General features: G+C 46.1%; 10 protein-coding genes, 3 long non-coding RNA genes and 2 other non-coding genes across 38 annotated transcripts; 6 read left to right on the top strand and 9 right to left on the bottom strand.

The window, feature by feature from the left end:
* Nucleotides 1-24005: 24005 nt before the first annotated feature.
* Nucleotides 24006-51194, bottom strand: TTC5 (tetratricopeptide repeat domain 5). Of its 4 annotated transcripts, none has more exons than XM_002718030.5 (10): nucleotides 51044-51194; nucleotides 46234-46366; nucleotides 44751-44962; nucleotides 44231-44381; nucleotides 43707-43798; nucleotides 40321-40377; nucleotides 39621-39767; nucleotides 38879-39093; nucleotides 32456-32600; nucleotides 24006-29145 (listed from the first exon to the last, which is right to left on the bottom strand). In XM_002718030.5, exons 1-10 carry the CDS (start codon nucleotides 51158-51160, stop codon nucleotides 29026-29028), a joined length of 1389 nt encoding a protein of 462 aa, XP_002718076.2. In that variant the 5' UTR covers nucleotides 51161-51194; the 3' UTR covers nucleotides 24006-29025. The 4 variants fall into 4 exon arrangements, with proteins under 4 accessions (XP_002718076.2, XP_051678550.1, XP_051678549.1 ...); XM_051822590.2 differs by lacking the exon at nucleotides 51044-51194 and adding an exon at nucleotides 50660-50903; XM_051822589.2 differs by lacking the exon at nucleotides 32456-32600 and having other exon boundaries at nucleotides 51044-51181.
* A 3114-nt stretch (nucleotides 51195-54308) lies between these two features.
* CCNB1IP1 (cyclin B1 interacting protein 1) lies at nucleotides 54309-76236 on the bottom strand. Of its 7 annotated transcripts, none has more exons than XM_070053954.1 (9): nucleotides 75933-75989; nucleotides 71180-71351; nucleotides 67479-67556; nucleotides 65850-65956; nucleotides 64183-64403; nucleotides 62431-63269; nucleotides 60942-61263; nucleotides 58554-58887; nucleotides 54309-55154 (listed from the first exon to the last, which is right to left on the bottom strand). In XM_070053954.1, exons 7-9 carry the CDS (start codon nucleotides 61236-61238, stop codon nucleotides 54952-54954), a joined length of 834 nt encoding a protein of 277 aa, XP_069910055.1. In that variant the 5' UTR covers nucleotides 61239-61263; nucleotides 62431-63269; nucleotides 64183-64403; nucleotides 65850-65956; nucleotides 67479-67556; nucleotides 71180-71351; nucleotides 75933-75989; the 3' UTR covers nucleotides 54309-54951. The 7 variants fall into 7 exon arrangements, with proteins under 7 accessions (XP_069910055.1, XP_008267509.1, XP_069910053.1 ...); XM_008269287.4 differs by having other exon boundaries at nucleotides 75827-75980; XM_070053952.1 differs by lacking the exon at nucleotides 62431-63269 and having other exon boundaries at nucleotides 75933-76009.
* LOC127484056 (small nucleolar RNA SNORA79) lies at nucleotides 64675-64821 on the bottom strand. Its single transcript, XR_007910837.2, has one exon. It is a non-coding gene; the product is annotated as a small nucleolar RNA SNORA79 (small nucleolar RNA).
* On the bottom strand, nucleotides 67267-67343 carry LOC127484061 (small nucleolar RNA SNORD126). Its single transcript, XR_007910840.1, has one exon. It is a non-coding gene; the product is annotated as a small nucleolar RNA SNORD126 (small nucleolar RNA).
* A 1339-nt stretch (nucleotides 76237-77575) lies between the features above and the next one.
* PARP2 (poly(ADP-ribose) polymerase 2) lies at nucleotides 77576-90231 on the top strand. Of its 4 annotated transcripts, none has more exons than XM_070053948.1 (16): nucleotides 77576-77723; nucleotides 78783-78944; nucleotides 80232-80302; nucleotides 80912-80962; nucleotides 83752-83848; nucleotides 84269-84344; nucleotides 84984-85086; nucleotides 85764-85926; nucleotides 86183-86321; nucleotides 87750-87813; nucleotides 87895-88029; nucleotides 88288-88415; nucleotides 88569-88668; nucleotides 89359-89457; nucleotides 89706-89830; nucleotides 89946-90231. In XM_070053948.1, exons 1-16 carry the CDS (start codon nucleotides 77678-77680, stop codon nucleotides 90103-90105), a joined length of 1719 nt encoding a protein of 572 aa, XP_069910049.1. In that variant the 5' UTR covers nucleotides 77576-77677; the 3' UTR covers nucleotides 90106-90231. The 4 variants fall into 4 exon arrangements, with proteins under 4 accessions (XP_069910049.1, XP_008267518.3, XP_008267517.3 ...); XM_008269296.4 differs by having other exon boundaries at nucleotides 78783-78947; XM_008269295.4 differs by having other exon boundaries at nucleotides 77605-77723; nucleotides 78754-78944.
* Nucleotides 90232-94850: 4619 nt separating this feature from the next.
* Nucleotides 94851-144126, bottom strand: TEP1 (telomerase associated protein 1). Of its 3 annotated transcripts, none has more exons than XR_011380826.1 (55): nucleotides 143473-144126; nucleotides 133766-134176; nucleotides 132564-132749; nucleotides 132157-132291; nucleotides 130797-130958; nucleotides 130213-130374; nucleotides 129866-129943; nucleotides 127612-127736; nucleotides 127251-127408; nucleotides 125110-125219; nucleotides 124158-124248; nucleotides 123741-123933; nucleotides 120341-120509; nucleotides 119732-119890; nucleotides 119518-119595; nucleotides 117943-118073; nucleotides 117580-117639; nucleotides 114852-115010; nucleotides 113611-113787; nucleotides 113262-113382; nucleotides 112603-112727; nucleotides 112234-112347; nucleotides 112025-112142; nucleotides 111693-111887; nucleotides 111400-111575; nucleotides 111147-111303; nucleotides 110844-111023; nucleotides 110322-110414; nucleotides 109223-109355; nucleotides 108916-109066; nucleotides 108681-108814; nucleotides 108432-108520; nucleotides 108068-108182; nucleotides 107434-107674; nucleotides 107033-107156; nucleotides 104235-104359; nucleotides 104007-104106; nucleotides 103674-103829; nucleotides 103370-103582; nucleotides 102962-103115; nucleotides 102656-102868; nucleotides 102090-102250; nucleotides 101755-101868; nucleotides 100518-100625; nucleotides 100049-100181; nucleotides 99883-99959; nucleotides 99636-99768; nucleotides 99393-99529; nucleotides 99110-99175; nucleotides 97999-98142; nucleotides 97759-97855; nucleotides 95872-95977; nucleotides 95557-95780; nucleotides 95327-95431; nucleotides 94851-95058 (listed from the first exon to the last, which is right to left on the bottom strand). XR_011380826.1 is itself a non-coding variant. In XM_051822585.2 (55 exons), exons 1-55 carry the CDS (start codon nucleotides 143734-143736, stop codon nucleotides 94936-94938), a joined length of 8022 nt encoding a protein of 2673 aa, XP_051678545.2. In that variant the 5' UTR covers nucleotides 143737-144126; the 3' UTR covers nucleotides 94851-94935. The 3 variants fall into 3 exon arrangements, 2 of the variants coding, with proteins under 2 accessions (XP_051678545.2, XP_051678544.2); XM_051822585.2 differs by having other exon boundaries at nucleotides 99110-99234; XM_051822584.2 differs by having other exon boundaries at nucleotides 99110-99234; nucleotides 143415-143602.
* Nucleotides 144127-151580: 7454 nt separating this feature from the next.
* KLHL33 (kelch like family member 33) lies at nucleotides 151581-161255 on the bottom strand. The gene is made up of 4 exons (XM_008269298.4): nucleotides 160359-161255; nucleotides 153579-154503; nucleotides 153243-153410; nucleotides 151581-153141 (listed from the first exon to the last, which is right to left on the bottom strand). Exons 1-4 carry the CDS (start codon nucleotides 161116-161118, stop codon nucleotides 152589-152591), a joined length of 2406 nt encoding a protein of 801 aa, XP_008267520.3. The 5' UTR covers nucleotides 161119-161255; the 3' UTR covers nucleotides 151581-152588.
* On the top strand, nucleotides 161006-166968 carry LOC103351151 (uncharacterized). The gene is made up of 3 exons (XR_011380827.1): nucleotides 161006-161144; nucleotides 166418-166496; nucleotides 166741-166968. It is a non-coding gene; the product is annotated as an uncharacterized lncRNA (long non-coding RNA).
* Nucleotides 162741-164933, bottom strand: LOC138844661 (uncharacterized). The gene is made up of 2 exons (XR_011380829.1): nucleotides 164799-164933; nucleotides 162741-163039 (listed from the first exon to the last, which is right to left on the bottom strand). It is a non-coding gene; the product is annotated as an uncharacterized lncRNA (long non-coding RNA).
* Nucleotides 166969-172473: 5505 nt separating the features above from the next.
* Nucleotides 172474-180238, top strand: LOC138844660 (uncharacterized). The gene is made up of 2 exons (XR_011380828.1): nucleotides 172474-176287; nucleotides 176676-180238. It is a non-coding gene; the product is annotated as an uncharacterized lncRNA (long non-coding RNA).
* Nucleotides 180239-180699: 461 nt separating this feature from the next.
* OSGEP (O-sialoglycoprotein endopeptidase) lies at nucleotides 180700-187585 on the bottom strand. The gene is made up of 11 exons (XM_002718032.5): nucleotides 187271-187585; nucleotides 185414-185533; nucleotides 185068-185243; nucleotides 182792-182887; nucleotides 182596-182645; nucleotides 182378-182456; nucleotides 181775-181840; nucleotides 181573-181663; nucleotides 181264-181339; nucleotides 181090-181188; nucleotides 180700-180935 (listed from the first exon to the last, which is right to left on the bottom strand). The coding sequence occupies exons 1-11, from the start codon at nucleotides 187383-187385 to the stop codon at nucleotides 180896-180898; spliced, it is 1008 nt and encodes a 335-aa protein (XP_002718078.1). The 5' UTR covers nucleotides 187386-187585; the 3' UTR covers nucleotides 180700-180895.
* Nucleotides 187586-187777: 192 nt separating this feature from the next.
* APEX1 (apurinic/apyrimidinic endodeoxyribonuclease 1) lies at nucleotides 187778-191177 on the top strand. Of its 4 annotated transcripts, none has more exons than XM_008269300.4 (5): nucleotides 187778-187914; nucleotides 188243-188368; nucleotides 188584-188771; nucleotides 190092-190284; nucleotides 190419-191177. In XM_008269300.4, the coding sequence occupies exons 2-5, from the start codon at nucleotides 188311-188313 to the stop codon at nucleotides 190934-190936; spliced, it is 957 nt and encodes a 318-aa protein (XP_008267522.1). In that variant the 5' UTR covers nucleotides 187778-187914; nucleotides 188243-188310; the 3' UTR covers nucleotides 190937-191177. The 4 variants fall into 4 exon arrangements, with proteins under 4 accessions (XP_008267522.1, XP_069910051.1, XP_008267523.1 ...); XM_070053950.1 differs by having other exon boundaries at nucleotides 187902-187940; nucleotides 188241-188368; XM_008269301.4 differs by having other exon boundaries at nucleotides 187906-187953.
* A 90-nt stretch (nucleotides 191178-191267) lies between these two features.
* On the bottom strand, nucleotides 191268-195025 carry PIP4P1 (phosphatidylinositol-4,5-bisphosphate 4-phosphatase 1). Of its 2 annotated transcripts, none has more exons than XM_002718035.5 (7): nucleotides 194749-195025; nucleotides 194234-194424; nucleotides 193764-193870; nucleotides 192932-193037; nucleotides 192720-192772; nucleotides 192544-192634; nucleotides 191268-192096 (listed from the first exon to the last, which is right to left on the bottom strand). In XM_002718035.5, exons 1-7 carry the CDS (start codon nucleotides 194888-194890, stop codon nucleotides 191953-191955), a joined length of 834 nt encoding a protein of 277 aa, XP_002718081.1. In that variant the 5' UTR covers nucleotides 194891-195025; the 3' UTR covers nucleotides 191268-191952. The 2 variants fall into 2 exon arrangements, with proteins under 2 accessions (XP_002718081.1, XP_002718080.1); XM_002718034.5 differs by having other exon boundaries at nucleotides 194728-195016.
* Nucleotides 195026-206616: 11591 nt separating this feature from the next.
* PNP (purine nucleoside phosphorylase) lies at nucleotides 206617-215400 on the top strand. Of its 2 annotated transcripts, XM_051822592.2 has the most exons (7): nucleotides 208126-208645; nucleotides 208783-208832; nucleotides 210696-210865; nucleotides 213682-213785; nucleotides 213931-214106; nucleotides 214196-214386; nucleotides 214736-215400. In XM_051822592.2, exons 1-7 carry the CDS (start codon nucleotides 208397-208399, stop codon nucleotides 214951-214953), a joined length of 1158 nt encoding a protein of 385 aa, XP_051678552.2. In that variant the 5' UTR covers nucleotides 208126-208396; the 3' UTR covers nucleotides 214954-215400. The 2 variants fall into 2 exon arrangements, with proteins under 2 accessions (XP_002718082.2, XP_051678552.2); XM_002718036.5 differs by lacking the exons at nucleotides 208126-208645; nucleotides 208783-208832 and adding an exon at nucleotides 206617-207655.
* A 15792-nt stretch (nucleotides 215401-231192) lies between these two features.
* On the top strand, nucleotides 231193-246967 carry RNASE10 (ribonuclease A family member 10 (inactive)). 5 transcript variants are annotated; one of them, XM_051822599.2, is made up of 4 exons: nucleotides 231206-231332; nucleotides 234544-234612; nucleotides 239052-239142; nucleotides 244780-246967. In XM_051822599.2, exons 2-4 carry the CDS (start codon nucleotides 234604-234606, stop codon nucleotides 245433-245435), a joined length of 756 nt encoding a protein of 251 aa, XP_051678559.1. In that variant the 5' UTR covers nucleotides 231206-231332; nucleotides 234544-234603; the 3' UTR covers nucleotides 245436-246967. The 5 variants fall into 5 exon arrangements, with proteins under 5 accessions (XP_069910047.1, XP_051678559.1, XP_069910046.1 ...); XM_070053946.1 differs by lacking the exon at nucleotides 239052-239142 and having other exon boundaries at nucleotides 231193-231332; XM_070053947.1 differs by lacking the exons at nucleotides 231206-231332; nucleotides 234544-234612 and adding an exon at nucleotides 237912-237974.
* Nucleotides 246968-265441: the final 18474 nt, after the last annotated feature.

Below are 265441 nucleotides of genomic sequence, written 5' to 3'. Positions count from 1 at the left end.
CAGTAGACTGGATAAAGAAATTATGGGATATGTACTCTTTAGAATACTATACCGCAGTAAGAAACAACGAAATCCAGTCATTTGCAACAAAATGGAGGAATCTGGAACACATCATGCTGAGTGAAATAAGCCAATCCCAAAGGGACAAATACCATATGTTCTCCCTGATCGGTGACAACTGACTGAACACCAAAAAGGAAACCTCCTGAAGTGAAATGGACACTATGGGAAATGGTGACTTGATCAGCATAGCACTGACTGTTAAGGAACAACTTAATACATTATCCCTCTTAGTAGTTTTTTTGTCTGTTCTACTTAATATGACTGGTTTAATTCTGTAATTAATACACAGTTATTCTTAAGTGTTGAAAATTAACTGAAATGTGATCCCTGTTAAACATAAGAGTGGGAATAAGAGAGGGAAGAGATGTATAATTTGGGACATGCTCAAGCTGACTTGCCCCAAATGGTAGAGTTAGAAACATACCAGGGGATTCCAATTCAATCCCATCAAGGTGGCATGTACCAATGCCATCTCACTATTCCAAGTGATCAATTTCAGTTCACAATTGATCACACTGATAGGTCTAAGAGTCAAAGGGATCACACAAACAAGTCTAGTACCTGCTAACACTAACCGATGGAATAAATAAAGGGGAGAGTGATCCAACATGGGAAGTGAGATACTCAGCAGACTCATAGAATGGCAGATGTCCTAAACAGCACTCTGGCCTCAGAATCAGCCCTAAAGCCATTCGGATCTGGCTGAAAAGCCCATGAGAGTATTTCAGGCATGGAAAGCCAAGACACTCTGGCAAAAGATCTCTGTGAGTGAGATCCCAGTGGAAAAAACAGGTCTTCAAAGAAGGAGGTACCTTTCTCTGAAGGGAGGAGAGAACCTCCACTTTGACTATGACCTTGTCTAAACAAGATAAGAATCGGAGAACTCAGAGGGCTTCCATAGCCTTGGAAACTCATGACTGGAGCATAGGGAGATTACTGATACCATAGACAGGAGTGTCAATTGGTAAAGTCAACAACAGGAGTCACTGTGCACTTACTCCTCATGTAGGATCTCTGTCCTTAATGTGCTGTGCATTGAGATTTAATGCTATAACGAGTACTCAAACAATATATTTCACTTTGTGTTTCTATGGGGGTGCAAACTGTTGAAATCTTTACTTAATGTATACTAAACTGATCCTCTGTAAAAAAAAAAAAAAAAAAAAAAAAAAAAATTATCAATTCCCAACTTGACTCTCACAGGGATTAAACATGACAATAGGTCTGATCTGATTTCATCATCATTTAAAAAAAATCATCTATTATTTTTCACTTTATGTTTCTGTGTGGGAGCAAACTGTTGAAATCCTTACTTAATGTATATTAAGCTGATCTTCTGTATATTAAGATAATCGAAAATGAATCTTGATGTGAATGGAAGGGGAGAGGGAGTGGGAAAGGGGAGGGTTGTGGGTGGGAGGGACGGTATGGGGGGGAAGCCATTGTAATCCATAAATCGTACTTTGGAAATTTATATTCATTAAATAAAAGTTTTAAAAAAATAAATAAATAAATAAATCTCTACCAAAAAAAAAACACTATGGAAAACAGTATGGAGGCTCTAAAAAAAATCTAAAACTAGATCTACCATACGACCCAGCTATCCCACTTCTGGGAATATATCCAAAGGAAATGTAGTCAGCAGACCAACATTCCCATGATTATTGCAGCACCATTTTCAGTTGCAAAGATATGGAGTTAACTCCACTGTCCATCAATGGATGAATGGATAAAGAAAATGTGGTATATGTACCAAATGTGATATTATTCAGCCATAAAAAGAATAAAACTCTGGCATTTGTAACAAAGTAGAGGAAATTAGAGATCATCATGCTAAGTAAAGTAAGCCAGATATAGAACAATACACTATCTCTCATATGTGGAAATCAGAAATATAAATATATATATTTATGTGTGGTAAAGAATAGACGTCACATTATTTGGGATGAAGATAGTGATAAATGTTTTCTTCACTAAATTATACCATTACAAAACAATATACCTTTTTTCCTCATTTCATAATGTTTGTATATCTTCCCCTGCTTCCTTTGTGAAAAAAATAAAATGCCATTACAAAAAAAATGTAAGAAATTCTTACCATTTAATTCAAAATATTTAGGTCCACTTTTAAAAATTTTTATTTATTTATTTGAATGCCAGAGTGATTAGGTGGGGGGTAGAGAGAGAGAGAGAGAAAGAGAGAGAGATCATTTAGCTGCTGATTCATTTCCTGCATGGCCCCAACAACCAGGTCTGGGCCAGGTCAAATCCAGGAGCCAGAAACTCCATCTGGGTCTTCCACGTGGGCAGCAGGGGCCCAAGCACTTGAATCATCACCCCCTGCCTTCCTAGGTGTATTAGCAGGAAGCTGAATAAGAAGTGGACCATCTGGAACTTGACTTACACTCCTCCCTTCAGAGAAAGGTACCTCCTTCTTTGATGGTCCCTTCTTTCCACCAAGATCTCATTCCCAGAGATCTTTCATTTAGGCCATTTTTTCCCACAGTGTGTTGACATTCCATGCCTGAGATACTCTCATGGGCTTTTTAGCCAGATCTGAATGCCTAAAAGGCTGATTCTGAGGCCAGAGTGCTGCTTAGGGCATTTGTCATACTATGAGTCCACTGTGTGACTCACTTCCCATGTTGAATTGTTCTCTCCTTTTTAATTCTATCAGCTGGTATTAGCAGACATCTGTCTTCTTTATGTGATCCCTTTGACACTTAATCCTATCTTTATGATCAGTTATGAACTTAAACTGATCATTTTAACTAGTAACATGGCATTGGTACCTGCCAATTTACTTGGATTTGGAGTCCCATGGCAAGTTTTTAGCTTTACCCTTAGTGGTAAGTCCGAGGGAGCATGTGCCAAACTGTACATCTCCTCCTCTCATTCCCACTCTTATTTTTAACAAGGATCAATTTTCAGTTGGATTTGAACACCTAAGAATAATTCTATGTTAATTAAAGTGTTCAACCAATGGTAATAAGTAGAAAAAAATACTAAAAAGAATAAAATAGTAAGCTGTCCCTCAACAGTCAGGACAAGGACTGATCAAGTCATTGCTTCTCATAGTGCCCATTTCACTTCTACAGCTTTCCTTTTAGGTGCTCAGTTGGTTGTCACAGATCAGGGAGAACATATGATATTTGTGCATTTGGGACTGGCTTATTTCACTCATCATGATGTTTTCCAGATTCCTCTATTTTGTGGCAAATGACCAGATATTTTTATTTTTACTGCTGTATAGTATTCTATAGAGTACATATCCCATAATTTTTTTATCCAGCCTTCTGTTGATGTGCATGTAGGTTGATTCCATGTCTTAGCTATTGTGAATTGAGCTGTAATAAACATGGAGGTGCAGATAGCTCTTTTATTTGCCAATTTAATTTCCCTTGGGTAAATTCCAAGGAGAGGGATGGCTGGGTGGTGTGGTAAGGCTATATTCAGGTTTCTGAGGGATCTCCAAACTGTCTTTCATAGTGGTTTTACCAGTTTGCATTCCCACCAACAGTGGATTAGTGAAGCACACATTAAATTATTTGCAGATCCACAAACATAGCAAGTCTGATGGTGGAGTACCTTGGACCCTGAGCATAGGTAAAAGTCTATAACATCTCTAAAAAAATGAGGGAGAGTGTCACTTATAGGACACTGTTGTAGTGAGACTTCATAAAAATGCCTTGAATGAAATAGGCACCCCTATGTAGTGTTGTGTTCCTTCTTTATTTCAAAGCTCAAGAAAAACTTATAATACATATAAATAGTGAGTGAAGCTGAGATATCTTAGGCTATATAGGACCTGTCAAACAAAGTTTCTTCTTTTTTTTTTTTTTTTTTTTTGACAGGCAGAGTGGACAGTGAGAGAGAGAGACAGAGAGAAAGGTCTTCCTTTGCCGTTGGTTCACCCTCCAATGGCCGCCACAGCCAGCGTGCTGCGGCCGGTGCACTGCGCTGATCCAAAGGCAGGAGCCAGGTGCTTCTCCTGGTCTCCCATGGGGTGCAGGGCCCAAACACTTGGGCCATCCTCCACTGCACTCCCGGGCCACAGCAGAGAGCTGGCCTGGAAGAGGGGCAACCGGGACAGAATCCGGTGCCCCGACCAGGACTAGAACCCGGTGTGCTGGTGCCACTAGGTGGAGGATTAGCCTAGTGAGCTGCGGCGCCGGCCCAAAGTTTCTTCTTAAGAGTAAGGAGTTTAGGCATTTTCTTATTATGTAGGTGAAGGAAAGGAATCTTCCCCATGATACACAGGAACAGGAATCACTACTGTATTGTTTGTGGACTGGGAAGTATTTTGCTGTGTAACCACCAGTTCTGCAACGTAGATAGCTCCAGAGACTTCACACTATCCCATGCTCTCTGGTGCCTTTATTGTTCTTGCTCGGTTGAAAGACAGTTTGAAATGACAAGCATTTGCACTTTCCCAACAATAAGAGCAGTTAAAACATTGTCTTTGCATAGTCTTAATGTAACGATGTAATCTTTATGAAGTTGGGAACACCACATTTATGTAGACAAGCAATGTATAAATGTCAACCAAATTTCTTATATTTTGTTCCTACACTGACTTATGTGCACATACACAGACATGTACACATACCTATACTTGTTAATCAATCAGATTTCTAAATAGTCTGAGCTAAAAGGAACTTCTTAGAACATTTACATCACTTTCTAGTTGAGAAAGAATAAACATAGGGTGACATATCAGGCTCACTAAGAAATTTAATTGTAGAATTGGACATTACAAAAGGTCTCGTTACTATGAGAATTCTTAGTTCTATGTGCAAATTAAAAAACAAATGAGTCTGAGATCTTACATGCAGCAATATGTATACAGTTAACAATACCATATTGTGCACTTTAAATTTGCTAATAAGGTAGACCTCAAGTGTTCTTATCATGATAACAAAGAAAATGATAACTATGTGAGGGGATAGATGTGTCCATTATCTTGGTTGTGGTGACTGTTTCACAATGTTGACATATATCACTATCAAGTTGTATACTTTAAATATATACAAGTTTTAGTTTTCAGTTTGGCTTCAGTAAAGCTGTAAACAATGAAATGAGTGTGTCTGTAATATGTATAGATCTCCAAGAGAACATGCTTGGCCCCAGAAGTGAGACAGGGAAGAAGAAAAGAAAGAGAGATATGGAGAGGGAAGTGTGAGAAAGAAGGAGGATGCAATGAAGTGAGTTGCTCAGATGGATAGAGAAGTGGGGAGAGGTGGAGATAACACAGAGAAACACAGAAGGCCTGGGGTATGGTTAAGGAGAGAACAGTGTCTCAGGGAAGGGAGACGCAAATGCCCTAGTGTCCATCTCATTTTCTCCTGCAGGACAGAAACATGACTCAGATGTGAAACCTTTTCCTAGGCACCTCTTGGACAAGAAGAAATGTCTTTTTGTACACCCAGAACTTGGGACGCCTCCTTCCCAGACTCCTCAGCTCCATCAATAGTGGTCAAGGGTTAGGCCTTTGCACTTGGAAGAAGGTCTTCCGCTGATGGGTTTGATAGTTTGTGTGCTCAGAGTTGATTGCTACCTGCTCCTTAACAAGACCGACCTAGGAACAACCTTCCTGTGACAGAAACCAGATGAAAGCCTGGTGAGACCAGCTCTGGGGCTCTCAAGGCACACAGCCATGTGGGTAGGGAGGCAAGGAATGTGTGCAGGGCTGTAGCCACCCTTTCCTGATTCTCCCTCCATCCATCACTAGACCCCTGTTCTCAGTATCTTCCCCATTTCTTCCCCTCCATCCTGCACTGTTGTTGTAGAAGATTCCCAGGAATCTGTCATTTTTCTCTCTTCTGTATCTGCATACATCCCTTCAGGATTGTATCTAGTCTCTCAGATGTAAGCACCACCAGTTTTCTAATAATGTTCAAATCTTCAGCCCAGCTATCTCTCCCGGACCCTGAACTTCTACAACTTTGTCCTCCACATCTCCTCTTGGATGTCTAGTAGGTGCATATATCAGACTTAACATGTCCTCAGTGGAGATAGTGATTATTACTCATAATCTGCTCTGCATATTTCTCATCTCAGTTGAAGCTAACTCCATCATGTCTAATTCTTTAATGGCCTCCCTTTCTCTTTCATCACACACCCAACCTGTCAGGGAAGTCTGTTGTTTCTACTTTCATAACACATGCAGAATCCGACCATTTGTCACTGTCTCCACGGCTATACATGGTCTCACTGGGTAATGGGAGAAGTGTTGTCACTAGATTTTCTGCTCGCACCTTTGACACCTCCACAGCAGCTACAGTGGTCCTTTTAAAATATAATTCAGATCATGCAACTCCGCTAAATATCTCCAGTGCTTCTTCATTTCACTTTGGGTAAAATTTAAAGCAATTTAAAGGCTCATGTGTCTTACATGCTCTTCCAAAGCCAGTTGCTTTTCAGGACTAATCCCTCATTCTTCTTCCCATTCACTCTTCCTTAGTTCCCTGGCCCTTTTGCTATCTCTTGAAGACACCGGGTGTGTCCCTATCTAGGGGTCACCCCAGTCCCACTCCTACCCCCTATGCACATGACTCTCTGCCTCTCTCTAGATCCTCACCTGAAAACCATATTCTCAATGAGATATATTTGGACTGCTTTACTTTAAGGTGCTACCCCTGTGTAAATGAATACATTTCACTACAGAAATTTACAATCCAAAATTCGCTATATCTCCTTTCTGTGAAGCCCCATCCTTCTAAGCACTTGGTGTTTCTTATTTTGTAAGAAGTTGAATGCACAGTTAAACCATTGTTATGTCTCAATATACAGCTTATCAGAACTCAGATGATGAAAACAGGACTCAATTCCTCTCTGTTTCCATGCTGCTTTGTCCTCGTGCACAACTCCACCCTCAGACAAATGTTGCTCGTGTATTTGTCAGAGGGCAGCAGTAACTGCAACCTCACACCTGCCTTCATCTGCAAAGTTTTCAAGAAATATCAAAATGCACAACTCAAAACCAACTCTGTGGTCTGAGAAATTACTACAACCTGAGGCAGGCTGGAGTGTTGGATTTCCAGAGACAACTAGAATACAATTTCCATAAAAGACTGTCCTATCCCCAAAGAACAAATATGCCCCATCTTGCTATCATTGGATCATCCTCGACTGAGTCACGATCTTCTCAGACCATGTTATCTACCTTCACATCTGCTGTCCTACCCTGCAGGTACCAGGACTAGTTCCTGAGGGAATGGAGATGTATCCTGGCTATCCTTGTGTCCCATCTCCCAGCCACACTCTAACACTGGGGAGGCTTCTGTCAATGTGCACCTGTGATACTTGTAGACCGTGCTCTATGACAGCTGTTCTTCTGTGCAGCTGTGTGAGCTGTCTATTCTCTCTTGAGTAGCAAAACTCCAGTTACCATAGGCCTTCTAGGACTCATTCCCAAGTCACACATCCTACTCTTCTGATCTGTATTTCTAAATATAATATCTCAGTTCAGTATTTTTAATGTTGCTGTTCTTTTCAGTAAGAAGATAAACTGTTTTAGATCCAGTTTTTTGTAGCTGACTTTTTGTTTTCTTGTTGTAAGACACACACACTGAGGGAGATTTTCTATCTGATGGCTCACTTCCCAAAATGTCCACAATAGTCAGGACTGGGCCAGGTCAAAGCCAGGCATTGGGAACTCTATCCAGTTCTCCCCTGTGTGGCAGGGACCCATGTACTTGAATTATCATCTGCTACCTTAAAAAGTGTGCGTTAGCCGGAATCTGGGTCTGAGGTTGAGTGCTGGGGACTTGAACCAGCTCTGGGTATGAGTATCTTGAGTGCTTGGCAAAATGTCCTCCCAAGGCCCATAGTGTTTCTGTTTTACCTTCCCTAGTTCCACACATTACTCATTTTAGTATCCACTTGGCTTCTGTGGTTATTTGGATTTCTGATGTGTGCAGACCAAAGCTTAGAAACTCTTGAGAATGTCCCCCAAGATTTCCATATTTTCTCACAAATAAATCAGTTCTCCCCTTCCCTCCTCCAATAAAGCAAAAACAACTAAACAATGATGATTTGACCTTGGGCAGCCCTGAAAGCAAAGGTGGCTCAGCATCTGCAAATGAATAAACATCATATATCACATCAACAGAATGAAGAACAAGAACCATATGATCATCTTATGGATGCAGGGAACGTGTTTGGTAAGATTCAACACCCCTCCATGATAGAAATCCTCCACAAATTAGGTATAGAAGGAACATTCCTCAAAGTTATAATATCTCACAAACTAAAAACCAATATCATATCACACTGAATGGAGAAACACTGAATGTATTTCCCCTCAGATCTAGAACAAGTCCATTTTTACCACTCTTATTCAATATAGTACTGGAAGTTTTAGCGAGAGCATCAGAAAGGAGAAAGAAATAAAGGGCATCAAAATTGGAAGAGGAAGTCAAATTGTCCGTGTTTGCAGATGATATGATGTTGTACATGGGAAAACAAAAATACTCAACCAAAAACTGTTATAATTGATAAACCAATTCAGTGAAGTTGCAGGTTACAAAACAAACATACAAAAAACTGTAGCTTCTGTAGAACTGTATACTTCTCACTATACACAAAAATCAACTCAGGATGGATCAGAGACCTCAGACTATGAAGTTGATGGGATAAAATATAGGGAAAACTCCCAAGACATTGGGGTAGGAGAGGACTTCTTGGACAAGACCCTCACAGCACAGGCAACAAAAGCAAAACTAAACAAATGGGACTACATCAGACTCAGAGGCTTTCGTGCAGCAAAGGAAATGATCAATAGGGTGAACAGACATCCAATAGAATGGGAAAAAATATTTGCAAACCACCTATCTGACAATGGAATAATATCCCAAATATATCAGCAACTTGAAAAGCTGAACAACAAAAAAACAACCAATCCAGTTGAGAAATGGGCAAAGGGCCTCCTCAATAGACAGTTCTCAAAAAAATTGGCCAGCGCCGTGGCTCACTAGGTTAATCCTCCACCTGCGGTGCCGGCACCTCAGGTTCTAGTCCCATTCGGGGCTCTAGATTCTGTCCCGGTTGCTCCTCTTCCAGTTCAGCTCTCTGCTGTGGCCCAGAAATATAGTGGACGATGGCCCAGGTCCTTGGGCCAGGAGGAAGCACCTGGCTCCTGGCTTTGGATCAGCACAACGCACTGGCCGTAGCGGCCATTTGGGGGGTGAACCAATGGAAAAAGGAAGACCTTTCTCTCTGTCTCTCTAACTCTCCCTGTCAAAAATAAATAAATAAATAAATACAAATGGCCAAAAAATATATGAAAAACTGATCAACATCACTAGGCATCAGAGAAATGCAAATCAAAACCACAATGAGATATCACCTCACTCCTGTCAGAATGACTAAAATGCAAAACGTGGAGAGTTACAAATGCTGGTGAGGATGTGGACAAAGGGGAACACTTATACACTGTTGGTGGGAATGTAAATTAGTGCAACCCCTGTGGAAAACAGTGTGAGCAGAGTGGAGATTTCTTAAAAAACTGTAAATAGACTTGCCATATGATCCAGCAATCCCACTACCAGGTAAATACCCAGAAGACTTCAACACAATGTATCAAAGAGATACCTGCAAAGTCATGTTCATAGCAGCACTGTTCACAATAGCCCAAACATGGAATCAACCAAGGTGTCCATCATCAGATGGCCAGATAAAGAAAATGTGGGTATGATCCAGGGAGGTTCCAAGATGGTGGAGTAGGGAGAGAGCTTACTGCTCTAGCCCAGGAGAAGATAGTTTTTAAAAAGTGGAGAGAGTGTAGTCTCAGGGAAGAGTTAGGGAAAAAAAAAAAAAAAAAAACCAGCAGAGAAAACTCTACTGAAATTAGAGGGACACAGTGGATCTACATGGAGGGCGTGGGCGCCCACAGCTCAGCACTCCAACAGAGAGCCTATGCACCAGCGCTGGAAAGTGAGGTGAGACCACAGTAGGCTGAAACACTGGCGGAAAAGCAGCAGGAAGAGCCTAGAGGGAACGAGGCTTGAAGCCCTCTGGCAGAAAATGCAGCCAAACTAGAGGAGAAAAAAAAAAAAGGACAGGGTGGACACGTTTCTCTCTTTCCAATCACTTTACAAAGGCGTACTGTGACAAGCCGATAGAGAGGGCTCCATTTTGTACATACGTAACAGCTGTGCCAGCTCGTGTCTGCGCCCGGCAATCAGCCGAGTGGAGACTCCTGACTTGTGGGGAGAAATAACAGGGGCCTAGGAGCTTGTGACTGTGTGAAGCTTCTGGACCGGGACTGTGAATAAAACTGAGGGTGTGTGGGAGGAATCACGAAGTGGCTGGGACTTTGGGCAGTCTCAGTGGGAGACTCCACAAGCCCGGGCGTCCTGGTTACCTGGTGACAGACATTGCTGGGGAATCTGAATTTACACTGAGGACTGCGCAGATCCTTTGTGTGCTCCTTGGGACAGAGTAGACGAATATTATACCCACTGGGACTAGCACTCAGACACTGATCACCATCAAGAAAGCTCAGCTGAGCAGAATTACCTCCCTTCTGATTAAAAAGAGAGAGAGAGAGAGAATTACCATGCCAAACGTGGGTGTGTCACCTTTGGCACACCCTTAACCCTGAAGAACTGAACAGAGCTCTCTGGCCACACCCACCATAAGCCTCTAGAGATTCACTGAAAGCAGGCAGTCTACTTATCTACAGTCACAGTACAGCGAGAAAAGCTGTCACAGCATTGGGGGGAGAGGGAGAAGAAGAAGAAACCAATGAGAATCTCTGTGCATCTGTGGATTAGTGGAGTGTCTACATTTTCAGTGAATAGTTAGAGACATGTGGTGAGCATTGCCAAGGAGCTCTGTTCAATGCTCCAAAGTAAAGGCAGTATCCAAAGTGACACCTAGGTTGGACATGGTAAATCTCTCTCTCTCTCTTTTTTTAATCAGAGGAGAGGTTTGTTCTTCTCTGTTGGCATAGACTCTGCTCACCTCTTCTCCTCAAAGGAGACCAGTGCCTGGGCACTAGCCCCAGTGGGTCTAATATTCATCCACACTGCCAAAAGAACCACACAAAGGATCAGTGCAGTCCTCGGTGTAACCACAGATTCCGCAGCAATGCCCCTCACCAGGGAACCAGTGAATCCTGATCATGTGGAGCCTTCCACAGTGATTGCCCAAAGTCCCAGCCACACCCTGAGCCCTCCCTCACAGCCTCAGTGTTTTCACAGTACCAGCACACAAAGCCTCCCACAGTCATGAGCACACAGCACCCTGTCAGTTCTCCCCACCAGACTCAGGAGTCTCCACTTGGCCAGTTGCTGGGCACAGACACGAGCTGGTGCAGCTGTTAGGTATGTCCAAAATGGCACCTGCTCTCTACTGGCTTGTTACAGGATGCTGTTGCAGGGTGATCGGGGAGAGACAAATGTGCCTCCTACCTTTTTTTTTCTTCTTAGTGTGGCAGCTACACCATCCCCCATAGGGCTTCAAGCCGGATCCCCTTCAGGCTCTTCCTGCAGCTTTATCGCCAGTGGCTTGGACTGTTGCATTCTGGTCTCACTTCACTCTCCAAAGCTGGTGTGGAGGCTCTTGGCTGGTGGGGTCCTGAGTTGTGCACATCCACATCTCCCTCATAGCTCCACAGTGTACCTCTAATTTACACGGAGTTTCCTCTGACATTTTCTCTCTGAATCTTCTCTAAGACTGAGCTCTCTCCACTTTTTAAAAACTATCTTCTCCTAGACTAGAGCAGTAAACTCCCTCCCTACTCCGCCATCTTAATCCCTCCAGCCTTCATTTTTAATAGAATAATATTTTGGATTTGTCTGATATTTCTTATGATTAGATTCAGGTTTTGAATTTTATGTAGTGATGCTGCATGGGTGATGTCGTGTCCTTCTTAGGGCAGTACTTCCAGAAGTAAGCAACATCCATCCGTCCCTTGTTGGTGATGTTGGTTATGATCACCCAGTTCAGTCAAGTATTATCCATTATTTCTATTATATGATTGAAATTTTTTCTCAATTTCAACTAATAAACAATTTGTGGAGATCCATTAAGATCAAGCAAATACCTGCTTCTTTTTCAAACTTTTTCTTGACTTAGGATCCATTGATATTTCTTGTGTTGTTATCATGGCAGCAAAAATGATAATTTTCCAACTCATGTACTCTGTATTAAATAGCTCTTGACTTCTAGAATTAGCAAAAACCCTTTCTTCCCATTTATACTAATCACAATTATGGACTCATAAACCTTATGTTTTCCAATGGCATATAATCCATTACTATACTTAGCTGTTTTGGTACCCAGATTATCCCATTATTGGCCACTAAGATCCCCTTCAAGCTATCTTTGTGACATGCTACCCTTTCTGCTTTCCTAGTGCTTCATTGTCTTCTGGCATAATTATATGTTCCTGCTTTATCTTGCACCTGCCCTGTCTCAGTGCTGGTATCAGTCATTTTCCTAAAGATCTCTGATTCCTTTAGTAGGATGTGGTATTAGAGACCAAGATCTGGGTGCAAGATGTTCTCATTGCTAAAGGAGTGTCTTTCTTTCAGGCTCTAGCAATGAACAGAAGTAATAAATAAATGCATGAATATATATTCATATGTAACACATATATACAAATACACACACCATGAATATATATATAGACATACCTGCAATATATACACACATGTATACATGTTTTAGAAATCATGAGTTCACACCATCTGTTTTTTCTTTTTTTTAAAGAGTTATTTTTTTATTTGAAAGACAGAGTTACAGAGAGGGTAGAGACAGAGAGAGAAGTCTTCCATCCACTGGTTGACTCCCCAGATGGCCTCAAAGGCCAGAGCTGTGCCAATCAGAAGCTAAGAGTAATGTATATTTTAATTTTTTGCTTTTAATTCCATAAGACATTATTGCTCTATATAATTAATATTTGTATTTATATTTGATCATATTTTACCGTGGTTTTTGTTTTTCATTTCTTTCTGAATTTCAGAATTCAATCTTTAGCTTTTATCTTCAGTCTGAAATACATTCTTTAAAATTTCTTTACATCCAGAGAAAAGGCATATTGTAAAATCTGCCCAAGGGGAACGTATTCAGTATCATGTTCACAGAGCTCAGTATTTGTGTGTCCTTTTCCTCATGTGCTATTTTCTGCAAAATAGTCTACTTTGAGAGTATTGTTCTCCTTACTATTCAATTTCATTTTGTGATATTACAAGAACAGGGTTGACATGTAGCTTCATACATGAAACATATATTATTTCTTAGTCCTCAGAGAAACAGAAAAACAAAGATATCTAAGTTAACTACAGTGTGGTAACAATAATACTTTTAATAGTAATAATAATTTTAAGTAATTTTTTCCAATCTGATAGATGTATCTTATTTTTATTTTATTTTAGTTTTTTGTAAGGCATGGAGATTATAAAAGAGAAAGAGGGAGACAGAAAGAAAGAGTGATAGCACCCATATATCCACTGATTCATCCCCCAAAATGTTTCCAATGGCCCTGGTTGACTAAAGCTGCCAACAGGGAACCCAATCCAATTCTCCCACATGCGTGACATCATGACTGTCTCCTAGGATCTGTATTAATGAGAAGCTGAATTCAGAAGCCACAGCTGGGTATCAGACCCAGGCACCTTGACATGGATTGTAGGTACCTTAACCTGCATCTTAAGTGCTAGGCCAAACACCAGCTGTGTACATGAACTTGAGGATAGAGGAAGTTAGTTGGGCAGATGGGACAAGGAAGGCTTCCAGGAGAAATATCCACTTGAACCAGCCATAAAGGATAAGCAGAGGTTTGCAGGTTCTTTAGGGCTTAGGTGAGATTTCTAGTGCAAGAGGATGGCGTGGGACGTTGTACAGTTGGGGAAAGTGTAGTGGAGGGATGGAAAGTGGATTCAATGAGAAGTTGAATCTCTAGTGCACCTTGTATTTAGGAAACTGCATTAGAGTTTATCATACAGTCTTCAGTGGATTAATTGACATAATGCTTTTTATATTATTATCATCCACAAATACAATATCTTTGCATTGATATTATAAGTAAATGTGGATACAACATTGACCTGGTTTGGACTCAATGTAGAGCTCATAGTGTTCTACAATTTTATGTATATTATATAGAAAAAATTTAAAGGTGACAGGGATGTAAGGGTAAATTAAAAAATAAATATCCGGGGCTGTTGCTGTGGTGGAGCGGGTAAAGCCGCTGGCTGCAGTGCTGGCATCCCATTGGGCACCGGGTCAAGTCCCAGTACTTCCACTTCCAGTCCAGCTCTCTGCTGTGGCCTGAGAAAGCAGTCAAAGATGGCCCAAATCCTTGGGCCCTTGCACCCATGTGGGAGACCAGAAGAAGTTCCTGATTCCTGGCTTCAGATAGGCACAGTTCCAGATGTTGTGGCCATTTGGGGCTTGAACCAGTGGATGGAAGACTTCTCTCTCTCTCTCTCCCTCTCCTTCTCTCTGTGTGTAATTCTGCCTTTCAAATAAATAAATAAATTTTTTTTAAAAAAAGAATATCCCTTCTGTGAAGCTGACAGCCACACTCTGTTGAAAGATTTATATTCATTTGTCTATAATATGATGCAAAAAACATTCACTTCAGTCACAGGGGTGTATGTGGCTGAAAAACCAGTTCTGAGCCTCATATCCACAAAATTTTTTAAAATAGTTATTTATTTATTTAGTATTTGAAAGGCAGAGTTACAGAGAGGCAGAGTCAGAGAGAGAGAGTGCAAAAGAGAGAGAGGTTTTTGCATCCACTGGTTCACTCCCCAAATGGCCTCAATAGCCAGAGCTGGGCCAATACAAAGCAGGGAGCCGGGAGATTCTTCTGGGTCTCCCACATGTCTGCAGGGGCCCAAGCACTTGGGCCATCTTGTACTACTTTCCCAGGCCATAGCAGAGGCTGGAGCTGACACGGAGCAGCCAGGACTCCAACCAGTGCCCATATGGGATGCCGGCACTGCAGGTGGCAGTTTTACCTGCTATGCCATAATGCTGGCCCCTGGATGTCAATTTGAAAGTCCACATAAAATTCATATTCCTGTATTAGCTTAAAAATGTGATAGTCATAGAAGGAGGTACCTTTCTCTGAAGGGAGGAGAGAACTTCCACTTTGACTACAACCTTGTCTAAATAAGATCAAAGTTGGCGAACTCAAAAGGCTTCCATAGCCTTGGCAACTCATGACTAGAGCCTAGGGAGATCACTGATGCCATAAACAAGAGTGTCAAATTGTTAAGTCAACAACAGGAGTCACTGTGTACTTACTCCTCATGTGGGATCTGTCCTTAATGTGTTGTCCAATGTGAAGTAATGCTATAACTGGTACTGAACCAGTATTTTACACTTTGTGTTTCTGTGTGGGTGCAAACTGATGAAATCTTTACTTAGTATATACTAAATCGATCTTCTGTATATAAAGAGAATTGAAAATGAATCTTGATGTGAATGGAATGGGAGAAGGAGCGGGATATGGGAGGGGTGTGAGTGGGAGGGAAATTATGGGGGGGTGGGGGAAGCCATTGTAATCCATAAACTGTACTTTGGAAATTTATATTTACTAAATAAAAGTTAAAAAAAATAAAATAAAATGGTCACAATTCAACCCTCAAACAAGTGTTCTCCATCTTGGACTTTGTGTCCTGGCCAAAGAATATTGGAAATAAGACAATCAAAGTCAAACCTATTGCATTACTTTTCCAAGGCTGAGCTGAGTAGGGGGACAAAAATTGTACATGGATATGCCATAGGAGATATATTTATAGCCATTGTAGCTTTAAAATCATGCCAAAATTATTTATGTGAGAAGCAGACAGGAAATTTCCATGTGCTGCTTTTCATTCAATCCAAGTCTCAAATTTGGGTGGCAGGAATCCAATTACTTGAATCATCACTGCTACCTCTGAGGGTCTGCATTAACAGGAAGCTGAAATCAGAAGCCAAAGCTAAGTAACAGACCCAGGCAATCTGATGCAGGACAACGGCATCCTAACTGCTACTCCAAATGTCCATTCCTAAAAATTTTTAAATGGGGGCCAGCGCTGTAGCACCAGCATCCAATGTGGGTGCCAGTTTAAGTCCCGGCCACTCTTCTTCCAATCCAGCTCCCTGTTGATGGCCTGGAAAAGCACTGGAAGAGGGCCCAAGTGCATGGGCTCCAGGTACCTGCATGGGGGACCCAGAAGAAAATCCTGGCTCCTGGCTTTGGATCAGCCCAGCTCTGGTTGTTGCAGCCACCTGCAGAGTGAACCAGCAGATGGAAGACCTCTCTCTCTGTCTCTCCTCTCTCTGTCTGTAACCCTACCTATCAAATAAATAAAATCGTAAAAAAAAAAAAAAAAATTTAATGTCATTTAAAAATGTAATCCAAAAAGTAAACCTAAAAAGGCTACATATTCTATTATTACAACTTTCTGATATTACACAAAAGGCAAAACTGTGGAGACAGTAAAAAGATCAGTGTTTTCCACAGTTTAGGGAAGAGGGAGGAATGAGTAATTTGAAGACAGAAGGATTATAGGGTACTAAAATGATTCTCGGCATATATTTCTAAAAAACCATAAAATATACACTACAAATAGTGAACTCTAATGTAAAGCATGGACTTTGGGTGAGAAAATGTCAGTGTAGGTTTATTATTTATAAGAAATGTGCTACTCTGGTATAGGATGTAGGTAGCGGAGTAGGCTGTCCCGAGGCAGGGATTGGGGGAGGGATACAGCTAGTCTGTGTATTTTCCATTCAATTTTGCTGTGAACCTAAAACTGATTTAAAAGATAAAGTCAATAATAATTACCAACCGGAGCTGCACAACTAGTGTTTACTGCTTGGACAATCATAAACAGAGGCAGACAGTTTCCCACAAGGCCTTTGCTATGAAGGAGCAGTATAAGGACCAAAATGGTGACCTCAGAGTCCTCACATCATATTATTTTTCATCTACTTATTTCTCCCATCATTCTCCAGGCCCACATTGGACACCTCAACCAGATACCTTCTTGTCCACTCTGCTAGCAGGAAAAAAAGAAAAAAGGTCAAGCTGAGCACAGTAGTTGGCAAAGGCTGGAAGAGGTTGGCACCATTCGAGCTGCCTCTGTGAAAACATCGCCCAGAGGAACTCTATTCTCCCAGGCCTAATCTGAAGACAAACTTGTTTTACCAGAGTAACAACTTGATGGAGCAGAGTCACAGCCAAAGAACCTGGGCTCCCCAGGCACCAGTTTGAGGCTCTCTGCAGCAGCTCTGCTTTGGTTGATTAGCAGGAGTTGGAGGCTCCTGAGAGCCAATTAGGGAAAGAAGTCAGAGAAAAGGAGGGAGAAGTGATTCCAGCAAATGCCAATTAAAAGTGAATAGACCCCACAGCACCAAGGGACAATGATTCAAATAGTTGCATCAGCCAGGTTCCAGTGCCAACTCCCTAAACACAAAGAGGGAGCAAAGGGGAAGGTTGAGAGAAGGAGGCAGAAGTGTCCCATACACTGGCAAGATTCCACTTCCTACCCCAAGTGAATGTATACCTGACAACTAAGGTGTGTTACCTCTTGATTAGTCATGTAGAAAACCCCAGAATGCTATGAGACACATGAGAAGCAAACCCTATGGAGTTGGCCAGGGGACTGCTGACACAACAGCCCTGGTACCAGCTCAGAATCCCTTTCATCATCCCAGATCATAAATGACTCATTGTCATTTGTGTAGAACAATGAAACTTTCAGGACTCCCCTCCCCTCCATCCGTATGTAAAAAGTGTGCTCACAAAATCTACTTGATCAATTTTCACAAAATCACTGTCGGTTTGCCAGTTCTGTATTAGTACTTCCATTTAGGAATTTTAAAAAGTTAATGTCAACGTTCAAGAGATTTGCCTAAGAGCACACAAACAGTATTATTTGTATATTTTAAAGAAATATTCCATTGTGTTTATATACATATACACATAATATCTCTAGAAAATAATGGAACAATTACTCCACCAAGAAAACGAAAGATCAGTGGTAGAGATGAAACATTTTCTCTGTATTCTTTGAAACTTTCCAATTTTACACTATTGTATATACAACTTCCTGAAATAAAATAAAAGAGAAAGTTATAATTAGCAAGCAGAAAACATACTCCAGGGGCCGGTGCTGTGGCTCAGTGGGTTAATGCCCTGGCCTGAAGCACCGGCATCCCATATGGGTGCCAGTTCTAGTCCCGGCTGCTCCTCTTCCAATCCAGCTCTCTGCTATGGCCTGGGATAGCAGTAGAGGATGGCCCAAGTCCTTGGGCCCCTGCACCCTCATGGGAGTCCTGGAAGAAGCTCCTGGCACAGCTCCGGCTGTTGCGGCCATCTGGGGAGTGAACCAGTGGATGGAAGACCTCTCTCTCTGTACCTCTCTCTGTAACTCGGCCTGTCAAATAAATAAAATAAATCTTAAAAAAAAAAAAAAAACATACTCCTATGTTCTTTCCTTCTGTACAATATCATCTCCCATGTGGGATAAGAAGTCAGAGCATTTTTCTTTCTCATTTTCCATTCATTCCCCCATTTGACCACGCCCATCCACGTATACCTGCCCAACTTTCTACAAGAACTTTCGCATGGTTGCCTGCTCTGTGCAGATCTGTCAGGAACTAAGTCTGCGCTGAAAGCCAATCAAGTCATAGCAAAATTAAAAATGTAATTCTGGCTTATAGGTAAAGTTGACAAGGCCAAGGCAACTTCAGCTGGCTGACAAGGTCAAAGCAGAAGGTCTGTCTCAGCAAGGCGTGAGAAGGACAGCTGCGGTCCTCTTACTGGCTTTAGGTTTGTTGGGAACTACATTCTGCATAAGAAAGCATTCTGCATAAGAAAGCCGGAGCTTCCTGGTGGCCCTGCTAATGATTGCTGTATTCATAATTTTAGGGAAGAATGTGCTTCTCCTGGTCTCCCATGGGGTGCAGGGCCCAAGCACTTGGGCCATCCTCCACTGCACTCTCTGGCCACAGCAGAGAGCTGGCCTGGAAGAGGGGCAACTAGAACAGAATCTGGCGCCCCGACCCGACCGGGACTAGAACCCGGTGTGCCGGTGCCACAGGCAGAGGATTAGCCTATTGAGCTACGGCACCGACCATAGAGGATACATTTTAAAAAGGGCCTGCTTTGAACTTGGGGCTTCCAGTAAAGATTAGATTAGCTTGTGTAGCCAATTTCTGCATAGCTCAACAGCACTCTAGGCCTTGGCTTGTGTGGGCAGCCCATTATCTCACACTTGTCAGTGATTGTAACCCATGCTCTGAATATGCTCTTGAAAATAAAATAAATTGTAATTTAAAAAAAAATGGAAAACAGACTTGTTATTGTGAGAAAAAAAAGAATCATTATTTGACTTATGATATAAAAAGAAAGCCTGGTGCTCGAGAGCCAGAGCCACGCCGTCAGCCTTGCTGTGAGTGTGTCACTTCTTTGAGCGCCGACACCTCTCACACCTTGGGGCCCCTGGACTGGCTGGAGCTGGTCTCCGGCATAAAGTGATCCTAAATTGAATTTTATTTGGAAAAGAAAAACATTTTCTTTGTCCAAACATCTTAAGAAAATAGAAAAATAAGCTAAAACTTCAGCAGAAGGAGTCAAGTCGAGAAAGAAGGAAGGTTATATACCTGCCAGCGCCAGGCACTATGGTTCCCCCACACTTGGGCTGGCAAGCCACTGACAAAGGACCAGGAGGGAAGAGAGGAGGAGGAAGCACATCTTTTCCTGGATATCATCAGGGGAGACTTCTTGGCATGACACAGGCAGTCACCCATAAGAAAAATGAGAGGACATAGGACAGAATGGGAAATATAGCTACACACATTTAGGAAGAAACAAAATCAACTGATATGATGTTGAAGGAAATTGCACCTTATGACACTTTCATTGTTGGCGCTCTATGGCTCTACAAACTATAGTTGCAGGTAGGACAAAACGCAGAGAAAGAAACTCCTAACAAAATGCATTGCTAACAAGACTAAAATAATGAAAAATAACTGTAGACTATAGTCTAAATATAGATTATAGGAACAGTATAAATACTAAAATATAAAGTATAACTATAACACAATATAAATATAACATGTTTATATAATACATATTACATAAATGTAATAAAATACAAATAACTAAAATAGTTATGGGAACAGTATAAATACTCTTTTTAAATTTCATTCACTGGTTCCATGTAAATGTATTGAGCAATTTTATCAGGTACTGAACTAGAAGCTATAACCTCAAAGATACATAACTATCTTCAAAAAGTTCACAGCCTTTGGAGACAGGAGACACGCAAATAATCAAAGTACAATGCCATAAGTGCCCTAAGGGTGTAGAAATAGACTCATCAAAATTGACCAAAAGCAGAACTCATGATCTCCAGCCCCAGCCTCCACTGTCTTCCTTAAAATATTAGCAGCTGATGCCACCATGTATTCACTATCCAAGCTGGAAACCTAAGAAGTCATCTCCATGCTTTCCACTTCAACCCCCGACTGTCACTGGATGAGCTGATCGTACCTCCTAACCATCTCATTTTATTCCTTTCCAGTCTTAGTTTAATAGTTCAGCATGAAAAGCCCGTGTGAGCATTTCAGGCATGGAAAGCCAAGACGCTGTGACAAAAAATGTTCTACCTGAAAGACCTCTGTGGGTGAGACCCCAGTGGAAAGAAGTGGCCATCAAAGAAGATGTACTTTTCTCTGAACAGAGGAGAGAACTTCCACTTTGTTTATGACCTTGTCTAAATACTTAAGGAGTTTGTGAATTCAAAAGGCTTCCACAGCCTAGGCAGCTCATGTCAAGAGCCTCGGGTGGTCACTGACATCATACATAAAAGTGTTAATTGTTAAATTAACACAGGAGTCACTGTGCACTGACTCCCCATGAGGACCTCTGTCCTCAATGAATTGTGTGAGTTAACTGTAAAACTAGTTCTCAGTTTGTGTGTATGTGTGTGTGCAAATTGTTGAAATCTTTACTTAGTATAGAGTTGGTCTTCTGTGTACAAAGTTAACTGAAAATGAATCTCAATGGAGAATGGTACTGGGAAAGGGAGAGGGAGGAAGAGAAGGGGTGGGAGTAGGAGTGTGAGGGTGGGTATGGTGGGAAGAATAATTATATTCCTAAAGTTGTGTCGCTCCCCCTCTTCGCGGAGGAACGACACTAAACCCTGCCTAGGCTTCATATCCGAGTCACGGCACCATTATGTCGCCCCCCCTCTTCACGGAGGAACGACACAGGACCCTGCGCTGTTCTTTTGTCTGCTCGGCCCTCCCCGGGTTTGCTGCTGGTTCTTCCCGGGTTGGATACCATCCCTTCCACCTCCGTGGAAGGGCGGTTCCCCCTGCCACTTTCCCCACTTCCACGGGGGAGCGGCACACCGCCGGCCGGCTCTCTCGGGGGCTGCTCAGGTGTTCCTTCAGATAGATGTTCCCTGTGCATGTTGTCTCTCTCCTCCTTTATAGTCCTCTTCCACCAATCCCAACTCTGCTACCCACACGCCGAGTACGCTGCTCTCCTCCAATCAGGAGCAGGATCAGCTCCTGCAGGTCATCACTCAAGTTGGCGAGAGGCAGCTGCGTAGAAGTTGTTACTCCCTTCTCAGCGCCATATTGTGGGAGAGCAGATGCATAGAATAAGTCTTAATTCCAGTAACAGTCTAGTCAGAGTTGCTCCCCACAAAGTTGTACTTAAGAAATTAGTATTCATTAAAAAATAAATTTAAAAAATAATAAATAGTTCAGCATCTGGTGCCTACTTTAATGATCTCCTATTTAGTTTCCCTATAATTGAAATCTTCCTTTCTCCAGACTGGTTGATTGGTTGATTGATCGATTTTATTTAAAAGGCAGATCAACAGAGAAAGGGGGAAAGATTAAGAGATCTTCCACCTACTAGCTCACTCTCCAAATGCCTGCCACAGCCAGGGCTGGGACAGACTGAAGCCAAGAGCCAGGAATTCCATCTGGGTTTCCCATGTGGGAGGCAGCAGTGACAAAGGTGCAGCTCAAGTGACAAAGGTGGGGGAAAGGAGTTTTAGCTTCAGTCCCCTCCCCCCCACACCCTTGCTGTTGCAGGCATTTTAAGAGGCAGAGGATCTCGCTCTCTCTCCTCCTCTCAAATAAAGAAACAAATCTAATTTTAAAAAGGGTATTTGTGCTGTTCCCATAGAAGTCTTCTATTTTTCTTCTGCAAGATATAAATATCCCTTAAATTAATTTCATGAATCCTGTTTCCCAGATTTACAATCTATCCATCCAGCCAACCATTTGTTAGTAAGTCAGGAAGGCAATATCTAACACTCACTGATGTATATGACAATGTCTAGAACTCAAAGGAAGAATTAGTTTCTGTCTTTAAGGAGTTCAAATTACATAATAAAGGATTTATAATATTATACACTCTATAGAATTTGCAAGGTACTGTACCATTTCCTACACATGTTTCTCCCTAAGATTTTGTTTCTTTAATAGCCTGAAGTCTTGGATGCCCTCTCTCATGTTTCACATTACATTCAAAAGTAGCTAACAAGTATTTCATTAAAAAGATGCTCAGAGGTTTAAACAAGTAATTTAAAAATAATGAAGTAGCATATTTTTTTATAAGTTCAAGAAGAAAAAGGCAGTTTTAGCAGTTGATAGAAGTGAAAATGGGCCGGCACTGCGGCTCACTAATCTCCGCCTGCGGCACCCGCACTCCAGGTTCTAGTCCTAGTTGGGGCGCCAGATTCTGTCCCGGTTGCCCCTCTTCCAGGCCAGCTCTCTGCTGTGGCCCGGGAGTGCAGTGGAGGATGGCCCAAGTGCTTGGGCCCTGCACCGGCATGGGAGACTAAGAGAAGCACCTGGCTCCTGGCTTCGGATCTGTGCAGCGCACCTGCTGTAGCAGCCATGTGGGGGGTGAACCAACAGAAGGAAGACCTTTCTCTCTGTCTCTCTCACTGTCTAACTCTGCCTGTAGAAAGAAAGAAAAGAAAGAAAAGAAAGAAAAGAAAGAAAAGAAAGAAAAGAAAGAAAAGAAAAGAAAAGAAAAGAAAAGAAAAGAAAAGAAAAGAAAAGAAAAGAAAAGAAAAGAAAAGAAAAGAAAAGAAAAGAAAAGAAAAGAAAAGGGAAGGAAGGAAGGAAGGAAGGAAGGAAGGAAGGAAGGAAGGAAGGAAGGAAGGAAGGAAGAAAAGGAGTGGATGGTGGCAACTACTTGGTCCCCTGCCACCCATTTGGGAGATTCAGATGGAGTTCCAGGTTCTTGGCTTCAACTTGACCCAGCCCTAACTGTTGCAGGCACATTTGGGGAGTGAACCAATGAATACATTCTCTCTCTCTCTCTCTCTCTCTCTCTCTGTCCTCCCAAATAGTTGAAAATAAACATGTTTAAAAGAATTTCAATCAACAATCTGTAAAGAAAATACTTCTCAAACACAGAGGAAACACTCTTTACTCATCACCTAAGACAAGCATAACTTTGATACCAAAACAAGACTAAATTAAGAAATTAATAAGCTCATAAACTAATATCACATGTGACCCACAGATACAAAATCCCAAATATTACTCACATATATTGAACGATGTATAAAATATATGTATAGGTGCTGCCATTGTGGTGTAGTGGGTAAAGCCGCTACCTGCAACACCAGCATCCCATATGGGCAATGGTTCATGTCCCAGTTGCCCCACTTACCTGCTAATGGCCTCAGGAAAACAGTGGAAGATGGCCTAAGGGCTTGGGCCCCCACACCTATGGGGAAGACCTGGATGAAGCTAGTGACTCCTGGCTTTGGCCTGGCTCAGCCCCTGCCATTGTGGCCACTTGAGGAGAGAACCAATGAATAGAAGATCTCTCTGTGTGTCTCTCCCTCCCTCTCTCTCTCTCTGTCTCTCTCTGTAGCTCTTTCAAATAAATAAATCTTAAAATATATATATATACATATATGTATAAATAAATATCCTGAACAAGTAGGTTTGTACAAAGAATGCAGTTTGGTTTATTGATTAAAAGTTGAGTACTTTAATTCATCACTTAAACAGATTAAGGAAGAAACAATTATTTGCCATTTCAATAACTTCAGAAAAAGCATTATATACAATTAGGTAAATTAGAAAAAATCTTAAATTTTTTATAGAAACTCAAACTCAGAATCTAAGAGCAGGTGCATGAAAAAACATCTTATTTAATGATGAAATGTTGAAAGTACTTCTTTACGTACAGGAATAAGACAAGGACGTCTGTTATCACCTTGTCTACTGAGCATACTAGATATTCCAACAGTACAGGGAGGAAAAAATGAAATAAAGGGTAAGAGGATTAAGAAAGAAGAAACTAAAGTCATTATCTGTACATAGAAAATTCTAAGGAATCAACAGACAAATTATTATAGTGAAAGAGTTCTTAAAGGTCATTGCTATAAAAAAAAAAAAAACATAAAAGAACCATCTGTATTTCTATTCTCCAGCATGTTACACACAATAGCAGCAAAAACTATAAAATAGTTTGGAATAAATCAAATTAAATACATATAAGACCAATCTGAGCAAAGGATACATTTATATTGAAAGACATTAAAGAGGCCTAAATAAATGAAGAAAATCATGTGTAACAAGATTTTATTAAGATGTCTAATCTTCCAAATTTATCCACAAATCAGTGCAATACCAATCAAAATCCCAGAAGAAAGGTCAAGCATTTGGTGCAGCATTTAATGTGCCACTTGGAATGCCTGCTTCTGATATCAGAGCACCTAGGTTCAAGTTCCAGCAAAGGTCACAATTCCAGCTTCCTGCTAATGTGTACCCTGGGAGGCAGTGGGTGACGGCTCATACTGTAGCTGGGTTCCTGCCACCCACGTGGAAGACCTGAACTGAGTTTCAGGCTCCTGGCTTTGGTCTGATCCAGCCAAGGCTGTTGTAGGCTCGTGGGGGTGAGCCAGTGGATGAGAGGTATCTCTATCTTTCTACCTTCCACAAAAGAAAATCCCAGGGGAATTTCTCATGAACATTTACAAGCTGATTTTAAAATATATGTGAAACACTTGTGAAGAACAACATGAAAGAACTGATTAGTTACTAACTTCTTCCAAAACCATTAGACAATGTGGTATTGAAAAAAATAAAAAGAAATCAGAACAGAGAGCTCAAACAGATCAAAATAAGGAATCTTCAAAAAGTTCATGGAAAATATGTATTATGAAAAAACTATATATGAATTTCAAAGTGTTTTGCACCAAAATAAGTTTATCTTTTAATTACATGTCTCATGAACTTTTTGAAGTGCCGCTGTATATATGGAAAATTGGTTTAAGTCTGACCGGACTTGAACGTTTGGTAGAAAAAAGGGTGGCATCTTTAATAAAACGTGCTGGGCCAATCAGTTACTCAGTTGGGGAAAAAAAACTACATACCTACATCACAACAAAGAAAGGAACAAAATGATAAAACTGCATGAAACAACAGAGGGGGCAGGCTCTTGGTGCAGTTAAGACAACACTGGGATGCCAGTATTCCATATTGGAATGTCTGCTCCTCTACTTCCGATCTGGCTTCCCGCTGATGTGCACTCTGGGAGGCAGCAGATGATGGAAGTACCTGTGTCCCTGCCATCCAGGTGGAAGACCTGCTTTGAGCTGCAGACTCCTGGTTTCAATATGGCTCAGCCCTGGCTGTTGTGGGCACATGGGGAGTGAATCAGCATATGGAAGATCTCTAACTGTCTTTCAAATAAAATGACAGACTAAATATAAAAGAATTTTAAAAACAAAAACAGTAGAGGGGTAATGTGCTTATGATTTCAGGATAGAAAAAGACTTTTTTTTTTTTTTTTTTTTTTTTTTTGACAGGCAGAGTGGACAGTGAGAGAGAGAGAGAAAGGTCTTACTTTGCCGGTGGTTCACCCTCCAATGGCCGCCGCAGCCCGCGCGCTGCAGCCGGCACACCGCGCTGATCCGATGGCAGGAGCCAGGTGCTTCTCCTGGTCTCCCATGGGGTGCAGGGCCCAAGCACTTGGGCCATCCTACACTGCACTCCCGGGCCACAGCAGAGAGCTGGCCTGGAAGAGGGGCAACCGGGACAGAATCCGGTGCCCCAACCAAGACTAGAACCCGGTGTGCCAGCGCCGCAAGGCGGAGGATTAGCCTAGTGAGCCGCGGCGTCAGGCGAGAAAGACTTATTAAATACAAGCAGCATAGCCATAAAAGATGGATAAATTCAATTACATTGAAATTAGGAACTTCTGTTCAGGAGACCTAATGGGGCAGGTGCTACAGTGCCACTTCTTGGGATGCTTGCACCCCACATCAGAGATCTAGAATCAAGTCCCACTTCTGCTCCTGATGCAGCTTCCAGCTGATGCCCCTGGAGGAGGCAGATGATGGCTCAGGTACTCGAGACTCGGTCATCCACCTGGAAGACCTGCATGGAATTCCAGTTCCTGGCTTCAGCCTGGCCCAGTCCCAGTTGTGGCAGGAATTTGGGGAGTGAACCAGCAGATGGAAGATTTCTTCTCTGTCTCTCCCCTTCTGTCAATCTACCTTTCTAATAAATAAATACAATTTTTTAAAAAAAGATCTAATAGAGTGAATAGAGAAGCTAAAAATGATCAGATATTTGCAGCGCATAAACTGACAACACATTAGTATGGGGAAATACAGACGGCCCAAATCAATTTGAAATCTAATACAGAAGTGAACAAAACATGAATAAGCATTTTGCCAAGAGAAAATATCAGTGGCTCATTCAAACCCCTCTATTTGCAATACCCAAAAGGCTCAACAACACTAAGCTTAGAAGATGACACAGATTCTTACGGAGGCTCATCCATTGATACCAGAGGCAAAGATTGGTACAAGCACTTTAGAAATATTTGGTATTTCTCAAAAACATCAAATATGTATATACTTTATGATCCAGCCAATCCATTCTTGTGAGAATAGTCTGAAACAGTTGTTCTCAAACATTAGCATCCATCAAGTTTGCCGGAAGGTGTGCTGAACACACACTGCTGGGCTCTTCCCCAGAACTTTGGGTTCAGTAAATCTGGACAGGGACCTGAGAATCTGCATCTCTAGGAAGCTGCAAGGTAAGCTGATGCTGTGGGTCTGGGGACCACTCTAAGTATCACAGCTATAAACAAGACTTCTGTACTTATATACCAGGACATGCACAAAAATCAGTGGTTTTATGGCAAACAATAAATTGGAAATCCAAATATCCATTCAACATAGGATGAATGAGTTGAGATATAATCATACAACGAGGTATTATATAGCTGTGAAAGCAAATTGAGATGAGGTCATGGAGAGGCACAAAAAGGCTTCCAAGGTATCAGGTTTTAAGGCAGGTGGGTATTCTATAAGTATTCAAACTATTCTTTAAAGCATATATAAACATCTTGCATACTTACTTGTTTTTATATAATGCTTCTCTCTCATTACCACCTACTGCTCATTTTTCAATTCTGGCTCTGCACAGAAGATGCCAAATCATCTCAAGACTTGAGTAAAAGGGGGCCAGTTACTGGGTCTCATCTCCTTGTTGCCTTTAATGCTCACTCACAACCGTACCCCAGTGCTTTCAGCTATTCCTTAAGATTTTGGTATCCCCCCAAAAGCTCCTGAACATTCTTCTATGACTGAAGGCCTCAAAATCAACACCAGAAACTGAATCCAAGACTATACATGTGATCGGTCAGACAGTATGAAAAACTCTCTCCGGCTATCTATCACAGAGAGGTTCCTTGGTGCTGTCCAAGAAGAGTTTTTTAACAACTATATCACACTACTCATACTGACTTCATCTATTAAAATTCCTAACAATTTTCATATATGACGTTGAACATACAACTCAGAAAGTCTTTGGAGAACAAAAGTAAGGACTTCAAAATTTTGTCTTGATAGATTCAGCCCTTACACTGGTTTAGACAAGATAGCTAGACATTTGTCCTATCATCCGTTCTCTTAGGAATCCTCTATGTTTTACATTCTTTATAAATATCATCAGTAATATTCAAGTCATTCCATTCAGGCATGGAACAGAACTGGACCAAGGACAAAGACCTGAGCTATATCACTAGAAGTCTTCCAGAGTCATCTGTATACATCAGTGTACAAGTCAGTCAACTAGTTACTAATTCTCACTCACATTTCCCCATTTTATCCATAGGGATAAGAGAAATTGTTATAAAATATATCATTAGAATCTAAAGAAACGAGTATCTTTCTTTCTCTGATCTCAGCCTACTAACACTTTCACATAATATTGCTCTATCATATTGGACCATGCTAGGGATGACAGAATGGAAAAATGGGAGGAAATAAAGGGAGATTCAGCAACTTTGTAAAGCTGCCACTCCTGCCCTGGGCTGTGTACTGCCAGAAGTCTTTTAACTGGGAAAGAAATAAACTATAAGCAGCCAGGGGAGGAGGGGGCAGAATTACCCTACTGAATGAATGAAAGTGATTCTTTAAAAATCCAAGACTGGAAAAAATGAAGCGGGTCAAACCACAGGGTTTCTTTATTTCCAAACAAATTTAATTCTGTTCCAGCCCCAAAGAAGGGAATGGACCTAAACTTTAAACATAAAAAATGCTCAAAAACCAAGCCATTAAAAATTAAGCCCCTCCCTTAGCAATAAATACTGAACTGATATATACATATGAGGCTCAGGAAGGAGGCAAGAACAGAAACCTTGGGGTTTCTGTCCCACGGCAGGTTCCCAACACTTCTACCAATTCCGTGCTCTTTGCCTAAGACAAAGAGAGCAGGGAAGGAGGCCGGAGAGATACACCAGGGGAGTGCGTAGCCCTGGAGAAGGTTCAAACATGATGACAGGAGACAGACCAGACGCAGCGTGCCTTACAGGACAGAGGAGGGCAAAGTTTTCGTTTGAAACACGTCCCCCACCCTGGCGGGGTCTCAGATGGTCCGGCTGCGCACGCCTGGAGCGGGCTCCTCGGTCAGCATCCTCTTTAGCATGCCAGTCAGGGAAGCTCACTCACACTGCGGCCGCGATGCCACTGTGGCAGCAGCCTGGCTGCTGGAGCCCTGAGGCTTGCCGTTCACCACCAGCAGGAGGGGGGTCTCCACACGGACGCTGGAAAAGGAATAGTCCTGGAAAAGACAGGCAGACACAGGCTCACTACAGATCCTACAACAGACAAACTCCAACACTGGGAGACACCACCTGCATCTTTCTCCTCTGCCACAGTGTAAGCACCCTTACCTCCAACTCACGTTAGACAAAAGTGGCCCCAGAGGGGATGGTATTTTATCAAGGTCTTCAGTCTACAGGAGGAAAATCTGGGGCAGGCAGGGCACCAGCTGTGTCACTACAAGAACGAGCCAGCTCTCTGGCTGAACAAAGGCACATGCCTGGCGTTGCTTAACAAAAGGATGTTACCAGCTATCAAACCATCTGCCTTCTCCCAGTGCTTCTTGATAATTGGATAAATTCTTGATAATTGGATAAACCAAGCAGCCAGTCAAAGCCAGTGTACGTTCTGAGAAACTCTTAGTACAAGTGCTTCTAAAGCCCTAAACTAATTGGCCATGAATTAAAGTTACTTTTCCCTTTTATATCAAGAGGAAAGAAACAGAATATATAAGCAAAATAGTGACATTTTCCTACCAACAGAAAAGATATCTACTCACTTCACCAGTTCAGATGCATTTTTTTTAAAGAGTTATTTATTTTACTTGAAAGTCACAGTTACACAGAGAGAGGAGAGGCAGAGAGAGAGGGAGAGAGAGAAAGAGAGAGAGAGGTATCCCATCCGCTGGTCCACTCCCCGGATGGCCGCAACAGCCAGAGCTGCGCCAATCCGAATCCAGGAGCCAAGAGTTTCCTCCAGGTCTCCTATGCCGGTGCAAGTACTTGGGCCATCTTCTACTGCTTTCCCAGGCCATAGCAGAGAGCTGGATCGGAAGTGGAGCAGCTGGGTCTCAAACTGGTGCCCATATGGGATGCCAGCACCAAAGGCAGTGGCTTTACCCGCTATGCCACAGGGCCGGCCCCTCAGATATATTTTAAGTTCTAAAATATGTTGTTAAAAATGGACTTCACCAGGGCTACTGTTGTGGCACAGCAGAAAAAGCCACCATCCATGATGCCAGCATCCCCATATGGGTACTGGTTCATGTCCTGGCTGCTGCACTTCTGATCCAGCTCCCAGCTAATGCCCTGGGGAAAGCAGCGGAGAATGGTTCAAGTACTTGGGTCCCTGCTACACATGTGGGAGACCCAGATGAAGCTCCTGGCTTCAGCCCGGCTCAGCCCTGGTTGTCACAGCCATCTGAGGAGCAAACCAGCAGACGGAATCTGTGTGTGTGTGTGTGTGCGTGTGTGTCCTCTCTCTGTAACTCTTTCAAATAAATAAATAAATCTTTTTTAAAAAGATAAAAACCTTCATCCAAAAAATATTATTCCATAGGAGTGTAAAGTAGACTCCTTAAGTCAAAGTAAAGTGTTTTCATGAATCAACAATTAAAAAAAAATTTAATACGAATTCAACCTTTAAAAAAAGTGCTCATAAATCAGTTTTTTAAAATCCTAATAGGGAGGCCAGCCCTGCGGCACAATGATTAATTAAGACACTGCTTGTGAGGCTGCCATCCCACACTGTAGGGCTGGTTCAAGTGCTGACTGCTCCATTTCAGATCCAGCTCTCTGCCAACGTACCTAGGAAAGCAGTGGGAGATGGCCCAAGTACTTGGGCCCCTGGTACCCATATGGGAGACCTGACTGGAGTTCCAGGCTCCTAGCTTGTTGCAGCCATTTGGGAGTTAACCAGTAGATGGAAGATCTCTCTGTCTCTCCCTCTTTCTGTTGCTTCGCCTTTCAAATAATAAATAAATCTTTAAAAGAAAATCCTAAAAGGAGTATGGGCAAGTAACCCAAAATGGCATTGTATAGAAAAAATACAGTCAATAAACATACAACAAAATGCTCAACTTCACCAACAATCAAAAACTAAATTAAAACTGTATTGAGGGGGCCGGCACTGTTGCCTACCAGGTTAAGCCTCTGCCTATATGCCAGCATCCTACATTCAAGACCCAGCTGCTCCACTTCTGATCCAACTCCATGCTAGGACACTTGGAAAAGAAGTGGAAGACAGCCCAAGACCGTGGGTCCCTGCACCCATGTAGGAGACCCTGAAGAAGCTCCAGGCTCCTGAGTCATTACAGCCATTTGGGAAGTGAACGAGTGGATGGAAGATCTTTCTCTCACTCTGTGTCTCCTCCTCTCTGTAACTCTGCCTTTCTAATAAATAAAAAATAAATCTTTAAAATACACACACGTATTGAAGTCATTTTTTCATGTAAAATCTTCAAATAATTTTTCAAAAGCTTCTAATCGGAGTTGAGAGGAAAGCTACAGGGAAGCAGTCACACCCACTGTTAATAGTAACAGCGAAGGGGCACAACCCTCCTGAGGATGCTCCGGCAAGGTGTATCAGAAGTCTGAGATTCCATTCCCTCTGCACCTATGATCCACATCAGAAACCCATTTAAGGAAATAGTCATGGACACAGGAGAGGAGATGGAAATGTTCTCTATGACTGTTGTTAAAGGGGGATATTGGCAATGATCTTGTGTCATCAAACTTTTTCTGTGAAGGGTCAGATAGTAAATATTTTCAGCTTTGCCTTCGTCCCAGAACAATTCACCTCTGGCACTGTGGCACTAAAGCAGCTACCCATGACAGTAAACAAATGAGTTTTTTTAATTTTTTCCAATAAAGTTTTACTTATGGACACTAAAAGTTTGAATTATCTGTAATTTTCATGTATCACAAATTATTATACTTCTTTTAATTTTTTTCATTTAAAAATACAGAAGATGCTTTTAGCTCACAGCTAAGTGAAAACAAGCAGTAAGCCAAATTTGGTCAATGGACCATAATTTGCCAGGTCCGGATCTAAATGGATTAAAAAGTACTATAATACCTATTCTCATAGGTTTTTGTAAGGATTCAATGAGGCGATTCAAACTCTTGGCACAGTGTCTCGCACTCAGGTAAGTATTCAATAAATGTTAACTACCATTACCATCCTTGTCACCATCACTATGTGTCAATTTGGAATAACATGGTAGAATATGGGAAATGTGCACAAACATTTGCAGATAATATCCTACTTAGGATTTAAAATATACATGTGAATATGTGTGCATACTATCTACTAAAAGGAAAAAAAGGAGGTGTATATAGCAAACTGTTAACTGTAGTGTCATCTGTTGGTACGTCAGTCAATTTAAACATTTTTTGCTTGCTAAGTTTCCCTTTTATCCAAAAATGATAAATATACATATTGCATACACACATATGCATTATTTTTATACTTATTTTTTAAGAAGACATAAGCTTAGTTCTACTTTCAGAGGCTATGAGTTAGAAAGGAATCCTAGCCATCGCGCTCACCTTTCCCTTGTGCCGAATTTGATGAAGACGAAGGTTGGGCTCAGGAATGGCTACAGAGTCCCCAATGAGCACTCCCCAGCTCTGGACCATATTGTAAACCATCACTGCATAGCAAGGTCCATCGGAATCGACCAGGCCAAAGGTACTGCCAGGTTAAGATGGGTTATCAAAGAGAGAGAGAGAAAAGAGAGAGAGAAGAAGGGAGGGAGAAGAGGGAGGGAGAAGAAAAAAAGTATGAGAGCAAGAAACAGCACAAATCAGTGATTTTTAAAATACTAGCAAAATTAACACATGCTCTCCCAGTTATTTATTTAGAAAATCTGAGACAGCGGCCATCATTCACCACGTGCTTCTATCTTGGATGTATCTGTGCATAAAACTCCTCAATCTGTCACTTTTCCAGGAACACAGGATACACTCAAAAAAAACTAATGATGAGCTATTCAAAATGTTGTAGCTGAAACATTGTTCCTGTTCTACCAATTTGACTATCACACTCTTAACTAAATCTTCTAACCTTTGCAATCAATTTAGTTTACATCTACAAACTTTCTCTGAATATTCTGCATTGAGAGTAGCAGTTAAGATACCAGTCCAGCTATAAATGACCTGTAGTTCAGCAGGAGTCAAACAATAAAAACCATCACTTACATACTTTGTGATGGGTGCTAAAAGGGCTTTTCCCTTATGCTAAACTCAGTGAAGCCATAGGTTGGGCTGTGGGAGTACAGAGGGGGAATATTGAAATCAAAATTGGGGAGCCAGCGCCGTGGCTCACTTGGTTAATCCTCCACCTTGCGGTGCCGGCATCCCATATGGGCGCCGGGTTCTAGTCCCAGTTGCTCCTCTTGCAGTCCAGCTCTCTGTTGTGGCCCGGGAGGGCAGTGGAGATGGCCCAAGTGCTTGGGCTCCTGCACCCACATGGGAGACCAGGAGGAAGCACCTGGCTCCTGGCTTCGGATCAGCACAGCACCAGCCATAGCAGCCATTTGGGGGGTGAACCAATGGAAGGAAGACCTTTCTCTGTCTCTCCCTCTCACTATCTAACTCTCTCTGTCAAATAAATTTTAAAAAATTTTAAAAAATCAAAATTGGAAAATAAAAAATGGTTCCTTGAGGAGGCAATCCTAAAAACTGACTAGGTTAGGCCGGCGCCGCGGCTCACTAGGCTAATCCTCCGCCTTGCGGCGCCGGCACACCGGGTTCTAGTCCCGGTCGGGGCGCCGGATTCTGTCCCGGTTGCCCCTCTTCCAGGCCAGCCCTCTGCTGTGGCCAGGGAGTGCAGTGGAGGATGGCCCAGGTGCTTGGGCCCTGCACCCCATGGGAGACCAGGAAAAGCACCTGGCTCCTGGCTCCTGCCATCGGATCAGCGCGGTGCGCCGGCCGCGGCGGCCATTGGAGGGTGAACCAGCGGCAAAGGAAGACCTTTCTCTCTGTCTCTCTCTCTCACTGTCCACTCTGCCTGTCAAAAAAAAAAAAAAAAAAAAAAAAAAAAAAAACTGACTAGGTTAAAACAAGAAAGCTAACACATATATGTGTGTATATATATATATGTATATGTATATATGTATATGTGTGTGTGTGTGTGTGTGTGTGTGTGTTATAGCCAGCCTCTGAGGGGACAGGAGCAGTGATTGATCTGAAATGAACAAGAGGAACTTCTGGGGTGATGATAATGCTGTGTATCTTGCTAGGGGTTTGGGTTACACAGGTGTACGCATTCATCAAAACTTAGTAAATGTACACTTACATTTGTAAATTGCACTGTATATAACAGTTACATAAAAATAAGTTATAAACAAATATTGAACTCAGTTAATGATTGCATGCTGAATATTTGAATGAAAATAAAAATATAATTTACTCCAAAACACACCAAAAATAAGACTAATCAATGGATGAATAGCAAGACAAACAGGCATGTGGTAGGTACAACAAATGTTAATGGCAGATTATAGGTGGTGAGCACACAGATGTCCACAGCAAAATTCACTCAACTTTGCTATATGTTTGAGCATTTTTATAATAAAACATCAGCAGGAAGAAATCAGCTATATTAAGCTGGAAGATTGTCTGGCAGAGTAACTGTGTAAGAAACACAGGCATGAAAATAGCTGTTCTAAAACCTACAAATAGTTCCACGGTTACAGCAACAGGCACAGCAGGAAACAGAAAGAGTGGCAGGGAGCAAATCATAAACTCCTTAAACTAAGATAAGGATTTCAAACTTCACTACAAACGCTATAGCACCAATATAGTATTTTATATAAGTGGTGGCAATGGTCAGATTGTAGCTGATGGAGCCAGCACTGTGGCACAGTAGGATAATCCTCTGCCTGTTGCACCAGCATCCCTTATGGACACTGGTTCTAGTCCGGGCTGCTCCACTTCTGATCCAGCTCTCTGCTAATGTGCCTGGGAAAGCAGTAGAAGATGGCCCAAATGCTCGGGCCCCTGCACCCTTGTGGGAGACCTGGAAGAAGCTACAGGCTCCTGGCTTCAGATTGGCACAGCTCTGGCCACTGCAGCCATTTGGGGAGTGAACCAGCAGATGAAAAACCTTTCTCTCTGTCTCTCCCTCTCACTCTCTGTAGCTCTACCTCTCCAGTAAATAAATAAAGTCTTAAAAAAAAAATTTACATCTGAGAAAATATTTCTCTGGCAGCATTGTAGAACACTGAAGAAAAAATATTGGAGATATGTTTTAAAAAGTGACAAATTAAGGTAGTAGAATCTGAGAAATAGGAACAAAAAGGCAAATCCACAGGACCTAGTGACTACCTCAACACAGGAGAATGGAGTTTAGGATTATTTCCCAAAGTCTTAACTGACTGAGTAGAGAGAGAGTACCACTCACTGATAAGGAATCCAGGAAGGAGAAGTAAGTTTAAAAAGAAAGATCAGGTAAGTAATAGACTGAACAGACTGAACTGGAGATTTCTGATCAGAGCATGGAGGCAGTTGGATATAAGGATCCAAAACTTGGATCTGGTGATGTGGCACAGCAGGTTAAATCACTACATTTCATGGCCAGCATCCCATATTGGAGCACTGGTTCAAGTCCTGGCTGCTCCACTTCTTTTCCAGGTCCTTCCTAATGCACCTGGGAAACTGGCAGAATATGGCCCAAGTCCTCGGACTCTGCCACCTGCCTGGAACTCTGATGGAGTTTCAGGCCCCTGGCTTCAGCCTGCCCCACTCCTGGCCATTGAGGTCATTTAGAGAGTAAACCAGAGGATTGGAAATTTCCCCCTCTCTCTTTCCTTCCCTCTCTCTGTAACTCTGCCATTCAAAAAAAAAATAAAATAAATCTTTTTTTTAAAGGGCTGTGGAGGGGCAGGTATTTGGCACAGGGGTTATGTCACCACTTGGGATGCTAGCAATCCCTACTGGAGTGCTTGGTATAACATCCAGCTCCTGCACTTACAATCCAGCTTCCTGCAAATGCACATCCAGGAAGGCAACCGATGATGGCACAGTTTGTGGGACCTTGCCATCAATGAGGGAGATCCACGTGAAGTTCTGGGCTCCCTGCTTCAGCCTGCCCCAGTCTATTGCAGGCATTTGGGGAGTAAACTAGCAGATGAAAGACATCTGCCTCTCAAATAAAATGAAAATGAATTTTTAAAAAATTTAATGGAGGATGCTTCTAAATAGTCTATAGTAAAGTTAAATTAAGATATAAATTTTGGGGGCACACTCTTGGTGCCAACAGTTAAGATGTCACCGGGGATGCCTGCCTTCTGTACTAAAGTCTATGTTCAAGTCTCAGCTCCACTCTTGATCCCAGCTTCCCGCTAGTGTGCACCCTTGGAGTAGTAGTGATGACTCACGTACACCCCCACAGGGGGCTGGGGTTGCGTTCCTGGCTCCCAGCTTTGGCTAGCCCAGCTCAAGCGGTTGCAGGCATGTGGGGAGTGACCCAGCAGATGGAAGATTTCCCTCTCTCTACATATCCCTCTCTCCCTCTCCCTTTCAAATAAATAAAATAAGCTTTTTTTAAATAGGTAAGTTTCTTTGAGTACAAAAATATTTCTAATTTTATGCTTCTTATAATGTACATTTTCTATGAACTTTCTGAAAACTCCTCATTTGTACTACCCCAGAATAAAGAGGAAAGGAACAGAGTCCTAGGAAACCAGCATGTGGAGTCGGGCAGAAGAGGAACTAAGGAGTGGTCTGACAGTCATTTGCTCCCAAGGTCCCCTAAAACCTGCATCATCTTTGCCCCTTTTTATTCCTCCTCCCTCTAGGATCTGCTTTAGTCAACTAAACTTCTCTCATTTCTCGCTCTTCAACTCATCAAATACCCAGACCTCTCTGTGTGAAAGTAGAGGCAAAGGATGAGGATTGCACTTCAGTCTGGATGGAGAGAAGGGGTGTGAAAGGTCAGAGTGCTGAGGAGCCCTGCAGCGGACGCCACCCACCCGAGTGCCTAGAGACGCTGGGAGCCTAGGTAACAAGAGCTTCACGGGGGAGGAAACCAGTCAACCAGGAATGAGGAAGTGACAGAGGGACCAGAGTGATGGTACTCACTAAACCCTAATTTTTCAAGAATAAAAGTGTTTTGGGGCTGGTGTTGTAGCATAGTGGGTAAGGATGCTGCCAGAGACACCAGCATCCCACATGGACACCGGTTTGAGTCCCAGCTACTTCACTTCCAATCCTGCTCCCTTCTAATGTGCTTGGGAAAGCGGTGGAGGATGGAGGCCGGCGCTTTGGTGTGGCGGGTGAGGCTGCCGCCTGCAGTGCCAGCATCCCACAGGGAGGCTGGTTTGAGACCTGGCTACTCCACTTCTGATCCATCTCTCTGCTGTGGCCTGGGGAAGCAGGAGAAGATGGCCTAACTCCTTGGGCCCTGCGCCTGCGTGGGAGACCTGGAAGAAGCTCCTGGCTTCGGATCGGCACAACTCCAGCTGATGAAGCCAACTGGGGAGTGAACCAGCGGATAGAAGCCTTCCCTCCCTCCCTCTCTCTCTTTCTCTCTCTCTCTCTCCCTCCCTCTGCCTCACCTTCTCTGTGTAACTCTGACTTTCAAATAAATAAATAAATCTTAAAAAAAAAAAAAAAAAGCAGTGGAGGATGGTCCAAGTGTTTGGGCCCCTGCAACTACATGGGATACCAGAATGAGGCTCCTGCCTCCTGGCTTTAACCTGGCCCAGACCTGACCATTGCAGCCATTTGTGAGTGAACCAGCAGACAGAAGCTCTCTTTCTTTCTCTCTCTCCTCCTCTCTGTGTAATTCTACATTTCAAATAAATAAAATAAATCTCTTTAAAAATTTTTTAAATGTTCTATATGAATATTTTTAATATGTATTTATTTATTTGAAAGAGTTACAGAGAGAGCTTCATTCCAGGTCTCCCACAAGGGTGGCAGGGGCCCAAGGACTTTGGGCATCTTCTGCTGCTTTCCCTAGGCCATTAGCAGGGAACTGGATCAGAAGTGGAACAGCTGGGATACAAACCAGTGCCCAAACATGATGCCTGTGTCGCAGGTGGTAGCTTTACCCACTACACCAAAATGTTGGCCCCTGTGTGAATACCCTTAATTTATCCTCTGCTGGACTGTAAGCACCCTTCACCTTTTTATCCTCACTTCCTTTAACACATACACTAAACACTCAATAAATATTTGTTGCATCATACCTGAGACAATCTCCCCAACCAGACTTGAATTCTAACTCAAAACTCACCTTCCAGAATTGCTTTAGCCAACCTAAATCCAAACAGGACTGAGAATTTCCCTTCCTTCAATATCTATAATCATGAAAACACAAGGGCAGATTTTCAAGGTTTCTGTCTTATAAAAAAATATCTATCACAGTTGGGCGCTGTGGTGTAGTGGGTAAAAGCTGTCACCTGCAGTACCAGCATCCCATATGGGTACCAGTTTGAGTCCCAGCTGCTCCACTTCTGATCCAGTTCCCTGCTAATGTGCCTGGAAAAGCAGCAGAATATGGCCCAAATGCTTGGGCCCCTGCAGTCACATGGGAGACCTGAAAGAAGCTGCTGTCTCCTAATTTCGGATCGGTGCAGCTCTGGCCATTTGGGGAATAAACCAGCAGATGGAAGACCTCTCTCTCTCTCTCTCACTCTCTCTCTCTGCTCCTGCCTCTGCCTCTTTGTAACTCTGCCTTTCAAATAAATAAATAAATCTTAAAAAAAAAAATCAAATTTCAGCTATTAGATGTAGGAACCCACAAAGCACTAAACTCAGAAGAAAAAATGAGCAGTGAAAATCTACAAAGACCTCTGACCAAGAGATCTCTTAGACAACCTTGTTATTAAGACAGTCACAGAAGTCAACCAGAATCACTGATCTATGACCACCAACAAAAAGTCTTCAACTGGCAGAGAAAGGCCAGCAGAGTGACAGCAATTATTCAGAAGAGTGAAAAAGAGGCACGGTGGAGAAACTCACAAGGGGACTTTCTCCTCTGTGGTAAGGCTGAACACCACCTTCCCCAGGACCACGGCCCCATTGTTCACACCAGGCTGCAGCGCACTCAGGGGCTTCAGCTCCAGGGTCACCTTCTGCCCAGAGGCTGACTGATAGCGCCCATTGCCACAAGGGCCTAGATGGGCAGGGCGCAAACTTCCCAGCATGCCCTGCAGCTTTTTGTTCTTCACTTTTCCCTGCAAAAGAAGGGAAAACACATTAACAGGCTGGAAACTAGTCACTCTGCTTGAGAGTCTGGGCCTTCCCCGCCCTCCGCCAGCTCCATCACCACCTAAACCTACTCTATTCTTATTTTCATTGACCACTGGCAGCATTAAGAGTTGGATTCTACCCTTTATACATCTTTATGGCCAGTGCCATATGACACGCTGTACGACACACCTACAACACTGGTATCCTGTGTGAACACTGGTTTGAGTCCTGGCTGTTCCTCTTCCTATCTAGCTCCCTACTAATGCACCTGCAAAGGCAGAAGATGGTCTGAGTGCTTGGGCCTCTGCCACCCAGGTGGGAGACTCAGAGGGAGCTCCAGGCTCCTAGCTTTCACTGGCCAACCTCTAGCCATTGAGGCCATCTGGGGAGTGAACCAGCTGATGGAAAATCTGTGTTTCTCTTTCTGTAGTTTACAGAGCTTCTGTCTTTCAAACAAATAAATAAATCTTTACATATATGTACACACACACACACACACACACCCCTCTACCTTGCTCTCCAGGAGACTGGTTAGTCTATCCAGGAATTCCACAAGCTGCTGTTCTCGCTGCCGTGGTTCTGGCCAGGCAGGGTCCAGTGCTGCAGCCTGAGAGAAGCCCTCCAGGGCCTCCCCATAACTCTCTTCATATTTATGTAGCTGGACAAGAAGCAACCAAAAACCTTCCAATCGTAAGCATATCCAAACAAGCTATGCAACAGGAGTAACGGCACAGTGAACTAGGGATCTAGAAAAATGAGCTTGTTCTTCCCAGCTATTTTCCTGTGCTACTATGAACAGCCTGGGAAGCCGGTGACACCTTACATCCTTTTTTCTTGCCAACGTGATGACAACAAAGATGGAATCATTTCAAAGAAGCTAATTTCCAGATACTAAACTAGTTAGGTCTCATACTTTGGGTCACTTTAATTTTGTGTTTACACTGGACATTTCCAAAGTCTTGTAACCTGTTCTTCCCATTCTCACCCCCCCCCCCCCACATTCTCCGATTTCCTCAGCCCCTTCTCTGTTCTCTCCAGTGACTCCGCAGATACTAAAGTCAAACTAACTTGGCTCTCCCTAGAAATAACTTGGTTTCCCTTTCGGTTGGTGCTCAACAGTGTCCCTATGGATGCTCAGTTACCTTCACTGGCTAAGACAGAGAAGTCTTTCTTATCTGGCCTTCAGATGATCACAAGCCCACAGGCCTTACCGTCGCTCTGTTCAGATGAAGGTCAGGATTGCTTGACGCTTTCCTGTCCACCTTCTCCTGTAAAGGGATAAAGGATCATCAGTGGACCCTGTCTCAATCTTAAAGATGGCTTTATCCAACATGTCCCAGGCCTCCTCTCCCTGAAAAAAAATTGTTTTTACGAGTTATTTATTCATTTGAAGGCAGAGTGACAGAGAGAGAAAGAGAGAGAGAGACAGCCAACCAGAGAGAGAGAGAGAGAGATCTTCCATCCACTGGCCCACTCCTCAGGCACCCAAAACAGCTGGGGCTGGGCCATGCCAAATCCTGGAACCAGGAACTCCATTCAGGTCTCTGACGTGAGTGGTAGGAACCCACATGCTTAAACCATCATCTGTTATCTTCCAGGCACATTAGCAGGGAGTTGGATCAGAAATGGAGCAGCTCAGACTCTGACACATGATGAAGATATCACATGAGTAGCGGCTCAACCCACTACACCATAATGCCTGCTCCTCATAAAGAAATTTAAGTTTCTTCTTTGTCAAAATATGACCTATACCCACACTGTTATAGGGTAACTATTTGCCCAATGTGTGTATTAGTACCTATCTGAGACCTCAGGGATAGAAAGGTTTTTGTATGTGTGAAATGTTAAAATATCATAATTTATCCACAGAATATTATATAGCAAGGAAAAGAACAAAAACATGAAAGCATTATGATAAAAAAATTGAACAGTGACATGCTGGTATAAATGAGAAAAGTACAGGACTATGATGTCAATTTAATGCATCTTCTCTCGTCAAGGAGTCTGGCTCCAAGCAAATACAGAATCATATATATATATATATATATATATATATATATATATATTTTAAGATTATTTATCTATTTGAAAGGGAGAGTTACAGAAAGAGAGAGAGACAAAGAGATCTTCCATCCACTGGTTCATTCTCCAAATGGCTGTAATGACTAGGGCAGGGCCAGGTCAAAGCCAGATATGCCAAAGTACAGGGGCCCAAGAAATTGGGCCATCCTTTGCTGCTTTCCCAGGCACACCAGCAGGGAGCTGGATGGGAAGTGGAACAGCTAGGTCTGGAATTGACATCTATAGGGATGCCGGCATGGCAGGCAGCAGCTTTATGCATAATACCACTATACTGGCCCAATAGTCCTATTTCTAAAGGCAAGCCCCATTAAAGAACACATGGAGAGGCCGGCGCCGCAGCTCACTAGGCTAATCCTCCACCTTGCGGCACCAGCACACCTGGTTCTAGTCCCGGTCGGGGTGCCAGATTCTGTCCCAGTTGCCCCTCTTCCAGGCCAGCTCTCTGCTGTGGCCAGGGAGTGCAGTGGAGGATGGCCCAAGTCCTTGGGCCCTGCACCCCATGGGAGACCAGGAGAAGTACCTGGCTCCTGCCATCGGATCAGCGCGGTGCGCCGGCCACAGCGCACCGGCCGCGGCGGCCATTGGAGGGTGAACCACCGGCAAAGGAAGACCTTTCTCTCTGTCTCTCTCTGTCTACTCTGTCAAAAACAAACAAACAAACAAACAAAAAAAAAAAAAAAAACAAGTTAAAAATACACATCCCTCCTACTTTCAATCCCTGTCTTTGTCTTTCTTTAAAAAAAAAAAAAAAAAAAAAAAAAAAAAAGAACACATGGAGAGTCAAACTCGATTCTCTAATCAACACAGATGGCCAGAAACTGCAGAACAGCACAAATGGGCTGTGAAGAAACTGCTGCCTACGTTCATGATGTTCATTTTTTAAATTCTACTCATTTTCTGGCACATTGCAAAGCACAAATAACATGAATTAAATTGTTTAAATGGTTGGCTCGGATATGCTTAAAATGCTGTTGAGGGCAGGCATTTGGCCTCACAGTTACTATGCCAGTTGGAATGCTGGCATCCCGTATCAGAGCGCCTAAGTTTGAGTCCTCGCTCTGCTCCCAGTTCCAGCTTCCTGCTAATGTGCAGCCTGGGAGGCATCAGATAATGGCTCAAGTAGCTCAAGTACATGCCACACACATGGGGGACCTGGATTGTGTTCCCAGTTCCCAGTTCCAGTCTGAACCAGCCACAGCCTTTTTGCTCGGTCTCTGTAAGTCTGTCTGTCTCTCGCTCTTCTCAAATAAATAAATAATTTTTAATGCAGTTAGAGTGAAGAAATTAAGAGTTAAAAGCAACTATTCAGGGGCTGATGCTGTGGCATAGTAGGTTAAGCATCCACCTGCAGCGCTGGCATCCCATATGGGCACTGGTTCGAGTCCCAGCAGCTCCAGTTCCCTGATGATGGCCTGGGAAAGCAATAGAAGATGGCCCAAGTGCTTGGGTCCCTGTGACCAAGTGCGAGACCTAGAAGAAGCTCCTGGCTCCTGGCTCCTGGCTTTGGACAGGCCCAACTCCAGCTGTTGCAGCCATTTAGGGAGTGAACCAGTGGATAGAAGACCTCACTCTGTCTCTCTCTCTCTCTCTAATTCTGCCTCTCAAATAAATAAATAAATAAATCTTTAAAAATAAAGCAGCTATTCAGAAGTCAAATACAGAACTTTGAAGAAATACATCAGATTATTCTTTAAAATGTAAACATTTACCAGGTTAAAAAATCATAGCAAAACATAATCCCTCTGCCTAAACATTCCCTGATTAGAAAAAGAACAGTCCAAGGATCGCAAACATGAGTATCTAGGAGTCGTACTCTTCATTCTGCCACATAGAGCAAAATAAGCAATGATAAGTTAAAAAGCAATTCTCTTTGTCAAGGGAAACAAGAATGTGAAAGAAGAAAGATGAATGTGCTCAGAAGACCAAGGTGGGCCTTCTAACAAGGAGTAAGCAGCACAAGCCTGAAGGAACCACCCATGCAAGTGCGTATGAACAGAAAAATGACCTGGAGGACTAAGCAAAGCTGAGCTCCAGCGAATTCATTTCTTGAAAATGACACCAGACAGGTTATACCCTGTTTTCTCTTTTAACCTGGGGAAAATTCAGAGTCATACTATTCACCGGTTCATTTGAGGATGTCACTATCATTAAGTTTCCATTTTTCTTTAAAATGAATGTATATAAATATTAATAAGGACGATTTTAATAGGTTTCGTTTCCCCATTAGAAAACATAAACATGCTGAAGCAGGCTGTGTGCTCTGGTTACACATGCCTGTAAGAAATCTAGACGGCTCAGGACGCTGACACTAGGGTACCACACTGCAGGAGTCCCTCACACTCAAGTTACAAGATGAGAGAAGACACCTCTGCAGACACAGCTTCGCAAAGCCACACCCCCTGGATGCCAGCAAACACAACCCAGGCTACTCAATAAAGAACCAAAGGAAGACTGAACAATGCTCTTGCTTCTGCGGTGTCTCTATTCATTGGGCCTGGATGACCCGAGTACTTACTGCTTGGGCATAGGCACTGAGGGCTTGCTGGGAGATCTTGGGGTTCTGGCCAGTATTGAAGTAAAGAGAAAGGTACGCATTTCCTAGAATATCTGAAAGAGAAAACAGTGGTGAATCAGGTCAATACCCAAATCCATGATACAACTTACTTTGTTCATTCTTGAAAGTCTCTTAAAAAAAAACCACATCTCACCCAAACCAGAGACGACATTAAATTTAATAAACCCAAAATTCTACTGGAAAAAAACAGACAAATATAGATTCCAAAGAGAAACTTAGACTGTATAAAAACACTACCTTACTTATGTGGAGACCTGAGTTTCCTCTCTTGGATCAAAGATCCAAATGTTTTAAGAACAGCAGTTCATACAGAATACCTTTTGGGCTTCTTTGAAACACAAAAATGCCCTGCCTTCACCCTCAGAGTCAGTCTCAACAGATGGGCCCTAGATGACCCTGCTGTGTAGCCACGCTTGAGAACCACTACTCTAGACACCTGCTGGACAGCCTTTGAGAGCACTCACACCAGGAGCGGCCATCCAGGACGTCCATCTGCACAGCCAACTTGGCCTGCCGGACACTGTCCATGACATGGCGAGAGTGTTCATCTCCACTGTCAGTCCGCAGCTGGCGCAGCACCATTGACAGGTTTTGCAGGGAGACTTTGTTCTTGCACTGCAAATGGAGAAGACACATCCTCAACCTCACTGATCCTGTCTCCCCGTTCCAGATCTGTTCTGACCTCAATCTTCTCCTGAACCTTTGACCTTCATTCTTGGGGTCACAGGCAACTTGCACTCACGCCCACAAGACTCAGCTCGGGTGCTAACCTTTCTCTACTCCTCATGTAGTCCTGATCTGGACCCCCTCAAGCTCTTCTCTTCTCCGTTCCCTGTACCCATTTTCCTCAACCAGGATTGCTCCCCACCCTTTCTCCTTTCTCTGTGATCCTAGTTCAAAGCCAGTCCTAATCTGGTATTTCTGTCCTTGGGAAATGCACATTCTTCCCATCTGAGCTTCCTGAGGCAGCAGTGGGCAGCTCACGTGGGTGAGGGCTCCTGAGAAGCAGGTGTGGGCAGCTGCGATGTCCCCCTTCTTCCAGTACACCTCGCCCAGCTGGTTCCAGGCTTCCACCAGCTCAGGCTCCAGCTTCACGGCCTTTGAGAGGAGCTCCTCCGCCTTCGGGCTGTAGTCAGGAGTCACATTCAGTGCCTTCCCGGTGAGCATCAGAGCCTGTGCCTTGCCCTGAGCAGAACCTAGGAAGAAGGGAAAAAAGAAAAGTGAAAGCAGAAAAGAACAGTGGGCGAAAAGGAAAAGCATTCCGAAAGAGCAGGGCACTTTCAAGGAATGATTAGCTGCATGCCAGCTCTAGGAATGAGAAGAGTTAAAGAAAATCCTTATCAAGAAACTATTTATAAAGCCTGCAATAAGCAGAATGTTAGGTAACTGGGTAACAATGATACCACTATTTCTACCCTAGAGGGGCTGACAATCTGATAATGACAAAACACATACATGGAACACTAAAAAAAAAAACATGAAAGTAGGCATGACATATACCCAACAAATGGGCTTCAAAGAGTCAAGAAAAGACAAGACCCTCCAGGTTATGAAATATAAGCAAAGACAGAGAAGCAAAAATACACGAGCATGCTCATGGCAGAATGGTGCAACCTGGACAAAACAAATTCCTGTATAAGTAGTCAGAGATGAGGTTAGAAAAAAAAGAGTGAAAGGGGCCAGCGCTGTGGTACAACAGGTTAAAGCCCCGACCTGCAGTGCCAGCATCCCATATGGGCACCGGTTCAAGTCCCAGATGCCCCACTTCCGATCCACTCCTTGCTAATGCATCTAGGAAAGCAGCAGAGGATGACCCAAGTCCTTGGGCCCCTGCACCCACGTAGGAGACCCAGAAGAAGCTCCTGGCCCCTGACTTCAGATCGGCCCTGACTCCTGCTTTTGGATCAGCTCAGCTCCAGCCATTGCAGCCATTTGGGGAGTGAACCAGCAGATAGAAGACCTCTCCCCCTCTCTGTCTATACCTCTCTCTATGTAACTCTTTCAAATAAGAAAAATAAATCTTTAAAAAAAAAAGAAAGAAACAAAAAGAGTGAGAAAATGAAGATTTGAAAACCAGGGTTAGGGAGTTAGTTTAAAGCTACTTGAATAGAGAGGCAGACAGGTGCATAAGATTACATGCATGAAGTAATGATTTAGAAAGATAACTATAGCTACCGTCGTGATGAGTTGATATGGAAATAAGAGAAATTAGAGACAGAAGGAAAGATCAGTTAAGACTGTTCCAATACTTCAAGCAACAACTATGCTATTTTATTTCATGTCATTTACTGTAATCTAGGAAAGTAGCTTAGGGAATGAAAGGTTACCAACGGCATAGGGGGAGAAATATTCTCTTCTGCCAACCCACAACAAACACAAACAGGACACCAAAGAGACTGCAGAGAAAGAGCAAAACTCTGTCGCATTTCAGTGAAGGGCAGAGGGTTGCACTCCTCAGGACTCCCACCTACTACTTGCTCCATCTGCTGCAGGGTCTTCTCCATCTCTTCCCGCACATCCTGCTGCTTCTGCCCAGCATTCTCAACACTGTGTGTCTCAAAATAGCAGTCTCGAAACGAATAGAGCTGATCCACCAGTTCCTAGGAAATGTAAGGATGGTACCATTAAGAGGAGAGAGCAGCAGACAAGCAAACTAGAAGTCAGCCAACTCTTGGCCAGGAAACGCTGACTATTGGAGGGCACTTGGAACGACAGTTAAGACACCACATATGGGAGTGCCTGGATTTGGGTCCCAGCTCCACTCCCTGTTAATGTGCACCCTCGGAAGCAGCAGGTGATTCCTCAAGTACTTGAATCCCTGACGCCAACATGGTAACCCAGATTGAGTTCCAAACTCCTTAGGTCCCTGACACCATGTAGAAACCCAGACTGAATTCCAAGCTCCGTGCTGCAGCCTGGCCCAGTCTTGGCTATTGCAAGCATTTGGGGAGTGAACCAGAGGATGGACGATCTCAGTTGGTCTACCTCTGTCTCTCTGCCTTTTAAACAAATAAGAACAAGTAACTAAAAATGTTAAAAACATACTGATTCTTTTATGTCACCTAGGAATAGCACAATAGATAGGTAGACAAGTGTATCAAAATGTCACAGATCATAAGGAAAAGCAGCCAGTGTCCCATGCCCACTCTCATGATCTGTAGTTGTCCCATGCCAGTCTCTGCACTGAACTGACAAAATGACAGTTCTCTTCCAACCCTAGTAAGGCTTCCAATAGGACTGAGCGCTTCACACACCAGACAGGAGGGAAATGCTTTGCAACTTGAATTAAGCTGAAAGTTAACAAGACCACTCTATCTGGCTCTGGTCCTTGGAGAATAAAACTTTAAAATTACCTTTAAAACACACTTCCTAACAAAAAACAATTTTATCCTTAATTTTCCCTATGTCAGTATCTGAAAATACCTCATTTTTGTAAATATGATAAACATGTAAGAAAGTTGTTTTCCACCACAAACAGGCCAATTTTAATTTGGTGACCCTGGTGTTTTTGCAGAATTTTGTTTCTTAAAATGCCTGTTGTGTCTTCTTTAATTCTTTTATCGTCATGTTCTGGCTCTCTTGAAAGTTTTTTAAGAAAATGTTCTCTTTCCTTTGTTAAACACCTTTGAGTCTACCTTTGATACCAGGCCATGCTTTTCCTGAAACTGAACAGCAACAGAAACACGTAATACAATCCCATCAAGTCTTCTCAGTTACCTCCACAGCACATCCAAAATTCATCCTCCTGTCTCCACCTCGCTATGACTATTCTGGACATTATTATCTGCCTGGACTATCGCAATGATTTAACTGGTGAGCTTGACTCTACTTTCTCATTCTCCTCACTGTAGCTGCAATGATCTGATACAAGTATATATCATACCACAAACCCTGATAATTTCCCATTGCAGATAGAATAAAATCCAACTCTTTCCCATGACCTACAAAACTGCATGATCTGATCAAAAATTTCACTTCTTTCTTAAAATTTTTCTTATTTAAAATGCAGAGAGACAGAAAGAAAGAGACAGAGACAAGCAGAGATCTTCTATCTGCTGGTTCACTTCCCAAATGTCCACAACAGCCAGGGCAAGTCTAAGCCAAAGCCTGGATGCAAGAACTCAGTCCAGGTCTCCCACATGCACGGCAGAGACTCAGGTACTTGAGCCATCACCTGCTGCCTCCCAGGATGACAGGAGCAGGAAACTGGAATCAGAAGGGGAGCTGGACTTGAACCCAAGCACTTTGATATGGGATGTGGGCATCCCAAGTGGAACTGTAACTGCTACACTGCCCCCCCAGACTTCACTCCGTACCATTCTCCGTGCTGCGATACCCAAACCACACATGCTATCATTCAGGTCCTTAAGCCCATCAAGCTTAACCAATCCCTACGCGAGGTCTTTACACATACTTTTCTCTACGCGTGGATGTTCTTCCCCCAGATCTTTGCTTGACTGTTCCTCATCACTGCTTAGATTTTAGCACAAATACCAACTTCTCAGAGAGGCTTTCCATAACTACCCAAACGGAAGCAACCTGTTCCTCCTCTCCCCAACTATTAAATCGCACTCTATTTTTCTTCCTAGTACCTATCATTTGGAATTATTTGCCCTACTTATTAACTGTCCTCCAGGCAAATGCAAGTTCCCATGATGGAAGGGGCTTTATCTATTTTGTTTACAACTATACCTGAGTCCTAGAACAGCGCTTAGGACAAGACAGGCTATCATTAAATTTATTGACTGAATGAATGAATGAATCAGTCCCATCTCTAACAAATACAGCTCTGCTATACTTAGTTAAAATCTTACCAAGAATGACGAGAATGGACTAGAACTCTGCAGTGGTGCTTTTCAAATTTTATTGTTTGCAGTATTTCCAGGACCCAGCTTGTACAGGTTCTGATTTTAACAGTCTAGCAGAACTCAAAATTCGACAGCTTTAACAAGCATTCAGATGACTGTAAAGAAAATGGTCTGTAAAACACATTTTGAGGGGCAGGCATTTGGCACAACAGTTAGGCTGCCACTTGGAACACCTGCATCTCATACTACAGTGCCTGGTTCAAGTCTTGGCTACTCTGCTTCCAATCCAGCTTCCTGATGATACACACCCCTGGGAGGCATCAGATGATGGACCAAGTACTTGGATCCCTGCCACCACACAGAAGATCAGGAAGCCTGGATAGAGTTCTGAGCTCCTGGCTTTGGCCTGGCCCAATACTGACCGCTGTAGGCATTTGGGTTGTGAACCAGCAGATGGAAGATCTCTCTGTATCTCTTTCAAATAAAATGAAAATAAATCATTTGAAAACGCTTTGAGAAATATCCTTTTATAGATTCTGTCTACCCTAAAAATCTACAACAATGAAATTAAAACTTTCCACCAGGGCCAGCGCTGTGGCGTAGTGGGTAAAACCACCACCTGTGGTGCTGGCATCCCATATGGGCACCACCTCCGATCCAGCTCTGCTATGGCCTGGGAAAGCAGTGGGGAAATGGCCCAAGTCCTTGGGCCCCTGCACCCTCATGGGAGACCAGGAAGCTCCTGACTCCTGGCTTCAGATCAGTCCAGCTCCAGCAGCTGCACCCATTTGAGGAGTGAACCAATGGATGGAAGACCTCTCTCTCTCTGCCTCTCTGTAACACTGCCTTTCAAATAAATAAATCTTTAAAACAACAATAACTTTGCACCATTCCCATGAATAGCCCTATCACTATCCAATCCTTTTCCTCTTCTTTACTTCACTCCCTTATTCCATTTCTGTGCCTACCCATGCATTCCAAGATACGTCAAGTATTCTCTCCCAAGCTGCTAAAGGAATCTACCACAAAGGGATTCAGCTAAAGATGGTTCTTAGCAAAAATTACTATCTATAATCAGCATGGCTGCAAATTAGAAATGTTAGAGGGGAGCTTATTGTTTGCTTTTAGTTATTAAAGCAAACACGCAAGAAATTAGTATTGTTGTTTGGTTTGTTGGACTGAATGTTTTTCTCTCGTGACAAGATCCATACATGAAAGTTGTTAAAAGTTAAATAGGTATGTGTGAAAATTAGAAAGCATGCCATGTCCCTTATTTTATTATAGCTAAGGCTGAGAGTCTATAGGAAATAAAATGAAGTTGTTCGCAGTCAGTTGGAAGGTAAAGTCAAAATTCTAAAAATGTTACTTTTTCAAAATTATTCAAAGACAGGGAGGTCCCCTAGCTAGTTCTCGCCCCAGATGTGGAAGCGAGATCTCCCACGTGGGTGGCAGGTACCACGGTACTTGAGCAGTCCCCACTGCGGTCCAGGGTCTGAACCGGGGGGAAGCGGAAGTCAGGAGCCAGAGCCAGGCATCAAACCCAGGTCCTCCAACAAGGGAGGCAGGCGCCTTAACCGCGGGACTAAACGCAGCTCCAAGTACTTCAACCTGCTTATGAAATGAGGTCTCACCAAGGCTCAACTTCTGCGTTAGACGCCTTTAGGCAAGGGACATTACTTCTGATGCTTAGGCACGTTCATGTTTAAACTCGGGCTGTTTTGGAACACAGAGTTTGAGGTTTAGGGAAAATTATGAGTTACTAAAAGAAAGGTAGGCAGCAACTAGTTAACACCTACCTACCTAGTATGAAAGACCCAGCCTAATCAAAGCTACAGCCTCGGTTCAAATACTTTGGCTTTACTGAATCCCTCAGGTCAGGCTCTATGCACATTCAGGCTTATTTTATTATTCAGTGCAGCCTTTTCTTACGTTAAAATTCTATGACAAGTAATGTATCTTTAAACGCAGAAAAAAAAAATTAAAGCACAGTCGCCCGTGATCTACATGAAATCCGGACCCCTCTGCCTCGGACCCCAAAGTTCAAGAGTCAACACCGCCAGGCGGGGAGGGAAGTCAGCAGCATACACGCAGTGCAGGCTGTGCTGTGACTCTTGGTCATTCCAAAGCAGAAAGAAATTAGGAAGCGGCCTCTGCGGAGATCAAAAGAACACGTAGTAACAGCTCCTCCAGGTCCGCCGTGCACGTGCGTACGCTGTCTTGTAGGAGGAATGGAGGGAAGGCGCTTCCTCCCTAAGGCCGGGCAGGGCAGAGTCGGAGAGCTGAAATGCAACGCAGCGGTCCCTCCCCGGGGCGGCGGCCCTGCTCCGGCCGCGCCGCGAGTTGTTATAGTAACCGCACAGACGCGGGCGGCGGCGGGCCAGCGAGGAGGAACGCGCAGGCACGGCACCGGCCGGGCTCCCAGCCTCTCCCCGACTCCCAGAGCACATGCAGTCTCACCCACGGCCCCACCTGCAATTTCTGCAAGATGTGCTTCACTTCTTCCTCCTCCTCAGCCATCATTTCCCAGGAACTCTCCGCTTCTCCGCCCCCAACTTTATAACCACAGAGTCGCGTTCCCACGCCCATCGCGGAGCCACAGCGACCTCTGGCGCTCCGGAGGCTTAACTGCATCGAAGGGCTCGCTCCAAACCTACCTAGCCCAGAGTCGTACAGCCCAAGGGAGGTGCTCTACCATCAAGTTCATGAATTTCTTTCCCAAATCCTGGAAACAAAATGCCCTCAGCGTAACTGCATGTATTGTCTTGCTTCATATCATCCTATTATACTAGATTATATATTCTCCCAAAAAAAGAAAACAGGTTAACACAGTAGATGTCGTGTTGTTTGAAATTTTTGTGATTGCTGTTAAATATAAGAGTGGGAATAAGAGAGGGAAGAGATGTGCAATTCGGGACATGCGCAAGCTGACTTACCTCAAACGGTAGAGTTAAACATACCAGGGGATTCCAATTCAATCCCATCAAGGTGGCATGTACCAATGCCATCTCACTAGTCCAGGTGATCAATTTCTGTTCACAATTGATCATAATGATAGGACTAAGAACCAAAAGGATCACATAAACAAGAATAGTGTCTGCAAATACTAGCTGATAGAATAAAAAAGGGAGAGAATGCTCCAACATGGGAAGTGAGATACACAGCAGACCCATAGAATGGCAGATGTCCTGGACAGCACTCTAGCCTCAGAATCAGCCCTTAAGGCATTCGGATCTGGCTGAAAAGCCCATGAGAGTATTTCAGGCATGGAAAGCCAAGACACTCTAGGGGAAAAAAAAAAAAAAAAAAAACCTAAATGAAAGATCTCCGCGAGTGAGATCCCAGTGGAAAGAACGGGTCATCAAAGAAGGAGGTACCTTTCTCTGAAGGGAGGAGAGAACTTCCACTTTGACCATGGCCTTGTCTAAATATCAGAGTCAGTGAACTCAGGGGGCTTCCATAGCCTTGGCAGCTCATGACAAGAGCCTAGGGTGATTACTGATGCCATAAACAAGAGTGTCAATTTGTTAAGTCAACAACAGGAGTCACTGTGCACTTACTCCTCATGTAGGATCTTTGTCCTTAGTGTGCTGTACATTGTGATTTAAAGCTATAACTAGTACTCAAACAGTATTTTTCACTTTACGTTTCTGTGTGGGAGCAAACTGTTGAAATCTTTACTTAATGTATGCTAAACTGATCTTCTGTATATAAAGAGAATCGAAAATGAATCTTGATGTGAATGGTAGGGGAGAGGGAGTGGGAGAGGGGAGGGTTGCGGGTGGGAGGGACGTTATGGGGGGGAGGCCATTGTGATCCATAAGCTGTACTTTGGAAATTTATATTCATTAAATGAAAGTTTAAAAAAAAAAAAAAAAGGAATATGGCACGTGGTAAATTGAATCTTTCCCAAATTTTGCAGTGATATTCTGTGAGTAATTTTAGCATTTTGAACACATTATCCAGATGAATTTCCTACACTTAGCATAGAATTATCAAAACCATTGTAGTAACAGTTCTTATATGTGCATAACTACATCCAGAAACTATGTAAGAAAAAATGATTGCCTCTGGAGAGGGACACAGCAATAAGAATTGTGGGTGAATGAAAAAAGTTCTTCTCACTATGTACCTTTACCACATACATAGATTTCCTATTCAAAAACAAAAACAATTTCTAAATTTTAAAAAAAAGTATTTGCATCTGCATAGACCATTTCTGGAAAGAGACACAACACCATGCTAGCAATAGTAACTACTTCCAAAACTTGGGACAAGGTAGAAAAGGGAGACTTTCCACTCTACACCTATTTGTATCTTTCGAATTTGTACCATATAAATGTATTAAAGTTCTTTAATAAATAAAGTAGCATTAAAATTCTTACAGCATGTCTTTTTACTTTTTTTTTTTTAAGATTTACTTATTTACTTGAAAGGCAGTTATATAGGTATCTTTCATCTACTATCCTCAAATGGTTGCAACAGCCAGGACTAGGCCAAGCCAAATCCAGGAATCAGAACCTCCCTCTGTCTCCCACATGAGTGCAGGTTCAAGTACTTAGGTCATCCTCTGTGCTTTCCCAGGCACATTTAAGGTGCATTAGTAGGGAGCTAATCTGAAGTGGAGCAGCCAGGACTTGAAGCAGTGCTCATATAGGATGCTAGTGTCTCAGGAGGTCACTTAACCCTCAGCGTCACAACGGCCAGCCCTACATTTTTAGTTTTAATTATACCTCACTTGTACTTCAAACTGATTCTTGTAAACCTAACAAAAAAGTAAAATGTTCAAGGCAGAAATCACGAAAAAAATCATAAAATCATTTCTTGAAATCATTCTGAAAAGGGAAGAGAAATACTTGGTACTGAAATCTAGAAAACCTGCCTAATTAACTACGACATTTTAACTTTGAGATTTTATACTCTATACATCTAATCTGTCAAGCACAATTATTTACTTGCCTTTCTATGATTAAATATAAAATATCTTAGATCATCAGTGTGACTTTTATTATTAAAAAGCAAAGGAGGGACCAGCACTATGGCATAGCAGATAAAGCTGCCACCTACAATGCCAGCACCCCATATAGGGGCCGGTTTGAGTCTTGGCTGCTCCACTTCTGATCTATCTCTCTGTTATGGCCTGGGAAAGCAGTATAAGTTGGCCCAAGTCCTTAGGTCCCTGCACCCACGTGGGAGACCCAGAAAAAGCTCCTGGCTCCTGGCCTTGGATTGGCGCAGCTCCATTGTGGCCACCTGGGGTGTGAACCAGCAAACAGAAGACCTCTCTCTCCGCCTCTCCTTCTCTGTGTAACTCTTTCAAATAAATAAATCTTGAAATTTAAGATTAAATTAAGGATGACTTAATTCGTGTACTCACTTCATAAATACAGAAACTAAGGCCCAAAGTTGAAACTCAAACTCACACAATCATATATACAAAAACCATCATTAGAACCCACACTATGCCCCTTCAACCAATATGCTTTCAAGTATTACCTTTAACAACATATAGTTACCAAGAGTGTCCTTCATGTTTCTTTCTTAGCTCAATGTCTTAAATAATTAAAGATAGCAATTAAATATAATTTCTATACTAGTAGTCAGAAATGCTATTTAATAAATGGAAACAAGGGATATCTTTTAAATTATTTAAATTAATACAGTCTTGAAATCAAAAACATTGGTAAATTTTCTGTAGCAGAAGTGCATGTCTAAATGAGTAAATCCAAGACAAGAGTTGACATAAAAGTAAAGAAATAGCTTTATTTAAAATAAATGTCAAAAAATCAACTTTATAGATTAACATTATCAATGGGAGTTATTTTTAAATGCAAATAGGGGCTGAACATAAATGCATCAAATTGCACTCATTCATTGACATGAATACAAACAAGTTAATATGAGGGCAAATATATAAATAACAAGCTGCAGATAACCCACTATTTTCCGAGACCAAAATTTTCACATAAATACATTGGTAAACACAGGAAAATATTAATGTAAATGAACACTATTACATATTCATAGTTGTAAATGCAAAAATGCCAGAATCCAGAGTGACACACAGACATAACAAAAGTGCTCTTACATTCATAAACACACAGTACTATAACAGTGGTCTACAAAACACACAATAATGTCATGTCTTTTCACTAACAATGAAAATTCAACAGTTCACATAGAAACTGAGATTAATAAAATCCTCAAACTTCAAATAGTAGAAACAAAGTCACTCTAAAGCCACTTCCCACAGTTACTGAGTTTCTCATAAACTGAAAATGGAAAGACAACTTCAAAGACTTAACAGCACAGGAAGATCAGTGACTCCTTGTCTAGAATAAAGATACTTTGCTAAACAAAATCACTGAAAGTGAAGAGATCTAAATTCTTTTTACTTTGAAGGCCCTGCTAGAGATTTGCTGCTGCTCTAACTCATGGCTTGGAGAGGCAAAATTAAAAAAGGTGTTGCTGGGTTCAGGTGCTGTGGGAGAACCCACAAAGAATGGTCTAAACTGAAAATCTCCATCTCCACCACCCTGATTTCGAAGTGGTGTATTGTTCGTAGGAAATTTGGAGCTGTTCCCTAAGGAGAAAAAAAAAGGAAAGAATTTTAGCATCTAAAGAATTTTAGCATCTACTTCCTCACAAATCTTCAAGAAGATAAAGAAAAGTCATTCAATATATATTTTAGCAGAACTCAACTCCTATGAGACAGATAAAGAAAAAAATCATGATTATCCCCCACATCTCCACCTGACCACAACATCTATTGTACCTTCTTTTGTGGTTTCCAATGATAGTCATGACCTCATCACCAAAATACATTCACATAATGAAATACATATTTAGTAGGACTAAAAAAATATATATAGGACCAGCATTGTGGTATAGCAGGTTAACCTGCCGCCTGCGACACTGGCATCCCTTATGGGAACCAGAATGAATCCCAGCTGATCCATCTCCCTGCTAATGTGCCAACAGATAGAAGATCTCTCTCTGTCTCTCCTTCTCTCTGTAATTCTGACTACTTTCAAATAAATAAATATTTAAAAAATTAAATAATTCTATTCGTTTATAATTTACTTCAGAGGAATTATCTGTTTTATATATACGCAGGCACACAAGAATATTTCAGTATTCCTGGAGGGGCCAGCATTGTGCAGTTAAGCTGCTACCTGAAATGCCAGTATTCCATATTGGAGCTCCAGTCCTGGCTGCTTGGCTTCAGGTCCAGCCTCCTGATAAAACTCCTAGAAAGGCAGCAGCAGACAGCTCGTGTCTGGGCCACTATCAGCCATGTGAGATAACCAGGATGGAGTTCCTGGCTCCTGGCTTTAGCATGGCCCAGACCTGGCTATTGCAACCATTTGGGGAGTAAATCAGCAAATAGAAGATCTGTGTGTGTGTGTGTGTGTGTGTGTGTGTGTGTGTGTGGGGCTCCCTCTCTGATGCTTTCCTTTCAATCCCCTTAATTCATGGAAATGGATTGAAACGTTAAACTTAATTTGGTGCCCAATAATTTCAAAATCTAGCATGCTCTTCGCATAAATTTTTGAAAACTTCTTAAATGCATGCATTTTAAAACTTTTTGCACTAAAATAAACTTACTTTTTAATTCCACAAAACATTGTTTTTTATTGTTATTATTTCTTTTCATTTATTTGAAAGGCAGAGAGACAGAGATAGATATGGAAACAAAAACAGTTTCCATCTGGTGGTTTACTCCCAATGTCCCAGTAGCCAAGCCAGGTCCAGTTAAGGCCAGGAGCTTGGAATTCAGCCATGGTCTTCCACATGGGTGTGAGGGGCCCAAGTACTTGTGCCATCGTCTGCCGCCTCCCAGGGTACACATTAGCAGGAAGCTGGATCAGAACCAGAAGACTGGGACTTGAACTAAGGCACTCTGATATGAGATGTGACTGAACCATACACCTTTACCTCTATAAAGGGCCGGCACTGTGGTGTAGTGGGTAAAGCTGCCGTCTGCAGTGCCGGCATCCCATATGGGCACCAGTTCTAGTCCTGGCTGCTCCTCTTCCGAACCAGCTCTCTGCTATGGCCTGGGATAGCAGTGGAAGATGGCCCAAGTCCTTGGGCCCCTGCACCCATGTAGGAGACCCGAAGAAGCTCCTGGCTCCTGGCTCCTGGCTTCAGATTGGAGCAGCTCCAGCCATTGCAGCCAATGGAGAGTGAACCAGTGAATGGATAGACCTCTCTCTCTGTCTCTCCTTGTTTCTGTGTAACTCTGACTTTCAAATAAATAAATAGATCTCAATTGTATCTGGATAATCTTTAAATCTAAATTGCTTGAGATCATGCCTAACAGCCTGGTACATTTTTAATAATCTGATAGACAAACAAATAAACAAAAGAACAAACCAAGCAACTAACATCAACCAACATTTCTGAAGTTATCAAAACTGTGCAATCGGTATTGGCATATGAAAGAAAACAAAATATGGCTTTCTTGAATAGTAAATGGTTAAAAAAGGTAAGCTCTAGGGCCGGCACTATGGCGCAGCAGGTTAAAGCCCTGGCCTGAAGCGCTGGAATCCCATATGGGCGCTGGTTCTAGTCCCGGATGCTCCACTTCCGATCTAGCTCTCTGCTATGGCCTGGGAAAGCAGTAGAAGATGGCCCAAGTCCTCGGGCCCCTGCACCCCTGTGTGAGACCCGGAAGAAGTTCCTGGCTTCTGGTTCGGATCGGCGCAGCTCCGGCCGTTGCAGCCATCTGGGGAGTGAACCAGTGGATGGAAGACCTCTCTCTCTGTCTCTACCTCTCTCTGTAACTCTGTCTTTCAAATAAATAAAATAAAATTTAAAAAGTAAGCTCTGAAAATAAGTAAGCTCTGTGATCTTGACCAAATCTTAACTTTCTGTGCCTCAGATTTTTCATTTGTCAAATACTTACCTTAGTTTTGTTAAATTACATTAATACACGTAAAACACTTATAGTAGTGCCTAGCACTTAGTACGGAGTCAATAAATGGCAACTATTATTATTATTACTATAGCTAAGTAATGAAGTATTATCCACATCTCTACTTTGCAGAGATTACCTCTGCAAAAAATTAAATATTTAATTGAAATGTAAGCAAATACAATAGATAAAAGCAATAATGTACGGGTTGAGACACCAATGAAGAATTTATGGCCTACCACAACCCTAGGCCCTTGGAACTCCCAGTGACTACTCGGAACTACGCAAAGCACAATGAAATATCACTGCTTTAAAGGGTAGATAGTGACATGAGCATTGGGTACAGCAGTTAGGACATTCCTTGAGGTGCATACATCCCATATTGAAGTGCCTGGCTATTCCACTTCCAATCCAGCTTCTTGCTCATGCACACCCTGGGAAGCAGACAATGGCTCAATTACTTGGGTCCCTGACACCCACATGGGAAAGCCAGGTGGAGTTCCAGGTTTCTGTCTTTGTCTCGAGCCAGCCTGTTGCAGGCCGTTTGGAAGTGAACCAGCAATCTCTTTTGCTGACTGGCTGGTTGGCTAGCTGGTTCATTCTGTCTCTTTCAGTTAGTGAAAATAAATATTTAAAGCAGCAGCTACTAGAGCAGTGCCAGCATCCTATATAGGCACTAGTTCAAGTACCAGCTGATCCACTTCCAAACTAGCTCCCTGCTAATGTGCCTGGGAAAGCAGCAAAAGATAGTCCAAGTCTTGGTACCCTGTACCCATGTGGGAGACCAGGAAGAAGCTCTTGGCTCCTGGCTTCAGATCGGCCCAGATCTGGCTATAGCAGCCATTTGGGGAGTGAACCAAATCGGCTCAGCTCTGGCCATTGCAACCATGTAGGGAATGAACCAGCGGATAGAAGACCTCTCTCTGTCTCTTTGTCTCTCTCTCTCTCTCTACCTCTCTCTGTAACTCTTTCAAGTAAATAAAATAAATATTTAAACAAACAAAAGAAAAACTGGTTAAAAAAATAAGGAATAGATGTTGGAAATCACATGCCCTTTCTTACCTAATGGGAAGCCAAAAATACCAGACTGTGCAATTAAAGATGGCTCAAGGGTGCCTTCTTGGTTAGCAATGGTGATGTTTCGTAGCCTGAGGCTATCATAGAGGCCCTGGAGCTTCTGATACTGGCGATTGCGCTCCATAAGTTTCTCTGAGATATCACTGAACTTTTTCTTGTATTCTTCTAGCACTTTCTTCATGGAGGTGACCTCCCCTTTCATAGAGGTCAATTCTACATCCTTGCTCTGTATTTGCTGGGTGTAAATCTTCTCCATCTGTTTCAGATGGCCCTCAGCCTTGCTGAAATTATATTCTTGATAGAGGCGCTCCTGATGTACCTTTCCCAAAACAAAAGATTTTTAAGATAATGAGTAAAAATTTCTATACTGTAAAATGTCACACAAAAGGAAAAAAGATGCTTAAATAGGGATGTTATCACTTTAACACTTAGAACCAGATTAAGAAATAACCAGGATATACAATGAGTTGATTGTAAATTAATGTCACTGAATGCATAGAAAAGAAATGTGGAGGAATACTCTCAAACTGCTACCATTATACCACTAAAACAAATTATCTGTATTACTTTTTAACAAGTGGCGTGAATTCCAAAGGCTTTTAAGAAACGTAATACCATTTTTCAAATAATCCAGGGCATGAAGAACACTCTAAAACAATCCCAAATTACGCCTGCCTCCTATTACTTATCCCATGTGTAACTCTCTCCCCTTGAGTCTGGGCACGACCTAGGACTAGAACACAGCACAGGTGATAGGCTGTTGCTTCAAGAGTACATTACCAGGGCTGGCTTGTGGCACAGGGGGTTAAACTACCAAAGCCTATAACCTATATCAGAGCACCAGTTCTGGGAAGGCAGCAAGAGATGGCCCAAGTATCTAGCCCTTACAGCCACATGTAAGACACAGATAGAGTTCCAACTCCTAACTCCTGACTCCTGGCTTCAGCCTGGCACAACCCTAGCTGTTCCTTCCTTTGGGGGTGTGAATATAAACATAAACTCTGCCTTTCAAAACAAAACAAAAAAATAAATCTTTAAGAACGCACATAACAGCACTGTTTTAATAACTTAGAAACAAATTATGGCATAATGCAGCCCTTAAAATTATCATTATAGAATAGTTAACTGAAGGGGCCAGTGTGGTGGCATAGTAGACTAAGCCTCCGTCTGCTGTGCCAGCATCCCCAGTGGGTACCAGTTTGTGTACTAGCTGCTCCACTTCTGATCCAGCTCTCTGCTACAGCCTGGGAAAGCAGTGGAAAATGGCCCAAGTGCTTGGGTTCCCGAACCCATGTGGGAGACCCAAAAGAAGCTCCTGGCTCCTGATCAGCGCAGGTCCAGCAGTTGTGGCCATTTTGGGAGTAAATTAGATCGAAGACCTTTCTGTCTCTCCCTCTCTATCTGTAGCTCTACCTCTCAAATAAACAAATCTTTTAAAAAAAAGTTAGGCCGGCGCCGCGGCTCAATAGGCTAATCCTCTGCCTAGCGGCGCCGGCACACCGGGTTCTAGTCCCGGTCGGGGCGCCGGATTCTGTCCCAGTTGCCCCTCTTCCAGGCCAGCTCTCTGCTGTGGCCTGGGGAAGGCAGTGGAGGATGGCCCAAGTGCTTGGGCCCTGCACCCCATGGGAGACCAGGAGAAGCACCTGGCTCCTGCCTTCGGATCAGCGCGGTGCGCCGGCCGCAGCGTGCCAGCCGGGCCACTGCTAGCAACACTGGCATGCCATGTCAGAGTACCAGTTCAAATCCTGCCTCCTCTTCTTCCAGTTCAGCTTCCTGCTAATGTGCCTGGGAAGGCACTGGAAGATGGTCCAAGTACTTGGTTCCCTGTCAACCACATGGGAGATCAGGCTGGAGTTCCTGGGGTCCAGACTTGGCTACTTTGGCAATTGAGAGTGAATCAGAGGATGGAAGATCTCTTTCTGCTTCTCCCTCTCTGTTGCTCTGCTTTTAAATTAGTAAAAAGGTAATTAAAAAAAAAAAGTAATAGACTTTGTCAACTTTAACTGACTAGAAAGCACTATGTGTATTGCTTCTTGGCCCTTTGACTAAGATCAAGTGAAAGCACTATGGGCGCCCGTTCGAGTCCCAGCTACTCCACTTCTGATCCAGCTCTCTGCTATGACCTGGGGAAGCAGTAGAAGATGGCCCAAGACCTTGGGCCGCTAAACCCACATGGGAGACCGGAAGAAGCTCCTGGCTCCTGGCTTCAGATCCGCGAAACTCCGGCCATTGCGGCCATCTGGGGAGTGAACCAACAGAAGAAAGACCTCTCTCTCTGTCTCTCCCTCTCACTGTAACTCTACCTCTCAAATAAATAAATAAAATCTCTAAAAAAAAAGAGAGAGAGAGAGAGAAACTAGGTCAAGCACTAACCTGATATGTCCAGAAGGCCAGTGCTCGGGAACTAATGTCCAACACAATCTCTGGTCGCAGTCCTGCCAACACCATAGCTTTATACTCCTCTGATGGACTGAGCTCTGTGCGGACAATATCTAGCTTTCCAGAAAGGGTACTGTTACAGGCAGGGCAGATCGCTGGTGAACGGCTGAATTCACCGCTGCCATGCTGGTCACAGAAGATATGAGAGCAGGCAGTGACCCATGCGTAACCAGATAGTTTGATGCGACACTTTCGGTAATTACAAAGCAGCATATCTTCACACAAGGACATAATAGGATAGTGATTTCTTCAGAAGCTGAAAAGAATCATAAGGGATAAATGATGAAAAGGTCAAATTCCTATGAAAATTGCATAACATAAAATGTGCACATTTTCATTTTTACAGTAAAACACATATTATGTTTTTATTATAATCAACCCATTATACTGATTTCAATTTCTCAACATTAATTGCACACTTTCTCTGAACAGAGGCCATGAAAAAAAAATTTAAATAAAAAGTTAAAGATGCAGGTGGTTCCAAACCTTATTAAGGTCAAAGATAATACGCACATGGGAAAAATGTCTGGGAACATTCACAAAGCACAAACAAGTAAAAATTAAATTAAGTGCTTTTTTCGTTCTTTAATAACAAAATTCCAAATTTTATTAGCCATTCATTCTTTGCTTGAGTATTTTAGTGCCACATCTCACACTTGGCAAACAAAGTCCAGGTAGTGATTTCAGCTATTTTTTCATGCAAAGCATTTCAAATTTTTAAATTTTTTTCATTTATGCTGTTTTCTAGGTTCTTAACCCATTTTGTCTTGAAACAGGAGCAACCTGCTAGCATATTTTGGAAAGCAACCTAATTCATCCAAGTTACCATGAAACTTAGAAATCTGCATAAAAACTTTAATGTAGATTTATCAAACAATTTGTTAAAGTAAATGTAACATAATTCTTCAAAGCTATGGTGCTATTTAAAACATTTGTAAAATTAAAACCTAAAAGTTTGTAACTTTTTCATATAGCATCCAATTTTGCTGGAGTTGTAATGACAAAAAAATGGGCAGCACTATTCTGAAACACAGGCCCGCAACAACTACATAGCCAGCCAAACTGCTCACACTGAGTCTGTCCAGAACACTGCCTCGGTCCCAGGGCTTGGCAGGGCACGCAGTCTCCACAGACAAACGGCACCTGGCAGCCGAAATTCAGAGGTCTACTTTACTGCGGTGGGTAACAGGCTTCGGAAAGCAGAAGAGCTACAGTTTGGAAGCTGAAGTGCTTCTCAGGCAAAGGTATAACCAGTTCCAAACTTCACACAAGACGGGAGAGTCGATTTAGCTGCCCCGGTGGCAAGTTTTAGAAACAGACTCACAGAAATCTAACTCTAGAATTTTTGGCCTGTCTTCCATTCTGGACAGAGAAAAGGGTGATAATAAAAACACAAATAAAATACTTAATCTGAATACTTCACCTGAGAAGCAAAAAAGCGCGGGAAAATGCCGTTGCCTCCGCCACTCCAGTGAGGGTTCGGCACGTCACGCCACTTCCTCATAGAGCGCATGCGCGGAGCCGCCCAGTGGCCTGACGGGTAGCAGAGGCGGGACTCGGCTGCTGAGGCTCTTGGGAAAGCCAGCCAGTGGCCCCGGCGAGAGAGCTGGTTTCTTGGAGCTCTGTTAACTCCCTTTAAATGGCACAAGAATTACACCCCTCTATGGAAGTATCTTTTTTGGCGAGGGCGGAACCGCGTGGCTGACAAGGAAGCAGGGCCGCCCCTGGGTGCAGCAAGGCGCCTGTTCTAGGGAGTCCGGGAGGTGTGCCCCGCCCCGCCCGCTCAGCACAGACTTTCTCAGTATCGGGGAAGACGCTCGGGAATTGTGACTCCTGTAATTGGACAACAGTCACCACCATGCTGAAGTACACCCTGTCCTGTCCTTTTTATTCATCGTCCCACCCTTTACGCATCCTCAACATACATTTATAGAAATTCCAACTTTCCCTGAGCTAGCATTACAAACATTCCTAAGGGCGCTTGAAATTAAGCGATAGGATTGGATGTCACTGAAGTAGCTCCCTGGATACTGGAATTGCTGATACTGTTGAAATGTTTGTACCTGTTTTACTGTGTTACCTATAGTATAGTAACTCCGCAGCGTTCCTCTTAATCCATAAAGGCCTGTTAGAAACTAGCTTAAAAATTAAGCTGATGGGCTGGGTCAGCATAAAACTGCTTGGGACACCCACATCCCATTTCAGAGTGCCTGGGTTCAGGTCCTGGCTCCATCGCAAATCCAGCAGCCTGCTAATGTGGACCTGGGAGGCAACAGAAAACAACTCCAGTTTAGTGCTTGCCAGCCATGAGGGAGACCTGGGCTGAGTTGCCCACTCTGGCCTTGCCCAGTCTCAGCCATTGTGGAAATATCAGTACACTTTTCTTTTTTAAAAGATCTATTCACTTATCTATTTCAAAGATAGAAACAGAGAAAGAAATCTTTCCATCCACTGGTTCATTCCCCAAATGGCCACAACAGCCAGGCCTAGGCCAGGCCAAAGCCAAGAGCCAACAATTCTATCCTGATCTCTAAAGTGAGTAGCAGGAGTCATCTGCTGCTGCCTTCTCAAGCACATCAGCAGGAAGCTGGATCAGAAGCAGAGCAGCTGAGATGCCAGTGTCACAGACAGAGGCTTAACTAGCTGCACAATGCCAGCTCTACCAATAATCTTTTATGTATCTATTCCTCACATATTTAGATTGTTTTTGGCAATTATTCTTCATTGTCTCTTAAAGGGTCAGGCATCATAATCAGATAATAGAAATTTTATGTAAACACATGGGTAGTCAGTGGGGGCCAGCGCTGTGGGGTAAAGGGTAAAGTCACTGCCAGCAGTGTCAGCATTCCACATGGGCGCCGGTTCGAGTCTCCACTGCTCCACTTCCAATCCAGTTCTCTGCTATGGCCTGGGAAAGCAGTTCAAGATGGCCCAAATCCTTGGGGCCCCTTTACCTGCGTGGGAGACCCAGAAGAGGCTGCTGGCTTCGGATCAGCACAGCTCTAGCCATTGCAGCCAACTGGGGAGTGAACCAGCAGATGGAAGACTTCTCTTCTCTCTCTCTCTCTCTCTCTCTCTCTCTCTCTGCCTCTCCTTCTCTCTGTGTGTAACTCTTTCAAATAAATAAATCTTTTAAAATGAATAATTAAATCAATAAGATTTCAATTCAATTTACCTCAAATATGTTGAGTATCTACTCTGGGCTAGACATCAGAAAAAGGGAAGGTATGTGCCTTCATGGAGCTTACAATCCAGCAAAAGATTCAGGAACGGTGGAAGAAAATATTTTACACTTTTTTCAGTCACTTCTTATATGTTTCCAAGATCATTCTATAAATCCATTTCTTGTGAGAAGTCAGCTTCAATCTTTAATTTGAAGTATCATCTACCTTCATGCTGCAAAGGAACAGGTATTTTTTAAATTGCCCTGAAATGTGTGTAAGCCACTCCAGAAAACTGAGTAAACCACTTAAAATTTAAAAATGAATTATTTCAGAGTATAATGTTTTTTGCAACTTCCAGAATCACCTACAGCTCTTTATCATAGCCCTAGATAAGCACTACCCAAATACTATCACAGAGAGTACTCTATAAACTATATCCCCATGTTTTGAAATTATTTTTTTAATAAGTACATTTCTTAATCTAGAATCACTACTTGCTTTGTAATTGTTTGACTCCGCAAAAATCAGACGGCACTAATGGACAGCCAACCCATCCCATGGTACCCTGAGTGAAGACAAGCCAGCTTTGCTATATGATGGACTAAAACCCCACTGCTCAAGGCTTGAAGCAGTGAGAGGAACAGCCATCAAAGTTTTTACTCCAGCCACATTATTTTAAGAAACATAAAAAAATTAAGAAATCAAGAGCATCATTATATCTAAGTAAGAACGAGAAGAGACCATTAAGGATCAACTGATCCAGCTAAACAAAATAATTACAAATAAATTAGTGCAAAAACCAAGATCCATCAACAAATTGGAACAATTATATGAGGATACACATGATAACCCTGTTACCATATTATATCTAATTCTAGAACTAAATTAGACTCAGGGGTGCCAAAGTACTGAGGAATAGGTCAATCAGAAAAAGACACAGAAGCAATGAGAATGAAGAATTTCTGACAAACAATTATGCAGACATCAGAAACTGACAGTACAAAGTCTAAGATATGTATACATATGGACTCAGATAATAAAATAGCTAATATCTATTAAGCATTTACCATTTGATTTGCATCTTGCTATGCCCCACACATTTATCTAATTAAATCTCAAAGTATTTAAAAAATCATCTATTATTTTTCACTTTATGTTTCTGTGTGGGAGTGAACTGTTGAAATCTTTACTTAATGTATGCTAAACTGATCTTCTGTATATAAAGAGAATCGAAAATGAATCTTGATGTGAATGGTAGGGGAGAGGGAGTGGGAGAGGGGAGGGTTGAGGGTGGGAGGGACGTTATGGGGGGGAAGCCATTGTAATCCATAAGCTGTACTTTGGAAATTTATATTCATTAAATAAAAGTTAAAAAAAAATCTCAAAGTAGCCAAACTTTGAGTCAGGTACTGTTTATCACTCAAACATAAAGAAACTAAGACACTGAGATGTTAGGAAACTTGCCAAGGTTATAGAACTGTTAAGTAGCAGATACGTTGATTGAACCAAATTTAATTCCATACCCTGTGTGTAATTACTATTCTCTGCTATCTCTCAACATCATTAATTGACTTTTTAAAAAACCAAATTGCTAGCACCTTAGTCATCATGTCACAAAGCTAAAATTTCAAAGATTCATATGTATGTCACGGCTTCTCAATCTCAACATAAGCCTTACCATGAAAGCAAAGTGCAGTCATCACCTATTATACATCCGGGCACTGAAGAGGTCCAGACTGGTAAAGTAAGATGCATATCTGGTTTTGATGTCTTGAAATTTCACTTCTACAAAAGACAACCAAACACTAAAAAATCATTTCAAGTGCTGATATTACTTTGAATTATTTTTGCTTCCTATATTTTTACCCTCACAACTTCTTCATTCTCTGCTGAAAAGGCAGGCCCAGGTGAGGAAGACAAGGCTGTCTAAGGTGTTTAAAATAACTTTTTAATTATGTAACACATGAATGTAGTAAAATTAGAAAATACATGTTAACAAAAGTAACAAGATCGCACATAGAAACCAATTCTAAAAATAACCCCTAATATTTGAACAAATGTACGTGTATGTGTATGTATGTATGTATGTGTGTGTGTTTCTTAAAGTGAACATATAAAAATGTTTAGGCAGGAAGGCCAGGCATTGTGGCACAACAGGTTAAGCCACCACCAAGGATACCTGCATCCCATATTAGATTGTCATTTCAAGTCCCCAGCTAGTCTACTTCCAATCCTTCCAGCTAACATGCCGGGAAAGACAGTGGACAATGGCCTAAGTACTCTGGTTCCTGCCACCCACTTGAGACCCAAGTAAAATTCCAGGATCCTGGTTTCAGCCTAACCTACACTGGCTGTGGTAGGCATGTTGGGAGTGAAGGACTGAAGATCTCTCTTAAAAACAAGTTTAGGGGCCAGTGCTGTGGCGGCATCCCATACGGGTGCCAGTTTGAGACCCAGCTGTTCCTCTTCCAATCCAGCTCTCTGCTATGGCCTGGGAAAGCAGTAGAAGATGGCCCAAGTCCTTGGGCCCCTGCACCCACGTGGGAGACCTGGAAGAAGCTCCTGGCTCCTGGCTTCAGATCGCTGCAGCTCCAGCCGTTATGGCCATCTGGGGAGTGAACCAGCAGATGGAAGACCTCTCTCTCTCTCTCTCTGCCTCTCCTCTCTCTGTGTAACTGCGACTTTCAAGTAAAATAAAGTAAATCTTTATGACCACTCTTCCATTTCAAGAAACACAAACCTATATCATAACTTTTAAGTGAGGATATAATGTTACACTATATGTCTTCATAAAACTGATTTAACCAACTCTGGAATTCTCCTAATGTTATATAGATCAATAAACTGGTTGGTAATTACTTTAAAACTGCCAAGCTAAGCACCTGATACAATTAGACCAGTTACCAGTGTTTTTTCTGTAGTGTCTGAATTTTTAGATTCTTGACCCTAGTTCTATCTCAAAGATATGTCACCAAAGTTTGAAGCATAACAAAATGTTGGCAGTAGCATAAGATTCATAATTTAAAGATATAAGAATTATCTAAGATTAAGGGGCTAAATCCCAGTAAGAACTCCAAGTGTTTGCCCCTAGCTTTAGTCTGCTCAGTGCATGCGTTTAATCAGGGTCATCAGCTGAAACACGGACTTAACATGCATTTCATCATGGCAAACTGTACATGACTGGTGAAGGGCAAACCATCACTGGCTCCTCATCCCTAAGCCTGGAAAACTCTCTGCAGGTTAGAACAGCTACCAGATTTCAGCCACTGAAATCTTGCAAAGTAAAAGATTTTTCTTTTATACTTACCTCTGGTTTCAGATAAATCCAGCTTCTATTTAGGGATCAAGGCAAACTACAAGATTGATCGGCTACCTAGTAACATCTCTGGAAAATAAAAGAATAAATAAATACACAATGGTCAGGATTATACTCCAACTCACACCAGCATTCTTCATATAAAGTCACAAGAAAAAAATCAGAGTATTGTTCATTCTTTATTTGAATCTCCATTCAGAAATAAATTATTCAGTAATAAATTATCTGGAGAATATAATCAAATGCCCAAGCTAAATTATCAAATTAGGGCAGGACTTCTATGCAAGGTCAACTTTGTACAAATTTAAAGTTTGGCTAAGTTGCACACTAATCTAACCAACTTCTGAAGGGCTGTAAAAGTCTATAGTCTCATAATAAGACATAATATGCAAAAGGAAAGAGTCAAAAATCCATAAGATTCTGATAATAAAAGCTAATATAAAACAATCAATTTTTCCAAAGCATATTTTCAGTTCATTTGAGTCAATGCCAGATGGATTTGACCTTTACTCTTGGTCTCTTTGGTCGCAATATACTGAAGATAGCATCACTTGGCACAGTGGTGTAGCGGGTTAAAGCCCTGACCTGCAGCACCGGCATCCCATACAGGCACCGGTTCTAGTCTCGGCTGCTCCTCTTCCAATCCAGCTCTCTGCTATGGCCTGGGATAGCAGTAGAAGATGGCCCAAGTCCTTGGGCCCCTGCACCCACGTGGGAGACCCAGAAGAAGCTCCTGGAGCCTGGATTGGCACAGCTCCGGCCGTTGTGGCCATCTGGGGAGTGAACCAGAGGATGGAAGACCTCTCTCTCTGTCTCCACCTCTCTATATAACTGTCTTTTCAATAAATAAAATAAATCTTAAAAAAAACAAAAAGCATCACTTGGAACCCAAATCTACCACAAGATGGCAATGTAAGAGCTTTTAACTTCCTCTTCAGAACCTGAGGATAACCTGAAATTTCAGATTAAGTAGACTGAACATGCAGTCACTGCCACAGGAAATCATCAAACTATTCTCTATTCTTGGCACCTTAAAGTTGCATCCCAATAAGTAATCCCTCACCATAAATGGCTGGCCACCTAATTAAGAGCAGAATTCTCAGGGACAGCCCTATGGCATAGTAGGTTAAGCCACTGCCTGCAGCAAGGAGAGACAGAGAAGAGGTCTTCCATCCACTGGTTCATTCCCCAGGAGCCAGAAGCTTCTTTCTGGTCTCTCACATTTGTGCAGGGGCCCAAGCACTTGGGCCATCTTCCACTGCTTTCCCAGGTGCATTAGCACAGAGTTGGATCGGAAGTGAAGCAACTGAACTTGAATCAGTCCTTGAGCCCTCCATCTATGTGGGGGACCCAGATGGACTTCCACGCGAGCTCCTGGCTTTGACTTGGCCCAGTCCTGGCTGTTGTGGCCATCTGGGGAGTTAACCAGTAAATGAAAGATAAAGATCTTTCTGTCTCTCCTTCTCTCTGTAACTCTGCCTCTCAAATAAATAAGTAAACCTTTGCCGTGCCTTTACCCGCCACGCCATAGCACCAGCCTCAAAGTTTTCCTCAGGTAGTTTTAAGCTCACCAGGCCAGGTTTGTTTTGTTTTGTTTGTTTTTGACAGGCAGAGTGGACAGTAAGAGAGAGAGACAGAGAGAAAGGTCTTCTTTTTCAGTTGGTTCGCCCTCCAATGACCACCCCGGCAGGCGCACCGCGCGATCCGGCAGGAGCCAGGTGCTCATCCTGGTCTCCCATGGGGTGCAGGGCCCAAGCACTTGGGCCATCCTCCACTGCACTCCTAGGCCACAGCAGAGAGCTGGCCTTGGAAGAGGGGCAACTGGGACAGAATCCGGCGCCCCGACCGGGACTAGAACCTGCTGTGCCAGCGCCGCAGGCGGAGGATTAGCCTATAGAGCTGAGGCACCGGCTGGGCCAGTTGATAATGAGTGCTAAATGTGACCTCCTTGAAGGTTTATTCATCTTTGTAGAGTATTTGAATCAAATCAAGGACTTGTTAATTGTCATACTAGGGCTGCTTGATAGAAAAACTATTTTAAATAATGGAATTGAATTCTATGAAAATTCTGTCGGGTCAACTCATCTACAAGGCAGGGACAAAAAAAAATTCCTAAATATACATTTTTGTAGGTAACTGGGACCATGTCAAAATTCACCCTTGCTGTCACCATGAGAGGGACAAAGAAAGCAGAACTGTACACATCACCTTTCTCACACTCCTGTTATCTATCTGAAGTTTCAGGGCTGGGGCTGTGGTGCTGCAGGTTAACGCCCTGGCCCAAGGCAACAGCATCCCAGATGCGCAGCCAGCTCTCTGCTGTGGCCTGGGAAAGCAGTAGAAGATGGCCCAAGTCCTTGGGTCCCTGCACCTGCGTGGGAGACCTGGAGGAGGCTCCTGGCTCCTGGCTTTGGATGGGCGCAGCTCTGGTCATTGCGGCCAATTGGGGAGTGAACCAGCAGATGGAAGACCTCTCTCTCTCTCTCCCCTCTCTGTAACTGTCTTTCAAATAAATAAAAAATAAATCTAATAGGAAATTTTAAAATTACAAAAAAGAAAAGTTTCACAAGTTCTTTCAAGCACCAGACCTTATGTACATCAACATCTTGAATTTCACTGAACAGAGTCACACCACAGGCAAAAGGGGCAAAACTGAAGTGATTTAAGTAACTCAAAGTGTTATTATTGTACTCCTTCCTTGTCCTATTCTGGAATAACACTTTAACTTACAAAATGTTTTCAGATCTGGGGCATGCAAAATTAACTCAAGGAACACAGACAGGGACAAGACATGGTGTCAGGTTCCTGCAGTTTTCACAATGTCTAGCTCAAGGGATATCTTCTCAATTTATCTCACCTCACTAACAAAACCCAGAATGCAAAGGGCCTGGTCTTTGTGTGCTCAGCACATAGCACAAAGCCTAGCACTGAAGTTCTAATCTTAAATATGTGAGGCCTTTCCCAGTGTGTGAAGCTCTCAGCAGGATTATAGTCACACTTCAGCAAGTATCAGTGTACACTCAAGGCTGTTTCATATTCACTAAGTATTTGTGAATACCCCATAATCTATCAATGACCCATTCATTTTGTTAACTGTGAGCACTAAGTACTTCAAAGCACTGATGTTCGTGGCCAAAAGGTATACTCTGTACCTACGAACAGCTATTTCATGAAAGTCTGATACAAAGTACAAATTTTTAATACTAAATCAGATACTTCCATTTTAAGATTGTATGACTGGGTGCTGGTGCTGTGGCGCAGTGGGTTAATGCCCTGGCCTAAAGCCCCAGCATCCCATATACGTGCCAGTCCAAGATCTGGCTGCTCCACTTCTGATCTCGCTCTCTGCTATGGCCTGGGAAAGCAGTATAAGATGGCCCAAGTTCTTGGGCCCCTGCGCCCACGTGGGAGACCCAGAAGAAGCTCCTGGCTTTGGATCGGCCTAGCCATTGCAGCCATCTGGGGAGTGAACCAGCAGATGGAAGACTCCACCTTTCAAATAAACAAATACATCTCTTTTTAAATATTGTATAACAACTCAATTTTCATCACTTCCATTCCAATTTACCCTGTGCCTGGCATTATGAGATACAATGACCATTCAAAGAACATCTGACCTTTTAGACAAAAAAGACACATAGATATAATGCAGAAACCCTAAGGAAGCATATCTTGTTCAAAAATTCACATACCTGCCTTACAGCCCATCAGCCATTAGCCTTTCCTCTTAGCAATGTCCACATCCAAGCACAGGTGATGCATAGTGTCTGCAGACGTCATGGAGGCCTTCGCAGGCCACTTCTGCACCGGCACACAGAACTCGGAAGACCACACTTTCCTTCCTCAGTGGACTTCATCTTGAACCTAAAACAAAAGGAAAACCATACAGAACTTTGTATATGGGAGGAAAATGCTAGGCTAATCATTTGGCCTAGTTTCTCTTTAGAAATAGTTCTACAGGGCACATTTCTCAGAACAGACTCCAAGTTTTCTTAATTCCCACCCACTAACAGTTGTTTAAGCTAGGACTTGTTAGGAAAAAGAGTTGCAGATTAGAGCCTCCTCACATGGGGCACCAAGATGTTAGGAAAAGAGTCACAGAATAGAGAGGAGGCAGTGTATGAATTTATAGCCAGACCAAATTTATTCAGAGGAAATAAATCTGCAGAGGTGGGTGACCAACTGCCTGCGTGTACACAATGGAGCACAAGGCAGAAGACTCCAGGGGGCCCGGCCTTTTTAAGGAGGGCTTAGGGCTGGGGTGGAGGTAGGGGGCAGCAGGCAGGGGAATTCCAGGAACTGGGCGAGGCCTTGGGAACCTGGAAAAGAATGCAGGGTGGGGTATGAAGGCAATAGGGTGTGAGACCCAATTGAGTTCAAGGGCAAGGAATACATTCCAAAGTTTCTCTCTTTTGGGCAGAGGGAGAATGGCTGGGCCTTATGTCCTTGTTCCATCAGGACTACTGATTGTTTTCATCTCCAAGTACAGGAGGAACCCACTCAGAGCATGTATGAACTAAAGTGCTGAGGTCAGAAACCAGGGCTAACCATGCAGCTCATCCTGAGCTCATTCCATCACTTTACCCAAGCACAGGCCACGGCTGATGAAGCAAAAAAAGTAAGGGACAGACGTTTGGCATGCCGTATGAGAGTGCCTGAGCTTGGGTCCAGCTCTGCTTACCAGCTGCTAATGGGCAGCTTGCGCTGCCGCCATGGCAATGGCTCAAGCAATTGGTTCCCTACCACCCACGTTGGAGACCAGGACTGAGTTCCAAGCTCCTGGCTTCAGTTTAGCCCAGCCCTGGCTATTGCTGGCATTTGGGGAGTGAACCAACAGATGGAGATACCTGTCTGTATTTCTGTCTTTCAAATAAAAATTTGACAATTTAATGCTTAAAAAGTCATTAAAAAAAAAACAACACAGTACCTGAGAAATTTGGGTCAAGATAAGGAGTAACTTGAAATCAGGATACAACAGGCAGTAAAACCCTCCCTAGTCTGCTATCTTGCATTTTACCTATTTGATAAGATTTTGCCTATGTTAGGATTTACAAAGAAGGTACTCTGCATACATTATACATTACTTCATTTTGCAATTACAATATCATCTCCATTTTAAAGCCACGAATGCAATGTTTAGAGATTAAATGGTGGGTAGCTTAGTTCAGTAGCAAGGAAAATGGAAGTTTTATATTTTATTTTTTCCTAGCTTGAAGACATAATTAATAAAATCTATACATATATATAAATGGTATATGTTTTGATGTATGCATACCTATTACTTCGTTTATTCTTGTTCATGTGGTGAGACCACTTAAGACCTACTCAGCAATTTTCAACCATATAAAACTCACTATTATTAAAATAGTCAATATGCAATACAATAAATCTCAAACTTATTCCTCCCTCCCAACTGAAACATGATAGCCTTTGACCAGTATCTTCCCATTACCTCCCCTCCCCTCCCTACTCCCAGGCCCTGACAACCACCATTCTTCTCTACGCTTCCATGATGCAGTATCTGTCCTATGTTTGGCTTATTTCAGTTAGCAAAATGTCCTCCAGCTTAGCTTCCTCCATGTGTCACAAATGACAGAGTTTTCTTCTAAGAGCTAATATTGGGGCTGGCACTGTGGCACAGCAGGTAAAGTCGCTGCCTGCAGTGCCAGCATCCAGTATGGGCACAGGTTCAAGTCCCGGCTGCTCCACTTCTGATCCAGCTCTCTGCTATGGCCTGGGATAGCAGTGGAGGATGGCACAAGTCCTTGGGCCCCTGCACTCATGTGGGAGACCCAGAAGATGCTCCAGCCTCCTGCCTTCAGATGGGTGAAGCTCCGGCTGTTGCGGCCAATTGGGGAGTGAACCAGCAGATGGCTGACCTCTCTGTCTCTGCCTCTCCGTAACTCTGCCTTTGAAATAAATAAATAAATCTGATATTCAATCTTTAGGTAAGTAGGATTGCCGGCTGTTACGGCAGTTCCGTTTTTAGTTACATAGCTTCTCTAGGTCTCAGTTTTCCTCTCTACCTACCTCTTGGAGCTTCTATGATTAAATGAGGTAATATTTTGCACTGTAGCTGTCATGGAGACAAATGTTGTTTTTATTAGTTGCAAAAGCTCAACCAGCTAATGGGTAGGAATGCAGATACCTAAAAATCTTACATTTTTTCCAGTGACCTTGAAGCCAAACATCACTTCCAACTCCAAGATACTGGGTCTTTTTTTCTTAACATTTACTTATTTATCTACTTTATTTGAAAGGCACAGCAACAGAGAGATATCTTCCATCCACTGCTTCTCTCCTCAGATGGCACTAACAGCCAGAGCCAGGCTGAAGCCAGGAGCCAGGAACTTCATCTCCCACATGGGTGGCAGGGACCCAAACACTTGGGCCATCTTTCACTGCTTTTCCCCAGCCAATAGCAAGGAGCTGGATTGGAAGTGGAAAATTATATGGGGTGCTGGCATTGCAGGCAGCCACAATGCCAGCTCCTAAAAGTTACTTCTTAACAACAAAAAGCATGCTTCCACTGGAAAGAACCTTTTTTTTTTCCCAATTAGCAAAACCTCCTAAATGAAAAATTAAATGTTCCATGAACTATGCTGTTTAAGACAAATAGCTCTGGAGGTATTTCAAAAGGCTTTCTGCTTTACATGTTTACATCCTAAAACAATTTTAGCTTTCCCCAAGTTAATGGTACAATATGAGTGCACTCAACCAACAACCATAATTTCAGAAAGAGTGAAAGCTCACATTTTCTAAGTAAACACTCAAAGTCTGTCCCTTCTGCCCTTGAGAATACAAGAACCACTCGGTTATTCTGGGTCCTCTAGGCTATTCTTTCCCAACATTAAATTTGTGTTCATAACGAGATAAACCTTCCTCTACTCAAACCAAAGTGTGCAGACATATATTCACATAAAGGTCACCAGCATACTTTTGCTTCTGGTAGAAAATTCTTTACTGCCCAATCAAAATATTTAGGGTGCTGAATGTTCTCTAATCATCACTAAGTGCACACACAAAAAATACAAACGACAGGAAGCACTGCAAAATACCTAGAGTCCTTTACAATGAGAATACATCAAAACCCAACTAAAATGGCACATGTTACCCATTTTCGAGAAAACATCAACATTGTAAACTACTTAAATATCTACCATTAGAGCTAAATAAATCCTAGCATGTACATACATTAAAGTACTATGGAATCATAAAAAAAGGATGTGTACTCTATTTACTCATAAGAAACTGCCAACTGGGAAAAGTCAGATACACGGCAGAGTATTATAGAAAGACAAGATTTGTTTACATCTGTATTACATACCTCTGAAGAATATACAAGAAATTTAACATTGTTATTAGGAAGAGGAATTAGGTAACTTGGGAACAAGGACAAGAGACTTTTCTCCATGTTTACATTTTGAGCCCCTTTAAATGTTGAACCATGTGTTATTACCTATTCAAAGTAAAATGTAAGCATAATGCTTGAGAGTTAAAAGCATTATGGGAGGCCTACAAATGCCTGCTACCACATTCAATTAACTGTTTTATTATGTCTTTTTTACACTTCCTACCAGTAAGGATAGCCATCACATACATTATATTTAAATGAACAAGAGAAAATAGGAATTTCAATGAAATTATACTCAAGGTCACTAGGCAAATCTTTTAAGAGAAAACAGGCATCCACAATATTTACTGTAAATAAACGTAATTCACTTTTAGAAGGTACCTAACATCCATTATACACTGGTTATATTTTATATTTTCCTTGATCTTCACAAGCTGAGTCTCAGAGAAGCTCACTGCCTCTCCCAAGGTCACCAGAGCAGTAAACTGTGGCGCTGGAATTTGAACAAAGTATGTCTTAAGCTTTTTAGGACACCCTCACCACAGTGACAGCATTAAAATTAGAAGTTCCTTTTAAGGCTCACTAAAATCTTGCGACTTCAGTCTTTGCTGCCTAGTCTCATCAAGAAAGCCAGAATGCTCTGTGCAAAATCAGGGCAAAGACGATGTCCACCGCAGTTTCCACAGATCCTGTAAGGATCTGGGCCCTTAAGACGTTTGAAGGTGAATGAAAATGTAGGGGGCTGAATTCAGTTTCCAAGGTCCACCCTCACCCAGGGAGATACAAATCAAAACAGCACTGGGCTAATAACAATTCTCTTTCCCACCAAACAAAACGAAGCCGATGCACTCTGTACCTAAAGCACAGTGACCAGGTCTCAGCGGAAAACCCACTCCTGCAGAGGCCCACGTGGAAACAAGCCAGGCTCAGCATTTCACTAACCTGCCCCCAACCTCCACACGGCCGATATAGCCTTGCTACTTACACACATTCCCACGCCGGTTTGCAATAAAGGCCTGAAACCTGGGGAGATGGTTCACATGGAAGAGAAACTCGGAACAACTAGAGAGCAGAATTAAGTGCACACTCACCAGCCCACCACAACGGAGGAAAGAAAGTAGAGAGACAGGAAGGGGCCCTTGAGAAGTGGCCTCAGACGCTGATTGGCTATTGAGTTGCAGGAGGCTTCCCTCCTCCTTTACCTTAAAAGGTGCTGAGATGACGCAGTGGCCTCCTTTACCCTCCTGTCTCCCTGAGGACCAATGATGCTTCCAGAACTGTTTTTAGATTGACCTTCAAAAACCAAGTTTCTTTCTGGGTTAATATACTTAGCACAAGCAAACACAGGCTAATATAAGCGACCTGTACAAGCTCTTGCTTAGATAGGCCTACTACATTCTATTCCAAAGAGTTTTAATCCCTTTATGACAACGCCCTATGTTTTGTAATCTGAACATGGTGAGTTATGTAAGATAACGGCTTCCATTATAAAGATTCTAGACCCATTCAAGTTAGAACTAGGCTTCAGAGCAATCTTCAGGCTAAGAGGCTCAGTGCATAAAAGATGGACAATTAACTGTTTAGCCTTTAAAGTAAAATTTAGCTGATTTTGAATCTGAGCCTTGTGATTTCCTGACAAACATCTGTTTCCTCAACTATAAAGAGGCATCGCCCTCCTATGATTGCTGTGAAGATTAAGTAAAATAATTTATAAAATGTGCCCAGTTTAATGCCTGCCACACAGTACTCAACATGTTACCTATTTTTATTGTCATTACATAATTTCAGATTTCACTCCCCAAGTAGACTATAAACTACTGAAGGGCAAAGTGTATCTTACACATCGCTGGATCCAAAACAGTGACCTTTAGTGATCAGGACATGATTAATGGAGCATTTTGACTCCTCACACCCCCTTTGGTTAAATTACATGAGGGAGCTTTACGAAGTTTATGGGCAAAGGGAATTTAAAGAGAATGTGAATTTTCCGTGAATTTTTGAAGCTTCCTCGTATGTTAGGATTGCTTTTTAAATCATAACTAGAGAACTCACTGGCACAATATTCATTATGATTTTTTAAAACATAAAACACAGAATGCATATACAAATACATATAAAGTACTCGAGGTATTTTTCTTCATATAGAAGGAAAATTTGTAGGAATTTACAGTTCTCACTTTTTAATAATATCTTCCAATCCACTTCACAGCCTACCTAGCCATTTTAACTGAAAACTACTTATTGAATTTAATTTAATCCATAATTTAATCCCAATTACAGAAAAGGGAAAAGCAGGGCGGGGGAGAGTAGTCTGAATTAGGTTATGAGGCCCCCACCAGCGGGGTACCTCACCTCAGCCATTGAACTCACTTCGCTGGCCGTGAGTCTGTTCCAAGCTCCGGCTAAGGAGGCATCCGCCGGGACCCGGGGCGGGCCCGCGGCATCTCCTGCCCAGTCTGCCCTCGCGCGGAGCCCCGTTCTCTGGGAACTCACCTCCCCGAGACTCAGGGAGAGCCCTGTTAGGGCCGCTACTGGCCCTAGTCTCAGACCTTCCCAAGGGACATGGGGTAGAGTGACGTGACGCACTCAGCTCGTGGCCCCACTGATGAGCTTCCTCCGCCCTATGGGGAGAGGTGGATCCGAACAGACTTTATAAAGCTCCGAAAACCCAAGGCATCTTTCCCTTACGGTAGCTTCCCACAAGACATAGCGACATGCAAATTTCTTGAAGTATGCTTCAGACGCGCTTCTCGCCACAGCGCAAGCGCGCTGTGTGCTGACGCGGGAACGGGCCAGGGCGCGGTTCCCGGGAGCGGGTTGATGACGTTAGATCTCCATGGCGGCGCGGCGGCGGCGGGCGGCTTCCAGCCGCGGCGCTCGAGGTTCGGAGAGCATGCTGGCGGGCGGGAAGTCCGAAGAGGAGCGTGCCCCCTGCTCTGGTCCCTCTCCCCTCGATCTGCACGTGTTCCTGGACTTCTAAGGCTTGATTTTTAGAGTTCAGAAAGGCTTGTGGACCTGTGACAACTGATGTAGTGGCAGCGCTATGAATGAATACCTAACAATCTAATTTTTAAAATCAGTTGTAGCATGCATCATTTGATTTTATGTTCCACTAAAGAAAGGATAAGCGCTTCCAATTAAATCCTGATTCACTATATATCATTCGTCATAAGACATATCCCGATTTCAGAGTCAAATGCAAGTCTTAGAACTGTTGAAATATAGTACTCTATTATGGAGTTTTTAAAAGTCTATTTATTTGAAAGGCAGAATGATGGAAGTAGAGACAGAGAGCTCTTCCATCCCCACCTCCCCAGATGCCTGCAGTAGCCCTGGCGGAAGCCAGGAGCCAGGGACTCCATCTGGTTTACCCAGTGAGAGACAGGATCCCAAGTACTTAGGCCGTGGGCTGCTGCCTCCCAGGCCTCAAAGCAGGCACTCGGCTATGGGATGGGTAGACCCCAAGCGGAGTTTAACTCACCTCTGTGTCAAGAGCTTAAATGCATAAGTCTACCCTGTTGTCATCTTATGGATTTTATGGTTGGGCTAATGGAGGTCAAAATAGATCACGTAACTTCTCTAAGGTTTCCAGCTAGAAGAAGCAGAACTGGGATCCTAGCTAGGCTGAGTGCCTAGAGCAGTCTGCTGTTGCCTCAGGTAGTTTGGGTAGGTATTTGTGGGTGCTGAGGCTGGAGCAAAGCGTGAGTAGACTGAGACTCATGCCTTAGGCTGTGGACTTACAGGTGCCTTGGGGCTTCCTTTTGTTAGGCTGAAATAGCAGTTTATGAAAGACTACTCAGCCTGTTATCAAGAGCTTTGCTGTAGCAGTTGTGTCTGTTTCTTACAAACTTTGTAAACTGACAAAGCCATCTTCAAATCATTTCTTTAAAAGTTTTTTTTTTTTTCACACAGGATCTTTATTTGTTCACTCTCGTTCTTAGCTTCTGTAGCAGTAAATGAAACCAAGAAAGTTAATAATGGCAATTCAGTCACCGAAGACTCTCCCCCTGCCAAGAAAACTCGAAGATGCCAGAAACTAGAGATGAAAAAGGAACCTTCGGCTGAAAAAAAGGCTGATAAGGAGGGGACAGAAGACAAGCAAGGTGGTAAGGCAGACAAGGGCTAGCTAGAATTTCTCTGGGGGAAGTGGGAGTGGTTGTGCGATAATTTGTTCTTTAACTATTATTTCTTCCTTTCTTGAGAGTATAATTAATTTCCCTAGCCTCAGCACATACTATAGCACTTTCCTTAGCTTAGTATAGAAATAAAAAGCCAGGAAACAGTTTGTAAAGAAACAGAAATTTTTATTAGACAGAAAGAAGCTTTTATTTGATTGGCAAGCAGCAGAGGGTGTTTGGTCCAAGAGGGGAGCAGGCGGAGTGCCCGAGCGGGACACTGGCTTTAAGGAAGTGTCCCGGGTTTTTAAGGCATTGCTGTCTGTTCATTGGGTCATTCTGTGGGGTGCCCATTGGACGGGTTTTCACAAACGTATGTTGATTGGTTTAGTGGGGGTCTCCTGGAGACTGTCCGTCGTCTCCTTAGGGGCTCAGCCTCCTCCTCTGCCAGCTCTGGGTGAAAGATTGCCCCCACCCTGAAGGTGTGATTCAAAGCCGCAAGGTCACACATGCCCCACAAGAAGCTGTTAGTGGGGGAGATGCCAGTTGGTCTGGAGACAGGCTTTCCAGCCACAGCTGACAGCCTGCTTGTAAAGGACATTCCACCTACGGCTGAGGGGCCCACAGACCCCAGCCCCACTGGCTGGCCTCAGGACTCTTTTTTTTTTTTTTTTCTTTTTTTTGAGACAGGCAGAGTGCACAGAGAGAGAGCGACAGAGAGAAAGGTCTTCCTTTGCTTTTGGTTCACCCTCCAATGGCCGCCACAGCTGGCGTGCTGCGGCTGTTGCACCACACTGATTCAAAGCCAGGAGCCAGGTACTTATCCTGGTCTCCCATGGGGTGCAGGGCCCAAGCACTTGGGCCATCCTCCACTGCACTCCCTAGCCACAGCAGAGAGCTGGCCTGGAAGAGGGGCAACTGGGACAGAAGCCGGCGCCCCGACCGGGACTAGAACCCGGTGTGCCGGCGCCGCAGGCAGAGGATTAGCCTACAGAGCCGCGGCGCCGGCTGGCCTTATCTATTTTTTAGCTTAATTTTTTGAGATAACATCTTTAATTTACAGTAGTCAAAGGCTTAATGCTCTACTAACTAAAGAATTCAGCAAATAAAAAGTAAAAATCTGCGTCTTAGTCTTCATTTTCATGTATTTGAAATGGATTGGAATCTAGGCAGAAGACTAGAAGTGTCTGGGAAGGGCAAAGTTAATTCTGACAGATTTCTGCCCAACAGTGACAGCTACTTTTGATTCCCATACACATCCATGTCTTTCCTCAGAATCTGTGAAGGCCTTGCTGATAAAGGGCAAAGCTCCTGTGGACCCGGAGTGCACAGCCAAAGTGGGAAAGGTAACTGGAACCAATCCCCAGTCAATGGAACTCTTAGAAAGCAGTGTTCCTTTGTTAGAATTCCTGCCTGGGATGTATTCGTTTTAGGAATCCCAGATTTCACTAGTGATAACTTTCTCCAAGGCTGAAAGATAGAAGTGGTAGGGTTTGGGATTAATAACATAAGGGTTTTAACACGGTTGCCTTTTGGAGTAGCCATTAGCCTTTCATACCTCATCGTCTTCTACCAGAAAATGGTGTCATTATTAAGAGAGAACCATCTTCGTGTTCAAATGAGAAACTGCCCTGTAATGGCATGAGTTACTGATGAATGTGGAAAGAAGTTTATTTTGATAAAAAAAAGACTTTGAAATCCATTCATAATTTTTTCATAATATGCACTTTTCATGAACTTTTTAAAGACCCTTCATATACCCATAGCTTTCAAAATAAACTTAATTTTGAATTCCATTTTCCACTAACTTTTTGAAGTACCCTCATATATTTGCCTTTCTTTCCCTGGCAGGTAGGTTCCATGGAAAGTGACACCTGGAGGCACAAGAAAAACATAGCGCCTCACTTTGAATGTCAGGGCTGAGACCATACTGATCTCGTCTTTTTCCTCTCCAGGCTCACGTGTATAGTGAAGGAAATGAGGTCTATGATGTCATGCTGAATCAGGTATGAGGGAGCCATTCTGTTGACCACCAGAGTTTCTTGATGTTTACTGCTGCTAGTATCTCAGTGCCCAGATCTTTAATCATTTAATTAAGGCCTTTAATTAAGTCCATTATATTAGCCACTACAGGGTAAACTCCTGAGTACTCAGCCCTGGCATTCTGTACCTGCTCTGTGAGAAGCAAATCATTTTGCAAACTCATATCTTTTATTGAACTTGTGAACTCTCTATGTTCTTTTTTTTTTTTTTTTTAATTTATTTGAGAGGTAGGGTTATAGACAGTGAGAGAGAGAGAGAGACAGAGAGAAAGGTCTTCCTTCTGTTGGTTCACTCCCCAAATGGCCTCAACAGCCGGCGCACTGCACCTATCCGAAGCCAGGAGCCAGGTGCTTCCTCCTGGTCTCCCATGCGGGTGCAGGGCCCAAGCACTTGGGCCATCCTCCGCTGCCTTCCCGGGCCACAGCAGAGAGCTGGACTGGAAGAGGAGCAACTGGGACGACTAGAACCTGGCACCCGGGGCTGCAGGCGGAGGATTAACCAAGTGAGCCACAATGCTGGTCCCTCTATTTATATTCTTTTTTACATTTTCTAATGATCTTTTTCTTACTGGCTTTGAGAAATTTCATATAACATGGAGATTTTAACAACCAACTAGTATTCCTTTATTACTACTTTTTCCACTCAACATATCATGAATGGATAGAAAATATATTAAGGCCTCTTTTTGTTCTAATATCCAGTGACTTTATAATGTGAATGGGAGGGAGTTGGCCTTCACCAAGGCTCAGCCTTCCAGTACTAGCTGTTGTACTTGCTTTATTTATTTATTTACTTTTTTTTTTTTTTTTTTTTTTTTGACAGGCAGAGTGGACAGTGAGAGAGAGAGACAGAGAGAAAGGTCTTCCTTTTGCCGTTGGTTCACCCTCCAATGGCCACCGCGGCCAGCACGCTAAGGCCGGCGCATTGCGCTGATCTGAAGCCAGGAGCCAGGTGCTTCTCCTGGTCTCCCATGCGGGTGCAGGGCCCAAGCACTTGGGCCATCCTCCACTGCACTCCCTGGCCACAGCAGAGAGCTGGCCTGGAAGAGGGGCAACCGGGACAGAATCCGGCGCCCCAACTAGGACTAGAACCCGGTGTACTGGTGCTGCTAGGCGGAGGATTAGCCTTGTGAGCCGTGGCACCAGCTACTTATTTTTTTAAAGATTCATTTATTTATTTTAAAAATGGAGGGGGCCACCACTGTGGCATAGTGGACACTGGTTCAAGACCTGGCGCTCCACTTCTAATCCAGCTCTCTGCTACAGCCTGGGAAAGCAGTAGAGGACGGCCCAAATCCTTGGGCCCCTATACCCACGTGGGAAAGTCCGGAGGAAGCTCCTGGCTTCAGATCGCTGCAGCTCAGGCCATTGTGGCCAATTGGATAGTGAACCAGTGGATGGAGACCTCTCTCTCTCTCTCTCTTTGCTTCTCCTTCTCTCTATATATAACTCTGACTTTCAAATAAATAAATATGTCTTAAAGAGGGAGGGAGGAAGGAGTTACAGAGGCAGAAAAAGAGAGAGAGAGGTCTGAAGCCAGGAGCGTGGAGCTTCTTCCAGGTCTCCCACATGGGTACAAAAGTCCAAAGACTTGAGCCATCCTTCACTGCTTTCCCAGGCACATTAGCAGGGAGCTGGATCAGAAGTGAAGCAGCCAGGACTTGAACAAGTGCCCTAATGGATTGCCAGATAGCAGCCAGTGGCTTAACCTGTCATGGTGCATGCCAGCCCCTGCTGCCATGCTTTATTATGGACTCCTCTCTCTCATCCCTTGGAGACTTACAGATACCTCTTTAATGTAGATACTAGTCATACTCATATTCGCTCTGAATGTCTCCAAGTTGAGTCAGATTAGAGATGGGACAAATGTAGCAATGTTTTCTACAAATTCTTTGTTCCTCCCCTCCACTTTCTCACATTGTCCTGCTGTCAGCTCATTGTCAAACTTCTGCAGCAGACAAATCAAAAATGTAAGTAGAATGATCAAAGAGGAAGACATCATCTAAACAAACAAGCAAATAGTTATAGACCTAGGGAGCACCTATAATATTTTCATTTGGGAAATAGAATTAATCACTGGGAATGAATTGAGAATTAGAAAACACAGATGGTGGGGCCGGTGCTGTGGAGTAGTGGGCAAGGCCACTGCGTGCAGTGCTCACCTCCCATATGGGTGCCAGTTGGAGTCCTCACTGCTCCACTTCTAATCCAACTCCCTGCTGACGTGCCTGGGAAAGCAGTGGAACATGGTGCAAGTCCTTGTGCCCCTGCACCAATGTGGGCGGCCTGGAAGAAGCTCCTGGCTCCTGGCTTCCCAGGCCGAGCCATTATAGCCATTTGGGGAGTGAACCAGCAGATGGAAGATAGATAGATCTCTCTCTCTCTCTCTCTCTCTCTCTCTCTCTCTGCTTCTCTGTAATTCTACCTTTCAAATAAATAAATCTTTAAAAAAAAAAAAAAAAAACAGAAGGCCTAGGGAAAAAAATCTATGAAGGGAGCTGAGGCAGAAAAAAAAAACAGGAGGAGATGGTTAATTGGTTGATACTGGATATTCGAGGTTAGGTAGAGGGTTTAATGAAGATTCCAGGTTCCTATTTTAATTCCTAAGAATCCCAAGCTTAATATATAGACATAATTTATTCTTTATGTCTAACTTTTCCCTTGTAAAAATTAGCAAGAAACAGTCTGGTTTGTGTGACTTCCATTTGCAAAACTATCTCCTTTCATGTTTGTTTTTCTCTTGCTCATTGTAGACCAATCTCCAATTCAACAACAACAAGTACTATCTGATTCAGCTATTAGAAGATGATGCCCAGAGGAACTTCAGTGTTTGGATGAGATGGGGCCGAGGTAATGATTTTATTCTAGATTTTGTGAGTTGTCATTCAGAAAGCCAGAAACAACTTAGTGAATGGCCGAGAGTTCCTATGGGTTTAAATTGGTTACATGCAGGCTCTGAAGTCTAGGAGGTGCTTAGAAATCAAATTGAGCTTCTGGAAATTGGGGGATGCTCCCATTAGAAAAACTGAGAGCAGCCCATTGAAGCTGAAAACTTGCAGTAGGACTGCTGGTGCTGCTCCTAGAGGACGACAGTGAGCAGGTAACAAATCAGCATGATCAGTTCCCTTAGCCCTCTCGACCTTCCCTTGTCCCTTTTCTGCCTATATGTCAGATGGTAGGAGAGAGGCCTTACAGAGCTGCCTCATTAGGATTAGGGAATTAAGGATTGGAGGACAGGGAACCATCTTAAGTGCGGCATTTCCTTTGCAGTTGGGAAAATGGGGCAACACAGCTTGGTGGCTTGTTCAGGTGACCTCAGCAAGGCCAAGGAAATCTTTCAGAAGAAGTAAGTGCTAAGAAATTGATACCAAAAAATATCTTCATCTTCATGGATGTATCTAAGAATTTTATAAAAAATGTGATTTAGCTTAAATGTCTTTCCATCCTAACATTCTGTGATTAGAGCACCACACTGCATCCTTAATTAGAAATTGACCCAGAGCCTTGAAATTGACTAAAAATAGGAGAATGTAATATATTTAACACACAACTAACAAATTTAGGATACTTGGGGAAAGTGGAGACCACTAAGGGGTTGAGAATATCCAGCTAGGGTTTTGAAAATGTATCCTGTGATATGGATGAAGAACTTTCTACTCTCTAGGGAATGTTTCTTTCAGAGGAAAGGATTAGATAGATAACTATTGTTTTGAATATCAGTTACTTTTGTGGAGTTTGGAGGCCTTTGGAAATACCTGAGATCTTTTTTCCCCATTTTTAAATTAACTTTGTCACCAAAGCTTTCTCCTTTAGGTGTCCTGATTTAGAATTCAGATTTATGGAAAGTTGGTGTATAAAGGGGCTGGGGACTCTAGGGGGAACTAATAAATTTCATGGAGGTTTTCTGTCTAAGGAATTAGTTCTCAGTTCATCCCCAGTAGTAGACCTTTATTTGTAAGGTTTCTTACTTCCTTGGGCTCTACAGATTCTTTGACAAAACCAAAAATAATTGGGAGGACCGCGAAAAGTTTGAGAAGGTACCTGGAAAATATGATATGCTACAGATGGACTATGCCGCCAATACTCAGGTAAACTCTCACCATACGTCTGGGGGGAAAAGCTGTTAATCTTCACCTCTTAATCAGGGTGAAGCCTAACGTGATGGCCCTAATCAGTCCTAGACCAAATAGGCCAGAGTACCTTGGGTTATCACTCTTTCCCACCTCATGGGTGAACTCTCACCTTTACAATCTTGAAGGGGTAGAAAGAATGAAGATAGAATGTACCTTTCTTGTCTCTGTTCTGTTATTTCCTAAAGTTCTTTAAATCTTGGGCCCTGCTTGCAGAAGTTTAGTGTTGTGGAGTAATAAATAAACTGATAAATAAACTGAAGTTGTCTTCACTTTTTTTAACCATAACAAAAAGATGAATTTTGAGAAACAGGAACACCAGCATGCTGAACTGTCCAGAAAAGCTGCTGCTTATCTGAAATATGGAGAAATCCTAAGATGAGAAGATTTGAGACCTAACAGCTATCTTTACATACTTAAGATCATTGGGGAGGGCCTTTTAAATTTATTCTGAGTGTTTGACTATGGGAGGCAGAACTATATTTGAAGGTGGAAGTTACATTGGGTGCTCTCATGTGGTTAATAAGGAGCTGTGCCTGATCGACGGCCATTATGCAGACCCTGTCTACAGGGCTTTAAAACAGATCCTTTCAGACTTTACAGGTTGATTGGTTGGTTGGTTGGTTTCACTGCAGGGTGAAGATGAAACAAAAAAAGAGGAGGCTCTTAAATCTTCTTTGAAACCAGAGTCACGGCTGGATATTCGGGTGCAGGAGCTGATCCAGCTAATCTGTAACGTCCAGGCCATGGAAGAGACGATGATAGAAATGAAGTATGATACCAAGAAAGCCCCCCTTGGTAGGACTTCAGATTCTTTCCTACATCCTCTTTTCATACTCCCTGGCTCCTTTAGTGGGATATTTCCTCACTATCATGAGTTAAAGCTTGCTGAGAATATTGAATGAAAACAGGATTTGAAATGAGAGGTTGGGTGGTGAGGAGCAGAGCTATTTTGAAAGTTGAAAGGTGAGAGTCTTTACTGGGATGCAGGGGTGTAAATATAGTTTCCAGGATGGGACACTGGTTTGGATCTGATCTCTCTCTGGGATTGCAGGGAAACTGACAGTGGCACAAATCAAGGCAGGTTACCAGTCTCTTAAGAAGATTGAGGATTGTATTCGGGCTGGCCAGCATGGGCGAGTTCTCTTGGAAGCTTGCAATGAATTCTATACCAGGATCCCACATGACTTTGGGTAAAACATGTGCTATTACTTCACTTTGTTCTTTTCATCCATATCCTAAATCAGTCACCAGCAGTTATAATCTTTTAAATCTTTTATGCCCAAGGAAATTAGCATCCTAAATAGATTCAGAGCCAAAATATTTTATAGATAGCCTATTTATGCAGCTTACATATGTGGGGTACAGTCTCCTGGCCCGATTTCAACCATGTTTGCTGGTTGAATAGAAATTACCAACTCTAGAGAATGGGTACAGCTATCCGGCAATTAAGTAAAATTACTTCAGGAATATCACTCCCTTTATTTATTTATTTATTATTAAGATTTATTGATTTACTTGAGAGGCAGAATTACAGAGAGGTTTTCCATCTGCTGGTTCATTTCCCAAATGTCCACAATGACAGGAGCTGGGCTGATCCGAAACCAAGAGTCTGGAGCTTCTTTCTCCCACCTAAGTGGGGAGACCAAGTGCTTGGGCCATTCTCTACTGCCTTCATAGGCCATCAGCAATGAGCTGGATCGGAAGTGGTAAAGCCAGGACTTGAACCAGCACCCACATGGAATGCTGATGCCACAGGCAGATGCACCAGCCCCCTTTTTTTATTCTTTAAAGAGACTATTCACACACCATCACTATTCTGTAAATTCAAATTATTAAATATATGAAAAACATTTTATCCTTGTTGATTCTCTGTCCTGGATTTATTCTGTTCCTATGCCTTCTATTCATTTTTTTTAAAAAAAGATTTATTTATTTATTTATTTGAAAGAGTTACACAGAGAGGACAGGCAGAGAGAGAGAGGTCTTCCATCCGATGGTTCATTCCCCATTTGACTGCAATGGCCAGCGCTGCGCTGATCCGAAGCCAGCAGCCAGGAGCTTCCTCCGGGTCTCCCATGTGTGTGCAGGGGCCCAAGGACTTGGACCATCTTCTTAGTGCTTTCCCAGGCCATAGCAGAGAGCTGGATAGGAAGGAAGTGGAGCAGCAGGTCTCGAATTAGCGCCCATATGGGGTGCCGGTGCTTCAGGCCAGGGCGTTAACCCTATGTACCACAGTGCCGCGCCCCCCCTCCTTTTTCCCCCTTCTATTCCTTTAGAGAGCCTAGAAATAACCCTGAGGAGTCAGCAAGTCTTCCTCGGCTTCTAGATGGAACTATATCCAAACTAGTCTTTATTGCTGTTATACAAGTTATTTTTAAGTTTCCCACCAAAAAGAATTTCAACTCTAGTCCCAAATGTCAAAATCTACATAGTTTGTTTTCTCTTACTCAGAATATACATTTAACATCCCTTTATAAATTTAGAAGTTAGTCTCTTTACAGATGTCCATCTTTCAAATGGAAGATCCATTTATTATACCCATTTTCTGAAAGACCTATCTGAAGTGTGTTGTTCTTAGCCACACATTAGCTCATTATAGATTATTTTTCTGTCCTTAGACTCCGTACCCCTCCATTAATCCGGACAGAGAAAGAATTATCAGATAAAGTACAGCTACTGGAGGTAAGATATGTATGAATTGGGAAGTATTAAGTCTCTTATCCCAGGTTCCTCCCAAATCAATTCTGTGTCTCATCTTCTTAGACTTTGGGAGACATTGAAATTGCCATTAAACTGGTGAAGACAGAGCTACAAAGCCCAGAACACCCATTGGACCAACACTATAGAAACCTACACTGTTCCTTGCACCCTCTAGACCATGAAAGTCATGAGTTCAAAGTGAGTTTTCATTTTTGAACTCTTATACCCATAAGACCCACTCTCCTCCTCTCATTATTCTCTGACTACTTCCAGTTAAGAGTGTGCTGTCAAGCAGGGAAGACTTTCTATTTATTAGGAAGTTGGGGAGGTAGAGGTCTTTCAGACTTCCTTGTTTGGGAATAGAAAAGTATACCAAGTTAGACCAGAACCTTGAGGTTTCAGTTCAACCAATACCTTGTACTGTCTACTTTGGCCATTTCTTCTGTTTTTCCACAGGTGATTTCTCAGTACCTACAGTCTACCCATGCTCCTACACACAATGACTATACCATGACCTTGCTGGATGTTTTTGAAGTAGAGAAGGAGGGTGAGAAAGAAGCCTTCAGAGAGGACCTTCATAACAGGTATGCATCTAGCTTTAGGCTTGCGAAGAAATTCCCTTGCCAAAAGTATAGTTATAGAACTTAAAAGAGTGGCAGGGACAGTGTTTGATTTTATGTGCATGACCTATGTTTACAGAATTGCAACAGAATACAATAATAGTAGCTTTTCCTTAGGATGCTGCTGTGGCATGGATCCAGGCTGAGTAACTGGGTAGGAATCCTGAGCCATGGGCTTCGAATTGCCCCTCCTGAAGCTCCCATCACAGGTTACATGGTGAGTAGAAACTGTCTTGGAGGGGAGCACAAGAGGAAAATGAGACAATAACCTTCTCGTTCCATTTTTCCTAGATTAGATTAGATGGTACCCCCCCCCCATTAAACCATTTTACTGATAACCCGGTAATTTCTTACTATATCCTTTCTTTCTTTAAATGCCTAAATGCTAAAGATACCTCTCCATTCCCCCAGAAAACAGTGATTCACAGATACCTCTGCCCTCTCTGGAATAGAATTGTGTAGGGAGGGACTATTGTTATGGCAGTGGGTTAAGCTACCACTGGCAATGCCAGCATCCTGTATCAAAGTGTTGCTTTAAGCCCCAACTGCTCCACCTCCAGTTCAGCTTCCTGCTAATGTGCCTGGCTGGAAAGAAGCAGATGATGACCCAAGTACTTGGCCCCTGCCACCCACATGGGAGACCAGAATGGAGTTCTTGGCTCTTGGCTTCAGCCTGGCCCATCCCTGGTTGTTGCAGCCATTTGGGGAGTGAACTAGCAAATGGAAGATCTCTTTGTCTCTCCCTTTCAAAAAATACATTTTAAACACACACACACAGAGAGAGAATTGTGAAGAGAAATGGAAAATGATGTATGTTATGTTGTAGAAAATGGAAAAACTGGGTCATCAGTATAAGCCTTCTGTATAATACAATGAATTAAGCAGGTGACCTTTGTGTTAATTTCAGTTTGGAAAAGGAATCTACTTTGCTGACATGTCTTCCAAAAGTGCCAATTACTGCTTTGCCTCTCGCCTAAAGAATATAGGACTGCTGCTCTTATCAGAGGTAAGACAGGAACACATCTATGATCTCTAGTTTTCTTATGCCTATTTTTCCCAATGAGAAAAGCTTGCTCCCAGAACCATGAAGTTCACATGGGATAACTTGAAATGGGAGCCAAGTGCAGTTTATATCACATGGAGTTCCACTGTTTTGGTATAAGGTAATGAAGTACTGATGGAGTTTTCTATTTGGCTCTGGAGCCATCTAATTCTCAGTAAGATGAGGGCATTCAACGATATTTTGCTTTGCAGGTAGCTCTCGGGCACTGTAATGAATTACTAGAGGCCAATCCTAAAGCAGAAGGATTACTTCAGGGCAAACACAGCACCAAGGGACTAGGCAAGATGGCTCCCAATCCCACCTCCTCCATCACCCTGTAAGTCCTCAAAACTGGGAGGGCTAGAAGATTCCTTTGGGCCGATAAAATTACTTTCTGCATTCCAACTTCTGAATCAAGGGCTGTTGTTGACATACTTTCTTCCATTCCACAGGAATGGGAGTACAGTGCCATTAGGACCAGCAAGTGACACAGGAATTCTGAATCCAGAGGGTTATACTCTCAACTACAATGAGTTTATTGTCTATAATCCCAACCAGGTCCGTATGCGGTACCTTCTAAAGGTTCAGTTTAATTTCCTACAGCTCTGGTGAATGTTGATATTTTTTAAAAAACAGGGAAAACAAGATGTACTTTTCAAACAAAAAAATAAGTAGTGTTGTGCTTCTGATTTCTTTATGTACAAATATATTTTGTGTAATAAAAATGATACAAATCCACCACTGGCTTCTTTGGGCTCTCCTTTTCTAAATCCTTATTTCTTGTGATGTACGTCTTCATTTCCAACACAGACATTACCCTATTGGTCTGTAATTCTCACATCTAGCTGTAGATTTCTCTGAATTCTTTTTCTTCACAGCAGAATAACCTCCGTGTACTGGAGGACACTAATGGGGCTAATGCTTCTCCATCGAATTCAGTCTTCCTGTGAACTAGAGTTTTCCAGGCATTGTCATAGGAAAGGTTGCAGCAGCAAAGGCTGAATTGTCCTCTTTTTTCTCATCAAATCTTCTCATTTAGCTTTTTCTATTAATCATGGACCAGGTCCCCCACCTCTTTGGGAAGTCATTGGAAGGAGTGTCACTAATCCTAAATACATCTCGGGGAAGAGAGAAGTACAATGAGTTTTTACATACCCTGTTTCATCAAAGAAATATGGAAGTCCAGGTCAAATCCAAAGACTTTAACATATGCAGCCACTTTCTTAAATAATAATGAAAGTTGTTTAAATGCAAACAGTAGTCTGTAACTTTTTAAAAACCAAATTACCAATATCTATCAAAATTTAAGATACAAAACTTTTGACCAAAAACTTAAAGTAATAAGTTTATGTAAATGATGTCACTGCAGCATTGAAGTATACAAAAAGATCCCTAAGTAAGGAACTAGTCAAATGATATAGATCTACTCATTAAAGTATTGCATCACATTAAAACTGAAGTAGATTTCACCTACTATTCCAAGAAAGAGGAATACTTTGTAAATCATTCTATAAAGTAATTTAAGACAAAAAAAGGTAAGTATATTAAAAAAATATATCAATACCCTTTAAGAATATAACAGCAATAATAAATAACATACTAACAAGTCTTATCCAGCAATATATGATTATATACAAGTGTGCTTTGCCACAGGAATGCAACAGCCAGACCAGATCAGACCAGATGTCCACTCAAATTCCTTTTAGCATTGTGCTAGAAGTTCTAGCCATGGTAATTAGGTAGCAAAAAGGGTGGGGAGGGAGAGCATGCAGATTGAAAAAGAGGTAGAATTGTACATACTTCCAACTTATATGGTCTTATATGTAGATACCACTAAAGAATCCACATGCCAAAAAAATCCTAGAGCCAAGAAGTACAGCAAAATTACAGGATACAAGATCAGTATGCAAAAATTGTGTTACTTATGCAGAAGTGATGAATGGAAAAGGAAATTAAGATAATTCCATTTACAATAGCATTAGAGTAAAATAGATTAGGAATAGATTTAACTTACACACTGAAAACTACAAAACATTGAGAAAAAAATCTTAAGACCTAAATAAATGAAAAGGGATCCTGTGTTTATCAATTGGAAAATTTAATATTAAAAATGTCAATGCTGCCTAAAGCAATCTACAGGTTAAATATAATTCCTACTAAAATTCTAGCCTTTTTTGGTAGAAATAGACAAGACAAACCTAAAAGTCATACAGATCCCATATAGCCAAAGCAATCTTGAAAAAAAGTTACAGGACTCACACTTCCTGATTTCCAAACTTAACTACAAAACTGGAATAATCAAAACAATGTGATACTGGTATAGGGTAGATATATAGTAAATGGGTAGACAGATCAATGAGATAGATTTGAGTCCAGAAATAAATCCATGCATATTTGGCCAGTTAGTTTTCAGCAAGGATGCCAAGACTGTTCAGTGGGAGAAAGAAAAGTTTTTTGAATAAATAGTACTGGGACAACTTGGATATCTACATGCAAAGTAATAAGTTAGGAATACTACTTCCCAGTATGCAAAAAATAACTCAAAATGTATCAAAGACCTAAATTTAAGAGCTAAAACTATTAGAAAACAAGGACAAATTATTGTGTCCAAAGTATGATACTACCACAAACAGGCAAAGACAAAATAGATATCAAAATTTAAAACTTGTCCATTAAATTACACTGCCAAGAAAGTGAGGAGAACCCACAGAATGGGAAAAAATGTTTGCAATATCAAAATCTGATAATGATCTACTAACCAGAATATATAAAGAACTCTTACAGTTCAACAATACGAAGGCAATTTAAAAACAAACAATGGATTTGAATAGACATTTCCCTAAAGAGGAAATACAAATGGCCAATAAACACGTGACATACCATTAAACATCAGGGAAGTACAAAACCACAGTAAGATACCATTTCTTTTTTTTTTTTTTTTTTTTTTTTTGACAGGCAGAGTGGACAGTGAGAGAGAGAGAGACAGAGAGAAAGGTCTTCCTTTTGCCGTTGGTTCACCCTCCAATGGCCGCCGCGGCCGGCGCGCTGCGGCCGGCGCACCGCGCTGATCCGATGGCAGGAGCCAGGAGCCAGGTGCTTTTCCTGGTCTCCCATGGGGTGCAGGGCCCAAGCACCTGGGCCATCCTCCACTGCACTCCCTGGCCACAGCAGAGGGCTGGCCTGGAAGAGGGGCAGCCGGGACAGAATCCGGCGCCCCGACCGGGACTAGAACCCGGTGTGCCGGCGCCGCTAGGCGGAGGATTAGCCTAGTGAGCCGCGGCGCCGGCCCAGTAAGATACCATTTCATATCCACTACCATGGCTATACTAAAAAAAAAAAAAAAAGTTTTGACAAAAGATGTGACCAAATTAGAACCTTCGTAAACTGTTGGTGAGAATGTGAAGTGGATCAACTGGCAGTTCACAGGCCCTAGCAATTCATTCCAAGAGAATGGAAAAGAAATGCTTAACAAAAATAAAAACATGAATGTTGACAACAGCACTACTTACAATAGCTAACAAGTGGAAAACGCAAATATCATCAATTGAAAACTGAAGAAATAAAATGTATATCCATATAATTGAATATTATCCAGCCATAAAATGGAATGAAATACTGATACATGTTATAACATGGATGAACCTTAAAAACATTACACTGGGTGGAAGAAACCAACAAAAAACTATGTTATGATTCTATTTACTTGAAACGTCCAAAATAGGCAATATATAGACAAATATTAGACAAAAGAGTGATTTACGTCTCAGGCAAGATGCAGCACAAGCTTATACCAAACTACCCAGAAGAGCATGAAATGGCAAATTTACTGAGGTTTTTGTTTTGTTCCGACTTTTCCACTTAATTTTTTTGGATCACAGTATACCTTGATGAACTGAAACCACAGAACATAAAACCATAGTTAAAGAGGGACTACTGTATTTACTTTTACCCAGAAACTATTCCTGTCTTTACTTACAGCAAATATACCATGACTTCACTATAGTTTACTATTATCTCATTGTGTATCTCCAAGATTAGTCAGATAAGAACCTTCAAGAGGATCTGGCCAACAGGCCAGTCTAAGTCTATTGAACAAGTTAGCTTTTTAGTTTTGCCTATCCCCATGCCTCTAGCCTTACTGGATTTTTTTTAATAGAGCTTTCAGAGCATGGAAGATACACATTCAGAACATCCTCTTGCCTTGGCCCATGCTTTTACAGGAGCAAGAGGCAAATTATTGGAATTAGTCACCTTTAGGATAATGCCGTGCTATGGTTCTCTGCAGGACTTCTGGGTAAGACCATGAATCCCAAATTTCAAATTACCTTAGCTAGGACTTCTAGTCACAAGGTACATGTGGAAGTGGTAGTCCGGAAGGTATATTTAGCACCCTTGCAAGAGGTACATGAGAAGAGACAGACACATGATGTCTCAAGACCTCTCAGCTAAAGTCCTGCTCTGGTTGGGAAAGACTTTGGGCAGAAATAAGATAAAGTCCTCTGGTAATTTCTCCATGTAAAACCTGGAGTCAGCACAAAGTGAAATCAAACATAGCACCCCTCAACTCCCTGAATCCTCAGAACTCATTTCTATACCAACCGCAGTGGTGCTTCTCTGCACTGCAGAGAACCCTACCAACCCAGGAGAAAGTGCCTGTCATTGCCCTGACTTGTCTCATACAAATCCTTGAATTCTTGGACACAGAAGACATTTCCTTTTTCCCTAACCCTTAGAAATAAAAGGCCTGAGGGAACTTCCTCTCCCACAGGATAGAACTATAAGAAAATACGAAGATTCTAGAATTTGTACTTAAGAGATTCAGGATCCATGGGTATGAAGGCTTCCTCTTTCAGCTCGGTTTACTCTTGGTGAACTCTGATGTGAGACAGACACACTTCTGTGATGTCTAAACATTCCGCCCTGGCAAAGGTCATGAAAGCTAGATGATTCATTCTGTATTCAGCCTCTTGGCTTCTCAGCTCTCATACGGACTGTTCATTCTAAGGAGATGGCCGTTTCCATGCGAGGAACCTAGTCTTGTCCTCTTTCTAAATGCTATTCTATTGACCTACCCTACCTTCTCCCCTTCTATCCTAACTAAGTGAAAAGTCTTCAGTTCTCTATTCAAACTAAATGCTGATCAACATCACTCTCGTGATGTCAGGCCCAGGGTCCTGAGGCCAACGAGGGCACAAGAATTCTAAAGCTTAGTTTCAAAGCATACTTGCTAAAGAGTTAATTCATTTTCTCGCAGTTCCATTAAGGAATGATGATAAACCAGAAAAGAAACACAGAGCAAACACCCACATTATTCCCTCTTGGTCCAAATCCACACGAAAACACAGACATGTCCGCACTTGAGATTCTCTGACATTTTATTTTAATCATCTTCTCAAGAAAGTAAGCGCTGGGTGTTCATCTTTCTCCCTGAGGGAAGCATCTTCACTCCCAGGACAGAAAGTAGACATTGCCCTGTGCGTCTCCCACAGCGAGCTTCAGGGTGGAGTTAGGCCCTAGCCAGGGCTCCAAGCAGCAGACCGCCCCTTCACACCGGAACAGTCCCAACTAAAACAGAAACAAAATGGGGGAATGAGGGCTACAAGCTTGAGGCCTCCTCACTTATTTTTCTCTCATACGAATGCCTGTTATTTAGAAAGAGGTTAGTCACATAATATTGCAACAGGGGTCCAAAAAAGCAGAATTTTGATCCTTTGCCATTTCTTACTCCTTTATCATTTTGTGGATTCCTTTCAGACCTCCTCCCCTCCAACACGCATACACAGGCACATACGTGCATACACACACACACACACACACACACACACACACTCACCAGTTGCATGCTGGCTCTCTCCCACAGCTTAACATCTCTGTCCTTTGAAGCTGTCACCAGCAACTCCGGCAGCATGTGGAGGGCTGTGACAGAGCCCGAGTGGATCTCAGGGAGGAAGGCAAAGCAATATGTGAGTTCTCAGAAGCCCTCCTTAACCATGAAAGCATCAAACCGCTGTGTCAGATCCACGGCCACCCGCTCTCTGTATGGGACCCTTCTCTCAAACTCACCTTTCTGCGCAGCCGTGTCTTTAGCTGTGTGAATCCTGGCCAGCTCTCCACGTTGTTTTCTGCTTCAGAGTCAGACAACACAGCCGGGGCTGCCCCTGGAGTCTGGGTTTCAGGAAGTTTTGCTTTCTTCTGCCAAATGTTATCTGTGGTCCATTCTCCTTCAGGGGTGCTTTTGGCCAGGTTCCATAGCATCCCATCGGAGCTCGCACACAAAAAGGAGGACTCTGCCATGGTAAGGGCGGAGTTAGGGTCTGATCTCAGCCATCCTCAACCAAGGCATCTCGGGGTCCCTTGGGTCCTCCCATTACTACTCACCAGTCTCAGGTTTGGCCTGCGTTATTGATATTGGGGTGCCACCAGGATTCTCAAGGTCCAGTTCAAAGTCCAGACTGCCTGCAAACTCTCCTGATTCATTTTGCTTCTGTGAAATCACATGTAATTTTGTTGAGCCCACTCATACACCTCAACACTCAACTCTGACAGAGCAATACCTTTCTGCTCTGGGCTACTCAGGACCTTTTTTAAAACTATAATTTAGATACATAAAGCGCACAAATCTTAAATACACATCATTGGGGCCTGGCACCATGGTGCAGTTGGTTAAAGCCCTGGCCTGAAGCGTCGGCATCCCATATGGGTGCTGGTTCTAATACCAGCTGCTCCTCTTCTGATCCAGCTCTCTGCTATGGCCTACGATAGCAGTGGAAGATGGCCCAAGTCCTTGGACCCCTGTACTTCCTTGGGAGACCCGGAAGAAGCTCCTGGCTCCTGGCTTCAGATCAGCACAGCTCTGAACACTGTGGCCATCTGAGGAAAGACCTTTCTCTCTGTCTCTACCTCTCTCTGTAACTCTTTCAAGTAAATAAAATAAATCTTTTTTTTTTTTTTTTTTTTTTTTGACAGGCAGAGTGGACAGTGAGAGAGAGAGAGACAGAGAGACAGGTCTTCCTTTTGCCGTTGGTTCACCCTCCAATGGCCGCCGCGGCCGGCGCGCTGCGGCCGGCGCACCGCGCTGATCCGATGGCAGGAGCCAGGAGCCAGGTGCTTTTCCTGGTCTCCCATGGGGTGCAGGGCCCAAGCACCTGGGCCATCCTCCACTGCACTCCCTGGCCACAGCAGAGGGCTGGCCTGGAAGAGGGGCAACCGGGACAGAATCCGGCGCCCCTACCGGGACTAGAACCCGGTGTGCCGGCACCGCTAGGCGGAGGATTAGCCTAGTGAGCCGCGGCGCCAGCCATAAAATAAATCTTAAAAACACACACTCACACACATCATGATGAATTTTTACATATGCATACACCCATACAATCACCTCCAGAAACAAGATGCAGAACATTTTTATCACCCCAGAAATCTGCCCTCAAGCTCCTTCCCAGTCATTATCAAACCACCAACCACGGAGCTAATAATATTCTGACTTCTGCCCTCACAGTTTGGCTTGTTCTTAAACTTCATTTCAGTGAAAGCTTGTGCTATGTACTCATTTGTGTCTGGCTTCTTCTACCCAGCATAATATGCATGACACATGTCTGCATTGTTCCATGCATTAGCATTTAGTATGATAGTTTTTTCAAACCACATAGCATTCCATTGTAACACTGTACCACATATTTATGTTTTTCCTACTGATAGACATTTGGGTGTCTTGGCCACTATGAAAAACCGATGCTATGGACATTCATGTGCCTGTCTTTAGAGAACATATACACTCATTTCTCTTGGGTATAAATTTAAGAGTGAAATCAGGAGTCATGGATAAGCTTTAGTAGGTAACTTTAGTAAGCAGCAAGCCAGGATTGAATAACATTTACAGGTACAAAGTTGCTTCCAGAAGCTGCTAGCTCTGGCACACCTATACCAATAAGGATTGAATGTCTATTAGCTAATTATAATTACCTAATAGGAGATAGGCAAGATGAAGTCCTTGCTCCCAAAATGCTATTATGGATAGTGGAAAGACAAGACAGACATGAAGAAATGCAATTAACTCCCAGATTTTGTGGTTTGTCATGATTCTTTAAGCAGGAAATTTTTACAAGGACATGCAATAGATAATGCTCTAAAGTAGAGCTGCTCCAGTTGAAGAAGAATAAGGTGATTTGGAATCCACAGCCTTTGCCTCCTTTCCCCTGTCCTTCCATAACAGGCCCCAAAGCTTAAAACACAAATATTGGTTTTAACACACTCTCAGACAAGACTTACAAATAAAAAGAGAAATGAAGAGTCCATTGATGGCAGAACAAACACACCATACTCTTTGTGGGTGGACATCACCACAGGATGGTCTGTAAAACTGCTCCTGGTTTATAAGAAAGAGAGAGGCTGAGCCCAAAACACCTCTATCATCCCGTGTTTTGTCCTATGCCAGACTCAACTTCAGGGTAGCCACTAACCCACTTTTCCTTTCTCCAGCTCAGGAAAAAACAGCATTTTGGATCTTACCAGATTACAGAGGGAGCATCCCCTGGCTTCATGTGCAGTAATTCCAGATCCGCTTTGGCCAAGATGAGGGACTGACCATCAGGGGCCAGGCTCAGACCTGTCAGGATCCCTAAGTCCTCCTGCAGAGCTCGCTTCAGCTGTAGACTATAGTTCAAAACATGTACACGGACAGAAAAAGATCCTGCTTTAGTTAACATCCTTCCCCTGGAGTCTCTCAGGCTGGAGTCTAAAACAGGAAGCACTACCCTCCCCACATTCTCTTCCTTTTTCTTTCTTTCTTTTGCTTACATCAGTAATCATCATCCCCATCGCCTCCCTTGCATGTTTGAACATTCTTGTCTCGCTACCTCCTAGTGATCAATAAGTCCCATGGATTCTACCTGAGACTGTGCCACCCGATCTATATCTTTCCACTGCCCAGAGTGAGGCCCATATTCCATCTTCCCCAGACAACAGCAACAGCTGTTGCAGTGGTCTCCCTTGCCCTTCGTGCCTCCCCTATCCATCCTCCATATAGCCACCAAACTCTCCTTCTAAAATCCAAATCATTATTGTACTCAAAATTCTTAGGACCGTGTCCTCTACAATTTCGTTTTTCAGTCCAACTCCCACACCACGCCACTCCAACCAAGAACCCAAGGACTTGGCTAGACCCAGAAACATCAGGTATCTTCGGCCTCCATGCATTTGGTTAATGATATTTCCTCTTCCTAAAATTGTTCCCTTCCCTTACTGAGCAAAATCCTACTCATTTTCTTTAAGCCCAATATCAAATGTCAATGCTTTCCTATAATTTCTCAAATTCTGCTGCCCTGGGAACAGACGCGTGTGAATATGTGTATCCTCATTGTAGCACTAATCACTGTGAATACTGGTAGTTTAACTACATGTGAGCTTCTTTAATTAAGAAATACAATTCATGTGTATCTGGTTCAAACTGCCTAGCCCAGAACTTGGCATAATTGGGCACTTGAGGATTATTGATTTAAATTGAATTAAACAGGATATCCTATTGAGCTAGCTCAGAAGCAGAAATGGAGTACTTTGAGTAAAACCCCAGGTCTGAGGAGACGACGACTCCTATCACATTAACCCAGCTGCCTCATCTCACCTGAAACGTCCCGGTGTCGAGTCTTTCTGCAGTTCCACCTGCCACTCACTGAGTTTTTCGTCGTCACTGAGAACAAAGAAGGTGTGTGCCGAGAACCAGACCAGCGCACTGATGCGGCCTGGAGTCTGGTGGACACAACAAGTGCGGTTCAGTATTTCTGAGGAGCCAGGATTACCACCCCCCTCCCTCTCCGGCACACAGGCAACCTCTAACCATGGCACATACCATTAAATACCTTGTTGGGACAGAATTCACACTAAGAACTGAGGTTGGCTCAACTCACCTGCACTGTGGCCACTGCCTTTGTTTCCTGCCACAAGATTAGCTCCCCAACTGCATTTCCAGACACTGCCATGGAGCCATCTGGGGCCCAGGCCACGGCAGTAATGGGTGCAGAACTCCTGGGTATACTTGTGTCATCTAGAGAAGAAAGGCGGGGACTCATTAGGAGCTGAGCTACTGCTGCAGTAGAAAGTGAGGCAGTGGGCTACCCTTAACCTATTTATCCCAGTAACAGAATCCTCACCTGCTTCCTTGGGTACCTGCCACAGTCGTATGGAACCATCTTCTGCTGTGGTCAGCAGGAGGCCTGAGGTCTCTGACACAGCAGCTGCACTGATGGAGCCACTGTGTCCCAGGAGGGTGTGTGTCTGGCAGACCTAGGAAGGGTGCAGACAGGCTGGTAGGGAGCTGACACAACAGAAGTTTGTCCCACATATGGTCTCCACTCCCCCCAGCCACCACCACCACCAAAGTCCCTGCAGGCAGCTCACCAAGAGTGGATGCCACAACCGTGTGGCACCATCCAGTCCAGCCGTCACCACAAGAAGCTCTGACCCAGGCTGTCCAGCTGATAGGATGACACCGAGTCAGCCACAGGGAGGAGGCAGGGGAGAGGGAGGAGGCAGCAGGGAAGGGGAAGTGATCCATTTTCACTACCTGCACGGGGCTGCAGGGCAGCTGCACAGTGGCTGATGGGTTCTGAGTGAGCAGGGATGCTGGTCAGCTCTACACCCTGAGGGTTCCACACTTTCAAGGTCCCATCCCGGCCCACAGACACCACGTGCTCCTCCTGCCGAAAGAGCACAGGATCAGAGCTGGGTCATGCTGAGCAGGATACAGGAAGCAGGGCTCCCTCCACAGAGGACTGGCAGAGCCTTGGAGGCTTGCAGGAGGTCAGAGGGAGGAGAGCTCAGGATCCGGGGGGTGGGTGGCTCAGGACTGCAATCCAGACTCAGATGCTCCCCTCTCTTCCTCACACCAATCTTCAGCATCAACACCATCAGCCAGTACCAAGCTTCTGTTTCTTTATGTTCCCTCTGACTTTGGGATCAGATACCCAGCACACCCTGTCTCCCAAAGCCCCCTTAGAGATGCCTGGTGAGTGAACTCTCCATTGCCATCTTACCACGACCGCCACAGAGCTCACAGCACTCTGATGGCCCAGGAACCGGCCAAGCTGCTGTCCTGACTGTGGGTCCCAGAGGCCCAGAGAGCCATCACTGGAGCAGGAGATCTGCAGAGTCAGAGGTCAGACGAGTGAGACTATGAGCACCCCACCACATTCCTGTCTGTTCACAATACGCAGTGGAAGGCAACAAGCCCTGTGATCCTAAGGGCATAGACAAGCATTGAGCTGTGAACTGGGGGAAGTTTATCCCTTGGAGCCTTGGGTCTCTCAACCATTCGATGAGGACAATGATGGTGCACTTGTCTGATCCGGTTGCTAGGAGCTGAGTGTACCTACACAAAGGATTTGGCACACTGCCTGGTACACAGTGAGCATATGAGAAATAGCAGCTGTTGTCCCTGTTGTTAACGTAACGTCAGTCAACAAAGATAAGGCTGAAACCCTGCAGCACCAAGGAGAGGTCTGACTACCTAGGAAGGAAGGGCAGGATAACCTATGGCAGGTCTTTGCAGCTCACGTTCATTCCTTTCTCACCTCTTGTTGAGAACAACAGGAGGACTCTGCATTGGAAAACTAAGCTCCACCAATCCTGAGTGCATAATCCGAGATGCATTTTATGCCTAAGGATCAAATAATTCATAGTGCTACATTTTACCTGCAGGGCTGGGGCAGCCTAAACCCTAGGGAGACAGCACTGTGTTCTTGTTAGGAGCATGGGCTTTTCAGTGGAGGATGGCCCAAGTCCTTGGGCCCCTGCACCCACGTGGGAGACCCAGACCAAGCTCCAGTCTCCTGGCTTCAGATCAGCCCAGCTCCAGCCATTGCAGCCATTTGGGGAGTGAACCAGCGGATGGGAAGACCTCTCCTCTCTCTGCCTCTCTGTAACTCTGCCTCTCAATAAAGAAATCTTAAAGAAAAAGAGCATAGGCTTTCTTATCGGAAAGTTTACTGGCTCAGCTTTATCAGGGACATGATCTTGGACATGTTCTCCATTCTAACTGAGTTCAATATCCTCGTTTGCAAAATAGAGATTAAAGAACCTACATTATAAGGTATTATAAAGACTAGGTGGGACAATATACATAAAGAGTTCAGTTCAATGCCTATATACATACAAAGTGCTCAATAAATGCTGGCTTTACTATTCTTAATGGGTGCTAGGAAAAGGATACAGGGCAGTGTTGTTTTCTCCCAAGAGCCCTTTGGCTCCGTGCCACCCTTGTGCCTTACTCACCAGTAGGTTGTCTTTGGTCCAGGCACAGCCAGTGATCCAGTCACGGTGACAGGCAGGGAAGGTGCAAATCAGAACAGGCGTTTGGGGTGTCCTCACGTCCCAGCAGAGGAGAGTCTGGTTAGGCCCCAAGGGGAAGCAGCAGTCAGGACAAGAAAAGGCAGGTGGGACTACCAGGCCTTTTCAGGCAAGAGGTTTCAAGGAAAAGGAGTGCAAAGAATGCAGCTCCACAGAAGATTTGGGGGAGCAAGAGCAGGAGGAAGCCATGGCAGTGAGCCCTGAAGGAATCCCGGAGCCAGGGGGCTGCGGGGCCCAGGGTGCACCCTTTCAGAGCTCACCTGATCCCTGCCCCCGGTGGCCAGGCTCCCTCCATCAGCACTGAAGCCGCAGCAGGTCACGGGGCCCTCATGTCCCCGGAGCTCGGTGCCCTGAGGAAAGTCTTCTGACTTGTGCGGCAGAGTCAGCAGCTGCCTCTGCCACAGCCGCACTGTGAAATCCTCTGCATTGGAAACAGAGAGGAAGGCTTCCTGGAGGAGGAGGCGAGGCAGGCCTGGGAGTCCAAGGACAAAGGCAATCACGGGAGCTGAGGGTTATGTCTGCAGGCATAGCTCCAAGGGAGGGATGCAGTGAGTCACAGGCGGTGGGGGAGGCCATGGACAAGGGTCACTCAGTTGGCAGATAAGAACTCAGTCCAGGCTCCCGTTGGGTGGCTCAAGACGCTGGGTTCCTGCCACCCACAAGGGAGACCTGGGTTGAATTCCTTCTCCCAGCCCTGGCCATTGCAGGCCTCTGGGGGGAGTGAACCAGCAAATGAGAGCTCTCTGTCTCTTTCTCTGTCTCTCAAATAAACAATGTTCTTTCAACGTTAAATGATTCAGTAACTCTGCCCGCCACCCAGCAGTACCTGAGGCGGCAGCCAGGAGCTCCTGGGAGGTGGCGAGTCCCAGCACAGGTTTCTGGTGTCTGGACAGGAGCCAGAGGGACTGGAGAGTGCTCTCCCTGAGCAGCCAGCCCTGCAGGGAGCCGTCTTCCGCCCCACTCACCAGCACCTCGGGGCTTAGCCAGGCCAGTGCAGACACTGCCACATCGAGAGCTTGACACTGAGCCCCCTGGGAACCTGCACAGCAGAACAGGGGGCTCAGCAAGGGGTAGGGATTGGGGGTGCCATCCTCCAGAAGGCTCAAAAGCCCACCCACCTCCCCTCCAGTACCTGAAGGGATTTTGTAGATCCTGATGCCATCTGCTCGGTACCCAACAGCCACCCGATCACCACCTGGGCTGAGAGCCACGGAGAGGGCGGGAGACAGGGGAAGGGAACCTAGGCACCCACGGGGTTGACCGAGAGACCCTGACCACACCTGGACCTGTGGGGAGAAAAGGGCTTAATGACACCCACCTCCACCACCTGGTCATTCTCCCCAGAGCCACAGCCACTGCTGTCCTCGTCTCCTTCCAGAGACCTGCCCACGCACACACTGCACCTGTCTCCTGCTGTTGCCACCTCCCGAGCCTCTCTACCGACAGTCCCTTCGACAAAGCCCCACCCTCACCCACCCGGGAACACCCTCTGCCTTTGCTAGGCCCTCCTGGTAACCTCCGCGGGCCTCTGTGACCCGACCTTGCCATCCTCTCCAGCCGTCAGCAACTGGCGCCCGGCATGCAGGAAAAGCACAGCTGCAACAGAGCCGTCGTGGGCAGGGAAGGCAGCCAGCTGGGTCCCCTCGGGCCAGGCCCACAGCTCTACTGTCCTGTCCAGCCGGCCCACAGCCACAACCTTCCCAGGCACATTGAAGGCCAAGGTGCGGACAGAGGCTCCTGGGGCTCCCAGTTCCTGCGCAGGGAGGTAGAAATGGATATGCCAGGGCAATGATGGCTGTCATTTCCCCTGGTCCGCTCTGCCCCCGCCCCCGGTCCCTTCTTACCTTGGTGACTCTGAGCCCGTCCACTTGAAAGAAGCTGAAGCTTCCAGCCCAGCTGCCCACAGCTATTACCTGGCCCTCGGGGTGGAAGGCAACGCAGTTCAGGGACTTGGGACAAGTGTGCTGGGAGGCCAGCTGCCCACGGACCGTGTCCCACAGCTGCAGAGAGAGCAGAAGACTCAGTGCTGAGCTTCTCAGCTGCGGAGCTCCAGGGGCCACCTCTGTCCAGACCCTCCCTCAGCAGGGAAGGCGTCCTGAGGCCAAGCAGTCAGCAGCCTCCGCCAGGCTGGGCGCACGGCCTCACGGGGCTGGCCACCACGGCCCCCTTGTCATCACCTTGAGGCATCCTCCCAGGCAGACTGTGGCCAGCAGCCGGCGGTCTGGGCTCAGGCAGCAGCTAGTGATCTGGTACTGGTGAGCCTTGGTCTGGAGCACCCTATCCCAGGAACACAGAGTCGGGCTGCTGGGGCCTCCTTGGCCATAGGCACCACCCCCCTTCATTCCCTTTCCCTTGGGGCTTCCGACGGGGGAGGTCTGACTGATGCAAGGGGAAGAACCCCTTACCTGCAACCATGCTGCAGGTCCCAGAGCTCCAGGAGCCCATCGAAGGCAGTAAGAAAGAGAGCATTGTCCGAGAGGAACAAACAGGAGGAGACTCCATCACAGCCACTCACCACAGACTTCTCCTCCTGTGACAGTGAGTGTGGAAGTTGGTTCAAGCCATCCTCTGGGCCCCTGCGTGCCACCGTTCCAGGCCCCAACCATAAACCAGGCCAAGGCAAGAAGCACTTGAGCTCTTGGCTCTCAGCCTCCCCAGCCCATGCTCAGGGTCAAGTGGAGCCTCATGATCCAAGCAGGGTCACATCTCTCTCCATTTCCAAATGCAACACCTGTTCCTCAAGTCACAGATCTTGATGGAGCCAAGGGAATGGGGTTGCATGCACACTAACACGTTGGGGTGGTGGACGATAAGGGTGGGAAGAGGAGAGAGAGAGGCTGTGGCTGCAGGACTCACTTCTCCAGCCCGCCCCACTGCTACCCTCCCATAAGCAGCCCCTGCTGCAATCATTCCCAGCAATGAAGGCAAACATTCTCCCCTGAGTCTCTGCTCAGGCTCTCACTCAACCTAGGAATGCCTGCCCTCCTCCATCCTCTGTCCTCCTGTATCTGTACAACTCACTTGCCTCTTAATTATGCCATGCAGCTTTGTTGGGATCCCTTTTAAACCCTGTATGTTATGTCTCCCAAAAGATTGACTGCCTGGTGGGCAGGGACAACATTCTAAGCCCTGTGTTCCTTGCAATGCTCAATACAATGCCTTGAATGGAAGATGCTCAGAAAATATTGATTTTTTAATTTAAAATATATTTTAAAGATGGAAAAGCTATGTTTCTCAGTGGAAGTGATTATCTCTGGTTGGTGAGATTGTGGGTGCTTTCTATCTTTTTCTTTGTCTTTAGTGCTATTTTTCAAATTTTCTAACATAAGTATATATTATTGCCATAAGAAAAAAAATTAGAGTATAAGGATATCTCAAAAAGTTCATGGAAAATGGAATTAGAAAATAAATTTGGGGCTGGTGTTTTGGCACAGTGTGTTAAGCCACTGCTAGCAATGCTGGCATATCTGAGAGCAAGTTCAAGTCCTGGCTACTCTGCTTCTGATTTAGCTTCCTCTTCCTGTGTCGGGAAGGCAGAGGAAGATGGCCGCCACCCACGTACAGACCTCGCTGGAGTTCCTGGCTCCTGGCCCAGGCCCAGCCCAGGCCTGGATGCTGCAGCCATTTGGGTTATGAACCAGAAGAGGGAAGAGCTCTCTCTCCCCCCTTTCTCTATCACTCTTTCAAATAAATAAATCTTTTTTAAAAAATAAAGTTAAGAAAAATAATCTTTTTTTTTTTTTAATTTTTGACAGGCAGAGTGGACAGTGAGAGAGAGAGAGACAGAGAGAGAAAGGTCTTCCTTTGCCGCTGGTTCACCCTCCAATGGCCGCCGCTGCAGCCGGCGCACCGTGCTGATCCAATGGCAGGAGCCAGGAGCCAGGTGCTTTTCCTGGTCTCCCATGGGGCGCAGGGCCCAAGCACTTGGGCCATCCTCCACTGCACTCCCTGGCCATAGCAGAGAGCTGGCCTGGAAGAGGGGCAACCGGGACAGAATCCGGCACCCTGACCGGGACTAGAACCCGGTGTGCCGGCGCCGCAAGGTGGAGGATTAGCCTATTGAGTCACGGCGCTGGCTCAATAATCTTATTTTTTTAAAAATATAAATTTATTTTATTGCAAAAAAAAACCCTGAAATCTATACATAGTTTTTTTTTTTCTCATAATCTCCACTACCTTTCTGAAGACCCATCACATGCATAGATTTCAAAATATTTGCACCAAAATAAATTCCAGGCAGTCTGATGTGGGATATGATCATCCCAACCAGTGTCAATCCATTGCACCAAATGCCCACCCCTAAACTTATCTTTTAGTTCCATTTTTTCCACAAATATTTGAAGAACCCTCATATTTTGAGGTATATACTTCAGTATAACAGTAAAGAAGGAATAGGGGCCAGTGTGTGGTAGAGCAGGTAAAACCATCATCTGTGATGCCAGCATCCCATTTGGGCACTGGTTCGTGTCCTGGCTGCTCTACTTCCAATCCAGCTCCCTGCTAATGCACCCTGGAAAGCAGTGGAGGATGGCCCAAGTGTTTGAGCTCCTGCACCCACGTGGGAGACCTGGAAGAAGCTCCTGGCTCCTGGCTTGGCCTGGTGCCACCCTGGCCATTATGGCCATTTGGGGAGTGAACCAATGGATGGAAGTTAGCACATTCTCTCTCTCTCTCTCTCCCTCTCCCTTTCTCTCTCTGTAATCCTTTAAAATAAATAAATTAAAAAAAGAAAAACAGTGAGGAATGAATAGAAAAGTGCTATGGAGAGCAGCATGGTTGTCCACGGATGGCTGGGATGGCACAGGGAGCGTGGCCCAGTTTCCCACTGTGGTGCTTAGGAGAATGGGGCAATCAGCACAGAAAGAAACTAGGAGGAGGAGCTAATTTGGAGGCAGGAGGTGATGTTAAATTGGAATTCAGGTACAAAGAGTGCCCAGCAGGAGGTATGGGGGTGGGAGTCCTATATAGAACCAGACTCCCCCCTCCCCCAAGGCTGAGGGGCTGAGAACAGAGGAGGCTCTAGGGGAGGAGGGAGCAGACCAGGGCTGTGATGCTTCTCTGACCAAGTCCTTCGATCTGATGTGACAGGAGCAGAGACATTACATCAGTCAGGTGACTATAAGCCGGTGTCACCTGTCTAGGGCTCCAGGGAAGTCTCTGAGGGTTTCTCACGGTAACGGCTGCACCGCCTTGCATGTCATACCTGCCAAGTTCTCAGGTCCAGCAGGTACACCGTCCCGTTGGCAGTGCCCACAGCTGCTCTCTGCCCACTGGGGGAGATGGCCACAGCCGTTGGGGAGGAGGGAACTGCCAGAGACAGGCTGAAGCTAGAGAAAGGAAGAAAAAGGGGCATTAGCAGGAGAAAGCAAACAGGAATCTATTTCTGCACTTGAAGCCCTCTCTCCGTAGTGATACCGGTCCGTCCTTAATTCTCCAGCTTCAGAAAAAGGGCTGCAGCTGGGGCTGGCATTGCGGTTCGTGAGCTAAGCTGCCACCTACAATGCCAGCATCCCATACCAGAGCACCAGTTACAAAAAGGAGAAGAAAAGGCAGCAGCTTGCTCTCTGGGGAGCCTGAGGAGTCTGGGGTCGAGGGTCCTCCTACCTTTGTTGATCCCTCATGGTCTGGGGTTTATTAAGCCACCGCAGCGTGTGCTGGAGACGCCATCGCTGGGACAGCAGAGGGGCCTGGTGGCAAAGGGGTGAGTCTTGAGGCTGGTTGGCCGCCTGCTGGGCCAGAAGCAGGGGGTACTGGCTGAGGACGGGTGCCTGCTGCCTCAGGAAGGTGCGAAACACAGCAACAGCAGCCTCGGGGGCCTCGTGTTCCTCTTCAGGGACTGAAGAAGCTACAAAAGACAGGCAGACGTCGCTTGGGGGCCAGCCCGGACCCTGGCATAAAGTGATAAAGCTCAAAGCAAGACCTCTGTTCCCCAGCAGAAATGTTTGCAAAAAAAATAATTTTTAAAAACAACTTGGGGCCCCACTCCAAACCAGCAGAACCAGAATCTGAGGACCCAAAGATCTGTAACTTGAACAGATTTCCCAGAGAACTTCATGCCATTGAGAAGCTCTGGTCTAAGGGATCCAAGCAAAAGGTGTCCTTACCCTCTCGGCAGTCTCAGCTTGCAATGGAAGCATGACTGTTTTCCCACTGCACCTCCCCGTGCATGAGCTGGGCCCCTAGAACACTCCCAGGGGGCCTCCATCCCAGGGAAGAAACTCCCAGGGATTTATCTCACCGTAGAGGGCATGTGCCTCCAAGAGCCGAGAAATCAGACCCAATTCCAGGTGTGCAGCCACCACGTGGAGACTGGTGAGGAACTTCGCAAGAAGGCCCTGGTTCCCACTCTGGAGCTAAGGAAGTCAGATTGGGCTCATCAGTGAGCAGAGAGCTTGGTGAGCAGGAAGATTCTGCTCTGAGACCCTGTCCATCAGCCAGGTCCTAGACCCACCCAGTAGCTGGGACAAAGGCCTCAAGAAAGAGAGAGGACTGGGTGGGAGGGGTAATGGCTGCTCTGATGGTGGTAGAGGTAAGAGATGGGTAGGGTCTCAGAAGGCAAAGCAGCTGCCTGGACAGAAATGTCCACGGGGCTTAAGACAAACCAAGTGGTGAGGCAGGTCTCCCAGAGCCTCCGGGGGGCAATTTCGGAAGGTGCCTGAGCCATCAGGATCACACGTCTTCCAGAGCTGGGCTGTGAGAACAGACGTGGAGAAGGGCTCAGGCGCTCAGCTCTTGAAGGTGACGTCAAAGTCATCCTCCCCCAGGGGTGGCAGGTCAGGGGGCCCGGCAGGTGGGGCACTCTGGGCCCAGACCCCACAGTCTGTGCCTAGGCTGACTTGGGTTGCACCCACCTGCGACAAGGATGTGCGCCATGCTCTCCAGGCCCAGCTTCTTCCCATAGCGACGTTTAGCTGCTGTCCTCAGAGACCCATCAGATAGGCGGAGGCGGGCACCAGGGCGCTCCAGAGGGCCCTCTCCTAGCAAACTGTCCCCACAGGAGGAAGGGAGAGAGATCGCATGGGGCCAGGGCTCAAAGCTGGGAAGGCAGAGTGATGTCAGTGGGAGCTCAGCGGGGGGCACCTGTACCTGCGCAGACTCTGGACGAGGTAGGCAAAGGACCCCATGGGGTAGGGGTCTCCGCGGTTGCCAGCAGCCACTGCTTCTTCCCAGCTCTTAGTCCCCCTGGGCAGGATCCTCCAGGAACTCAGCACTCCATGCAGCTGATCCACACTCAGACCTGAAGACCAAGCTCTCTGAGACCCTCCCCAAACCCCAACACACACCCATTCCCATGACACCTGGTCCTCCTCGCGCCGCTTGCTGAGACCCCATCTGAACCAAAGTCATCGGACCCTTTAAGTCCTCAGCTTCTCAACCCACCCCGACCACTGACCGCTACGTGTGACCTCCAGGGCAGCCAACGCTTGGGAGAGAATGTCAGGGCCGTGCTCCTGCTCCAGGGTGCTCAGGATGTGCTGCAGCAGCAGGGGGACAGTGGCAGGCAGGGTGCGGAGTGTCTCAGACACCTGGGGGGGCGGAGGGCCTGGCCGTCAGTTGGGGGCAAATGGGGAGACGCAGCTTCATTTGTACGAGAGGGGAGTGGCATCAGGAAGAACAACGGGCAAGGATGAAAAAAGTAGAGAAATAGGCTGGGGCCGGCGCTGTGGCATAGCAGGTAAACCACTGCCTACAGTGCCGGCAGCCTATATGGGCACCAGTTTGAGTCCCGGCTGCTCCACTTCTGATCCAGCTCTCTGCTAAGGTGCTTGGGAAAGCAGTAGAAGATGGCCCAAGTGCTTGGGTCCCTGCACCCACATGGGAGACCTGGAGGAAATTCCTGGCTTCTGGCTTTGGTCTGGTCCAGCCCTGGCCATTGTGGCCAATTGGGGAGTGAACCAGCAGATGGAGATTTCTCTCTCTCTCTACCTCTGCCTCTCTGTAACTCTGCCTTTCAGATAAATAAATAAATCTTAAAAGAGAGAGAGGCTGGCGCCATGGCTCACTTGGTTAATCCTCTGCCTGCGGCACCAGCATCCCATATGGGCGCCGGGTTCTAGTTCCAGTTGCTCCTCTTTCAGTCCAGCTCTCTGCTGTGGCCTGGGAGGGCAGTGGAGGATGGCCCAAGTGCTTGGACCCCTGCACCCGTATGGGAGACCAGGAGGAAGCACCTGGCTCCTGGCTTCGAATCGGCACAGCGCCGGCCATAGTGGCCATTTGGGGAGTGAACCAATGGAAGCAAAACCTTTCTCTCTGTCTGTCTGTCTGTCTCTCTCTCTCTGTAACTCTGTCAAATAAATAAATTTTTAAAAAAGAGAGAAAGAGAGAGAGAGGGAAATAGGTAGACAAGAACAGGGGACAGGAGTGAGGTGATGACAGGGAACGGGCGATCACAAGGTGGCAAGGGAGGAGGAGTAGGGATGAGGGAAGGAGACAAAGAGGCGGAATGGAGGAGGGGCAGTAAGAGAAGACTCAGACGATGAGGCACAACCGACCTGCTCATACAGCGTGAAGAGCCGCAGGTGATCGGTGACCAAGCGCAGGTAGAGGGGCAGGCCTGACCCCCGCTTCACCAGCAGCAGTTGCATCTGACAAGACTCAGAGGGCTCAGTGTGGGCAACCAGGAGCCAGCCCACAGCCAGCCCTCTGCGCCCAGCACCAAGCCCACCACGAGGCACGGCCATCTCTGAGGCCCCCAGCAGGGGACAGGTCCACGGCATCACCTCGGGACACAAGCATCCCTCCTCACACTTCCCAGCCAGCCCCTGTGACTCAGCCTACCCGACCCACAGCCAGAGAGTGACTCCTCCCTTCACCCCCACAGGCCCTGGAGACGCCACGCGCCAGGCACACAGGCTGGGCAGTGCTACAGGAAATCACAGTCATCCTAACAGCTTCCTCAGCACAGAGGTGCCGAGAAGGCCAGAAGGAGCAAGTCCGCTGGGCAGCTGACAGCCTCGGCTCCCCGTGCCTGAGCTCCCAGACACACACACCCACCAGCCCTGTCCTGAGCCAACCTGGTTATTAAAAGGCGACTCCTCCAGCCGCTTCCCGTACAGAGCCAGCTCCTCTCTCACCAGCTGGGCCCGGGCAGTCGGCTCCAGAGCCCCCAGGGCCACCACATGGGCACCCTGGCTCTGCTCAAGCGTCTCCCCCAGGCCTGCATCACTCGCCACACTCAGCACCAGGTGTACCCACTGTGAGATAGAGGAAAGGAGCAGGGGCGTAGAAAGAAGAGAACACCATGAGAGAAGTCCCTCTCCCAGCCACCACCCCTCTCCTTCTTCCCCAGCTGGCCTCTGCCACCTTCTCACACTCACCCGGGGCAGGGTCTTTGGGATCCAGTCTGAGATCAGCTGCCCCTTCGGATCCACCAGCCTGTCAGCCCCGTCGATGATCAGGACCAGGGTCTGGCCAGGTTTCAGGGACTCAGCCGACTTGGGCAGCAGCCTCTGCTGCAGCTCCCACACCAGGCCTCTGTAGGGTGAGGGGCAGTCGGGGTCAGTGGGAGAGCAGACACAGGGGTGGTGCCAGGAGGCATCAGTGAGGCTGGGTTCACTGGGAGCTACGCACCGGTAGGTGTTGGGCAGGGCACCCAGCTCTCGCAGCTGGCTGTGCAGATAGGTACAGAGGCGTCTGAGCAGGGTGAGGGCGAGACCCTGGTCAGGGCGGGCCCCTGCAAAGTGGAAGAAGACCATGGGCGCAGCCTTGGCCACATCAGGAGCCCGCAGGGCTGACACAAGGGATGCCTACACGGGAGGGGAGCAGAAAACACAGCCGCATTTTACACGCACAAGCTCTCTGTGCCCCACCTCCTGAGCCCACCCAGCCTTCTTCCCTCTTGCCAGACCCCTGAAATGCTGTACCAGAAAGGCAGTCTTGCCCTGCCCCGACTGCCCGGTCACCAGGGTCAGCCTCTCACGGCGCAGGGTCACTTGCTGCACCATGTCCTGAAGAAGGCGTGGGCGGGCGGGACTCAGTGGGCTCTGCAGCTGCTGAAAGGTGGCCTGGACCAGGTCATCGTCTGGGATGGACGCCGGCTGCTCCAGCTGGGCCCCGGGCTGAGGGCACACAGAACAGTGACCGTCTGTGAGTCCATGCTCTGCAGAGCCTGCCCCCAGAGTGATTTCCCACCTAGGACCACCCAGACCACCCGCCCCCCCTCTCCACTCCACCGGCCACCATCACTCCTGCTGACCTGCAGGTAAAGCTTCTGGATCATATTCCACACATCCTGCAGCACCAACTGCCCAAACTCCTCCAGCCCCCCAACATAGGGCCGGCCAGCTGCTACACCCCCCCACTCACAGGGGTATCTGTGGGCAAAGCAAGCACAACCAGAGTCAGCGCAGGCTTGGCTCCCTCACCACAAATCTGTCCAGGTGCATTCCACCGCCCCCAGCCCACCTGCGGCAGGTAACTCCTTCCCGTCTACTCAGGTAGCTCTTCAGTTCTGAGATTCTCCGTGCCGCGTCTTCAGACTCAGAAGCAAAGTCCGATTTCCAGGCATCTGGCACAGAGCTGATCGCCAAAGTTACACTCAGGGCCAGGCTCCCTCCACCAACCATCACACACAGCTGTGAATCCCTGAACGCCTTAAGTCTGCTGACTTCAGCTCCAAGGCTGACTGACTTGGGGCCACAAAGATATTCTCCCTGAGGCCTGTTTCTCTCTTCTGGCTCCCTCCTCCTACACTATGAATCTGGGGGAGAGATGACTGAGGCTGCCTGGCCCTCTGGGGAGGGGTGTGCGGGCCCTGGAAGCAACAGAAGGTACCTGAGGAAGCTGGAATCCCGGAAGTAGATGAGAGCTTGGGCAGAGGGCTGCCGGTGTCGGTCCCGGTTCAGGAACTGCATCACCTCCATCTCTGTCACAGAGCGCCCTGAGGGGTACTGCTTGGCCTGCAGGGAGAGGGCAGACACAGGCGGGTTCAGCTCTAGGTCACTTAGACCCCTCAGCGACCTGCCAAGATCCCGCTCCCTCCAGATACAGCTAATTGCGAACATTCACGGAACGCCTGTCCCAGGGGGAGCATTTCTGCTCTAGATTTTTCATTCTCATAGCAACCCTGCAATGTGGGTGCTGCTGCTTCTCTTTAATGCGTGTGGAAACCAGGCAGAGGTTCGATGAAGCTGCTTCCCAAAAAGACACACAGCCTATAAACGACACACGGGAGATCAGAACCCAGATACGTCTGATGACACAGACCTCCCCTCCTCCCTCTCACATCCCTTGGCCAACTCCAGAGAGCCTTAGCAAAGGAGCGTCCCCATCCAGGACTTAGCCACTTGTGGAATTCCTTGCCTGTGTTTCACTCCAAGCCTCCAGGACCTGCCTGAGCATGGTCCCAGGATTCCTGACAAACTGTGGCTTCCCCGACCTCTGCCTAACCTTGGTTTCCTCCCCACCCCCTCCTCCAACCTTGTGTCACTCACCCAGTGGAAGTGAGGATGGTCGGGCAGGTTGTAGCTGGGGGGGACGTAGCCATAGCGGGAACCCAGGATCCCTATAAACAGCTGCGAATTCTCTACCTCCCCAAGGCACACCTCCAGTTGCCTGTAGGCACAGGTAGGAAGACATGTGGGAGTCGCTGGTGCAGAGTTATCAGTGAACACAGGCAAAGTCGGGGGGCAGGGCCCTGGGGTAAACTCGGCAAAGTCAGAGCAAGCTGCTCTCATTAGCACCCGAGGGGCAACTCCTTGCCTTGCTCTCATCCATCCTTAAGGCCCAGCCCTGCCCACCTCAGTTCTCCCACCCCAGCCCCTCGTCACTGTGAGGTCCCACCTGTTCCTGCGGGTCTCCTCCTCAGTGATGCCCCAGCGCAGGTCAATGGCATGAAGACTGATGCGGTGAGGGGCCGCTCGGGCCTGCAGGGCCGGCAGCACGGACCTCAGCAGCAAGTCCCGCTCCCCGTGCATGTCCCGGAAAGTGGATGAGATGAAAAGCCGGATGCTGCGCCAGCTGAGGAAAAGCAGGGAGCCGGGCTCGGTCTAGGGATCAGCCCCACTGCCCAACCCACAGACATGGCTCCAACCACCTCCACTAGGGATCGGCCCCACTGCCCAACCCACAGACACGGCTCCAACCACCTCCACTAGGGATCAGCCCCACTGCCCAACCCACAGACACGGCTCCAACCACCTCCACTAGGGATTGGCCCCACCGCCCAACCCACAGTCACGGCCGTGACCACCTCCACTAGGGATCGGCCCCAACGCCCAACCCACAGTCACGGCTCCAACCACCTCCACTAGGGATTGGCCCCACCGCCCAACCCACAGTCACGGCCGTGACCACCTCCACTAGGGATCGGCCCCACCGACCAACCCACAGTCACGGCTCCAACCACCTCCACTAGGAATCGGCCCCACCGCCAAACCCACGGACACGGCTCCAACCACCTCCACTAGGGATCGGCCCCACCGCCCAACCCACAGACACGGCCGTGACCACCTCCACTAGGGATCAGCCCCACCGCCCAACCCACAGACACGGCCGTGACCACCTCCAGCACTGGGCGTGAGACAGATCCCACTGGGAGCAGAGCGGGCTCCGACAGCTCTCCAGAGAACACCCCACTCTGAGCCACAGAGTCCTGGAATTTCTTGCCTTTTCTCCTGATGCGCTCCCCTTTCACCTTATCATTATTATGCACTTATCCTTTGCTCATGATAACCAAACAAGGTAAGCATTACTATCATCTCCGTTTTATTGACCGAGAAACTAGAGCTTTAAGAAATTAAGCCATTAGCCCAAGTTTCAAGCTACTACTTAGCAAAGCTAGGATGAAAGTCAAGCCCTGGCCTAAGCCCTGGATCTGTGGCCACCGTGCCTGCTGCCCTCCCCTTAGTCTAACCTCCTCTCAGCTTCACAGGCTGCCAGTTCCCTGTGCTAGAGAAACAGTGCCCAGGGGAGAAGATGCATACCTTGGAGAACAGAACAAGCTCAACAGCCAGAATTTCAGAGTTTGTCGGATCTGATCGCAGCCCCTCCCCATTCACAGAGGCATAGAAACACAGGCTGACCTGGGCTGGGAAGTAGGAGCTAAGAGGCTTGGAACATCCTCTTCCAGGGGCCGGAGACACACAGCTCCCGTCTTTCCTCGGGGTGGTGGAATCTTGAAGATTTTGTCCATTTGGCCTACGTGTTCCAGAAGGTGGGAAGCTCCACGCTCTGCAATGAACCTGAAAAAAACAGCAACAAAATAAATGAAAGTAGAAGTCTGGACCAGGAAAGCCTTCCAAGAGGGGCAAGGGGACAAAGGAAGGGTCAGTACAGGTCACCCAGTACACTAGAGCTCCTTCAGGTCAGGTGACTATGTATAGTGAATCCAGACTTAAGATAGGACATTGCAGAACCACAGGAATAAGGAAGAAGAATAAACAGCTGGAGCCGCTCCCGCAGCACATAAGGCTAAGCTGTAGAGTTTGAACCTTCCCCAGTGAGCTGGATCAGCTCTCTACCAGCCATGAGAGATCCATGGAGAAGGAAAAGTGTGTGTGAGGCTCTGCAATAGGAGCTGAGGGAAATGGTGGCATCCAGAGGAAGAAGTGGTGGCATCCCGAGGAAGAAGTGGTGGCATCCAGAGGAAGAAGTGGTGGCATCCAGAGGAAGAAGTGGTGGCATCCCGAGGGAAAAACAAGACAGGGAGAAGGTTAAGGGGAGAGAGACAAAGTGAAAAGATTTTTGTAATGCAGCTTAAATATTCACAGATGAGGATCTTCTCCGGCTCAAGAACTGCACAAGGGCCATGTGATACGACTGACTCTTGAATTGTTTCTCAAGAGACTGCAAACATTGCAATCCCCCATGCCCCTTTTCTTCTTCCCTACCAGTATAATTAGCATAAACTTGGCTGGACACAAAAATAACAGACGCTTAAGCAGCCATTTTGAACCATGAGTTCAAAGCTGAGTATATGAGCATGGTGGAGTAATGACAGCAAGGGTGCCTCGAACAATGAAATAACACACAGGAGTAGCACTGTGGGGCACTGGGCTGGGCAAAGATGTTTTAGTTAATCCCTCAGTAGCACAGGCAACAAAAGCAAAACTTGACAAGGGGAACTGCATCAAACCAAAGAACTTCTTTCTATAGAGCAAAGGAAAAAATCAATAGAGCAAGGAGACAATCCACAGGATGGGAGGAAACATAGGCTATTCATCTGAAAAGGGCTTAACATCCAGAGTTTATAAGGAATTCAAAGACATCAACAGCAAAAAAAAAAAAAAGCCAAACAATTCATTTAATAAACAGGCAAATGATCTAAACAGACATTTCTCCAAAAAAATATACAAATGGCCATGAAATACAGTAAGAATTGATCAACATCACTAACCCCCCAAGAGAAATGTAATCAAAACTACAATGAAATGTACCTCACCCTTGGCTGGAATGGCTATTACTAAAAAGATTTTAATAAAAGTGCTAGAGAGAATGTAGAGAAAAAGGAACTGTTATATACTATTGATGGGAATGTAAATTAGTACAGCCATTATGGAAAGTAGTACAGAGGTTTCTCAAAAATCTAGAAGTAGTCTGATCCAGCTCTCTGCTGTGGCCTGGAAAAGCAGCAGAGAATGGCCCAAGTCCTTGGGCCCCTGTATACATGTGGGAGACCTGGAAGAAGCTCCTGGCTCCTGGTTTTGGATCAGCTCAGCTCTGGCCATTGTGGCCATTTGGAGAGTGAACCAATACATGGAAGATCTCTCCCTATCTCTCTCTGTCTCTTTCTCTGTCTCTCTCTCTCTCTTTTCTCTAACTCTGCCTTTAAAATAAATAAACAAATCTTTAAAAAAAAATCTAGAAGTAGAACTGTCATATAATCCAGCTATCCTACTATGAGTCTATAACCAGAGGAAATGAAATTAGTATGTCTAAAAGACATCTGTAGCCCTATGTCTATTATAGCAACCATGCCATACAGTCTCCAGTTCAAATCCCAGTTGCTCCACTTCTGATCCAGCTCATGCTATTGTACCTGGAAAAGCAGTAGATGATGGTCCAAATGCTTGGGCCCCTGCACCCAGGTGGGAGACCCAGAAGAAGCTCCTGGCTCCTGGCTTTGGATAAGCTGAGCTCTGGCCATTACAGCCATTTGAGGAGTAAACCAGCAAATGGAAGATCTCACTCTCTCCGTGTGTGTGTGTGTGTGTGTTTGTAACTCAGCCTTTCAAATAAATAAATCTTAAAAAAAAAAAAAAAAAAAAAAAAAGAAAGAAAGAAAATGTATTCAGGGCCAGCATGTGGCATAGTGGGTAATGCTGCCACCTACAACACTAGCACCCCATAAGGACACCGGTTGGAGTCCCAGCTGCTCCACTTCTGATCCAGCTCCCTGTTTGTTCTATATCACAGCAGGATACGTATAGTTGACAATAATCAATGGCATATTTCAAAATAGCTAGCAGAGAGGATTTTGAATCATCCCAACACAAAGAAATGATCAATATATGGGGTGACAGATATGCCAATAACCCTGTCCTGATCATTACATTGGGTATATATATTGAAATGGCACACTGTACTCCATAAATCCATACAATTATTACATTATTATAAATAACTAAAAATAAAAATGTCTGTAGTTTGAAAAGACATCAAATGCCTGGGCTCCTGCAACACTGAATTGCTAGTATATCTGGAACAAACTTTTATCTTGCTTTAAAAAATAGGTAAATGGAGTTAAACCACAGATCTCTTAGAGATGCTCTAACAGAGCCCCAACCCCCTCAGTGTCCACCACGTACTCACTTCAGTATCCCGTCAGTACAGCCTGAGAGAGTCACATCATTGGGATGCGAAACTGGTGGGCTGGCAAAGAACAAAGCAGTCGTTAACCATCAGAAACAATGTGTCCCTAACACCCTAGGAAGACCTCTCCCTCTGTACTCTCACAGGGCTACGTGCCAGGCAAGGGCTGGAAGGGACCTTCACCAACAGGTATAGACCTGGCATGAAGACTTCAGAGAAACTTCCAGCACTTGGTGCGGCAGAGGTAAGGAGGCAGAGACGGGGAGTGTCTGGCTAATGAGAGTACCCCAAGCTCCGGCACGGCGGAGAGGAGACGGGGATCACGCATGGCAGACCCTGGGCGGGGAGAACAGGCACCCTTACAGGTAGTATAACTGTCTCAGGACGACACCGACAAAGAGGCACTTGGGATTCACATGCTGCCAGAAGAGCTGTTTGGCCACATTTATGCTTCTCTCATTCATCATTTCGCCAAAGAGGATGACCCTGTCCACCTGTAGGATGAAAGGGAGAGGGCTGAGACCAGGGAACGAGGGGGTAGAACAGATGCTAAAGAGCTCAGGATCTCAAGAAAGGAGGACTGGAGGGAGCAGGGGAACTCAGAAGGCGGCAGGAACAGCCTCTCCTGGGAGCTCTCTGAATGAGAGCCACACCCCGACTCGTGAGGGGGTCAAAGTGGAGGCTGGGTAGGGGAGTGGTGTACTAAAGCAGGCTCATTTAGGGCTGCGAGAGCTGATTCTTAAATTTTCAAGAATTTTGTGAGTCATTTACTAAAATGGTTATTATTGGGCCAGCTCTGCAGCATAGCTGGTAAAGCCGCCTCCTGCTGTGCCGGCATCCCATATGGCCGCAGGTTCAAGCTCCAATTCCGATCCAGCTCTCTGCTGTGGCCTGGGAAAGCACTGGAAGATGGCCCAAGTTTTTTGGCCCCTGCACCTGTGTAGGAGACCTGGAAGAGGCTCCTGGCTCCTGGCCTTGGACTGACTCAGCTCTGGCCGTTGTGGCCATCTGGGGAGTGAACCAACAGCTGGAAAACCTCTCTCTCTCTCTGCCTCTGCCTCTCTGTAGCTCTCCTTTTCAAATAAATAAATAAATCTTTAAAAGAATTTAAAAATAAATAAATAAAATGGCCATCATTAAACACTAAGCTGTATAAGCTTAGAAGTCAATAAATTATATTAAAAACAAACATAACACTCAAAACTCATCACTTTCCTAATTATTTTTACTCCATTTAATCATTATCAACCCTTGAGCTGATGTGCATCTACTGATTAGAATTATGGAAATATTGGGCCGGCGCCATGGCTCAATAGGCTAATCCTCTGCCTTGCAGCGCCCGCACACCGGGTTCTAGTCCCGGTCGGGGTGCCGGATTCTGTCCCAGTTGCCCCTCTTCCAGGCCAGCTCTCTGCTGTGGCCCAGGAGTGCAGTGGAGGATGGCCCAAGTGCTTGGGCCCTGCACCCCATGGGAGACCAGGAGAAGCACCTGGCTCCTGGCTTCGGATCAGCGCGATGTGCCGGCCGCGGCGGCCATTGGAGGGTGAACCAACGGCAAAAGGAAGACCTTTCTCTCTGTCTCTCTCACTGTTCACTCTGCCTGTCAAAAATAAATAAAAAAAAAAGAATTATGGAAATATTACACCATGGGGTGCTATACGGTACCACCTCCCAAATCTGTGTGACTCTGTGTTGACAGTTTGAAATCTACAGTGTAGGACCATTCACACCATGGAGATTAGCAAATGCTGATTTCGAAACTTATTTTTCCAAGAGAGGTAAGTTGCTAAAACTTCACCAGCATACCAGCTGGCAGCTGACCCAGATATTCTACATGGTTTGAAAGGTCAGTATCGAGGGGATAAGGAATGAGGTGTGTTGGTTGTAGAGGAAAATGCTGGGGGGGAAAGGGTGGTTCAGGGGCTGAGCAGTACTCACAGGGACCCTCTGTACAGTCAGAGACAGCAGGTACTTCCCCAAAGTATGCAGGGACGAGTCTTCCTTTTCTTCCAGCCCCTGAAGGAAAGAGACTCGGGCTGTGCGGCTGCACGGGACACGACCCATCAACGGCAAACACCACAGTCAGCCTGGGAACAGCACGGCCAGCCGTGGGTCCCTCGGACATTTTTGGATGGTGGGGTGGGTGTCTGACCTGCACTTGAGCCTGGAGCTCGGTGGCAGTTTTCAGGATGCCTTCTTCTGCCTTCAGCACCGCAGTCTTCAAAGTGCCTCTCCCACACAGCACGAGATCCATCTGCTCCGCCCGCGCGATCATCATTGCAATCAGCAGCAGCGCGTAGTTCAGAGGGGGCTGACGGACAGGCATCAGGTGAAACAGTGCTGTTATTCTGGGACCCCCTCCTTGCCCGCCTAGCGCTGGGAGCCAGGTCCCCCCAGTGATCTCAGGAAAAGGGAGAAGCTCCCCCATTAGGAGAGGGCACCCTCAGCAGGCTTCCAGAAAGCGGGGTGGAGAGCAGGCAGGATCGCTGCCCAAACTCAACACCGTAATGCAGAGAGGTGAACGACGTGGGACATGTTTTTATGAGAGTATAGGTAAGATCCAAATGTGAAAGACTGGTGTTATAATCCATGAACACGGCTGAAACCACATCTTAGAAACCGACCCACAAACCCAGGGCTCAGAAGCAAACTCACACCATTTATTTCAGGCTGTGCGCTTGCCCTAGAGAACCAGGTCTGAGAACAGGATCCCCCTTGGGCTACCTTCCAACCCTCTGGAGGGAGCTCTTTATTTCTTTACCCCTTGTGCGTTGCTCTTGGGGCAGAGCTTGTCTGCATTGACATCCGTCAGATAGACCAAGAGGGTGCGGCCGGGCAGCGGGGGCAGGTTGTACTGCACCGAGATGTTCACAGCCGTCTCCAGAGCCTGTCGGTACCGCTCCAGCAGCTCGACGTCACATTTCCACTGTCTGCAGGCAGGAAAGGCAGAGACACGCTTAGGGGCTTGTGGCCACGCTGCTTTGAGCAGGCGTGAAGACGGGGACGCACCACTCAGTTACGAGTCCTCTGCCTCCCTCCTCACGCGCTATCACTCTGGGCCACAGCCTGGGACAGAGGATCCCCCTGCCCCTGTTTTACAGGCCTCCTCAACCCATTCTCACAGCAGGAGAGGGGAAGTCGCCGGTGGACCCAGTCTCCGAAGTACTTGCCACACTCACCACATTAATCCATACTTAATTCACAAGGCAAGAAGTAAGTGCTACACATTGCAATTTGGATTGTAAATAGCAAATACTAACTGCTCTGAAAACTGCAATGAAAGTTAGAGAATGAATTAAACATTCATCGTGTTTTTCCTATATGATCTCTATTTCAGGGTCACTCGATAGTGTTAGCCGATGAGAGAGGCTATTTTTAGATTTCCAGCTAATAGACACAGGGAATTTGAAGTCCTTCCAAAGAAATGAGCTGTTTTGTTATTTTTTGGCTTAGTATGTTGAAACAAACAATTTCAGAGCTTCAAAAAATAAACAATAAATATGGGGAAATGATGGGAAACCCCTAATTTGCAGCTATCAGTGGAACAACTGATTCAGGTAAAGATCACCAATGGATGAGCCACTAACCACAGTGCAGAGATGAGGCTAACACTACCAAAGCCACATACTTATGAGCAGGACCAAGAGACTTCTACACCTCCTGATCTTGTATTCTGTCAGGTGGTCCTATGCAAAGAGTGTACACAGAATCACCAGGAAGAGCTGGCGTTGTGGCAACACTGCTCTCCCACATGGGCACTGTTTCAAGTCCCAGCTGCTACGCTTCAGACTCAGCTCCCTGCTAATGTGCCTGCTGAAGCAGCAGAGGGTGACTCATCTGGGGCATGAACAAGTGGATGGAAGACGCCTCTCTCTTCTTCTCCCCTCTGTCTCAGTCTCTCTTTGAAAACAAGTATTTTTTTTTTTAATCACCTGGAAATATTCTCGCAAAAAAGAGAGAGGAGAATATGTTTATATTCAAGCCTTTAGAGTTAATGCCTAGAGAATATGGCATAAAAAGTCACATTATATCACAAGGAGGTAAACCTAGAACGTACTACAATATGTAGGGCCCTTATACCTGCACAGTAAGTCATGACATGAAAACAACTGAAAGATTAAAAGAGTCAAGAGACTTAACCAAATGCAATGTGTAGACATTGTTTTGATACTGATTTGAATAAAATACTGAAATGATGTGTTTTAGGCAACTAGAAAGTTTGAATATGGACTAGACAATAGATAATATTGAGGAATTATTTTGAGCTTTGTTCAAGTTCCAGCTGCTCCACTTCTGATCCAGCTCCCTGCGAATGTGCCTAGGAAAGCAGAGGAGGATGGCCCAAGTGCTTGGGCCCCTGCACCCATGTGGCAGACCCAGAAGAAATCCTGGCTCCTGGTTTTGGCCTGGCCCAGCCCTGGCCATTGTGGCCATTTGGGGATTGAACCAGAGGATGGAAGATCTCTCTCTCTCTCTCTCTAACTCTGCCTTTTGAATCTTTTGAATAAAATAAATAAATCTTTAAAAATAAATAAACAGAAATTATAAAGAAAAAAGAAAAAAGGATCAGTAAAAGGAAACATGACAAAAATCTAGATAATCAGGGTCAGCATTGTGACACGGCTGCTAAAGTTGCCACCTGCAACACCAGCATCCCATATGGGCTCCAGTTCAAGTCCTGCTGCTCCACTTCTGACCCAGTTCCTTACTGATGGCCTGGGAAAAGCAGCAGAAGATGGCCCAATTACTTGGGCCCCTGCCACCCACATGGGAGACCCAGATGAAGCTCCTGGGTCCTGGCTGTTGCAGCCATCTGGGGAGTAAACCAGAAGATGAAAGATCTATCTCTCTGTCTCTCCCTCTCTTTCTGTAACTCTTTCAAATAAATAAATATTTTTAAGAAATCTAGATAATCTAGCAAACATTTTTGTGAATCTGTTATCCTATTCTTATTACTTGTATACATATATAATTTGTTTCACTTAATAACAATACTTTAAACTAGAGAATTCAGTAGTTTTACCAATTCTATTCAATAGAATTAAATTATAATTAATTAAATTGCATTAGATTTAAATTACACACATTATTTAAAAATTTCTGGTAGCCCCATAGAGTCACCAGGTGATGGCTCAAGTACCTGAGTCCCTACTACTCATGTGGGAGACTTGGATTGAGTTCTAGGTTCCTAGCTTTGGCCTGGCTCAGGCCCAGCTATTGCAGACATTTGGGGAGCGAACAAGTAGATAAAAAAATTTCTCTCTGCTTTTCAAATAAATAGAAATAAATAAGAATTATCTTTAAAAATGAGTAGATTAAATTAAAATTAATATATTAGATGTAATCTAATATATACAAATATTTTCATGTCAGCACGTAATTAATACAAGATTTACGAGTGAGATATTTTACATTCTTTTTTCAGGCTGTCTTCAAAATCCAACATGTCTTAACTCCCATTAGCCACATTTCAAGTGCTAAGTTAGCCAACATGTGGCTAGTGGCTGTCAGCTGGTCATTCCAGGCATACCATTTGGACTGGCATCTTGGACTTGATTCTTTAATGGCCTTGTGTTCAGCCACTGGTTAGGAGATTCCTGGACGCTGAGGCCTACTTGAAGGTCAGATGAGTCCTGGATTGTCTAAAGTGAAAATGAACGTACACTAGCAGAGTATGTAAAGGGCAGAGAGCTGGAACTGCACCAAGACCACACAAGAGGCTGTGTGTTTGCCTTTGCACTCGCTTGATCATAGCTATCTTTATATGACAAACATATTTGAAAAGAAGGTGAGTGGGTCAAAAAAATAAAACAGAAAAAAAAAACAAGCAGATATCATGGAGAAGAGAAAGAAAAAAACATGAAACAGAATAGAGGCACAAAGGGCACAGGAAGATGCTACACAGACTCAGAATCCTCGGGTACCAATAAAACAACCACAATAACAGAGTGGAGGCCCAGGCATGGATTTTGTTTCATGATCTCTCTACAGGACAACATTAAGATGAGTTTTGCAGTGCAACAGATGAGATTGTAACCAGGCCAGGTCCAAGCCATTAGGATGACTGACAAGCAGTATCTTTACAGACAAACAGCTGAGGTTCTCAGGTGACCCCAAGCATTGCCTGTTGCCCGCTCTCGGCTCCTGGAAGCTGCACACACCTGGCTTTCTGTATTTTCAGCTTTTCCCGCTTGAGCTGCTCGTACATCACAGGTATCATCATTACCATCCGAAGCAGTCGAGGTTGCCAACTATGGATGCCAAGGAGAATCTGACGGGAGAACCTCTTGACATTCCTTGCATTTCTAATCAGTATCCGCTTCATCAGTGTTGTATTGGAAGGAAAAGGCAACGCTGTGTGGCGACAGACAAATATCTGAGACAGGTGTCTCCTCATCTCTCATCTTGTCCTGCCAATACTAGGTCCTGAGCCTCAACCCTTGGGGCTTCCTGTGGCTGACTTCTGCCCACCCCACACCCCGAGAATGCAAGGCAAGAGGCTAAAGACATCAATGCTGCTGTCACCTGCATGCTCAGACACGAGAGGCAAACAGCAGTTGGAAGAAGGGCGCTGATACCTCTATTTCTGAGTTGAGTCTCCAGGTTATTGATGGAATCGTGGGCATTGAGGAATCTGAATGGAAACTGCCGACTGTGGATCACCGACTTCTGGAAAGGAAAGGATGGGTCATGAGCAGATAATAGGGGCTTCGGGGCTGCAGGGACCAGGAGGACAAGGTATCAACTCTTACAGTTTGTGGGAAGGTCAGGAAGGACAAAATGGACTTAGAGAAGAGATACAGAGGGAGGAGAGGGAAAAGAAAGTGGTCATTTTAAAAGACAAGAAGAGAGATAAAGGTGAGAAAATCACAGAAGCCCTGTTGCTTTTATACCTGACTTCCTATCGAATAAGCTAAATTATAGAAGTGCCTCTTCCTGGTAAGTTACTGAGCTCAGAAAATTAAAAAAGCTATTGTGGAGTGGGTGTGGTGGTATATCGGGTTAAGCTGCCCCCTCCAATGCCAACATCCCATATGGACCCTGGTTCAAGTCCCAGTGGCTCCACTTCTGATCCAGCTCCCTGCTAATGTGCCTGGGCAAGCAGCAGAAGATGGCCCGAGTCCCTGGACTCCTGCTACCCATGTGGGAGACCCAGAAGAAGGTCTTGGCTCCTGGTTTGGGCCCTGCCTAGCCCAGCCCCAGCTGTTCTAGCCATTTAGGGAGTGAGCCAGTGGATGAAAGATCTCTCTCTATCTCTCCCTCTCTCTAACTCTGTCTTTCAAATAAATAAAATAAATCTTTAAAAAAATGCTACTGTAGTTTCTCAAAGGATGGACTGAACCCCCAGATCTGTTTCCCCATGCAATTTCCAAACCAATTGGCAGCCCACATGGAAATACTGCGATGGCCTGGACCTTCTTCAGCCACCTGGAAAAGCCTGGCCGCTCCAGCAGCAGCAGCAGCATGTCCACACCTGTGTCTGGTCACAGGGCCACACCTCTAACATACCTCCACCCCCCCAACATGTACCGTATGCTGGAGGCGCTGGAGAACGAGCTCATGGTGGCGGGCACTGATTCCCACTCGCAGCAGGTTGCACAGGTTCCGGAGCATGGCCATGAATGGAAGCTTCCCATTGTCTGCAGAAGATGGGGCACAGGGTAAGCAAAACAAATGAGGGGCCAGTGCTGTGGCATTGCACAGGGTAAAGCCATCACCTGCAGTGCCGGCATCCCATATGGGCACTACTCCACCTCCGATCCAGCTCTCTGCTATGGCCTGGGAAAGCAGTAGAAAATGGCCCAAGTCCTTGGGCCCCTGCACCCATGTGGGAGACCCGGAAGAAGCTCCTGGCTTGTGGCTTCGGATCAGCACAGCTTTGGCCATTGCGGCCAATTGGGGAGTGAACCAATGGATGGAAGATCTCTCTCTCTCTCTCTCTGCCTCTCCTTCTCTCTGTGTGTAACTCTGACTTTCAAATAAATAAATAAATCTCTTCTTTTAATTTTTTTGACAGGCAGAGTGGACAGTGAGAGAGAGAGACAGAGAGAAAGGTCTTCCTTTGCCGTTGGTTCACCCTCCAATGGCCGCCGCAGCCGGTGCGCTGTGGCTGGCGCACCGCGCTGATCCGATGGCAGGAGCCAGGAGCCAGGTGCTTTTCCTGGTCTCCCATGGGGTGCAGGGCCCAAGCACCTGGGCCATCCTCCACTGCACTCCCTGGCCACAGCAGAGAGCTGGCCTGGAAGAGGGGCAACCGGGACAGAATCCGACACCCCGACCGGGACTAGAACCCGGTGTGCCGGCGCCGCGGCTCATTAGGCTAATCCTCCGCCTAGCGGCGCCAGCCCAATAAATCTTTTAAAAAAGAAAAACAAGCAAATGAGCAATGACAGGGGAAATCTACAATGGGAGGTGCACGGAGAAATGAGGTAAAAGGCAATATGAGCTCTGAAGCTCCAATATATGAAGTCTAAAAACTCAGGCAAAAGCTCTAAAGTCAGATGTTTTTTAATAGCATAATCTGACTTTTTTCAAAGACAAAAGAGGAAACAAAATAGAAATTAGGTACACGTATGTGAAAATAGAAAGAGCTTTCTGCAGTTAAAAATTAACAAAAGAACAGAGGAAAGGGAAGACTGAAAGTAACTTGGTTCTCTCCAATCTTTTTTTTCAATCAGCATAGGCAAATTACCTAAAACTTCCATGTCTTAAGTCTGAACGTCTATAGAGATTCCAATATGTCCTAAACCAGTCCTACCTTATTTGAAATGAATTATGCAGACATGGATACAAGTAAAATCAGAGAAGAGGTCATATGTTAAGACTGTATCTTTAGGGCCGGCGCTGTGGCACAGCGGGATAAAGCCCTGGCCTGAAGCACCGGAATCCCATATTGGCGCCGGATGTGGCCTTCTGGAGAGTGAACCAGCAGACGGAAGACCTCTCTCTCTGTCTCTACCTCTCTCTGTAACTCTTTCAAATAAATAAAATAAATCTTTAAAAAAAATTACAAAAAGACTGCATCCGTGTGTGTGTGTGTGTGTGTGTGTGTCTTGTCACTCAGCCTTTCAAATAAATAAATCTTCAAGGTGGGGGGCAGCGTGTGGCACAGTCAACCCACCATCTGTGATGCTGGCATACCGTACCAGAGTGCCAGTTCCAGGCCTACCTGCTCTACTTCCAGTCCATGCTCCTGGAAAGGCAGTGGAAGACGGCCCAAGAACTTGAGTCCCTGCTACCCATGTGTGAGACCCAGATGGAATTCCTAGCCCAAACCTGGTTGTTGTCATTTGGGGTATGAACCAGCAGATGCAAGATGTGTGCTGTGTATGTGTGTGTGTGTGCGCGCACACACGCATGGATCTGTCTCCCCACCTCTCTCCATCACTCTTTCAAATAAATAAATAAACAAATCTTAAAAGCAAAAATAGACTGCAAATCACTTAACCACATCTGGAATAATAATCCATCTATAACACCAACACTCCTCAAAGCAGGCTCCCCTGTCTACTTCAGTGTGGTAAATGGCAGACCTTCTGAATCTAATCATCTTCAGTGGTATAACTAGCAGGCGAGAGAATAATTGCATCACATCATGGAAATCTACTCCATGTCTAAAACGTATGAATGGGAGAGAGAAGACGAGAGCGTGATGGTCAAGGTCACCATACCGATGAGTTCCTCCCAGACGGAAGCTTTGTTGCCCCGCAGGCTCAGCTCCCTCTCCCAGGTCTCTGGCCTAGACAGCTTCATCCGCTTCCCAGCTCTTCTAGAATCCCATGGTCCAGGAAGGCGACTTCGAGAAAAGAGCTGTAGATTGGAGGGGTACCTGCATCAGAGAAAGAGTCTATCATTTCAAAGCCAGCAGGAGCAAAAAGGAAAGATGAGTTACCCAAATGCAGCTAGTCATTCACAGCCCGCGTCTACACAAACACACGTCCCTAGGGTTGACAGCTACTAGAAGTGGGGCCATGATGTGGAAAAGCCACGGGGTTACCTACGTGGAGTACACGGGCAGGGCTGGCTTCTCACCTGTAGCCCAGCAGGGCCTGGACAAGCTCAGCAGGCTCCTTGATACGCAATCGCTGTACCAGCTTCTTCAGGGTGAACCTCGGTGGAAGCTTCTTCGTTTTCACTGCACTGTAGGCTGCCTCAAACTGTGGAAATATCCCCAGTTCCACGGGGGTCATTTCACCCATGACCTTGGACACTTTCTTCAGAAAGTAGAGCCTAAGATCATGCTGTACCTATGAGGAATTTCTTTCTCCCAAGTGGTTTGGGCACAGAGTAGAAAGAGAGGGCCAAAGCGTCCAGCAACAAGAACACCCATGATGAGCACAGGGCAGCAGGTCTTCGGGGTCACTGCGCCTCACTCCCACAGGCTGAACTGTCAGGGGTTAACACAGGGTGGTTGGCTGCGAAAACAACATGGGGATGGAACTAACAGAACATCCCTGTTGGGGGGCGGGGGAGCGGTGCCTACCTGAACAGATTAATGGAAGCAATAGCACAATGTAGGCTGTGAGGAATTAAAAAGCTGCGAAGAAGCTGGCTTTCAGAATCTTCTACAGTGAAAGAGCTAAGTGCAGGATACATGAATAGGAGGAAAGCACCAGGTGACCAACTGAGAATGTGTTTTTTTCTTCTAATAGGAATTTATATTTTCCTAAAAATGTTTTAATCATGATGATGGTGGTGGTGAGAGCTAACGCCAATGTAGTATCTGGCATTATTAGCAATATTTAAATACAGTAACTGATGTAATCCTCAAAACAATCCAACAGTGTAGGTTCTACTATTAAGCCCATTGGACATATGAGGAAATTGAGAGGTTAGGTCCTTTGACCACGGTCTCACAGCCAGCAAAGGGCAGAGGTGAGATGCAATTCCAGGTGATCTGAGGCCAGACTATATGCTCTTAACTGCTAAGCCTCATTTGCCATAAAAGTAAAAGGTTTTGTTAGTTTTTAAAACTTCCTTTGGGGCCAGCGCTGTGGGGTTGCAGGTAAAGCCGCTGCCTGCAGTGCTGGCATCCCATATGGTAGCCAGCTTGAGTCCTGGCTGCTCCACTTCTGATCCAGCTCTCTGCTACGGCCTTGGGCCCCTGCACAACTTGGGCACCTGCACCCACATAAGAGACCCATAAGAATCTCCTGGCTCCTGGCTTCGGATTGGCACAGCTCCTGCCATTGCAGCCAATTAGGGAATGAATCAGCAGATGGAAGACCTCTCTTTCTCTCTCTCTCTCTCTCTCTCTCTGCCTGTCTCTGTGTAACTCTTTCAAATAAGTACATTTTTAAAAATAAAATTTAAAAAAAAACTTCCTATGGAAGGCAGATATATCATAACCTTTTTTTCTATCTTTTTTGCATTTTGCTTGAAAAGCAGAGGAGAGGAAAGGACAGAGTGGGGGAGACAGAGAGAGAAAGAGAGGGAGAGAGAGGAGGAAAGAGAAATCCTTCATCTACTGGTTCATTCCCCGAATGCCCACAACAGCCCAGGCTGGTCCAGGCTAAAGCCAGGAACTCCATCTGGATCTCCCACATGGGTGGCAGAGACTCAACTACTTGAGCCATCATCTACTGCCTTCCCAGGGTACACAGTAGCAGGAAATGGATCAGAAGTGGAGCTGGATCTCAAACCAGGCACTCCAATGAGTTGCAGGCATCTCAATCACTGCCTTAAATGCCTACCCCTCATTATTTTTTTTAAGGATTTATTTATTTATTTGACAGGTAGAGTTACAGACAGTGAAAGGGAGAGACAGAGACAAAGGTCTTCCATCTGCTGGTTCACTCCCTAAATGACCACAACAGCCAGAGCTGCGCAGAGCCAAAGCCAGGAGCCAGGAGCTTCCTCTGGGTCTCCCATGCAGGTACAGGAGCCCAAGCCTGGGCCACCTTCTACTGCTTTCCCAGGCCACAGCAGAGAGCTGGATCGGAAGAGGAGCAGCTGGGACTAGAACCAGCGCTCATATGGGATGCCGGCACCGCAGGCAGACACTTAACCCACTGCGCCACAGCGCCACCCCTCATTATGTTTTTAACTCACTTATCCAACTAGACATTTGACCTGTCAGTAAAATATATTACCAAGGAGAGTGAAATGGCAAACAAAAGGAAAAAGAGCTCCCCCCAGTACTCTTAAAGCCTGATTTCCAATCATGTCTGAGAACCCCCAGGCAGGAAATGGGCTTGCACCTACTGTACCCACCATGAGTACTTCTAAATGTCAGTCCAGAAAAGATGTTACATGCACACATGCACCCCCGGGACAAGGGATTCACCTTCCTCTGTTCTGGTTTCAGAAACGAAAGGCAAAATGGCAAGTTCCTCTCTGTCTCAGAAAACGCAGGCTTTGTCTTCTGTAGGGACAAGATAAGCAGTTCAAAATGAAAAGGAGGTAGTCCCTGGAGAACCCCATTCCAATAGCCCTGGGGCTCTACTTCTGCCTAGAGGAAGCCGGCCAGCAAGGAGGCCAGACCTGCACTCCCACCCCCAGCCCCGCCCAGCTCCTCCTTTGTCCAGGACCACAGCAGATCTCAGTGTGGAACCCCCTGCCCCACTCCCCCGGGGTCAGCCTGCTCCTGTTCTTCCCCAAAGGAAGGGACCTGATTGTGAAGCAGACACTGACCGGAGGGCGGGGCGGCCGGTGCGGGCGGCTCTTAGCCCGGTGCTTGCGAGGGTTGTACTTGGCCAGCTGATACTCATCAAACTGGGCAAATTTGTCTGTCATGGCAGCACGGAGGCAGGCAGGCAAGGATACCAGCTTGTTCTCAGCTTCTTCAGCCAGGCTCTGTCGCAGAGAGAAGACCATCAGAGGCAAGACCCAAACAAACCCTCCGAAATGAAACAAGGCTGCTTCCTGGGTTTCTAGGACAGCACACAGTAGGGAGCAGATTTCCAGCCGCAGCTCTAAAAGTCACAGTTTCCGAGGCACTGGGTAAGTCAGCAGGCTTCTCTGATTCACGTTTTCTTCATTAAGAATGTGAGCTCCAGAAGAAGATGGAGTTCGTCTCAGACTTTGGTCCAGACCCTGTCGTTCGTATTCTACCTGCTGGGTAACCGCACCTGGTACAGGCAAGAAGCTGTCCCATCTGAGCCATGAGGTTGAGCAGAGGTAAAGGGAAGCCAGGCTGTCTGTGTGTTCTCCCGGGATTCACGAGCAAAGGAAAGGGAACCCAGTGAGGGCCAAGGGCAGGGACCTGAGTGCCATACCTGGTAGAACTCAGCTACTTGGATCCAATCAGAAGGCAGCTGCACAGTGGCACAGAAATATCGGCGCAGGTAGGGGCGGCAGGCTGGCAAGAAGGCAGCAATGGCCAAGACTTTGTTGGCCACAACCCGGATGTTCAGCTGTTGCCTGGTGTACAGAGCTGCCTGGGCACAGCGGGAGGGGAAGGTTGGCTTTCCAGCCACTTCAAACATAGCTTCATGCCCTGACCTAACTTGCTTTATGGATCTGCATGCATAAAACCTTTCCTGACCCCTCCAGATTGTCCATAAAATATAAACCCAAGGGCTTCTGGTTTGGCATTCTAAGTCCTCCATATCTACCCAGGATATAAATCACTGATTAAACCTGGGGGCCAACATTGTGGTGCAGCGGGCCTGTGACACCAGCATCCCGTATGGGCACTGGTTCACGTCCCGTCTGCTCCACTTCTGATCCAGCTCCCTGCTAATGGCTTGGGGAAAGCAGCACAAGATGGCCCACACGCTTGAGCTCCTGCCACCCATGTGGGAGATCACAGCAAAGCTCCTGGCTTTGGTCGGAGCCAGCACTGGCTGTTGCAACCATCTAGGGAACGACCAGTGGATGGAAGATGTCTCTCTCTCTCTCTCTCTCTCTCTCTCTCTCCATAACCCTTTCAAAATAAATAAATACATAAATAAACCTGCTGTCTTCCAAAGCATCACAGAAAATTTCTCCCCACTTTTCTAATTCTGAAATAGTCACTGTCTACTACTCCAGGTGAAATTTTTTTTAATTTATTATTTGAAAGGCAGAGTTTTGGAGAGAGAGAGGGAGAGAAGAGAGAGAGAGAGACCTTCCATCTGTTGGTTTACTCCCCAGATGGATGCAACAGCTGGGGGCTGGGCTAGGATTAAACAGGGAGCCCAGAACTCCATCTGGGTCTCCCACACGGGTGACAGCCATCTTCATTGCTTTCCCAGGCACATCAGTAGGGAGCTGGATTGGAAGCCAGGACTCAAACCGGTGCTCATATGGATGCCAGCATTGCAGGCAGCAGCTTGACCCTCTGTGTCACAACACTGGACCATCCAGGGGCATCCATAGGAAATTTAGGAAAGCATTTCAGCTCTAAGTTTCATTACAACTATTGGTTTGACCCACAGGAAGAGCAACCTAGTGTACTCTTTCCCAACCTCTTTTTTCTCCACTCTTGACAGAACCTCAGGACTATACTTCAGACTCACCCAGGGATCCTATTTCCTCCCTACATGGAGCTTCTTCCACCCCCAACAGGAAGCTAGGAGCCACTCCCGCATAAACTAGACCACAATCCCCATCTCCCGGCTTCCCACTCCCGCTCCCTGCTTCACACCACAGTACCTTGAGGATGAACTCGGGCTCCAAAGGGGCAAGTTCCCTACACACTTGAAGGATGAAAGCCTGTGTCATTTCAGTTCCAGTTTTCATATTCACATTGGAGGCCACAGTAGAGCACAGCAAGCTCATTAGAATCATCTGGGAATTTGGGAGAAGAAGGAAGGACAGAGATAAGGACCAACGTGAGCATCCACACAGAACAACTGAGAATCAAGGACACAGAGCACGGGCCTAGATTGGGGAAGATGCTTGTCCAACCAGGAGGTTACAGAAGGGAATTAACACATGAGAAGAGTGAGCTGGGTAGTCCCCTCCTTCCCCTTCCATCCGGGGAGGGGTCCTGGCTCAGGTCCCCTTTCCACAATCTCCCTCCACCACCATCAACCTCTCCCCGACTCTGGAAGCTTCACCTTCTTTTCCTGAAGAATCTGGTCAGTGGGCTCAGGATGAGACGCAGCGTCCTCAGACGTGAGCTTCAGAGCCAGCTCCTCCACCTCCTCCTTCTCTCCCAGGCTTAGACGGTAAACAGGCATCTGGGCCTCTGGCCCTTGCATCGCTTCTGACTTTTTATTTTCTTCCAAATAAGACCAACGACCCTGGAGAGGGTGGCAGATTTAAATCAGAGGAAGCACCCACAGACCTTCTCGCATTCATGGGTCTGAAGGTGGCTCTCAGAAATACATAGGAAGGGCCCACTCCTCTAGCCTCACCCACGAACTCCTCTCCCTTCACAGCCCAGCACTGCTCTGTCCTGTCCCTGACCAAGTGCTCTCTCACTGTTGCACACCCCACCCCAACTGTTCAACCTCGTGAACTTGTGCTCAGATGCTCTGTGGTCTTCCCCCACAGCTTCATCTCCCTATTGATGTCCTAGTCTGGAAGCCTAGACCCCTTCCTATACCTCCTAGGATGCTATTAAAATGTTTTTGGAGTCAGAAGAAAAAGAGCCAAATCCCCTGTCAATCCTCCAGCAATCATGGGCTTAGTTGAACCTCAGCTTTCTCCTACTTCATGGGACTGTTGGAAAAATGAAATAACAACATATCTATAACTCTTTACAAGTTCTAAAGCCCTAAATCAGTGTGATATGGAAGTAGTTATAATTGTGACAATGACCCTGGAAGCTAGATTTTCATTCGCTCATTTTCATGAGCAAATTAAGGCCATGAAGGGGTTGAGTCTTTACAAGGTTGTGTAGTTTTTAACTGGCAGAGACAATGTGGGGCTCAGGTTCACCTTTTCCCTCAGTCAAAACACCAGGTCTGTAAGAAGCAATGTGTGCTTGTCTACTGATTCTCATCGGTGTGCTACGTGTGGACACATGCTTGCACATGCATAAAGAAGTAGGCCACATATGTGTCTCATGTCTGATCTCAAAAGCCCCTGATTAACACTGCTGAAGCTCTCTGGTGTTCTAAGGACAGGGCCTATTGTCCAGAATCTCTAAGCTTAATATACAATGAGTAACAATGCTGATGAAGACATTCCCGGGGAGAAGGCATCTCAGGAAGAGGCTCTAAGGAAGCGGCACATGGGGAAACTGAGGCACTGCGAGCCAGAGATGAGTACGGCAGACGTAGCTGGAGTCGAGACAAGTGCTTGGAATAATTACCAAAGCTGCCTCCCCAGCTTTCTCTGTGGTAGAGATGGTTTTCAGGGCCTTGGGACAGGTCCGAGGATCCAGTCCCTCAGAGAGACACCGAGACTTCCAGGTGGGAGGCTCAGAGACCAGGCAATTTCTGGTGTTCAGGCTGCATAAATCAGCTTGCATCATATGCGGGATCTGGAGACACTGAAGCAAGGGGCTGCCAGACACAGTGCTCTTGACGTTGGAGATGGTGGCCAGGCACCGGTTCTCCAAGGAGAGGATGTCCCGGTAGGCAGACATATGCCCGTGTGGTTTCTCCATGGTCTTCAGGTCAGGAAGTGTGGCCAGACACCGGTTCTCCAAGGAGAGGATGTCTGGGTTGGCAGACATGTGCCCATGGAGTCTCTCCATGGCTGCAGTCCAACTAGCATGAGCCTGGAAGGAAAGAAAGAGAGCTGCTGAGCACTGGTTGCACTGGGAATCTGTCTTCCCCATGGCCCTTCTGGGAACACCAGTCACCTGCAAGCAAAGAACAACCAACACTTCTTTTTCCCAGGACCGGGCTCACCTAAGGAGTTTTCTAATGGAGGGGGGTAGGAAAAAGGTAAGGCATTTAAAGCAGGGAAATCACACACACACACACACACACACAGCAATGATGGCTGAAAAGGAAGGCCCTTTCTTCTACGAGGGAGTAAAGGAATCCCCCTCCTACGTGGCGTGAGTTCAACTCAGTAGAGGGGTCTTGATTATAATCTGGACTCCGGACTCTTAACTCCAGAAAAGCACATGTTCGTTCAAGTTGTGTGTACTCCTATCTCAGCTTCCTTGCCTCCTGTTCACTCTTCAACCCTAAATGGGATTTTGTCCCCATAGTCCACCAACACTGTCCTCTTGGGTAACCAATGACTTCTTATGATTACCATGAATAGACACATCTTGATCCTTACTTACCTCACTCCTCAAATACCGTATGACACTGCTGATCACCTGCCACTGAAATTCTCTCTTCCTTTGCCTTCCATGATCCTACTCTCTGGATTTCCCTCTTACAACTCCAACTACATTTTCTTGAGAGTTCTTTCTTTGCCATTTATTAAATGTTCTGTACCTTACATTTCTATTTTTTTAAATATGTATTTATTTATCTATTTGAAGGGCAAAGCTCGGGGTGCGGGGGCAGAAGAGACAGAAAGAGAGAAATCTTCCACCTGCTGATTCACTCCTCAAATGGCTGCAACAACCGAGGCTGGGCCAGGCTGCAGCCAGGAGCCAGGAGATTCCTCCGGGTGGCCCACGTGAGTGCAGGAGCCCCAGCACTTGAACCATGCCTCCATTGCTTTCCCAGGCACATCAGTAGGGAGCAGGATTGGAAGTGGAGCAGCAGGGATTCGAACTGGTGCCCAAATGGGATGTTGGTGCTGCAGGCTGTGGCTTAACCCACTGTGCCACAGCGCAGGCCCCACAGTTCTATTCTTTTTCTATACATTCTTCTGGGGTGGTCCATCTACTTTGTAGCTCCAAATAATACTTCTGTGCTGGCAGCCCACAAGTTCATTCCTTGACCTAAATTTGACCTCGTGAGCCGAACCTCAATAGCCCGAGACACCGGCAAGCAAGCGGAGAGAGGAAACTAGAGGGAACGACCCCCGGCGGGGGGAAAGTTCACCAGGCTAACTGGAAGAGAGAGAGAGAGAGAGGAAAAAAAAAAAGGTGACTGGTACGGACACTGGTTTCTCTCTCTCCGCTCACCTCTCAAGGGCGAGCAAGACAAAGAGCAGGCGCCATCTTGGACATACGTCATAAGCAGAGCAACCTCAGGTCTGCACCGGCCCTGAGCCTAGCAGAAAAACCTGACTCTGGGTGGGGCGAATTAACAGGAGATTAGGACCTAGTAAATTTGTGGTGCTACTGAACTGAGACTGTGAAAAAAAAGATGGTGGGGGAGAGAACTCACGGAATTCACGTGAGCACTCTCCAGAGACGCTACAATTCCGTAACTTTGGCAACCCAGTGGGAGACTGAAGGAGAATTTGAGCCCACTCTGAGGGCCGAACAGATTCCCTGTGTGGTCCTCGGGAAAGAGCTTCTGATCTCTGGCTCCTGTGGGTATATCATTTGCCTGCTAACTACCTCCAACTTCGTTCAGCTGTGTGGAATTACTTCCCTTTTGAATCAAAAAAAAAAAAAAAAAAAAGAGAGAGAGAGAGAGAGATTTACCACGCCTAACCTGGGAGTGTCACCTTTGGCACACCAAACAGAGCTCTCAGGCCACACCCATCTCAAGCCCTAAGGCTCCATCAAAAACAGATAGTCCACTTAACCTAGAGTCATAGTATAACAAGAAAAAGCACCACAGTGAAGAAACCAAATATCTCCAATATGCCAAATAACAAACGCAAAAACCGAGGTAATAAAAACAAGGAAGTCACCATGACGCCCTCAAATGAAAAAGACACCCCAATTCAAGATTATGATGATGATGACATAGAAGAAATGCAAGAAGCAGATCTCAAAAAATTGATAAGAACATTAAGAAGTTCTCAAAAACAAATTCTTGAACTACAGAAATCCTTAATGGACAAGATAGAAAATCTCTCTCGTGAAAATGAAATATTAAGGAGGAATCAAAATGAAACGAAACAACTAGTACAACAGGAAACTGGGATAGTGACTGAAGTGAAGAATTCAATAGATCAAATGAAAAACACAATAGAGAGCCTTACAAACAGAATGGGTGAAGCAGAAAAGAGAATATCGGACTTAGAAGACAGAGAACAGGAAAGGATACAGTCAGACCAAAGAAAAGAAGAGGAAATTAGAAATCTAAAACATATTGTTGGGAATCTTCAGGATACTATTAAAAAACCCAACATTCGGGTTCTAGGAGTTCCTGAAGGCATGGAGAGGGAGAAAGGATTAGAAGGCCCTTTTAGTGAGATATTAGCAGAAAATTTCCCAGGTTTGGAGAAGGACAGAGACATCCTAGTACAGGAAGCTCACAGAACCCCTAATAAACACGACCAAAAGAGATCCTCACCACGACACATTGTAATTAAACTCTCCACAGTGAAACATAAAGAAAAGATCCTAAAATGTGCAAGAGAGAAACGTCAGATTACTCTCAGAGGATCTCCAATCAGACTCACAGCTGACTTCTCATCAGAAACTCTACAAGCTAGGAGGGAATGGCGAGATATAGCCCAGGTACTAAGAGAGAACAACTGCCAGCCCAGAATATTATATCCTGCAAAGCTATCATTTGTGAATGAAGGTGAAATAGACTTTTTATAGCAAACAGAAATTGAAAGAATTTGTTGCCACTCGTCCAGCCCTGCAAAAGATGCTTAAAGATGTGTTACACACAGAAACACAGAAACACGGTCATCAATATGAAAGAAGGTAAAGGAAGGAAACCAAGGAAGGAAACCTCACAGCAAAAGATCACAGGGAATTCAAAGCATATATTAGAACTTATCTTTGGCAAATGGCAGGGCAAAGTTACCACTTATCATTAGTCACATTGAACGTGAATGGCCTGAACTGTCCAGTTAAAAGACACCGATTGGCTGATTGGGTTAAGGAACAAAACCCATCTATTTGCTGCTTACAAGAAACACATCTTTCCAACAAAGATCCATACAGACTGAAAGTGAAAGGCTGGAAAAAGATATACCATGCAAACAGAAATGAAAAAAGAGCGGGCATAGCCATCTTAATATCGGAAAACATAAACTTTACCACAAAAACTGTTAAGAGAGACAAAGGGGGCACTACATAATGATTAAGGGATCAATAGAACAAGAAGATATAACAATTATTAATGTATATGCACCTAACTACAGGGCACCAGTTTATCTAAAAGATTTATTAATGGACTTAAAGGGAGACTTAGACCCCAATACAATAGTACTGGGGGACTTCAATACTCCACTCTCAGAAATAGATCAATAGGACAGAAGGTAAGAAACAACGAAATCCAGTCATTTGCAACAAAATGGAGGAATCTGGAACACATCATGCTAAGTGAAATAAGCCAGTCCCAAATGGACAAATACCATATGTTCTCCCTGATCAGTGACAACTGACTGAACACCAAAAAGGAAACCTGTTGAAGTGAAATGGACACTATGAGAAACGGTGACTTGATCAGCATAGCCCTGACTGTTAATGAACAACTTAATACATTATCCCTCTTAGCCGGCGCCGTGGCTCAGTAGGCTAATCCTCCACCTTGCGGCGCCGGCACATCGGGTTCTAGTCCCGGTTGGGGCGCCGGATTCTGTCCCGGTTGCCCCTCTTCCAGGCCAGCTCTCTGCTATGGCCAGGGAGTGCAGTGGAGGATGGCCCAGGTGCTTGGGCCCTGCATCCCATGGGAGACCAGGAAAAAGCACCTGGATCCTGGCTCCTGCCATCGGATCAGTGCGGTGCGCCGGCTGCAGCGGCGGCCATTGGAGGGTGAACCAACGGCAAAAGGAAGACCTTTCTCTCTCTGTCTCTCTCTCTCACTGTCCACTCTGCCTGTCAAAAAAAAAAAATACATTATCCCTCTTAGTAGTTTTTTTGTCTGTTCTACTTAATATGACTGGTTTAATTCTGTAATTAATACACAGTTATTCTTAAGTGTTGAAAATTAACTGAAATGTGATCCCTGTTAAACATAAGAGTGGGAATAAGAGAGGGAAGAGATGTATAATTTGGGACATGCTCAAGCTGACTTGCCCCAAATGGTAGAGTTAGAAACATACCAGGGGATTCCAATTCAATCCCATCAACATGGCATGTACCAATGCCATCTCACTATTCCAAGTGATCAATTTCAGTTCACAATTGATCATAATGAAAGGACTAAGAGTCAAAGGGAGCACATAAACAAGTCTAGTACCTGCTAACACTAACCGATAGAATAAATAAAGGGGAGAGTGATCCAACATGGGAAGTGAGATACTCAGCAGACTCATAGAATGGCAGATGTCCTAAATAGCACTCTGGCCTCAGAATCAGCCCTAAAGGCATTCGGATCTGGCTGAAAAGCCCATGAGAGTATTTCAGGCATGGAAAGCCAAGACACTCTGGCAAAAGATCTCTGTGAGTGAGATCCCAGTGGAAAGAACAGGCCTTCAAAGAAGGAGGTACCTTTCTCTGAAGGGAGGAGAGAACCTTCACTTTGACTATGACCTTGTCTAAACAAGATAAGAGTCGGAGAACTCAGAGGGCTTCCATAGTCTTGGAAACTCATGACTGGAGCATAGGGAGATTACTGATGCCATAGACAGGAGTGTCAATTGGTAAAGTCAACAACAGGAGTCACTGTGCACTTACTCCTCATGTAGGATCTCTGTCCTTAATGTGCTGTGCATTGAGATTTAATGCTATAACGAGTACTCAAACAATATATTTCACTTTGTGTTTCTATGGGGGTGCAAACTGTTGAAATCTTTACTTAATGCATACTAAACTGATCTTCTGTAAAAAAAAAAAAAAAGAAAAAAAAAAAAAGAAATTATCAATTCCCAACTTGACTCTCACTGGGATTAAACATGACAATAGGTCTGATCTGATTTCATCATCATTTAAAAAAAATCATCTATTATTTTTCACTTTATGTTTCTGTGTGGGAGCAAACTGTTGAAATCCTTACTTAACGTATACTAAGCTGATCTTCTGTATATTTAGATAATTGAAAATGAATCTTGATGTGAATGGAAGGGGAGAGGGAGTGGGAAAGGGGAGGGTTGTGGGTGGGAGGGACGGTATGGGGGGGAAGCCATTGTAATCCATAAGTCGTACTTTGGAAATTTATATTCATTAAATAAAAGTTAAAAAAAATCAACAACAGGAGACACTGCACTTACTCTCCATGTAGGATCTCTGTCCTTAATGTGTTGTACAATGTGAATTAATGGTGTAAGTAGTACTCATATAGTACTTTATACTTTGTGTGTCTGTGTGGGTACAAACTGTTGAAATCTTTACTTAATATATACTAAATTGATCTTCTGTATATAAAGATAATTAAAAATGAATCTTGATGTGAATGGGATGGGAGAGGGAGTGGGAGATGGGATGGTTGAGGGTGGGAGGGAGGTTATGAGGGGAAAAAGTATAATCCAAAAGTTGTACTTTGGAAATTTATATTTATTAAATAAAAGTTTTAAAAAAGTAAAAAAAAAAAAATTTGACCTCGGTTTCTCTTCCAAGCTTCTTAGTCTCATCCATTTGCCTGTTGAGCATTTCTACCTGGATGACACAAAGGCACCCAAAATCTGACACATTCCAAATGTATAATTTCTCCCTGCTCTTTCACCTGCCCCAAATGCACTCCCCCTATCTTGCCCCTTCTGTTTACAGGGGCTTGGAGGCAAGATAGACCTGGCTGGGGCCAGCACTGTGAGGTAAAGCCATCGCCTGCAGTGCCAGTATCTCATATGGGTGCTGGTTTGAGGCCCAGCTGCTCCACTTCCCATCCAGCTCTCTGCTGTGGCCTGGGAAAGCAGTAGAAGATGGCCCAAGTCCTTGGGCCCCTGCACCCGCATGGGAGACCCAGAAGAAGCTCCTGGCTCCTGGCTCCTGGCTTCGGATCCACCCAGCTCCAGCTGTTGCAGCCATCTAGGGAGTGAACCAGCAGATGGAAGACCTCTCTCTCTCTCTTTCTCTCTTTCTCTCTTTCTCTCTGCCTCTCTGTAACTCTGCCTTTCAAATAAATAAATTAATTAAAAAAAAAAAAAGAACAAATGAGGGAAGGCATATGAAGCACTTGGAGCAGTGCTTGACATTAGTAAGTGTTCAATGAATAGAAGTGATTATTTGTTATTTTTATTTAGTAGTAAACTACCAAATCCTATAAATTCTACACCCTCAATGTCTTCCAAATCTTCCAGCTCTCTCCATCCATCCTACCACCAACTCTGTCGCAATACTCTACTCCACATGGAGACACTGTATGTACAGCTAAGGCACACCCTTGACCTATAACCCACTTGCAGTGTACTAAATTACCCTTTTTATTATCTTTATCAAAATAAAAAAAAGTCCCATCCTGTTGGCTTATTTGCCTAGTTTTCTTTATTTCTTCTTACATAAATAAAACTCCCTGATGGGGGCTGGCGTTGTGGTACAGCGAGTTATGCCACCACCTCCAATAACAGCATCCCTAGCTGCTCCAATTCCAATCAAGCGCCTTGTAAAGGTACCTGGGAAGTCAGTAGAAGAAAGTCCAAGTACTTGGGCCCCTGGACCCATGTGAGAGACCCTTATGGGGTTTCAGGATCCCACCTATGGCCTAGCCCAGCCCTGGCCATTGCAGCTATTTGGGGAGTAAACCAGTGAAAGAAAGGTCTATCTCTTCCTCAATCTCTCTCTCTCTCTCTCTCTCTCTCTCTCTCTCCCTCCCTCTCTCCCTCTCTCCCTCTCTCCCTCTCTCCCTCTCTGTAACTCTCCCTTTCAAATAAATCAATCTTTAAAAATAAACAAATAGGGGCCGGTGTTATGGCTCACTTGGCTAGTCCTCCACCTGCAGCGCTGACATCCCATATGGGCACTGGTTGTTCCTCTTCCAGGCCAGCTCTCTGCTGTGGCCTGGGAGTGCAGTGGAGGATGGCCCAAGTGCTTGGGCCCTGCACCCCATGGGAGACCAGGAAGAAGCACCTGGCTCCTGGCTTTGGATCGGCACGGCGCTGGCTGTAGAGGCCACTTGGGGAGTGAACCAACAGAAGGAAGACCTTTCTCTCTGTCTCTCTCTCTCACTGTCTAACTCTGTCAAATAAAAATAAATAAATAAATAAATAAAAATAAACAAATAGGGGCCAGCACTGTGACAAAGCAGTAAAGCCTCCAGTTGAAGAGCCAGCATCCCATATGGGTACCGGTTCGAGTCCTGGCACTCAAGTGGCTGCTCCACTTCTGATCCAGCTCCCTGCTAATGTGCCTGGGAAACCAGCAGAGGATGGCCCAGGTCCCTGGGCTCCTCCTTTTCCAGATCAAACTGCTTTCTTCTCCTTCTTAAGGGCTTGAGTTAATAATCTATTCCTCCAAGGAAACTCTGCTGACACACAGCTCCCAGTCTGGCTAAGGTGGCTCCCTGGGTATTCTCAAACATGGCACTTCCCCCAACATAGATACCTGTTTGTCTTTTGTCCCACTAGATGATAAATTCCTGAGGACAGACATCTTTTTAGTCTGTTCACTTTTGTTTCTACACTTCCTAGTCAGTGTGGCTCAGAAACTTTTTTTTAAAAGATATATTTATTTATTTGAAAGACAGAGTTACAGAAAGGCAGAGGCAGAGAGAGAGAGAGAGAGAGAGGTCTTCCATCTGCTGGTTCACTCCCCAGATGGCCACAACGGCCAGAGCTGAGCCAATCTGAAGCCAGGAGTCTGGAGCTTTTTCCAGGTCTCCCTTGAGGGTTCAGAAGCCCAAGGACTTGGACCACTTCCACTGCTTTCCCAGGCCATAGCGCAGAGAACTGGATGGGAAGTGGAGCAGCTGGGAGTCGAACTGGTGCCAATATAGGATGCTGGCACGGCAGGCAGCGGCTTTTTATCGGCTGCGCCACAGCTCCACTCCTCAGAAGCTTTTGAGAACCTACTAAAAGCTATGAAGCTTTTTCACAGAAAAAAAAAAAAAAAAAAACTTGAGCATATACTGTCTTGTACTCAGTTTTCAAGGAGTCCACAAAGCACATTCATGGGTCTCCCAGGATCTCCATACACTGCAAAGTCAGAACCTTTGTGTGAAAGAATGCTTGACTTATACTATTAGGAATGTTATTTGCCTATTTATGTGAACAAAGGCTTCTCTCTCACTCCCATTTAAATATTTTGGGAGTAATACTGTAAAGTCACCCACTTCAACCTTAGCGTGAATGAGCACACAGACAGGAATGCAGACCGCTTCCAAGACTTGAAGGGACTAAGCCTCCAGGACCAGAAAGGGCAGTGATATCGCCCTGGACATCAGCGTGGACAGACACATCAAGCATGGTGAGCGCAGAGTCCTGTGCTGCTTCCTCATGACTCACTGGGTCTGTGTAAGGCCCCAAGGAAAGGCGTGGGGAATCTCAGAATCAACCCAAGACTTAACAAAAAGGGAGCAAAGAAACGAAACGCGAAAACAAAAATGGACAGAAAAGCAAGCAAAGTGAAAAATGTCTTGCACCCTTGCGAAAGGAGATTCGCCTGAACCACAATTGAAAAGCCAGCGTCTGCCCCATCTCAGCTTGAATTTTCAGAGCCAGCCACTTTGTACTCATGGTACCCTAAGTTTCAGCCACTTTCTATGTATGTACAAATATATGTAGTGCACGCCTCCACGCCCTCTGCTTCACACACAGGGGCTCATCCTGTAGACGCTATTCTGCGCCAGGGTATCCTGGAGACTTCGCTGTTGTAACACAGCCTCGCTCTTTCAGGGGTGGTCTCAGTGCGGCGTACAGAAGCACTCCCGGAGCGAGGTCATTACACACCCTCCTTGCAGTGATCGCACAGGACAAGGAAGTACGACACGCGTTCCCACTTGGTCTCTCTTCCTCCCTCCTCCTGCTGTGTCCCTCAGCGCCCTGTCCCTCCCTTTCCCTCGCCCTTCTGCTCTCTCGCTTTCCCTTTCACGCACCGCACCCCGACGCCGGCTGCAGCCACGAACCCGAGCCTCCGGCCCTTCTAGACCCTCGCTTACCGCCCAGCTCTCAGCCTCAGAGCCCAGCGCTCTGCATCGGGCGCCGGGCACGCTCTACCTGCGCTCGCACCCTGCCCAGAGCCACTGGGCGCTGGAGACGCTGGGTGCCCGGCGTGGGGGGGTCTCGGCGCTCCGCAGCAGGAAGCAAAATCCCGGCTGCGGGCTCTGCTTGCGCGAAGGGCGGCTGCGGGAGGAGGAGCCGGCGGGAATGGGAGGAGCCCGCGGGCCAGGCGGGGCGCTGCTGGGCAGAAGCCCGGCCCGCTGCGCCCATCTGAAGCCTTTCCTGGGCCCTGAACTGAGTTTGCGGCTGCTGTTGCTTCATTTTTCCCTCGCTGGTCCTCACTTCTCCTGAGAGAAGCCTTAGGGTTCCCTCTCTACCAAATGCGAGTTTCTTTCCTTTCTTTTATACCTTCAAACACCATTTCTGGAAAAAAAAAAAAAGTATTTGTGATGTTCCCTGCCTCTCTGATACTTTTTTCCACATACCACAGATGATTGGCTTCTAGATTCTTTTTTTTTTTTTTTTTTTTTTTTGGGCTTCTAGATTCTTAATTCGGGAATACAGACTTGAAATGGAAAGTCCAAAGCAATGGGCTGTCACCATGTGTAGACGGCAAATAGTTCAAGCAGGGTGAACTGGGCTCATGTCCCTCCCCTCCTCCAGTCTCCGGGGGATGACAGGAGAGATCTGTGGACTGCCAGTTACCTGTGTGGAGCCATCCTGAATGGCTCACACGGAGCTGTCCCTGAGAATGGAACCGTATTTAGCAGACAAGTGACACTTAGAATGATAATGCTGGTTCCCTTCTTACCCACACAGAACTGTGAGCGTGCTTCTTGGTGAGTCTAATCAAGAAACACACCAAAAGGCATTGTCACACAAAGCCATTTATTTGCGGCAAACAAAAAGACCTCAGGGAACCATTTCCAAAGCTGTAGTTTCCAGAGCAAGGGGGAATGACTATCTCTTATTTTAGGGAGAAAGGAACATACAAGAGGGGGAATTCTTATCACCACCTGTGTGGTGGAAGCTCAGAAACATGCCCCAGCAAACGTCACATATTACAGTAATAAGACCAGCTCCCCCTGGAGTGAAGCTCTTACTGTTAGAAGGAGGCAGAGGTGACCTTTGGAGAGCTGCTGACCCATCTGCCCCGGGTGGTGGCTGCTGATTTCATCTCTCCCCTGAATGCGACTGAAGACCTGAAATACAGCTTTGTTAAAATCAGTGCTTCAGGTCTCCAAGGAGTAGAAATAAATCACAACTAAGACTTTTGGGCTGCTCAGGGCGATGGCCAGTGACACCATGTCATGAAGAAGAGAGCTGAACAGATAGTAGCAGGGGAAATATGAGTCGCTCATGTGAAACTCACTAGCCGTCTTCTAGAAACTATCACTGCTTTCCGCAGGGACGAAGGTTTGAGTCTCAGGTAGCTGAGCTTCAACTCACAACTGGGGCATCCTGGCTTCTCTACTAAGTGAACCAGACCCCACCTTCCTTCCTTAGACGTCTCCATGATCACCCACCCCAACGGTCCCCACACTTCCTGCAGCAGATGGCGTGTTCATTCATGTACCCAGCAAAATCTGGATACTGAAACCCTAATCCCAACGTGATGGTATTTGTAAGTGGGGTCTTTGGAAGATAAAACGAGGGCATGAGGGTGGAGCCCTCATGAATGGGATCAGTGGTTTTACAGGGAGAGGCCAGAAAGCTAATTCACTCTGCCGTGTAAGAACACAATGAAAAGTCAGTCTGCAACAGGAAAGAGGGCCCTCACCAGAATCAGATCACACTGGCACCCTGATCTTGGACTTCCAGGTTCCAGAACTCTGAGAAATAAACGTTTGTTGTTTAAACCACTGTCTGTGGTAATTTGCATGGCAACCTAAACTAAGAAACCCCTTTTTAGTAGCAAATATTTTTATGCTGTTTATTATCCTAAAACACAATACATAAATTATGTAACTTACCTCAACACACATAATTTTAAAAATTAATAAAATGTCTTAAAGAGATCTAAAGGAATAGTAGTAGAGGAAGGTGACTTATTATTAAATGTCATGTGTTTATATATATAACTTCTTGGTCATAACATTCAAGAAGACACAATGTGGTATGCAGATGCTTGGTGCACATATCTCTATATAGAATCAGGCTGAGTATAATAACTATGGATATGGACGCAGAGTGATACAGGCATTTTATAATGGTGATTCAAAAACCTTAACAGATTTTCCAAATGACTGAATAACTTTTGGCAGATTTTCAACCAAAACAATGTATGACTATTCCTTATGCACATGCATAAAATGCTGTGTGTTCATATTGTTCCATGATTTTCAGGATACTTGCATTCCCAGAAAGTTCAATGTACATTAAAACTATGCATAAAATGCTTTGCGTTCATATTTTAAATGAAGTTAGAACCATGGGTTTCTTGTTTTGTTTTGCTTTTTTAAGATTTATTTGAGTTATTATTTTTTTTTTGACAGGCAGAGTGGACAGTGAGAGAGAGAGAGACAAAGAGAAAGGTCTTCCTTTGCCTTTGGTTCACCCTCCAATGGCCGCTACGGCCGGCACACTGCGGCCTGCGCACTGCGCTGATCCGAAGGCAGGAGCCAGGTGCTTCTCCTGGTCTCCCATGTGGGTGCAGGACCCAAGCACTTGGGCCATCCTCCACTGCACTTCCGGGCCACAGCAGAGAGATGGACTGGAAGAGGACCAACCGGGACAGAATCCGGTGCCCCGACTGGGACTAGAACCCAGTGTGCCAGCACCGCAGGCGGAGGATTAGCCTATTGAGCCACGGTGCCAGCCTATTTATTATTTGAGAGGTAGAGTTACAGAGAGAGAGAGAGAGAGAGAGAGAGAGAGAGAGAGAGAGAGAGAGAGAAAGGTCTTCCATCTACTAGTTCATTCCCAAATGGCTGCAACAACCAGGGCTGAGCCAGGCCAAAGCCAAAAGCATCACATGGATCTCCCATGTGGGTTGCAGGGGTCCAAACACTTGGGCCATCTTCCACTGCTGGGAGTGGAGCAGTTAGGAGATGAATGGGGGCCCATGTGGGATGCCAGAGTCATAGGCAGCAGCTTTAAGCACTATGCCATGATGTCAGCCCCACAGTGGTTTTCCCATGACTAAGTCGTTCAACATTGGAGATGCAGGAATGCTCTCATCAGGTGAGAGTGCTTTGCACAGTTGTTGAATGTCTAACAATCTTGGACCCTATTCATCAAATGCCTCAAATAGTCCTAATCATTGTGAAGATCAAGATAGTTTTAAAAGCCTCCACAAATTTTCAAAACACCCCCTAGAGGGCAGTACCACCCTCATTAGAAACCACCGCTGGCCGTCTAGGCTCGGTATGGAAACAGGAGTCCTGGGAAACCTGAGAAAAATGTGCAAGGTGATTGCAGGGGGAGCATATTGAGAAAGATGCGAGGAGAGGAAGGCGTTCACGTAGGAACTTCTTCTGGAAGGTCAGATCCTCCTCACCTTGGAATAGTCCTTCGATAATTGTCCCACCTTGTGGGCCTCCGGCTCTGTGGTTCACTTAGGAACTACTTGCCCCAACAGTGAAGGAACAGCATTTGCAAGCAGCTCCATCATTATGCAATAAGTATGTATTGATCAACAAGAAATGTGACATTAGGCGATTATGTCACCGTATGAACATCCATACTTACCCAAACTAAGATGGTTACATCATTAGACAACATAGCCTTAGGGAACCACCACCCTGCACGCAGACCAGCACTGACTGCAGCGTGATACAGCCCATGACTCTGACCTGAAGAGACTGGTGACACAGGAAACAGGCCAACTTGTGGTGGTTTCCCCATTGATTATGAGGATCTAGAGTTTATTTTCTCATTAGTTCCATCGGGAAAGAGCTTTAAGACCAGCAAGGCCAGCACATTGGAACAACTTATAAATCTTTTAAAACTTCCAAAGCCCAGGCCATACTGCAGACCAATTAAATCATAATCACCAGGGTAGGACCCAGGAATCTAGTTTTTGAAACCTCCCAGGTTCTATGAACTGAATGTATTCCCCAAAATTCATATGTTGAAACTTAGTGGAGGGGCCGGTGCTGTGGTGTAGCAGGTAAAGCCGCAGCCTGCAGTGCCAGCATATCATCTGGATGCTGGTTCAAGTCACAGCTGCTCTACTTCCAATCCAGCACTCTGCTATGGCCTGGGAAAGCAGTAGAAGATGGCCCAAGTCCTTGGGCCCTTGCACCTGCTTGGGAGACCCAGAAGAAACTCCTGGCTCCTGGCTTCAGATCAGCGCAGCTCCGGCCATTGAGGCCGTATGGAGAGTGAACCCTTGAATGGAAGACTTCTCTCTCTCTCAGCCTCTCCTTCTCTGTGTGTGTGTAACTCTGACTTTCAAATAAATAAATAAATCTTTCTTTAAAAAAAAAAAAAAGGAAAGAAAGAAACTTGGTGGAGATGTGGCATACTAAGAGATGGAGTCTTTGGATGGTGATTAAATCATGCGGGCTGAGCCTTTCTAAATGGAAATAAAAGTGTTGGAGGAAATAAGCAAGGCCCCCATTTTTGCCCTTCTGTCTTCCATAATGTGAAAATGCAGGGAGAAATTTCTTACCAGATGTCAAATGCCAGAGCCTTGATCTTGCACTTCTCCAGAAGTGTGAGAAATACATTTCTATTACTTATAAAGTATGCTATCTCAGGTATTTTATTATAGCAGCACAAACTAAGACACCATGTGATACTAATGTGTCCCAGCTGCTCCTCTTCCAATCCAGCTCTCTGCTGTGGCCTGGGAAAGCAGTGGAAGATGGCCCACGTGCTTGGGCCCCTGCACCCGTGTAGGAAACCTGGAAGAAGCTCCTGCCTCCTGGCTTCGGATCGGCACAGCTCCAGCCATCTGGGGAGTGAACCAGCAGATGGAAGACCTCTCTGTCTCTCTCCCTCTCTCTCTCTCTCTGCCTCTCCTACTCTCTCTGTGTAACTCTTTCAAGTAAATAAATAAATCTTAAAAAAAAAAAAAAGAAAGAAATCACAGACCAAATGCATGGTTTTTTGAGTCTGAGGGCTGAGAAGGGAGAAGACTTGAGCTTCCTGTAATCTGGCAATTGGCTTCTGCTGCTTTCAGAAGCCCAGAAGGGCTCCTCTGAGGCGCCAGTATACCAAGGAGTGAGAACTCTTTCGTATAACACAACCCACGTGACGCTTTAAAGTTGGCAGTGATTCTAGTAAACAGAAACATACTGTGAATCTAAAGGTAATTATTCTCAAAATCAGGTAAAAACCAGCGGCCTTTCTGTTTCCCACCAGCTCACTCCCCTCCCAGCTTCTTATCAGAGGCCTGCCCTTCCCACTTCAAAGCCCATCTCCTCCAGGAAGCGGCCTCAGATCCCTCCCTCCACCCACATCACTGGCACTTTGCTCCTTAGTCTAATATAGCACTTCTCATGATTTGCCTTGTATTTTTGTGATTTCTGCGTGTGTCTTTCTCCACGATGGTGAAAGAAACATTATATACACTGGAGGAAGAAGCCTTATATACACTTTACACAGGTACTAGCACTATCCTACTATCAAGTAGTTGTGTCCCTGAAACCTCAACGGGAGACCCAGATTGAGTTTCTAACTCCTGGCTTTGCCTGGCCTAGCCCCAGCTGTTAGAAGCATTTGGAGGGTGAACTAACAACAGATAGGGCCTTGTTCTCTTTCTATCTCTATGCGTGCATTTGTCTGCCTTTCAAACAAATAAATAAATAAAATCAAAATTTTTTAATTCACCAATAAAGAAGGTTGATAGAGGATTGTGCTTTCTCTCCCAATTCCACTTTCTTTCTGGGGTTGAAACACTGTGCTGAATCTCACTCCACTTGGGTAGGGCTCCAATCTGCTACCTTCCAATATCATCCTTTCTCACTGAAGAACGAACCATTGATTGGGAACCCTGCTTCAAATCAGACATACTCTTCTCTCCTAACCCCACTATTCCACTCTGAATTTTAACACAAAATAATGCAAGCTGGATTCTTCTGCAACTGATTACCCTCATCCACATATATTTGGTCCCTTAGCTATCAGCTCCATTTCAGATAGGGCCCCCACTCCCACCCAGGACACTATAATTTGCCAGCCCCTAGGAATAGAGAAATAAAAGGCTGTCAATCCAGAAGAATGTCCTATCTCTGGAGCCAAGGGAAGAAACATTTTTAGGGTTAAGAGACAGTTTTCAAATCAGTCAATTCCGGCAGAAAGATGGAATAGAATGAGGTGGTCATCAGCTGTAGAGTTAATAAGAAGGCTGTGACGACAAAGGAGGGAGGGTGATCTCAGCAGGCAGCAGAGACAGAAGTCAAAGGCCAGGGGATTTTACCTTGAATGTTCTTTATGGTACAGAAACTCAGACATGAAGGATTTCATCTCTGTGGAAGCTTTATTTGAGCCTGTCTTTAGGTACAAACCACAAAGAAAACACCTATTCAATCCTTATAGTTTCTCATCTCTTCCGATTTCCTCCATCCCTTTCTTCTTCAGTCTTCCCTGTCCTATCTCGTCTTACTGAGCCTCATCATTTTTAATTACATGCTTAGTCTAACTTAAACAGAAATATAAAAACCTTAGTAAAATGATGGATGCAATTAGAGATCATTATGTTTAGTGAAATAAGCCAGTCCCCCCAAAAAAAGTGTTTTCTCTGATTTGTGATAACTAATATATAGAGTACAAAAGAATGCAATTGACATCTTGAGATTTGATTACTGTTTACCTTGTCTATACTCCTGAGGAACAGTGGTCTTACTACTTGCTGAAGACTTTATTTAGTGGAAGATTAAGCTTGTGATTATAAAGTAAATTGAAAGCATGTCATCACAAAAAAGAAAAAGAAAAAGAAGAAAGGAAGAGGGAGGGTGGGAAGTATTACATTCTTAAAACTGTATATATAAAATACATGAAATCTGTTCCCTTTAAATAAATATAAAAGGAAAAACTGAAAGCTCAAAAGAATGAATAAACACAAATCCAGTACTTCAGCAGCCAGAATGAAGAAAGGGTCAAGGGAGCCTCCATCACCCCCTTAGGAGCATGGAAATGTTAGTAAACAACAGGAATAAAAATTCGACCTCTACAAAGCACTGGCACTTTGCCCCGAGCTTGCCAGGGAGCAGCAATGGAAATGCCGACAGGCGAGACGTAGGGAGTGGTGGGGTGGGAGCACCCCGTCTTCAGAAGGGCTCTGGAGAAGAGGGCAGGCCGGCAGCAGCAGCAGAGTTGTGTGAAGCCCTTTGCAATGCTGCCTTCCCTTTTGCCAGGGAGAAACAGCACAGCATAGCCCCACGTACATCTTTCTTTCTGTCTGGAATGCATGCCTCCTCCTCTGATGCTGAATTTCTGAGCAGCCTTCAAAATCCAGTTCAACAACCCTTGTCTTGACTGTGGAGGAACAGGGTTTTTTGTTTTTTTTGTTTGTTTGTTTTTTCTTTGTTGTTGTTGTTGTTTGTTTGTATGTTTTTTCCTTAATGGAGAATGGGACTGGGAATGGGAGAAGGAGGAGGAGGTGAGGCTGGAGGGCCGGTATGGTGGGAAGAATCACTATATTTCTAAAGTTGTACTTATTAAATTTGTACTCATTAAATAAAAGGTTTCTTTTCAAAAAAATCCAATTCAAACTACACCCAATTGATGGTGCCTTCCCTAACAGAAGCCCACCCTGGGCAGAGTCCACAACTCTCCTCTGGTCTCTCATAGAACTTGTCCATACCTCTAAATTCACCACAAAACTTGTATTGGGGCTTGGGACAGGCATTTGGTGTCGGGATTGTTTGGGGGACTGGCACCGTGGGGTAGCTGGTAAAGCCGCCGCCTGCAGTGCTAGCCTGGTTCAAGTCCCGGCTGCTCCACTTCCGATCCACATGGGAGACCTGGAAAAAGCTCCTGGCTTCAGATCAGCCCGGGTCCGGCAGCTGCAGCCATTTAGGGAATGAACCAGTAGATGGATGACCCCTCCCCTCTCCTCTCCTCTCCTCTCTTCTCCTCTCCCCTCCCCTCCCCTCCCCTCCCCTCCCCTCCCTGCCCAGGTCCGGCAGCTGCAGCCATTTAGGGAATGAACCAGTAGATGGATGACCCCTCTCCTCTCTCCTCTCCTCTCCCCTCCCCTCCCCTCCCCTCCCCTCTCCTCTCCTCTCCTCTCCTTCTGCCTCTCTGTAACTCTGCCTTTCAAATAAATAAATCTTTTTAAAAAAAAAATCTAGAAGAAAAGAGTTAAAAATAACTGGGGGAGAGGAACTAAAAGGGGAAATGACTTCCGGGTCGTCTCTGCCTCTCGCGCTTCTCTCCACTCCCTCCTCTTACAACCTGGGACCTCGTGCTGTAACTCCTCTCTGTTCACTCCTGATACCCGAGTTCTCCTGGAAGCAGGGAAGGAAAGAAGCCACCCCACGCCCTGAAACCTAACGTCACCCCTCTCCACGCGGGCACCTCCTCAGTCTGCCTCCCTGCCTTCCCCCTTCACACCACTCCCAGCTCATCGCCCTGGAGAGCCCATGAGGCATCTCAGGCTCCCTGTGCTGTCCAGCTCCTGGTGGGAATTTCTGCCTCAGACAGAAACCAAGCGGTGCCCCAGGGCAGCCTGTGGTCACTGGGCTGGGGAAACCCTAGAGCAGGCCTACAAAACTACCTGACAAGGAATACTGTCCAGAGGGAGGAGCATAGGTAGGAGCAGGTGCTGGGAACGAGAAGGGCTGAAAATTGAAGTCCTCCCTCCCACACTCCTCAAACTCACCCATGGACGGCCTTCCCGCCATTTCCTCCTTGACTCATGAGTCCAACTCATTTCTCCAACTGTCTTCTCATGGCGCCTACTCCTTGGCTCCTGGAGCTTCCTGACTCTCTTCCCTACCAGGTCCACTCTCCCCACCAAGAGTCCCTAGCCCCTACGTAGTCGCTCCTGGGCCTCCTCTCTTCACCCAGGTACGAGCTGTCTTCCCATCCTCAGGAGTTCTGCAACCACCTTTTCCTCAGTGGAGATCAAATGTACAAAAGCAATTTATGAGCTGTGAAGTCCTATGTGAGAATAAAATACTAAGGAGAACAAAGTCCTCTCTTTCTCCTCTCATAATCTCTGCCCTTCTCCTATGCTATTCCTTTCCCCTTCCTCCCACCCTCACACTGCTGCTCACCCTTCACCCAGCAGGTTTGGTTTGGTGCAGGGTGGGAGTCGAAGTCAGGTGCTGCACTGTGGGCAGAGTCAGGATGCAGGCAGGCATCTCGGCCCGAGGCCTCGGCAGAGTTCCCAGGCAGAGCCACCGGCCCAGCCCAGGGCAATAGGCATGGATAAGGTGGGAGAGGGCATAAGTACGGTGGCTGTAGCCCCCCAGCACCAGTAGCTCCCCTTGCAGCACAGCACCTGCAGCCCCGACGTGGGGAGAGGGCAGAGGTGTTAGGTGACTCCAGCTATCAGTCCTTGGCTCATAGACCTCAAAGCTCAGCAGATCCCCAGCCTCTCCTAGTCCTCCTGCTACATACAAACGCCCACCCAGAGCAGCCATGACATGGGCGGCTCGAGGCACCCCCATAGGGCTCAGAAATGTTCCTGGATTCTCAAGTTTGGGGTCATAGTGCAGCAATGAGGCGAGGAATTGGCCATTCCCACTAGAGCCACCACTCAGATACAAGCGGCCCTCCAAAATGGCAGCTGCATGGGCAAAGCATGGTGCTGGAAGCGCAGGTGCTGGCCTAAGGAAGAACAGGACACAAGATCAGGCCACAGGTATCTTCAACTCTCCTCCCACTCTGAGTCTCCTGGTCTGCCCCGGGAGGGCCTCCTGCCCACTCACCTCCAGACATTGAGCTCAGGGTTATAGGTCTCCACGGAATTGAGGGCAGCACCATTGCATCGTCCTCCCAGGGCATAAAGTTGTCCATCCAGAGCCACCAGGGGGAAAAAGCTCCGGGCCTGGCTCAAAGGTGCCACCTCCTCCCAGTCCTCTTGACTGGGGTCCCACCTAGACACAATGGGACAAGAGATGGAGAGGGTGACTCAAGGTGCAGGCAGGCGGCATGGGAGGTGGGAGGTAGGGGGTGGGGGGGTCTGCAGTTGGCTGAACCAGCAATTTCTCTGCCCTGCTCACCTGGGGCCCTGCCACACCCTACCCACTCTTAGGGGCCCATACCTGAGAGTTGAAGCCAGAGTGTTGGAGTGGCTGTAGAAATCCTGTCCCCCACACACATAGAGTTCACTTCCTTCTAGGCTTGCAGCTCCGTGCCTGAAGCGCCCTGGGGCAGGCAAGGCAGGCAGCTGCCCCCACTCCACAGTCCGTACCAGTCCCATGCCACAGCGGAAGGCCCGGGCCCACCACACTTTTTGCGATGGCTGTCTTCGGGCCATGTCTGGTCTGATCCCGTCCCCGCCAATCACCACCAGTGCTTGATCAGGTTCCCTCCACCTCTGTTGACCTGGGACCTCAGCCTCCACCATGACCTGGTGCAGCAGGTCTGGGGGCAGAGGTGAGGGTAGCCCCGCTGCCCGCACCTTCCGAAGTTCCCTAGTCGACATGCGGCCAAAACGGACACACCGCAGCAGGGCCTTGGCGTCGGATTCTTCGGTCTCAGGGTTGGCAGCTAGCCAACACCGTGCAGCCACAAAGGCTTCAAACTCTTCCTGCACGTGGAGCTCATCGCTATCCAGGAGCTCAGCCAGGCAGGCAGCTGGCAAAGAAGGGAAAGTGGGGCACAATGCCACAGCAGGCAGGTGGGTGAGGAGGTACTGACGGGCTTTGCTCCAGAGCCGCTCCAGTCCAGGGGCTTCGGCCATGGGGTACAGGGCCAGGCAACGCGCAGGACTGAGGCCTCGAGCCAAGGCTTTCTGACAGACGTCCAGGCAGGAAGAGCTCTGGTACTGCAGGGCAGCCTGTGCGGCTCTCAGCAGTCCTGGCCACCTTGCCCGCACAGCCCCAGAATAAGCAAAGGAGACGAGGAGTCGCAGGTCCTGCGAGGACATGGTGCGCAGAGATACCTCCGTGCCCTGGGATTCTCTCATCCCACTCAGGAGCATGGCCCCGAAGAACTCACTGCCACAGGCCAGGGCTGCTCGGTGCACTGCAGGAGGGGGAAGAAGCAGAGGAGGACCCAGAGCGCTTAGAGACTCCCAGGCACTACTCCAACCTGCCAACCCCAATTTTGGGCCACCCACCCAAGGCTACAGGCCAAACTGTGTTATGCATCAGGATACTGGGGGCACTTGTGACAATGCAGACAATGCAGGTTGCAGGGACCCACCACTAGAGATTCTGATTCAATAAGCCTGGATGAAGATCCCAGGAGTTTTTACTTCAATACTTTCAAGCACCCTGTCTGATTCTCGCATTAGTGGCCTGAAGTTGGAGTTTTGAGTCTAGGCCAATTAGAAAAAGTCTTGGAAATCAACAGAAAGGATGATACAGACAGCAACTTATATAGGTCTCTCTCTATCATCATGGAATAAAGTTCTTTCCTTACAGCCACAAGAGCTGCTTCCACAGGCCATTCTCAGATTCTGCCAAGAAACAGGACAACTCAGCAATGGCTGTAACCCAACCTCATTTGCTGCCTAGTGTTCAGCATTTCAGATTGCCATGTGCTCTGTTGTCCTCTACACAGCATTTCCCCACCTTGGTACATAGTTCATGGGACTATGATAATTGAAACCTGAAAACCTGGGGCCAGTGCTGTGGCATAGTAGGTTAAGCCTCCACCTGAGGTGCCAGTATCCCATAAGGGAGCAAGTCCAGTCTGCTCCACTTCCAATCCAGCTCCCTGCTAATGCCCTGGGAAAGTGGTAGAAGATGGCCCAAGTCTTTGGGCCCCTGCACCTGTGTTGGAGACCAGGAAGAAGCTCCCAGCCCCTGGCTTCAGAGTGACCCAGCTCCAGCCTTTGCAGCATTTAGGGAGTGAACTAGAGGATGGAAGACTCCTCTCTGTCTCTCCCTCTCTCTGTAACTCTGCCTCTCAAATCAATCAATCAATCTTAAAAAGAAAAAGAAAGGAAGGAAGGGAGGGAGGAAGGAAGGAACCTGGAAACTTTAAAATCATCTAACTCAACTACTAATTGTAAAGACTCTGAGTTCTAGAGTAAGGATGTGAGTTATTTTCCTTTTCCGAGCAGTGGCTTTCTGGGCAGATCATTCCCCACTCTGTCACTGATGTCAGGCTTCGTGCACTGATGAGCACGCTTGTGCACCAACACTGGCATGACCCTCATAACAATGAAACTGTCCTTTTAACAACACTGTCAAACAATCATAGCTCAGATGCCTCCTAAACCAACTCAACTGAGATACTCAACTTACCTATGGACTATTCTTTTCTTAAAAAAAAAAAAAAGATTATATTTATTTATTTGAAAGTCAGAGTTACACAGAGAAGAGGTGGGGGCGGGGTGGGGGGTGTCTTCCACCCGATGGTTCATTCCCCAATTGGCCACAATGGCTGTAGCTGCGCCAATCCGAAGCCATGAGCGAGGAGCTTCCTCCGGGTCTCCCAGGTGGGTACAGGGGCCCAAGGACTTGAGCCATCTTCCACTGCTTTCCCAGGCCACAGCAGAGAGCTAGATCGCAAGTGGAGCAGCTGGGACTCCAACCGGTGCCCATATGGAATGTCTGTAGGGGAGGGCAGGTGTCGCAGGGCAGCTGGTTAATCCACTGCCAGGAATGCCCACATTCCACATCAGAGCGCCTGGGATCGAGTTGCACCTCTGCTTCCGATCCAGCTTCCTGCTGGGAGGTAGCAGATGATGGCTCGAGTACTTGGGTTCCTGACGCCCAGGTGGGAGACCTGGATTGAGTTCCCTGTTCCTGGCTTCAGCCTGACCCAGCCCTTGCTGTTGCAGTTATCTGGGGAGTAAGCCAGCTGATGAAAGATGGAGCGTGCACTCTTTCTCTCTCTCCTTCTGTCTCTCTCTCTCTCTTGCTCTGCCTTTCAAATATATAAAAACAAATAAATTTAAATTATATGGACCAGTGTCTTAAAAAATATTTTGTGAAAAAATGGAGCTTCAAATGAGCTTATTTTGATGCAAAAAATGAAATAAATGCATAATTTTTATAGAAAGCATTTTTCACATATTATGAAAAAGCAACTTGCACCAAAATGAACTCATACTTTTAATTCCATTTTTCATAAACTTTTTGAAGCACTGTCATATTTAAATAAAATGTCATTCATTTATTTTACAACTATTAAAAAAATAGAGGTGAAACAAATATAGTAAAATATGTAGAAATAAATATGCAAGTCCAGCTGTTGAGTGGTTGAGGGTTCATCTTTTTTTTTTAATTTTATTGAGTTTTTAAAAAAAATTTTTTTTTGACAGGCAGAGTGGACAGTGAGAGAGACAGAGAGAAAGGTCTTCCTTTGCCATTGGTTCACCCTCCAATGGCCCCTATGGCCGGCGCGCTGCAGCCGGCGCACCGCGCTGATCCGAAGCCAGGAGCCAGGTGCTTCTCCTGGTCTCCCATGGGGTGCAGGGCCCAAGCACTTGGGTCATCCTCCACTGCACTCCCTGGCCACAGCAGAGAGCTGGCCTGGAAGAGGACTAACCGGGACAGAATCCGGTGCCCCGACCGGGACTAGAACCCGGGGTGCCGGCGCCACAGGCGGAGGATTAGTCTGTTGAGCCGCGGCGCCGGCCTCATCTTTTTTTTTTTTTTTTTTTTACATTTTTTTATTTTATTTTTGACAGGCAGAGTGGACAGTGAGAGAGAGAGACAGAGAGAGAAAGGTCTTCCTTTTGTCGTTGGTTCACCCTCCAATGGCCGCCGCTGCAGCCGGCGCACCGCGCTGATCCGATGGCAGGAGCCAGGATCCAGGTGCTTTTCCTGGTCTCCCATGGGGTGCAGGGCCCAAGCACCTGGGCCATCCTCCACTGCACTCCCTGGCCATAGCAGAGAGCTGGCCTGGAAGAGGGGCAACCGGGACAGAATCCGGCGCCCCGACCGGGACTAGAACCCGGTGTGCCGGCGCCGCAAGGTGGAGGATTAGCCTATTGAGCCACGGCGCCGGCCATCTTTTTTTTTTTTTTAAAGATTGATTTATTTAGGGGCCTGCGCTGTTGTATGGTGGGTAAAAGCTGATGCCTGCAGTGCCAGTATCCCATATGGGCACCATTTCAAGTCCCAGCTGTTCCACTTCTGATCCAGCTCTCTGCTAAGGCCTGGGAAAGCAGTGGAAGATGGCCCAAGCATTTGGGCCCCTGCATTGCTCCTGGCTTCGGATTGGTGCAGCTCCAGCCACTGCAGCCAACTGGGGAGTGAACCAGCAGATGGAAGACCTCTCTCTCTCTCTCTCTCTCTCTCTCTGCTTCTCCCGCTCTCTCTATGTAACTCTGACTTTCAAATAAACAAATAAATCTTAAAAAAAAAAAAAAAAAAAAAAAAAAGCTGGGGCCAGCACTGTGATGCAGCGGGTTAAAGCACTCGCCCAAAGCGCCGGAATTCCATAAGGTTTTAGTCTTGGCTGCTCCACTTCCAATTCAGCTCTCTGTTGTGGCCTGGGAAAGCAGTAGAAGATGGCCCAAGTCCATGGGCCCCTGCACCCACGTGGGAGACCCGGAAGAAGCTCCTGGCTCCTGGCTTCAGATCGGTGCAGCTCCGGCCATTGCAGTCATCTGGGGGAGTGACCAGCGGATGGAAGACCTCTCTCTCTGTCTCTACCTCTCTCTGTAACTCTTTCAAATAGATCTTAAAACAGAAAAAGAAAGAAAGAAAGAAAGAAAGAAAGAAAGAAAGAAAGAAAGAAAGAAAGAAAGAAAGAAAGAAAGAGCTTGAAAGAGTTAAACAGAGAAAAAGAGAGATCCTTCATCTGCTGGTTCACTCCCCAGTTGGCCGCAATGGCCAGTGCTGCGCAGTTCTGAAGCCAGGAGCAGGTGCAGGGGCCCAGGGACTTGGGCCATCTTCCACTGCTTTCCCAGGCTATAGCAGAGCGCTGGATCGGAAGAGGAGCAGCAGGACTAGAACCAGTGCCCCTAGGGATGCCCGCACTGCAGGCAGAGGACTAACCCACTGCACCACAGTGCCAACCCCGAAGGCTCATTTGCATTCTCTTTGCTATGTGTTTGAAATGATGTTAGAAATCCTCTCTGCGTGTCACACAGAGGCCCAGCTCCCAGCGAAGCTTATGAACACATGCTGCTTTGACCATGAGACATGAACATGAGGCGTGGTCACCTCTCTTGGAGGGCAGTTGTTGTCGAAATGCTTTCCACAGCCTTTTAAGCAACAGTGGCCTGGTGCTTCCCTAGTTTCTGTCACCCCAGTGATGGATTTCAAATGTATACTGCCTGAGAGAATTGATTCCTCAAAACAAGCTAAGCCATCTCAGTTTCCACACCACCAACCAACCCAGAGCTCAGAGCCTCCTATGAAAGGGCCGGCAGCCACTTGTATCCATCTCCTACCACTGTCCCTCGGATCTCAAGTGACCCATTCCTGAACTCAATCGGAAAGATTCTTAGAGAAATAAAAGCAATGATATGAATATGTTTAAATTTTCAATCCAGGGGCCGGCACTGTGGCACAGCGGCACAGCGGGTTAACGCCCTGGCCTGAAGTGCCAGCATTCCATATGGCCCCTGGTTCGAGACCCAGCTGCTCCACTTCTGAACCAGCTCTCTGCTGTGGCCTGGGAAAGAAGTGGAAGACGGCCCAAGTCCTTGGGCCCCTGCACTGGCAAGGGAGACCCGGAGGAAGCTCCTGGCTCCTGGCTTCAGATCAGCACAGCTCCGGCCATTGTGGCCATCTGGAGAGTGAACCAGAGGATGGAAGACCTCTCTCTCTCTCTGATTCACTTCTCTCTCTGTGTAACTCTGACTTTCAAATAAATAAATAAATCTTTAGAAATAAATTTAAAAAATCTTTTTAAAAATTTCAATCCAAGCGAGAATTTTATAATCATAAAATTGAAATCTTCCTTCTCTCTAGTGCTATCAGAAATGATAATAAAGACTTTTGGGATTATTTTCCTTCTAAGAAGTCCCAGAAATGGTTCCCAGTCACTCCTCTAATGAGCAGTAGCTATGTGACTTTGACATACCTTGGAATCTGGCTTCTTGCGTGGTAAAGGGTTAACAGCTAAACTACATAATCTCTCCACTAATCCCTTGTAAATGTAAACTTTCGTATGTCCACCTTCTGACTCCATTCTCGGGGCCCTGTGGGTCCTGATGGAGCTGCCCGGGAGCAGGGAGGCAGGCCATGTCCTTGGGAAAGCAGACCCCACTGGCGGCCGAGGGCCTGTGTCCTAGCTCCCACCAGCCAGCATCTTCGAGTCTAACGTTCCTTGTCTGACCCTAAGGAGAGTGGTTATCTACCTCACTAGCTATCGGTGATCCTGTGTGAAAATCCCAGGCGCCCCAGTACCTCACTAGCTGTTAGTGAAATCTGGATAATACTCATTAAGCCCTCCTTGGCTTTTCGGCGATAAGCAGAGCTAATTTCAAAGTGCGTGCCCTGGTAGCTTTAAGATTATGGCAAAACAACACCAGACCTTGCTCATTGGCCGCAAAACCTGTATGTCTTCCCGGGGTCAAGCACACTTAGGGAGCGGATACACCGGGGATTTTCCACCAAGGTTCCCCCGGCCTACTCCGTGTCCTGCACAGAGGGTGCCAAGCAGGGCCTATGGTTAATCCCTGTGTGAGGCAATCACTTTCTGCTTGTTCTGCTGCCATGTACCCTCCGCTGCAGCCAGCTGGCGGGAAATTCCTCATTACCGGGCACTGGAAGAGCCCGAGCATAAATCTGTCAGTGCGCCTAGGAAAACAACTCAACGGCGCATGCCCAGCTCCTGGCGGGTCACAGGAGGCCCCAGAGGCCACCTGAGGGAAATTCTGGGTGCCGCAGGGATCAAATCACCTGCTGCCTGCACACACATTCCGGTGGCCCATGCACCTGCAGAAAGCAACGGCCCCAAGCCCTCACCCTGCAGCCGGCAGCCGCCAGCCTCCAGCTCCAGGTCACAGCCGATGCCCTCTCGGAAGAGGAGCTCGATGCTGCGCAGGTTCTCCTGCAGCTCCTCCGCCTGACTGGGTTTCTCGTCGTCCTCCCCGGCGTCTCCAGCTCCCTGGCGTCTCGGCTGCGCCGCGGCCTTCACCCGGGGCGCTCCCAGAGCCTCGGCCACCGCCACGACCTCCCCGCGCGGGGCGGGGCCCAGCACCCCCTCGTAGGCAAAGGTCAGCAAGGCCTCCCAGCCCCCGGGGGCCACAGCGAGGCTGAAGGGGGGCCGAGGCCCTCCACTGCCCGCCCGCAGCCTCTCTCGGAAGAAGCTGCTCACCGCGGCCAGGATCACCCGGTGCGCCCCGTACGCTCGCCCGCCCACCGACACCTCCTCATCTAGCAACAGCCTCTGCTCCCGCAGCCTCCGCGCCTCGGCGAAAAACTGGCTCGGATGCTCCTCGCTGCGAATGCCCTCGATCTCCGCCGCGCCTTCATCGTCCTCATCCACTTCCTCCTGCTCTTCTTCCTCCAGGGACAAGGCTGGAGAGGGGAGATTTCCTGGCCCCGGGGGCCGGGGGCCCGGCTCCTCCAGAGGGAAGCGAGGCAAAGCAGGGTCCTCATCCGGAGACGGGGGCCAGGAGGGAGAACTGTGGGCGGGCATGGGGAGCCCGAGGCCGTTCTTCTGGACTGGAGGGGAAGCGCACTCCAAGTCAGAGGGAGGATGTGCCGAGCCCCCGACGCTCATGGCCCGGATTTGCTGGGTGGCTGCAGGTGAGCAGATGCAAGAGAGAAGGGCGCCGAAACCAGGTCTCCAGCCCTTCCAAATGTCAGTCCTCCCGCCACCAACGCCCCACTACCACCCCAAGGTAACATGCCAAGGCTAGAGTAGCTGGGCTACTCAGTGCACTAGAGGGGCTCACACGGCGTAGCCAAGTGTGTGGACTCTCCAGTACCCATGCCCACACCCCTGCCTCCCTGACCCCATCCTTTTAGTCACCTTCAGGAGACACCAGCCTTTTGCTCGCTGTCTCACTTGCATGCCCTCTATGCTCGGGAACTCACTCCCACCCCGCAGCGCCCGGCCTGCTAATTATAGTCAGCACTGGCAGGATATAGGCTATGGGCACCCAGTGCCCTAGCTCAGACACCCAATCTCCTGGGCTCCATCCCAGAAATGACTGCCCCCAACCCCCTTCCACCTGTGGGTCAGACATGGGTGCTGAGTGAGGCGAATTTGGAAAGTGAGAAGGAAGTGGAGATGGAGTGGCGTGAGCCAGTCAGAAGTGTTCACCAGGGTGAGCTGGACGGGACTGGCGGACTCTGCACCTTGCAGACCAGTGGGATGCTGGGCAAGATCAGAGGAGCCTACGCTTTGGTCAGTCCTGGGCTTTGGCTGTGGAATTCCACACAAGATCGACCTGGGACCCTGGAACAAGCAATACCGATGTGAAGTGCAAAAATAGCCAGGCCCTGTCCACTGAGGGTGGACAAGGAGGGCAAGTGAGGGGGCAGGGGGCAGGGTGAAGGATCTAGGTGACTCACCCTCTCGAGGGGCTTCTCTGTCCAGAGGGGGGATTCTGGAGCCAAACCCTGTGTCCTCAGAGAAGTCTGGGGAGTTTAACCCTCCCCTTGGCCACTAGGATAAGGACCAACAGTGGACATGTGGTTCAACTCCACTGCTTCGAAACCAGAGACCTGGACAAGAGGGGCTGAGGTACACAGGTATTCTCACTGAGCGGCCAAAACCACAGCCACTCCCTTTGTCTGGGATACTTGTTCTTCATCTTGTCACTGGGGCTTGGCTGAAGCCCCTAAAATCCTGCAAACACTCTGCGGGTCAGTTCTGGGTCTCTTGGGGGAAGGATCTGAGGAGGAGGGCAGCAAGTGAGGGCCTCCCCTCCTCTCTTTGGGGGAGACAAATCAGGCCAGGTATGCCAGGGGGAGATTCAGCAGACAACTAAGGCATAATTATCCCTTATGATTTGCATGCAGGGGCACCCATAGACAGAGGGGTGGGAAGGTGGGTTAATCCACATGGTACTCTCTCTGGCTTCTGGAGTGGCCTCCATTCCCCACTGGTGGCCTGGGTACCCCAACCAAGCCAGAGTAGTGTTCCTAAGGTACACCTAGCTCCCTCAGACGGCTGTCCTGACTGATGGCAGGGGAGATGGTGACCAGCCTCTGCACCTCTTCCCCTGCTCCGGCATGTCAGACTCCTCTCCTGGCCTCCCTCTGCAGCAGCACGATGCAGCTGGCAACTGGAGCCTCCAGCAGATGGTGGGGAAACTGAGATCTGGCAGAGACATACCCTGGCCAGCCTTTACCCACCACCTGCCTACAAGGGCAGTGACGCTGAATCCACGAGGCTTTTTTTTTTTCCTGAAGATTTTATTTATTTGAAAAGCAGAGTTTTCAGAATATATGTGTATATATATATATACATATATATATATATATATATATATATATATATATATATATATATATATGCCATCTACTGGTTCACTCCCCAAATGGCCACAAGTGCCAGAGCTGGTCAGGTCCAAAGCCAGGAGCTTCTTCCAGGTCGCCCACATAGGTGCAGGGGCCCAAGCACATGGACCATCTTCCTCTGCTTTCCCAGGCCATTAGCAGGGAGCTGGATCAGAAGCGGAGCGGCTGGGACTCTATGGGATGCCAGCATCACAGAGACTTTACTATGTCCCAACAGTGCCTTCCCCCACCCCTCCCATGAGTTCTATGCCAATCTTATGGTCCTGGGCCAGCATCGCCCAACTCTGGAGGTTCTGCGGGGCTTCACCATGAGACACACGCCTGTCAGCGGATTCTTGGAGGGAGGGTGTAACCTGCTGTCCTCCGTTGAAGCCCTGGGACCACCCTCCCTCCCCACAAAGGGCCTCCAGGCACATTAGTCGTCCTCCTGATCACACACACACTGGCTGCAGAACACTCATGGCATCTCAGTAGCAGCCTGCTGTCTCAGCCAGGGAACGGCACGATTTCCAGTTTCGGAGAGGAACCCCACAACCAGCTACACTTCTGAGATGATGGAGTGGAGCATCCAGGGCTGGGCCCAGCAAGGGCCCATGTGCTTCTGCCAGGTCTTGGGAGTCATAGAAATGGATCAGAGCCCAGGGCTCTCAAAAACTAGGGAGTACCGTCGGCAGTATCTCAACTGCACCACTTCCCTTGTGTTCACAGGGTGCTTTGTCTGATACTGTTACATATATATAAAAAAAAAAAAAGATTGGAAATCTAGGTGGCTGAACGTGAGCTTCATTCTACAGTTCTTGGAGGGTATCTCTGAGAAAGGGAGCAAAGGCTGGGGTGGCTCTTCCATCATCACTTTGCTGTGGTCAGCATCTGGGGCGTCATCTCTGAGGCTAGCATGAAGCATGGCACAGGTGGGCGTGGTTACGGGCTCATATGGGAATGGTTACGGGCTCAGGTGGGCATGGTTACGGGCTCAGGTGGGAATGGTTATGGGCTCAGCGCTCTCCTGGGAAGTATGAAGGAACACAGGGGACCCGGCCTGAATGAATTAGTCCCCATCCCCACCCAGGTTCCTGGCTCTTTACTCTGAGCCTCAGGCTATAATCACTGGCTTACTTCTCCACCATCTGCACCAATGGTGAAGGCTGGTGAGGCTGCTATGAATCCATGATCTCTTGGATACCCTGGTCCTTCAGGAACTGCCAAGACCATAGACCAGTTCTTTGCTTCTCTGCTCCCAGCTGGCACGTACTTCCTCATCTCACACAGCCCAGGGTCTAGAACTTGGCTATTCCATCAGGATCATCTTTGCCTTTGGCCAATGTAGTAGCCATGGCTACAGGCTTGGTAGGCTTTGCAGAGAGCCTCTCAGACCTGCTCTGGGTAATGCCTATTCTTTCTTTGTGTTCCTCTCAAGTCTGCTAACCCCGGAAGGGCTAACCTTGTAGTGACTCCAGTTTGAACAAGTCACTTAAAAAATGACATGCAGGCATCTAACCAGCCAGTACTCTGTGAACTCTGTGTTCTGCCCTTCCAGAAGCAGGAGTGCAGCTGCCAAATCTGGACCCTGAAAGTGAGCTGCGGGTGGCGGATGTAGTCACTGCGACCGTTCTGGGTGCGGCAATGGCTGCCATGAAGTAGGAGTGCAAGGCTGGCCCCCAGAGAATCCAAGTGAAGCTAAAGAGGATGAGAGGGCTGTGGTGAGAACTGGAAGGAGTTGGGAGGGGCCCATATGTTGAGGGCAGATGTAATTGCACGTGTGTTTGTGTGTGTGTGTGTGGCAGGAGGGACACGTGCTACCTGAGAAGGCCAGGCTGAATACGTGAAAGAAGCTGCTGGGGTAGACTCCAGAGACAGAGACCTAAAATGTGATTGCTTTGCTGGGAGAGATTCCCTAACCTGATCTTCAAGGGGCATGGAAAGAAGACTTACTCTGAGGATCTGATGAGACAAGTACCAGACAAGACTAGCGGGGGGACAACGCCACGTGAAAGCTGCCGACTTGACTGCTTCCAGCTGTTCAGCCAACTTTGAGATCTGCCCCTCTGGCCTGGGGACAGTCATTCTGGTGTTTGAGACAAGAAGGAAAAGGATATCCATTCGATCAGGACCTGCTTACGGAAAGACTGGTGGGAAAGGGAACTTGAGGTCTGGGAGAAGAGTGAACATGGGTGGAGAACGAGGAGGTATAGAAAAACCGCACTCATCAACTCTCCTGTCTTTCTTTTGTCCTTTATGGTATCGCAGGCCTAACCAGCCTTCCTTTTCCTGATTTTTATTAACTACATGCTGGGGCCACTCCTGCCCACAAACCCCAGTTGACAAGCCACTGGCTCCTTTGGATATCGAGGTGAGACAGTGGGAAACTGACTGAGAAACATACTAAAGGGAAGGAATGCCTAAGCATATAAACTCCCCTTGGAGCAAGACTTCAGCAGGAACCAACCTTCTCAGAAAAGAGCCCCTGACTTTTCCTTCTATGTGTCATTTGCACATTGACCTTCATCAAACCACTCACAATCCTGTGAGGCCAGGGCTGGCAAGGTTACAAAATTCCCTTATTCTTCCCAGCCTAAGTCACTGACACCACGTTCTGAAGGGATAACAATGACTGGCTGAGTGAAGGGAAGACAGAAAGTGCCCTTCCTTTCCTGTTCATTCATATAGGAAGCATTTTCTTGGAAAATATGGTCTCCCAGTGGTGTGGTCCAGAGAACAGTTGTGTGTGTGTGTCCCGTATTTTTTTTTATGATTTAGTTATTGGGGTTGGTGCTGTGGTGCTGCTGGCAAAACCACCACCTGCAGTGCCGGCATCCCATATGGGTGCTGGTTCCAGTCCCAGCTCTCTGCTGTGGCCTGAGAAAGCAGAGAAAGATGGCCCAGGTCATTGAGCCCCTGCACCCGCATGGGAGACCCAGAAGAAGCTCCTGGCTCCTGGCTTCGGTCGGCCCAGCTCCAGCCATTGTGGCTATTTGGGGAGTGAACTAGTGGATGGAAGACCTCTCTCTCTCTCTGTCTCTCTGCCTTTCAAATAAATAAATTATTTTTTAAAATAAATCTTTAAAAATAATTATTTAAAAAAAGATTCATTTATTTGAAAGGCAGTTACAGAGGCAGAGAAAAGGACAGAGAGAAAGAGATCGTCCATCCGCTGTTCACTCCCCAAATGGCTACAATGGCCAGAGCTGGGCTGGTCTAAAGCCAGGAGCCTGGAGCTTCTTCTAGGTCTCCCAGAGGGGTGCTGGGGCCCAAATACTTGGTCACTCCATTGTTGTCTTCCCAGTTGTGTTAGCAGGGAGCTGAAACAGAAGTGGAGCAGCCGGGACTGGCACCAGTGCCCATATGGGATGCCAGCATCCCAAGTGGCGGCTTTACCTGCTACGCCACAGCGCAGGCCCCATATTTTCCACATTCTTCCTCCAGCTACTGGGTCTTGGCTGGGACCGGTCTCTCTGGGGACTGCAAGGTGAGAAGGCTGTTATACCTGGAGCACATTCTCAGTCGTTTCTCTCCTTCCTCTCTCCACTAATGGTCCAACGAATGTTTTTCAGGCTACAGTGTGGCAAAAAGAACACCCCTTGACACCCTGTGGACCACACATCCCTACCTGCATTATCCGTGCCACCACTGGCAAGACCTGCCACTCATGCCATCAGTGCAGAAACTACCTGCAGCCCTGGGTTCTGCCTCCCCATGGGACTGAAGTATAAGGCGGGGGGGTCTTCCAAAAGTTCAGTGTTACTAAAGAACTATGTATGTATGGTGCAAAATGTTCTGCACCAGGGGTACAGCAGGTTAAACTACTACTTGGTACATTGGCACTCAGTAACAGCCAGCCAGTTAAAGTCCTGGCTACTTTGCACTTCTGATCCAGCTTCCTACCAATGTGCCTGGGAGGCAGCAAATGATAGCTGAAGTACCTTGAGTTCCTGGCACTCATGTGGGAGACTTGGATGGAATTCCTGCCTCCTGGTTCCTGAATTGGGCCTGGTTCAGCCCTGGCTACTGGGGGCATTTGGGGAGTGAGCCAGCAGATGGAAGATCACTCTTTCAAATAAATCTTTTAAGTTTTGTACCATAATAAACTTATTTTTTAACTCCATTTTCTACAAACTTTTTTGAAGTTCACTGGTAAGTGATGACCTGAGCAAGTGCAATCAATAGTATTAAAAGTGGTTTACAGGCAGGTGCTCCCCACTACCTTCACCATTTCTCCCCATCACTCACACTTGTTAATTACTTGCATGTTCTTTGATTATCAAATTTGGCCACCTCCTCCACCCAGCCATGCACACACACTTCCATTTCCCCTTTTGGCACTGGTGGTATCTAAACAGCCTTGCTGCTTTGGGGTGGGGGTATTTTCCCTCCAAAAAAGGAATGTGTATCCTGTCTCACTTCCAGGATTTTGTATGATCTGAAGTGCCTGAGGGGACAGGACTGACAGGGTGTGCAGAATGGGAGCTGCCTGGCGCACCAGGGTGCCAGTGTGGCCAGAACTACAGCAGCTGCCCTGCCTCTGTGGGTTCTCTAATCACTGCCGTGTGACTGAACCAGGGGAGAGACTAGGGAGAAGCCTTATTAGCCCATTGCCTAGCATAAGCTACATCCTCAAAAACCAATGATGTCGTGAGTGGATTTGTGCGGATGAGGTAAAACCTTCCGAGATGCAGATAAAGTGTAATAGACCAGGGTGGGCACCGGAGCAGTTTGGGCGCCACTTGGGATGCCTGCATTGGAGTGCGTGATTCAAGTCCTGGCACTACTTCCAATCCAGCGTCCTACCCTCCAGAGGCAGCAGAAGATAGCTCTAGTACTTGAGCCCCTGCCACCCATATGGGAGACCCAGATGGAACTACTCACGCCTAGCTTTGTCCTGGACTGGTCCAGCCCCAGCTGTTTCGGCTGTTTGGGTAATGAAATTTGGGGAGATTTCTCTCTTTTCCTTTCAAATAAAATGAAAATAAATACATTTTTGAATTCACTAATACCTGTTAACTTCTGGGAAAGCTAAGTGGAAATATGGGTGGAATGCACTGATTTCTGTCTCTGCCCTTTCCCAAAGTGTCTGCCCTCACCCACCTGAATGCTGGAGTCTTTTGTGCCATCTTGTTTTCTGCCATTCTTGCTTTGTTTCAGCCATTGAAATCTTCCAGGTTAGTTGCTAAGATGTTTTCTTAGCAAGAGGCATTAGGTGGAAACGGGTGTGGAGAAAGGAGAAACTGTAGGCAGGCAGGACCATCCCAAGAGTACAGTTTTGTGTGTGTGTGTGTTTTTTGTTTTTTTTTTTTTTAATGTTTATTTATTTAAAAGACAGACTTACAGAGAGAGACAGCAAGATCTTCTATCCGCTGGTTCATTCCTCAAAGGCAGCAATGGCCAGGGCTGGGCCAGGCTGAAGTCAGGAGCCTGGAATCCATCCAGGTCTCCCATGTGGATGGCAGGGGCCCAAGCACTTGGGCCATATCTTCTGCTTAGCAAGAAATTCGATGGAAGTATAGCAGCTGGGACTTGAACCAGTATTCATATGGGATGCCAGCATTGCAGACAAAGGCTTAACCCACTGTACCATATCGCTGGCCTCCCAGCAGTCTAATTTTTTGAGGAAGAGGGACAAAACAGAGCTCAGCTGTCCACAACCAGAAGTCAGATGATGATTTAGGGAGATGGAGAGGACTGTGGCTGGCTGGTCTGTAAGAAATGATCCAAGCTCACAGAGCAAAACGCAAAGTCATCAAGGCAAAGTAAGGGTAGCATGTTACTCTTCTGCCTGCCCAAGTTTTCTCATCCCACAGTCCCATGGATTGTACCACACCTTACGCTTTTTTGCTGTTAGGATCCCTAAGTTCCTTCAGTGCTTCCCTCTGAACTCCTGTCTTCTATCTCTTTCTCTTTCCTTGGGACCCTCTTCTGCTGATCTCTATGAATTCTTACAGTGGCTGTGCCTGGGCAAATTGTCCCCAGTCACTGGCTTTTTGGGAAAGGCTATGAGAAGATCCAGGAGCCTCTGCAGGACTGCTGTTCACCTTCCTTGTAGGTTTCACCCTTGGTGAGTACTACCTGCTCCAGTCTCCACACCAAGTTCTTGATCACCTCCCCAAGCCCATTGCTCTCTTCTAGGACCTGACCTTAAAGCTTCTTTCCTATCCCTCAAGTCCTGAAAGGGGAAGAAAATGTCTCCTAACTCGGTTTGGGGGGGGTGGGGGTGGGGGTGAGGGAATAGGGATAATGGGGTAAAGGGAAGCCAGTAGATGTCTCCCCAGATCTGGATCCTATGACACAGTCTGAAAACTGACTCCCACCAGCTAAATGTTTCTACGCCTCATCATCTTCAGCCATCTCATACCTCCCTTACTTGGTTGCCTGGTTAGTGTGAATACGTGCTAGCATCAGACTCAGGGATAAAAGGACCTGGCAAATTAGGAGCATACTTGGATACAAGCGTGGGCGGCACCCTGGCAGGCTGGGTACAACCTCTGGCTCTCCCACCTGGGATCCGTACTCCACCTTACTCATGTTCCTCCTCACTTGATGGGCACCATTCACCACTGTGTTCTTATCCTTCTGCTGTTGTTCTACACGTTCTACAAGAAACCTGAGGACCAGGTAGGCAAGTGGGTAAGGAGTGAGGAAGTAAGATACAGGAGGGTGACCCATACAAGAAAGCCAGGATTACCAACAGTCAATCTCTATTCCTTCTTCTACTTGACAAGTAAAGCCTTACTTCCAATCATTCTGTTCCACCTGTTCCTCTGCACAGATGTGTCCTGGGGCTCCTTGGTCCAGGAAGGTACCTATTACATGACATTCTCCTACCCAATTAACCCGACCAATGTGCAGCACCATGTTGAGATACAGGCCAGCGCCGCAGCTCAATAGGCTAATCCTCCACCTGTGGTACCGGCACCCCGGGTTCTAGTCCGGGTCAGGGCACCGGATTCTGTTCCGGTTGCCCCTCTTCCAGGCTAGCTCTCTGCTGTGGCCCGGGAGTGCAGTGGAGGATGGCCTAAGTCCTTGGGCCCTGCACCCGCATGGGAGACCAGAAGCACCTGGCTCCTGGCTTCGGATCAGCATGGTGCACCGGCTGCAGCACGCCGGCCGCAGCAGCCACTGGGGGTGTGAACCAATGGAAAAGGAAGACCTTTCTCTCTCTCTCTCTCTCTCTCACTGTCCACTCTGCCTGTCCAAAAAAGTAAATAAATAAATAAATAAATAAGAATTTCAGATACAGAGGCTGGCACTGTGGTGTAGTGGGTAAAGCCACTGCCTGATGTGCTAGCATCCACAAGGGTGCTGGCTCAAGTCCTGGCTGTTCCACTTCTGATCCAGCTCCCTGCTAATGAGCCTAGAAAAGCAGTGGAAGATGGCCCAAGTGCTTGGGCCCCTGCACCCACATGGGAGACCTGGAAGAAGCTCCTGGGTCCTGGCTTCAGATCGGCCCAGCTCTATTATGGCCGTTTGGGAAGAGAAGGAGTGGACAGAAGATCTCACTTTCTCTGTCTCTAACTCTGCCTTTCAAATAAATAAATCTTAAAAAAATTTTTCAGGTACAAAAAGAAAAATCTAAAACAAAAAGAAAAAAATTTCAGGTAAGGGAGTCTAGAGGTTGAAAACTAGTGGCTTCTGGATTAGATCTTGCAAATTAGTGCTATACAGATTCAACACCACATACAACTTTTTAAAGGTTCATTTATTTATTTGGAAGTCAGTTACACAAAAAGAGAAGGAGAAATGCAGAGAGAGACAGAGAGAGAGGTCTTCCATCTGGATGGTTCACTCCCCAGTTGGCCGCAACAGCCAGAGCTGCACTGATCTGAAGCCAGGAGCCAGGAGCTTCTTCTGGGTCTCCCATGTAGGTGCAGGGGCCCAAGGACTTGGGCCACCTTCTACTGCTTTCCCAGGCCATAGCAGAAGGCTGGACCAGAAGAAGAACAGCCAGGACTAAAACCACCAGCACTGCTGGTGGTGGCTTTACCCACTATGCCACAGTGTCAGCCCCGCAGCTCTTCCTTCTAATGTGCCTGGGAAAGCAGAAGATGGCCTAAGTGCTTGAGCCCTTGCCACATGGGAAACCTGGATGGAGTTCTAGGCTCTTGGCTTCAGCCTGGCCCAGCCTCGGCCATTGCGGTCATTTGGAGTGAAGTGGCAGATGGGAGACTGATCTCTCTCTTTCTCCCTCCCTCTCTGTGTCACTCTATATTTCAAATAGACAAAGAAATGTTAAAAAAAAAAAACAAAAAAAAAGGAAAGAAAATAAGAGCTTCCTGAGAGGGCGGTGGCTCCATGGCAGGACAGAAGCGACAAGAATGAGCTCTCAACTTCCTTTTTCACACAGTGAGGTGGGGAATCCTCTTTAGCATCCTTGGTTTCTTCATAAAATTTTATCTAAAATCCCTCAGTGAGTGGAAAAGAGCTGACCACTGTTGTCAACATTATACCTTTTTTCCTTTCTGTAAGTTATAGTGCCTGGCACCAACTGGATCCCTTAACCAGCATCCAACCCTGGAATACTTTGTGGGTGCCTTCACCAAAACAGGAGTCTCATGATTTGTGAAGTGTGGTCTTGGTAAAAGAAAGGACACTAAGGCTGGGTAGAGAGAATAACAGGTCAGTGAGCTCAAGGAACCTGAATGAGGGGACCAGCACTGTGCCATAGCGGGTAAAGCTGTGGCCACTGCTTTGAGTTCCTGCTCCACTTCCGATCCAGCACTCTGCTATGGCCTGGGAAAGCAGTAGAGGATGTCCCGAGTCTTGGGCCCCTGCACCTGCATGGGAGACCCAGAGGAAGCTCCTGGTTCCTGGCTTTGGATTGGCACAGCTCCGGTCGTTGAGGCCAATTGGGGAGTGAACCAGTGGATGAAGACCTCTCTCTCTCTCTCTCTCTGCCTCTCCTCTCCGTGTAACTCTGACTTTCAAATGAATAAATAACTCTCTAATCATCATCATCATCATCATCATCATGAGAGGTCAGGCAGGATGCTTAAAGAAGGGAGGGGGCAGGCATTTGGTGCAGCAGTTAAGATGCCACCTGGGATGCCAACATCCCATATCTGAATGCCTGGGTTTGAGTCTCACCTCTGCCTCTGATTCCAGCATCTTGCTAATGTATATCCTGGGAGACAACAGGTGATGGCTTGAGTAGATGGGCCCATCATCCATGTGAGACCTGGATTAAGCTTCTGACTCCCGGCCTAGGCTTGACTATTATGGGCATCTGTGGCAGTGAACTTGCAGGTGGGAAATTCTTTCTCTGCTTTTTGAATAAAGAAATAAAAAAGGCATAGTACCCAGTCTGCATTTCTGCTTCACCCTCTTCGAAGCCTCAAGCCAGTCAAGTCTGAGACTCTTGTCACCTGGCTGAATGTTCAGAAGAGTCACTCCTTGTATAATGGGGCCCAGGGCCTCATGTAGGTCAGCCTTCCCAACTGGATCTCTTCACAGAGGTACCCGTGAAAATCTGCTTTGGAGGACTATGTAGGCCTTAACAGTTAAGAGTGAGTGGGGAAGAAGATGGGCATAGAAATGGTCAGGAGTTAGAAAGAATACAATCAGAGAGAACCCCATTTCTTCCAGTTGTCCAGCAGTGCCCGTGTCCTCAGGAAGAGGACGCTCTCTCTTCAGCTCCTCCTTCTCTATCTCCTCCCCCTCGGTAACGTGATGCCTGACGACGACCTCGTCATCTACTTCTTAAGGATGCCAAGAGGTCCCGACATGACTACCCAGACAGCAAGTTAAGGTGAATCAAGAGAGGTGGACCAGGGCCGGCACCGTGGCACAGTAGGTTAATCCTCCACCTGCGGTGCCAGCATCCCATGTGGGCACCTGTTCGAGACCTGGCTGCTCCACTTCCAATCCAGTTCTCTGCTATGGCCTGGGAAAGCAGCAGCAGATTACCCAAGTGCTTGGGCCCCTATACCCACATGAGACAGGGAAGAAGCACCTGGCTCCTGGCTTCGGATCAGCACAGCTCTGGCTGTTGTGGCCATCTGGGGAGTGAACCAACAGAAGGGACCTTTTTCTCTGTCTCTCCCTCTCACTGTCTGTAACTCTACCTCTCAAATAAATAAAATCTTAAAAAAAAAAGAGGTGACCCTGGGGCCGGCACTGTGGCACACTAGGTCTGCCTCTGGTGCTGGCATTCCATAAAGGCACCAGTTTGAGTCCCAGCTGCTCCATTTCCAATCCAGCTCTCTGCTATGGCCTGGGGAAGCAGTAGAAGATGGTCCAAGTACTTGGGCCTCTGCACCTGCATGAGAGACCTGGAAAAAGCTCCTAGCTCCTGGCTTTGGATTGGCTCAGCTCCAGCCATTACGGCCATTTGGGGAGTGAACCAGCAGATGGAAGACCTTTCTCTGTCTCTCCCTCTCTTTGTAACTCTACCTCTCAAATAAATACATCTTAAAAAACAAAAAAAAAAAAAAGGAGGTGGACCTAGGAAGAATATAAGGTCTGAGCGATATAGAAACTGGTTGTCAAAGATGGTTCAGGAACAAGTGAACCTATTTAATTAACAAGACATGAGACCGGGCCGGCGCTGTGGCTCACTTGGTTAATCCTCCACCTGCGGCACCGGCATCCCATATGGGCGCCAGTTCTAGTCCCGGTTGCTCCTCTTCCAGTCCAGCTCTCTGCTGTGGCCCGGGAGGGCAGAGGAGGATGGCCCAAGTGCTTAGGTCCCTGCACCCGCATGGGAGACCAGGAGGAAGCACCTGGCTCCTGACTTTGGATTGGCACAGCACGCCGGCCATGGCGGCCATTTGTGGGGTGAACCAACAGAAGGAAGACCTTTCTCTTTGTCTCTCTCATTGTCTATAACTCTGTCAAATAAATTAAAAAAAAAAAAAAAAAAAAAAGACATGTGACCAAATAGAATTGGGTACCTGGTGTGAGAGAAATGAATTTTGCTCCGAAGATTCTACCAATATGAGCAATTCTCCTGATTTTAGGGGATGAAGCAAAGCTTTGAAGATATTCTTCTAAATTCAGGTGGGAGAAATGTAGATCAAGTGATACAGTTGCAGAAAGAGATGGAGTGTGGTAGGAAGGGGAGTATGGCCAACTTTAGAGCATGGTTTGTGGCACTACCCAAATTCTATAGTATGACACATCTTACTAGTTTACACTCTGGATGTCCTCATTGAATGGGTGGGTTCAGGGAGGTTGCAAAAAGATAACATTGTTTGGTGTTATAACCCCCACCCCCATCCTTTCCCAGTAAATCAGGTTGTTTGTATGCCAAAGGAATCGATACCCAGCAGGAAGAAGAAACTAATCCTAAAACAGGTCCTATTTTAGAAGAAACAGTGAGTAGGGATGAGATGTAGGCTCTCAGAAAACTGAATGGAAAAATGAATGTGTTACTCAGAGAAGAGAAGCCATCCATCATTCCTTTGGGAGAGCAGCAGTTCCCTGGGGGAGGAGGAAGCCGTGATGTTGCATGACAAGCAAGGGCTCCCCGGGGTGAAGAAACTGTTTCTTTTTTTTCCTCTTTTCTTGGACAGCATCCTTACAGGAGCGGCCTGAGAGGACGTTCCAGTCCAAGCAGGGCAGACAGACAGTGGACAGGCCCTGCTGCTCGGTCAAGAAGCAGGGACTCTTTTCCTCCCTAAGAACCTCCAACTCCTCTCCCAGATGCAGAGAACACAAAGGAAGGTCGATGATCTAAAAATCTAAGGACCAGAAAATGACCTCTGCATTTACAAAGCTATATGTCCTCCTCCCACCTCAGAGGTCTTCACAGTTGCTCCTTTCCTCAGCCCCAAGGAAAGGTGGGCAGGGAGGCTGCCTGACTCTTCTCTCGTCTTCACAAGGCTAACTACGCCTCCTAGTCCCATGAGTCCAATGCAAGGGCTAGCCCAACGACTGGACAGGGGAGTGAACAGGCTCCATTCCTCACTGCCTTCTGTACCGGGGTCTATCAGTGGTTCCTCCATCAGCTCTAAACCACCCAGCTGCACATGCTGCTCAGGGGCCTATACTCCCCAGCTGCCTTCATTTGTGGGAATCAGCAGGATACCCTGACCCTATACTGCCATTAAGAAGAGACTGAGCCAAGAGGACTCCACAATCTAGGACCTAAGGAGCCATGATTTTTGTCTCTCATCTACAATCTTGGGGACAATCCTTGGAAGCCTCAGGCCAAAGCCTTAAGCTTCTTAAGAACTCCATACAAAGCAATGCAACTAGGACCACACTGCCAAAGAAGAACCTTTTGCCAAGATCCAGTCTAACTCATATTAAAAATTTACAATACCACAGGGCTGGCATTATGGCTTAGCAAGTTAAGCTGCCACCGCCTGCAGTGTCAGCATGTCATATGGCCCCAACTGCTCCACTTCTGATCCAGCTCTCTGCTAAAGCCTGGGAAAGCAGAGAAGACAGCCCAAGTGCTAGGCCCCTACACTCACATGGGAGACTTGGAAGAAGCTCTTGGCACCTGGCTCTGGCTTGACCAACTATGGCAATTACCGCCATTTGGGGAAATGAACCAGCAGATGGAAGACCTCTCTCTGTCTCTCCCTCTCTTTGTAACTGTGTCTTTCAAATAAATAAAATAAGTCTTTAAAAAAATTTACAATACCTAAGGCTAATGTATAGAACATACTTCCTGCCCACTTATAAAATTAATTCTTTGGGGCTGGCACTGTGGTGTAGTGGGTAAAGCCACCGCCTGCAGTGCTGGCATCCTATATGGGTACGGTTCGAGCCCCGGCTGCTCCACTTCCAATCCAGCTCTCTGCTATGACTGGGAAAGCAGTGGAGGATGGCCCAAGTCCTTTAGCCCCTGTACCTACATGGGAGACCCAGAAGAAGCTCCTGGCTCCTAGCTTCAGATCAGTGCAGCTCTGGCCATTGCAACCAACTGAGGAGTGAACCACCAGATGGAAGGCCCCCTTCTCTCTCTCTCTCTCCTTCTGCCTCTCTGTAACTCTGCCTTTCAAATAAAATAAATATTAAAAAAAAAAAAAGTGGAAACTTGGGAAAAAGAGGCCAATACTGCTAGAGCAGAGTGTACAAGAAGTTGAGGAGCTGGAAATGAGACCCAAGTGGTAAGGGAATAGGGCGGCAGATCATGGAGGGTCTTGGAGTCCTTTAAAACAACTCTGGTTTTTTCCTATTATACAGAAAAAATGGGAGAGGTCAGAGTAGAAGAATGACATGATATAGCTCCCATGTTAACACCAGTCCCTGTGGCTGCTGTGTTGAGAACTGACTGTAAGCAGGCAATGGCAGATGCTGACCAGCTACTGCAATAATCCTGAAGACAAGTAATTCTGACTGGGCCTAGGAGGGGAGTCAAAGTGAGGAGAAACAGGATTCTGGGTATATTTGAAGAAAACGTTCAGGATATTTGATGAACTGGAGATGAAAGAAAAGTGTTGAAATCAACACTGAAATGCTCTGACATGAACTAGAAAGAGGTTATTAGGCCGGCGCCGCGGCTCACTAGGCTAATCCTCCGCCTAGCGGCGCCGGCACACCGGGTTCTAGTCCCGGTCGGGGCGCCGGATTCTGTCCCGGTTGCCCCTCTTCCAGGCCAGCCCTCTGCTGTGGCCAGGGAGTGCAGTGGAGGATGGCCCAGGTGCTTGGGCCCTGCACCCCATGGGAGACCAGGAAAAGCACCTGGCTCCTGGCTCCTGCCATCGGATCAGCGCGGTGCGCCGGCTGCAGCGCGCCGGCCGTGGCAGCCATTGGAGGGTGAACCAACGGCAAAGGAAGACCTTTCTCTCTGTCTCTCTCTCTCACTGTCCACTCTGCCTGTCAAAAAAAAAAAAAAAAAAAAAAAAAAAAAAAAAAAAAAAGAAAGAGGTTATTAACTAAGAAAGACTGCAGGAGTAAGCTAGAAAAAAGTTCTTTTTGATGTCAAATTTGAGGTAACTACTGAGCGTCCAAGTGGAGACACCAAGGGGCAGCTGGATATTCAGGACAGAAACAAACTGAAGCTGTTAAAAACAAACCAAACAACAACAACAACAACAAAAAAAAACACCACACACAAAAACCTAGGAGTCACCCATATCAACATGATTTTCACACTGTAAGATTACGGAATCACTGTGGTGTCTATGTAAATAGAGTAGTGTGAGGACTAGATTGTGACAATGAGAAACTAGCAAAGGAGACTCAGAACAGTGCAAAAGCTAAGAGGCAGAGGAGAGAATATGTTCTAAACCAAGGAAGAAAAATGCTTCAAAGAGGAACCATCAAATCCTGCTGAAAGCCTCTTTAAGGTAAGGCAGAGTACACCGCTGGACTTGGCGACGTGCAAGTCATTACTGATGTAGTAAGAACAGTTTTGGTGGAGTAAATTTAATAAAGAATTGAAGACAACTCCTTTTAAGTTTTGCTGTGAAGTAGAGCAGAAAAGCGTGCAGTTGGAAACAGAAATAGAGTCATAAGGGCATTATTTGTAAATAAAATAGTAGCACAGTTGTGGCTGATGAGATTTACAAGAGAAAGCAAAACAGTGACTCTACAGAAAAGGAAAAATTGTTGAGTCATACCCTTAAAGGTAAGTGGGTAAGATCTACTGCACTAGAATGTGGGCAGGAGCGTGAAGCATCAGCAAGGTTTCTCAATCTTAACACACTTAGACATTTTAGCCCATAAATTCTTCATTGTGGGGTTTTCATGGATATTCTATAACAACCCTGGCTTCTGTCTAGTAGCACCCTCACCCTTTTTGTGAAAACCAACATCCTCTGAGGAACAAAATCATAGTATATGGGCACAGGTGCAGTAATGAGAACTCGAAATGTGTTGCTTTTATTTTCCTACTGAAACAAAGAACAAAGTGTCTTAGCTTTTTGTTATCATAATTAAAATATCTGAGAGGCTACCTATAAAAGTTCATTTTAGCTAATGGTTTTGTAGGCTCACACTCCAAGATCAGGTACCCCACCAATCCAGGATCTAAGGGTGACAGGTGGCAGGATTCAGAGGGATCACCTGGTGAGCTAAGAGTACCGTGAGGAAGCATGTTTGTCCATGTGGTCTCTCCTTTATAAAGCCCTCAGGATGCCATCATGGGACTTCACCCTGGCAACCAACTCTAATCTAATGACATCACAAAGATTCTGCCTTCAGACATCATAAACAGATTAAGCTTCCACCCCTGGAGCACAAATAGCCCAAGATTTGAGGTTTAAACATTCGAGTGAGTTAAAGAACAAACTCATGTTCAAACTACAGCACAAGAATATGTGTGAGCAGATGCTGGAGACTTGAAGAGTCTGAGGATATGAAACAGTTATCAGAGAAGGAAAGTGGAAGGAGTAGGAAGATGGAATATTGCTGAGCAGCATCAAGGACCCATTTTGGTTTCACGATGATGAACTGCAGACCAGTCTACAAGGCTGCTTTCTGCTAGCCCTTTCAGTTTCATAGGTATAGATACAGGGTAATGAGTACCACAAAAACAAAGGAGGCGAACAGAGAGAAAGTATATGCAACAAAGTGCTTATTATTGGTATTCAGCTCAGAAAGGAAGTAAAGGGGCCGGTGCTGTGGCGTAGCAGGTAAGGCCACTGCCTGCAGTGCCAGCATCCCACATGGATGCCGGTTCGAGTCCCGGCTGCTCCATTTCCGGAAAGCAGTAGAAGATGGCCCAAGTCCTTGGGCACCTGCACCCATGTGGGAAACCCGGAAGAAGCTCCTGGCTCTTGGCTTCAGATCAGCACAACTCCAGCTATTGTTGCCATTTGGGAAATAACCATCCGATGGAAGACCTCTCCCTCTCTCTGCCTCTCCTTCTCTCTCTGTGAAACTCAAGTAAATAAATTTTTAAAAAAATAAAATGTAAGACCATTATGAACCTATAAATGACTGTAAGAAGATAGTGTTCAAGTCCTGGCTGTTCCACTTCCAATCCAGCTCCCTGCTATGGCCTGGGAAAGCAGCAGAAGACGGCCCAAGTCCTTGGGCTCCTGAACCCACGTGGGAGACCTGGAAGAAGCTCCTTGCTCCTGGCTTCAGATCAACTCAGCTCTGGCCACTGCAGCCATTTGTGGACTGAACCAGTAGATGGAGGGCCTCTCTCTTTGCCTCTCTGTTAACTCTGTCTTTCAAATAAATAAATAAATCTTTTAAAAAATAAATTAAAAAACAAAGTGAAGTCAGTGGGAAGGAAGACCAAAGGTAGTTAGGTTCTGGTGAAGGAATAAATTACTGGACTCAGCATACTACAGGGAATGAAATGGAAAAGGCGGGAGGTAATGGTGGGAGAGAGGGAGGTTTGAGACTGAGATATGGAGGAGTTAGAGGTCTAGAATATGGCCACAGAGATGAGTGGCTGAAGCAGATGACAGAAGGATGACCTACATGGATACTGAAATCATTAAGACTTCTAAGAATGATGTTGGTGTGGTACAGGAGCAGGGATAAGGGAGAATGGCTGGAAATAGTGTGAGGGAAAATGGCAATGTCTGCACTTCTGGGCCCCACAGTACAATGGGTCTGGAAGAGAAAAACCATCAAATCAGGAGTGACAGAAGCAGAGGTCTCACAAGAAACCAGGTCTCAGAGGAAGAATGTGAAACAAGGGGCCAGCGCTGTGGTGCAGCGGGTCAACGCCCTGGCCTGAAGCGCTGGCATCCCATATGGGTGCTGGTTCTAGTCCTGGCTGCTCAACTTCCCATCCAGCTTTCTGCTATGGCCTGAGAAAGCAGTAGAAGGTGGCCCAAGCCCTTGGGCCCCTGCACCTGTGTGAGAGACTCGGAAGCTCCTCGCTCATGGCTTCGGATCGGCACCATTGAGGCCAACTGGGGAGTGAACCATCGGATGGAAGACCTCTCTTTCTGTCTCTCCTCTCTCTGTGTAACTCTTTCAAATAAATAAGTAAGTCTTTAAAAAAAAAAAAGAATGTGAAACAAACATTCAGGGAAGAGGTTAAAGATGCAGGGCACTTCGCAAGTGACTGGCTATTAGCTCCACAGGAACACAGTAGAAAAGATTTAGGCATTGGAAGGATTCAGATGGAGACAAAAAAGGGGGTACAAACACAAATGGTTCTTAAGCATGTAAAAGATGAGGTAACAGGGCCAGCGCCATGGCGCAGCAAGTAAGGCTGCCGCCTGCAGTGCTGGCATCGCAGATGGGCACTGGTTTGAGTCCTGGCTGCTCCACTTCCGATCCAGCTCTCTGCTATGGCCTTAGAAAGCAGCAGAAGGTGGCCCAAGTCCTCCAAGTCCTTGGACCCCTGTGTCTGCGTGGGAGACCTGGAAGAAGCTCCAGGCTCCTGGCTCCAGCTGTTGCAGCCACCGGGGAGTGAACCAGTGGATAGAAGACCTTTATCTCTCTCTCTCTCTCTCTCTCTGCCTCTGCTTCTCTGTAACTCTGCCTTTCAAATAAATAAATAAATCTTTTTTTTAAAAGAGATGAGGTGACTCGGCAGTTCAAGACCTGTTGTGATGATAATCATGCAAACATAATGGGATGATTACTCTGGTGGCTGCGGCAGGAGGGAAGCCTGCCGATGGAGGCACATGTGACGTGCGTGGGAGGAAGTGCATGGACAAGGGCGGTTTTACTCAAGCTGTAATCAGACCTATCTCCAGGCTATCCTGAAGAAAGTCCTGAGTGTCTACATCACATAATTCAAATGAGATAATGACTATAAAGCAGACAGGACTGGGTCTGATACTAAAACAACATTGCTAGAGAGCCGTTAGGACAGCACCCATGACTTCTCCCCGTTTTTGGCTCCTGGGCAGAGGCCTCCAGAGGCTACCTGCACAGTCAGTCACAGTGCTGTTCTGACCCCGGCTCCTTATCTGTTCACTCCATCAACAAGACTGTACCCTGTTCTGAGGAACACAATCTAATTATCAACATATAAAATCAAAAATTCTTTATTTTTGAGCCATCCTAAGGTTCCACAGGGGCTCCCAACCGTGCTTGCAGGCCCCAGCTTTGCCAGGGGGACTGGATTCCATAGCCTTGCCATGACTCCCAAGTCAGGAAGGAGAGTCAGGCCCAGGTTCCTGTGGGCTCCCCTTAGGAAACTATCTACTCTGATCCTGTTCATCTTGCTAGTCCCTCCAGGTAACTTCTACTTCATCTGTCCGATACCTGTGGAAAAAGAGGAAAAATCTGATGGAGGTCTACCCCTTACCACCTTCCATTTTTCTCTGTCTCCCCATCAGGAATGGACTCTCTCCTGTGCTGACTCTGGCCTACCTCCCAAACAAGCCTGTCTATTCCCCACAAAGAGGGAATCACTCACCTCTGTGTAATCCCAGAATCACGGAGTGGGGTTCTGTGTCCGGCCTGGAACATCTCCCAGCCAGCCTGGGCTATCATGGCTCCATTATCAATGCAGAATCTGGGACGCAAGAGACATGAGATTTAGGATCTAGGGGCATAAAATCACAGTAACAGAACAAGAAAAGGTCTCTACCTCTCATCTGTGGCAAAAAGCTTAGCTCCACGTTCCTGGCACATTATCTCCATCATCTCCTGTAGCCTCACGTTACCTATAAAGAGGCAGGAGACAGGGTTAGCTTAGTTTCAGGTATCTCTCCCTGACCCAGCTGCACATCTTAAGTGCACTTAGGACAATGAAGTAGAGGACTAGAGGCAAGAATGGGGAGGCACAGGGCAAGAGAGCAAACTAATAATTTTCCAAATCCCTGGCCATTTAGAGTAATGGGACTAAGACTCACAATGCCAAGAAAAGGAAAGAGCAACACCATTCAATGATACGTACACCCCACACCTCCCACAATGAGGGCCTCCTGGGAGCCACAGTGCGCCATAGCTCGCTCCGTGATCTCTACCAGCATTGCAAACACGGTTTCCTGTGGGGGACAGACAAGGAGCAAATATCAGGGACATCCCAGCTTAGTTCTGCTCTATTGTATAAAACCTCCCCCAGCCCAAACTTTCTGCACCAGCCTGTACTCCATTACCTGCAAGGAGAAACACAGATCCTCGGGAGTACACTCGCCTGTGGCCAGCATCCGCTGGGCTGCATCCTGCAAATGAAGGAGAAAAAGGAACAATGTAACAGTGATGTGGAGATTACATGAGAGCAAAAGTTACAGCCAAGAGAATTAGCATCTTTCACCACAATTCACACTGCGAGCAAATCCTATACCACACCCTGCCCTTCTCTGGTACCAAGAACTGGTAGCACTCCAGATTCTAGAATTACTTCTTGAACGCGTGCTCTTGCATACCCCACCCCTTATGCATCTTGCTTAATTTTTCTCATAGCACTTTTCCCTCCTGATGTACTCTAGGTTATTTTCCCCCTCTTGTTTCTTGTCTATCTCCCTCATTAGAATCTAAGCTCCACGTAGGCAGGAATTTCTGTTTTGCTCCCTGCTGTATCCTTGCTTTCTAGAACAGTGCCTGGCACAGAGAAGATGGCCAATAACTGTTGTGAGTTTATTCAGCACCTGATATAGGTCAGGACTATGCTATATATAAGACATAAAACAGAAAGTAAAACAGATAAGCTTCATTAAAAAAAAACACAGAAATGCCCCCATCTTACCTCTCACACTCACCTCAATAAAAGACAGGATCCCTGAGAATGAGACGTCCATCCCCTTTACAGTGTAGGGCAGCTCGACCAGTTTCTTGCCTCTATATGGGGATAAGTAAGGGCACAGAGCCTACAGTCAGCTGGCGCTCACCCTGCAAAGCCTTTCCCGAATCTCGCTAATGTACATGTAGAGCAAGCCCTGAAGCCCTAGCAGCCAGCCTCCACCTTGCACTCCCTTACCTCTTTGCCATCTGTTCAATGTTGTAGCCAGGACTGGGGTCATTGGAAATCTACCAAAAAAAAAAAAAAAAAAAAAAGACTGGAAGAGGATGGAGTCAGGCACGTGGGAAGACGAAGCTATTTACTTCCTCCTTCACTTCCATAGCTCCCCAGGAATCCACCCACATCTAGATTCCCTGCTGCCCCATGGGCTTACCTTGAGCACTCGGGCAAAACGATCCAGACAGTTACCCACAGCAATATCGATAGTCTCCCCAAAGATGCGGTACCGACGCTCTGAGTATGCAATCACCTAGAGGTGATGAGGATCTCCATGAAACCTCAGGGCTGTAAAGAGGAGTACTTGGCTTTGGGGAAGAACGTAGCAGAGGGTCAACACAGCCACCAGAGCTTCAAAGACAACATGGAAAAAACAGCTTCCCCAGACCCTTAAGGGGTGATTTTTAAAAACATAGCTCTTATCTAAGAAGCCCACATACCCTGAGGATTTCCAGAGTAGATTCCTAATCTATAGAAGATAGATTGGTCAGGGCAGAAGCAAGCTATAATTTCTTTTTTTTTTTTTTTTTTTTTTTTGACAGGCAGAGTGGACAGTGAGAGAGAGAGACAGAGAGAAAGGTCTTCCTTTTTGCCGTTGGTTCACCCTCCAATGGCCGCCGCTGCAGCCGGCGCACCGCGCTGATCCTGGCAGGAGCCAGGAGCCAGGTGCTTTTCCTGGTCTCCCATGGGGTGCAGGGCCCAAGCACCTGGGCCATCCTCCACTGCACTCCCTGGCCATAGCAGAGAGCTGGCCTGGAAGAGGGGCAACCGGGACAGAATCCGGCGCCCCAACCGGGACTAGAACCCGGTGTGCCGGCGCCGCAAGGTGGAGGATTAGCCTATTGAGCCACGGCGCCGGCTTTTTTTTTTTTTTTTGACAGGCAGAGTGGACAGTGAGAGAGAGAGACAGAGAGAAAGGTCTTCCTTTGCCATTGGTTCACCCTCCAATGACCACCGCGGCCGGCGCACCACGCTGATCCGCTGACAGGAGCCAGGTGCTTCTCCTGGTCTCCCATGGGGTGCAGGGCCCAAGCACTTGGGTCATCCTCCACTGCACTCCCTGGCCACAGCAGAGAGCTGGCCTGGAAGAGGGGCAACCGGGAAAGAATCCGGCGCCCCGACCGGGACTAGAACCCGGTGAGCCGGTGCCGCAAGGCGGAGGATTAGCCTAGTGAGCTGCGGCGCCGGCCGCAAGCTATAATTTCAAATACATTTCTCCGCTTCACAGGTTGGACACATTCCTTAGACGCCACCCTGCCGGTGTAGATTAGGAACAGGTATCTTGCTTGGAGACAGGAAGCAAGAATCATTCTAGATTCCTACCACGGTAGTGGCATTTGGAAAGAAAGTCATTTTGATGAAACAGAAAACCTTATGTGGGGTCAGACCAATGGACCACCCAACCCAGCAATGGCAGTCTCCTGAGGCCAGTTCTTCATGTGTCCAACTTCCACACAGCAAATACCCAGCACCTACGGTCTCATGCTGCAGGCTTCCCAGGGACCAGAGAGTTCCTTTCCCCTCCCAGTGCCACTAGGGATTTTCTTCCTTTCTGATATACTTCTTTGCTGGCAAAAAAACCTTTTTTCTATTAGTTATTCCTTACCACCCAATCATCATCTTTGCTTTTAACATCTAAGAAAGATTCGAAAGGGAAGAGGAAGAGGAACCCTTACCACTTCTCTTCATGAACTCCTACAGTGTCTATTGCTGCTTTCCACAACCCAAGTCCCTAAACTTGTATGTCATCCTTCAGGCTTCAACTACTTGCCCTCTACGCACTCATGTTCCCACATGGTCACCACAGGAAGGTGTGCCTCACAGTAACCACTTCACAAAACAGTTTCAGAACACAACCCTTTCATAAGCTGGGGACAATGCTGAGCTATTTCTAATAACCCTATTAGGTGTTCCGTGGGAAAGAAATCCAATCCCAACCTTAAAAGGTCATGTAAAGTATCCCAAGCAATTTTAGCTACACCTATACATGTAAAATTCTTTTTAACATTTATAAAGTTGCTTCTTAAAGTTACTTACATTTTGTAGTGTTAAAATAGCAAAGTCTACATTTACCTTCATTACAAAATGTCTAGTTATCTTAAAAAAATAAATAAATAAATTGGTAGTGCCCCTTAGTTTTAATTGCTAAAATGTACAGAAAAAAAAGCTTCAAAATAATATAAGCTTAAATCCTTATCATTGTTTTCTAAATTGGAAATTCCTAATCTTTTTTGTATAATCAAATATATAAAAGTCACCTAAAGTTTTAATAACCTGTCGAAATCTGCTATTACGAACTCTGTTGTGAGTTTTCTGGTGAAGAGCTAGGTTCAGTTCTGTTTCACAGGCAGTCCCCACAACTCAGGTAAGCCACAGAAGTCACTGGTTCACTGCCCACAAAGTAGGATGAAATAGGTGGAGTACTCAAAATACCTGTGTGTTTCCCCCGCTGACATACAGCACAGTTGGGCTGGTGGCTCCAGTGATGAGACGGCCCATCTCAATGTGGCCTATACAGTGGTTCACGCCTAGCAATGGCTTATTCCACAGCTGGGCCACGGTACGAGCCACGACAGCCACAGAAACTAGTGGAGCACCCATGCCAGGACCTAGGGGACAGAAATGGTAGTCAGAATGCTGGATTGGAAAAAAACAGGTGAGGAACTAGGGAATGTCAAAGCGGGAGAGGGCTTGTGGTGGTGACAGAGGCAAGGCAGAGGACATTTTGACCTACCCAGGCTCCACATTCCTCCAACACTGACCCCTCCCCCAGTCATACCCTTGGTGTAGGCAATGCAGTCAATATCCTGGGAGGTTAATCCAGCCTCGCTCAGCGCCTCCTGCAGCAGATCTAGGATAACAGCTCGGTGGTGCCTGGCAGTGTCACCTGGAAGGAATCCTAGAAAATGGGAACAGGCCAGGGGTCATAAGGGTTTTCTGCAGCAAAGACAAGTAGAATTTTAAAACTATGACAGTGAAGCCTCCTGAGTTTCAGTAATGCAGGAAGACTCCTTCCATTCTCCTCAAGCACCCTGTCTTCCAGGTTTTCAGACACATTCTAACCTCTACGTAAGCTGTTCAGGTATCAGAAGTGCCTTTCTTCCTACTCAATTCCTACTCAGCATTAAGACCCAAGTGAGGGGCCGGCACTGTGGCGTAGTAGGTTAAGCGTCCACCTGCAGTGCCGGCATCCCATATGGGCACCAGTTCGAGTCCCCGCTGCACCACTTCCCATCCAGCTCCCTGCTGATGAAAGCAGTAGAAGATGGCCCAAATGCTTGGGCCCCTGAACCCATGTGGGAGACCCAAAAGAAGCTCCTGACTCCTGCCTTCAGATTGGTCCAGCTCTGGTCATTGTGGCCATTTGGGAAATGAGCCAGCAGATGGGAGACACCTCTCTCTCTCTCTCTCTCTCTCTCTCTGCCTATAACTCTAAAATTAAAAAAAAAAAATCTTTGAAAAAAAAAACAAACTCAACCGATACCTACCTCATGCAGAATCCTACACATAATCACATCACTGTATCTTACACCTAACAATTACAGCATAGCATTAAAATTATCAGTGGTTTCCACAGTTTAACTACAATTACCTGAAAACATTGGCTATTTGATTTATTCTTGTACTCCCAGTACCCAAGTGCTTAGAATAGGAAAGACTTAAACATAGATATACAAGCACTTCTAATACGTACAACCCGTCACATTACTTGTTCAGAGGCTGCTCTGGTACATGGAAATCATTTGCCCCCTCCTATATGTGCAGGTGTTTGAGGGGAGAGTAGGCAAGATACAATAGCTCATAAACCATACGGAACAGAAGCTGTTCAGTGTCTGGTACTTTCATTTAGTCCCCAAGACACAATGTTAAGGCACCACCACTCCCATTTTAAGAGTCACAAAGTACAGTGGGTGTTCTGGCACTTGGGACACCCACATTCCCCATGGGAGTGCCCAGGCTCAAGGCCTAGCTACTCGGCTTCCAATCCAAGTTCCTGCTGATGTGCACCCTGGCAGGGAGCAGATGATGGCCAAGAGTATGAGCCCCTGCAACCCATAAATGGGAGACACGGATGGAGCTATTGGCTCCTGGCTTCTGCCTCACTCAGCCCTGGCTACTGCAGGCATTTGGGAAGTGGACCAGTAGATGAGGTTCTCTCTGGCTGGCTGTCACCCTGCCTTTCCAGTAGATAAAAATAAGCAAAAAGCAAACATTAAAAAGTGAAAAAAAAAAAAGTCAAGAGTATCCCAATACCAGTCAATTCTATCCGGTACCTAAATCCTAATTCCTTCCATCTTCACGTCTCTCCTCCGCATTTTACAACATTTTGAGTCCATCTCTATTACACCACTCATCACGCTGTTACAATTCGTTTATACATTAGACTCCAGGGTAGATTTCTACAAGTTTATGAGGTCTTGGTACGCAAAAAGCATTCAATGAAAGCTCGACAACCCCAGAAGATTCAGGTCCAAGCGCCTGTGGCTCTTCCACTCATCCGCCTTCTGACAATAACATCACATAACCTCAACGAGCTGTAAAATGGGACAAAATTCCCCGGGCCCCATTCACTGGTGTTCAGGGAAATAGGTGATGTGCGCGGGGAAGGTCGTCGCAAATTAAGTCCAGGACTCACCTGTGCCCGGAGGCGTGACATAGGTCCGCCGCGGGTTGGCCAGCACCTTGCCATCCCGCACCACTCCCACGCCAATCTTGTTGGCGCTGCCTTCAAACCCCAGCACCGTCGGCATGGCGCCGCCTGAGAGAGAACGCCAAGGCGCCAAACACCGAGCCGCGACAGCCCTCGGCGGGCGGTACCGGCACGCTGTTGGTAAACAGTAAACCGCGCCCGGACACCAAAACCTGCCGCGGGGGCAGTGCCCGCGCCTGCGCCTGCGCCCGCCGGCGACCCACAAGGCCCCTTCCGGAACCTGTCTCCGGAGCTGCCGGGAGCGCTGAGCCGGCCTCTGCGCCGGCCCTGCCTAGTCCACTCCCCCGCCTCTCTCCTGCGGCCCAGCCCAGTCGCTGCCACTGAGCTTCTGCCCCCTCGCACGGCGCCGGCTCCTTCGGTCAGGGCGGCAGAAGGAGCCGTACATCAGGCACGAACGTGAACAGCCCAAGAACGGAGCCTTGGGACCTTCAGCCCTCCGCGGAGTGAGAGGGGCGTGTCAGAGTCTCCGTCACGTGGTGGCAGACGGCCCAATCACGCGCGGCCTCGGGTCACGTGACCACGCCAGTTACCCACGTGGGCGTCCAGCGTGCTCCCTTCTTTGTGCTCGGGTAAGGAGCCAGGCTGGGGCAGGAGCGGGGCAGGAGCAGGTCAGGTGCAGCGCTGCGTTTTTGCTTGTTGGAGGGGCCTCCGCTAGCTGCCTCACGGGACCTTTAGTAAAGGTCTCCCGTTGGCCGTAGAGCGGATCTCGCGGTGATTCAAACGCTCTATGGATAGATCTAGTTGGGGAGTGAAGCGCCGAAGGCCTGATGCACCGAGGCGGGGACAGGATTCAGAGATTATGTGGTTTGAAAGGCGGGACTTAGTGCGGGGGCCGTCCAGGGCAGGAGTTTTCTCCCCAGCCTTCGCCGGCTGAGTCGTATATCTTTGCATCCTTAGGCATCGCGGTGAAGATACTGCTTCGGTGGTCGACGTGGTTCGGGTGCCGAAGGGCGATCGTTACAGGCATGCCAAAGCGAGGGAAGAAGGGGGCCGCGGCAGAAGACGGGGAGGAGCCCAAGACGGGTGAGAGTGAAGCGGCCTCTCCCTGCCAGTCGCGGTGGGCGGGGTTGGGGGGGCTGCTTCTGAGTCCCTTGGCGAAATGTTAGCTGTGGGCCAACTCATAGCGGGCGCAGGAGAGGAAGTCGCGCTAACCGCAGGGTCGCGGTGCGTTTGCCTTGGACTCTGACTCGATGTTGGAAACCTCCAGCTCTTATCCCTACGTATTATTCTCGTTATAGAGCCAGAGACCAAGAAGGCTAAGACGGCAGCGAAGAAAAATGAAAAAGAGTCAGCAGGAGAGGGCCCCGTGCTGTATGAGGACCCCCCAGACCAGAAAACCTCACCTAGCGGCAAAGCTGCCACACTGAAGATCTGCTCCTGGAACGTGGATGGGCTTCGAGCCTGGATTAAGAAGAAAGGCTTAGATGTGAGTGGAATTCAGATTTCATGCTGAATGGTCTCAGGGCTTCATTAGCGTCTTTTCATTTTAATGCCCAGGATGTAACTTTTTTTTCTCCTTTCTTTTCTTGTGGGAGAAGTACAAGGGGCAAAGGGAAAGCAGTAGAAGATGAACCAAGACTTGCTGGAATGTCCATTCCTTCATTGCCATTGCCAGTCTTACTAATGTATCCTTCCTCCGACTGTTGCAAAAACCTCTGTGCTGGCCAGCCTCCATTTTAGCTCCAGAATACCCTCCATTCCCAAATCTACTGCTTAAAAGTCTTAGCTGCCCTTGTGATGGCTCTAATGTTTCATCCTGAGCAAGCCAGACAGCATAAAGGATTGTAAATCAGGTCTTCTGTTGGGTTCATTCCCACCTTTTCTTTTCTTTTAAAGATTTATCCATTTGTTTGAAAGGCAAAGTTACAGAGAGAGAGAGAGGTCTTCCATACAATGGTTCACTCCCCAATTGACTGCAACAGCCAGAGCTGCGCCCATCTGAAGCCAGGATCTTCTAGGTCTCCCACACCGGTGCAGGGGTCCAAGGACTTGGGCCATCTTCTACTGTTTTCCCAGGCCATAGCAGAGAGCTGGATCAGAAGTGGAGCAGCCGCTGGCCATTGCAGCCATCTGGGGAGTGAACCAGCAGATGGAAGACCTTTCTGTCTATACCTCTCTCTGTAACTCTTTCAAATAAACAAAATAAATCGAGTACCGGCCCTTCAGCAAGACCTTGCGCTTCAACGTGCTCAAGGTCACCAAGGCCGATGGCACCAAGAAGCAGTTCCAGAAGTTCTGAAACCAACGCCCACCTGCTCCCCAGAGAAATAAAGCTATTTTCCCACTCAAAAAAATGGAGCAGCCGGATCTTGAACTGGCGCCCATATGGGATGCCAGTGCTTCAGGCCAGGGTGTTAACCCGCTGTGCCACAGCACTGGTCCCTGTCCCCACCTTATTAACAGTTTCTTCCCCAGAATTGTACTTAAAAACCCTTAACACCAGCCCCTTTGGGTTTTTTCCTCTCTTGGAAGTCCCCCTCCATGCTGTTGTGGCTGGATGTCTTTGACTGTCATAAATCTTGCTTTTTAAGTCTAAAAAACAACCAACAAAATCTTAGCTGGCTATCCGCTACCTATAGAAAAAAACACAATCTCTTAGTGTAGCATTTAAGATTTTTTTTTTACCTCCTTCCATTGTCAGTTACAATAATTGTCCAAGATTTGTGCTGCTACACAGAGCTGCTTATGCACATGTATTGAGTAAAAGTCTCCTGAGCTGATGTTTTTTCCCCTTTTTCACTCCCAGTGGATAAAGGAAGAAGCCCCAGATATTCTGTGCCTCCAGGAGACCAAGTGTTCAGAGAACAAGCTGCCAGCTGAACTTCAGGAGCTGCCTGGATTACCTCACCAGTACTGGTCAGCTCCTTCAGACAAGGAAGGATACAGCGGGGTGGGCCTCCTTTCCCGCCAGTGCCCGCTCAAGGTCTCCTATGGCATTGGTAAGAGCCTGCTGCCCCCAGTGCCTGAGTGCTTCCAGAACTGCTGATACTGTCCTGGCCCACTCCGATTCCTTTCTTCCCTGCCTTCTCTTCGTGCAGTTCTTTATGCTGATTCTGTTGCACTGATTTTGTAGGTGAGGAAGAACACGATCAGGAAGGCCGGGTGATTGTGGCTGAATTTGATGCGTTCGTGCTGGTAACAGCCTACGTGCCTAACGCGGGCCGTGGTCTGGTAAGGTTGGAGTACCGCCAGCGCTGGGACGAAGCCTTCCGAAAGTTCCTGAAGGGCTTGGCTTCCCGCAAGCCTCTTGTGCTGTGTGGGGACCTCAACGTGGCGCATGAAGAAATTGACCTTCGCAACCCCAAAGGGAACAAAAAGAATGCTGGCTTCACTCCACAAGAGCGCCAAGGCTTTGGGGAATTGCTGCAGGCTGTGCCACTGACCGACAGCTTTCGGCACCTCTACCCTGACACTGCCTACGCCTATACCTTTTGGACTTACATGATGAATGCCCGGTCCAAGAACGTTGGTTGGCGCCTTGATTACTTTTTGTTGTCCCACTCTCTACTACCTGCCTTGTGTGACAGCAAGATCCGTTCCAAGGCCCTCGGCAGTGATCACTGTCCCATCACCCTATACCTGGCACTGTGACACCTCCCCCTGATTACTCCCAAAGTAGAATTCCTTCTCTGAAAGCTCTAGAGATATCTGCACTGTATTTTCTTCTGTAAAAATATGAGTCCTCTAACTAGGCTCCTATGATGGACTTAGGTTTCTCCCAAAGCCCCTAACGTTTTTATGTTTGTGAGTTCTGTGTCTCCCCCCCACCTATGCTTTTTTTATTTCACAAAAAAAGCTGAACTATATGTGAAAATAAATGCTCATAGTTTCAGCCTTGCTGTCTGTGTGTTTTACTCCTTTGAGGAACTGTAAGTGGTGTCTCTCCTCTTTCCATACATACAAGTTACCAAAGAGAAAAGGGTAGTCATGACCTTCTTTATTTACAAGCACAGGGTGAGTCCCTAACCTCCCCCAAGACAGCAGTCCTACCCGCCCAGTTTAATACTGCAACTGGGGGGCAGGGAAGGTTTGAAGGAGGAGTTCAAGGAAGTACAGGACTAGGGGAACGTACCCCAAATTAAATAGTTATATACACACCAGTTCCTGTGGTTCTGTACAAAGCAGCGGCTGACCCCACCCCCATAGGACATGGAATGTGGGAGAGGAGACAGGGTACTGAGGCCAGAGCCAGCCCCTGGTGAAGTGCAATAGCAGCAGCAAGGTCCTAATGGTGCAAAAGACGGAGGGGAACCCCCAGGGCTACCCACCCCCACCCTGCCCTGGAATGTGTAAGGGACAGGGATGGGTTCAGGGAGCACATAGGAAGAACTAGGCTAGAACCGTCTTGAGGACCCAGGTTTAGGGGCGACGTTTTGCCTACTTCACCCTAAACTGCAATCCTTGGAGGAAAGCAGATGGCCAGCAATGGTCTTATCCACCCCTCCAAACCAAATGAAGGCCTGGTTCCTTCCTACCTCTCCCCAGGGAAAAGGAAGGCAGCTGCTTGGCTTCCTCACAGAAGCCCAGGGAGTCATCCCAGCTCCCTTGGTAGTGTCACTGTCCCCACCAGGGAGGGGCCAGGCACAGTCTGTGGGTCATCGTGGGGCTCAGGAGAAGTTCTGGACAGGGTGGCTGACCTTCATGCAGGCCCAATAGAGGGCCCGGCCCAAACACAGCACAGCCAACAGGATCACAAACGCCCAGGCTGCGTAGATGCCTCCATACCGCCGTGCATGCTTCCATGTGCCAAACTGACAAGGAGAAGGGGGAAGAAGAAGATGGGGTTACTGTTGACTGCCCACAACTTCCTGAAGTCCCAAGCACAGTCAGTAACAGAACTCAAATTTCAGTCCCTGCTCTCTCCATGCACAGCTACCTCCAGGGACCTTTCTAGGAGCAGGTCTGCTCAGCTCCCCTTGGGCAGGGGCATTCTCATGCCATCCCAGACAGCCACAGAGTTTCTCTCCACGTCTGACAATGGAGCCAGGCTTCCTAAGCGCAATTCAACATCAACTGTTTCTAGATCGTGTTTTCCTCTGTTTTTGCACTCCTCTGGTAACAGTAAAGACCAGCTCATCCACATCTTAAAACACCAACCCTCTACCCCCAGTTTCAGTTCTTCAGGGGACTCATTTCTCCAGTCTTAGCCTATGGAGACGAGGCTGAGGCATGAAAGGGGCTGGGTCAAGGTTACTCACAGCAAGGCCAGTAGCAGTGACCGCCAAGAGTAAACCAAGCAAGAAGCAACAGACACATCTCTTTCGTGGGTATCTGCGCCCAATAGATGACCTGTGGGGAGGCGAACACCTTGCAACGGGGCTGTAGTTTTATTCGACACACCACCCAAGTACCAGTTCTGTCCATAGTCACTTACACTTTCCTGCAGTGAGGGCAACGCGCCAAGGTTCGGTCTGTGAACTCTGTCCACTATGGAGAAAGAAAAGCAGCTAAAGCAGGGCCTTCCTCCAGAGAACGTCGGAGCAGGGAGGGTGGGAAATGCGTCACAGCAAACAAACTTTTTCTGCTCTGCACACTCATGTTAACGCCTAGCTTGTCCCCCAGGGCTTCCCAAACACCCCTCCTCACCAGGAAAGTATTCTTGCAATGTCCACAGGTGACTCTGACACCCACGGGCTGTGGTTCAGGACTCAGAGGTCCTGGGTGCACGGGTCCGAGGTTGATGATTCTTTTGCTATATATGAAAGAAAGTTTTTCATTCTTTTTTTTTTTTTTTTTTTTTTTTTTTGGACAGGCAGAGTTAAACAGTGAGAGAGAGACAGAAAGGTCTTCCTTCCATTGGCTAACCCCCCAAATGGCCACTACGGGCGGCGCATTGTGCTGATCCGAAGGCAGGAGCCAGGTGCTTCCTCCTGGTCTCCCATGTGGGTGCAGGGCCCAAGGACTTGGGTCATCCTCCACTGCCCTCCCGGGCCACAGCAGAGAGCTGGACTGGAAGAGGAGCAACCGGGACAGAACCAGCGCCCCAACCGGGACTAGAACCCAGAGTACCAGCACTGCAGGTGGAGGATTAGCCTAGTGAGCCGCGGCGCCAGCTGAAAGTTTTTCATTCTAAGGATCCACTGTTACTTCTTATCCCCCACCCCCTTCCTTTCTATCAAGTTCCTCTATTTCTAGGGCATCTAAGATACTCCTTGAGGAAGAGCCCAGCTTAAATTTAAAGTCTCCAATTCCCCTTTAATTTCACAGTAATGCGCCCGGAACCCAAAGCTCTCCATTCGCCTAAAGGACACCATTTCACCCCAATGGTTTTACTGAGAAATGAGAAAATGGCTGTAACAGTCCTGAAGCGCCATGTTCCATAGCTTCTTTTCCTTCTAAACTCTTTATATACACTATCCGTTTTTCAGCTTTCCAAATTTTTCCCACTTAAGGTTGTTCCCCACCTAACGCCTCTTACCAGTAAGGCCGAGGACAGGCAATCCGCTGGGAAGTCACTTTGCAGATAAGGAGGCAGTTACAGGGACATCGGACATATTTTTTTCCTGGAGGTGCATTCTTGATGGGCTAGGGAACAACGGTGACATTAGCAAGCTAATCGTTAATCCCAGTGCCTTCCATTTCCCTCCAAAACCACTTCAAGGAGAAATCAGACACATCAGGCCCCAGCCAGGAAGGAGAAATGAAAGAGCACACATCACGAGATCTGCAAGTGAGAACTAGATTTCAGTAAGCAGGATAGGTACGAAGCAGGGGTGGTGCACGGTAGCTTTGGGGAGTGGCTTCTGGAGAAATGGCTGGGTGAGACTCCTGGAACCGAAACGCGAGTTTCGTGAAGAACATTGGCTCCTGCTTCGGTGGAGTCTGGAATCAAGAGATCAGAAAGAGGATCCAGGAAAACAGGGCCCGTTTCGTATGCGTGTCACTCACAGTGGCTTCGTTGCAGACACCACATTTGACTACATGCTGATGCATCTTGCCTTCCACATTGATGAGAGAATGGCAGACTCGGCAGGTAATCATGGGGGCGCTCCCACTATCCGGGCTGGTCAGCGGTGAGTAGGGGGGTGGGTCCTCCCCAGGCAACACAGCTGGGTGCCCCTCGGGGAACGGGGGGAAGGCTGAGGAAGCAGATACAAAGAAAGCCTAGGGTCACTTACAGACACCCCAAGGGATGCTCCACAGGAACTCTGAGCCTCAACCCTTCGGACCGAGCTCGGCGGGCTTCTAATAATCGCCCTTTCACTCAGCTTCCTCGAAATCCCCTTCCGTCCTCTGGTCGCGAGTGCGGAGGGGCGGAAACCTCACCCCGTCACAGGTGCAACCGACCTGCACCTGCCGCTTGGACCCCGCCTCCACTCGGCCCCGCCCCTCGCCTCCACGCAGAGTACCCCCGGGAATAATTCGGACCCGCCCCGGCTTACCCTGGGGCGGGGCATGTTTACCGGCTCCGTACGGTGGTGCGGAGGGGGTCAGGCCTCCCCCGGGCCCAGCCCCACTCCCTCCCGGCCCCACTAAACCGTTGCCGCCAGCGCCTCCGTCGATGGGTTCGGACAGCAGCGGGGAACGCTCTCCATCCGCCGCCATGGCCGCTACAGACGCCTCCCGCTCCGGTCAGCTATCCGGCTGCTTTCGCCGCCGCTGTCGCCGCCGCCGCCGCCGCCGCCGCCGCTACCGGGTCCCCAGGGCGCCTGCGCGCCGCGCGCCCCGCAACCAGGGGTCTGCCCCGCCCCGTTCCGCCCCGCAGCACGTGATAGGCTGTTCCCGCCCCCACCCGGCTATTATTCGTGGCGACAAGCCAATCGCTGGTCTGAGAAGGCAACTTTCCGCTTCCATTGGGTAGCGTCGTACGTATGTCAACTGTCACATGACCCCCCGGGAGCAGCTGAGCTTGCAAAAATCGCACGTGACTAGAGGTTCTGCTAGCCATTGGAAGCGTGGCCCATCGCGCTACCTCCAGACCAGGAGGTGGGGCTGGGCTGCGCCTGCTCTCTGGTCACGTGTCTCGGGAAGCTACGCTGCCTCTGTTGCGCGGGAGACGTGACGCGTAACCTTCTCCTCATTGGCCTGAAGACACCCCTGAAACGCAGTCCTCCCTCTTTGCGCTGCAAGTGGCTTCGCGTTGGCTGGCGGTTTCCCTTCCTCCATCCTGTGATCCTTGGGCAGCGACTGCATTGGCCCGCACTTAGCGCCAGAACGTGAAGGGCGTGGCGCAAGTGCTTCGAGGGAAGGGACAATGAGGGAGGGCGGGAGCCTGGGCTGTTCTCAGCCGCGGATGAAGGAACGCTAGGCTACAGTAGGCCACGTTAGGTACTCTAGTGGAAAAAAATGCCTTTCAGAAGCCGAGGCCAGCGTTTGGCGCCGTGCTTGGGATGCCCACATCCCAAAGCAGACATCCTGTTGAGTGCTGGCCACTCTGCTTCGGATCCCGCTTCCTGCTAACGCGCCTGGAAAGCACTGGATAACGCTGGAAGTATTTGGGAGACCCAGATGAAGATGCCGCTTCCTGGCTCTACCCTAGCCCAGCCTTGGCTGATGAGGGTATTCAGAGAGTGAACCAGTGGATGGGAGCTCTCCCTTCCCGCCCATCTCACTGTCATTTTTATGGACATTTTCTAAGGTCATCACCCATCCTTTTTTGCAGAAATCAGTTCTAGGACGGGACACAAATGACCCTATCCCCATCGCTGATCAGATTGTGAAATTATCGTTTTGGAGTGTCTCCACCATTAGAAAGAGATTCAATTTTCTGACTACTGACTCTTACTACATTATGAATAATTGTTTGCTAGTTGAATTTACCAGTCAGATCCAAGGATATTTCAATCTTTTCATTATGGCAGGTGGGACAGTTTCAACTTTGCCCTGAGACAGGAAATCTGTAATGTAGGTTGCTCTAACAAGTGTTTTTAAATTCTCATGCGAACAACTCAGACATTTAAACATACAGCTTCTCCACCCACCCAGTCCTGTTGGTCCTGTCTTATTTATTTATCCATACTCAACTTTTCACAGCGGAGGAAATAAGACCATATCACTCCTTTTCAGGCCTATCCGGATTAGGGTTCTCTCCAAAACTGAAGGGAACCTGTTTTCTTTGTAGTTTTAATGTTGAATGGAGTAAGATGGGGGCCGGCAGTCTAGGCAAGGAGCCCTTTGTTCTGAGAAGAATGAATTGAGCCGCCTTCCTTAATTGTTTAAGGGTGGGATGGGTAGACTATTATTTTGGGATTAATGATGGAGGGTAGGTAAAAATGAATCACTAGGAGGTCTTTGTTTTGCAATGTTAGTGAAGTAATCTCCCTTAGTTAGGCAAATACAAATGGGAAGAGCACCATAATAATAGGAAAGGAGAGGAGAGATGGGTCCTTGGTATCTTTGGTGTCCTCATCCGTGGAGTGGGTGTTGTGACAGCATTTAAGCCTGGCTTGTGTTGCCCCCATCCCTGCTGGCCCGGGTTTGACTCCTTCTTCTGTTTCTCATCCAGCTTGCTGTTAATGCACCCTCTGATACATGAGGTGATGGCTTAAGCAGTTGGGTCTCTGCTACTCAGATGCTACTAAAGCCTTCTGGCTTTGGCTTGGCTCAGCCCTGGCTGTTGTTGGCATTTGGCGAGTGGATGGAAGATCTCTCTGTGTCAATCCACCTTTCAAAGAAAGAAAGTTGTGTCTGACTGAACATGTGCACTTTTTTCCTTGTTGTTATTCTCTAAGTAAAGCAACATAACAAGTTACATAGCATTTACATTGTGTTAGGTATTAGAAGTAATTGAAGAATGATTTAAAGTATTCAGGAGATGGTGCATACGTTAAATTGCAGCGCTGTGCCATTTTATGTAAGGGACCTGAGCATCCACAGAGATTGGTATTCTCAGGGGTGCTGGAACCAAGCCATCTTCCCCACCCCCTACCTCATCCACAGATACCAAGATGTCAGGGGGAGATAGTCCTGAGTACATGCTCTTAGGAAATATCTGATTGCTAAGAATGGCAGCATTTTCAGTTCTATGAGAGGTGGAGTCTCTTTGAGAATAGTGCTGAGATGACTGCTTTTTCCTGAAGAACCCCTGGGATAAGCATTCTGCCTGACCCCTTCCCAGAAACAAGCATAACCTTGAGGGTCAACCAGTAAGCGAAGGGGCAGTGCCCTGCCAGCCCTCTTCCCTCCCCAGCGGCCTCATATGGGTTTCATGGCATCCTGAACCGCAGCTGGATTTTACTCAAGTCATAACCCGGTTGTGACAGGCTTAAGTATGGGAAACAACAGGAAATTGAGAAAAAAGTGAACTCTGAAGACTGTGACCAATTTGGCTAGAAGCCTTTCCACTGAGCCCAACATTGAAGACAATGCAGCCAGCCTCAGATATATAAAATAAGGGTCCACCTCTGTCCCAGAGGCTGTGGACAGGAGCTAGACACGTCACGTGTGTTCTGACTGCTTTTCCCAGACCAGCTTAGAAGCTAGTGTCCTTCCAGCCTTTGGGTCTTCCACCTCCACTTAACTAAAAAACTTTTTTACAATTTTTTTTTTAAGATCTATTTATTTGAAAGAGTTACACAGAGAGAGGAAGAGACAGACAGATCTTTCATCCACTTGTTTACTCCCTAAATGGCTGCAATGACCAGGCTGGGCCAGGCCAAAGCTAGGAGCCAGGAGCTTCTTCCAAGTCTCCCAAGTGGGTGCAGGGGCTCAAGCACTTGGGTCATCTGCTGCTGCTTTCCCAAGCACATTAGCACGGAGCTGAATCAGTAGTGGAGCAGCCAGATCTCAAACTGGAACCCATATGGGATGTTGGCATTGTAGGCGGTGGCTTTACACAGTATGCCACAATATGGGTCCCACTAAAGAACTTCTTGATACAGCCTTGGGAAGGGATTATAGCTCTAAAGGAGACAGCCTAGTCGGCTGCTCTTTCTGCTTTTATGGCACACAAATGGGGTCAGCCATCTGGGGAGTGAACCAGAAGGTGGTTCTCTAGCTATCTCTGCCTTTCAAATAAATAAATCCTTTTTAAAATATTTATTTGTTTATTTGAAAGTCAAAATTACACAGAGAGAGAAGGAGAGGCAGAGAAAGGTCTTCCATCTGCTGGTTCACTCCCCAGTTCAGGGCAAAGCACTTTTAGGGGAGTCACAGATGTTACTTCCATAAACATGCAGCCAGAAGGTGAAAGCAACTAAATGGTCCAAGAGGGTCTCACTCACATGTGTGGTAGTCCTATGTCTGTCTCAGCTGGGCCTCTGTTTTTAAAGATTATTTAGTGGCCAGCCCTGTGGTGTAGTGGGTAAAGCTGCTACCTGCAGCACTGGCATCCCATGTGGGCACTGGTTTGAGTCCTGGCTGTTCCACTTCCAATCCAACTACTTGTTAATGCGCCTGAGAAACTAGTGGAAGATGGCCCAAATCCTTGGGCCACTGCACCCATGTAGGAGACCCAGAAGAAGCTCCTGGATTCTGGCTTTGAATCAGCCCAGCTCCGGCCATTGCTGCCATATGGAGGGTGAACCAGCAAATGGAAGATCTGTCTCCCCCACTCTTTCTCTGTAATTCTCCCTTTCAAATAAATAAATCTTTAAAAAACAAACAAAAAAGAGATTATTTATTTATTTGAAAAGCAGAGCAATAAAGGGATTTAATCTCCCATCTGCTGGGTTATTCCCCAAGTGGCTATAACAGCCAGCTCTGGGCCAAGCTGAAACCTGAAACCAGGAGCCAGGAACCCCATCCTGGTTTTCCACCTGAGTGGCAGGGGCCCAAGTATTTGTTCCAGGCACATTGGCTGGATCAGAAGCAGAGAAGCCAGGACTCAAACCAGCACTCTAATATGGAATACTAGCTCTTTAACCCACTGCACCCCAATTCTATCCCCATGGCTGGACTTTTTATAGTGTGCTGATTCTTCAGGTAATGATCTGAGAGAGAAGAGAAGCCAAGCATTCAGGTCTAGGCTCTGACACTATCACAACTTCATTACCATTTCTGGTGGTCACGGCAGGTAATAAATCCTGCCCAGAAGCAGGCTTCACTTCCTTATGAGAACAGCTGCCGACGATTGTGACCATGTTTTTCAAACTACTGTAAATGGGCAGAGTCTCAGCAACTAATACATCTACAAATACTGCCTAGATATCTACTCCTTGTGAAAGACAAGAAGCAAGTTTCTTTCCATAAGAAACATACTCAGGGCCAGGAGACATAATAATGTAAACATTGAGAATGTAAAATATTGACACTAGTGATCTTTTATTACATGGAAAAAATGTCATTACTAGAAATTTATGAGACAGCACATACTTCATAACAAATTAATTATACAACGTAACACAAGTTTGGGGAAAGAAGAGATGACTTCTGCTAGTTAGAACAGCCAGAGAAAATGTTTAAAATATAAGGAAAAATGATTACATTGTTGTGCATGGATAACTTGGATTTGAGTTCTGTCTTGACTAAGTCAATAGGCAGATGGATACAAAGAGTCATGATAACATTTGTAACTTGCTCACAGTTAATAAAGCACTTTCATATCTGTACTGTTGGATTTCAGGACACACTGTGACATGAACAGACAAGCCAAGACTAACTTTTTTTTTTAATATTTATTTATTTGAAAGGCAGAGTTACAGAAAGGCAGAGATGGGGAGGGAGGGGATGGAGAGAAAGAGAGAGAGAGAGGTCTTCCATCCACTGGTTCACTCCCCAAATGGCTGCAATGGCCAGAGCTGGGCCAACCTGAAGCCAGGAGCCAGGAGCTTCTTCCGGGTCTCCCACGCAGGTGCAGGGGCCCAAGGCCTTGGGCCATCTTCCATTGCTTTCTCATGCCATAGCAGGGAGCTGGATTAGATGTGGGAAGCCAGGACTTGAACCTGCACCCATATGGGATGCCAGCATTGCAGGCTGCAGGTTTACCCAGCACACCATAGAGCCTGGCTCGCCAAGACTATCTGTACTTCACAGATGTGAAAACTAAGACTCTGTGAGATACAGTCATTTATGCAGAGTGAAAAGTTAAAACAGAACTAAAACCAAGATCCTCTGGTTTATGGTTTAATGTTTTACGCTTCTATAATCTGCTATGCGGATTGCAAAGGGCAGAAGTACAGAGGTAAAAGGGAGCAAGTTGCTTGGAATGGAGTCGTCTCTTGCTCAATGCCTGGCATGTAGAAGCTGTGTGATAAATGGTCATAAAATTTACACCTGCTGTCTTTGTTCCCAGACACCATGTGATGACTGAGTCTCTACATGGGCTGCTAGGACAAGTCTACTGACACTGTCATCGGAACACTTGATTAGTGAAAGGAAGGTATTCTCTCTCATCTTTCTTTCTTTCTTTCTTTTCTTTTTTTTTTTTTTTTTTTTTTTTTTTTTTTTTTTTTTTTTTGACAGGCAGAGTGGACAGTGAGAGAGAGAGACAGAGAGAAAGGTCTTCCTTTGCCGTTGGTTCACCCTCCAATGGCCGCCGCGGCCGGCGCGCTGCGGCCGGCGCACCGTGCTGATCCCATGGCAGGAGCCAGGAGCCAGGTGCTTTTCCTGGTCTCCCATGGGGTGCAGGGCCCAAGCACCTGGGCCATCCTCCACTGCACTCCCTGGCCACAGCAGAGGGCTGGCCTGGAAGAGGGGCAACCGGGACAGAATCCGGCGCCCCGACCGGGACTAGAACCCGATGTGCTGGCGTCATAAAATTAATTGACTAACTTATACCCTGTCTTGAGATAAATTTCCTAGGTACTTATCAAATATTGTTAGCTGCAATTCCAAGCGGGGTAGAAATTCACCTGGGGCACATCAGTGTGGTTGACATTAGTTCTGACTGGTTGGTGCCTATATTATATGAGTAAATCACTTTGTTATTATCTCAGGTAAATGCTTGCCTGGTTTTACTTATGATTTATTTGATTGAGAAAAATCAGGCTATGGAGGATTCTTAGTTTGCTAGCATGGCTATCCCAGATCACTACAAACTTGATGGCTAAAACAACAGATACTTATTTTCTCACACTTGTGGAGGCTAGAAATCCAAGATCAAGGTATGAGCAGGTTTGTTTCTCTTAAGACTTCTCTTCTTGGCTTGCAGAAGTTTGCCTTTGTTTTATTTGAAAGGCAGAGAGACATAAAGAAAGAACTTCCATTTGCTTTTTCACTTCCCCAATGCCCACATCAGCCAGGGTTAGGCCAGGTCAAAGTCAGGAGTCCAGAGCTCAGACTGGGTCTCCATAAATGGCAGAGACCCACATACTTGAGCTATCATCTGCCAACTCCCAGGGTGCACATTTGCAGGGAGCTGCACTCAGACAGAGCCAGGACTCAGATCCAGGCACTCCTGTATGGGATGTGAGTTTCCCAAGCAGCCTCTTAACTGCTCTGCCAACCACCCCAGGAAGCCACCTTCTTGCTGTGACCCTGATTTCTCTGCCCCTTCTTATAAGAACATCAGTCCTCTTGGACTATGGTCCCACCCTGTGACCTCGCTTAATCTTAATTACCTCTTTAAAGGCCTTATGTCCAAATACAGGCAAAATGGTGGTAGGCTTCAACATATGAGTATGGGGAGCGGGGAGCGGCGAACACAATTCAGTCCATAACAGGAGGATATGAAAGGGAAACTTTAAAGACCTAGAAGCATTTTTTTTTTTTTTTGGACAGGCAGAGTGGACAGTGAGAGAGAGAGAGACAGAGAGAAAGGTCTTCCTTTTTCCGTTGGTTCACCCCTCAATGACCTCTGCACCGCGCAGATCCGAAGCCAGGCGCCAGGTGCTTCTCCTGGTCTCCCATGCGGGTGTAGGGCCCAAGCACTTGGGCCATCCTCCACTGCACTCCCGGGACACAGCAGAGAGCTAGACTGGAAGAGGAGCAACCGGGACAGAATCCGGTGCTCTGACCGGGACTAGAACCTGGGGTGCCAGCGCCGCAGGTGGAGGATTAGCCTAGTGAGCCATGGCACTGGCCTAGAAGCATTTTTCTTCTGGCTTTCAACCAAGTAGTAACTAGTAGTGTGTGCATGGGTAGAGTAGAGTGGGAAACATCTGCCTGACTTAGAGGACTCAGTGTCAGATTTGAGTTCTCTTCCCACAGATTTCACATACCCTGTTTCCTTTTCCCGTTCCTGTATGGAAACAACCCAGTCCATTAATCCATTTCCTGGGTAAAGAATGTTTCTGGTAATATTCAAAGTGAGTTAACCAAGATGAAGGGTAACCAGATGAGCTGTTGGTGTAGAATAGGGTGTACCCTGGCTGTAAGGGATTACTTACCTTAGTTTCTTTGGGCCTTTGCTCCCTTGTGTTTTGCCTTCCTGGCCACTGGGCCCCAGTTGTGTTTTGTCTTGTTTTGTTTTGTTTTGTTTTGTTTAAATCCATTCTGTTGAGGACAGTTGGTCTCCCTATTTGGGAGCCACAGTCTTTGGAATTGAAGATACAAGTCTGTCCTTTCTCTCTACTCTGTTGTTCCTGCCACTGAGGGAGGCACAGCCAAGAGGGCCCAGACTTAGAAAAGACAAGGGTCTCTGCCACCCACATGGAGACCTAGATTGACTTCCTAGTGGCTAGCTATTGCAGGCATTTGGGAAGTGAACCTGTAGATGGGAGAACTCTCTCTCTTTCTCACTCTCTGTCTCTCTTTCTCTCACTCTCTCTCTGCCTTTCAAGTATGTAAATTAAACAAATACATACCTTTTTTTTTTACAAGAAGACTTACAGAATGTGCTATAGCTCCTGTAATTGTTTATAATATAAGTCACTATCTGAAGACATCTCCCTCCACAAAACAATATGGAGTGTCTGTAGAACCTGTCCCTGCCACTTCTGTTTTCAGTTTCTTTGATCTTGAAGATAGAGGATGGGCATATTACTAAAGTATATGCCTGGACGTAAGAGTCCTTCTGAAGATAAAAGGAATGATAAGAGGAGAGAAGAAAAGATAATAAGGCAGAAATGAATTGTCATCACACTAAGGTTGGGGATTGTTTGGTTCCTGACTACAGTAACCCTAAAATTATCCTTATGCTAAAAGTACAGAGTACATCACAGTTATGGGTTCTGCTATGTGGAAACAGAACAGCAGTGACTAGAAAAACTAAGGAAAGTGCTCTGCAGCAGGACTTTCTGTGATGATAGAAGCAGTTCTGTGTCATGTGTAAGGGAGCCACTTGTGCTCTTGAGCAGTTGAAATGTAATTAGCATGACTAGGACACGGAATATTTACTATCATCTCATCTCACTTAGCTTTATTATGTCTAAATAGCCAGCTATGACTAGAAACTACTGTTTTCACAGTGTAGTACTCCAGTTGGTGTTGATCTTTTGACGCAGGTCATGGTTAGGTGGGTCTATAAAAGAGAAACTCAGAGAGAGGAGGAAATAATAAGAAGAACCGTCATTTCCTATGTGTTTATTATAATACTAGGCACAGTCGAAACACTGAATAGGTATTTTATATAATCTTTATACAATAGTAAGTACTATTATTATCACCACTTTACAGATAAGAACACTGAGGCACAGTAGGAATTTACTTACCTAAGCTCACATGGCTGATAAGCAAGGTAGAGAGATGGAATTCATACACAGATAGTTTGATAACAGAGGCCATTCATTTACACTCCATAAATTCAGAGATGAAGTAGAAATGGAATAACTGTGGCTGTGATTCTAAACTCTGTGCCAAGGTATAAACTCACACGGACACCATGGAATATTTTTAAAACTAAAGGTAAAGGTAGCAATATTTTAAAGTTCTTGTCCACCATGTGAATTAGTAGCTTGAGATAACTCAAATTTTGAGCATTAGCTTATGTTACATTCCTTCTGATGACAAAATATCTTTGCAAAGCTGGTTTTAGGAGATGGTTCTGATAACAATACAGTGTGGAAAATAGCATGTAACAGTAAATGAGGGTGGCTATGTTGGATTCCAATGTTTGAGAAATTGTACAGTGTCAAGCAGGTGGATATATCCCATGAGTAAGTACTTGCAGTTTTCTTAAGAATAAAATAGGCCGGCGCCGCGGCTCACTAGGCTAATCCTCCACCTTGCGGCGCTGGCACACCGGGTTCTAGTCCCGGTCAGGGCGCCGGATTCTGTCCCGGTTGCCCCTCTTCCAGGCCAGCTCTCTGCTATGGCCTGGGAGTGCAGTGGAGGATGGCCCAAGTGCTTGGGCCCTGCACCCGCATGGGAGACCAGGAGAAGCACTTGGCTCCTGGCTTCAGATTAGCACGGTGCACCGGCCACAGCGGCCATTGGGGGGTGAACCGACAGAAAAGGAAGACCTTTCTCTCTGTCTCTCTCTCTCACTGTCCACTCTGCCTGTCAAAACAAAAACAAAAGAAAACTGTTAAGTATTTCTTTTGACCTAGAAGTGCTGTGAAATATTTTTGAGAACCTAAGAGCACTGTGAACTGGGAAGTCTAGACTGCGGTGTTGAAAACAGATCAAAGTGTGGCAGGTGCTGTGGCATAGCGAGTAAAGCCACCACCTACAGTATTGGCATCCCATATGGGCGCAGGTTTGAGTCCCGGCTGCTCCACTTCTGATCCACCTCTCTGCTGTGGTCTGGAAAACCAGTAGAAGATAGCCCAAGTCCTTGGGCCCCTGCACTCCCATGGGAGACCCAGAAGAAGCTCCTGGCTCCTGGCTTCAGATCGCCGCAGCTCCAACCAGTTGTGGCCAATTGGGGAGTGAACTTGTGGATGGAAGACCTCTCTCTCTCTCTCTCTCTCTCTCTCTGCCTCTCCTTCTCTCTGTGTGTAACTCTGACTTTCAAATAAATAAATAAATAAATAAGTCTTTTAAAAAAGAAAACAGATCAAAGCAATCTTATAGGAATAGAGTGTGGGGATTTGGTTTGAGATGGCCTCCAGGAAAATAATAGACATTTATTAGGCAATTTTGGCATTTGGCCATCAAGGCTTTGTGTTCACGAAATACCCCAATCTATACCCTTTAGTAGTTGAAACCCTTTGAGGAAAGTAAGAGATGTAAAAATGATTTGCCAAGGACAGGTGTAGGACAGGACTCCAGGTAGGATTTAATATCCCCCAGAGATTGGGTGCCCTTGTTTGATAGATCACAAATAAAGATGTGGTCTGCAAAGGCCTGCTAGAGACTGGGGAGAGAAGTGGGAAGGAAGGGACAGGGAAGCATGATTTGTGGGAACTAAATTATAGCTAGATGGGAGTAAGAAGTTCTAGGGTTCCATCGCACAGAAGGGCAACTACAGATAATGATAACATACTGGTGGCTGGCGCCGCGGCTCACTAGGCTAATCCTCCGCCTAGCGGCGCCGGCACACCAGGTTCTAGTCCCGGTTGGGGCGCCGGATTCTGTCCCTGTGGCCAGGGAATGCAGTGGAGGATGGCCCAAGTGCTTGGGCCCTGCACCCCATGGGAGACCAGGAAAAGCACCTGGCTCCTGGCTCCTGCCATCGGATCAGTGCAGTGCGACAGCCGCAGTGCACCGGCTGCAGCAGCCATTGGAGGGTGAACCAACGGCAAAGGAAGACCTTTCTCTCTGTCTCTCTCTCTCACTGTCCACTCTGTCAAAAAAAAAAAAAAAAGATAACATACTGTTATGAATGTTATGTATGTCATGAAGTTCAGAAGGTTATATCACCCTGGCCAAGATGTTTTCTGGGAAACTGTCTTTGCTAGTCACATAAATGTGCATTTCTTTGGTAGGATGTTTATATACAAGCAGTCCTCAAAAAGTTCATAGAAAGTACGTATTATTTTCCTTTTTTTATGTGAATTTTAGTGCATATTATTTAAAACAAGTACATGGATTTCAAAATATATTTCACCAAGATAAACTTATCTTTTAAATCCCTCATACATTCCGACTATTCCTCACAGGCTGCTGGAGAAACACTACGGAAGACTAAGCCTTGCCCCAGTTTTCATTTTGTAGAAATATCACAGACCATCTTTTGTTTGCACACATTCACTTCAGGCAGAGTCCACTAAAGTGAGTTGGATAGGTTTGCACTTCTTAGTTATAATCAAGTTCCAGTCCTGTCTTTGTGTGAACTGAATTAGATTTGGGGCATTTAAAAAACAACATCTTCAGTAATCAAATGCATAGATATTTTCCTGGCCCATTTTTTTTTTTTTTTTACCTGTGACTGATCTCCCTCCTTGAAAACAATGCCTTCAATGTTTCAATACTTCATAGTCTCATTAGGAAAGTGAATCTTTACCTTTAGTCATCCTCTGGTTACCTTTGCTAAAATTATGGGATGTATAAGGACAGTAATAAAACAACTATGTGTCAGAAAAATCTATTTGGCATTGGGCTCACTTCTTTACATACTTTTGGTTGTTTTTTTTTTTTTTTCTATACCAATACTGTTTTGGAATTATGTCCATAGCTCTAAGAGTTCAGGTGCATAGTAGATGCTAAAAATATTTGTTAAATGCATGGGAAAAACCAGGTTGGAAAACAGTGACTCGTGCTATCGTGATGGGTAAAATGGCAAGCATCAACCTTTAGTGTTCAGGACAGGTGGACAATTCCAACAGCTAAGCAGGGGCCATTGACTTGTCATTTGACGCGAGGTAGGTGAAATTTATAAAACTAGGCAGAAGAAAATGGCTGAATTCTCACCAAGACTTTATGTAGTCTTGTTGTGAAATTAAATTTTCATCTTGGGGCAGGTCTTTCTCTAGTTATCTGAATTGCTTGTATCCGAGTAAATCAAGGAATTGTCCGCATCCTCCCTCCCGCCCGCCCCCAGCCTTTCTCTGTGTCTAGGAGGCAGGAATTCTTGCCGTAGAACTTCTTCTTCCCCTTATCCGCGCCCGGGTTCTCCCAAACACTGCAACCTCCAGCCACAGGGTTGCCACAAGCGACTCTGCTTCCCTCGTCCAGGAAGCGATGCAGGCACTGACTCATTTCATTTTATTCTGGGGTTGCGCTATCCAAGGTTTGAAATTTTCTCTGTCCAAATTTCTCAGCGTTTCCTGTAAACACTGCCGGGAGCGGGTTTGCGGGTTCGGGTGCTCTTCTCGCGGCTTCTAGGCCTCCTTGCTTCAAAGCCTGGCCCCGAGGACTGAATGGATGCGGGGATGAGATGCTGGATGCCCCGGGGCGGGCCGAAGAGGGACCAGAGCCGGGGGGGAAAAGGAACTCGGTTTAGGACTAAGGCCCCGCCTAGGGCGCTTGAATCGGGCTGTGTCGCCATGGCGACGGGGCCGGCCCGCGAGCTCCGCTGCCATTGGCTGGGGACTCCCGGGCCGGGGATAAAAGCCAGCTCCCGGAGAACAGTGCACTAACTGTGCCGACCGGACCCGGCCACCGCAGCGCAGCCGGCCGGAGCGAAGGGAAGGCTCGACCGGAGGGCGGCAGCGCGACCATGGAGGACGGGTGAGCCGGGCACCAGGCCCAGAGGACCCCAGGGGCCCCTGGGGAGGGGGAAATGGCTGTCCCCAAGCCTGGGAAACTTGGCACCCTGGGCCCCGAGGGGACCGGGCGAGGGAGCGAGTGCCTCGGAGATGCAGAGAGGCCTGGCACGGAGCCTGGGTGTCCGGGGCCAGGCGATAACACGGGCAGGGGCGCACGCGGGAATCGAGTTAGGGTGGCGCCACCGGAGCAGGAAGGGGACAGGTTACTGTGGCCTGAGCTGCTCGTAAAAGGAACCGTTGTGTATGAGCGCGCGTGCATGTGTTAAGGTGCAAGTGACGAGGGGGGCGTAAGACCCACCTCGTCCCAGGGCGGACATCGCGCCCCCACCTCATCCCAGGGTCTCAGGAAAGCCACGAGGTGCTTTTTGTGTCTGAAGTTGGAGTTCTCCGTTAGAGAAAAGAGTGCCCGCCTCCCTTGGCCAGCTCTTTTATTTTTTTTCTTTCCCCCTCCAAATTGTAAGTCAAATTAATCAATTGGAAATGAAGTAAAGACGGAAATTCTTATGGAGCTTCGCAAGACTCCATCTCCCGACCCTCACCCTTACACCTTTAGGGAAGCCCCTCTCTGCGCGTTGGTCCTGGGATTTCCAGGCTAAGTCACCAGCGTTAGGGATCCCAGTGACTTCTGGATGCCCAGGGAGGATCCAGGATACTCCTGCGAGGACTGAGTGCCAGCAAGGAAGCCCATGGACTGGGACTAGTCATGCCAGGTGGCGGCTGCTCCACACTTCGTTTCCTTTGCACCTCTTGGAGATACGTTAATTTTTTACCAACCTCATTCTTCTCATCTCTGGGCACTTTTGCTCCCACACCCACCCCAGCTCCATCCCCACCTGCAGCCTTTTGTACTGTAGTATCTCTTTCCTGGACTCTGCTTTGGAGAGGGAAGCATGCCTCTGTTGGCAGGGCTAGTTGTTTTCAGCCCTGCCACACCTCAGTTCCACTTCTGAAGGTAATCATTAATCATTAATTTCTCAGATGGTTGTGAGAATTGGAAAGGGAGTGGGAGAGGGGAGGGTTGTGGGTGGGAGGGAAGTTAAGTTAAAAAAAAAAAGTCAAAAAAATATCTAATATTCTGTGTGCTGCCAGGTCCCTCAAGGGCAAAGAGCCTTGGAGAAGAGGAGGAAAGATGGGAGTAGGTAGGAAGTGGGTGGGGTGGGGCTGGGAGGAGACCACAGGCAGGAGGAATTCCGGAGAAAGGTTCAAGGCTGAGTGGAACAGAGCCTTGGGAGCTGGGCAGCAAGTTTTAAATTCTCTTTCAAACTGAGCCTGTACAACAGATGGGGCAGATAACCTTGCCTTACTTTATACTCAAGGAAGACTGAAGCACAGGTTATTTGCCTAAAAAGACAATTGGGACATTAACCTAGATTGAGTTCTGGCTTCCTTCTACCCCCAAGTTCCCAAACATGACTTTGGAATCAGAATTACGTGAGCTACTTTACAGAACTGGGAACTCTCGGGCCTCTCTCCAGAATTATTACATCTGCAAGGGCGGGCCAGTATTTGTAACAAGCTCATACATAGAATGTATAGAATACATACATAGAATGTATGCCGTCAGTCTGGTTTAACCTTTGACAACCAGTGTTGTGGATTAGGTCTGCTTTTTTGAGTCTTAGTTTACCTAGTCCCTAGTCTTGAATTATTACCCCTTGCAATTTCATATGACAGAGGGTCTATGTGGGCCTGGGTATCCCAGAAATTAGAACCCAGGGGAGCTATGAATGGCACCTAGACCTCTTCTAGGAGGTTTCCAGTGTTTTTTCTTAAAACATTTAGCCCTTAATATTTGAGGAAGGAACTGGAGAGTGAGGATACAAAAGGAAATTGGATTTACTTTTGCCCTCAAGGTAGTCTTAATTACTTTAAAAAAAAAAAAAAAAGCTTTTATTTTTTGAAAGGCAGAGTTACAGTTAGAAAGGGAGAGATAGACAGAGAGAGAGAGATCTTCCACCTGCTGGTTCATTGCTTAGATGGCCACCACAAGCTGTGGTTGAGCCAGAAGCCAGGAGCTAAGAACTCCATCCAAGTCTCCCCCGTGGGTTGCAGGGGCCCAAGTGCTTGAGCCATCTTCCTCTGCTTTCCCAGGTGCCTTACCAGGGAGCTAGATCAGAAGTGGAACAACCAGTACGCCAACCCCCACCCCCATATGGGATGCGGGGATCGCAGGCGACAGCTTAAACCCACTGAGCCACTAGCCGGCTCCCGCCCTGTAATTACATTTTATATGGCCCTAGGGGATAGATAGAATCCTAAGGAAAATTGTACTAGATTTGTCACTGCCCACAGGAAGGTCTTAATCCCATTTTTAAAAGGATTTATTGATTTGAAAGGCAGAGTGACAAGAATGAGAGATTCTGTCTGCTGGTTCACTACCCAAATGGCAAAACAGCCAGGGTTTGGCCAAGTCAAAGCCAGGAGACTGGAACTTCATCTGGGTCTCCTATAGGTGGCAGGGGCTCAAGTCCTTGGGTCATCTTTTACTGTTTTCCCAGGTGCATTAGTAGGAAGCTGGATCAGAGGTAGAGCAGCCAGAACCAACACTCTGTGGGATGCGGGTTCACAGTGGCCACCTCCCTAACCCCACTCTCCCCAGCCTGTTTCCTTTAACCGGGCCTTTTACCTTCCTGATTTGATTATTTCATTGCACTTCTCTCTGGACTCTGGTCCCTTCCTCTAAGTTTTTGTCATAAAGAAGGAGATTAAATCTGCTATGGGTAACAACATTGGAGGAAGGGCTGTTAGTCAAGATGTAGGCTTCATGAACTATTGTCAGGTTCTCAAATGGAGGGGGGTTCATGTCTGGCTCTCAATGGGCTGAATTCAAAGAGGGCTGGTTGAATGGGTGGGTAAGCATAGTATGGCTTCTCCCTGGGAGCCAATTTCTCCATCGCCAGCTGCTTCCATGTACCTGCCAGCCTTCCTCACTGTTGATCATTTGTCCGATACCCATGGGCTGGGAGCAGAACTCACTTCTTTGACTTTCATTTTCCCCCTAGATTCACATATGAAGATTATCAGAACACTGCAGAATGGCTCCTGTCTCACACCACACACCGACCTCAAGTGGCAGTGATCTGTGGCTCTGGGCTGGGAGGTCTGACTGACAAATTAACCGAGACCCAGATCTTTGACTACAGTGAGATACCCAATTTTCCCCGAAGTACAGGTACTGCCCGGGGGAGGCTAGGATGGGGCTGAGGGTTATATACTGATGGGATTCTGTGGGTCGCCGTCAGGAAGGCCAGCGTTTACTACTCTGTGACCTAGCATTTGCCCAAGATAAATATGAGACCAAAAAAAAAAAAAAAAAAAAAAAAAATCAGAGTTTGATGGAAGATTTTCTAGTAAAAATGTGGTATAGGAAGGGTGTTTTTCGGTAGAACTATGATGGCATCTTTCCATGTTTCCTGTGCTCGGCTGACTCAGAGTTCTTCAAAATCCCCTGACAAGCCGCCCACATGGCGCCTCCCATAAACCATCATCAGCACACACACCAACAGCCCTCCAGGACACGCAGTGTGTGGCCACTCCCAGGGAGAAGTCAGGCCTTTTCTGTCCAGTGTCTTCCTGCCTTTCCGCATCGCTACAGCTCTAGCTGCAGCCCTAGGATATGACACACATTGGTGCCCAGCAGTGGTGTGCCGTGTTCTGCGGACATCTGCAGCTTCTGCGTGCATGCTGAGACCTGACTCACACTGAGCTTCAGGAGAGGGAAAGGGGCAGGTAGCCCCTTACGTACAGGCAAGTCCTGCGAGAGCTGGGCTAAGCACCAGCCCTTAGAAAAAGACAAACAACCAGAAACCCACAGCGGGAATAGTGACAGTAAAGGACAAGGACCATTCACTTGGTTTACTTATTAGTTTTGTAAATAACTGATTTCCCTTGGTTTATGTATGAAATTTTTTAGATTCTTTCTTTTTTTTTTTTTTTTTTTTTTTTGACAGGCAGAGTGGACAGTGAGAGAGAGACAGAGAGAAAGGTCTTCCTTTGCCGTTGGTTCACCCTCCAATGGTCACCGCGGCCGGCGCACTGCAGCCGGCGCACTGCGCTGATCCGAAGGCAGGAGCCAGGTGCTTCTCCTGGTCTCCCATGCGGGTGCAGGGCCCAAGCACTTGGGTCATCCTCCACTGCACTCCCGGGCCACAGCAGAGAGCTGGCCTGGAAGAGGGGCAACCGGGACAGAATCTGGCGCCCCGACTGGGACTAGAACTTGGTGTGCCGGCACCACTAGGCGGAGGATTAGCCTATTGAGCCGCGGCGCCAACCTGTATTTTTTTAGATTCTATCCTCCTTCCTCTTTTCTCTGGCGGGTTACTTGTTTTAATAGATATTTTTAAACCTTCCGAACAAGATCAGAATAGGGTAAGGAGAAGTGAGAATGGGGGTTGGAGAGGAAATATTGAAGTGAGAGAGACGACAAAGGGACGGCACACTGTTCTAAGAGAGCATTGACAGTGGCTGCACCTGCCACTCCTTCCCCAGTGAGGCGGGCACTGCAGTAAGTGATAAATGGGTTAATTTTTTAAGTTTATCAACCTATTTATTTCTTATACTCCACTTGGGTTTTCTTAACTGTCAACTTTGCTCTAATACTATTAATATTTTTAATCCTTTCTTCGAGTATTCCTCAACCCTTCCTCTTGATTCTAGACCTCTCCCAGGCCATCTGTTCTCTCAGGGATGGGTTTTGCACCCACTAGAGGAGACAACCAGATAAGGGAAATTGTTGACAGGTCTGTACAGAGTTATCTCTGCACTCCTGCACCCCATGTGCTGTTACGTGGGTACATGTTCCCACAGGACCGTTTTGTGAGTCATAAGAAAGGAGCCTTGGGGCCGGCGCTGTATCACAGTGGGTAAAGCCGCTGCCTGCAGTGCCCGCATCCCATATGGGTGCCGGTTCAAGTCCCGGCTGCTGTGCTTCTGATCCAGCTCTCTGCTATGGCCTGGGAAGGCAGTAGAGGATGGCCTAAGACCTTGGGTGCCTGCATCCAGAAGAAGCTCCTGGCTTCTGATCAGCACAGCTCCGACCACTGCGGGCATCTGAGGAGTGAATAGTGAATGGAGATCTCTCTCTCTCTCTCTGCTTCTGCCTCTCTTTAACTCTGCCTTTCAAATAAATAAATAAGTCTTTAGGAAAAAAAAGAAAGAAAGAAAGAAAGAAAGGAGCCTTGTCTAGGTCCAAATTCAGCCCATTTCTTCCTTGTTAAATAGCCTTTTCTTTAGGAAGCCCAAGGATATTGTGAGTTCCCTTGCTGGCATGAAGAGGCATATAGTATAGTCAGGGAAATATTTTGACATTTTTGAGAGAGGTCTATAACTACTATATTAGCTGCTATCCACTTTACTTTTTATTCACTTTTATAATATGGCTTTCTCATTCTTTTGTAATTTCTTTTTTCAAAAATTTATTTATTTATTTATTTATTTGAGGTAGAGTTACAGAGACAGGGAGAGATGGAGAAAAGTGTTCCATCCACTGGTTCACTCCCTAAATGGCCGCAACGGCCAGAGCTGTACTGATCTGAAACCAGGAGCCAGGAGCTTCTTCTGGGTCTCCTATGTGGGTGCAGGGGCCCAAGGACTTGGGCCATCTTCTACTGCTATCCCAGGCCATAGCAGAGAACTGGAACTGGCACCCATATGGGGTGCCGACGCCACAGGCAGAAGCTTAGCCCACCACAGGCAGAAGCTTAGCCCACCACAGCGCCAGCCCCATCTTCTGTAATTTCTTGAACAAACCTTCCCTTTTTCCTTTGTATGTTCACATTGAGCATCCTGACTCCCATAACTCATCAGGTTGTGCTTGTGTAATTGCGATTAACATCTATCCCGCCAGACTTAAAGTTTCTGAAAGCAGAGATTCTGTCTTTTGCTTAATTACCCCCTCAACATGCTCACGGTGGTGGCTCCTAGCAGGTGCTCAGTGGATGTGTTGCATGAAGTCTAAAGCCGTTCATTTCCCCCACTCTGTGTACACAGTGCCAGGTCATGCTGGTCGACTGGTGTTTGGCTTCTTGAATGGCAGAGCATGTGTGATGATGCAGGGCAGATTCCATCTGTATGAAGGGTACCCACTCTGGAAGGTAAGCCGGGGCAGAAGCCAGGTTGGATCTAAGAAAAGGGAGAGAACTGTCTACCCTTCTTGCATTCCTCACTTTCTGGTGTAGCTCTGCATAGGTGGTTGTGGGAAATTTCGAGAAAACTTTTTTCTGATCTCTTGTTTCTAAGGTGACGTTTCCTGTGCGGGTTTTCCGGCTTCTGGGGGTGGACACCTTGGTGGTCACCAATGCGGCTGGAGGCCTTAACCCCAAGTTTGAGGTTGGAGACATCATGCTGATCCGCGACCACATCAACCTGCCCGGTTTCTGTGGTCAGAACCCTCTCAGAGGGCCCAATGAGGAGAGGTATGTGTCGCACTCCTTCATTTCTGCACGCGTGGGGTTCACGGACTTGGCTCAGCGTCCGTCATCTGAGGTCGCCCACTCTGCCCTAGGTTTGGTGTTCGTTTTCCTGCCATGTCCGACGCCTACGACCGGACCATGAGGCAGAAGGCTCTAAGCGCCTGGAAGCAGATGGGGGAGCAGCGCGAGCTCCAAGAAGGCACCTATGTGATGATCGCAGGCCCCAACTTTGAGACTGTGGCCGAGGCTCGTCTGCTGCAGAAGCTGGGGGCGGATGCTGTTGGTGAGAAGGGGGCTCTGGCTGCAGGCTCGAAGGGGGAGGGGTTATCACTGGAGCCGTCTCCTGGACCTCTGGCTGATAGGTCTGTGTCCACAGGACTGACTCATTTCCACAGATCAATATAGATAGAAAGCACTGCATTCGTAAAATCTACCAGATGCAAAAAGTCCTAGGAAGAGCTCCGCTTACTTCAAGTAACACAGAACAATAAGCTCAACACTAATTTAGTTGCTGCTTTGAATGCGTTTTCGGAATTTAGAATTTACAGTGAAGTCGTGACTAAAGCCGAGGGTGAGGATGAGGAAAAGAGCATGGAGGGTCCTGACAGGTGGCTGCCTTCTCTCCCCATCAGGCATGAGCACCGTACCAGAAGTGGTAGTTGCCCGGCACTGCGGACTTCGGGTCTTCGGCTTCTCACTCATCACTAACAAAGTCATCTTGGATTATGAAAACCTGGAGAAGGCCAATCACGAGGAAGTCCTGGAGGCTGGGAAACAGGCCGCACAGAAATTGGAACAGTTCGTCTCCATCCTCATGGCTAGCGTGCCACTCCCTGGCAATGTCAGTTGACCAGCCCTGGTGGGGTCAGGCATCTCTGTGATAAGATCCAAGTCACCGCCATCTACTTTGGCCCCTTGCTGGAGTCATGTGCCTCTGCCCTAAGGTAGTAGCAGGAAGAGGAAGACCTTTACCCTTTACCTCCCCGCTTTGTCCCACCAGACAGTCCAGTGCCAGGTCCTCTTGCCCAGCTGTCTTCTCAAAGAAGTTTGCTTCCCTTCCTCCTGACTACCCCAGGAACTGGAGCCTGTGCCCTACCATCCATGCATGGGTGTGCTCAGGATTTGACCTTGGCCTTTGAGCTTTGTGTAGCAGCTGCCACACATGAGGCTCTCATGTTCCTGGGGGTTCAATTCTGCCCCACCTACCTCTCTAGAGACCAAACAAGGACTAGACCAGCACCTCTTAGACCTTATTTAACACCGTAATGTTTTGAGAATAAAGAGGAAGATGAAATAATTCATTTTGTTGCAATTTGGGGTGAGGCTGGGGCTCAGGGCAAAATTGATATGAAAGGTTCATGTGACTCAGCTTCTGAGTCGAGTAGCTAAGAACTGGGGTAACCGCAGCAGAGGAGGAAGGAAAGGCAAACGGACATACAGCAGGGAGGGCTCATTCCTGGCACACGGTGACCACTTCCCTCAGTGCCACCTGTCACTTACCTTCTGTTTCACTCCTTGTCCGCTCATGAATATTTAAATTCATTCTCTGATCTCCCCTTCTGTTCAGTTGCCACTTCCTTAGTTAGTCTCTAATTGTACTTCCTCTTGCTTTCCTTCTCTCCCCTACTCCTTCTAACTTCAGCAGCCGCGCTCTGCTCGCTCTGACTGTGGTGAGTACCTCTGCCCTGCCTGCCTTTCTGAGCTCCTCTTTCTCTCGCTTTTGCATGGTTGGAGCCTCCCCCCATGCTGCGATGCTGCGTTAGCATTGCCCTCTGTTGACTCACTGCACTATTATCTTTGCTTATCAGCGTGCGTTCAGCCCCCTGGCATGTTTGGAAACCACACCACCCTTTCAGGCCTGGGTGTCAGGCACGGACAGTACCAGATGAACCTCTACTGGTGACTGACATTTCAGTCGGTGGTGGTATAATATGCAGAGGTATTTTGGATAGGAAACTTTTGAGAAGTCTTTCAAGTTACCCTTTGTTTGGTAACTGACCTACATAGCTGAGCTCCACACAAAGGATCCTCATGTGCCCATCACTACTTTTCATCAGTTCTTTGAACTTCCACCCACCACTGAATCCCTCACCGGACCTTCAGGCAATTGGCTCCCAGCTTTCACAGTGCATCTAATAGATGGAACATAATTGGTTCATCTAATGAGATGACTTATGGTCAGTTCTATTCAAGATATTGGATATCTCTTTGTATAACACGCTTAGCTAAGAAAATGCTTAATTGACCTATAAAAAGCCATGGAGATGCCACTTGGGACACCTGTGGCCCATGCCGCAGTACCTGGATTTGATTCCTGGCTCTGCCCTAAATGGGCAGTGAACCAGCGCATGGAAGATCTCTCTCCCTCTCTGTAATTCTGCCTTTCAAATAAATAAAAATATTTTTTGAAGATTTATTTATTGATTTGTTTGAAAGGCAGAGTTACAGAGAGAGAAGGAGACATAGAGAAACCTTCTGTCGATTGATTCACTGCCCAAATGGGTGCAACAACCGGGGCTGGACCGGTGGTAGGCCAAGCCGAAGCCAGGAGCCAGGAGCTTCTTTTGGGCTCCCATGTGGGTGCAGTGGCCCAAGGACTTGGGCCATCTTCCACTGCTTTCCCAGGTGCATTAGCAGGGAGCTTGATTGGAAGTAGAGTAGCCAGGATTCAAGCTGGCACCCATATGGGATGCAGGCACCTCAGGCAGCAGCTTAACTCATTGAGCCACAGTGCCAGCTCCAGGGAAAGTTTCATAGAAAACTTTTGCGTTTAGCCTTGAAGGATGGAAAGGAGGAAGAGCATTTTATAGCAGGGTAAACCAAGGAACAGAGCTGTGAAAAGTACTAGGCGTGTTCGTAAGTCATTGTCACCCTCATGCACACTGGGGTCTGTAAGACACAGGCAGCAATTGGAGATGAGAGGCATGCGGCAGTTGATGCTTGGCTTTCCTTCCGTTTCGATCTTTGATCTGCTTCTTGGCCAGAATTGTGCCACATGAAAAATACGTCCTGCAGATAGGTGTGGAACATTTAAGGACGCCTTTAGTTTTAATTTTAGAAAATTTACTTGGCAGGCAAAGAAACAGAGAGCTTCCACTCATTGGTTTACTCCCCCAGATACCTGCAATGGCCAGGGGACCAAAGTCAGGAGCCAGAAACTCACTCCAGGTCTCCCAACTCCAGTGGCAGTGTCTCAACTACCATCCCTCTACCAGTGTCCACATTAGCAGGAAGCTGGAATCAGGAATCAGAGTTGAGAGTTGAACTCCGGCACTCCAACATGGGATGCCAGTTTCCTACCTGATGTCTCAACTCCAGATCAAACACTTATTCCCATTTTTTTACTTGCAGTAAATAGGTCTACTAAATTCATATTTACTGTGTAAAGATGTGAATTGTCTTCAATTTCTTTAAAAAAAAAACTTTATTGAGGGGTGCTGGTGCTTGGCATAGTAGGTTAAGCCTCTGCCTGTGGTGCTGGCATCCCATGTGGGTGCCAGTTTGTGTCCACTTCCGATCCAGCTCTCTGCTGATGGCCTGGGAAAGCAGTGGAGGATGGCCCAAATGCCTGGGCACCTGAACTCATGTGGGAGACAGGGAAGAAGCTCCTGGCTCCTGGCTTCAGATCTGCCCAGCTCTGGCTGTTGTGGCTATGTGGGAAGTAAACCTCTTTCTCTGCCTCTCCCTCTCTCTGTCTATAATTCTGCCTCTCAAATAAATAATCTTTTAAAAAAAACTTTACTTAGATAAAATTCACATTAAAAATTTAACAATTTAAAGTATAAAGGTAGTTTTTAATTATTCACAGAGAAGAGCAATTATCACCACAGTTAATTTTAGAATATTTCATCATCTCAAAAGGAAACTGTATCTGCTCCCCACCCACTCACAGCCTGAAACACCTAATCTACTTCCTTTCCCTATAATCTAGTTTGGGCTTTCATATGAGCGGAATTAAATATAGAATTGTGAGTTTTTTGTTACTGGGTTCTTTCACTTAGCACACTTTCAAAGTTTATCTGGGTCATAACATGTACCAGTACTTTGTTCTTTTTTATGGCTAAATAATATTCCATTGTGTGGATACATGAAATTTTGATTATCAAGTGGCTTTGATTTGAAAATGCTAACCAGTCCAGTCAAAACTGAATATACCAGTTCAGGAGAGCAAGAGGATGGTGGTACAAAGTTAAGGAACTAGGTCTTAGAGGACCTCCTAAACAAAGCAAATCCTTGGAAAAACCAGTGATGAGACCAATCTTTTCTAGAGGGATTTGTCGGACTGGGTAATCTCAACAAATGTTTCTTTACCATGTACTATGTTGAACATTTTCCTAAAAATCATAATATAAATTAGCATAAGACAAAGTGCTTGCCATCTAGATGTGAGACAGGATATAGAATCATCCCTCAGTGCCTGTGGGAGGTTGGTTCTAAGACCTCTCCATGAATAACAAAATCTGTGCGTTCAAAAAATGGCATGGAGTCTGAATATAACATAGCATATCCTTTCTGTACTTTAAGTCTTTACTTACAACACCTAATACAATGTAAAACACTATGTAAATTGTTATATTGTTTTGGGAATAATGACAAGAAAAAGTCTACTCATGTTTAATACAGATGAAAATTCTTTTTTTGGATATTTGTTGATCCTCAGTGCAGAACCTGCAGAAAGGGAAACTGTCTACAGAAAACAGAAAACAAGGCCCAGTGGGTTGTAGCCTCTACACCTGTTGAAAACTAACTACTACCAGTCTTTGGTTATTGCCATTGTTGAGAATTGCTTTCTCTTCTGAGCTAGGAGGAAGACTGCCTAACTTTGAAGAAGTGAATATAGCAATAGGTGTAACGTGGTGTCAGTGGTGGTGTGTGCTATAGGAATTCAGAGAAGAGAACCAACACTGGAGCTGAAGATTGGGACAAGGATTGACAAAGCTTGAATTAGGCCTTTTATAAAAAAAAAAAAAAAAATTATTTAGCCGGCGCCGTGGCTCACTAGGCTAATCCTCCGCCTTGCAGCGCCGGCACACGGGGTTCTAGTCCCGGTCGGGGCGCCGGATTCTGTCCCGGTTGCCCCTCTTCCAGGCCAGCTCTCTGCTGTGGCCAGGGAGTGCAGTGGAGGATGGCCCAAGTGCTTGGGCCCTGCACCCCATGGGAGACCAGGAGAAGCACCTGGCTCCTGCCTTCGGATCAGCGCGATGCGCCGGCTGCAGCGCGCAGGCCACTGTGGCCATTGGAGGGTGAACCAACGGCAAAGGAAGACCTTTCTCTCTGTCTCTCTCTCTCACTGTCCACTCTGCCTGTCCAAAAAAAAAAATTTATTTATTTATTTGAAAGGATGTTCCATCCACTGGTTCACTCCCTAAATGGCCACAGCAGCCAGGGCTGGGCCAGGAGCTTCCTCCTGGTCTCCCACATGGGTGCAGGGGCCCAAGCACTTGGACCATCTTTTGCTCCTTTCCTAGGCCATTAGCAGGGAGCTGGATCAGAATCGGAGCAGCCAGGACTTGAACTGATGCCTGTAGGCAGCAGCTTTACCTTCAATGCCACAGCGCCAGCCCCATTGAATTAGGCCTTATGGGAAAGAGGGAAGGAAGATCCTCAGAAGACGCTACGTGCAGGCAGATTCAGGAACATTTAATCATTCAACAAATCAAAATAGTTAGATTGAAGAGATGACTGGAAGGGTGGAAGGTAAGATGGGAAGGGACTCGGCTGTTCAGTTATGATTTCAGGCTGAAGTGTAAACACCTTATTCTCTAGGCAAGATGGTCACTGTTGGACACAGTGGACTGGGAAGTGAACTTTTCAGTGTGGTATTTGATGGAAAGAAGCCCATCTGGAAGCAAAGAGGCTTGTTTTGATGGTAAAATTATTTTTATCTAAAATTAAACATGAGTAGCATAGTACAGTTTTTTAGGTTTAGTGTTTCATTTTTTACTTATGTTGAGATCTTCTGCACATTTTAAAGAGTAAGCTGTTATGGGATAAAAGGTAGGAGTGAGAGTGAAACTAATTTAGAAGTGAAAATGCATGCTTAAATTCAACTAGTAGTTTTCTTTTTGTGTGAAATTTTGAATGGGCCCGTGTAATCCCATGGTTCAACAGCCAGGGAACAGGCAATACATGCAGCGAAAGCCTCAGTTCCATCTCGTCCTTCCTTTTCCGTCATACCACTAACGACTTTTATCAGCTTCTTTTGCATTCTTCCAGAATTTGTACAAATGCAAACAAAAACAAATTCTTCCTTTTAAACATTATTTTAAAATAATGTTTAAAAGTTTGTTTTTGCTTCTTTGAAAGGCAGAGATAGAGACAGAGATCTTCCATCTGCTGGTTCACTCCTCAAATCCCCACAATGGCTGGGGCTGGGCAAAGCCAAAGAAAGGTGCCAGGAACTCCATCTGGGTCTCCCATGTGATTGGCAAGACCCAACAGGTGGAGTCATCACCAGCTGCTTCCTATGATACACATTAGCAGGAAGCTGGATCGGAAGCAGAGAGCCGGGACTCAGACCAGGCACTGGGAAATGGAATGTCAGTCTGCTAAACAGCTGCTTAACCCACCGTGCCACACACTTCTCTCTCTCTTCTTTTTCTTAACATTTTATATATACATATATATGCACATATTTAAGATTTATTTATTTGAAAGGCAGAGTTACAGAGAAAGGGACAGAGAGATCTTCCATCTGCTGGTTCATTCTCCAAATGGCTGCCACTGCGAAGGCTAGGGCCAGGCTAAAGCCAGGAGCCCTGAGCTCCATCCGGATCTCCCATATGTGTGACAGGGGCTCAGTTCTGAGCCATCTTTAGCTGCTTTCCCAGGCACATTAGCAGGGAGCTGGATCAGAAGTGGAGCAGCCAAGACTCAAATCAGTGTTCATATAGGAGGATGTCGGTGCCGCGGGTAGTGGCCCAACCCACTGCACCACAGTGCCAGCCCCTATATTTTTATTTTTTAATTGACACATAACAGTTGTATTTACAGGGTCCAATATAATATTTCAATACCTGTTTACAACGTGTAATGATCAGATGAGGGTAACTGGCACACCCACCACCTCCAACACCGACCAGTTCTTTGTGCTGGGAGTGTTCAGAAACCTCTCTACTAGTGATGTTGAAAGAGCCAACTACGTGCTGCCTACCAGTTAGCCTACAGTGCTGGAGCAAAAGAAGCTCTTCCTGCCTTCCGACCGCACCCCGGAACCCGTTAACCATCCTCTTTCACATCCTCCCTTCCCCCACCCTTCCTAGGCTCTAGTAATCACCGGTCATTCTCCACGTTTTGAGCTTCAACATACAGGGAGGGCACTTGGTATTTGTCTTTCTGTGCTGACAAATTTATCTTCTCTTATACACTGAAAATTGTGTGTTTTGTGTACTGTTTTACTTCTTGCTGCTCTACTTTGCCTTGGAGATCTTTTCACGTCAATAAATTAGTGTGCTTGCTTAAGGAGTCAAGTCTGATGCGAAGCATACGTGTCACCTTAAAATGTTTAAAAGCGAAAGAAGAATCTGGTCTTTTTTTAGCCACTTCGAAAACCTTTTTTGATTACTAATGGGAATAGAGACAAAGAGGTATGTTGCCAGCTCCTCTTTAAAACGAGAAAACAGGGAGGAGAGCTGTTCTTTCTGTCCTGTACCTAATTTGATTTGGCTTAGATTTCTGTTGACTTTCTCTCTTGTAAATAGGCCTCTGTTTTTCATTAATTATATTTCGTTTCTAGGGGACGTTTTTTAAACAAACACTGGTTATGTGCCTGGTTTTTCTGCTGTTGTAACTTTGGACTTTAATAAAAACGGGAAATTTCCTATCTTTAAACTTTTTGCCTCTTTTTAGTTTTGGCCTAAATTAGATTTGTTATTATTCTGGATTAATCTACCCTTGTTCTCTTGTTTCCAGGTCGAAAAATCCTTTCTCCTCCCTTTGGCTTTCACTTTCACTTCCATTCCGAGTTCATGTGTTTATTTAAGGAACTTTACTTTATCTGAATTGCTAATTTCTTATTTTTCATATTCTTTTTATCTTCTCTCTGACATTCATATTTTTATTCTATTTTGCTTATTGGCTGCTTGATTTTGGCTATTTTCATATATTTTTAAATATTTATTTATTTAAAGGTAAAATTACAGAGAGAGGAAGTGAAATCTTCTGTCTGATAGTTCACTCCCCAAATGGCTGCAATGGCTGGGGCTGTGCCAGGCCTAAGCCAAGAGCCTGGAACTCCATCCAGATCTCCCATGTGGGTGGCAGGGGTCCAAGGACTTGGGCCATCTTCTACTGCTTTCCCAGGCCATAGCAGAGAGCTGGACCAGAAGTGGAACAGCCAGGACTCGAACTGGCGCCCATATGGGATGCTGGCACTGTAGGCAGCAGCTTTACCCACTATGCCACAGCACCGGTCCCAAGGAAGCTTAAAGTCTTCCAGTGTCCAAGATGGAGCACTAGCCAAGAATGGCTTTGATTACCAAGATGGGTAATCAAATTTTGCTGTGCAGGAGAAATGAACCCATGAGCTGGTACATTTATTCATTTACTGAACGAGTGGTCTAAGGTTAGGGATACAGAAAAGAACCAGAGGACATTCTTGCTTTTGTAGCTTTTTGTGGTGTCAGACTACAAATAAACATGAATGTAAAACCTGAGCCAGGGCTGGTGTTTTCATGCAGTAGGTTGCTGCCCATTGTGATGCTGCCAACTCCTATCTGCTTGCCTGCTTGAGTCCTGGCTCCTCCACTTCTGATCCAGATGCCTGCTAATGTTGCCTGGGAAAACTGCAGATGATGGTTCAAATAGTTGAGCCCCTGCAACCCAAGTAGGAAACTCAGGGAGTTCCAGGCTCTTGGCTTTGGTGTGACCCAGCTTCAGCCCTTACAGCCATTGAGAGTGAAGTAATGGATGGACTCTCCCTCCCCCGATATGTGTGCATGTGTGTGTGTGCAACTTTGCCTTTCAAATAAATAAATCTTTAAAAAAATCTTAGGTAATGATTAAATGTTAAAAGTAATCAAAATGGCCGGCGCCGCAGCTCACTAGGCTAATCCTCCGCCTGTGGCGCCAGCACACCGGGTTCTAGTCCCGGTTGGGGTGCCAGTTCTGTCCCGGTTGCTCCTCTTCCAGTCCAGCTCTCTGCTGTGGCCCGGGAGTGCAGTGGAGGATGGCCCAAGTGCTTGGGCCCTGCACCTGCATGGGAGATCAGGAGAAACACCTGGCTCCTGGCTTTGGATCAGTGCAGTGCGCCGGCTGTAGTGGCCACTTGGGGGGTGAACCAACTGGAAAAAGGAAAACCTTTCTCTCTGTCTCTCTCTCTCTCACTGTCTAACTCTGCCTGACCAAATAATAATAATAATCAAAATATGGAGATAGAAAAATAATAGTGGAAGGAAAGGCAAGTGAAAATTGCAATGATATACCACTTCATAGTGACTCATAAGACATTAACAAATGTTGATGAGGGTGAGGATATCAAGAAATAAGAATTCATTTATTAATGATGGGAATGTAATACAGTGTGGTCATTTAGAAAACAGGCAGTTTCTTAAAGAGTTAAGCGCAAGGTTGGGTGCTTGGCACAGTGGTTGCTGCTTGGGGTGCCTACATCTCCTGTGGGAGTGCCCGGTTCTTAGTCCCTGCTTCTCTGCTTCCGATCCTGCTTCGTGCGACTGCACAGCCTGAGAGGCAGCAGATAGCTCGAGTGCTTGCGTCCCTGACACTCATGTGGGAGACCCGGATTGAATTCTGGATTCCTGGCTTCAACCTGGCCCCACTCTGGCCATTGTGGGCATTTGGGGAGTGAACCAGAGGATGGAAGGTCTCCTGTGTCTGTGTCTGTGTCTGTGTCTCTGTGTCTGCCTATCAAATAAAATTAAAATAGATAAATAAAAATGTACAGAAGAGTTACAAAACTACCGTATGACCCAGCAATTTACTTCTAGTTATCTATCCAAGAGAAATAAAAACATTCATGTAATCAATTGCACACAAATGTTTACAGCTATGTTGTTCAAATTACACAACCTGGAAGCAACCTAGATATTGATCAGCCGGTAAATAAACAGACAAAATGCATATCTTGACACTGGAGTGGTATTCAGCAATTAAGAAGAACACTGGATTGACAGCTGGCACATCATGGAAGAACTTACAAATATGCTAAGTCGAAGAATCCGGAAACCCTGTGGGGGACTGAGACTGTCCCAGAAAGTGAGGCCCTGGGATGATTTCAAGTTATGTAAGGAAAAACAGAAACAAAAACCAATAGGTTTTAGTTGAAATTTGAAAGCAAACAGTGTAAGTGGAGAAGACTTAGGGACGTGCAGTGGCTTCACCCGAGGATGGCAGTGTATAAAGTTGGTTAGAACGCTGCTGTCAGTAGAAATTATCAATGCGAATCACATTTTTTAAGTTCTCCGGTAGCGCACTTAAAAAGGCTGGCATTGTGGTGCGTGGCAGCCATTGTGGGGGGTGAACCAACGGAAGGAAGACCTTCCTCTCTGTCTCTCTCTCTCTTACTGTCTATAACACTACCTGTCAAATAAAAAAAAGAAATTGTTCGGACTGGATGTCTTGTGAAGGTAGACAGGACTTGCTGTCTGTGGAGAAGAAATTGAGCTTGAAGAGAAAAGCAGTAGAGAATGGGCCCCAAGTTTTCAGTCTGATCTAATACGTAAGTGAGGTTGCCATTTTCTGAGGAGCAGTTTCTGCAGGGTAATCAAATTTTGCTGTTACAGCTGTCAAGTGTGGAAAGTCTATACCTCCAGATGGACAAGTGGAGTTTCTAGTTGTAAAAATGAGTTTGTACTCCAAGGGAAGGGATTTAAGCTAGATACAAGAATTTGGAAGTCATTAGCACATAAATGACATTTAACATATGCTCTGGATATTATTACCAAAGGAGGAAGTCAGCATGGCAAGAAGAATGCAATAAAGAATTTGAGATGCAGCCATTAGTGAGGTGTGAGGAAACCAGGAAGTAGACTGTCCGGGAAGGTAAAGGAAATAACTATTTCATTAAGAGTGGTCAAGGTCACCTTGACAATTGACTCCCTGGTGTGAGTCATCTCTTGCTTAGAACAGAAACCATAAAGTATGAGAGCTGGGGAAGCAGAAATGGCATTTACAAGCAATGTACAACTCTTGAGAGATTTTGCTATATAGGAGAGCAGAAGCTGGAGGACAGATGTGGGTTTAGGGAAAGACTTTTTTCTTGTTTTAATGATTGGAGACATCTTGAAATGGGAAAAAAAAAACAAAACTAGGACTTGGGTATGCTATGAAGGAGAAGACAAGATGGCCTACGTTGTTGTCTGGAAGTTGGGACTTGTGGACATAGACGGGAAAACCAATTTGGACTCAGTTTCTCCTCTCTACTCTCACAACAGATCACTTTTGACATGAGATGTGTGTATGAGATTTTCCCCATACACCAAGCGAGGCATCAATTCTGCAACAGCAGGATTCTTAAATTTGATCCTGACACTACCTATTGCAAGGTGTCAGGCGCATAACAAATCTTCCCAGGCAGAGGAATCAATTAATTCACAAGCTTTTATTGGGATTCCGCTCCTGGGTGAGGTCCCCGTCCCAACAGAGCGGCGGGGGGGGGGGGGGGGGGGGGGGGGGGGGGGGGACCGCGCATCAGAGGTTGGGAGGGCTTCTTTTATAGATACAGAGTGTGGAGGTTAAAGGTTGAGCCAGGTCTGATCCTCACTGGTTGACCTTTAGGCACCCGTGGGGACCTAGAGAAGGACTTTTCTTCCTGGGAAGTGTGGGTAGGGACTCTCCATTCCCGGAAGTATAGGCCTTCTCTTCTTGCGGATTCCAAAGCTGCCACCTATCCAGAGATAGAATCGGATCCCACAGATTGAGGGTTGAGTCCCCAAGACTGCCCCACCACCACCCAACTTACATGCCAGTTGCAAGGCCTGGGATATTTTACCTGTGCTTCTGATCAGGCAGCTGCAAACCAGGGTTCCTCTAACCCCTTCTTCACTTTCCATTAGCTTCCTTGAGGGGCTCGGAGAACTCCAGGAAATACTTAGCTTTACTGATTTATTATAAAGGATGTTGCAAAGGATACAGATAAAGAAATGCTGAGGATGAGGCTTGAAGAAGGTTGCAGAGTTTCCACTCTCCTGGTGCAACACACTTCAGGAACTTCCAGGGTTCAGTTATCTCTACACCCCGTTCTCCGTTATTCTCTACACCCCGTGGAGTTTCAGAGACCTCAGTGCATAGGCAGGATTGCTAACAGATGGTGTAGGGAAATGCAGCCAGATCTGTCTGTTCAGATTTTTTAGCATTCCTTTGTCTTTGGAATAGGGGAGGACCCCTCTGGAGTGAGGAGGGCCTTTGAATTTCCATGGCCTGCCTTGGGGAGTGTAGCATAGTCGGTAAAGCTGCCTCCTGCAGGGCTGGCATCCCTTATGGGTGCTGATTCAAATCCCTGCTGCTCCTCTTCTCATCCAGCTCTCTGCTGTGACCTGGGAAAGCAGTGGAAGATGGCCCAGGTCCTTGGGCCCCTGCACCCACATATGGGAGACCTGGAAGAAGCTCCTGGCTCCTGGCTTCGGATCGGCGCAGCTCCAGCTGTTATGGCCATCTGAGGAGTGAACCAGCGGATGGAAGACCTCTCTCTATCTCTCTCTCTGCCTCTGCCTCTCTATAACTCTGCCTTTCAAATAAATAAATAAATATTTTTAAAAAAAAAAGAAAGTATGAATAACTAACTGTGTGTATGCATATGGGGGGGCAGGAAGGAGGCAGGGTGGAGACAGAGAAAGAGAGAGAGATCATAATATCATAGAACCCTTAACTGATCTTTTTTTTTTTTTTAAAGATTTATTTTATTTATTTGAAATACAGAGTTACAGAGAGAGGTAGACAGAGAGGTCTTCCATCTGCTGGTTCACTCCCTAGATGGCCGCAGTGGCCGGAGCTGCGCCAGTCTGAAGCCAGGAGCCAGGAGCTTCCTCCAGGTCTTCTACGTGGGTGCAGGGGCCCAAGCACTTGGACCATCTTCTATCACTTTCCCAGTCCATAGCAGAGAGCTAGATCAGAAGAGGAGCAGCCGGGACTAGAACCGGCACCCATATGGGATGCTGGCACTTCAGGCCAGGGCTTTAACCCACTGCGCCATAGCGCCAGCCCCCCCCTTAACTGATCTTAACTGATTATTGACATGGTATGCTATGGCTTACTTGTAGTGCAGTACATCTGTACTGTGTGATATGGATTCTTGAGGGAAAAAAATGAGTCTGCGTTGGGAACTTGGCTTTGTCTTGAGAGGGTAACAGAGCCAAGAAATAGAAAAAAAAATGTAAGGTGGGCAATGATTTTTTAGCAGAAAAAGCCCTTGGAGTGAATTCAGTCCTTCCTCAGAGCCTCAGTGGTAAGATTTTGTGTGGAGACCCCAAAGACCTTTGAGCCTTGGAGGGAGGGGAGTAATTATAAAGTTGGTTGAGTGTGGAGGCATAGCCTGGACAGAGGGAGGTCTTAACTATTATGTTTTTTAAAAGAACTAGGCTGGACCATTGTCATTATAAATAGACTGATTTCCCTGGAGTAATCCCTACTATCCACTAGCATTCCAAAGGAACTATTGTTGCTGAATCCCAAAGTGTGTGGCCAAATTTTACTAAAAAAGTCAAGCAAAGAAGGACCTAATCTTTGTCTGTGGACTGGATTTTTAATTTGAATAAGCACTGTGGGTGATACCTACATAGTACTTTACAGTTTACAAAAGATTTTACTTTTTTTAATGTTTGCGGAGGGAGAGACAGACAGAGAGAGCTTCCATCCAACGGGTCACTCCGCAGATGGCTGCAACAGCCAGAGCTGGACCAGACAAAGCCAGGAGCCTGGAATTCTGTTCACACCTCCCGCATGGATGGCAAGGGTCCAAGCACTTGGATCATCTTCCACTTCTTTCTCAGGCACATGAGCAGGGAGTTGGATTGGAAATGGAGCAGGCACCCATATGGGATGCTGGTGTCAGAGGTGAGGCTCAACCTGCTGAGCCACAACACTGAACCTAAGATTTTACTTTTTTTGCCCATTTTAACTTCGGTAATTATTGAGACCCTTGATTTTCAGATGAAAAAATACTTAGAGAGAGGTTGCCTGGATTTTATTATACCACACAGCAGAGGAATAGCACAGCCAGGACTCATCTTTTGGGCTGCAAATAGGGATGGGGGGAGGCTGGGCTGTCTATGAAAAGGTCAGAGGGAGCTAAGCTTGATTGCAAACTGGAGATGGAATGAAGAAGTGAAGACGAAGACAGGTCTTTAAACCTGGTTCTATAGAAAGAGAATCAATTTTTTTCCATGCAACTTTGGAGGGTTAAGACTAGGACAAGAAGATTCCATTCAATATTAGAATGAGTTCTGCAAAAAAAAAAAATTGTTATGTTACTGAAGTGGTGAAACAGAGGCTAGATGAATATTCATCAAGGCTATAGAGAGAAATCTATCTTAGGACCTCCAAAATTCTTTTGAAATAATCTGAATTATTAGGACTTATTTATGAAAAGCCTGAATAACAGTACAGTTGCGCAGCCTCAACTCTAGTTATACAGAAGGAGGGTGGCATGTCGCACGGTACTTACATGTTATATAATGATACATTCATGCATGTCCATGCACGCTTGGCCTGCTGCAGGGTGGGATCTGGGAAGCTGGACACAAGAGCACGAAGAACAGAGGCCGTGGCTGAGCTCAGAAACGTGGAAGCAATCCTCTGCTTCTGTTAGGGACCCGCAACCTTTCAGCCTGATGGGAGAATCCTCAACCTCACATCTGGAAGAACTCAGCGTGCAGAAAGCTTGACTTCAGGGCGCTGAGTCTGACTCAGGGAGGTTAGGTGGGGGTAGGTTCTGCAGGAACTCCGGGAGAGGAGGCGTTTGTGGGTGGAAGCCTTGTGCAGAGGTACAAGTGGTGAAGGAAGTCGTTTGTTCTGGAAGAGTAGTTTAAAGTGGGTATGTTCTGTGTGGGCAATAGTTCATGAGGCAAAAGTTCATGGGAGGAGGTTTATGGGGTCCATAATATGCATGGAACACTTGCTGAGAAATGCAATTTGTAGAGGGATCGTTTTGCTGGGACCCAGGAGCAGCAACTTTAACACACAACAGGGCTGTTATCTCACCCATTCAGGAAGACACAAGTGTACCTTACTTCTTTTTTAAAAAATTATTTATTTGAAAGGCAACTGAGATTCTAGCTTCAAAAATGAGAGCTGGAAAAACAAAAAGGCAGACACTTAGAAAACATAAGGGCTGGCTTTGCAGCCCAGTGGAAGAAGCCTACTACTTCACTTCCTACCCAGCTCTCTGCTAATGGCCTGGGGAAGCAGAGAAAGATGGCCCAAGTGCCTGGGGCCCTGCACCCACATGGGAGACTCAGATAAAGCTCTTGGCACCTGACTTTTGCCTGGCTCACCCTGGCTGTTACTGCCCTCTGAGGAGTGAACCAGTGGATAGAAGATTCTCTCTCTCTCTCTCTCTCCTTCTCTCTCTCTCTCTCCCTTCCCTCCACCTTCTCCTCCTCCTCCTCTCTCTGTAACTCTGCAGAGGCAGAAGTCTTCCATCTGTTGGTTCACTCCCCAGATGATCAATCCAAAGCAAGGAGCCTGGAGCTTTGTCCAGGTCTCCCATGTGGGTGTAGTGCCGACCCTGTGCGTTGTCTTTTCAAGATTGCTTCCAGGAGTCAAAATGTAAAAACTGTAAGGCTGTGAGCTAATTTTAACATTTCATAAATCTTACTGGAAACTACATATTTAATCTGAATAAGGCTAAACAAACTAAGGTTTTTTTTTTCATAAAAAGAATTTTATTTTTTTATTTGAAAGGCAGAGTAATAGAGAGGTCTGCTGGTTCACTCCCAAAATGACCACAACAGCCAGAGCTGGGCTGATCTGAAGCCAGGAGCCAGGAGCTTCTTCTCGGTCTCCCACATGGGTGCAGGGACTTGGACATCTTCTACTGCTTTCCCAGATGCATTTTCAGGGAGCTGGATCAGAAGTGGAGCAACTAGAACTTGAGCCGGATCCCATATGGGATGCCAGCAAAGCAGGCAGTGGCTTTACCCACTATACCACGACTTTAGCTCCATAAAACTAAGCTTATTTTAATTATTCAATTCATTGTTGTTATCTCATTCTTACCAAAAAATATTTTTAATGAGTTTATTTATTTTTATTTACACAAATAGGAAAATGACATTGTGGTATTCCATAAGTGCAACAGAAAACTTTCCTTAAATTTTGAAATTATTGGTGCCATCTGAAAACTAAAGTAAGATAAATCAGCATTTGGTAAATAGGAACCAATACTTGTAAATTAAACTATCCAAACTCCTGATCCATCAATGCAGGGAAGGCTAAGGACTCACAAACTCCAGCTTCAGGGACCAAACTGTAGGCTTTGTGTGTGGAGATTTTTGAAGTGTGGAGATTTCAGCTTCCATGTACCAAAAGCATAATCAATCAAATTGCATCCTGCCTCTTTTCTCTTACCCAAGTTGATTTCTGTCATCATTTATTGGAGGTAGTTTTGCCAACTGAATTTAATCTTACCTTGGAACAAGGAGGAATATAAAAGAATACAAACCAGGGCAGGCGTTTGGCTCAGTGGTGAAGATACCACTTGGGACACCTGCATCCCATATCTGAGTGCCTGTGCTTGAGCACCAGCTCCACTTGAGTCCAGCTTCCTGCTAATGCGTACTCTTGGAGGCAGCAGGTGCAGGCTCAAGTAGTTAGGTTCCTGCTACCAATGTGGGGGACTCAGAATTGGTTCTTGGCCCTGGGTTTGATCTTGCTCTTTGTGGGCATTTGGTGAGTGAGTCAGCAGATGGAAGAGACCTCTCTTCCTCTCTCTCTCTCTCTCTCTCTCTCTCTCTTTCGAATAAAATGAAAAATAAATAAATAGAAGATTAAAAAAGAGAATGCAAGCCAATAAGCATGCTAGTGCATTTTAGAAAAGGGATCCTAGAGTTTAAAGATTAGAAAGGGAAATTCTAAATTATGGAAATTGCTTCTTACTAAGCCACCACTGCTGAGGAGTAAGACAATGGCTCTGTTCTTAATTCCAAGTCAGGAATGTTTTGCCAACCTCATCCTGGCCTGAATGAGCCACAAGACTATACTTGCTACTTCTGCTCACCAAGCAAACATCTTTTCATGGTTCGGTCTCCCACTTGAGTCAGCGAGAGAATGTGTGGGGTAGGTTTGTTTTTCTCTGTGCATTTTTCAGTGTAGCTTTTGTTCATAGTTTTATTTGACCATTGGTGGGTGTGGATTAATACCATGAAGCTGAAGAACTCTGGGTGCACAGACAAAATCAAGTTTAGACCTGTGAGTTGAGGATCAGACCCGATGTGACCTGGGAAACTGTGCTGCTTGCACCTCTGAATTCCCTTCCTGGGTGGCCATGTGGCCTTTCTGAATGCCTGTGTCATCTCATCTCTGACTTATCAAGAAAAAGAATAGAACCTACAAACATAGTTTACAGACCCAGGACCCACCGGGAGGGGGGGGGGGGACTAGGAATAGCAAAAAGGGTCCTTGGTGATTAAACATTGGAGCCTACCAGTTTAGCTGGTATATCTCTTGACTTCAGAGGCTTTCTGCCAATTGGATTAAATGTAATTCCACTAAAACTCGTTTAGCCACTATGTCAAGTTGAAGTACCACATAGTGACAGTTGTTTGGATCTTTCTCTATGAAGTCCACTATTTCAGTTTTTGTAGTCATTATAAAAGAATTGTGTTATTATTACCTGCCAATAATATCAGAAATGGTCATCTTCCACTCTAGCAGATACACACACTCTTTCATACACACACTTCTTCTTCTTCTTTTTAATATTTATTTATTTATTTGAAAGGCAGAGTTACTGAGAGGCAGAGGCAGAAAGAGAGAGATCTTTAATCCTCTGGTTCACTTCCTAAATGGCTACAATGACCGGAGCTGGGCCAATCCAAAGCCAGGAGCTTCCTCCAGGCCTTCCACGCCAGTGTAGGGATCCAAACATGTGGGCCATCTTCTACTGTTTTCTCAGGCCATAGCAGAGAGCTGGATCAGAAGTGGAGCAGCCGGGTCTTGAACAATACCCTTATGGGATGCTGGCACTGCAGGCGGTGGCTTTACCCGCTGTACCACAGCACCAGCCCCTACACATTTCTTTGTCAGTATTCTTTCCTTCTCACTGTTAGTGTCAGGAATCATTGTATACCATAGCATAATACTCAGAGACTCTCATTGATGAGTTCCCCGACAGTCTATCTTCATATCACTTTTCTGTCTGCACTGGAACTTCCAAAAATACAGATTTTGAGTCAGATATAATTGAGTTCAAATGCTGACTGTGTCATTTACCTACCAGTAGTGTGATTTTGGGATTTTTCATGAGGTTCTTAGTGCTCTATTTCCACATTTACAGACTGAAGATAGAGCATCATTTACCCTACAGTGTTATGACTAGACAAGATAACGTAGGTAAAATGCATAACACAATTAATCACTGCTTTATAAATGGTAGCTATTATCTCTCTTCATCTCTCAGGGGCAATGATCCCATTATATGAAATTATCCTAAATTGATATTGCCTACAAGCACTATAAAACATGTTAAGCACAATTACATTTTTAAAAGTTAAAACAAGGGGGTTATTGTGTTTGGTGCATCAATCAAGACACCTATATCCCATATCATGGAACCTGGGCTTGAGTCTAGGCTCTGTTCTTTCTGGCACAGTCCTGGGCATTTGGGCAGTAAACCAACAGATGGGAGTTCTCCCTCTCTCTCTCTCTGTCTGCCTCTCAAATGAATGAATGAATGAATGAATAATAACTTCTAAAAAGGGAAAAAGTGGCTAAAGAAGAGGAAGGAATATATATCAAGTGATAAAATCTTACATAGTGTGACCAATTTGTAGGAGAGAGGTTTTCTGGTGTATGATGAGGGAGAAATCTCAAGAATCTTATGTCATCAGGTGGTTTTTAAGCTTATGGTTACTGTGTGCAACAATGCAGACTGGAAGATGAACAGAGCTCTTGTAGTCCAAAGGAGCAGTGTCCATTCTCTCTCCTGCTTCCTCTTTCCCAGGGCAGGGCTGACCCCCTGGCTCCAGATTCCCTCCAGAGTCAGTCACTGTGTGGGTCGGAGGATGAGAAGTAAGGGCCCAGTGCTTCTCACTTTCCTGTTGTCTCTCTTGTGTCTTGTACAGATTCCCCTGCACACACACAGACACACCCCTCCTGCCTCCTTCTCAGCTCTTAGGGATTCCATCCCCGTTGACTCATGGCAATCTCTGGCCCCCCCCCCGCCCAGGGCTCAGCTAAAGGGCCAGTGCGTGAGGCGGGGCTGATTTCCCAACACTCAGAGTGAAACACTGCCACTAGCACACGCCCCTCCCTTGGCTCACTCTTCCTTGAAATCTCCAAGGTTTTGCAAATCCCTTCTTAGGAAATCAGAGGTGGGACAGGGAGTGGTTTATCCTGGGTGCAAAAACTCAAAACAAAGCAGAAGCGCCTGAATTCACTGGTCTATCACTGCCTTCCTCACTAAGCCCCCGGACTTCCTTTGTGTAATTTCCTTCTCATTCAAGGCCTTTTTTCTTTCTCTCCTTCCTTCTTTCTTTTCGTTTCTCTCTCTCTCTCTCTCTCTCTCTCTCTCTTTCCTTCCTTCCTTCCTTTCTCTCTCTCTTTCTTTCTTTCTTTCTTTCTTTCTTTCTTTCTTTCTTTCTTTCTTTCTTTCTTTCTTTCTTTCTTTCTCTTTCTTCTTTCTGTTGTGGAAAATTTCAAGCATGCACTGAAATTGAAGAATATGATTTATCCCCAAGTGCCCATTATATGCAACTTCAAAACTAATAAACATTTGCCTATCTTGTTTCATCTCACTTCCCTATTTTATTATTTCCATTTATTTACTTCTTTCTGAAATATTTTAACCTGATTATGAGTTTATTTTTATTTTTTTTAAAGATCTATTTATTTATTTGAAAGGCAAAGAGACAGACAGGGAGGGAGAGGCAGAGATCTTCCATTTACTGGTTCATTTTCTAAATGGCTACAATGGCCAGGGAAACCAGGAGCTTGGAACTCCACATGGGTTTTCTATGTGGGTGGCAGGGACTCCTGCATGTGGGCCATCATCTGCTGCCTCTCCCGGGTGCACTAGCAGGAGGGTCATTTGAAGCGAAGGAGCCAGAACTCCAACTGGCACTCCAGATATGGGATGTGGGCTTCCTGTGTGGAGGTTTAACGCTGCTCCAACATCCACCTGGAATAGGCTTTAAAGTCTCTGTTATTTGCTATCATGAATTAAAAAAAAAAAAAAAAAAAAAAAAAAAGCTCAAGAAACTCCATCAGATTTCATCCCGTAAATTTCAGTGCATTTCTTTCTTCTCAAGATCTCCACATTTTCTTCCAGTTCTTGGCCTGTCGGGAAATGACCTTCCTCACCTCCTGCAAGGCTGGGGCCCTATGAGCCATGTCCCAGGTGAGTTTTTCTGAATGGACTTAGTAGGCGTTATTGGCTCATCATGGTTGATTAAATGAGCACGATTCTCTGGGTGGATGTTGCGGCTCAGCAGGTTAAGCTGCATCTGATGAGTGAACCAGTGGATGGAAGATTCTCTCTCTCTCCCTCTCTCTCTTTCTGTGTGTATGTGATTCTGCCTTTCAAATAAAAATAAATAAAAATTTAAAGTAGAATCTACTAATGTGTGAATTATATACAGAAAGTTTAAGAAGAAAGGAAAAATATTCCTTATATGTTTAGAATATTAAAACTATGTAACACTAAACAAGAACTTTAAAACAATATTCTTAGAGAAAGGCCTTCCTTTTTTCGTTGGTTCACCCCCTAAATGGTCGCTATGGCCTGCATGCTGCGCTGATCCGAAGCCAGGAGCCAGGTGCTTGCTCCTGGTCTCCCATGCAAGTGCAGCACCCAAGCACTTGGGCCATCTTCCACTGCACTCCCGGGCCACAGCAGAGAGCTGGACTGGAAGAGGAGCAACTGGGACAGAATCCAGTGCCCCATCTGGAACTAGAACCTGGGGTGCTGGTGCCGCAGGCAGAGGATTAGCCAAGTGAGCCATGGCACCAGCCAAAACAATATTCTAAACAAATAAACTATAGCTTTTTCTAATATTTCATTCAGTTATATATAATTAGTTCTTCTGTTGGAATTTGAGTTCATAGTTTCTTTTTTTTTTAATTAATTTATTTGAAAGCCACACAGAGAAGAGAAGGAGAAGCAGAGAGAGAGAAAGAGGTCTTCCCTCTGCTGGTTCACACCCCAACTGGTTGCAACAGCCGGAATTGCGCCAATCTGAAACCAGGAGCCAGAAGCTTCTTCTGGGTCTCCTATGCGGGTGCAGGAGCCCAAGGACTTGGGCCATCTTCTACTGCTTTCCCAGACCACAGCAGAGAGCTGGATTGGAAGTGGAACAGCCAGGACTCCAATCAGCGTCCATATGGGATACCGGCACTGCAGGTGGTGGCCTCACCTGCTATACCACAGTGCTGGCCCCTAGTTTATACTTTCATTTGAGTTCATATCTTTTTTTTTTTTTTTTTGACAGGCAGAGTGGACAGTGAGAGAGAGACAGAGAGAAAGGTCTTCCTTTGCTGTTGGTTCACCCTCCAATGGCCCTGCGGCCGGTGCACTGCGCTGATCCGAAGGCAGGAGCCAGGTGCTTCTCCTGGTCTCCCATGGGGTGCAGGGCCCAAGCACTTGGGCCATCCTCCACTGCACTCCCTGGCCATAGCAGAGAGCTGGCCTGGAAGAGGGGCAAAAAGGACAGAATCCGGCGCCCCGACCAGGACTAGAACCTGGTGTGCTGGCGCCGCTAGGTGGAGGATTAGCCTGTTGAGCCGCAGCGCTGGCCAGTTTATACCTTCATGAAACTGTCTTCTTTTTGATCAAAAAGTGTTCTGGAAATTTTGTCATTTCAGTGGTTTGGGCTGAGAGCTGTTTATGTGCTGTGAACTCAAAAGCGTGTATCCAAAATACGCTTTAAGGTGTCAATAGTTTAAAGTACCTGTTACAATTCCTTTTCCATGAAAGTCTGAAACTTTCCTTCTTTACTAAATGCACAAATTCCGGCCTGTAGTGTATAGCATAACCTTCAGGGAAACATTAGAATAAAACAAAAAGTATCTGTAGATGGTAAAGCTTTCAAATGGAAATGGTTACTGTTATTACTGATAATTTCACATGTGAAGGATTATGAAGGTTCATAATAAAAATAGGCAACTTACAAAGAAATTTGGTGTTCCTTTGGCATACAAAATGAGATAAGAAAATCATTTCAAAAATATTTTTAGCCAAAATGCCTCTGAAGACATTGAATGATTAAGCCTATTTGAAAGGAGGCAGTGAAGATTACTTACACCCATGATACACCAAGCATGATTTTTACAGAGGATGCTACCCAGACTGTCACTGAGCTGGCATCTTTTCTCACAGAGGGCTTTTGGCAAGAGATTCATGGGTTAGATGTGTCTGGGGGAACTCCTGTAGACATTACCGGTTCTGAAAGTTCCTGTGGCACCAAGAGTGGGGTGATTGTGCTCTGTTTTATTGCTCAAATCTTTTCTAATCAAAACTCCTCCAAGATTACAGAAGCTATCAAAATCACTCAGTTAGAAAGAACAAGACACAGTGCAGTAACTCCCCCAGAATGTGGGCCATTGAATGGACCCAGGACAAGGCAGGGCCTGAACAGGTGGAAACACAAATCAGGAACCACAGTAATTATACAGGGGATGAAAGGTGGTGAGAATGAAAGAGCTAGCCGATGTTAGGAAGACTGGGATGTATGGATTGTAAGAGGGTTATGTGAGTTCATTTTAGACATGTGGATTGTTATTCTTAGTAATAACTGGAAATATCCAGTTGTTCTCCAGACCCATAGGAAAATGATTCCTTCTTTTGTCAGGGTCTAGGCAGATAGTATAAGAGGAGGAGCAGGGGGGCCAGTGCTGTGGCTCACTTGGTTAATCCTCCGCCTGCGGTGCCAGCATCCCATATGGGCACCGGGTTCTAGTCCCGGCTGCTCCTCTTCCACTCCAGCTCTCTGCTGTGGCCCGGGAGGGCAATGGAGGATGGTCCAATTGCTTGGGCCCCTGCACCCATATGGGAGACCAGGAACAAGCACCTGGCTCCTGGCTTTGGATCGGCGTAGCTCCGGCTGTAGCGGCCATTTGTGGGGGTGAACCAACGAAAGGAAGACATTTCTCTCTGTCTCTCTCACTGTCTAACTCTGTCAAATAAATAAAAAAAAAAAAAAAAAAAAAAAAAAGAGGAGGAACAGAGCAGGTGTCAGCAGTTCAGGGATCATTCCTGTCCTGCCACCCACTATCTATGCGGCCTAAGACAAGTCACTTAATAGCTTGAGTTCCCAGTTTTATTGTAAAATGGGAGAAATGATTCTATTTCTTCTCGCCTGGCAGAGAAGTTCCAAGGGACACATGAAAATGAAACAAACTGTAAAGATATCTATTTAGGCTCCCAGAAAGACTAAGCAGTGCCTTTACATGAACTAGAAGAAAGGCCTTTCCCTCCGGCTGAAATCAACTCTGCTCCAGTTTGTTTAGGGGAATACAGGTTAGCTTTTGGTCTCTACTTACAGCCTTTACTGGCCGCCCTTGGACAAAGCATGACCTTCAGAATAGCACACAGTGTCATAAGGAAGCTTTCACCATCTAGACATTTGCTGACTGTCTTTAATGGGCTAAGTCACTCTGTGTTTGGTGGGTCTGAGTACATTCTTTCTAACCTTTGGCCACAATCAAGCATTCTAGAATCCTAATGGAGAACAATGTTGAGAACTGGGTTATCTCAAACAACAGGTTGGTCTCTGGGAAAATGTCCCCCTCCTCACCTTGAACTTTTGTGTAACTTGGTCGGGGGTGGGGGGGGGTGGCAGGTGAATAACAAAAATCCTGGAGGAAAAGATTGTGACTTATTTGAGATCCACAGCTGAGTTGCATTCCTTATAAAAACATTGATCAGCATCCTTTCTCTTTTTTTTTTTTTTTTTTTTTTTTTTGACAGGCAGAGTGGACAGTGAGAGAGAGAGACAGAGAGAAAGGTCTTCCTTTGCCGTTGGTTCACCCTCCAATGGCCACCATGGCCGTTGCGCTGTGGTCAGCGCACTGCGCTGATCCGAAGGCAGGAGCCAGGTGCTTCTCCTGGTCTCCCATGGGGTGCAGTACACAAGTACTTGGGCCATCCTCCACTGCACTCCCTGGCCACAGCAGAGAGCTGGCCTGGAAGAGGGGCAACCAGGACAGAATCCGGCGCCCCGACCAGGACTAGAACCCGGTGTGCCAGCGCTGCAAGGCGGAGGATTAGCCTAGTGAGCCACGGCGCCGGCCTTTTTCTCTTCTACTGTTCAATTGTCTTCCATCCCAAGACACTGCCTATAAGCAGATAGCCTCCAGCCCAAGACTGAGCTAGATTCAACTTCACCAGGCAGTAGCAGGTGCACCTGCAAAATGAAGAAACTCACAAGTGTGCAGTGTAGAAAGACTCCTGACCATTACTGATTTTTTTCAAACCAGTGGTTTTTAATCACAAAACCAGATATAACCTTTCAAGGTAAACATGTGTGCCCCTTCACTATCCTGAAGTGTAATTCATAAATGATAGATGTTATAACACACTTACATAGAAACCCAAGTAATCCCTTCTTAGAGTCTAAGCACTCAAAGTCATTGCCCCAGCACGTCTCTCTTTTCTCTCCTGCATTATCAGTTTTTATCTTACTGGGTATTAACTATCAACAAATAAGGTATTATTTTTCCACCTTAAAGACACACAAAATAAAATTTTAAAAAATTCTTTCCACACTCACTCTCATCTAGTCTCATTATTTTAGATACCTAGTTATATGTTGATATCTCCCAAATTTGTCTCTATTCCAGACTATTCTGAATTCTAGAACCCGAGAACCCTATATTCAACTGTCACTTGACATCTCAACTTGCACTTTTAGCTCAACATGGATGGGGCTGGGTAAGATGAGAAAAGATTGCAAAGTCTTGTATGCATATATATGTGTCTCTCTATTATGTAAAGTTTCTACAATGAGCATTTATCCTTCTGTTTTTTCAAAATGGTTATTTGTTTATTTTCATGTACCTGAAAGGGAGAGAGGGCGAGATCGTCCATCACCAAATGCCCGATGCAGCCCTGATAGTCCTTCCATGTCTTCCACACGGGTGGCAGTGGCCCAGGCACTTGAGCCAGTGTCTGCTGCCTCCTAGGATACATTATCAGGAAACTGCATTGGAAGCAGAAGAACCAGCACTCAGTCTTGCACTCTGGTATGGGACGCAGGCTTCCCAAGCATCAGCTTAACCTACTGTGCCACAATACCCACCCTAGCATTCATAGTTTAAATTTTTATTTAAAAATAATTCTATATTCATCAGAAGTTGCAAAGATAATACACAGCAGTGTCACGTACCCTTCACCAAGTTTCCTCCAGTGGCAACATTTTCCCTAACTATAGCATAATATCAAAATTAAGAAGCTGACATTAGCATAATAGGTGTATATAAGCTCTAAGTCATTTTATTACATGTGTTGACACATGTGACCATTTCTGCAAATAAAATATAGAACTATTCCATCACCACCCCTATCTGTCTTATAATACCTCTTTATAGGCACACCTACTTCCACCAAAAAAGCATCCGGCTGCCACTAATCTCTTTCCCATGTCATGTAAATGGACATGATATACATGGTCAATATATACATATTTTTCCTCACCATAATGCTTTGAAACCCATGCAGATTGTTGTGTGTATCAGTAGCTCATTCCCTTTTATCGCTGAGTAGTGTTCCATGGCACATTAATGTACCACAGCTTGTTTAACCCTTTACCTTCTGAAGAACATTTGGGTTGTTTACAGTATTCAACTATTATGAATTTTATCCAGGTACAAGTTTTCATGTGAACTTAGATTTTTACTTTTCCGAGTTAAATGCCCAAGAGTATAGTTGATTGCCAGGTTGTGTGATAAGTAAAAATTTAGTATTTTAAAGATCCACCAAACAATTTTCCAGAGTGGCTGTGATGTTTTATGTTGCCATGGTAGTAATGTATTGAGAGACTCTGCTTTTCTGCATCCTTGCCAGCATTTGGTATTTTCACTATTTTTTATTTCAGCCATCTGATAGATGTGTATTGTCCCCTCCAGTAGGTGGCCATGTGAAGTCTAGTGACCTTGGGCTCCTTGTGTGCCCAGTTTCATCTCCTGAACTCAGGGAGACTGACAGACTTTCTGTACCACATTCTTAAAGCTATCTTCATGAAATAAGCTCAGGGATTCATAGATCTCATCTTGTTTGCTTCTCATCTCTCATTGATCATTGTTCTACATTGTCTGATGTCTTGAAAATCTGTTGTTTCAGGTAATTTATTTTTCCAGGAGTTTTAGGTAAAATGCCATTTTGAGCCAAAGTGGAAGTCCATATTTTATATTTATTTATAATGAGAAGTAGCATATATACTTAGAATCTAAATTTTAGATGGATTGTCAACTTCCTAACCTCTCTCTCTCTCTCTGTTATTTACCTACTATCTATCTAAAATAAATTTTACTTACTTAGAAGTCAACAGTTTTTTTTAAGATTTATTTATTTCTATATTTGAAAGACAGAGTTATAGAGAGAGACAGAGACATAGAGAGAGAGAGAGAGGTCTTTCACCCAATGATTCACTCCCCAAATGGCTGCAAGGGCCAGAGCTGAGTCAGTTCAAAACCAGGAGCCAGGAGCTTCTTCTGGGTCTCCCACGTGGATGCAGGAGTCCAAAGACTTGGGTCATCTTCTACTGCTTTCCCAGGTACATTGGCAGGGAGCTGGATTGGAAGAGGAGCAGCCCGGACATATGGGATGCCGGTGCTGCAGGCCAGGGCTTTAACCGCTGCACCATAGTGCCGGCCCCTATTATTTTCAATTGTAAACATCAGCACTACAAAAAGTCAGCATGAAAGACTTTGTAGGACACAGGAGTAGCTCTCAGACCATCATTCAAAAACTCCTTCCTGAGTGAGCAAGGGAAATGACCTCCTAAATGACCTTGTTTATGTTTGGAGAGGATTTTTATAGTGCTCTGACCCTATCACAAGTACTTTTTTTTTTTTTTTTAAAGATTTATTTATTTATTTGAAAGAGTTACATGGAGAGAGAAGGAGAGGCAGAGAAAGAAAGGTCTTCCATCCGCTGGTTCACTCCCCAGTTGGCTGCAATGACTGGAGCTGCACCAATCCAAAGCCAAGAGCCAGGAGCTTCTTCTGGGTCTCCCATGAGGGTGCAGGGGCCCAGGGACTTGGGCCATCTGCTGCTGCTTTCCCAGGCCATAGCAGAGAGCTGGATTGGAAATGGAGCTGCTAGGACTTGAACCGGCACCCATTTGAGATACCAGCACTGCAGGTGACAGCTTTACCCGCTACATCATAGTGCCAGCGCCTCATGAGTACTTTTAAAAATATTGTCTCAGGATGTCAGCTGTGACTAAAGAAGTGAACCTTAGAATCAACATTGAAACCCTGCTGGTTTTATCACCCAGGCCATAGGGACTGACAATGGGAGTGCTGCTTTGGGCAGTCTCTTCCTGGGGCTAAATGATCACTATTTGCAAAATCTGGGTCTTCTTACAGGAAGGTGGGCACTGGCTGGGAAGTGGAGAGTGGAGGGATGGAAAAAGTAAAATTATATGAAGATTCACGATGACTGAGCTACTCCAAATCTTCAAATGGTGTCATGACAGTTGTCAAATGTGGAAAGCAGAATAGCCGTATTAGAGAGGCAACCCAAAGAAAAGCTACAGTCTCGACATTCCAGGAATGATGGAAAGGCTTAAAGGAGTACGCATGGGCAATTTAAGAACATGACTGGGTTCGAAAGCCATGCACAAGGTCCACCTGCTGTTAACCACAGGGTGGTGGGTGTAACTCAGGAGTGGAGCGACTGACCCAAGAAATAAAACTGCAGTTTACCTGGCTGGAGACATTTCCTGTCTTGGCTGTCTACATTTTTCTCATTGCCTAAATAGCCTTACTTCAAAACAGTTGTGGGAGTAGAACTGGGGAGTTGGCTGAGTGCGTTTGTTCAGCGCTGAGTAAGAGCTGAGGGGGAGTGGGCTTTAGAAGTGAGTGTTTAAGAGCACACGGACCACTAGGAGATGACCACCTTCTGCACACCAGCGTCCAGGGCATTGCTAACAGAGAGGAAAACCTGGGAGGGAAGAACTTGGGGAACAGGTGTGCACAAGAATCTCTGAGGATACGTAGGTGTGTAGGTAAGTCAGCAGTGTCGAGTGCCACAGGAACCAATGGGAGGTTCTCTTTCAAAATTAAAAAAAAAATTAATATCTTTAAGTCTGTAGAAAATTTATAATAACAATACAAGGAATTTCTGAGTATTCTTTATTTCTAAAAACATTTTTAAAAATTTATTTGAGGGGCCGGCGCTGTGGTGCAGCGGGCTAACACCCTGGCCTGAAGCGCTGGCATCCCATATGGGTGCTGGTTCTAATCCCAGCTGCTCCTCTTCCAATCCAGCTCTCTGCTATGGCCTGGAATAGCAGTAGAGGATGGCCCAAGTCTTTGGGCCCCTGCACCCATGTGGGAGACCTAGAAGAAGCTCCTGGCTCCTGGCTTTAGAAAGGTGCAGCTCCGGCCATTGCGGCCATCTGGGGAATGAACCAGCGGATGGAGGACCTCTCTCTCTGTCTCTCTCTGTAATTCTGTCTTTCAAGTAAATAAAAAATTAATCTTAAAAAAATTTATTTGAAAGGAAGAGTTACAAAGAAAGAGAGGGAGATACAGAAAGGTTCTCCATCCACTGGTTCACTCCCCAGATGGCCGCAATGGCCGGAGATGCGCTGATCTGAAGCCAGGAGCCAGGAGCTTCTTCCAAGTCTCCCACACAGGTGCAGGGACCCAAGTGCTTGGGCCAGCTTCTGCTGCTTTCCCAGGCCATTAGCAGAGAGCTGGATCAGAAGAGGAGCAGCTGGGACTTGAACCAGCAATCGTGTGGGATGCCAACGCTGTACGCAAAGGCTTAACCTACTACGCCACAGTGCTGGTCCCTTAAAGTCTTTTTGTTACTGATTTATTGTCTTAAAACCTTATTTTTATTTTATTTAAAAGAGAGAGAGAGATCTTTCTGTTGGTTCACTCCTCAAATATCAACAACTGGGCTGTACCAGGCTGAAGCCAGGAGCCACAAGTTTCATCCAGGTCTCACATGGGTAGCAGGGATCCAAGCACTTGGGCTGTCCTCTGCTACTTTTTCCAAGTTACTAGCAGGGAGCTGGATCAGAAGTGGAGTAACTGAGACATGAACCAGCGCCTGTATGGGATGTCAGCTTCTCAGGCAGCAGCTTTTACCTGCTGGGTCACAAAGCTGGCTCCTGCTTTTTCAGTTCTTCAAAAGAATTTCTTAGAGGTAGAGAGTAACTGACACTTGAATGAGCAAATGTAAATTTGGCATAAAAATAGAGAGAGTAAAAAAAATAGAGAGATGGCCTCCAGTTGGTAATTCTAGTCCTTTTCTGAGAATAAGACTTTCTACAAGAATTTCTCTGTGCTCACTTGCCTTCTCATCAATTCTATTTGATTATTTGGAAATAGTCTCTTTTAAAAAAAATTTTTTTTTATTTGTTTGTTTATTTGAAGCACAGAATGACAGGGCGGGGGTGTGGGAGGAAGAGAGAGAGAGAGAGAGAGAGAGGTGTTCCCTATGTTGGTTCATTTCCCAACAGCCAGGGTTAGGGCAATTTAAAATAAGGAGCCAGAAGCCAGGAGCCACAAGCTCCATCCAGGTCTCCCACTTGGATGGTAGAGACCCAAGCACTTGAGCCATCGCCTGTTGCCTCCCACATGCATTCGCAGGGAGCTGGATCAGGCACAGCAGATTAAGCCACTGTCTGTGACCCAGCATCCTGTATGAATGCAGATTCAAGTCCCAGCTGCTCCACTTTCAATCCAGTTTCTTCCTAATGCACCTGGGAAGGCAACAGAAGATGGTCCAAGTGCTTGGGCCCTTGCCACCCACATGGGACACCTGGGTGGAGTTCCCGGCTCCTCGCTCCTGGCTACTGGCCACTGCAGCCATTTGGAACGTGAATCAGTGGATGGAAGATCTCTGTCTCTTCCTTTCTCTTTCTGTAACTCTGCCTTTCAAATAAATGAATCTTAAAAAAAAAAAAAAAAAAAAAAAAAAAAAAAAAAACACAAAGTAGCTGAGACTCAAATCATTCATTCTGCTATGGGATACAGGTGTCTTAAGTGGCAGCTTAACCAGCTGTCCACACGGCTCACCCCCTTGGAAAGAATTTCTGTTTAGGCATTAGAATCAACTCTGCTCAGTAATTCCCCATATTTAACACAATTTAATAACTGCTTCTCCTGGCCTTATCTCCCATCTTTAGGAGCCACACCTCACTGCACAGCAAGCAAGGGATGTGATAGGAAGGAATAAGAGAAACAGGGAAAAAATGGGAGAAGGGCGGAGGAACTCCCAAGGCAGGAGAGCCTCCGGGACTACGCTGTGGGGTTTAGGTAGACTATGGGCTCTACTGCAATCAGTTTTCCTCTTAAAGTCATACACTTCCATCTCCCTCTCCCCTTCCAGCCAAAATGAAGCTGACTCTGGCACAGATCTTCTTCATGCTACTGCTGCTGCTTCTGGGCCTGGGGATGGGCCTGGGGCTGGGTCTTCGCATGGCCGCAGCCGTCCTGGAGGACAGCAGCCAGTCGCTGGAAGAGTTTTGGTCCGGTGACTTTCAGGACAGAGCTGAGGCCATTGAGAAGGCAAAGAGCGCCCGAACCACAGAAACCCCTGTGCTTAGCAACAATGAAGTAGAGCAGTCTGGCTGGCAAGAAGACAGCATCCTCGGCGAAGATGAGGTTGCAGGAAACAAGGTGCCCAGAGCGGGGACCCCTTCTCGGGGCAATAAAGAGTATCTGCGGTTTGACTTGCTCTACAGGGAATGCAACACCCTGATGGCAGAGAAGGTGAAGGAGAGCAATCGCAGCTGCATAACACAGTACATCTTCATCCACGAGGAACCAAAAACGGTCAAAGCTGTCTGTAGCAGTCCTGCTGTTGCCTGTGAGTTCATGAAGGGCAAATGTCACAAAAGCCCCCGGCCTTTTGATTTGACATTCTGCAAGTTATCCAAACCAGGCCAACTTACCCCTCACTGCAATTATCACACTTTTGTTCTGGAAAAGCACATTTTTATAACCTGCAATGACCAGAAGATCCAGATAGCATCCGGACAATGAGCAGCTCATCGCTCCTCTCTCTTGGCCGTCTCCCCTTCTTCCCCTTCCAATTCCTCTCTCACGTAGCTCTCCTCCTCTTACAGATTCTGCAGAGTAGGTTCTGGGAAGAGAGGATGCACTACATCTTATCATTCTCTCCTGAAAATATAACTCTTCTTTGCCTTAGAGTCACCCAGCTTGTATTTTCTTCCAGGGATTAGAGGTGGCAGAGGAGGGCGATGGGCCTGGTTTCACTAGGTTCTCTGTCTCTCTCCCTGCCTATTGCCTGTCTGGGGAAGGGATGCACAAAGAGCTGCCCTGGTCCCACCCAGTCTTGGTCATCAGCCCGCCCTCTGGCCTGAGTTTGCCTTTGGGTGTGGTCTGGAAGAGTCCACAAGGCCTTTCCTGCTGCCCACCCTGAGCTTCCATGGCAACCACAGAAGACATCTCTGCTTTGCGCAATTGCACTTCTCCTCCGTGTGTTCGGTCACACTGACTCTATGCCTGAGTGCGTCTGGATAACCATGTGGATCAGGTTTTCTTTCTCTGAGCCTGGAAAAACTGCAAGGCCCAGGTTGGGGAGTCTGCTGATAATGTGCTGTGGGGCGCGGACCAAGATAGAACACGCGCTGGGACAGAGAGCTTTCTCCCCCGCTCTTCACCTTCTCGTTCCTTCTTTTTCTCGCAGTCTCCTTGACTTCCCTGTCCTGCCTGCCCCCTTTCCTCTGTTTCTTCCCCCAACCCCTTTCTCCCCTTGGTTCTCCTCTTCCTCTTCCTTTTCTTTTGAGACCCCGCCTGACCTTTCTCTAAGCCTTTCAGAGATCTGTTCAGTCAATACTGGTCACTTGTGCCGTGCCAGGTAGACAGATATTGGTCCTTCATTCAGAGTCTCCCGCGGGGGTTCGGGAGGGAGTATGGGTCAGGAGAGTGAGGTGGGGGTTGAGGGAGGAGTCCCAGATTAGGTCTAAAAAGTAGAATCGTGCCTACATCAGAAGCTCAGCGGGATGTGGAATCAGTAGGTTGGAGGGGAATTCCTATTTGCATTCCGCGTCTTTCCCTCTCTGTTTATCTGGAGAACAAGGATGTTGGTGAGAGAATCATCTCAGCAGAGAAAATATTGAATCTGTTCAAGGAGGGGAAAAGCCATGGGGCTGAATAAACAGAGGGTACAGGTGGCTTCCATCACCCTGTTTCCTCTAAATTCGAATAGCTCCAGGAGTAGCAGGAGCTGCCATGTGGTTCAGCAGTTAGGATACAGCTTGGGATGCTGACATCCTATATGGAAGTGCCTGGCTTTGAGTCCTGTCTCTGCTTCCGATCCAGCTGCCTGTGAATGGGCGTCCCGGGAGGCAGCAGATGACAGCTCAAGTACTTCGGAGCCTCAAGTGGAGCTCCTGGCTCCTGGTTTGGGCCTGGCCCAGCCCCAGCTGTTGTGGGCTTTTGAGGGAGGGAATCAGAGGATGGAAGTTCTCTCTCTCTCTCTCTCTCTCTCTCTCTCTCTCTCTGTCACTCTACCTTTAAAATAAATAAATAAATATTGGCAAAAAAGAAAAGAGAAGTAATTCAGGGTCTGTAGTTATTTTTTGAAAGTGTACTTGGACATGCATGGGGCAGGGGGACATCTGTGAAAGTGGCTATCAGAATTCGCTGTGGGATTTGATTTTGAGATCTCCTCCCCTCTAAGGCTTTTCTCTGCCTCACCTTCCTAGACCGTAAAAGTCCCCAAGAGTCAAGGACACACATGCTTGGGAGACTGGAGGGAAGAAAGAGTCTGGTTTACTTTGAGCTGACTTTTAATTGCCCATTTTCCCCCTTCATTTATTCCATAATGTCCTTTTCTTTCCTATTCTTGCTGGCGGGCAATCACTTGAATATATTGTCTCATATCCTCCCAGACTTCCTGCATTCAGTATTTGCCTTTCCACCTCTGATTCAGCGCTCCAGGCAGTGACCTATTGGGAGCCATGCTGTTAGGCAGGAAGTGTGTCTGCACACGTGGGCTGCTCTGACATTTAGACATGGGTGGAGGAGTGACAGGAGGTGTTGACATGACCAAGGCAAATTTCTACTCTTCCTGGTGGAGAACCCCTCCCTGAAGAAACAAGATTGTCCACGGCAAGAGAGCATAGGAGTAGGGGAGGAGGGGAGGAAAGAACAGATTTGCAGAGAAAATCAGTGCTATTAGGAATTTGTCTGACAGGTAAACCAAGGGCATTAGGAATGGCAATGGAATGTGAAAGCGCTTCAAGTCTGACTTCTTGTTAACCAAAGCTGAAGGAGTCACAGGGTCAACCCTCAAGAGACTAGCATTAGCCAGGGAGCAAAGCCTACATTCTCTAACTTGTGGATATATATGGCTGCCTCCTCTCACAGTTTTCCACCACTTCTCTCCCTAAGGATTCCCACACGGGTTCCAGTGAGTCTCCTACCTCCCTCTCCGGGTCACCTGTTTGGATAAATTCCAGTAGTCAGACTTATCAGACCATAGAGACTATCACCGGAAAGAAAGTTACAAAATACTCTACAGGCTCCTAGTGGCTCAAGCAGGAAAAAACAGCCTCTGTGGGGTTTCCTGCCTCCCAGGGACAGAAAATTAACTCATGGCAGCCCAAATTCTGCTGAATTCACAAAACTTTCGCCATTTTTAAAAAAGATGTATTTATTTATTTGAAAGGCAGAGTTACAGAGATAGAGAGAGAGAATCTTCCATCCACTGGTTCACTCCCCAAATGGCCACAATGGCCTGGGCTGAACCAAGCCAAGTCCAGGAGACTAGTACTCCATCCTGGTCTCCCACATGGATGGCAGGGATTCAAAGACTTAGGCCATCTTCACTGCTTTCCCAACAGCATTACGAGGGAGCTGGAGTGGAAGTGGGGCAGCCACTCATATAGGATGCCAGTGTCTAGGCAGATCCTTAACTCACGATGCCACAATGCCAGCCCCCAGGTCTCTTTTTCTATGGATTATCCTACATCTTTGTTGATAAATTGCTATACTTCACTTGTATCCCTTAATTTTGTAATGTATTTATAAAACAAATTATTTATATGGATAACACTCACCCCTCCTGCCCCCCCCCCATTTGGCCCAAGGGCACAGACACCCACCCAGCTCAGCTTGTAGCTAAATCTAGGTAGTGTCTTCAGTTTCAAGTGCTTACCAGGCTCTTGATGTGGACTTTCCTCCCAAGCCCCTCATGTGTTCACTCTCACCAAGAAAAGCAAACTGAGCTGGACTTCATCCCTTCTCCTTCCCAAGGTGATGAAGTTATCTGCTGGAGACTCATTCTTGGTGGGATTGAAAGGGACTCCAAGGGGCGAATTATTGCTATTTTCAGTAATTCTTTGATATAGTAGCTTTTTTATGTTCACGCCTCTTCACCCTGTACACTACGCATAGGACTACCGTTTTCTGCTCTTCAAATGTGCAGACTAGGCTCCAATTAGTTTGCAGAAAGTGATTCAGATTGTGCAAATAATACCTCTAGGAGCAGTTGGGCTGGTTCTTTATTAGAATTATGATTCAGAAACTAGGTAAACATTCGATTTACAGGAAGAGGAACATGGTGACATGAAGTCAAAGCAAAAAGATCAAACAGGAAAACATGAGTGCTTAGTCAAGCATAATTGTCTATTACATGTTTATATGGATTTGAGGAGGCTCTGGGATGCCCCACTGTTCGACAATGTCAGCTCTCCAGCAGTACCATGAGGCTAGTGCCTAGCATTATATGTTTATACACTCATTGTGCAGCCCTACACACAGAGCATAAAAGTAATCTCAAAAAATTGCAATTTTCAGCACCTTTATGAAGTGACAAGAAAAAGAGCAAAATAGCCCTTATTCTATAAATGATTTTGTGTGAGTTTGGCACTGTGCTATTATTACTGGGTGTACTTTCCTTTTTTAAAAAGAAACATTGCATCTATGTTGGTATCATATGACAAATGAGACCCAGAAGGGTTGATGTGATAGGAAGAGGGGAGGTGATCTTGTTCAAGCCAGCACTGGGCACTGCTCTGGTGGGCTGGTGTGGATAAGGGCCACTGTAGAACAAGCAATCGAATTAGGGTACTAAAGTCGTAAGAATGCATTTCTAAGGTTAAAGACAGAGTACTCAAGGAGTCAGAGGACAACGATAGATTTCTTTTCTTTTTTTAAGATTTATTTATTTTTTGAAAGGCAGTGTTACAGAGAGGCAGAGGCAGAGAGAGAGAGAGAGAGAGAGAGAGAGAGTTCTTCTATTTGATGGTTCACTCCCCCAGATAGCCACAACAGCCAGAGCCATGCCAATCTGAAGCCAAGAGCCAGGAGCTTCTTCTGAGTCTCCCACGCAGGTGCAGGGGCCCAAGGACTTGGGTTATCTTTTACTGCTTTCCCAGGCCATAGCAGAGAGCTGAATCAGAAGTGGAGCAGCTGGAACTTGAACCAGTGCCTTTGTGGGAGCCAGCAATGTAGGCGGTGGCTTTACCCAATAGGCCACAGCATTGGTCCCTAAATAAATAAATCTTTAAAAACAAACGAATGTCAGTGTAACATAAATCAGTTAAGCACATGATGTATGGAGCTTCACATCACAGGAAGGCAGCCATGCAAGGATTGGGTTGAAGCCCTAGTTCTAACATTTATTAGCTGATCATGGGAAAACAACCTCTCTGGTTCATGCTTATCAGTAAATGAGTATATCCTTAGTAGAGCTAACACAATGCCTTGTATATGAATCAAACTGAACTCACTTTTTTTTTTTCTTTTTGGTATGGCCTGTTCTCAAATATAATAACCCTTGACCTTTTGTGGTCCTTTTACAGTCATTATCATGCCAGAGAAAGGTGAACCAAATCTCCTGGCTCAAGGATGTTATCACTACACCATATGTCCAACTTTCCTCTTTGGAGTATAGTCAGCCAATTCTATTCAGTATCTGGGACTCTAGATAACAGCTTCATGGTTTTTAGTTATTGTGGTAGCTTTAAAATTTGTTCACACTTTTGTTGATACTCTTCCCTTCAAAAGGTGAGCGTGGATATACTCAGAAGTGATTTATATATAATGTTGTGGCATAGCAGGTAAAGCCGTCGCCTGCAGTGCCGGCATCCCATGTGGGCACCAGTTCAAGTCCCAGCTGCTCCACTTCTGATCCAGCTATCTGCTATGGCCTGGGAAAGAAGTGGAAGATGGCCCAAGTCCTTGGGCCAATGCACCCACGTGGGAGACCTGGAAGAAGCTCCTGGCTCCTGGCTTCGGATTGGCACAGCTCCAGCTGTTGTGGCCAACAGGGGAGTGAACCAGCAGATGGAAGACCTCTCTCTCTCTCTCTCTCTCTCTCTCTGCCTCTCCTTCTCTCTCTGTATAACTCTGATTTTTGAATAAATAAATAAATTTAAAAAAAAAAGAAAGAAAGGCAAAGTTACACACACACACACACACACAGAAAGAGAGAGAGAGAGAGAGAGAGAGAGAGAGAGAGAGAGGTCTTCCAATTGCTGGTTTACTCTCCAAATGGCCATAACAGCCAGGGCTGGTCCAGGCCCAAGTCAGGAGCCAGGAATTCATCTGGGTCTACCACATGGGTCGCAGAGGCCCAAGCATTTGGGTCATTTTCTGCTGATTTCCCAGGCACATTAGCAGGGAGCTGGATCATACATGGCACAGCCAGTGCCCATGTGGGATGCCAGTATCGCAGGTAGCAGCTCAATGAGCTATGCCACATTGCTGGCCCTACCTCTTCTCTCATGTTCTTACTCACATAACTTGCTCTGGAGTAATTTTTTTTTTTTTCTAAAGATGTATTTATTTATATGAAGGGCAGAGTCAGAGAAAGACAGAGAGAGAACAAGATCTTCCATCTGCTGATTTACTCCCCAAGTGGCTACAATGGCTAGAGTTGGGCTGATCCTAAGCCAGGAGCCAAGAGCTTCCTCTGGGTCTCCCACGTTGGTGGTAGAGGCCCAAGGACTTGGACCATCCTCCGCTGCTTTCCCAGGCCATCAGCAGGTAGCTGGATCAGAAGTGGAGCAGCTGGGACTCAGGCCGGCATCCATATGGGTTACAATGCCATGAGAACATTCAAGCAGCACTATGGAAAGACCCATGTAGTGAAGAGCTGAAATCTTCTGCCAATACCAAGAAGGAACTAAGGACTCTTCCCAAAGACCATGTGGATGAACCATCTTGGAAAGGGGATGCTCTGACCATAGTCAAGGCTTCAGATGATTAAAGCCCTGGCTGACATCTTGACTACAAATTTGTGGAAGACCCTGAACCAAAACCACTCAATTAGCTTCCAAACTCCTGACCTTTAGAAACTATAACGATGAATATTGTTGCTTTAAGCTGCTAAATTTGGAATGCTTTGTTTCACAGCAGTAGATAATGAATGTAGTTATGAACTGCAAGATTTCCTGCCCTGGAGTGATTCATTGTGTTTTTTTTTTTTTATTAAATTCTGTTCACAATCTTTCTTTTCTTTTTTTTTTTTTTTTTGGAGGAAGTGTATTTTTTTCCCAAAGACCATTTATTTAAGGAATACAAACTTCATGCATTTCATAAATACAACTTTAGGAGCTTTCTTTCTCTATCTGGGAACTTCCCCAAATTTTTACCCTCTTCCCCCCCCCAACTAATAATAATGAGCCTAATAGCTTAGTTAAGAACCATAGAATGTCTTCATTTCTATGGCATCCATAAGTTTTTAAAATGAATTTGCTTTCAAGCTATCTTCAGAAATGTTAAAGATTATTGTTTATTCTTATTATAGAAATCTCTGAAACAAAAAGGTTGATATTATCCATTATTGTCATAATTTAGGATATCAGGCCAGTAAGAATTCACATTGAAACCCATACTAGAGGGAAATTTAGTAGGAAATTGTAACCAAGCTGTAATCTTCGATGTGTGTTGCCTGGATCTCAGTCCTCCTCTTTCTTGGTCCTCTGTCCTCTATTTATTTATCTTGGCAGGGGAAGCATATCCACCAAAAAATGCATAGGAAAATGTAACTGGGAGGAATATTTTGTAAGTTCTTATACATATGAAAATCAATTTTAGTCTCAGATTTGATTTATAGTTTCCCTGGGTATAAAATGATAGATTGACAACAATTTCTCAGAATTGTGAAAACACATTACTTCATAGTTTCTATCATCCAGTTTTATTGTTGAGAAGGCTGATTTCATTTTGAATCTTTGTAAATGATCTTTTCATTACCTTAGGAAGCTTTTAAGATCCATTTATGCCTGTATACACCTTTTTCTTATATATGATTAGGTACAGGCCACTTTATCCTGCACTGGGAGCAGAGTGGGTTTAATTTGGAAATTCAGATTTTCAGGTCCTGGGAATTTACTTCAGTAAGTTCAATTTTCCTTCTTGTTTCTCTTCTTTTCTAGAACTCTATTAGGGAAATATTAGACCTATTGGATTGTTCTGCATTTTCTTGTCAGGCATGTTTCTTCGTCGATTAGAATTAATTTATTTGACTTTATCTTTTGACCTTCATATTAATTATTTTTCTCTCTGATAATTATATATTTGTTTTCCAATTATTTGTTTTCTGGGTTCCTTTTCCATAGCATTCTTTTCTGTTTTGTGAAAGTTACACAAAACAGGGATCCAAGTACTGAGCAACCATTTGCTGCCTCCCAGGATGATTAGCAGGAAACTGGATTAGAAGTGGAGCAGCTTTTTTATCCTCTGTAAACTGTAAAGCTGTATAGTGCCGGCGCCGCGGCTCACTAGGCTAATCCTCCGCCTTGCGAATCAGCACAGTGCACCGGCCAGCCATAGTGCGCCGGCCGCGGCGGCCATTGGAGGGTGAACCAATGGCAAAAGGAAGACCTTTCTCTCTGTCTCTCTCTCTCACTGTCCACTCTGCCTGTCCAAAAAATAAATAAATAAATAAAACTAAAAGCTGTATAGTTCTACATATCTTCCTGCAGATTACTTCTAAGGGTACAGTTTAAAAATTTGCCACTGGATCTCAAATCCCCTTGAGCTAGATGATAAAAGTATCATATTAAGTGTTAAAATGATCACATAGCTAAGATTAAGTTTTTTTAAAAATATTTATTTTATTATTTACTTGAAAGTTAGAGTCACACAGAGGAAAGGAGAGGCAGAGAGAGGAAGAGAGAGGTCTTCCATCCGCTGGTTCACTCCCCAGATGGCCACAATGGCCGGAGCTGTGTCGATCCGAAGCCAGGAGCCAGGAGCTTCTTCCGGGTCTCCCATGTGGCTGGAGAGGCCCAAGGACTTGGGCCATCTTCTACTGCTTTCCCAGGCCATAGCAGAGAGCTGGATAAGAAGTGGAGCAGCTGGGACTTGAACTGGTGCCCGTATGGGATGCTGGCACTGCAGGCGGCAGCTTTACCCGCTACGCCATAGTGCTGGCCCCAAGATTAAGTTTAAGTGGTAATATAGATAGGATTAAGTGTTAAAGTGATCATGTAGATAAGATTAAGTGTCTGGTAATGATAATAGAAAGGATTAAAGAGGAGTAAATGCTCCAACATGGGAAGCCATCCACAGAGCGGACTTAGAATGGCATTTGCTTTTCACTAACACTCTGACCTCAGAGTCAATCCATAAGGCATTCTGGTCTGGCTGAAAAGCCCAGGAGAGCATTTCAGGCATGGAAAGCCAGGACACTTGTGCAAAAAGTGTCCCTACATGGAGGACTTCCCTGGGTGAGATCCCGGTGGAAAGAAGTGGTCATCAAAGAAGGATGTGCTTTTCTCGGAAGGGAGGAAAGAACTTCCACTTTGCACATGGCCTTGTCTGAAGACTGAATTCAAAAAGCTTCCATAGTCTAGACAGCTTATGTCAAGAGCCTCAGGTGATCACTGATGTCATACATAATATTGTTAATTGTTAAATTAACAACAGGAGTCACTGTGTACTAACTCTCCATGCAGGACCTCTGTTCTCAAAGAGTTACAGTATAAGAATTAATAATAAAACTTGTTCCCAAAGACTTACTTTGTTCTAATGTGTTATATTATTCTGTGTCATAAGTTCTAGTTATGTCTAAGTGTCAAACTCCATTGCCTGTATTCTTAGGTGCTTTTTTAAAGTTAACTAAGTGTCTCAAACATGGACTCTTGGACCCAAGTCTCCCTGTGATATTCCTGTCTCATATGTTTTAACATAAGGTCAGATGGAGAGTACAGAATGGCTGCAGGCCTCAGGACTACTAATGAGACAGTTACTTCGATGCATCTTATTGTTTATTAAACCTTTGCCTAAGGGATAATTTCTTCTGCATCCCACTAAACCCAGAATCTGGGAAAGTGACGATACAGAATTTCCCAAACAAAAGCTTGGATTTCTAAACAAGAGGTAGATTACCTGCGATATGCGTGCTCTTTCAGTCAAGAGAAAGGAAAGCTATTCTGTATATATACAGTCACCACGGACTAAAAAACAGTTGAAGACATTTCTGGGAATGGCAGGATTTTGTGGAATCTGGATTCCAGGACTCGGATTCCAAGCCTTTGTATGAGCTTTAACAGGCCCTGACACAGACTCACTGTGCTGGACAGGGGAGCTACAAAAGGTGTTCCAAGGAATTAAAGAGCTTTTAACAGAAGCTCCAGCGTTAGGAGTTCCTGAGTGAGCCATTCATAGAAACATCCTCTTCAGGTCAGTTGCGGCTTAAATGGCACAGACCTTACCAGGTGCTACTGAGCACAAGTACCTCAGTGAGATTAGGATTACATTTCTACCTCTCAATTCTTCACAGATGTACTCAAAAGGCACGCCTGATTATTCCTGCAAGCCAATCGAGACCTTAAGTACCTCTTCCAAAGCAAAAAAGATAAGTAAACTTTTGCGTTCGTCACATCGAGACTGCTGTACCTTAAGGCAGACATGCTGCATCTGCCTCTTTCAATTCTCTCTGGGAACTGTAATTGACAATAAAACTCCTAATGGGTTCTTCTGTTATAATTCTCTACGCTCAAGCTAAATGGTTTTATAATCTACATAAGGGTAGCCTATCACCACCCACTATCTGGGAGATGGTGAGATATGCTCTTTCCATCTTACAGGGTACACCACTCACAATTGGTTTTGTTCCAGTTTTGCCTATGCTAATTGATAAACTTATGTTTCAGAACTCAACAACTTCTGAGAATAACTGACCATGCAGGAGACACAGCCATTGGTGGTGACCAAGACTACTCCAACTCATAAAACGAATTCATTAGATGAGATAGGTGGAGACTTCCAGACCCAGGACAGGCAGGCCCTGTGCTATGCCCCTCATAAGCAGGAAGCAGCTATAGAAGATATGATGATTCTACATTCTTCAACATCCCTTAAGATTAAGGTCTGGAGTCTCTGGGGCGGGGGGATGATATGGGCAGACAGATAGGATCAACTCAATTAGATTTGGGAGCTGGAAGCCCACGCCACCTGTGTGATCTCATGCCCCTACCTGATCTCACCTGAATGCCCACCTGCCAATCAGGCTACATAACCACCCCCTTTGGAAATGGATAAAAGGCCTGGAACATGGTGGGCCCTCCCCTTGTTGCCCCGTGCCTTCAGGGTGCATGACCTATTGGCCTGCTCTCTGCTTTCGCCTTGCTACGCACGCTAAGCTACCTGTGACTGCTCAAAAACCATACACTCACTCCACACGGCTCGCTCGTGGCCTGCTCTCCACCTGGTATGGACCCAACTTAGCTTCTAGACCTCTCTTTCTCCCCTAAATAAGGCCCTCACTCTCATGTGTATTTCTCTCACTAAATAAAAAGCTTAAAAACTAAAAAAAAAAAAAAAAAAAAAAAAAAAGAATGAAAAGAAAAGAAAAAAAGAAGTGGAGCAGCTGAGACTCCAACAGGCAGTTTGATACAGGATGCAGGCATCTCAAGCTGGGGCTTCATTTTCTGCGCCACAATGCCTGCCCTAAGGCTTCTCAATAAATGACTCAGGGATAATTGAGTATCCGTATAAAGAGGAAGAATGAAATTAAAACCTCACCCCACACAATTATCTGTTTTAGTTTAAAGACTTAAGCGAGAAAGCTTTTGAAGTTAATATTGGGAGAGAAACAGTTTCTTAACAAGATTCAAAAAAGTCTTAGTCATGAAGGAAAGGACCAGTAAGTAGGATTTTATGATGATTAGCATCTGTATGCATCATATCCCTTTATTCTGCCCTTTATGTGAGGATCAGCGAGTGAGGCCACCAGGGGAGACAAGGAGAAGCTCAGCAAACCATGTTTGTTGTGCTCAGAGGTCCTGGAGAGGGCTGGTCACCCTAGGTCACAATGGAGGCATCAGGTCTTGGTCTGTTGGTAGAAGACAGGGGTGGGGGGAAGGCACAGTGTCTGTGGGAAAGGCATGGCGGGCAGAACAAGCAGGACTGGCTAGTTTGAATGACTTTAGTAGGCTCTCAGCTCTGCAGACAGTGTTTAGTAGCCTGCTACCTGGGCCTGCCATGATTAAAGCAGAGGAGTACTGACCTCTGGGAATATTGGCCAGGTAGAGCAGGTGCGTCTCTAGGTTGATTAGTTTGCTTATTTTTCCAGTTGAGTTCTTTGATAGGTCTAAAAAATGGAATAACCTCAGGAAGGGCAGTTTCTCCTCAGATGGGAATATTTTTTAAGATGTCAAGTTGACATGTCCTCAAATGCACCTGAGATAAGTAGAATATTCTTTTTTAAAAAAAAAAAAAACAAGTTATTTATTTATTTGAAAGGCAAAGCTACAGAGAGGCAGAGGCAGAGTGAGAGAAGTCGGTCTTCCATCCGCTGGTTCACTCCCCAGATGGCCTCAATGGCAGGAGCTGAGCTGAGCTGATCTGAAGCCAGGAGCCAGGAGCTTCTTCTGGGTCTTCCACATGGGTCCAGGGGCCCAAGGACTTGAGCCATCTTCCACTGCTTTCCCAGGCCACAGCAGAGAGCTGGGTGGGAAGTGGAGCAGCCAGGACTTGAACCGGCACCCATATGGGATGCCAGAACTGCAGGTGTCAGCTTCACCTACTATGCCACAGCACCAGTCCCAAGTGGAATATTTTTAGCAGCATTCTTTATGACAACCTCAAAGCAAAAAAGTAGAATGGATAAAGAGTGGTATGTTCAAATAAAGGAATGGTGTACAGTAACAAAAAATTAATAATCCATAACTGTAGACTTCATATATCTTGCCCATGACAAATAATATTGAGCAAAAAATGTTAAGGCTAAAAATGAGTATAAATTTTGATTTCATTTCTATAAAGTTCAAAACCAGGACAAACTGTGTTTCTTCTTCCTCTTCAGTCTGTAGGAGGAGCTGTTTCTTCACTTACGTGGATTCATGGATTAAGGTAAGTGGCTTCCCCCAAGCATTGCAGTATGTTATCCACGTGCCTGTGAAAGCAGTGTAGGATGGCCCAAGTGCTTGGGCCTCTGCACCCACGTGTGGGACATGGAAGAAGCTCCTGGCTCCTGGCTCCTGGCTTTGAGGTGGCCCAGTCTCAACTATTGTGGCCATTTGGGGAGTAAGCCAGTAGATGGAAGATTTCCCTGTCTTTCCCTCTCTGTGTCTGTAACGCTGGCTTTCAAATAAATGAATAAATCTTAGGAAGGAAGGAAGGAAGGAAGGAAGGAAGGAAGGAAGGAAGGAAGGAAGGAAGGAAGGAAGGAAGGAAGGAAGGACCCCAGAAAGAAAGAACCCCTAAAACAAAAACTCTTTGTACAGGATGTTAACTTCAGCTTATTTTATTTGTTTTAAGATTTATTTTATTTATTTGAAAGACAGAGAGTTACAGAGAGAGGTAGAGACAGAGAGAGAGAGCTCTTCCATCCACTGATTTACTCCCCAGATGGCCGCAACAGCTGGAGCTGTGCTGATCCAAAGCCAGGAGCCAGGAGCCTCTTCCAGATCTCCCATGTGGGTGCATTGGCCCAAGGACTTGGGCCATCTTCTACTGCTTTCCCAGACCACAGCAGAGAGCTGGATGAGAAGTGGAGCAGCCAGGACTCGAACCAGCACCCATATGGGATGCTGGTGCTTCAGGCCAGGGTGTTAACCCACTGCACCACAGCATCGGCCTCAGCTTATTTTAGTATTGTTTGGATTTTTAATTGTGATTAAAAAAATTTTTTTTATTTATTTGAAAAGCATAGCAGCAGACAGAGAGGGAGAGAGAAAGCGATTCCACCTGTGGTTCACTCCCCAAGTGCCCACGACGGCCAGGTCTGGGCCAGGCCAAAGTCAGGAGCCAGGAACCCCATCCTTGTTTCCCACATGGGTGTCAGGAACCCAAGTACTTGGGCCTTGTTCCACTGCTTTCCCAGGGGCATCAGCAGGAAACTGGATTGAGAGCAGAGCAGCCAGGACTTGAACCAGCACACAGATGCATTATAAGTGGCAGCTTCACATCTTGCACCACAACATTGGCCCCCATTGCAATTTTATTAGAATTTATTTTTTTAAGAAGTCTGCTTTGGTGGAAGATGCTAATGTACCTGGGAAAGCCACAGAAGACAGCCCCAGTGCTTGGGCCCCTGCTACCTATGTGCGAGATCTGGAGGGAGCTCCTGGATCCTGGCTTGGCCTGGCCCAGCCCTGGCCCTTGCGGTCATCTGGGAAGTGAAACAGCAGATGAAAGATTCTCTCTCTCTCTGTCTCTCCACCTCTCTCTGTAACTCTTTCAAATAAATAAATAAATCTTAAAAAAAAGAAATCTGCTTGGGCTCTTGAAGGGAAGAATGCGGTGTGTTTCCTGTAGTGGCTTCCTGTCTCCTGAAGTCGAGGCAGCGTCGGAAGCAATGTTGGAAGCAATATCCCCAGTAGGGGACAGACTCGTGCCGTCCTCTGACAGGTCCATCAGTGGACAGCACTTCTGACAGAGAGAGCCACAGAAGTGCTTGAATGAAGGCGCTGTAAGATTGCGTGAAGTCGGCATCCCCGCGAGAGTCAGAAGCTCTCAAAGGACTTTAAAGAGAGAGCACACTCCTTTCTGGGCATGTGAGCATTTGAAGTCTGTAAAATATGCTTTTTAATGGAAGTGTAGCCTTACTTTACACTTACAAGAAATTGAAGCCTGGACGTGTCGCTTTCATGATCTTTGTTATTAGTCTGAAACAAGAAGGAAATCAGTACTTGTTCCCACTTAGATAAGGAGGAGAATGAGGTCGGTGTGTGCATGGACTGTTCATACCAGAATGTTCCACGTCTCCTACATTATTTTTAAAACCTGTCAACTCTGTCCTTTGATCATGGCCAAGCTGTGCCCCAGGGGTTTCCCTGGGGCTGCCAGGATGGTTGAGAGCTACCATTCTCCCCACTTTGGCCCTCAGCCCGAAACAGCAGGCCGGGGGCAGGCCCCAGGCCTAGCGTCGTCCCTGTTCTCTGCTACACCAAGCTCTGCGAGCACTGAGACTTGCCGATGTTATCAGGCAGTTGCTGAGCAGGATAATGTGATTTTTTTGATGTGCTCAGTTTTCCCAGAAAACCTATTCAGAAGCTTCTTTTGGTTTTAACAATGAGAACTAAATTAGCTTTTAAAATAAAAATATTAAAACTCATAGTTTCTCCTTAGGGTTTTAAATTTAACTTTCAATGGTATTAACCAATTCACAAACTCAGCTATCTGATTGCATTTTAGGTCTCTCCTAAAGCTTTCCTGTGACCTGAAGTTGTGAATCATGAGACTGATTACAAAGCCTTAGCACACTAGGAATCTCAGCTTAGATTTTAGTGTGGGGCTTACACAGGCAAAAGGCTGATCAAAGAGGTTTGCTTCTGCCTGAAGCATGAAGATTTTCTGTGATCCTCCAGGCTCACAAATCTGCTGCCTCCCAAGATGTTCATTAACAGGAAGCTGGGTCAGAGCCAGAGGAGACAGGGCCCCGCCAGACACTCACAGGGGAAGCGAGCATCCTAAGCAGAGTCCGCTGTGCCAGATGTCCACCTCTCATTACCCTTTTAATGTCCTGTAGCCTGTTGTGATATCCCCTCATTCATTTCTAATTCTTTTAAAGAGTCATTTATTTGAAAGGCAGAGTTAGAGAGAGAGAGAAAGAAAGAGAGAAATCTTCCACTTATTGGTTTACTCTCATCAAAGCCAGGAGCCTGGAACTCAATGCAAGTCTTCCACATGGGAGTAGGGACCCAAAGACTTGGGGCATCTTCCACATCCGCAGAGATGCTGGATCGGAAGTGGAACAGCTGGGACTCCAACCGGTGCCCATATGGGATGCCAGCATTGCAGGCAGTGGCTAACCTGCTACACCACAATGCCAGCCCTTTCTCCATTTCTGAAACTAGTATTTTGTGTTCTCTCTCTCTTTCAGCATCTCTCCGTCTCTCTGCTCCCCACCACTTTCAGTTAATTTTATTTATAAAGATAAACAAAAGATAAATTTAAATATCTTCCCAAAGAAGCAACTTTTACTTTCAGAGTCAGCCTATTGTGTCTCAGCCTTTTGGCTAAGATCAAGTGCAGAGTCAGCCTAATGGTGCAGCCGGTTAAGCTGCCACCTGGAACTCCAGCATCCTATATGAATGATGGTTCGAGTCCCCACTGTTCCACTTCCCATCCAGGTCTCTGCTTATCCCCTGGGAAAACAGTGGAAGATGGCCCAAGTGCTTGGCTCCTACCACCCCTGTGAGGGACCCAGACAGAGCTCCTGACTCTTGGCTTTGGCCTGGCCCAGCTCTGGCCATTACAGCCCCCTGGGGAGTGAACCAGTGGATGAATGATCTCTCTCTTTCTCTCTCTCTCTCCCTCTCTATAACTCTGCCTTTCAAATAAATAAATACATCTTTTTTTAAAAAGAAAGATTACACCTTACAGGAGCCATTCCAGGCAAGTTGTGCCAGATATAGACAGAAGCTCCAACTCTACCGTCCGAAGGAAGGACCAGATGGGACAGGACACTGGGGGACCTTTATTCTCTGCTGTTACTTTGTGGAGCATAAAGGCCACACAAACATTTACAACACACACATCTATCTCCTATATACCTTCCTTCCGTAGAGGGAGAGAGGCATTGTTGAGCATTTGAACACTAATCTCAATGCAGAATTTTTCACTAAGAGGCTCTTCAATGTATTTAACGCTCTTTAGTTGGAACTGTACTAGATAGTTAATTCACACATCACCTTTCTTAAGCATGATGTCTCATGAGAATGACATATTAGCAACAAAATAAAGACATTATGGGGGGCTGTCGCTGTGGCGCAGCGGGTTAACCTCCTGGCCTGAAGCGCTGGCATCCCATATGGGCACCGGTTCAAGTACCGGCTGCTCCACTTCCCACCCAGCTCTCTGCTATGGCCTGGGAAAGCAGTAGAAGATGGCCCAAGTCCTTGGGCCCCTGCACCCATGTGGAAGACCCAGAAGAAGCTCCTGGTTCCTGGCTTCGGATCGGCGCAGCTCCGGCCATTGTGGCCATCTGGGGAGTGAACCAGCGGATGGAAGACCTCTCTCTGCCTCCTCTCTCTGTGTAACTCTGAGTTTTAAATAAATAAATAAATAAATCTTTTTAAAAAGATATTATGGTTTTTCTGTACACTTTGGTTTATAGCAGAAGGAAAATTTTTAAAGACTTATTTATTTGAAAGGTAGAATGACAGAAAGAGAAGGAGATCTTCAATCTGCTGGTTTACTCCTCCAATAGCTGCAACAGCTGGGGCTGGGCTGGGGCTGGACCAGGCAGAAGTCAGGAGCCTGGAATTCCATGTAGGTCTCCCATGTAGATGGCAGGAACCCAAGTACTTGGGTCATCCTCCGCTGTTTCTCAGGCACATTAGCAGGGAACTGGATAGGAAGTAGAGCAGCTGGGACTCAAAGTGGAGCTCCAATGTGGGATACTGGCATTGTAAGCAGAGGCGGTTTAACCCACTGCACCAAGTGCCACCGGCAGAAGGAAATTTTTGAGATGGTCTTATATGATGATTATTATAGTTATGTTAGAGATATGCTAAAAATATCCTTAGGAAAACATGGCTAGAATTACTCAGTTAAGATCATAACTAAGTTTCTGCTCTTAACCTTGCTTTACATAACTTAATTTTATTGCTTTATTTTTAAGACATCTATTTATTTGAAAGGCAGAGTGACAGAGAGAGGAAGAGACAGAGATCTTCCATCCACTGGTTTGTTCCCAAATGGCTGCAACAGCCAGGGCTGGGACAGGCTGAAGCCAAGATCCAGGAGCTCCATCTGGGCTGCCTACATGGTTGGTACTCGGGATGGCACATTCACTGCCTTCCCGGTTCATTAGGAGGAAGCTGGATTGGAAGCAGAGGAGCCAGGACATTGACTGGCACTCTGATATGAGACATGAGCATACCAAGAGGCAGCTTGACCCACTGCACCACAGCATCATAGTTAAGAAAGTCAGGCTTTTTGCTCTTTACCATCGCACATTAACTCACAATGCAAGTCTATGAATTTATAGTAAGAACGAGAACCTTCATAAAGACTAGCTCTCACCCTTTGGGTGTGTTAGGAGAGCTACTTAGGTAGAAGGTGTTAATGACCATTGTCACCCACCTGTGAAGTTTTTTGACCATATCTCTAGTAAAGGAAGTTCCTTTCTCAGATATAAGGCCTTCTTGTTGGTTCGTTTCAATAGTTAGGCTTCTGGAATGATTCTAACCGATGATCCTGAACTCTGATTTATCCTTAGGATTGTATGTGGAGCATTCTAAAAATACAGATGACTAGGCCTTATCCACAGCCAGTGAATTAGATCTCTAGGTTTAGCCTGAGCTTTGGTATTTTTGTTAAAAGTTTTCTAAGAGATCCTGGTTTATTAAGTAGATTTGAGAATCAGTGAATTGAGCCTTTGCACTTATGTTTCAGCAGCCGCTCTGGGCTAAAATTATTAGCAGTGGATCCTTTGCTCTGTTGCAGGTTGATTGAGATAAGACCTTGCACAAGTAGCCAAGACTCTAATCCTCAATAAATACAGATACCTACACTAGAAAGCAGGTAAGTGGTGAGCTCATTGCCAGGATTCCCACAAAGATCTAGAGTTTGTGTAAGCAGGTGAGTGCTTAAAGATTGAATGATGGTACGTACCAACAAAGATGGCCTAGTTATTTGCATTTAGAAAAACATTTCCTTGGGTAGGATCAAATGTTTGACAGACTGGTACTTTTTGCCCAGGATATTTTCTTATACTTCCTTTTAATACTGATGGCATTCCCCAAATGTTCCTTTCCTTAAATGTGTACTTGTTACTAAGTTCTGGCCAGTGTGATGTGAACTGGAGAAAGGTGAGAATATAACAAGTGATGTTCTCTTCAGAGCAACTTGGCTTCCCTCTAATGTACATTTTCTTATTTTCATTCCATTTCATGGAATGCAGAGCCATGGTGATCTGGCTCCAATCACCTGGGGTAAGGCAGTACACTAGAGCTGGAGAATAGTGGATACATGGCACTGGCGATCCTCAGTCCCTCAGTGATCACATGAAGCAGAACCACTTTCCTGCCTTGAATCAATTGGCTTCCCCTGGATATAAGGAAGAAATAAACTCCTATTGTTTTGATTTGCCATATTTGGTAACCACTGTCCCATCAGATCCAAGTGCATCTTAATTAAAACAGAAGGCTACTGGACCAGTAGTCTTGAATCTTCACTTATTTGTTGAAGTTTTTTCTCTATAACTTCTCCAAAATGTTGGGGTCATATTTTCAACAAATGAGTCATTTTCATCAACTGACTTTGAGGGTTGATTACTCTAAACATGCAACCTGACATCTTAGGTTGGAATAGACAGGGTAACTATCCCTTGAGTCTTTGTTGTCTTAGCAAAGATTGACAAGTGGACATGTTTGCCATTGGAACATGGACTGAGATATTCTCCCTCTGCCCTCTCTAGAGATATCTTTTATACTCTTCACATCCTCAGTACATTAAGGTGCATGAGGTAGGAAGGTACAGATACTGGATAGTATTCAATGATGCCTTAGCTCCCAGCTGATAACAATATCCCTTAAAATTTCCCTTTCCTGACCTTATGTTCTTTCTGCCATAATTGCCTTCTTAGAGGCTCTTAATGTCCAGCCTTTGTTTTTTGTCTTCTATCCTATCTCTCAATGGGAGATGGGGATGGGGTGAGGAATTCCTCTTTCTCTTACTCTTATTTTCATCTTGAAACTCTTTACTTTCACATTCCTTTTTTTTTTCTAAATCTTTTTTTTTTTTTTTTTTTTTTTTTTTTTTGCCAGGCAGAGTTAGACTGTGAGAGAGAGACAGAGAGACAGAGAGAGAGAGAGACAGAGAGAAAGGTCTTCCTGCCATTGGTTCACTCCCCCAATGGCCGCCACAGCAGATGCTGCCCCCATCCGAAGCCAGGAGCCGGGTACTTCCTCCTGGTCTCCCATATGGGTGCAGGGCCCAAGCACTTGGGCCATCCTCCACTGCCTTCCCAGGCCACAGCAGAGAGCTGGACTGGAAGAGGAGCAACTGGGACAGAATCTGGCACCCTGATCAGGACTAGAACCCGCAGTGCCAGTGCTGCAGGCGGAGGATTAGCCTAATTAGCCACAGAGCTGGCCTTCTGGCCTTCTTTTCTTTTTCCTTTTTTTTTAAATTTATATGTATATATTTATTTGAAAGGTGCAGTTACAGAGAGAGAGGGAGAGACACAGAGAGATCTCCCATCTGCTGGTTCACTCCCAAAATAGCTGCAATGGCCAGGAGCCTGGAATTCCATCCTGGTCTCCCACATGGGTGGCAGAGGTCCAAGTACTTGGGCTGTCTTTCCCAAATGCATTATCAGGAAGCTGGATTAGAAGCAGCCAGGATATGAACTGGTGCTCATATGGGAGGCCGGCATCACAGGTGGTGATTTAACCTACTGTGCTACAATACTGGCCCCTCCTTTCATGATCTTAATACCCAACTTCTCTCCTATCCCTCCCTTAATTTCTAGATTTGCTACAAAGATTTGTGGACCAATATCCACAATGGGTCTGGCTTCATGGAAACCAAAAATGTGCTTCCTCTGTTTACCTTTCACCTGCACAATGAACAAAGTCAATATTATGGGGGTTTACATAAAAAATAGCTGT

This window comes from Oryctolagus cuniculus, chromosome 12 (assembly GCF_964237555.1).
Source record: "Oryctolagus cuniculus chromosome 12, mOryCun1.1, whole genome shotgun sequence".
NCBI lineage: Eukaryota > Metazoa > Chordata > Mammalia > Lagomorpha > Leporidae > Oryctolagus > Oryctolagus cuniculus.
This window is presented reverse-complemented; position numbering and strand designations above follow the sequence as displayed.

Coding starts and splice junctions, on each gene's coding strand:
- CCNB1IP1 (XM_070053956.1), bottom strand. CDS start 61,238: ATGTCCTTGTGTGAAGATATGCTGCTTTGTAATTACCGAAAGTGTCGC. Junction 58,888..60,941: donor TGGCCTTCTGGACATATCAG/GTTAGTGCTTGA, acceptor GTTTTGGGAAAG/GTACATCAGGAGCGCCTCTA. Junction 55,155..58,553: donor TATTTTTGGCTTCCCATTAG/GTAAGAAAGGGC, acceptor TTTTCTCCTTAG/GGAACAGCTCCAAATTTCCT.
- OSGEP (XM_002718032.5), bottom strand. CDS start 187,385: ATGCCGACGGTGCTGGGGTTTGAAGGCAGCGCCAACAAGATTGGCGTG. Junction 185,534..187,270: donor TGTCACGCCTCCGGGCACAG/GTGAGTCCTGGA, acceptor CCCATTTTCTAG/GATTCCTTCCAGGTGACACT. Junction 181,841..182,377: donor GGATCCTGTCTTTTATTGAG/GTGAGTGTGAGA, acceptor CTTCATTTGCAG/GATGCAGCCCAGCGGATGCT.
- TTC5 (XM_002718030.5), bottom strand. CDS start 51,160: ATGGGCGTGGGAACGCGACTCTGTGGTTATAAAGTTGGGGGCGGAGAA. Junction 39,768..40,320: donor TTCATCTGAACAGAGCGACG/GTAAGGCCTGTG, acceptor CTTCTTGTCCAG/CTACATAAATATGAAGAGAG. Junction 32,601..38,878: donor ACAGAGGAGAAAGTCCCCTT/GTGAGTTTCTCC, acceptor TTAACCTGGCAG/TACCTTTGGCCTGGTCGATT.
- PNP (XM_051822592.2), top strand. CDS start 208,397: ATGCCAGGTGGCGGCTGCTCCACACTTCGTTTCCTTTGCACCTCTTGG. Junction 214,107..214,195: donor AGAGGGCCCAATGAGGAGAG/GTATGTGTCGCA, acceptor ACTCTGCCCTAG/GTTTGGTGTTCGTTTTCCTG. Junction 214,387..214,735: donor GCTGGGGGCGGATGCTGTTG/GTGAGAAGGGGG, acceptor TCTCCCCATCAG/GCATGAGCACCGTACCAGAA.
- KLHL33 (XM_008269298.4), bottom strand. CDS start 161,118: ATGAGCGTCGGGGGCTCGGCACATCCTCCCTCTGACTTGGAGTGCGCT. Junction 154,504..160,358: donor TGGCGGCTGCCGGCTGCAGG/GTGAGGGCTTGG, acceptor CCCCTCCTGCAG/TGCACCGAGCAGCCCTGGCC. Junction 153,142..153,242: donor CCTGAGCTCAATGTCTGGAG/GTGAGTGGGCAG, acceptor GTTCTTCCTTAG/GCCAGCACCTGCGCTTCCAG.
- APEX1 (XM_008269300.4), top strand. CDS start 188,311: ATGCCAAAGCGAGGGAAGAAGGGGGCCGCGGCAGAAGACGGGGAGGAG. Junction 188,369..188,583: donor CGGGGAGGAGCCCAAGACGG/GTGAGAGTGAAG, acceptor TTCTCGTTATAG/AGCCAGAGACCAAGAAGGCT. Junction 190,285..190,418: donor CAAGGTCTCCTATGGCATTG/GTAAGAGCCTGC, acceptor CTGATTTTGTAG/GTGAGGAAGAACACGATCAG.
- RNASE10 (XM_070053945.1), top strand. CDS start 234,177: ATGGCTACAATGGCCAGGGAAACCAGGAGCTTGGAACTCCACATGGGT. Junction 234,613..244,779: donor CCCTATGAGCCATGTCCCAG/GTGAGTTTTTCT, acceptor CTCCCCTTCCAG/CCAAAATGAAGCTGACTCTG.
- PARP2 (XM_008269294.4), top strand. CDS start 77,662: ATGACGTTAGATCTCCATGGCGGCGCGGCGGCGGCGGGCGGCTTCCAG. Junction 87,814..87,894: donor ATAAAGTACAGCTACTGGAG/GTAAGATATGTA, acceptor TCATCTTCTTAG/ACTTTGGGAGACATTGAAAT. Junction 88,669..89,358: donor CTCCCATCACAGGTTACATG/GTGAGTAGAAAC, acceptor TGTTAATTTCAG/TTTGGAAAAGGAATCTACTT.
- PIP4P1 (XM_002718034.5), bottom strand. CDS start 194,890: ATGGCGGCGGATGGAGAGCGTTCCCCGCTGCTGTCCGAACCCATCGAC. Junction 193,871..194,233: donor GTGTCTGCAACGAAGCCACT/GTGAGTGACACG, acceptor GTTGTTCCCTAG/CCCATCAAGAATGCACCTCC. Junction 193,038..193,763: donor GCCTGTCCTCGGCCTTACTG/GTAAGAGGCGTT, acceptor TTTCATATATAG/CAAAAGAATCATCAACCTCG.
- TEP1 (XM_051822585.2), bottom strand. CDS start 143,736: ATGAAGCAACAGCAGCCGCAAACTCAGTTCAGGGCCCAGGAAAGGCTT. Junction 134,177..143,472: donor TGGGCAGGGTGCGAGCGCAG/GTAGAGCGTGCC, acceptor CTTTCCTTCCAG/GCTCATGCTAGTTGGACTGC. Junction 95,781..95,871: donor GCAGGCCAAACCTGAGACTG/GTGAGTAGTAAT, acceptor TTACCATGGCAG/AGTCCTCCTTTTTGTGTGCG.